Consider the following 288,358-nt stretch of genomic DNA (forward strand, 5'->3'; position numbering starts at 1 on the left):
TTACTTTATGAATCAGCTGTCAAACAACACGAAATCATAATGTCCATTGTTAGTAAAGCAAATAGGTCTGTTCTTCAAAAGAAAATATGGAAAAGAACGTGAACGTATAGAAAACCAAAAGGAAATGAGGACGTCAATGGCTTGTATAAGAGTTATTGAAGCATTGTTTAGGCAAAATAGGTAGATTCTGCTTGTAACAGGAAATCAGTTTTATCATTTGAAAGTATGTCAGCTATCCAATGGAAAAGAGTAAAGCAGTACTGATGATCTGTTATATTCGGAGCCTCTTTTACCATCAGAGGGCAGGTCGGTGGGTTTTCGATGTAGCTCGCTGTTAGGAAAGAGTTAACCGTCCATTGTGTAGGCAAAGTATGCAGCAAGTGCCTCTAACATGAAATCATTGTTATCATCTGAGAACATGTCAGCCATCCAATTGAGAAGATGAAAGGAGCATTCATGATCTGTCATTATTGGAGTGTCTTTTACCATCATAGGGCAGCTCGGTGGGCTTTCGATGTAGCTCTCTGTTAGGAAATCTTGCGCCGCTGCGAATATATTCCAATGACCCAGAACTCCTTGTATCGCTGCAAAGGCCATAAACCCTCCGTTGTAACAAAGCTGTTCATGATCAAGTAACGGATTCATGAGTGATTGTAATTCGGTTCAGGAGGTACCAAATTGCAGAGACATAAATCCAGGGCCCACGTGAAATCACGGCTCAGGCAATGAAATACAGGCTGCACACAGGTGAAATACGAATATCGAAATGATAATTGATATGAAGTATTCAAAGTTGAGAGTGGTAAGGTGCCATAGTACAGAAGCATTCTCTGTCGAAATAGTTCTAAGTGGCCCGGCTCGTTTGCGAAGGCAGGAGGGACATCCATTTTGAATTTCCCAAGATGGTAAAGGAAACGGCGCAGCACCGCTGGTTGTATAGCAACTCCACAGAATTAGGTCGCCGGCTATGCAGTGGAGAGGAGCAGAATGACTTGATAAATTTTCTAGGAGTCTAGTCACTTATATATTGCTTAGTAGTTATCAAAAAAGTAGCCTGTCTTGAAGTGGAGGATGCGTTAAAAAATAAGGGAGTGATTTGAGGGAGTTGTAAAGCAAGGTCAATTTTTTTTTACATCAATGATGTTTTCTGTGAATGTTAGCTTAGTGAAAGATATGTGTGTGAGCAGATGCAACGTTCAGTTTTAAATGTGACAATGGCGGTCTTGTTCATGTCTTCCGATTCAAGGTCGGTATTCGCTGCCAAATATAAAGATGAAGAAACGCATGCGTGGGGTACATAGTCTGCATTCTTAAAGGAAAGCAAATGAAGGGTTATTTTTACCGCGTTAGCATTGTCGTTTAAAAAGTTATAGTGATTTCTATTATATGTTAAGAAAGTGTCACTGATGAAGACTGAAAATAAATCCTTATAAATGACAGGGACTGGTGTATTTTAGAAAAGGTGTGTAACATTACATGAATTGTGGAAAAAAAAATAATGTAATTGAAAGTGTATGGTTTGAAAATGAAAAGTAGAGGTTTATAGTTCACGTTTTGAAAGCAGTTGTAGAGGGTCAGATGAAAGTGTATGGTTTGAAAATGAAAAGTAGAGGTTTATAGTTCACGTTTTGAAAGCAGTTCTAGAGGGTCAGATGCATGATAGATTTATAAAAAATAGAACATGTTTTTAAATAGTATTATGGAAAAAATATGTGCCTTTATGTACTATTTATATTATCTGCCTGTTGCGTATTCTTTGAGTTTTAGTAATCCTGTGTCTTATAAGTTTTCTAGGGGCGGTTTGAGGTTCATGGTGGGTTTGGGCAGGGAGGGTAGGTTGGGGGTTTGTAATAGGGGGTCCGGGTGGGGTGGAGTGCGGAGTTTAGTGAAAAGTGAGGGGGACGGGGAGTTACGGTGTTTGGTAATGGAGCAGAGTCAGAGGACGCCACATTTGTGTTATGGGGTGCCACGGAAATATGTATTTATTCTCAGAGGTTTATTATATGAAGGATATATATCAACATGGTGGCTCTTGTCGTTTTGTGGTTCTGTGCATGTTTATAATGCTGGCCCTGTAGTTTTTGTTTATGGACCTTATTACGACACACAGGGGAGCTACGTTGCACACTTGGAGATCAGAGACTTAGGAAATAAAACTTTATAATTGTAAGGGTCAAAGCGATAGAAATCGCCCGTTGTCGGTGTAAAAAATATCACCGCTATTGGTGGTATTTTCTACGGTGTTAGTGCTCGAAGGAGAATAGTAACATATATGTGAAAGCAAATTGTGTAACAGGCTCAGCATTTCACATTATCGCGTGAAAACAAAAGTTGCTTTTACATAGCAATAAGTCTCTTATAATTAAGGGACGGAGTGTATATAGTGCTATTTAGTACTGTGCTATGTGATTGATGTCGAATATTTCATAAGAGGAGGCTTTAAAAGTTTTCCGATAAACTAGTTTTTTAGGGAAGTGGGTGGAGTGTTCCGTGTAAATTGCAGAATAGAAACTAGTAAGAACCAATTGGAAGTGTTGTTTTAAAGTCACATGACTGCACATGCGTGTCTCGACGCCTGTACGCGATAGGTGGGTGCGCGCACCCGGTCGCGCACTATACGAAAGCGGCGAGAAAATATCAGCTAATATGCTCTTGAAGCTTGTTTTGGTACAAAGAGTTAGTTCTGAAAAGAACTTTTTTTTTTTTTTTTTTTTTTTTTGGGAAACAAGTGTTATGATTCTTTTGATTTCTTAAAGTTGGTACGACATTTTTCAGTATGTTATACTATCCAAATAAAGTGAAGAAATTTAACTTTTCTTGGAGCATTTATGACTCTCAATTTTGTGTTTAATTAGAGTAAAGCTTTGCTCTCCGTATACAAGAAGTTCTCCACAGTTGTTGCATTTTATGTGCACCTTCGCCAGACATGGTTTCAAGTCCATTTCAGCACTCGATGGAGATACAGGTCGTCCACAGGAAGATGTGCTGATTACTTCTGATGGTAATAGCGTGGCCTCCGTTTTTCTTGTCAAAGGTGGTCGCTCATTTTCATCAGATTCGGAAGATGAATGCGGAACGGTAGCCATTGTACCGAAGTCTTCGGGAAGATGTTCGACGTTGTTGTCTCTTGAGAGTAGAAAAGAAAGTGATGGAAGTGGGTGGAGTGCTGCGTGTAAATTCCAGAATAGAAACTACAAAGAACCAATTAGAAGTGTTGTTTAGAAGTCACATGACTTCACATGGAAGTGTCAGGTCCTGTACGCGATAGGAGGGTGCGCGCACCCGGTCTCTCACTAAAATAAAGCGGCGAAAAAACATCTTATAATATGCTCTTGGAGCATGTTTTGGTGGAAAGAGTTAGTTCTGAAAAGAACTTTTTTTTTTTTTTTTTTTTTTGGAAACAAGTGTTTTGATGCTTTTGATTTCTTAAAGTTGCTACGACATTTTTCAGTATGTCATACTATCCAAATAAAGTGAAGAAATGTAACTTTTCTTGGAGCATTTATGACTCTCAATTATTTGTTTAATTAGAGTAAAGCTTTGCTCTCCGTATACAAGAAGTTCTCCACAGTTCGTGCATTTCATGTGTACGTTCGCCAGATATGGTCTCAAGTCCATCTCAGCACTCGATGGAGATATAGGTCGTCCACCGGAAGATGTGCTGATTAGTTCTGATGGTAATAGCGTGGCCTCCGTTTTTCTTGTCAAAGGTGGTCGCTCATTTCCTTCAGATTCGGAAGATGAATGCGGAACGGTAGCCATTGTACCGAAGTCTTCGGGAAGATGTTCGACGTTGTTCTCTCTTGAGAGTAGAAAAGAAAGTGATGGAAGTGGGTGGAGTGCTGCGTGTAAATTCCAGAATAGAAACTACCAAGAACCAATTAGAAGTGTTGTTTAGAAGTCACATGACTTCACATGCAAGTGTGAGGTCCTGTACGCGATAGGGGGATGCGCGCACCCGGTCTCGCACTAAAATAAAGCGGCGAAAAAATATCTCATAATATGCTCTTGGAGCACGTTTTAGTAGAAAGAGTTAGTTCTGAAAAGAACTTTTTTTTTTTTTTTGGGGAAAGAAGTGTCATGATGCTTTCGATTTCTTAAAGTTGCTACTACATTTTTCAGTATGTAATAGTTTGAAAATGAAGTGAAGAAATTTATCTTTTCTTGGGGCATTTGTGACTTTCAATTTTGAGTTTAATAAGAACGAGGCTCTGCTCTCCATACAAAAGAATTTCTCCACACTCGTTGCATTTCATATGCACCTTCGCAAGATATGGTCTCAAGTCCATCTCAGCACTCGATGGAGATACAGGTCGTACACCAGAAGATGTGCTGGCCACCTCTGATGGTAATAGCGTGGCCAGGGCTCTTGTCGATGCTTTTGCATAATGCTCAGGATGCCTTTGTTTAACATGCCGCTGCATGGTGTGTATAGAAAAGGAATATTTTCTATTTGGATTTCCCCTTGAGAGCTCTGAATTGCATATCGTGCAGGTTACTTTTGGCGCATTCACTTTCTTTTGATCTTCAGGATAAGTAAAAAATTGCCAAATGAAAGATTCCTTTTTTCTTCTTAACGGTGGTCGCTCATTTCCTTCAGATTCGGAAGATGAATGTGAAAGGGCAGCCATTTCAGCAAAGTCTTCCGGAAGATGCTCGACGTTGTTGTCTCTTGAGAGTAGAAAAGATTGTGAGGAAAGTGGGTGGAGTGCTTCGTGTAAATTCCAGAACAGAAACTACTAAGAACCAATTGGAAGTCTTCTTTTCAAGTCACATGACTTTACATGCGCTTCTCTGGACGTGTAGGCGGTGACACTATCTAGTTATGAACGTCATTACATACTTAGGAACTAGCATTCAAAAAAACTATGAAATTCACTGAAAAAACCATAGGTTTTACACACGTTATAGTTAGGAAGTAGCATTTGAAAAACCTATGAAATTCACTGAAAAAACCATAGGTTTGACACCAGTTATAGTTAGCTGGAAATTTTACTGACATAAAACCAATGAAATTCCACGTTATAGTTAGTTGGACTCACTATAACTTGCGCGTGTAATGCACTGCTGATGACATTACATATTACATCACTCATGACATGGTCAGTGACATCACTTATGACATCACTGATGACAGACCTGCTTTAAGTGTAATGTAACCCTTAAAACACATATTGGAAAATAGAAATTAACATTTTCAAAAAAATGGAGATACCCATACCAGTTACAACAACCAATTCAGTAATTCCACCATCTATATACACATTCTCTCATTCACCAACAGTTCTATATAGTCACTCATACATATACTCACTCATCATATGTAGTGATACACCTATACATCCTGTTACACACCGACAATCATCCAAAAGTTACTCAGACACATACTCACACATGCAAATAAACTATTGAACATCCATTTATTTGCATATAAAACTATACACACACTACCACGTTACTTCTAAAGAAACTTATACATACTTACTCTCTTAAACAATCACTTATAGAAACACATACTTATTTAAACAGGAACTCTTTGTATCTCTTAGTCTCACATATACTGACTTATATATATCAATACTCACATATACTAAATTAAAACATATCTCGTTACTGATAAAGACACTAGTGAGGCAGGCATTCAGTCACTAACACACACATATACACACTCAACCACCCATACAGTCCTGCACATATGGTGTCTTCTAAACACATACAAAGAGAGAGTTAGTCATTCATGCATCTATGTGATTAGTAATACCCCCACAAAACCATAGAAACACTCATACTGATACTAAAAAATCATCTAAGAACCCAAATACCTACACATGTAGGTACTCATCAACCCATGCAGCCAGTTATTCACGAAGTGAAACACTGATACATATATTTAAATATTTAAACATTACTCGCTAATATATGTATTCACTAAGGTACACTTAATAAGCCAGTTATCCAATCATTTCTTTTTGAAAAAAACATTCATTAAGACAATAATTTAAACATTTATTCTTCTCACGACCTTTACATATACATATATAAAACATATTTATTTTTTAGAAAGACACACATTCACTGGATGGTGTCATAAGTGATGTCACTGACCATGTCATGAGTGATGTAAAATGTAATGTCATCAGCAGTGCATTACACGCGCAAGTTATAGTGAGTCCAACTAACTATAACGTGGAATTTCATTGGTTTTATGTCAGTAAAATTTCCAGCTAACTATAACTGGTGTCAAACCTATGGTTTTTTCAGTGAATTTCATAGGTTTTTCAAATGCTACTTCCTAACTATAACGTGTGTAAAACCTATGGTTTTTTCAGTGAATATATATATATATATATATATTTCAATACAATAATGGCGCGGCACAAATTCACAAAACTCCTATGAGTTTCGAACAGTAGTCCTTGTTCACGACAGTGATCTACAAGTGTCCCTTTTCTGTTTCGCTATTTATACCTTTGTACTACTAGCATCTAAGTGGTGCATTCTGGGCTATGTGATCCTTATTTCAACCAACTTTATTGTACCGTTGCGAATTATGCACTGGGTTAAGTGAGTGTGATTGGTGAGATCAATGGGGAAAGATTTGGTTACCACACCCGCTGCGCTCTGCTAAGGTTAGAAAAACACGCGTTTAATGTCCATGGCTACACCATGAACTACTGCCAATCATGCTGTAGCTTTATGATCGGCTGTGTACGTAACTTATGACTGAGTGTCTGAGTTTGTTTCTAGGGCTGAGTGCCCTGTGTCCCCACTTTGCCCACCTTCACAATCACAACCTTTATGTCTCATAATGGTACATTACCCTTCACATTGTGCAGTTTTTTCTACAGTAGCTTCCACCATAATTGTTTGCTGTTGTTTTTTGTCGGTCACAATTTTCTCTCTGGTTGATTGCTCGTTTAAAGGGAGACGTTAGTTGTCCTGCTATTTTCTCCACTTTAATAAGTGGTCATGCATCTCTTCATCCCTGTTCAATCCTAGCGGGATTTTGGTCTTGAATCTTATGATCAATTTTGATTCAAGTCTTCTTAAGTTTTTGTATGCGATTTCCGCCTCGTTCATGTTGTTGAGCAATTGCAAGTCCCGAGTATTTTATGTCTTGCCAAGTTTTACCTGGGTGAGCCCTGATATGTTTGGCCATGTCATATGTTTGATCGCCATTTTGTATTGCCTGGGTATGTTCCAGTATGCGCTTCTTTAAGGGACATACCGTGCTCCCAATATATCACTTTCCGCAGCAGCATTCTAACATGTATACCACAAAAGATGATTCACATGTTATGTTGGTTCTGATTTCAAAGTTTTTACCAGTTGGATCTTGCATATTTTTCATATTCGTCCTATTTTGCAGGCCTTGCATGTCATGCATTTTGTGAAACCTTTGCTCCTTTTTTGTAGCCAGCTTTCCGGTTTTCGTATTTCAAAGTGGCTTTGCACTAGATGGTCAGACAGATTCGGTGCTCTCCGATATGATACAAGTGGACGTTCTCCAATGTTTGCTCCTATATCTGGATCTTTTTAAAGTATATGCCAATACTTTGACAGTATTTTCTGAATTTTGTAGCTCTCTTTTGTGAAAGTTATTACCAAACATGATTGTTCTTCTACTTTAGAGGCATCTTGATTTTGTTTTCCAGTTGATTCTGGATTCTTTTCTTTATCTTTCTTTCTTCCTTTCTTTTTAGTGTGTCTGCTCTTGTTTTGTTCCTAGCCTTTGTTTCACCCCTCTTGATGTCTGAGTGTTTATATCCTCTTTCTAGGAATTTAGTTTCAGTATTTTTGAATTTCTTCTCCATTTCTTCGTTTTTTGAACAGTTTCTCTTCATGCGAAGGAACTCGCCATACGGGATGCTTTTCTTCAATTTTTGTGGGTGAAAACTTAGACCAGGTATAATGCTGTTAGTTGCTGTTTTCTTTCTATGTGTGGGGATTTCTATTTTGTTGTTGTTCACATAGATCTTGATGTCCAAATATTCAACTTATTTGGCACTTACTGTGCATGTAAATTTGAGTCCGACCTCGTTGGTGTTCAGATTATTGAAAAAAGTTTGGAATTCTGACTCAGTGCCTCTCCACAATAGGAACAAATCGTCAATGAAACGTAGTCATAATGCTACTTTTGCCATGTGGTGGTCATTTTCCTCTCGCCAAGCCACGTTCCTCTCCCACCACCCCATCATGAGATTCGCGTAGCTTGGCTAGAAGGAAACTCCCATGGCCGTGCCACAGCTTTGTTCATAGAATTTTTTATTGTACAGGAACACGTTGGTGTGTAGGCACATAGTTATCATGTCGACCAGCATTTTGGAATGCTCCAATTCTGTAATCGGTTGTTGCATCAAAAAATATCGTATGGCTTGTATTCCGATTTCGTGGTTGATTGAGGTGTGTAAGGACACCACGTCGATTGTCACCAATAAATATGTTGGTTGCCATTCTGTGTCCATGAGTATGCGAAGGAAGTCGCCAGTATCTTGTATATATGAATTGAGTTTTGGGACAATGGGAGCAATGAAGTGATCTACGTAGTTGGAGATGTTTTCATAAAGACTGCCACAGCTTGAGATTATAGGCCGTCCTGGCAGCTTATTAAGTGTCTTATGAACCTTTGGGAGGTAGTATATTGTTGGTATAATTGGGTTTTGGACCATTAGATACTTCTTCTCCTCTTCCATGAGTAATCCTTTTGATTGCCATATGTCTAACTTCTTTCCCAATTCCATAGTAAGCTCTGCGATGGGATTTCTTGTCAGTGCTTTGTAGTTCTTTGTGTCGTTTAACTGTCGCATGGCTTCGTCAATATATTGCTGTTTTTCCATTACTACAATACTGCCACCTTTGTCCGCAGGTTTGATCTCAATTGCGGTGTTATTTTTGAGGGCTTGAATTGCTGAACGTTCCTTCTTGGTTAGATTTTCCTTTTTATTATGATTAGAGTTATTTTGCATTTTTTTTTAGATCAGCCATCGCTAGGTTGTAGAAGAGGTCAATTTTGTTTCCTGGATGGTGTGTTGGGTAAAATTTTGATTTTGTCTTGAAACTCGTCAGAGTTCTTCTGTCTGTTTGTACTCCCATTTCCTCCAGAATTTGAGTGTTAGGTATCTGAGAGCCTGTTGTTTCGTTTGCTAATTCATAGGCAATTCGTAAATGGGGTATTTCCTCAATGCTATATGTCCCAGCGTCCATGTTTTGTTCATTTGCTATTTCTCTTTGAATCAAGGGTTCTTTGCATGGTGATTTGGAGAAGAGCTTTTTTAATTTTAATTTTCTTACATATTTGTACAGGTCTATTTTGGTGTCCACTATGTCTTGGTGCATTTCCGGACAAAAAGAAAGTCCTCTGTTTAGTAGTTTTGTTTCCTCATTGGTCAGATTATATCTAGAGAGATTAATCACTAGATTTGGTGTTGTATTTTTACGTGGAGTTGTTTTTAAACCACTGTTATTGTTCTCAGGTTGTATCTGCCCCCTTTGGCGCTGGCTTCTTCTGGTTTTGCGTTTGGTTTTCTTGAGGACTGGAAGCCTCCTCTCGCTCTTGTTCTTGGTTGACATCGTCCCGTTGCATTGTTGTGGTAGAGCAGCTTCATCTCCTCTAAAAAAGAGAACTTTCGTATGCCTGTTGGTCTCTGTTCGCCTTGACTAAAGTCCGATTCCGAATTGCTTGTTAGTTGGCCCGTTGCTTTTCCCATGTTTGTATTCCATTGTTTTTTTAATATTTCAAATTTGCCTGCAAATGTAAGTATTGTGCCAAACTCATAGTCATCCTCATCTCGGTGGAATTTCCGCTCTTTCCTTTTTTGTACCTCATCCTCATGTTTGTCCAGGTTCTTCTCCATGTCAGCTCGGAGTTTTTTCAAAGTTCCGCTGTCTTCTTTTGTTGCAGATATTTCATCTTCTACTTCAGATTTTTTTTGATGAAGCTCCTCCACCTCCTTCCTTGCATACTTTATGATAATTAGCATCATATTTTTAGAGCAGTCCATATTATGTTTGCCCCATTCTTCAAGCATTTCAGGGTTGGTGTCCGGATGGTTGGGAAGTGTAAAAATGCGCAGGCCTCTTGGTACCATATTGCATTCTACATATTTTTCCAAAGTTATTATTTCCCATCCTCGTGATATCTCCTTTCGCATTAATTTTTCAAGTTGCATGAAGAGCTGTTTAATGGTTGTGACTGTCTGTTGTGCCTCCTTTCCACCTTCTCCCACATTTGTAGTCGTTCTTATGCCTTTTTGAAACATTGTTTATGCTTTGGTTACCCTGTGTGCTGTTCTTTCCTCCATCGCCACACTTTGTTATTAGTGGCTCTGTTATTAGTGACTCCAACACACTTGTGGCTCGTGACTGCTGTATACTTATTGCACGTTTCTTTATTTTTTATTTTTTGTCTGGATCAGCAGTTTGCTTGTACATACACTTGTGGTTCTTTAGTCTGGAAGTGGGGAACTGTGTGTATTCGCCAGTTGCGCGAATCGATTTAACACCAAGAAAGGGTCTTTCGGAAATGAAATACTTTTTCCGTAGTTTCAATGCTTTGGTAGCCGTTATTTATGAGACACTGTCATAAGTTACGTACACAGCCGATCATAAAGCTACAGAATGATTGGCAGTAGTTCATGGTGTAGCCATGGATGTTAAACTCGCGTTTTTCTAATCCGCAACATTCTATTGGGAATAACTCAAAGAAGATGGCCCGTTTCGCTCCGCTTCTTCCCTGAAAGCCTCGGGTAGATTCGTCAAGCGGGGGCCGACAAAAAAGGGGGATCCCAAAACGTGTTTTCCCCATGTTAATTTCCATAGGACCTTTAGAAACGGCTACAGCACGAACTGCTGAACGGAATTACACCAAATTTGGCAAAATGGTAGAGTCTGATTCGCAGATCACCCTTTTGCTTAAATGGTGTAAATCTCTCCAGTAGTTCCTGAGAAAATCAAAAGAGAAAAATATATATATATCTATTAGCGCGCACCGTGCGCGCACCCTCCCGTGCACGAGCTGCATGCTGATTGGCTGCCACTGTCTGTCAACACTCCAAAACAGAAAATGATCGCAGCCATCTTGTGCCTCGGTAGACTGAGGCACAAGAAAGCAGAAAAACAAGCGTGTAGAACTCAAAAAGGCGGCAGGGTAGAAGAACCCTGACCCCCTAGGCCTGCTCAGGGGGTCCCTGCAAAAAAATAGAATATTTTTCAAAAATCGCAGGGTACGCGCACCGTACGCGCACCCCACAATTTCCCCCCCCAAAAAATTGGGGGGGGGGGCCTTGGGGGTCCTTGTGGGACCCCCTGAGCAGGCCTAGGGGGTCAGGGTGCTTCTACCCTGCCCCCTTGAGTTCTAAAACTTTCCGAGCAGGAGCTGCATGCTCATTGGCTTTCAACATTTCAAACCAGGAAGTGTTGGCATCCATCTTGTGCTCGGTAGACCGAGGCACAAGAAAGCAGAAAAACAAACGTGTAGAACACAAAAAGGGGGCAGGGTAGAAACACCCTGACCCCCTAGGCCTGCCCAGGTGGTCCCACAAGGACCCCCAAGGCCTCCAAATTTTTTGTTTTAAAACCCGTTTTTTTTTTCAAATTACCCCCTGGGGGAACAAAATCGCGGGGGCATAGTGATAAAGAAGTGTGGGGGGCCCCAATCCCCCCTACACTGCCCTGGGGACTGCCGCCCCCGGGCCCCCGGGGAGAAGCAACACAGCCCCCTGGCACATAATGGAGGCTCATGGTGGACTAGTTGGCCCCCAGGGACCCCCAGTATGCAAGGGAACTTAATCCTCCAATTTAGAACACTCTACAGGGCGCGTTTGCACAGTTCAAGTGGGGGAATTAATTCCTGTTCAATCCAGAGGTCCCCTAGAGGGAACTAGTCCAACAGGTATCTCCAGTAAGCGCCATGGAGCTGCGCTGCAGAGTGTTGTAAAAAGGGTGCGTGCCCTCTGATCACCTGCCTGCAAAAATGTAGTAAATCAGTATAAAAAAATAACAATTAATACATTTAAAATTTGTCATTAAAAAAACCTTCAAAATTCAATGAAAAAACCATAGGTTTCAGGCCTTATATGGTTAGGAATTAGTATTTAAAAAACCTTTGAAATTCACTGAAAAAAACATAGGTTTCAGGCCTTATATAGTTAGGAATTAGCATTTAAAAGACCTTGCAAATTCACTGAAAAAACCATGGGGCATATTATCAAGCCTGTGCGCTAAAATTATCGCCGCTTTATCGGCCGAAAACGGCCGATAAAGCGGCGATAATGGGCTTGATAATATGCTCTATGGAATTCCAATCGAAGCACATGTTAGATGTGAAGACATCTAACATGGGCTTCGATTGGAATTCCACAGAGCATATTATCAAGCCCATTATCGCCGCTTTATCGGCCGTTTTCGGCCGATAAAGCGGCGATAATTTTAGCGCACAGGCTTGATAATATGCCCCCATAGGTTTCAGGCCTTATATAGTTAGGAATTAGCATTTAAAAAACCTTGCAAATTCACTGAAAAAACCATAGGTTTAGGCCATATATAGTTAGGAATTAGCATTTAAAAAACCTTTGAAATTCACTCAAAAAACTATAAGTTTTATGGGTTTTATAGTTAGCTGGACATTTCACTCATCAGTGATGTCATCAGTGATGTCATTTGAGATGTCATCAGTGATGTCACTGACCATGTCATGAATGATGTAATATGTGACATCATCAGCAGTGGATTGCGGGTGCGTGAAATATAGTTAGTACAACTAACTATATAGGAGCAATTTCAATGGTTTTGTATGAGCGAAATGTCCAGCGAACTATAACACCCCTAAAACTTATAGTTTTTTTAGTGAATTTCAAAGGTTTTGTAAATGCTAATTCCTAATTATATAAGGCCTGAAACCTATGACTTTTTCAGTGAATTATATATATATATATATATATATAAAAATATATATAATACCTACTGGCGGTCGCCAGTAGGTAGTTATAGTTAGGATTTTTTTCAATGTTAAATCTCAAAATTCTATTTGGAATAACTTTGGCACCGGTTGACGAATCTGCTTGAACATTTCCTCAAAATGGCCTCGTCGAGCTCCGGTCCTTCCCTGATAAAAGGGGGGTCCCAAAACGCGTTTTCCCCATGTTAATTTCCATAGGGCGGTCGATTTCACTTTTAGCCCGAACGGCTGAATGGATTTCCACCAAATTTGGCAAAATTGTAGGGACTGGTAGCCCGATGTGCCTTTGCTATGTCTCAAGATATGTGCTCCAGTGGATTTTGAGTAATTTAGGTTCAAAAAAATATATATATCTATAGGCGCGCTCCGGTGCGCAGACCGGGGAGCGCACCAGGCGCGACACGCGACTTGCGCGCGGAAAGCTGATTGGCTCACGGGTGTCTGTAAACATTCGAAACAGTCCGGAGCGGCCGCCATCTTGTGTCTCGGTAGGATCGAGACACAAGAGGTGACATAAAAAAAAGGAGAAATGACTATAAGGGGGCAGGGTAGACCCCCTCCTGACCCCCTAGGTTTAATGTGGGGGCTAAAATAGGGTCCCGCGGGGCATTTAAAAAAAATATTTTTTTTCGATATGCGCGGGGGGAGCGCCCTGTACGCGCTCCGGGAAGCGCACCGGGGAGCGAAGTACGGGGAAAATCCAGGACCTTATTTATGAAGGCCTTGCCACAGTTTTGCGCCGCCTGTGCGTCACTTTTTGTGACGCACCAGCGGTGTAAAAAAATGCGCATCGTTGCGCTATATTTAAAAAGTGACGCATCTAGGTAGATGGGTTACTTTTTAAAACCCTGCGCCACATTATACTTGCGTCAGGTATAATGTATGCAGAGGGGGCGCTCCCCCGCAAAAAGCTTGGTAATAGCGACGCAGTTAAACCTATGAGATTTCACTGCGTCACTTTTAGGATGTTGTTGCGTCAAAATCTTGCGCCTGCCTCACAGCAGGTGTAAGACTGACGCAAGATCTTTCACATGGTGCTTTCCCCATGTGAAAGGACGCATTACTGGAGTTGCGTCACTTTTGTGACGCACTCCAGCAATGTGTCACTTTTGTGTTTACAGATACGTCAGAAATACTGACGTATCTGTAACTCCTTGCGACATGATTCGTCATACATTAAATATGACACATCTGGAATGTCGTAAGGAGTGCGCACAGAAAAGGGACGCATCGCACCAGCGGTGTAAAAAAATGTGCCTCGTTACGCTATATTTAAAAAGTGACGCATCTAGGTAGATGGGTCACTTTTTAAAACCCTGCGCCACATTATACCTGCGTCAGGTATAATGTATGCAGAGGGGGCGTTCCCCTGCAAAAAGCTTTGTAATAGCGACGCAGTGAAATCTATGAGATTTCACTGCGTCACTTTTAGGATGTTGTTGCGTCAAAATCTTGCGCCTGCCTCACAGCAGGTGTAAGACTGACGCAAGACCTTTCACATGGTGCTTTCCCTATGTGAAAGGACGCATTACTGGATTTGCGTTACTTTTGTGACGCAATTCACAAATGCGTCACTTTTGTGTTTACAGATATGTCAGAAAAATTGACGTATCTGTAACTCCTTGCGACATGATTCGTCATACATTAAATATGACACATCTGGAATGTCGTAAGGAGTGCGCACAGAAAAGTGACGCATCGCACCAGCGGTGTAAAAAAATATGCCTCGTTGCGCTATATTTAAAAAGTGACGCATCTAGGTAGATGGGTCACTTTTTAAAACCCTGCGCCACATTATACCTGCGTCAGGTATAATGTATGCAGAGGGGGCGTTCCCCCGCAAAAAGCTTCGTAATAGCGACGCAGTGAAATCTATGAGATTTCACTGCGTCACTTTTAGGATGCTGTTGCGTCAAAATCTTGCGCCTGCCTCACAGCAGGTGTAAGACTGACGCAAGACCTTTCACATGGTGCTTTCCCTATGTGAAAGGACGCATTACTGGAGTTGTGTTACTTTTGTGACGCAATTCACAAATGCGTAACTTTTGTGTTTACAGATACGGCAGAAATACTGACGTATCTGTAACTCCTTGCGACATGATTCGTCATACATTAGATATGACACATCTGGAATGCCGTAAGGAGTGCGCACAGAAAAGTGACGCATCGCACCAGCGGTGTAAAAAAATGCGCCTCGTTGCGCTATATTTAAAAAGTGACGCATCTAGGTAGATGGGTCACTTTTTAAAACCCTGCGCCACATTATACCTGCGTCAGGTATAATGTATGCAGAGGGGGCGTTCCCCCGCAAAAAGGTTCGTAATAGCGACGCAGTGAAATCTATGAGATTTCACTGCGTCACTTTTAGGATGCTGTTGCGTCAAAATCTTGCGCCTGCCTCACAGCAGGTGTAAGACTGACGCAAGACCTTTCACATGGTGCTTTCCCTATGTGAAAGGACGCATTACTGGAGTTGCGTTACTTTTGTGACGCAATTCACAAATGCGTCACTTTTGTGTTTACAGATATGTCAGAAAAATTGACGTATCTGTAACTCCTTGCGACATTATTCGTCATACATCTAATATGACACATCTGGAATGTCGTAAGGAGTGCGCACAGAAAAGTGACACATCACTGTTTTCACGCAGCGATGCGTCACTTTTCAGAAATGAGGCCTCCAGTTTACTCACTGTGTCACCTCTACGACCCTTTCTTGCGTCAATACGTCCCTTTTGCATACATTATACCTGACGTAGGAATAATGTGGCGCAGGGGTTTACAAAGTGACGTATTTACCTAGAAACGCCACTTTGTAAATATGAATAAATAAGGTGCATTTTTTATTGGACTGATGCGTCACAAAAAGTGATGCTTTGGTGGCGTTAAAGTGACGCATGGCTTCATAAATGAGGCCTTCTGCCTTCAACTCCAGCAATGCATCTTTTCTTATCCTTTCACACCCCTGTTCCTTTTCAACCTTTTCTTTGAATATCAACATTCCCCATATTCACTCTTCTTCTCCTTACTTTCTTTCCTAACACTCACCTTCTTTCAGTCCTCCTACTTCACTTCCTTTCTCCTCTCATACCTTTCTGTTCTTTCTTACTCATTCTCCTTTCCATTATCAATGCACTCTATTTCACTTACTCTTTTTTCATTTTTTTTTAGAAGATAGCTCTTTGATGAGAATTGGAGGTAGTTCTGAAAAGAACTTTTAGTTTTCTTCTTTTTTCTAAACAGGAACAAAAACAGGGAATGGAAACTGCTCAACAGGAGAAAAAAAACAAAAAAATTTAGGGGTGGGAAGAGCAGCGATGGTTTTCTAATGCTCGAACCATGAGCTGTACACTTTGTTCTCCAAAGGTAAGCAGTTGATTGCAGTATCTGCATCTGAGGGCACCATGGTTAAAAGCAGGTTGAATGTTCGGAACCAGCTCTTGTGATCTCCCCCTCCCAGAAGAAGTTGCTCCTACGGTTGATGTAGAGGCCCCATCACTGGGAACCTCTGTGCCAGAGCCCTGACACTTTCCCGGGCAAAATTCTGGGGGTGCTTCCTCTACACATGTCGGATCATCGTGTAGTTTCCAAATGAGTACTTTTTTAAGGGGTTACCCCGCGACAGCACTTCTTTGCAGATCCTGCACTCCACTTTTGGAGCATTCACCTTTTTTTGATTAGGTGGGATTTTAAAAAATTTCCAAATAAAATGTTCCTTAACTTTTCGTTGAGGAGGCTCTTCATTAATGAATTCTGGTTCTTCTTCACTGCTGGATTGTCTGGCAGCCATGGTAAAACCAACAAATATCCAGGAGCAAAAAGGCAGGTCTTGCAGTCACAAAAGTGAAAGAAGAAGTGAAGGAAATGGGTGGGGATTTCATTCTTTGTAAAAAAAACGGTTAGCAACCAATGAAAAGTGTTATTTTAAGGTTACATGACTTGACGCGCGACGCTGCGCGCACCGGAGCGCTTCCGAGGCGCATACGCGGTGGGAACGTAGGCGCTTCCGGGGCGCATTCGCTGCGCGAACGTAGGCGCTTCCAGGGCGCATACGCGGCGCGAACGTAGGCGCTTCCGGGGGCGTACACGCGGCGCGAACGTAGGCGCTTCCGAGGGCGCTTACGTTGCGCGCCGAAGTGACGTCATCATACTTTTACGGAAATGCATAATCATTTTCCTCATTAAAAAAACTGCTTTTATTTGTATGGTACAAAATATTTTGCATTATTATTAACTTTTCATTCTTATTTTTTTCACTTATGAAAGTAGCGCTCTGGGTGCGCTTTCCGGAGAGCTTACTGGTGAGCTTACCGGAAAGCTTACCGGAGAGCTAACCGGAGCGCGCACCCAGAGCGCCCCAGGAAAAAATGATATAAAAAAACCTCAAAAATTAATACTTACACAAAACAGCAAATTGTAAAAAAAAACATAGGTTAGAAACTCGATATAGAAAGGAATTAGCATTTAAAAAACCCATGAAATTCACTGAAAAAACCATAGGTTTCACACCAGTTATAGTGAGCTGGAAATTTTATTGACATAAAACCATTGAAATTCCCACGTTATAGTTAGTTGGACTCACTATAACTTGCGCGCCTGCAATGCACTGCTGATGACGTCACATATGTTGGTCGACACTTCATGGACGAGACAGTTGCCTCTTTATGTTAGAGGGTAACATCAAATAAGTCCTGAGGACCTCAGGACACAATTGGACATCATCCTCCGAGCAGCAATGTGCCAGGAGACGCGTTTACAGAGTGGTGTAAAAAGAGGCATGGCCTTGGACCCACTCTCTACAATCCAGCTCTGTGGTGGTTTTTGGAGGTACCTGGTGTGCCAGTTGGGCCCCCAGGGACCCTCAGTATTCAAGGGGAATTCATGTCCCAACCTGCAACGCAACGCGCCAGGGGGTGCGTTTTCAGAGTGGTGGAGAAAGGGGACGGGCCTGGTATAAAAAGTTAGCAATCCTGCTGTGTGGGACTTCCTGGAGGTAAAAGGAGGGGTTGTTGCCCCCCAAGGTAGAAGTTAGGGGCTACGTATCCCTCATGTTACCTCCAGTACACTATGGGATTGCCAAGAGGTGTTCAGAGGCCATGCTCACCTTTCTCCACCACTCTGCAAACGCGACTGCTATGTTTTAGATACAAATTAGCATTTAAAAACCCTTGAAATTCACAGAAAAACTCATAGGTTTCAGGGCCGTTATAGTTAGAAATTTGCATTTAAAAAACCTTAGAAGTTCACTGAAAAAAACCATAGGTTTCAGGGACGTTGTAGTTAGTTGGGTATTTCACTCGTATAAAACCAGAGAAATTTGGCTGTTATAGTTAGTAGAGCTGATGACTGCCCAAACTGTTTTTCATGACCTTCTCTACCATTTACCACACATTCCTAATGTTCCTTTTTGTAAAAATTGCAATCCGGGCCATTAATTACACTTTATCCGGCCCCAGCGGAGATTACCGCTCGAGCCGGATATTATGGCCCTAGCAGGAGAGTACGGTCCAGGTGCGGAGAGTACGGTCCGGGTGCGGAGAGGACGGTCCGGATGCGGACCTAAAGTTAGGAGTCATAAGTGCATTCTGTGAATACCAAATGTAGTAAATTTAGGATTTTGTCTAAAATTAGTTCTGTGAATCAGCCCCTGTGTGTTCAGGTTTAACTGTAACCAAACTAGCCCTTTTCTTCCTGATGAATTAAAATCATGACTGTGAAAACTCAGATGAAATATAATGCTCGGAATTGAATCATTACTCAATGTGCAATGTTATAAAAAACACTAACAGTGGAGAAGTGTGGCTCAAGTGGTTGGAGCGGCAGACCCTAATGCAGAGGTCTGGCACGGACCAGGGTTCAATTCCCCGCCTCGGCGGGTCTTGGGCTCAAATTTCCCCGGACCTGACAATTCTAGCCTCGGTGCCTATTCCAATCATGGAGTCCCACTCTGCAACTCTGGGCAATAGCTTGCTTAATCTCCACGACGGCCCCTCGCAGCGGTAAGCCTGGCTTTCACCTTGGGGATGCCCAGTAATGGGATATCTAACAGGGGAATACCAGGACGGGTTCCCTAAGCAAGCGCTTAGAAACCGGTCGGTGATACAGCGCTATATAAATGAACTACATTTACATTTACATTGTACTATACAAAACTGATGTATAATTTTGTATATAGTAAGCTATGCCAATAGTCCACATCATTATCATTCTGAGTTAATTTAATGTTTCACAAATCAGTTCTGTGAGTATTCATAATAGAATGACAATATTTACCAAACAAAATTGTGCACGATTTTAATCTCCTTCATCTTTTCTAAATGACTTATTGTCATATTCTGCTGGACGCTCTACTTACTTTCAAATGACTCGACAAAAAATGATGGTCATGTGACCAAGAATCCGTGTGAGGTTGAAACGCTCCTTGTTTCTCTGCCAATTAAAAACACCATACAGGGGGGACTAGAGTCAGTCGCCAATAGATCAGACTACTATCATCAGCCACTTGGCGACATCTGAAGTATAGCGACTCTACAATTCAAATCCGGGAACTCATTTTTCCTGGAGCAATCCCGTGGTATACTCCAACACATACTACCAGAGTAGTGGGAACCAACCACAAACCCTTGCACTATGCGGTTAAAGAGTGGGTTCTGAGTGATATCTGGAAACACAGTGCCTTGCCAGATAATGAGAAAATGTACCTTTCCAAGATGGCCACTGTGTTTTTCTGCAAAACTGACAACAGCTAAAAACCTAGCAACCCTTGTTCTCCATGCCACAGGGTGCGATAGCGATACTGACTGTTTTCGCAACATGATCATATCTTGGGAGCACTTGCAATCACACGATGTACAATGTAGTGCTTACTTATAACACAAGAAACTGGACGAGTGTATTCATGCATTGCTTCACATTAAGAATTGAACATTACAAAATGGATGCCAAAGTTGTGCCATTTTTCAATGATGTAACAAAGAATGTCCTTTTTCTATGTTGAATTACCTACATGTAAATGTGTGTTTTGGCAACAATCCGGTGTGTGAACAAGACTGTGAGTCAGTCGAAAAGCGTTACAGGTAATACATCTACAGCTCGGTAACTGATACCCTGAGGGAGCACTTACTTGGTCGATTTCGGGTATATATATATATATATATATATATATATATATATATATATATATATATATATTCACTGAAAAAAACATAGGTTATAGACCATATATAGTTAGGAATTAGCATTTACAAAACCTTATTTTACTCACACAAAACCATTGAAATTCGCATATATAGTTAGTTGCACTAACTATATATCGCGCACCCGCAATCCACTGCTGATGATGTCAAATATTACATCATTCATGACATGGTCAGTGACATCACTGATGACATCATCCAGTGACTGTATGTTTCTGTAAAGATAAAATATGTCTTACATATTGAAGAATGAGTGGATGTATAAGTGTATGGATGAAGGATTTAGTAGGTGCATGACTGATTGTATGAGAGAGTTATTAAATGTGTCTCACTGAGTGCATGGGTTAGTGACTAAACTGTCTTAATTTGTGCATCATTATATCTGTTGTTCTGTAAAGTGCTGCATGTGTTGATCAGTACCTATATGAGTAACTATATGGGTTATTGATTGGTTGCCCAAGTATTTGTATGGGAGAGTGAGTGTGTGTGTGTGGGTGGCTGGGAGGTGTGTGTCTCTGTGCATAGATGTGTGAACAGTTGATTCACTAGATGTATGGGTTCAAAACTGCATGTGGAAACAGCTGTATGGGTGGTTGACTGTGTGCATGAGTGTATTGGTGAGTAAATGGATATCTCAGTGCTACATGTCAAAGTAAGTACATATGTAAAACACAGTACATGTGAGAGTTGACATATATAAATTACTGTGTATAAGAGCCAGTGAATGTGTGAGTGGCTGCATGGATCTTTGAAAACTTGTATCAGTGATTGTATAAGGGAGTAAATATGTGTTAGAATATGTTTGAATAAGTAAGGTGTGTATAACTGTATAGTTGAGGAAATGGAGGTGTGATTGATTCTTTGCATGACTGACTAGGTGTATGAATAACTCCATGGATGAGTTACAATCTTTGAGTGTCTGTTTACATTGAGTGTATCTAAGGTTATATTAGAGTCTGAAGAGGTTCATCATATTATCACATGAATGATGTCATCAGTGATGTTGTCAGTGATGTCATTTGAGTTGTCAACAGTGATGTCATCAGTGATGTCACTGACCATGTCATGAATGATGTAATATGTGACATCATCAGCAGTGGATTGCGGGTGCGCGATATATAGTTAGTGCAACTAACTATATATGCGAATTTCAATGGTGTTGTGTGAGATAAATAAGGTTTTGTAAATGCTAATTCCTAACTATATATGGTCTATAACCTATGTTTTTTTCAGTGAATTTTCAAGGTTTTGTAAATGCTAATTCCTAACTATATATGGTCTATAACCTATGGTTTTTTCAGTGAATTTCAATGGTTTTTTAATAGCAAATATCAAAAGCTGTAAAATATATTCTTCTTTTAAAGGAAAAATATATTGTATATGTTTTTAATATAATTTTTTTATGCATCTGCCAAACCCTGACCTCTTAATAGTGCACTGTGGTTGAAATGATTTGGGCACTATGACTGGGGTTGGTCTGGAAATGATTTTAAAGGACACCTTTCATCAATTGATGACACTTTTTCCCCAAACTGCCTTGGTATATTCCAATATATGCCAAAGACAGAAATGGAACTGATCCAACCAATTTTGTCCACAATTTGAGAAAGCACGGAAACATGTGAATAAATCTGTTTCTGCTTACATGAGAGACTTTAGAATGGGTTCAATATACAACAACAACCAGCGCTACAACATGCAAGACATCTACAGAGGAGATGGTATGCACTTCTCAGATGAGGGAAATAGAATATTCCTCCTGAATTTAAGACTGTGCATTGGAACCTACTTGTAGGTACCTAAATCAGCCACAGAACCCAAAAGCTCTTTTCTGAGCTACCCTACCTCTGATCATTCAAAACGTTTATCTTTTTCTAACTTTTTCACTATTTTCCACCAAAGTACGCTCCCCGGTACGCTTACCGGTGCGCGTACTGGGCGCTCCCCACGCGATTTTTTTTTTTTGCCTCTATGAGCGTCCTAAGCCCCCCTCCGAAAACCTAGAGGGTCAGGAAGTGTCTTCCCTGCCCCCTTCTACCCATTCCAAACATTGTTTGCCCTCCATCTTGTGTCTCAATTCTACCGAAACACAAAATGGAGGACTCCCGTAACGCTGCCGGTACGCGTACCGGGGCGCGCACCGGTAAGCGCTCGATAAAAAAAGGTGGGAAAGTAATTTACAGAAAAACCACTGGAGACACTTTCATCAAATATAGAATAGGCCCTACTACATAGCAGTCCCTACCATTTACCCAATTTTGGTGGTATTCCATTGAGCCATTTGGGCTGTAGCCCAGTCTAAATATCCTGAGGTAAATTGCATGACAAAAACACATATCAAACTGTTTGAATTTTTAACCAATTAAAATGTTACTTACATTTTTTACTTTAATGTGCTGACATTTGATTGTTTAAGTACATGAATATATATAAAAGATGAGAGGGAAACACAGCCATTTTGACCTACACTACCTAAGGTACATTTGGAAAAGAATTTGACAGAAAACTTCAACTACTTTGAAGAAGGTAAGTTGTTAATTTGAAAGGAGAACTATGTTATCCACTTTAAATTAATTTTGGAAAACTTTTTCAGATAGTTATATACTGTCCCTCTATAAAAGTTAGACATTGAAAAAGGCTTATTTATTTAATTTATTGATTGAGTTAGGCTTCTGTGGTATAATTATGAATTTACTTAGGCTTCATCACCGGCACTTTTTAATAGTTCTACTTCCTGCCTGAAACCATACACTGACCAAAGATAACTTCACTGTTAAATAATCACAAGTACCTGTCTGAACTTAAACCCAACAGTGCCCTATCTCTACTGATATATTTATTTTTTATGCAATTTACAGCAAGAAAATGGAAGTACAACAGAATGAAAATAATATTTCATTTCAAATTAATATTGAAAACAATCCTAAGGAAGACAAAGAAGAAATAGACTTTTTGGATGACACTGTAGACCAAGAATTAATTAAATGTGTTGAAGAATGTGAATCATGGAATGAAAAGGAGGACATACCAGATGAATTAATGTTGCAAATTCTTTTAGATTTTGAAAAATCAGAACAATAAATTTAAATTTTAAAAGTTAAATTGTTTGAGACATTATTCTTTTTTATATGAAAATTATGAAATAGTACCCAAAAAGATATAACATAAAGTGAGACTTAAAATATACTGTGCAACTTTTTTGTGTTACATAGTAAGTTTGCTCATAGTTACTTCCTTTCTCCAACTATATTATCTCCAATGTGTATTTAACATCTCTTTATCATCTCCTGCCTCCATATTGTTTCTGCTTTCCTGACAGACTATGGTATGAATTCCATATACCACAATAACTTCTGAAACAACATGCAAGATATCTACAAAGGAGATGGTGTATATAAAATTTTAGACTCTGCATTGGTACCTACATGTTGCTACTTAAATAAAAAAAACAAAAAAAAAAAACTAAAAGAACAATCAATAAACATACAATATTTTAAAAGTCTATCATTCTTTTTTCCCCATAGTACGCTCCCCGGTCCGCTTCCCGGTGCGCGTACCGGGCGCTCCCACGGCAAAAAAACGAAAACAAAAAAAAAATATTTTTTTTTGCCCCGCGGGGCCCTTTTAAAGCCCCCACATCAAAACTAGGGGGTCAGGGAGGATCTACTCTGCCCCCTTATGGTCATTTCCCCCTTTGTTTTGGCCACCTCTTGTGTCTTGATCCTACCGAGACACAAGATGGCGGCCGCTCCGGACTGTTTAGAATGTTTACAGACACCCGAGAGCCAATCAGCTGTCAGCGCGCAAGTCGCGTGGCGCGCCCGGTGCGCTCCCCGGTGCGCGTACCGGGGCGCGCTTACAGATATATATATTTTTTTGAACCTAAGTTACTCAAAATCCACTAGAGCACATATCTTGAGACCTAGCAAAGGCACATCGGACTACCAGTCCCTACAATTTTGCCAAGTTTCATAGAAATCCATTCAGCCGTTCGAGCTAAAAGTGAGTCCAACCGCCCTATGGAAAACTCAATGTTAAAAACACGTTTTGGGACCCCCCTTTTTTCTTGTCCCCCCACTTCAAGAAACCCCCCCAAACTTTCAGGGGACGCTCAGAAACAAAATGTGCCATTTTCCTGAAAATTTCAACCAATTCCGTCCATCAACGCCAAAGTTATTCAACATAGAATTTGCAGAAATCCCTATTCAAAAAAATCCTAACTATATATACCTACTGGCGACCGCCAGTAGGTAATATATATATATATATATACACACACACATATATATATATAGCAGCGCTATAAGTTCTTTGTGCCTTCATCAAGAGTGCATATTTTCGCGCACATTTGTAAAACATTGCTTTGCAGAAACAGTCATTCAGCATGTCTTCATCTTTTGTACTGGACTGACAATGAAGTGGGAGCGAGTAAAACTTTTTTAATACAGGCAGCACAACCTGCATTCACGCAGTTTCTAAATCTTTCTGTACACAGTAGATTTTTTATCAGGAAGGCAACTCATTTTGAGAGCATTTGGCGCCAGTATGGTGTTTCACTTTGACAACTCCTCGGCATGCCCTCATGACTTTGAGGCTAAACAGACTCTTGTATATAATTGTTTTTTGGCTCATATGTTATGAATTCGTTCATGTTTTATTGTGGACATTATTTGCCTGTAGTGCAATATGCAGTTATTTTGAATGTCGTGCACTTTGCAAGGTATGCATATGTTGAAGGCCAGTATGTCTTCTGTTTATAATGGCAACCATGCAGTCTATCCTTTATGTCTATGTATGCCTGAAGGAGGGAGGAGGGCTCTCTCTCTATATATACCTATAATGTTATGGCGCCAATTAGATTGACAAAGCCTGCTGCGCAGGCGAAACGCGTCTCTCTTTTACTGCAGGGTCGTGGGAGACCCAAACATCAATAAAGAAGCCTGATCCATGCATGCCTCGTGTACGTGCCTCTTCTTCATTGAAGCAGGATTGTTTTCTCTCACATATATATATATATATATATATATATATATATATATATATATATATACACACACACACATATATATATATATATATATATATATATATATATATATATATACGTGTGTGCGTCTGTGTATTATTACATCTCTTTAACCCGTTGCATGCTGATGACGGAACCGCTCCGTCATCAGCTGTGGTTGGGCTGTGCTGATGACGGAGCGGTTCCATCATGGCCCGGCCGCCGCGCCTGTGCGGCGCTGATTTCATGCCTGCGCGGCGCGTTCTATTGAACGGGGTGGGCCGTGACGGAACCGCTCCGTCACGAGCACAGCTCAACCGCGGCTGGTGACGGAGCGGTTCTGTCACCAGCATGCGGCCACCACGCCCTGTTAGCGCTGCGGCGGAATAGCCGCCGCAGCGAAAGGGTTAATCAACCTTCTTGGCACTTTAATTGTTTGACCTATCTGATCTGGTTGCTAGAACCTGTCTTCAGTGTCAGAGATTTTCGAAGATGGTGAAGAGATAACAGCAGTCACTCAGTCTATCCTTCATCATCTCGATTGAATGAACAATGAGACAAATGCTGAAAGTGAGAAGAGTCTCTGGTAACAGACTATGTGGAAAGGTTCAGCATCATATGGAGCATCAGATTTTCTTCGCATTTTTTGGGCGATCACTAGATATCCTTTCTTAAACTTGCTGTTTTTTGAGGGTCATCTCCTATCTGCATAAGCTTTCATTCTCTGCTTGTTAACGAATTGTGATCTCATTTCTTTCTCTTTTCTTGGTTCATCAAGGTAACTTGGTTGTCATTGCTCTCCTGAACTTCAAAATCAAGGAACTTTCGCCGGTGGTGGAGTGATGTGCTGAACGGTAGGTTCGTAGGGTATATATCAATACCGTTTTTAAACTGAGCCTCTCAAGAGTTCAATGCTGTATTGCTTTCTTTAGCATACTCATAAAATGCTCAATGAGTCAGTTGGCCTGCGTCCCTTAAGATGTACTCTTCTGATGCTTTATGTTCAGATGCTCCAGGAAATCCTTGAATTCTTGACTGTTAAAGGCAGGCGATTATCAGTCTTCAAAATCGCTGGAATGCCCAATGTCACAAAGGTGCCATCTACACTCTCAATGACCCGCTTGTGAGTTGTGGATGAGAGATCTTCTATTAATCGAAAACCTGAGTACTCGTCCACAATTACCATCAGATGATGTCCATTATAAAGTGAACCAAAGAAGTCGATGGGTATTTTCTCCCATGCATGCTAATGAAGTTCTGACATGTGAAGAGGCCTTGAGTTCCATTTCAACCGTCTCATCTAAATATTAAAACCAAACTCGTTCTCAGAGAGATCTTTGGTGACAACAATACCACAATGGTCTTAGTGAGCTACTTCAATTACTTTATGTTGCAGACTTCCCAGAATCAGGATTCTTGACCCTTGCAGGTAACTCCTTTATGTGTTATGGACAGTTCATCCTTAATGTTTTTGTATTTTTGATATTCACTATCACGGGTGAGAGGTTGAGTGTGTCGGTTCCATGATTGATGTTTAATTACATCTTTCAACTTCATCATCTCACTATCATGGCACATGGAAGTGATGATCTGGGCTAACTATATAGCAGCTGGCATATATGATTTTACAATGAAATTAATGCAGACTTCCTCTGTCTCGGATGGAGTGTGCTGACCTTGTATACGCACTCTGGAAAAGTAGTCAGCAGGGTTTGGTCATTTCCAAGATGATGCATAATGGTATAACTGTACTCTTGTAATCATAGTGCCCCCCATTTAACTCAAGGAGGCATCTTGGCTTTTAGATTGCCAAAGATAGTCAGTAAAACTTGATGATCAGTTACCAGCGTAAAAGACTTTCCGTATAGGAATACATGATAATGTTCACAAGCCCATGCCAGGGCTAAGCTTTCTTTCTCCGTTTGTGAGTAAGCACTTTCTGTCTGGCAAAAACTTCTACCTGCTTATGCATTTTATGCCTCAACATGCTTTTAGCAATTGGGTGTCGGCTGTGCTGTCCAGGTATAGCGCCTAACCCGACTGGGATATTGTCAACAGCAAACTTCGTATGGAGTTTAGGATTGAAATAAGGTCATTTTAGCAGCTCTTTCAATGGCTTTTTTTTTGTCCTCATTAAAAAAAAACCTGGTCCGATGAGCACGCGTGTAAGCTTCCGTCACGTCTCAGTATACTGGATATGCAGAGAGATGAGGCCCGGCCTGCCGGTGATATACTTCATACAGAGGCTTCAATTAGACCAACAAGGGAGTACAATTCCCAGGCATGATATACCTAGGCCAACTCATCTGTACACCAATTATTGCTTGGGACGGAATTAGTGTACCAGAGTAATAGGGCTACTTAATCCTTGGACAAAAACCAAGAAGAAAAAAAAAAAGAAAAAACACGCTAATTCCAGTTTATGAGCTTCCAAAAGTCCTGCTTCGATTGACTGCCTGCTCTAGATAGTTCCAGCCCAGAAACCTTCAAAAGAGAAGTCTACCAGTCCAAGAAGGTGGAAGGTAAAGAGTCTTTCCATTTTTTACAGATTTCTCTTCTAGCTAATAAAATAGCATGGAACAAAAGTTTCTTGGCCGGTCCCTCCACACCTTCAGCTAAGCCAAAGATCAGAAGCGGAAGATTGATGGTAATGTGGAGACCTACAAAGTATGTCAGGCTATTGCCCACCATTTCCCAGTATGGTGCGAGGACAGGACATTTTAGAAACATGTGGATATCAGATGCTGCTGCCATCCCGCACTTCATACAACAAACAGGTGGGCCCTTAGTTACTCTAGATAGGCGCTGGGGTGAGAAATAGGCTCTGTGAATTGTAAACAGATGGTTCCTGCGAAGCCAGGAAGGTTTAACTGTCTCCCACAAGATCTTACACGAGTTAAGCCATAACTGCTCACAGTCACGGTGTAGAATGGCATTCCCCCAAAGTGTCGTTGGCAATCGAAAATCACCATTTACTTCTTCAAGAATGGCATACCAGAAAGAAACTTATTTTTCCCCTGGAGCCCTATGCACAAGCTGGTATTCCAGGGGATTTTCTTCGCCAATCGGTTTTTTGTGTGGAGTGGAACCTTGGGAGTGAGCCCAGCTGGACATCTGCATATATTTAAATCTAGAGAGACCTGGCCCTACTCTATCTCTAAGGGAAACCCATGGAACCAAAGTCCCGCCCACGAAGAGATCCCCCCAACTCATAATACCGGCCTGTCTCAGGGGGAGGGCAAGTCTATCTTTAAGCCAGGGCGGGGCTCCCGGGGAATCCCACAATGGGGCCATAGTGGAAAGATATCCCAGCTTCGCCATTGTTCTAACCTTAGCCCATGTTTTTGCCAACCCTTGTAGGACCTTTAACCTGACTTTCTTGTAAAATTTAGGGTCACCATATTTAAAAAGGAAGCCCTCAACTGGAAACCCAGCTCCCCTAAACATAGAGAGAAACATGAACCCTGCTCCAGAATTGATAGGCATTCTCAAAAGCATGCGAGAGTGGGAAAGTTGAAAAGCCCAGGCGTATATCTGTAGGTCTGGAGCAGATAATCCCCTCTTTTCCCTACGCCTTCTAAGTTTTTTCCATGCTATCCTAGGAAGGTGGCGGGCCCAGATGAAAGAGTTAATATCTCTCTGCAGCTTCACTAGGCTTGTTTGATTTTCTCTCACAGTTTTGTGACCACCTAAATGAAAACATTTTCTCTGTTAACTCTCGTAATGGAGTAACTGGCCATGCCAAGAAATTAAAGTATCATAGAAACAGCTTGTGGGGGATCAGCATTTGACAGTGCTTGCACTTTTGCAGGATAAGGTGTAATACCTCCATTTGAAAAGATATGGCCAAAGAACTTCAACGTTGTCTTGTGGAACCAACACTTGTCGCCATTCAAAGTCAAACCTGCAACATTAAGTAAACAACATACTTGTGTGAGAGATTTATTTTACTCTTTCTGTGTAGTCCTGAAAATCAATATGTTATCGCTATGTTTGAATGCACACACAACAGAATGTATGATACATAGAATGACATCTTTGTAACATTCTGCAGTTGATGTCATACCAAAACGGAGTCTCTTGTTTGAAACAGACCAACATGTAGAAAAAGATATAATGTATATTCAATCTTCTTTAAGTTTAACCTTTATTTAAATCAAGGTGAGAGAAGACCTTTGCACCATTTAATTGCGTTATGTCAACAATGTGTGGACCTGGAGGCCATTCTCGTTTAATTGCTTTGTTTGCTTGATGCATGTCAGCTCATATGCATTCATCTCCTTCACTGTCCTTTTTGGGCACTACCATTATGGGAAAAACCTATGGATTAGAAGCAGTTGAATGCTCAATGATGTCATGCTTAAGTGATAATTCAAGTTCTTTTACAACAGATTCTTGTAAATGAAAAACAATTTGTTTAGATCTCTGTGCAACAGGACGGATATCTTCATTAATATGCAACTTTACTTTCATAGTCTTAAGCTTTTGTAAACCATGAAACAACAAAGGGAATTGACTTACTATGTTGTGATGAGGATTCATGTTGTAATTCGCAGGAATCAGTCCCAAATCTGCAGCTTTGCTGAAACTGAGCAGACAGGCGCTTGACGCTGTGCCTTAAAGCACATGTATGGGTGCTTGCTAGGGGTGAGCGGAGTTTGCAGAATCATACTGTGCTCAAAACTCCATGTGTTATGTGGAGCTCCACCAGCGATGGAGTTCAGTACATCGCGCCATTTTGTAGTGCCAGGAGTACCTCACACACTGAAAAATCAGCATGAACGGCATTACGCAGAGCACCAGAGGATGCTGCTTCTTTCTGCCACTCGAGTAGATTTTCTACTCAAGCGGCAGCTTCCTCAACGTGTGCGTCAGCTTTCTACCTACCGTGACTGCCCATATTCAGGAATCTCTCTGGGAGGTGGTCTTGCGCGCAATTTCCCTTGCTCACCAACTTAATGTTAACAAAGTCCTTGAGAGAAAAAACTCTGCTCCGCGTCGCAGAGTTTCTCAGAACTCCTTGAGGAGTGGGCTAAACTCTGCGAACTCCCCTTACGGGGTGGAATTCTTCACCCTCCCCCAGGGTGTGCACTTTCATTTTCTTGTGTTTCAATGTTGCTACAAATGAACCTTGAAATGTTATGGGTGTTGATGCAGCCGATGTATACACTCTGGTTTTTGAGTACGTAAGTCATGGCAAGAGAGATAATTCATTGTATTTCTCTGGAGGCATTATGTTTAGCGATGCACCAGTATTGATCAACCTTTTATTTTTTATGTTATTTTCGGACAATGTTTGTATGACTTTGGTGCTTTGGCATGTCGACTTTTCTTTGACTGACATTTTTCCTCACATCCAGCCAGTCCAACAGGCGCATGTTTCTCTGAGGTAAACATCTACTTGGCACTAATACTGTTTGGCAATGATTCAGATAAGGATTGACTTCATTCAGTGTCAATTTGTCTCAATTGATGTCGCCACTTGGCCTTGTGGGTGTGTGTTGAACGTTGCTTGTGGAATGTTCTGGCAGAAAATTTGTCTTCCCGCCTTTACAAAATGGTTCTCTTTCCCACAGCATTTACATATCTGTCCAATGGCGGGATATTTTAGGAACGAAAATCCACATCTAAAACAAAACTTCTTTTTTACATGTAGACATCACCTTGTGTCCTTCAGTCTTTTGCTTTGGCTTACTTTTTATACTCATGACTGACTCACTCTGGGCACCTCCTGCCTCCATGTCAGCAGCTTCTCTTTCAGCACGCTCCTCAGCTCTGTTAGCCATCAACACTCACTTCAGACTTAGAGTTACTCTCAGCATTCGTTGTCTTAATAAATCTGACAAGCATCCATCAATAACTCTAACACACATAGCTTCTTCACCATTATATTCATTGAACTTACAGAGTTTGATGAGTGTATCAATTCTCTCCCTAAATTCCCCAATCGTTTCACCAGAATTTTTGGCATTCTTGCCTAAAAATGTATCTTTTGTAATCAAGGTTTGGTATTAGATTGAATTTAAGGTTCAGTGTTTCTTTAATCTGAAGGTACATGTTTTCTTCATCAGCTCACAGCATTTTCTTTATGACTTCTTTAACACCATCACCAGCAAGATGTTTGAGATACTTGATTATCTTTTTGTTATCTGTCTCTTCAAGTGCATAAATGAAATGATGAAATGTCTCTGTCAAAGCAGTCCATCTATCGCCATTATTTGGCTTTTTGGCTGTATCAAAAGATGGTGGTGGTTTCAGGAAGGTGACAGCATGGTGAATCAGTGAGGAACTTGAAAGTAGCGTGTTCCTGGACGCTGTCCTTGCTCATTGTCTTTAAAGCCTTGTGACGTACTGGCTTCTGGATCACCTTTGATAATGACTGGAAATTAGACTTCCTTTTTGGTCTCCATGAGAAAAATAGCCTTTCACTATTCCGAAAGTCATCTTTGGCTCTTTTAAGACATATGAATTGAACCCCACTCAGCAAATTTGTGAATGAGCCGCTTTAGGTATGGGCGACTCTGTAAGCACAACCCTGAGCACTTCTCTTTCAACCATTTCACAGAGTGCTGTGGTATGATGACTCTCTTTAATGTATTCAGAAAGTCATTTATTTCTTTTCTTCTAAATGTCAATTTGCCTTTTCTGACACCTGGTTTATCTCTGCCTTGCAGCACTTCTGTTCACAGCATTATTTTGCAAATTATGATTATCAGTAACTGCGTTTTGTAAACCCTCAGCGTTTATGTTCTGTATAATGTACAACTGTATCTTGTATGGCTTTGCGGTACCTTTATGTATGTCCTGACCAGCAGGTTCTTGTTATCGACGTGTAGATTCTTTTAAACCCTCCTGTTGTCTTCACCTGCTTTATAGCGGCTGTGTAGCCCTTTAACTCCATATGCATGAAGCGTTAATTTTGTATTTTGACAGGAACTTACGTGGCATGTCCAAGCAGTTCACTTGGACCATGCAAGCTTTCTGGGAGAGCACTGTCTTTCTTTGGGTTACTTATCCCCTTTCTCATTACTAGTTCTAGCGTCCTCCCCCACCTGGGTACCAACCAATGACTATTCCACACAAAGAACTTAACATTCCACATCTTTATTCATCTGCGAGTAACTGTGAACATTGACATTCTAAAACAAGCTTTCATTGCATTCTGCTCTGACACGTACGTCATAGATCTGTGGAGTCTGTTAGGAGACAAAAAAGTTCTGTCATAAAACTTACAAGACACTAGACTGCTGAAAGGACTGGCACTCTGCTGGGCTGCTGCTCTGAAGAACTTTTCCTCTGTTGTGCTGACTTGCTGTCTGCTGCCCTCCTTCTTAAGTCAGAGGGATTTTGACTGGCACTTGAACCCAGAACCGCCTGAGTGACTCCAAGGGGTAGTTTGCTGGCTCCTTGCTCTGAGCTACAAAGACATAACTGGCTCCCAACCACCTGCATCACCCTGATCCAGCTCGAGCTGAACCCCAAATGGTGCCCCCCAGGTCCTGGATCCTTGGTGTGGCCTCAGAAAGGCTGAATTTAAGTTTTTAGACTCTTCACAGCCGCAAACAGCCCCATTGGCTCCGAATCCTTTTCACTTGCACAGCCTGGCAATGCAGAGTTCTATCAGCTCTGACCATTTGGGCGACAGCCTAGACTGCTCGTGTGGACCGACTCCTCAAAGCACAGGCCCTACCATTTGCGGTGACAACAGGAGCTTCTCTTTACAGTGATGACCACCTGCGATGCTTCCCTGCTCCTCATGGCCCCCTCCCCTGAATACGGTGTGAGAAAGGCCTCAATATCATCTCCTTCTCTGAGCATCAGTTCTTGTCTTATAAAATGTAAATTGATACTTGTATAGCGCACTACTCACCCGTAAGGGTCTCAAGGCGCTTGTACGAATACCGCTGTGGAACCCATCCTGGCTTTCCCTGTGAGGAGCCCACTCCTGGGCACCCCCAAGGTGGAGGCCAGGCATCCTTAGCGTTGTGGGGGCCGTTGTGGAGATTTAGCAAGCTATTGCCCAGAGTTGCAGAGTGGGACTCCATGATTGGAATAGGCACAGAGGCGAGAATTATCAGGTCCATGGAATTTTGAGCCCAAGATCCGCCGAGGCAGGGAATTGAACTCTGGTCCCAGGCTAGACCTCTGCATCAGGGTCTGCATCAGGGTCTGCCGCTCTAATCGTTGAGCCACACTTCTCCTCCTCTCCTCTAAAGATTACAGTTGAGACAAATTTAAGATGAGACGAAGAACCCGGGAGATGGAAGATCCATCTGTACCACCTGCATTGGGCCCTATATGGCCAGATGCTGAGCTTATTTGTAAATGCCAGTGCACCAAAAGCTAATGACTGCATTAGTTTACTTACTATTACTTTGAAGAGGGCGGTCGGATCTGAAAAAAAGTCAAATTTTTAAACAAAAAAAGAAATAGAAAGGTCAGTGTAGTAGCCATGTTCTTTAATGACTTTAATTGGGTCTCCAAGCGCCCTGTTTAATTTATCCATACACCCAGGTATTTAGACCGTACCCTCTCCAGTCATTTATTTTACAAATGCCTTGGCCTATTTTTAATAGCTTTATTACCAACAATTATCATTTTTGATTTTACAAACACGATTGTGATGTTTTTCAAATTACAATACGCAGCCATCGTATTCAGAGACTGATAGGTGTCAAATCAAGTAGTATGGTGTCATCAGCCTATTGCAATACTATATATCATTGGGGGGCCTGCTAATATTGGGTCAAATCTCTAGCAGTTATGAGTGCTTTATTAAGATCGCTAAATAAAAGTTGAAAAGAAGTGTAGCTAAAATGCACCCTTAATTTCAAATCTTTGTTTTTCTGAATCTTTTCCGTTGTGACCCATTTTGTTGATACTTTTATTTGGACCCAAGCATTGGTGTGGAGGTAAATTATTGCCCTTATTAAGGGTGATAGAATACCCAATTTAGACAGTTTATGCCACAGCTTACCTCTGTCTACAGAATCAAATTTGGTGGAGAATCGAGGGAAGCTGCACACAGTAGTGGTTATTTTCTTGCCATCGCTTGGTCCACCAATGTAGCGAGACAGAGTAAATTGTCTTTAATGCTGGATTCGGCTTCCTTTAAAAAATCTCATATGTGTTAATGGGATTAGATGTTTTTCTATTGCCCACTGCTCTAATTCTTGGTTTAGTAGTCTGGCGAAGCATTTGCCATCAACACCCAGCAGTTCAGTGAGATGGAATCTCTTTGAGTGATTGTAGGAACCATTTCTATAAATGGATACTAAACAGCACAAGGGAACCGTTACAGCTGTCAGAAATGCTGCTTGCATCCAGTTGTTACTTAAAATCTTGCAAGAGAAGCTCAGTCTATTTTGGCTTAGCAGATATAAAGATGCCATTCGGGAGGCCATTGGGTCCAGGGGTCCCTATGGATCTCATGTCCAGCAGAGTCATATCCAATTTTTCCTTGATAACGGTACTTCATCAATAGTGACTTTCATGGTTACTAGTTGAGTTATTGCCTCTGCGGGGATTTTGGCATTATCCACATATCATTTTTTGATCTAGCTTTCCATTCTGCGGTCCTGATGGTAATAGAAGTTGATTGAAATTTCTTTGATGACTGCTGATTTATCAGAAACCAGAATATCCTATGGGTTTTGGATTTTACCACTTATTGAAGCCTAATCGGTTGACTTTCTTCTATTTTCCTTTTCCGCTCCTAGATGAAATTTCTGTATAACATTCTTAAATGTTTTATTTCCTCTTTCTTTGCTTGATGCAGAATTGCATTAGACTTACTACTTAGGGCCCAATTACGATGCCATGGGAACGGCTCCGTCCCTTGGTCGGAGCCATTCCTACAGCATCGTAGTTGACTGTTTGGATTCCTTTCCGACCGACCCATTTTGATGGGGTAGACAGAAAGGAATGCAAACCGGATTACCGAATGGCCTCCAACGGACTAGGAGAGCCCATCTGCTGTTCAGAAACCCTCCAGTAATCCCTTGGGTGGCTCTTCTGCCCAAGGGATTACGATGGCAGATTTCCACAGCCATTCTGTGCCGGTCTTTCCAACACAAAATGGCTGTGGGAATCTGACTTTGGAGGGCCCCCACAGATGCAAGGCCTCCAGATGGCGGCCTATGGGACAGCTAAGGTGCCCCCCTGTTGATTCTTGCACCCGGTGGCAGGCACCTTGAGGTGCCTGCCAAGAGGTGCAGGGAGAGCTGCACCTCAGCTCTATACAAAGAGAGAATGCATACGGTCAGAATGCATGCTCCCATTGTAAGGAATTGGATTGCGACTGAACAGTGTACGGTTGCATCCTACTTGTTGGGTTGGGACCGACGACAGGAGGTCGTTCAGCCCCAGATCCCAAATGATGCCAGACAGACTCAGGTCTGTCGGACATTGTAATTTGGCCCTTAGAGTTGTATTCAGTTTCTTTTTTAGTACCTTGGAGTTCTTCCTTACTCTACTGAAGACTTGGTTAAGCTTGTCATGGCAGTTGGTTAGCTCTACTTTTGCTAATGGAGACAGAAAAGAGAGTGGAAGCTGATTCCATTGTTCAGGAGGGAAGAATGCTTGGGGGCTGATTCTGAGTTCGGCAGACCACAGGACTGCCATACTCGTGGTGGCTGTCGGACCACTGCCACATTGGTGGATCCCGCTGCTCCAGCAGTGTGGAAATGGACAGGTATATGCTGGCAGTGCTGCTATGCCACTGCCAAGCATATTACAAGTTGCCTGTCCACTTCCCATTTCATGGCAGTGAGCCTGCCATGAAAAGGGTGGCAGAGAGGCACCTAAGTCCTCTCCTGGGTCTGGGTGTGCATGCAGGGGGCAAGTTGTGCCCTCCTGGAGTTGTACCCCTGTTCCTGAATGATGTGGCATGCACAACATGGTGCATGCCACACCATGCAAGAACATGCAGTTGGTGCTCTCACACGGCGGTCTGCATGTTAGGCTCTCCTATGAGCCTCACAGACCACCATTGTGAGAGCACCACCGCACCACCTGCCCACCATGCATTGCCCTTGTAATCCAGCGGCGGGCACACTACGGGCTATTTATTTATTTATTTATTTTGTGTACTTGTAGAGCGCAGTCCTGTCACCCAGAGGGCATCCTGGCGCTTTGAACTTGAGCGGTTGCACTATTCGCTTACTCAACAATTTTAGGAAACAGATGCGTTTTTATCGCTTTCCTGAACGGGAGGTAGTCCCTGTGGCTTCTCAGAGAGAGTGGCAGGGAGTTCCAAAGTTTGGCAACTGCAACACTAAATGAGCGGCCACCCATCCTGACTCTCTGAAACCTCGGGACTACCAGCAGATGCGCCGAAGAGGAGTGGAGAAGTCGCGGGCAGAGTACCAGGTGAACATGTTCTGCAGAGGTATCGGACCCAGTTGATGTACTGCCTTAAACACCAAACACGCGGCTTTGTACAGCACTCTCAGATGTACCGGGAGCCAGTGTAGCTCTCTCAAAGCTAGGGTAGAAGAGCTAGACCTAGGGTGTGAGAGAGCCAACTTGCACCGGTTGTAACTTCCCCACCAGATTTTTTGTTGCCTCTAGAAGTAGCGCATTACAATAGTCTAAACGACTTAGTATGGTACCGCGAACTACTTCCGGCCTAGCTTGGGCGGGGAGAAGGGGCAGAACTTTACGCAGCATGCGTAACAGCATCATGCACGTAGAAGTGGTTTTGTTGACGTGTATGTCAAGCTGTAAATTTGGGCCGAAGATCACCCCCAAGTTGCGAGCAGATTCCGCCGCCGACACTGGCTTGGGAAAGGTGGCAGGGCTAGGTGGTCCTCAAATCAGTGCGGCGGCGGCAGGCAGACAGGAGGACCACCAAACTCGTAATAAGGCCCTTAGTCTTTTATATAATCTCCAAGATTGTCTTTTATTAAGCAGGTATGATGATTGCTATTTGCTGTTAACTAATGTATTATTTTAATGGACTCCAGCTTGGCCTGATTACCCAATAATTTTTTATCTGCCTGTATGGCACGCTTTATTAGCGAGATAGTTCTCAAGATGATGTTATCACTTACCAGGATTGGACTTACTTAAAACTCTGGAAAATGAGTAATTGAAAACTACATGCGATCCAAAGTGGCAAGTCTCTGGTGCAACGCATGCGTATAGGCTGCTGGTTGGTCAGACTTGATCCTGCTGGTAATTACTCACAGACCCAAATTGTCCATTGAGTTTGCTATAAATTTGCCCTTTTTATAATTTTTCTGGAATTGTTGCTCTATTGTAGGGATCTTCCAGTACGAGTCTGTGATTGTTGCCTTAATTCATCTTCTCTTTGGAGGAGGTTGGCATGCTGAGTTATTTGCTTTAGCAGTATTGCTGATAACTCTGCAGTTGTTTCTTACTTTTTGTCTGCATTTGAATTGACATATATGCTGTAAATTATTAGTGATGGTATATTTTCCATCCTTTTTAATGTTGTGTCTAATTAAACAAAGAAAATATCCCCTTTTCGTATGGCGATCTTTGACGTGATGACTGCCAGGTGACCCCTTCACAGTGGTGTCCACCTGTTTCGAAATAATTGCAGAAGAAAATAACTCTGTGTACCAGGCCATGGACTGGAGACAGGAAGACATGTTTCCTGCAGGCATAAAATATTTCTTATTTCCCCAGTTAATTATGGGTTGGAATAGAGCATGTTCATTTCCCGAAGATTCTAGGAGTATATTGTAATTTGCTGGAATTGAGGATGGCTGGAGGGGTCAGGACCGTCGTCCAAGTGGGGCTAGGAGCAAAGACGAGTTGTTATCCTTTCGGCTTCAAAGCATGCACTTCCTTTTCGATTCTCCTCTAGAGTCCATGACAATTAGTATCTTGTATCTCTATCACAGTCTTCACCAGCACTTTTGGCTTTTGGCAAAGTTGGAGTGGCAGTGCTTGCCTGCTTCGAGGAGCTAGATCTAAAATGCTCCGGTTCTCTTCCACACCCTTTTTCTAATTCAAAAAGTCAGACAGATATTTTGTGGGGGGAAACAAACATTACAATGCACTAATTACAACACACTATCTTTACATCCTAGTCATTACAAAGCAACATCCTTTACATTGCATGCCATTACAACGCATGCCATTACAACGCGTCACTACAGCGCATACCATAGTAATGTTTACCCCTACACTATCCAACACTTACCCTACTGTTGCACTCACTGGAGTGGGAATAGAAATTCCCCCCTCTACACTATCCAACACATACCTTACTGTTGCACTCACTGGAGTGGGAATAGTAATTTTTACCCCTACACTATCCAACACTTACACTACTGTTGCCTCAAAAGTATTATGCGTTGTAATGGAATGCGTTGTAATGGAATGCGTTGTAAGTGTAGATTCTAAAAATACGTTGTGATGGCATGCGTTGTAACATCATGTGTTGTAATGGATATTGCGATATAAAAACTGTGTTGTAAAGGCATGCGTTGCCAAAGTTTGTGTTCTAATGTGTCCTATTCTTTTGTGGTTATGAAATCAACAATCCTTACTACCAAGTTGGCCAGTTTATTCTTATGTGTTTCAATAGTTTTATTAATGTTCCTATTAAGGAAAGTAACTTCTGTTTGCATTTCCAGTTCACCCTCCAGTGCTTACTTAAATGCAATTGCTTCAATGTCCTGTGAAGGTATGCCATTCAATCTAGGAAAGGATCTAGACATTTTGAAAATGTTTCAGCTATCCAGGATATCTTCCCGGCCACGACCGTTGTATTCCGGATAGAATATTTGAACACTTCTCTCATATTTAGCAATTTCCTTTGAGGGTATTGTACTCAAGCTTGGAAGGGTGTACACAGGACTTTAAGTGGGCTGGGTTTCACCGGCACTGAGCACCGGCAGGTTTTTAAAGGGGGCCTCGAATCGGGTCTCCATCAGGCTCTGTTTTGTGCCCTGGCACAGGTGGTCCTTCTTCTCCGGACTGCAGTTACAGCAGGCACATCCATGTCCTCTGCTCACACTGCTCACTTCTCACTAGTGGAGAAGTTGTGGCAAGACGTCATGCCAGGTGAGCGTTGTAGGGGAAGGGAAATCCTTTTAAGAGGGTCATTTTCTCTCTGGATTTCCCTTCTCTTTTTGAAACTCAGGAGCAGCAACATTGTCGTGGTGTCACCAGGGCTTTAAGTGGAAGCTTTTTCAATATTATATACAAGCCATAGCTGCTGCTTATTTATCTTATGCAACTAACAACCATTGACAAAGCCAATAGTCCGGACTTGTTGCAGGTATGATGTTGCTTGTTGTAGCATATATCTGGATGCAATGACAGAAACAGCAAAATACAAGTCGGTGAACGTCGACTTTTATTTTACGTGTTTTTAAGCCACGTCCTTAATAACACTGGCCACGCCCCTTTGAGATACTCCCCAGGTGTTTATCCTACTTTAAGTCCTGGCTCTACCCAATTTGAAAGTGTTGCCCTTATTCAAGACACCTTCTTGACCATGACCGTTGTATTCCGGATAGAATATTAGAAAACTTCTCTCATCTTTAGCAATTTCCTGATGGTGCATCCCCAACTGCACACCAGGTGCTGCGGTTCTTTGAACATTTAGCCCTTCATGCGTCACGGTTTGGATAGGGTCTTGTCACCGACCCTTCTCTCATTCCTAATCACATGCTACCTTCGCTGTTGTTCATGAGATATGGTTCTGGATTTCCTCCCATCCTTACTAATTCTGATGGAGCTCTGTGGTATATCATGTGCTGCTGTTAACTTATATTTGGATTATTTGCCGTTTTATGTATAGGTATGAGTGCTATCTGCAAGTAAGAATTGAGTCTCTGTTCTTCTAGATTAATAGTCTTTTCTTTCTATTTGAGGTGTGCTTCATGTGTATCATGGCTAACTTTAGTAGCGATTTGCCCCAGACTTGTTTGTGTGGCAGCTGTGCATTTAACCTCTAGACATGTTTTTGATTCTTTGCCGATTATATTATTTCCTTCTGTTGTAGCTAAACAATTTAGTATATTCAGAGAACCTTCCTTGTCTTCAGGAGGATTGCCCTTTCTTCAGAGTCGAGCTTTATTAGCATTTTTTCTATTTTTCCTAGATAATGAAACTGCTCTGGAAGAATTTTCGGGTACTCCTGCGCCACTTGCTTCCAGCTTGATTTCTTGGGCTGGATCTACAGGTACAATGACAGACAAGCCCACCTCTCCACTGCTAGTAGCAGTGTTTGATGTGGATGCAGATGTAACTATGTCACACAGTGGCCCGGGTGAAGAGCTGGGCATCTCCCATCTAGCTATTTTGACATCGAGGGGCAAAGTTTTGTATTTCAACATTTCGGCTTTCAGATCCTGGGTCATTGTCGCCAGTAATTTATGGAGACTTGACAACGTCTCCATCAGTGGGCCTCAGAAGTATATAATCTTTAAGGATTTTTGGCATTGTTGATCAGTTGACTCAGCCTATCTAGTTTGGAATCTATGGTCATGGTATGATTTGTCAGTTATTCTAGCACCACAATCTGGATGTGCACTTTGTCCACAAGAAACAGTTCGGATTGCTCAATGGGCGCTAATGTTTTCTCCTTTGCGTTCCACCAGGAGGTATTTTCTCCCCTTGGCTATTGCAAAGGTATATCACTTAGTAGCTAGCTGAAGGTTGATATTGGTATTGTATTGTATTGTATTTTTGATTTGTAGAGCGCCTTATCACCCAGGGGTCTCTAAGCGCTTAAATAAATAAAGTAGTTCAGCCTTCCACTGCCACTGGTGAGCCAAGTGCTGCTTTGCATTCTGGCAACCTCAACTCATAATTCCTTGGGTCCTACCCCACCTCTTCTTCGGAGTCTTAAGATAGGGGACTCCATAACTCTTCATTTTTTTCCATGCCACAGCTTGCCTGTGTAATCAATATATTTGCCTGAATGCTTGTTCTGCCACAGATGATGGGCCTACCTGTGAGCAAGTTCTTATCTCTTCCCTGGCTTCGGTTTTATTAATCTTAACAAGATCCTCATCATAAACTTCCCCTAGACTTACAGGCTGGCATAGCTGTCAAGTTATATATTTCAGCTGAGTATTTAATAATGAATAATGTGCAAACCCAAAGATGTTATTGGTGGCCTTTAGGATGTTTATTTTAGGTAGAGGGGTCCTGTTTGAATTGTTGTGGAGCATTCCTATATCTTCATTTCCTGTTAGATGTTCCTCATGAATTGCCATTATCTGATTGGTTTGCCAATCCACCAATCGATTCTCTTGCCAAAGGGCCACCTCCAATGGCACTGGAGTAACCATTTTTTCAGTTATTTGCAGGTTCATTAGCCATTAGAACTGACATTAGCTTCTTATTGGTTGAGTCAGTAGTGTCACTAAAGAACTCTTTTCCAGGTGTCTGCTACCAACACTGAGACCTGACCATACTGTAGTGAAATTTTTCCTGACTCCTTATTGAGTCTTTGGTGTGTGCAGATTCTCAATTGGGGGGTTGTAGTAAATCTGTGGGGGGTTTAAGATTTCTCTTCTACACAATTTAAGCTAACCTTGTTGTTTTTTAATTTTATTACGTTCCTGCACCAGAAGAGAGTTACGAGTTCTCATCACTTCCCCAGACCATGGTTTTCTGCTTGTGCAGAACTTACTTATTTGAGGGCTTATGTTATGTTATGATTTAAGTGCTCTGTTGACAATATTGGGGCACAGGGTCAGAGCTGATTTGCATATCGCCATTGTCTAACCCAGGGTGGTGTGGAGTGCAAAAAAACGATGGATTTGGGCCAAGATCTTTGGACTGGGATGAGTGTGTGACATTGATCCACATTCGGTCCATCACCTGTTGTGTTTGCATATTCCGCCCTAAGTGCGCTGGGGATGCTCAGACGTGGGTCCCAGGCACTCCACACCACTGGAGTCAAGCTAGCCGGGCTGATGAGAGGTGTTACCTCGAAACCGGTCCGGTCCTCGGATGCTTGATTCCGTTCTGGGAAGGACATGGCTTTTGTAGTTCGGACTGGACTGTTCCCATGGGGCACAGGGTCAGAGCTGATTTGCATATCGCCATTGTCTAACCCAGGGTGGTGTGGAGTGCAAAAAAACGATGGATTTGGGCCCAGATCTTTGGACTGGGATGAGTGTGTAACATTGATCCACATTCGGTCCATCACCTGTTGTGTTTGAATATTATGGCAGAGATTTGTTTTTGATAATCAAGCAGTTACAACTAGCCACATCAATATGGACACCTGGCTCCCGAATTAGGCCAATATTGAAATAGTGATAAACATTACATCGGGTAAAAGTGCACACAAAGAAAATGATATCAACCTTATCACACCATCCTCACAACGAACCTGCATCCTCTTTCTCAAGCCATTTCCCTAATATTTTGATATGTTTGGCTGGGCATCCTTGCTCCTTACATACTGGCTTCTCCTGCTGGGCTCACCAATCAAACCCATGTCTCCAATGTACCAGTGTCTGTGGCTTGGAAGCCTTCCAGTGAGTAGCTATATCTCACTTAGCCACTATCAGTACTGTCCACAGGAGCGCTCTGGATGCACGTATTCCTCCCACGCCCTCAAGCACTCCAAGCTGGATCAATAGTGGGGAGAGCTCTAGCTCCAAGTTCAAAACATTGGACATTTCTGCAATAACCAATTCCTAATATTGTGAAAGTCTAGGATAGGACCATGTCATAAGAAAGAAATCCGCTGGGGTTTTGTGCGGGACTGGTGAGAAGCCCAGCCATATGGAAGACGTATTCAGTCTGAAGATAGTATGTGTGTATTAACCGAAGCTGGGATGAAATAGTGAGGGTCTTGTGGGGCCCATCAGCGCATTGCCTGTAGGTCCAAGCCATCCTTCCCACCAGGCTCTAAGGGCCAACAGTGTGTCTGGGGCATTTTTGAGCAGTGTGTGATAAATATGGGATTCACCTCCATGCCAGAGATGTTTTAAGGCATGGGCAAAGTGGGCAATTGCCCATGGCCAACCTTCCAATGGGCCCCTTCTTTCTCTCTATCTCACCTCTGTCTATTTCTATAGCTCAAAATATCTCCTTTCTGCCTACCTTTGCCTCTGACGTTGGCGTGAGTATATTTCTCAACATTTGTTTGGCATCACATGGGCTTCATTTTGAAAATAATTGTTAATACATTCAAATACCTATACAGAGAGCTCAGGAATCATGTAACCTATTTTTACCAGGTATTAGGGAATGAATATCACCTGCATGATGAGCAGGCATGGCCCACTGCATTAATTGCATGACTGCATGTGACCTTGGAATCACACTAATCTAGAGTGTTCAGACACCTAGGCCTGGCTATGAGCTAGTGTGTGTGCAGACGCCTAGACCTGTCCATGATACTGCGAGGTCCAGGACATGTGCTGTGACCTAGAGAGGTGTGCCATCAGGGAGACAGTGGACTACTGTCCCTCCCCTGGGTGTATCACAGATAGAGGTGGTGGGAGCATGCCATGTTTTTTGATTTATATTTGACCTTTTTACCTGTGCTAATGAGAGTGTGGCCTACTGACCCATCTTGTGTGCAGTTCTGCTGTTATATGAACCCAAAACCTTGTGCTGACATTGTGCTGACATCTAGTGTACCTGACAAGTGTGTATGTTTGTACAGTGAATGTGTGAGATCTGCAGAGTGAGAAGACTATGTGTGTGTGTGAATTTGATTACTGAAGTCAATGAGATCCAGTGCTGTCTGCATCACTTTCCACAAAGACTGTGACTGGAGAGCAGCCTAGGAATTACATTTACAAATGAACCTAATCAAACTGGTTCAGGAGCATGAGAGAATGGATCCATTTCACTCATCTGAAAAAAGTATTTTGAAAAGGAATCCAAACCACTCCACTTCATTTGAGTTCCACTTTTCTAATGATTAAAGAAAGGAGTGCTCTTCGGGGTACTCGAAGGACTGCTTGATGACTATTAGACCTGTCATCCTTAGGGTGGTCTTCCCCTAAATCTTTTGACTGCTTTCCTTCTGTTTTTGCTGATTCTTTTGTTGGCCTTAGAACTCTGAGCACTTTACCACTGCTGCTCCCCTAAACATGGTAATATTGGTGTATACCCAATTGCCATACATAATTTACGTGTAAGTCCCTTGTAAAGTGATATACCATATACCCAGGGCCTATAAATTATATGCTATTCGTGGGCCTGTAGCACTGATTGTGCCACCCACACAAGTAGGCCTTTTAATATGTCTCTGGCTTGCCACTGCAGAGCCTGTGTGTGCAGTTTTACTGCCCTTCAACTTTGCATTTAAAACTCTTTGACAAGACCTAAAAATTTATTTCACATAAGTCACACCTATAGTAGGCCCTAGGTAGCCCATAGGGCAGGGTGCTGTGTAAAAGGTAGGGCATGTACTTTTAGGTTTTGCATGTCCTGGTATTGAGAATCACCTAAACTCATGTTCACCACTGTGAGGCCTACTCCTCTCGTAGGTTAACATTGGTAATTCCTTAATATGCTCTTAAACTGTAATTCCTGATTGCAAAGAAGTAGTTGAGTCATGTGTTATATCTTTGGAATGATAAATCCTGTTTACTGGTAAAGTTGGATTTACCATTCCTATTTCAGAAATGCCATTTTTAGAAAGTGGACATTACTCTGCTCTTACTGCTCTGTGTTCCCCCAGCCTGTCTCCAATACAAGTCTGGTGTGGGTCACAGCTAAACTTTGTGCATTCCCTCTAGATAGCCACAAACACAGGAAGGTTAGGTGTGTCTGAGTACTTAACAGCATCCATCTGCATTCTGATGGCTCTTCCTGAGCAGAAATGGAGGGAAGCTCTGACATTCACATTTGAGTAGGTAGTGGTGTGACCCCACACAAAGGGCTGATTACAGCCCACAGATAGTCTGAAGCCAGGGCTGAGGGAAGAAAGGATACTTGTACACTTTAAAGACCCTTCTTTGAAGTCACCCACCCCAAAGGCACATTTGGGTAAATGTACTGGGTCTGTGACCCCCTAAAATCAAACACTTCTGGACCTACAACTGGACACTGTTAGAAGAACTGCTGTGCTGTATCAAAGACTGCACTGTGCTGGCCTGGAAGGCCTGCTTTTATCTTAGGCTGCCCTGCTGTTCTCTGACTCTGCAGAAGAGAGCTGGACACTGCTTTTGCACCAAAGTGATCTCCAAGGGCGTGTTGGCTTGCTTCTTGTTGCATGAGACTCCGGGATATCAAAGTCTCTTCCACTGGGCCTATGCCTGGTTCACTGGTAATGGGCCCAGATACTTGCACTTGAGAAATCGATGCATCTTCCGTCTGCTTTGGAACCAACGCATCAACACCACTGTGCGGAGATTGACGCATTGCCCTTCCAGCAAAAATTAGCATGGTGCATCATCTTTGGAACCGCCTCACTCAGAACCGGTGTTTCACTCTAAAAGACCTGACGCATCACCACAACTGCGTGAAAAACAATTGACACATCACATTGACTGCAGGCCTGACATTGTCGCATAACTCATCTGCACCATGCATCTCCATGTTGTGACCAGGATCAATGTACTCTGTTCTTCGGGCCTGCGTGGCCCTTGTCCTGGCCTGTGCTCTATCGCTGCTGGCCTGAACTGTTGACTTTGCCATGGTCCAATGTGACCAGATAACCCCCATTGCTTCTAAGTCTTGCAGCCCCTCCAGCACAGATCGGTTGTATTGGGAAAGATTTTGGGGTTTAGTATGGTATCAGTACCAATCATATAGTAACTTATAGTGGGCATCTCTCATCCCCATAGAGTGGTTGAACTTGGGTATATTGCACCATAGTTTCCGCCTTCGCTCCTCAGGGATCACGTTCCCTAATACAGTGGAACAGAAGTATTTCTGTTGTAGTCAGATTTTGGGGGAAGTATCAATCAAAAGCAAATAGAAAAAGGAGATGGTACACTTGACACCCTAGGCTTGTCTTACAAATGTCTCACTTGGGGAGAGTTCTTTTGTGGCAGCATCTCTAACTTCTGGATGCAGGACCAATTGCTTCAGTTGTGTGTAGTGGTACATCTCAGAATTTGGTAGGCCAAAGTCTTGTTGAAACTTTTCAAACGGAGGAATATCCCATCCGTTGAACAAGTCAGAGATGCTAAGGGACCCTCCAGCGATCAAAGGGACCTGGCATGTGCTGCTGAGGAAACGCTGGGTTAAAATGAATAGAGATAAATGGGGAGGGAAATGTGGTCCAAGCGTCGGAGTGGCTCACGTCGTCCCAGGTTTTAAGGGTTGATCTTGTAGGTGGGATGATGTATGCATCAAGGGGGTCAACTCTGATTTTGGTTTCCATAGCAAATCCTAAATAGATTGTCCCACTATGACCCGGTCCATATGGAGCAGGTATTTATCTGATTTCCTCAGATACCATTCTGAGATTACTTTCAGCTGTGCTGCCTTATAATAAGAAAGGAAGTCTGGAAGAGCTAACCCACCGGCTTCCTTAGGAAAGGCAGTAGTTTGCAAGGGATGTGGGCTCTACGATTCTGCCAAATAAGACTGATCACTAGGGAGTGTAGTTGTGTAAAAAACCCTAATTCCATTTCAACTGGTAGCCCCTGAAAGAGGTATTGAAACCTTGGTAAAACAGTCATTTTGACTGGTAGGAAATGGACAAGCCATGTTAGGTATGATGATGCCCACCTTTTGAGGCCAGCTTTGAGTTGTTGAAGCAGCAGGGGGTAATTAGCTCTATACAGCGCGGATATCTGGGGAGTAATTTTAATCACCAAATATGTTGGTTCTTTTTTGACACATTGGAAAGGGTTAGTATTTGCTAGTGTCTCCATCTTAGATGGAGGGAGAGTCAAATTCAAGACAAAGGATTTATGGAGGTTTATGCAGTAGACTGTCAGTTTCTCAAAAAATGCTAGACTTGTTGTAAAGCTGCCAGGGAGACTGTGGGCGAAGCCAGAGAAAACAGCACATCGATCTTGTATTGCTTTCTCTTCTCTCACCCTTGCTGCAAGAGGCTCTAAACTGAGGGTGAATAAGAGCTGAGAGAGAGAGGGTATCCCTGACGGGTTCCACGCTCTAATTTAAAGAGGTCGGAGCCCATTCCATTTAAAAAACATGTAATAGTGGCATTGCATAGTTAACCTGGACCATGTTTACAAAGGATCCTCACATTCCAAACGTTTACCGCCGCAACTTCTGAAATTACATCACTGATGACAACACTGTGCACGACAAGTTATAGATACTTGAAATAACTATAACTGGTGAATGTGAGTGGTTTTGTTTTTGTGTATAGTTTTAACTAACATTTTCATCTAACTATAACATCCCTTTAACTGTTGTTTTCCAGTGAATATCTATCTATCTATCTATCTATCTATCTATCTATCTATCTATCTATCTATCTATCTATCTATCTATCTATCTATCTATCTATCTATCTATCTATCTATCTATCTATCTATCTATCTATCTATCTATCTATCTATCTATCTATCTATCCATCTATCTATCTATCTATCTATCTATCTATCTATCTATCTATCTATCTATCTATCTATCTATCTACACACACACACACACATATATATGTATTTATGTGTATATACACATATTATATATATAAAGAGAGAGAGAGAGATGAGATGGATATAGACATAAATGTAGATATTTCAGATGTTATCTAAGGGCTGTTCATTTCAACTTTAAAAAAAATCCATTCTACTGTGATTGAGATAGCTTTCCTTTAGTCTCAACCTTCATATAACCTTCTTTGAATTATGCAATGGCTAATCAACAAGCCATACTTGAGAGTCAGGGAGACCATTTTTTTACAGACCATAACATTCTCAGCATCCTGGCTAGCAGGGAACATCTGCAATCTCATCACTGAAAATAAGCTCCTATTGCCAAAGGAAAATCGCTTTTTGCAACATTCCTGTGACAATAATCCCCTTGCCTTATTTATGAAGCAGCATTAAGCCGAGTTAACGCTGCCTTGTAAATAAGGCCTTCTTTCATGCTACACTTAGCATGAAAGGGTGGGCAATGGGTGTTGCAGTGGGAGTTTCACCACAACACCCATTAATTTTGATGCTGCCCCCTATTTACAAGGGTGGCGTAAATAGGAGGCAGGGCCAAAATTAAGAACAGGGAAAATCTGGTCTTAACATGGCGAAACAAGAAGAAATGCCTACTTTCTCCTTGTTTTTGCAACAGAAAATCACCATGAATTATTGTGTATGAGCAGGAAGGCTTACTTCCTGAACATAAACAATCATTAAACAAATGGCAAATTGCAAATCGTATGTGTGCAGCAAAATGCAGCACACATAATAGCTTCAAGTCTGCATTCTGGATTGTTTATGTGCAGGGAGTGACACCTTACTACACATAAACAATAATTCCCCCAACACAGACACCCTTGTACTATGGTGCAAAGGTGCCTGCTTTGGCGCTAGGCAGCTAGATTTAGCACCAGCTCTACAGGAAGCGCAAGTGTGCACCAGATTCTGTGATGGAGAAGCATGGTGTTAGCAATTTTTACTTAACACCATGCTTCACCATTCCGTTGTTAATATGCCCTGTAGTTTGGAATCTGGGTGTCCCTCATCTAGCTGGACCTATCACAACATACTTATCTGAGTAGCTCTCCAGTGTGTTAAACAAACAAGTGATTTATTATCTGAGCAGTTGTTTTTTTTTTACACAATATGTAGGTAGGAGTATTTCATTGACCCTCTTATCTTACTAGACTTTCCAAAGGGTTGGGCTCTGAGTACTACTACCTTCGGACATGATCAACTGGATAGATTTGACAAATGATTTGTGGTTGAGTAATCCTAGTCATCCCATATTCTTATCTGGGGACACATGTTGGAAAAGGTGTGATCTCAGAATTTGTCCGTAGCCCTTTTGTCCACCAAAGAGGACTGATAGTGGAACTGAGAATTGACATGGCACTGATCACTCTTTACTTCTCTCTGCATCAAATCATTATGTTGCTGGTGTGGGTTAGCGCCCCAGAACCAATCAGTCAAATAATGACTCACCACAATACAACTCCCATTACAAGCCTACACAAATAAGCTCAGCTTCCCCTGCCAAAAGTACACAGCATCACCTAGAAACAATTCATCATATGTCCCCAGCATTCCACATTACTCCATCCATACACATGCACACACACAAACACACGCAATACATATCTTACAGTGATATTCAAACAGATATTTGCTATCAGTGTTGACATCTGCTTTGATGTGCAGGACAGAAGGCGCAACCAGTCTTCCATCATTCTGAAGTCAGAGAACTGACAACTGAGTATGAATAATAGTAATAGTAATAATAGTACCTCCTACAGCACTTGTCGGGAAACACTGTGGAATGAGGTGCCATGTACAAAGAAGCTCTTATCAATAGTATTAACCACTGACACCCTATTCAAATTGTGCCAAAACTGTTTGGGGTACATGAAATTACTTTGATGGAGTATACTAACATTAGTGCCACTAATGAGACAAAACTTCCTTCATATACTCACTAGCTGGCAAAATTCCTTTAAGCTAAAACTTACAAGGACCCATTTAGTAAATCCGGATAGTTGCAGAACCTGCAAATGCTTCTCTTTCTGTCACAAATATGCCAAGTAAATTAAAACAACTGTGTATTACAGCATTAAAAACTGTCCATTTGTGAAGCCCTAAACAGCAGTGAAAGGATTACTTCTAGAATCCCAGATAAGAAAGTGTGCATATTGCTGAGGTTTTGCCTTTTGTTTCTATCATTTTGTAGGTCTGGCATTAGCTAAGACATTTTGATTTTACTAACATGATATACTTATAGGGAATTACATCAAGCCCTCATCGATTGGTGTATTGTTATGTAATTCACATTTTCTCCCACCCACTACAGCATATAGCATGGGGCAATGGGTTAGGCCACTTCTGCTATTGGCTCCAAGTAGTTTCCTTACGTGCCACAGGCTACTCTGGCAATGTGTGCTTTTTAAAGCCTAGAACCAGTTTGCTCTCTGCACACTATCTATCATCCTCCAGATGATAACTTCAAATTCATAGAACATCTCAACATTGCTTCCACTAATGCCAGACAACAAAATACCCAAATATTTCTCGGAGACCACAATCTCCACTGGAATAACCCTAGTGATTCAGCGGTCAATAGTCTCAAAACCTTCCTCTCATACCTCGACCTCACCCAAATCTGTAACAGCTCCACACATGATAAAGGATCAATCCTTGACTTAGTCATCTCTATTGCAGATTCCATCCAGCTAGACTCGATCATTCCAGGTGATTGGTCCAACCATCATGTCATCACCTTCTTCATCAATGAAACAGTGAAACCTAATTTTGTGCAACTCACGAGATCTAAAATATGGAAGAGGGACCTGAAAAACATTGATGCTGACTTAATCACAGCCACCAGCTCCAACATCCTTCTTCCCCCAGTAGGGCTATTAGATGTTCAAGATCTCACCAATCACTGCTTCAACTCCATGAAAATGGTATGAGACGAGGTCGCCCCCCTACAATTGAAGAGAGTCTTCACAAAAGTTTAAAAACGCTAGTACGATGGAAGACTCAATGAGGACAGATGATCCTTAACACTAATGGAACGTAAATGGAGATCTGCAACATCCGCCAACCACCTCAAGCTGCTAAAATTGAAGAGAAACGCATACTACAGAAAGATCAGATGATCTGAAGCAGCCTTTTTCAGTCATCAATTAGACTAGGCCAAGAATTGTCCCCAAATACTTTTTGAGCTAATAAAAAAACAATCTAAGGATGCACCTCACCCCCACTCCCCCAAACTAACACAGGCACATTACTCAATTGTGAAGAGTTCGCCTCCTTCTTCCCTCTGAAGACCAAAAATATAAAGAAGGACCTTCTCAATGATTTAATCACACATAGTGACATACACTTTGACGCTTCATCATCCCTTCCAGGAGCCCCTCACCGGAGCTCTCCAAAGTTCGAACTAAAAAATAATGCAGTTTGGTCATCCTTCAATATCTACAGTGAAGAAACTATACTCAAAATGCTCAAGGCTTTAAACCCCGCCAATCACTTCACGGACCCTCTTCCTACTAACTGCATAAAAGACTTCATCCCTTTGCTACTGCCTCTTTGGACCAAGATTATAAATACTTCTCTCCTTCAAGGAACCATACCTGATATTCTTAAATCCAAGCAGGTATCCACCATCCTTAAGAAGTCAACCGTTGACCCCGCAGACTCAAATAAATATTGCCCAATATCCAACATCCCTAACCTGGCCAAACTCTTAGAAAAATGTGTACATCTTCAGCTTGGCGGACACATAGACCATTTCAACCTGCTCAACCAATACCAATCTGGCTTCCGTGCAGGACACAGTACTGAATCAGCTATGACCCACATAATTGACGAGGCACTACAAATCCTAGACCAAAAAGAGGCCTGTTTACTTATCTTGCTTGACCTTTCCTCGGCCTTTGACACTGTCAAAAACAACAACCTGCTAGACCTTCTGGAACACAGAATGGGATTATCAGGATCTGTTCTAAATTGGTTCACCTCATTCCGCCAAAACAGATCGCAACGATTCAATGTTAATCATTCCCTGTCCAAATCCGTCCCAGTCACCTTACGATTCCCACAAGGATAATTTCTCTCTCCGACACTTTTCAATCTATTCATGGAACCACTCACTGAAATCCTCAATATCTCTAACACACAATATCATATGTACACAGACGAAACACAATTATAGCTAAAGATCCATTCACTATAAGACATCAAATCTCTCAACACACTCTAGAAAAAACTCAGACCTGGCTGGCCGAAAATCATCTAAAACTAAACACCCTCAAAACTGGATTCCTCCTAATCGCTTCCCCCTCCGAAGTACCCATCATTCAGGAATGGATCAAACATCTAACAGCACTCAACTGCCAACCTCTTATCGTTGATACAGTGAAATCTCTGGGTGTAACTCTGAACAGAAATTTAAATATGCAGAAACACATCAGCACCGCATCAAAAAGAGCAAACTTTCAGATGAACACATTGCAAAAACTAAAACCTTTCCTCCCTCAAAAGGACTTCAAAACTGGCAGTACAGGCATTAGTTATCCCAAGAGGGGAATATGAGAGTGTCTCTCTCTGCAGCCTCCCCAGATCCTCAACGGCCCCTCTAAGAGCTTCAATCAACGCAGCAGCTAGACTTATTACTGGCTCCAAAACAAACTCCCACATATCCCCTGACCTAAGGTCCCTTAACTGCTTACCCTTTGAAGCCAGAATCCAACTAAAAATTGCATGCATGATGCATAAAGCCACTCATCACATCACTCCCAGCTATCTGGCACAGAAACTGATGCCTTCATGTGGAAACCAAGCATCTCAAAGTGCCAATAACCTTTTTACTGAAACCACAAAGATTCATCAAGAAGAAAACCTACAACCGAGCCTTCATGGGGGTGGGACCCAGGATCTGGAATTCTTTGCCCCCAAAAACTAGACTGAATCATCCTAAAGCATCTTTGAAAAACGAAGTGAAATCTCTCTTCATGACCAAATTCACTTGAGCCAAGGTTACTGTGTCTATACGATTCTTGATTTGTACGGAACTATATGTTTTTTACTATATGCCTATTTATCTTCGATATGTTTGTGATTGTACAACTCTCAAATTGTATGGAACTACATGTTATGTGCCATAGGCCTATGTATCTTCGATATCTACATTGTAAAGCGGTCTGATACCCGCAAGGGTCGTGTTCGCGCTATATAAAATCTTCAAAAGAAAAATTAATAAATAGAAGTATGTTTACTTCTAGGCAATTTTTTTATATTGAGAAGGGCCCTGCTGCTCCACCGACAAAAACCTTTTACAAAAATCATGATGAAATAAGCATTGACAAGGCTAAAAGGCTAAAAGCCAACACTAGACCTGTTGACTGATGTATTTAATTACACTATGTTTCTCCAGTACTTCTTGTGTTCCATGCATTTGCTAAATCCATGACAATATCTAGGTTGGGTCGCTTCGGTGTTACAGAGGTTTGAAGCACTGTTCATTCTTAGGTTTATTAAAAAAAAAAAAAATAGTAAAAAGAGAAAGATATAAAGTTCAATGTTTAGTCCGTCCTGGTGGATGGATAATAGAACATATTTTTCAAAATTTTGTTTGACCCAGAGCAAGAAGAGAGAAAGGCAGGAATGGAGAAAGAATGATGGCGAGATAAGAAAATAGTGACAAAGAGAAAGCAAGTATGAACAAGAATTTTCCAGAGTGAGATAAGAAAACAGAAACGATGGGGTGTTGTAATAAAGAGGCATGAGGTGGAATCAAGAGTAGGCAGCCTTGATATTGAGCAACGCAGGCCTTCCTTAGAGCAGTACGAGGATCCAATGAAAACTTTGGGACTCCGTAATTATTCATTCTTTCTTACTTTTTACAAACTAAGCACCTAAGTTCGTCTTCTTTACCTGCTTTCATCTCTTCTCATTATATGGTCATTTTTCTAATGTCTTTTTTACCTCTCAAAACGTGAGCATTTTATGATACACAGAAGCAAGCTTTAACTTGAGCTACATCCTTTCACTCCTTACCTGGGCAGAGCACACATACCTAGGTGAGGCCTGGGATTTGAGAGCTCAAGCTCCCGCCTCAAAAGCTGCTCCTCTACAAACCCACCCAGGCACCACCCACTTTTCCACAATATCTTTTCTGCACACCTTCTCACACATTGCTAACACAGCAATAATTTCACAACACTAAAGCCAAAACTGCTGCATAATTTAATTTCACAATTACAAATTAGAGTATTTAGACGTGATAATTATTGCCCCAGCTTACTGTTAGGTCTGTTTGTTTGCCACTTAGAATGCAACTGAGTACACTTTGAATATTGACATGAGCAGCCCGACTCACCGGTTTGCTTTGCATAGAGTTACTGCTTAATTGGTCGCAGGTGGGGCACACAGACACTAATTTTTGGGGAATATTAGAAATGTTTCCTCATCAGATTCTGACCCATAGCAATAGAGAGAAAAACACAAAAGGTGGAAAGGAGGCGGAAGAGGCCCTGTTCTAGCTGGTGGGCCAGGCGCCAGGCCACCCAAACAAGACCATTGGCCCTCACAGTTGGCAGCAGCGACCATGGAGAATGCACTTGTGAAAATCTTCCTCCATGTGGACGGCCAAACCTTGTGATGTTTTTTCACCTTGTTTACATTAAATATCAGCCAGGCATCTTTAAGGAACATCTAGCATACATTTTAAAGTGTACTGTTTTTATAACTAAAAACTAAGGAGGGGAAAAATCCGCTTTGGGTGATTTTTATACTGACTGAGACATTAAAATACTGGTCATGCTGGAAAGAAACTGCCAGGTGGCAACCATATCTTGTGTCTGAGGCAAGGTGCAGTTGGGCAGTGTGTATTGGAGGAGTGGGGACAGGGGGTTACGTGTCAATGATGCAGCATGTGCAGGGGCACCAGGGCTCAGGACTGTGAGCGTCCTTTTGCACCTCAATTATGTTTCTGTGTGGGGCTTCTGAGAGTGTTTATGTATTTATTCGCTGTGTATGATGTGGGCATTAATATATTGTGGCGGTGGGGATGCGTTATGCTATTCAGACAGTGGCTGTGCATGATGGGCAGCTACAAGGGAATCATACATTTGTCATCATTATCTCAAAATAAATGTGGAATTACAATGCTTACCAGATTATGCGTGTTTGTCTGGTATGTGTCAGATGCTGTAATAAAATATTTAAATGTGTTGTTTCATTTAAGATATTGTGTTGGGTTGAACTTATTCTTACCAGTACTGCAAGGTTACAAATGTGAGCATTTTGTATTCTGATATCTCGTTACACTACATTGCACATTTCAGGGTATAGTCAGGACCATTGGAATTAAGTAATTTTGTGGCTGTGGTGTTTACATATTTATGGATTTACCACATCTGCCACATAATCCATCCTCTGCAAAAAAAATGTAGCTCAATCGTATCAAACGTTACTAAAAATGATATAATTCGTGTTGCCTCACAGTTGAAGACCCTTTGCAAAGGTAAACTGGTCACATTGTTTTGCTTATAGCTATACTTGGGTGTTACATTTGTAACAATAAGGTGCAAACTATGCTCAGACAGTGTAAAAAATGACAAAATAATGGAGCAATACCAACACAAAATGTGGCTCATCATGCCACATAATTTGCCTTTACTTGACACACAATGTATTCAATCCTGCCACGTAACTTGGTCCTCCCCTGCTGTATAATTTCAGTGGCCCTGCTTTTAGTAATCTTACTCTTTGCCTTTTTGCATCCACTCGTAATGGGACTGATCATAATTCAGTTCAATAAAGGGCTACCATAGGTTATGCAATGTGGGATGATATACACACAGTGACAATAATACTAATTATCCAAACTCACCTCAGAGTTAAATAATTCAATGTAGAGGTGTATTTTAAAATCGACATCTCTAAAGTTTTGTCACAAACAAAATATTTTTTTCTGAGAAATGTATAGTCTCTCTGTACATCATGGCACATACTTTATATAGCTATTTTAAAACCAAATATGCAAACTTTTTAAGACAAAATGTTATTGTTAGAATTGGGGGTCTCTAGTTGGCAGAGGTAGGTACCTTTGCCCAAGTAGGGACCCTTACTTCTAGTCAGGATAAGGGGGCACACACCATTGATAACCCCTTCTAACCCCCTTTGGTGCTTGGCACGAGCAGACAGGCTTATCCCCAAGGCAATGCGTAAAGTATTTGCGCCAACACCCACAATAATACTGTGAAACACCACAAATGAACACCACACAGATGATTATCAAAAATAGATCCTTTATCTAAAAATTAGGCAGGACCAAATATCAAATATGCCGACATACACAGTAAATTCTTGGTGCAAAAACGGTTCTATTGTAGTGTTCCTTTAACTTATAGTTCAATTACCATCCAAAATGCAATCCCAACAAGGGGGAAACTCAATTAAAAGGATTCAGGCAGTCTAGGTGTCCCGGTAATGCAGCGAGAATCTGGTAATGCTGCTGGTGGTGGAAAAACGGGACTCCCAGCTAACTTGAGCCCCCGCTGCCCCTTCGAGCTTAAAGTCACCTGCTATTGCCGCCAACCTCAGCAGGACAACCAGCGTCCCACACAGCCCACCGGCAGTGTCCTCCATGAGGACTGTGGTAGGCACTAACTCTCGCAAGGGACCGGAGCAGTTACCTGCGGGGCGAGCGCTGGGCAGTCCGGTAGTTCAGCGAGGCTTCCCGGCGAGGCAGACTCCTTCTTCTTTCCGCTCCCCGGCCCCCGGTGCAGTTCTCTGCTCTCTGGGCAAGCCCTCGAGGTAGGACCAATGGCAGCAAAGCCTCTCGATGACGCTGCGGGACTCTGTAGTGGGCGGAACAATGGCAGCGAGGCACCACGATGATGCAGCAGGACTCCCAGGCAGCTAGAACCAATCCCAGCCCTTTGATGACGATGAGGTAATCTCTGACAGCGGGGCCAATCACAGCATGGCACAGCGGTGCAGCTTAACGGCGGCTCTTCTCTCCACGGCGAACCCGGCCTCGGGCTGTTTAGCTTGAGATGCGACAGTGAAGAAAGAAAAGGGGGATTGTATAGCACGCTTGGCAAACAGGGGCGGGTGGTGAAAACATACTGGCCTTCAGTGCGTACTTCTTCTCACGGGTGCTTTCCTTGTGTGCCTACTGCACACCGAAGGACAGACCGCCCATGGGCACCGACTGTGCAACCCAACACGCACTCAGCTCGCAGATAAAAGTTGTTTTTTGGGAATCTTGGTATCCCTGTGTTCCCAACAGGAGGCCAGCTCTTCTCATGCCCTTGGAGACTCTAGCCAGACACAGCACACAGCAAAGTCTTGGTTTCAAAAAGGTGGGAGGAAGCACAGCACACAGCAAAATACCCTTCTTCTCTCCTTTAGTTGAATCAGCAAAACAGCAGGTCAGCCCCAGAGCACACAGCAAAGGTAGTCTTTCTTAGTTTCTCCAGCTGTTCTTCTTCCGGCAGAGGTTCCTCTTGATTGTAGAAGTCTAATTTTTAAGAGGTCTCAATCTTACTTTTATACCCCTAAAGTCTTTGTTCTTCACGTGTTGGGGGTTCTGCGCTCAGTTCAAACAAGTCCTGGGGGCACTCTGCCAGTGCACAACTTCTTCCTTTGAGAAAGGGGGCCAGGGTCCTCGGATGCCCAGCAGGAGGTGGAGACAGTCCTTTTTGGAGGCAGGCACAGCCCTACCTAGCTACAGGGATCTCCCCACCTACCTCTCTAAATGCAGATGGGCCTATTCAACCTAGGGATGACGCACCCAGACTCCTGGAGTCAAGATACTTCACCAGCCCCTGTCACTCCCCAAAGCCAGACAGTCAATCCACAACCAGGCAGAGGCACACAGGAAGGTTTAAACAGAAAAATAGCAACTTTCTAAGAGTGCCATTTCTAAACGCAGAATTTAAAAACCATCTTCACTAAAAGATGTGTTATTAAATTCTGAATTCAAGGGTAAAAGACTCCATGTCTCCATCTTGTTTCTATGGGAAGATAGGCTGGTAAAATGGTACACAGCCTTCCCCATTTTGTCCTATGGGCAAGATGGCCTTTCAATAGAGAAAAACGAAAATAGCTGTATTTCACTATTAGGACATATTACACACATCAGCACATGTCCTACCTTTCACATACACTGCACCCTACCCAGGCGAGTACCTTGGGCCTACTATAGGGGTGGCCTATGTGCACAGAAAGGGAAGGGTAGGGCCTGACAAGTGTGGGCACTTGCCAGCGCAACATGCAGTTTAACAAACTGTGTGCAGGCACTGCAATGGCAGGCCTGAGACTTCTTTTAGGGCTACTCATGTGGTTGGCACAATCAGTGCTGCAGGCCCACTAGTAGCATTTGGATTACCAGCCCTGGCACACTCAGTGCACTCTACTAGGGACTTTACAGGTAAAACAAATATGCCAATCATGGATAAACAATTACAGTAATAATTTACAGGGAGAGCATATGCACTTTAGCACTGATCAGCAGTGGTAAAGTGCTCAGAGTCATATTGCCAACAACCACAGGTCAGGATAAACAAGGGAGAAAGAAGCAAAACAATTTGGGATAACCCAGCAATTTGGGGTAACATTTCCTAAATAGCGTTTGTGTACTATTTACATTTCACTGCATAGGACCAAGCTTTGATAAGGCACTCTGTTACAATGAGAGGCCACACAGCTGATGATCCATGCACAGAAGCTGCAGAGCGTGTGGTCACTTGACATTTAGAACCCAAAACTGCATCACATAAACATTCAGAAGGTAAATGCCGTCTGCGTGCCTCAAATAATTTATTGTGTAATTTTCTCAATATCATTTTGCACACCTTCTGGTATAATGAACGCAGAACACACCAGAGAGGGACCCACCACATGCATAAAGATCATGTTCATACTCATACACACACAGCACAGAAGTACACTCACACCACTCACTGCTTCAACTCCATGAAAATGGTATGAGACGAGGTCGCCCCCCTACAATTGAAGAGAGTCTTCACAAAAGTTTAAAAACGCTAGTACGATGGAAGACTCAATGAGGACAGATGATCCTTAACACTAATGGAACGTAAATGGAGATCTGCAACATCCGCCAACCACCTCAAGCTGCTAAAATTGAAGAGAAACGCATACTACAGAAAGATCAGATGATCTGAAGCAGCCTTTTTCAGTCATCAATTAGACTAGGCCAAGAATTGTCCCCAAATACTTTTTGAGCTAATAAAAAAACAATCTAAGGATGCACCTCACCCCCACTCCCCCAAACTAACACAGGCACATTACTCAATTGTGAAGAGTTCGCCTCCTTCTTCCCTCTGAAGACCAAAAATATAAAGAAGGACCTTCTCAATGATTTAATCACACATAGTGACATACACTTTGACGCTTCATCATCCCTTCCAGGAGCCCCTCACCGGAGCTCTCCAAAGTTCAAACTAAAAAATAATGCAGTTTGGTCATCCTTCAATATCTACAGTGAAGAAACTATACTCAAAATGCTCAAGGCTTTAAACCCCGCCAATCACTTCACGGACCCTCTTCCTACTAACTGCATAAAAGACTTCATCCCTTTGCTACTGCCTCTTTGGACCAAGATTATAAATACTTCTCTCCTTCAAGGAACCATACCTGATATTCTTAAATCCAAGCAGGTATCCACCATCCTTAAGAAGTCAACCGTTGACCCCGCAGACTCAAATAAATATTGCCCAATATCCAACATCCCTAACCTGGCCAAACTCTTAGAAAAATGTGTACATCTTCAGCTTGGCGGACACATAGACCATTTCAACCTGCTCAACCAATACCAATCTGGCTTCCGTGCATGACACAGTACTGAATCAGCTATGACCCACATAATTGACGAGGCACTACAAATCCTAGACCAAAAAGAGGCCTGTTTACTTATCTTGCTTGACCTTTCCTCGGCCTTTGACACTGTCAAAAACAACAACCTGCTAGACCTTCTGGAACACAGAATGGGATTATCAGGATCTGTTCTAAATTGGTTCACCTTATTCCGCCAAAACAGATCGCAACGATTCAATGTTAATCATTCCCTGTCCAAATCCGTCCCAGTCACCTTACGATTCCCACAAGGATAATTTCTCTCTCCGACACTTTTCAATCTATTCATGGAACCACTCACTGAAATCCTCAATATCTCTAACACACAATATCATATGTACACAGACGAAACACAATTATAGCTAAAGATCCATTCACTATAAGACATCAAATCTCTCAACACACCCTAGAAAAAACTCAGACCTGGCTGGCCGAAAATCATCTAAAACTAAACACCCTCAAAACTGGATTCCTCCTAATCGCTTCCCCCTCCGAAGTACCCATCATTCAGGAATGGATCAAACATCTAACAGCACTCAACTGCCAACCTCTTATCGTTGATACAGTGAAATCTCTGGGTGTAACTCTGAACAGAAATTTAAATATGCAGAAACACTTCAGCACCGCAACAAAAAGAGCAAACTTTCAGATGAACACATTGCAAAAACTAAAACCTTTCCTCCCTCAAAAGGACTTCAAAACTGGCAGTACAGGCATTAGTTATCCCAAGAGGGGAATATGAGAGTGTCTCTCTCTGCAGCCTCCCCAGATCCTCAACGGCCCCTCTAAGAGCTTCAATCAACGCAGCAGCTAGACTTATTACTGGCTCCAAAACAAACTCCCACATATCCCCTGACCTAAGGTCCCTTAACTGCTTACCCTTTGAAGCCAGAATCCAACTAAAAATCGCATGCATGATGCATAAAGCCACTCATCACATCACTCCCAGCTATCTGGCACAGAAACTGATGCCTTCATGTGGAAACCGAGCATCTCAAAGTGCCAATAACCTTTTTACTGAAACCACAAAGATTCATCAAGAAGAAAACCTACAACCGAGCCTTCATGGGGTTGGGACCCAGGATCTGGAATTCTTTGCCCCCAAAAACTAGACTGAATCATCCTAAAGCATCTTTGAAAAACGAAGTGAAATCTCTCTTCATGACCAAATTCACTTGAGCCAAGGTTACTGTGTCTATACGATTCTTGATTTGTACGGAACTGTATGTTTTTTACTATATGCCTATTTATCTTCGATATGTTTGTGATTGTACAACTCTCGAATTGTATGGAACTACATGTTATGTACCATAGGCCTATGTATCTTCGATATCTACATTGTAAAGCGGTCTGATACCCGCAAGGGTCGTGTTCGCGCTATATAAAATCTTCAAAAGAAAAATTAATAAATAGAAGTATGTTTACTTCTAGGCAATTTTTTTATATTGAGAAGGGCCCTGCTGCTCCACCGACAAAAACCTTTTACAAAAATCATGATGAAATAAGCATTGACAAGGCTAAAAGGCTAAAAGCCAACACTAGACCTGTTGACTGATGTATTTAATTACACTATGTTTCTCCAGTACTTCTTGTGTTCCATGCATTTGCTAAATCCATGACAATATCTAGGTTGGGTCGCTTCGGTGTTACAGAGGTTTGAAGCACTGTTCATTCTTAGGTTTATTAAACAAAAAAAATAGTAAAAAGAGAAAGATATAAAGTTCAATGTTTAGTCCGTCCTGGTGGATGGATAATAGAACATATTTTTCAAAATTTTGTTTGACCCAGAGCAAGAAGAGAGAAAGGCAGGAATGGAGAAAGAATGATGGCGAGATAAGAAAATAGTGACAAAGAGAAAGCAAGTATGAACAAGAATTTTCCAGAGTGAGATAAGAAAACAGAAACGATGGGGTGTTGTAATAAAGAGGCATGAGGTGGAATCAAGAGTAGGCAGCCTTGATATTGAGCAACGCAGGCCTTCCTTAGAGCAGTACGAGGATCCAATGAAAACTTTGGGACTCCGTAATTATTCATTCTTTCTTACTTTTTACAAACTAAGCACCTAAGTTCGCCTTCTTTACCTGCTTTCATCTCTTCTCATTATATGGTCATTTTTCTAATGTCTTTTTTACCTCTCAAAACGTGAGCATTTTATGATACACAGAAGCAAGCTTTAACTTGAGCTACATCCTTTCACTCCTTACCTGGGCAGAGCACACATACCTAGGTGAGGCCTGGGATTTGAGAGCTCAAGCTCCCGCCTCAAAAGCTGCTCCTCTACAAACCCACCCAGGCACCACCCACTTTTCCACAATATCTTTTCTGCACACCTTCTCACACATTGCTAACACAGCAATAATTTCACAACACTAAAGCCAAAACTGCTGCATAATTTAATTTCACAATTACAAATTAGAGTATTTAGACGTGATAATTATTGCCCCAGCTTACTGTTAGGTCTGTTTGTTTGCCACTTAGAATGCAACTGAGTACACTTTGAATATTGACATGAGCAGCCCGACTCACCGGTTTGCTTTGCATAGAGTTACTGCTTAATTGGTCGCAGGTGGGGCACACAGACACTAATTTTTGGGGACTATTAGAAATGTTTCCTCATCAGATTCTGACCCATAGCAATAGAGAGAAAAACACAAAAGGTGGAAAGGAGGCGGAAGAGGCCCTGTTCTAGCTGGTGGGCCAGGCGCCAGGCCACCCAAACAAGACCATTGGCCCTCACAGTTGGCAGCAGCGACCATGGAGAATGCACTTGTGAAAATCTTCCTCCATGTGGACGGCCAAACCTTGTGATGTTTTTTCACCTTGTTTACATTAAATATCAGCCAGGCATCTTTAAGGAACATCTAGCATACATTTTAAAGTGTACTGTTTTTATAACTAAAAACTAAGGAGGGGAAAAATCCGCTTTGGGTGATTTTCTCTATTTTTATACTGACTGAGACATTAAAATACTGGTCATGCTGGAAAGAAACTGCCAGGTGGCAACCATATCTTGTGTCTGAGGCAAGGTGCAGTTGGGCAGTGTGTATTGGAGGAGTGGGGACAGGGGGTTACGTGTCAATGATGCAGCATGTGCAGGGGCACCAGGGCTCAGAACTGTGAGCGTCCTTTTGCACCTCAATTATGTTTCTGTGTGGGGCTTCTGAGAGTGTTTATGTATTTATTCGCTGTGTATGATGTGGGCATTAATATATTGTGGCGGTGGGGATGCGTTATGCTATTCAGACAGTGGCTGTGCATGATGGGCAGCTACAAGGGAATCATACATTTGTCATCATTATCTCAAAATAAATGTGGAATTACAATGCTTACCAGATTATGCGTGTTTGTCTGGTATGTGTCAGATGCTGTAATAAAATATTTAAATGTGTTGTTTCATTTAAGATATTGTGTTGGGTTGAACTTATTCTTACCAGTACTGCAAGGTTACAAATGTGAGCATTTTGTATTCTGATATCTCGTTACACTACATTGCACATTTCAGGGTATAGTCAGGACCATTGGAATTAAGTAATTTTGTGGCTGTGGTGTTTACATATTTATGGATTTACCACATCTGCCACATAATCCATCCTCTGCAAAAAAAATGTAGCTCAATCGTATCAAACGTTACTAAAAATGATATAATTCGTGTTGCCTCACAGTTGAAGACCCTTTGCAAAGGTAAACTGGTCACATTGTTTTGCTTATAGCTATACTTGGGTGTTACATTTGTAACAATAAGGTGCAAACTATGCTCAGACAGTGTAAAAAAATGACAAAATAATGGAGCAATACCAACACAAAATGTGGCTCATCATGCCACATAATTTGCCTTTACTTGACACACAATGTATTCAATCCTGCCACGTAACTTGGTCCTCCCCTGCTGTATAATTTCAGTGGCCCTGCTTTTAGTAATCTTACTCTTTGCCTTTTTGCATCCACTCGTAATGGGACTGATCATAATTCAGTTCAATAAAGGGCTACCATAGGTTATGCAATGTGGGATGATATACACACAGTGACAATAATACTAATTATCCAAACTCACCTCAGAGTTAAATAATTCAATGTAGAGGTGTATTTTAAAATCGACATCTCTAAAGTTTTGTCACAAACAAAATATTTTTTTCTGAGAAATGTATAGTCTCTCTGTACATCATGGCACATACTTTATATAGCTATTTTAAAACCAAATATGCAAACTTTTTAAGACAAAATGTTATTGTTAGAATTGGGGGTCTCTAGTTGGCAGAGGTAGGTACCTTTGCCCAAGTAGGGACCCTTACTTCTAGTCAGGGTAAGGGGGCACACACCATTGATAACCCCTTCTAACCCCCTTTGTAGCTTGGCACGAGCAGACAGGCTTATCCCCAAGGCAATGCGTAAAGTATTTGCGCCAACACCCACAATAATACTGTGAAACACCACAAATGAACACCACACAGATGATTATCAAAAATAGATCCTTTATCTAAAAATTAGGCAGGACCAAATATCAAATATGCCGACATACACAGTAAATTCTTGGTGCAAAAACGGTTCTATTGTAGTGTTCCTTTAACTTATAGTTCAATTACCATCCAAAATGCAATCCCAACAAGGGGGAAACTCAATTAAAAGGATTCAGGCAGTCTAGGTGTCCCGGTAATGCAGCGAGAATCTGGTAATGCTGCTGGTGGTGGAAAAACGGGACTCCCAGCTAACTTGAGACCCCGCGGCCCCTTCGAGCTTAAAGTCACCTGCTATTGCCGCCAACCTCAGCAGGACAACCAGCGTCCCACACAGCCCACCGGCAGTGTCCTCCATGAGGACTGTGGTAGGCACTAACTCTCGCAAGGGACCGGAGCAGTTACCTGCGGGGCGAGCGCTGGGCAGTCCGGTAGTTCAGCGAGGCTTCCCGGCGAGGCAGACTCCTTCTTCTTTCCGCTCCCCGGCCCCCGGTGCAGTTCTCTGCTCTCTGGGCAAGCCCTCGAGGTAGGACCAATGGCAGCAAAGCCTCTCGATGACGCTGCGGGACTCTGTAGTGGGCGGAACAATGGCAGCGAGGCACCACGATGACGCAGCAGGACTCCCAGGCAGCTAGAACCAATCCCAGCCCTTTGATGACGATGAGGTAATCTCTGACAGCGGGGCCAATCACAGCATGGCACAGCGGTGCAGCTTAACGGCGGCTCTTCTCTCCACGGCGAACCCGGCCTCGGGCTGTTTAGCTTGAGATGCGACAGTGAAGAAAGAAAAGGGGGATTGTATAGCACGCTTGGCAAACAGGGGCGGGTGGTGAAAACATACTGGCCTTCAGTGCGTACTTCTTCTCACGGGTGCTTTCCTTGTGTGCCTACTGCACACCGAAGGACAGACCGCCCATGGGCACCGACTGTGCAACCCAACACGCACTCAGCTCGCAGATAAAAGTTGTTTTTTGGGAATCTTGGTATCCCTGTGTTCCCAACAGGAGGCCAGCTCTTCTCATGCCCTTGGAGACTCTAGCCAGACACAGCACACAGCAAAGTCTTGGTTTCAAAAAGGTGGGAGGAAGCACAGCACACAGCAAAATACCCTTCTTCTCTCCTTTAGTTGAATCAGCAAAACAGCAGGTCAGCCCCAGAGCACACAGCAAAGGTAGTCTTTCTTAGTTTCTCCAGCTGTTCTTCTTCCGGCAGAGGTTCCTCTTGATTGTAGAAGTCTAATTTTTAAGAGGTCTCAATCTTACTTTTATACCCCTAAAGTCTTTGTTCTTCACGTGTTGGGGGTTCTGCGCTCAGTTCAAACAAGTCCTGGGGGCACTCTGCCAGTGCACAACTTCTTCCTTTGAGAAAGGGGGCCAGGGTCCTCGGATGCCCAGCAGGAGGTGGAGACAGTCCTTTTTGGAGGCAGGCACAGCCCTACCTAGCTACAGGGATCTCCCCACCTACCTCTCTAAATGCAGATGGGCCTATTCAGCCTAGGGATGACGCACCCAGACTCCTGGAGTCAAGATACTTCACCAGCCCCTGTCACTCCCCAAAGCCAGACAGTCAATCCACAACCAGGCAGAGGCACACAGGAAGGTTTAAACAGGAAAATAGCAACTTTCTAAGAGTGCCATTTCTAAACGCAGAATTTAAAAACCATCTTTACTAAAAGATGTGTTATTAAATTCTGAATTCAAGGGTAAAAGACTCCATGTCTCCATCTTGTTTCTATGGGAAGATAGGCTGGTAAAATGGTACACAGCCTTCCCCATTTTGTCCTATGGGCAAGATGGCCTTTCAATAGAGAAAAACGAAAATAGCTGTATTTCACTATTAGGACATATTACACACATCAGCACATGTCCTACCTTTCACATACACTGCACCCTACCCAGGCGAGTACCTTGGGCCTACTATAGGGGTGGCTTATGTGCACAGAAAGGGAAGGGTAGGGCCTGACAAGTGTGGGCACTTGCCAGCTCAACATGACAGTTTAACAAACTGCGTGCAGGCACTGCAATGGCAGGTCTGAGACTTCTTTTAGGGCTACTCATGTGGTTGGCACAATCAGTGCTGCAGGCCCGCTAGTAGCATTTGGATTACCAGCCCTGGCACACTCAGTGCACTCTACTAGGGACTTTACAGGTAAAACAAATATGCCAATCATGGATAAACAATTACAGTAATAATTTACAGGGAGAGCATATGCACTTTAGCACTGATCAGCAGTGGTAAAGTGCTCAGAGTCATATTGCCAACAACCACAGGTCAGGATAAACAAGGGAGAAAGAAGCAAAACAATTTGGGATAACCCAGCAATTTGGGGTAACATTTCCTAAATAGCGTTTGTGTACTATTTACATTTCACTGCATAGGACCAAGCTTTGATAAGGCACTCTGTTACAATGAGAGGCCACACAGCTGATGATCCATGCACAGAAGCTGCAGAGCGTGTGGTCACTTGACATTTAGAACCCAAAACTGCATCACATAAACATTCAGAAGGTAAATGCCGTCTGCGTGCCTCAAATAATTTATTGTGTAATTTTCTCAATATCATTTTGCACACCTTCTGGTATAATGAACGCAGAACACACCAGAGAGGGACCCACCACATGCATAAAGATCATGTTCATACTCATACACACACAGCACAGAAGTACACTCACACCACTCACTGCTTCAACTCCATGAAAATGGTATGAGACGAGGTCGCCCCCCTACAATTGAAGAGAGTCTTCACAAAAGTTTAAAAACGCTAGTACGATGGAAGACTCAATGAGGACAGATGATCCTTAACACTAATGGAACGTAAATGGAGATCTGCAACATCCGCCAACCACCTCAAGCTGCTAAAATTGAAGAGAAACGCATACTACAGAAAGATCAGATGATCTGAAGCAGCCTTTTTCAGTCATCAATTAGACTAGGCCAAGAATTGTCCCCAAATACTTTTTGAGCTAATAAAAAAACAATCTAAGGATGCACCTCACCCCCACTCCCCCAAACTAACACAGGCACATTACTCAATTGTGAAGAGTTCGCCTCCTTCTTCCCTCTGAAGACCAAAAATATAAAGAAGGACCTTCTCAATGATTTAATCACACATAGTGACATACACTTTGACGCTTCATCATCCCTTCCAGGAGCCCCTCACCGGAGCTCTCCAAAGTTCAAACTAAAAAATAATGCAGTTTGGTCATCCTTCAATATCTACAGTGAAGAAACTATACTCAAAATGCTCAAGGCTTTAAACCCCGCCAATCACTTCACGGACCCTCTTCCTACTAACTGCATAAAAGACTTCATCCCTTTGCTACTGCCTCTTTGGACCAAGATTATAAATACTTCTCTCCTTCAAGGAACCATACCTGATATTCTTAAATCCAAGCAGGTATCCACCATCCTTAAGAAGTCAACCGTTGACCCCGCAGACTCAAATAAATATTGCCCAATATCCAACATCCCTAACCTGGCCAAACTCTTAGAAAAATGTGTACATCTTCCGCCTTGGCGGACACATAGACCATTTCAACCTGCTCAACCAATACCAATCTGGCTTCCGTGCAGGACACAGTACTGAATCAGCTATGACCCACATAATTGACGAGGCACTACAAATCCTAGACCAAAAAGAGGCCTGTTCACTTATCTTGCTTGACCTTTCCTCGGCCTTTGACACTGTCAAAAACAACAACCTGCTAGACCTTCTGGAACACAGAATGGGATTATCAGGATCTGTTCTAAATTGGTTCACCTCATTCCGCCAAAACAGATCGCAACGATTCAATGTTAATCATTCCCTGTCCAAATCCGTCCCAGTCACCTTACGATTCCCACAAGGATAATTTCTCTCTCCGACACTTTTCAATCTATTCATGGAACCACTCACTGAAATCCTCAATATCTCTAACACACAATATCATATGTACACAGACGAAACACAATTATAGCTAAAGATCCATTCACTATAAGACATCAAATCTCTCAACACACTCTAGAAAAAACTCAGACCTGGCTGGCCGAAAATCATCTAAAACTAAACACCCTCAAAACTGGATTCCTCCTAATCGCTTCCCCCTCCGAAGTACCCATCATTCAGGAATGGATCAAACATCTAACAGCACTCAACTGCCAACCTCTTATCGTTGATACAGTGAAATCTCTGGGTGTAACTCTGAACAGAAATTTAAATATGCAGAAACACATCAGCACCGCAACAAAAAGAGCAAACTTTCGGATGAACACATTGCAAAAACTAAAATCTTTCCTCCCTCAGAAAGGACTTCAAAACTGGCAGTACAGGCATTAGTTATCCCAAGAGGGGAATATGAGAGTGTCTCTCTCTGCAGCCTCCCCAGATCCTCAACGGCCCCTCTAAGAGCTTCAATCAACGCAGCAGCTAGACTTATTTATTACTGGCTCCAAAACAAACTCCCACATATCCCCTGACCTAAGGTCCCTTAACTGCTTACCCTTTGAAGCCAGAATCCAACTAAAAATCGCATGCATGATGCATAAAGCCACTCATCACATCACTCCCAGCTATCTGGCACAAAAACTGATGCCTTCATGTGGAAACCGAGCATCTCAAAGTGCCAATAACCTTTTTACTGAAACCACAAAGATTCATCAAGAAGAAAACCTACAACCGAGCCTTCATGGGGGTGGGACCCAGGATCTGGAATTCTTTGCCCCCAAAAACTAGACTGAATCATCCTAAAGCATCTTTGAAAAACGAAGTGAAATCTCTCTTCATGACCAAATTCACTTGAGCCAAGGTTACTGTGTCTATACGATTCTTGATTTGTACGGAACTATATGTTTTTTACTATATGCCTATTTATCTTCGATATGTTTGTGATTGTACAACTCTCGAATTGTATGGAACTACATGTTATGTACCATAGGCCTATGTATCTTCGATATCTACATTGTAAAGCGGTCTGATACCCGCAAGGGTCGTGTTCGCGCTATATAAAATCTTCAAAAGAAAAATTAATAAATAGAAGTATGTTTACTTCTAGGCAATTTTTTTATATTGAGAAGGGCCCTGCTGCTCCACCGACAAAAACCTTTTACAAAAATCATGATGAAATAAGCATTGACAAGGCTAAAAGGCTAAAAGCCAACACTAGACCTGTTGACTGATGTATTTAATTACACTATGTTTCTCCAGTACTTCTTGTGTTCCATGCATTTGCTAAATCCATGACAATATCTAGGTTGGGTCGCTTCGGTGTTACAGAGGTTTGAAGCACTGTTCATTCTTAGGTTTATTAAAAAAAAAAAATTAGTAAAAAGAGAAAGATATAAAGTTCAATGTTTAGTCCGTCCTGGTGGATGGATAATAGAACATATTTTTCAAAATTTTGTTTGACCCAGAGCAAGAAGAGAGAAAGGCAGGAATGGAGAAAGAATGATGGCGAGATAAGAAAATAGTGACAAAGAGAAAGCAAGTATGAACAAGAATTTTCCAGAGTGAGATAAGAAAAAAGAAAAGATGGGGTGTTGTAATAAAGAGGCATGAGGTGGAATCAAGAGTAGGCAGCCTTGATATTGAGCAACGCAGGCCTTCCTTAGAGCAGTACGAGGATCCAATGAAAACTTTGGGACTCCGTAATTATTCATTCTTTCTTACTTTTTACAAACTAAGGGGCCGATTAGGATGGCGGACGGAAACGTGCTCCGTCCGCCGTGGAAGGTGTCAAGATACTCCGGACCTGGCCGCGGAAAAACCGCATTAGCGATTAGGATAAAATGTGACCGAAACGCCGTCCGTGGCGGACGGAGCACAACAATCCCCGTCCGCGGCGGACGAAGTACAGCTGATTCCGCGGCATGCGGACGGAACCCACAAAACACCGACCGCCGCGTACGCACATGACCAGGAGAACAACAACCTCCCCCGCGATACCTGCGTACATTCCGTGTCCGCAATTAGGATAACTCCGCAAGTACCCCGGTAATCACCGCGATCAACGTCCGCGGCGGTAGCAATGCAATGAGAAACGGGGCTCCACAGCGGAAGTCCAACATCCCTACAGTCATTCAAATGGCATACATACCGACAGAATCCATCACCAAACACAGCAAAATGGACGACAACCCACCTGACACAACTAAACCAAACACAAGACACAATTACCCACCCCCAAAAACTGCATAGACCACACCTGACAACACACCCGCCCATCACCTGACTGCCAATCAACATTCACACAGGGCCAACACACAGACTATAAATTGACTCCCACCCACTCCCGAAATCCTCTGCATCCCAGCATAGCTGACAGCAGGAGACAATACTTGACTTGACAAACAGCAAACTATTTGATTCAGACACATAACCCACACCCAAACACACCCTGCACACAAACACCCACCACACCACACCCAAAGACACCCTGCACACAAACACCCACCACACCACACCCAAACAGCACACACCAGCACCTCCACACTCCACACAAACACACCCCCGAGCACCATGGCACCCAAAAAAAATCCTAAATTCTCCGACACCGAGCTCAAGGTAATGGTGGAAGAGATCCTTCGTGTGGAACCCCACATCTTCGGGTCCCTCGTGCAGCAGACGAGCATAGCTCGGAAGAACAGCCTGTGGGACCGCATCGTGACCAGGGTCAATGCCTCCGGGAGCGTTCCGCGAACCAAGGCAGACATCCAGAGGCGGTGGCACGACCTGAAGACCCGGGTGAAGTCAATAAGAGCCAAGAACTACGTCCGGGCCCACCATACCGGCGGTGGAACCCCCCCGGAGCCCCTACCATACACCGAGTGGGAGGAGAGGGTGCTGACCATCCTGCACCCTGACACCCTCGATGGACTTCCTGATGGAGAAGAGGCTGGTAAGTACCAACCAACCACCACAAACACAACAACACGGTGTGGGCCACACAACTCTGAAGACACATCCCACATACCCCAGCCTTGCATGCAGTCCACATACTCACCAACCTCCAAAGCACTCCTACAGGCCCCCATGTCCATAGAGAGGGAGGTGGTGGTGGGTGGGGTGTGTGAGGGGTCGGAACTACAACTTCCAACAGGCCCCCATGTCCATAGAGAGGGAGGTGGTGGTGGGTGGGGTGTGTGAGGGGTCACTAGTCCTACTTCCAACAGGCCCCCATGTCCATAGAGAGGGTGGTGGTGGTGGGTGGGGTGTGTGAGGGGTCGGAACTACAACTTCCAACAGGCCCCCATGTCCATAGAGAGGGAGGTGGTGGTGGGTGGGGTGTGTGAGGGGTCACTAGTCCTACTTCCAACAGGCCCCCATGTCCATAGAGAGGGTGGTGGTGGTGGGTGGGGTGTGTGAGGGGTCTGAACTACAACTTCCAACAGGCCCCCATGTCCATAGAGAGGGTGGTGGTGGTGGGTGGGGTGTGTGCCAATGCCGACTGAATTTCAACCATAAATACATGTACACGTATAGGCAACATTACTCATCATCACATTATTCTTTTGCAGGGGATCCCAATCTGAGTGCCGCCATTGACACCAGGCCTCCAGCATCCCCAAACTCCGAGCACTCATGGGACGATTGTGCAGCCAACTCCGGGGCAGAGGATGGTGCCGGATCGAGCAGCCAGCCAGGGACCTCTGGCACGCAGGTCACACCTGCAACTACAACGACTACGGGCACTGGCATCACAACAACACCGGCGACTCGGACCTGCACAGCTGCCTCCAGCACCACCTCCACCACCACCACTACTACCACCACTTCTGCCCCTGCCGCCCTGCCCAACCCCGCCGCCAACGCTGGGCCAGCGCCATCCCAGCCACGCAGGGAGACAGTCAGGCAACCCACCACTGCAAGGGCAGATCCTGCAGGCAGGAGCAGGGCGGAAAGAAGGGCTGAGGACACAACACTGATTGCAGTGCAACAGTGCCATGAAGCACTAGTCCGGGTGGAGGCGGGCTATGCACGTAGCCAGGAACATGCAGACCGGGCCCACCAGGACTTTGTGGACAACACCGCCATGTTGGGGGCCATCGAGAGGCGGCTTGGCCAACTGGTCGACATTTTCAGCGCCAGGGCATCCGCCAACACCACCCCCTCCCCCCCCCCTCAAACACCGGCACCGGCCACAACACCGCCACCGCCGACTGCGCCCCTGGCGGCGGATGTGTTACCGAATCAGCCTGCGCCCCTAGCTGACCCCGTGCCGGCACAAAGACGGAGGGGCCGTCCGAGGCAGGAAGTGGCCGAGAGCAGTGTTGGAGCACATGACACACGCTCCAAGAGGAGCCGACAGTGACTCTTTGGAGTACCTCAGAAACCTGGAAAGTATCCGGACCCACCTGCCACAGGCCTGCTGCACTAGGCACACACCACCCTATGTGGTGTCTGCACGCCCATCTCATCTACCATTACCTTGGACTCTCACTCCCCCACCCCTTCACTCCTTTGTAAATATGCACCTACACCTATGCACAATCTGTAAATAAATACCACTTACTCACTCAATGATGTGTTGCCTCCATGTTTATTCACATGATTGCATCAGAAACAGACGTAACCAGGTTCAGGGATCCAACAGGTACAGAATAATGCCGCAACGGAGTGACCTAGGGAAACATAGAACCCGCAAACAGACGTTAGTAAACAGCATCACACTCATCCCAACTCACTGCAGTGCAACTTACAACAAACCACACACATCACTACACGAATGGCTGACACTACACACATCATGGAGAAGTGCATGTACTCATAAATGAAGACACACACACACATGCATACATCACATAACAAAACACATAGATGATCCCCAACACAATGACACCAGAGCAGCAAACCTACACAGGGCATACACAAGCAGCACAAGATGGGCACACTTACAGTCAAGGGAAGTAGCGTGCTATGAGCTGGCGCCTCTGGTCCACACCTTCCTCCTCATCACTATCCTCATCAGTCGACATGGGTGGGTCGGGAGGGCGAGGAACTTGCTGTTCATCTGGGTCCAAGATCAGTGCAATGTTATTTCGCACAGCCAGGTTGTGGAGCATGCAGCAGGCCATCACAATCTTGCATACTTTGCCAGGTGCGTAAGGCAGGGCCCCTCCAGTCTTATCTAGGCACCGAAACCTAGACTTAAGCAGGCCAAATGTTCGTTCCACCACTCGACGTGTCCTACCATGGGCATCGTTATATCGCATTTCTCCTGCTGTGGTGGGATTGCGAATTGGACTCAGAAGCCAAGGCCTGTTTGGGTAAGCCGAGTCGCCTGTGTATGTGGGAATTAGAGAGAGACATCAGTACCTGAACATGTGGCCACACCAAGCCACCCAAATATCACTCCAGTCACCACAGCATACTCACCAACAAGCCAGGCTTGTGCCGGACGCAGATTTGCCATCAGTCGTGGGACTATGCTGCTCCGCATGATGTGGGCGTCATGTGCAGAGCCAGGAAATCTTGCACACACATGTGAGATAATGTTGTCGGCCTGGCACACCACCTGCACGTTAAGGGAGTGGAAGTGCTTCCGATTCCGAAACACCTGCTCACGTGCCCGTGGCGGGATGATCGCAATATGCGTGCCATCAATTGAACCCACAACGTGTGGAATGCCACCCAGTGCATAAAAGTCTGCCTTGACCGCTGCCAACTCTGCCGCCTGTGGAAAATGTATGTACTCATGCTTGTACAGCATCATGGCTGTCAGTACATCATTGAGTACCGTGCTAAACATGGCCTGTGACATTCCCCCGGCATGTCCTATAGTGTACTGGAATGTTCCCGTAGCAAAAAAATGGAGTGCCGCCATCACCTTTTGGGTGGGTGAAATTGAGCCTGGATAAGTTCTCCGCGGCTGCAGGTGAGGAGACAACTTGTTCACAAGCTCCAGCAATCGACGTCGATCAAGCCTGAATTTCCGGACCACCTCCTCGTCCACCATGTCCTCCAGCACAGTATATGGGCGATGGACATTTTGAGCCCTCCTGTGTGGGAGTAAATGGAATGGAAGTCAATTCACATACAACGCATGTCTGTGCAACTCACTCACATGTCACCGCACTCTATCCAACATGTAATAGGCAGTGTTCGATTTGCTTATGTGTGACACCTCTGATTGTCACAACAACATGGATTGACGTAGCAATGTGCACCCACCAGCTACATGATGTGTTGCAACATGTCCAATGCACTCTGTTGCACCTCAACATCACTGCCAACAAGGCATGTGACATGACCCAAAAGTGACGGTCATTAGTGGCACACCGATGGGCATGGTATGGAAACCATGGGATAGAGCATGAAGTGTGGAGTCACGCAATCACGCACACAACCCTCAGCATGCAGCTGCAGACAATTAAACATAGTGCATCGTCAGCTGACATGCACTCATTGACGCCGCCATGGCGGTGCACTGCTTCCGCTGTTGACGTCTGGCCATACGCGGCCCGCGTTCAACATTCCAATTGTCTGCACGTGCTAGAGACCGGGACGGATGCATCATTTGCAACAAAGTTGTAAGAGTGGCGCCACCATGGCGGGGCACGTATTCGGCGGGGGAGGTGGAGGCCAATACAGCCATAAGCTGATGTGCATGCACATGCCAGTTCATGACCCCCTTACAGTGACATTGCATCAGGCAGCCTACACCGGCCGGCCCAGCTCTACCCACTACCGCCGTGCCAGGCCTAGCCCTTGACCGCCGTTGCGGCCGGGCCAACTACCGCCGCTTCAGGCCCCCTCCACTACCGCCGTGCACGGCCTAGCCCTTGACCGCCGTTGCGGCCGGGCCAACTACCGCCGCTTCAGGCCCCCTCCACTACCGCCGTGCACGGCCTAGCCCTTGACCGCCGTTGCGGCCGGGCCAACTACCGCCGCTTCAGGCCCCCTCCACTACCGCCGTGCACGGCCTAGCCCTTGACCGCCGTTGCGGCCGGGCCAACTACCGCCGCTTCAGGCCCCCTCCACTACCGCCGTGCCCTGGCGGCCCTGCCACGGCGGTCAAGGGCTAGGTCTGGCACGGCGGTAGTGGAGGGGGCCTGAAGCGGCGGTAGTTGGCCCGGCCGCAACGGCGGTCAAGGGCTAGGCCTGGCACGGCGGTAGTGGGTAGAGCTGGGCCGGCCGGTGTAGGCTGCCAGATGCAATGTCACTGTAAGGGGGTCATGAACTGGCATGTGCATGCACATCAGCTTATGGCTGTATTGGCCTCCACCTCCCCCGCCGAATACGTGCCCCGCCATGGTGGCGCCACTCTTACAACTTTGTTGCAAATGATGCATCCGTCCCGGTCTCTAGCACGTGCAGTTGCCGGTGTGTGAGCGTGACGGTCTGTGCAAGTGCAGCCAATGGGAGGTGTGGACATGGGCCACGGTTGGCCAATTGCAAGTACCGTATGGTGTTCACCGCAACACCAGGGCCAATCATTGGCCAAATTCCAAACACGCTCTCACGGCGGACCAATGGCTGGCGCCGTATGCCACTGACATGGCCACTGGGCCCTATATATGTGTGATGTGCAAAAGCAAACTTTCTACGATGACCACCGACTGCTGCCTGTGACCATCACCTCCACCTGCTGCTGCGGAGCTGACCACCGACTGCTGCCTGTGACCATCACCTCCACCTGCTGCTGCGGAGCTGACCACCGACTGCTGCCTGTGACCATCACCTCCACCTGCTGCTGCGGAGCTGACCACCGACTGCTGCCTGTGACCATCACCTCCACCTGCTGCTGCGGAGCTGACCACCGACTGCTGCCTGTGACCATCACCTCCACCTGCTGCTGCGGAGCTGACCACCGACTGCCGCTCTAGTGCCATACTCCGTGACCTTGCCATGTCGAGAGTCAAAGAGGTCCGGTCTCGTCCCTTCACCGCCGCGGAGCTGGATGTCCTCGTGGACGCTGTGCTCCGCAACTACGGACGCCTGTATGGCGCACCCGGACAGGCGGTAAGTGCAGTGGGGGATAAGTTGTAGTGCATGAGGTGTCAAATGGCACCTGGGCTCTGGAAACTTGGCGGTGTGATGTGTGACCAACTAAAGAATCGATATGTGCATGGCTGCTGAGAGTAATGTGTTGCTCCTATCTGTGTGACTGGCCAACTGTCCACTGACTTCCACCCTTTTGTCTCCCATCATGGTAGGTAAAGCTGCACCTTCGCAAGGACGTGTGGAGGAGCATTGCACGTGAAGTACGAGCAGCGGGGGTGTGCAATAGACGACATACACACTGCCACAAACGCTGGGACGACATTTCCAGACTGAGCAAGAATGTAGCGGAAGTGACACTAGGGCTGATTCCACGGACGGCACGTCTGGCCCGACGCTCAATGACCCCTCTCATGCACCGTATCATAGCTGTGACGCATCCTGACCTGTCCGAGCGGTTGCGTGTGGATGAACATCAATGTGGCGGTAAGCTTACTGTCAGTGTATGTTGCTTGTGAGTGCAATGCATGTATGGTTGCGCACACACATTAGGGTCTTCCGTCTATCGTGAGTCTATTTCCAATGGCATGTTGGTGACATTGCCACAGTTAACTTTGCACTTGCACATGCGGAATGTTGAGCCGCCACCTGCTAAGCTGTTCAGTTGTCATGCACATGCTGTAGTGCTCCGTCACCCCTTGCCAACACTTGTGTGCTGATGTAGTTCCTCATGCCCAGTGTGCATGCTGTACATGTATTACGGCCAACGCCACACAATTCCTGTGAGGATGACTGCTTGGGGTGGGCTGTGTGCAGGTTGGGGGATCGATGGACAGTGTCATCAGTGGCTTTAGGGATTCCGCAGCAGTACTGTACGTGTGTGTGCCCATTACTTACACCCATTTCCTGTGCTTTTCAGCATTGGCAGAGGGCACTCAGCCACATACGGCGGAGATTACAGAAGGCAATGCATCCGGATCAGACGTCGCGCACACGCAGACTGACACCGAAGGGGCCAGCGGCGGAGAGGGGGACAGGACCGTCCCGGAGGACTCGCATGTGGAGACAACATCGTCATCATCTTCCGACAGTGTTGGTGAGTCAGCACTGTTGTCACAGACTGGGAGTGGGCAACCAACACCTTCGGTCGGGACACAGCACACAGGGCCCACCCTGCCGGCAACTGCACCATGTACTGTACGTGCACGCAGGAGTAGGGGGAGCAGAGTGGCGTTCGGTGTCGGCACCGCTGCCCCAGCCTCGGTGACCCAAAATTCTCTTTGTGCAGAGGCTGTTGATCTGCTGCGACAGCTGTGTGTGGGCCAGACAAATATGATTAATGCATTCCAAGACCACGATAGGAAGTTGGGGCAGGTGGTGGCATTCATGGAAGGTATGCATGGTGATCTGGCTGGTGTACACAGGACACTGCAGTCATTGTCTAACAGTGTGTCGTCTGCCATTGCACAGTCGCACGGACTGGGTGGTACTTCTGTTCCGCCATCTACAACTCTGGATGTGTCAGGGGGGAGTGAATTTTCTGACCAGGACTCCAATACAGGTTATTGCACTAGAAGCAGCGTCAGCCAGCACGTCAAGGCACGGAGGCCTCAGACCCCATCCCCTAGGTCAGGTAACTCTGTTCACAAGGGCAACGTCAGATATAGTGGAGTACACACACGTGAGGCAAAAGAGGGGTTGGGTGTAATGGCTACACATGCTGCACAGCCATCCCACACACAAGGTACTACCAGGCCAAGACTCACTCCCGCTTCCATTAACACTACCCTGTACGAGGACAGTGAGAAGACGAATACATCTCTTGAGGGCTCGCATACTCCCAGTACCAGGGACACTAGGAAGGAAGGTGCCACTCCCAAGGGCAGGGAAAGCAGGAAGGATGTAGGCACTCCCAAGGGCAGGGACAGCAGGAAGGATGTAGGCACTCCCAAGGGCAGGGAGACTACGAAGGAAGGTGCCACTCCCAAGGCCAGGGAAAGCAGGAAGGATGTAGGCACTCCCAAGGGCAGGGAGACTACGAAGGAAGGTGCCACTCCCAAGGCCAGGGAAAGCAGGAAGGATGTAGGCACTCCCAAGGGCAGGGAAAGCAGGAAGGATGTAGGCACTCCCAAGGGCAGGGAAAGCAGGAAGGATGTAGGCACTCCCAAGGCCAGGGAAAGCAGGAAGGATGTAGGCACTCCCAAGGCCAGGGAGACTACGAAGGAAGGAGCCACTCCCAAGGGCAGGGACAAGAATAGTCACAAGACAAACGCACCTAAGAGGAGCACGGACAGTCCCAGGGGCAGGGACACACACGGGCAGAAGGGGTGTCCAGCTGATATGCACACCACAGACGACAAGTCTGCTGCCTGCAAGAGGGCACCATCCAGGGAACAGGGCAAGTCCACAGAGTACAGTACTCCTACGGAAATGGAACATCCAAGGCCCAAGGACTCGCCCATGAATAGTGGCGCTGTCAGGGACAGGCATACATCACCCATAGTTGCTCTGAGACAGCTGTTTTCTGGCAAACGGAATACAGAAGACTCAGCAGTGGAGTCACCCCTTACATCCACTCCCATCATGGCCCGTCAGGGACGGATGCAGGTGGACCCTGTCGTGGCATCCCCCATGACACATGTTGCAGAGGCCACAAGGCAGCCACACAGCAAACGACAAGCAGGCTCCAGCACGTCCCCAGAGACCATTCCCCCCCCAGCACATGCACCTCCCATGGTGGGTGAAATTGCTTCTCAGTCCGGTCGACTTGTGGTTCCTGTCCTGTCCATGGTGCAGGCACATGTCCAAAAGAAGCGTAGACACACAGCATTGACACATGCCCAATCCGATATCGGCCAATTGCAACTATCCCCCGCTCCCAGAGCCACCCTGCCTCCTGGACCATACAGTCCTGTGGCTCATCATTTCAGTGGTCACAGTGGCGCTGGTGCAGTTGACTCGCATGTGTCTGTTAGTGGCAGGGTATCCGTCGAGACAAATCCTGTATCAGGTGCTGGCAGTGTATCTGGGTCTATAGGCCATGTGTCAGTAACTCGGGCTGTGTCGGTGTGTCACACTCCTGTATCAGGTGCTGGCAGTGTATCTGGGTCTATAGGCCATGTGTCAGTAACTCGGGCTGTGTCGGTGTGTCACACTCCTGTATCAGGTGCTGGCAGTGTATCTGGGTCTATAGGCCATGTGTCAGTAACTCGGGCTGTGTCGGTGTGTCACACTCCTGTATCAGGTGCTGGCAGTGTATCTGGGTCTATAGGCCATGTGTCAGTAACTCGGGCTGTGTCGGTGTGTCACACTCCTGTATCAGGTGCTGGCAGTGTATCTGGGTCTGTGGCTCACGTGTCAGTCACTACATCTGTGGCTGTGTGTCACACTCCGGTTTCTGGTGCTGCCAGTGTGTCCGATGCGGGTACTTCACGCAATCCACCTGATAGTGTGCTGTAAGTTGCTGTACTGTGCCCTGTGATGTAGCTGCTCTGGTGTCCACACTGCCCTGTTGCTGTTCTGATACTGCATTGTGCCCTCTCATGTACTGCCTCTGATGTACCTGCTCTGGTGTCCACACTGCCCTGTTGCTGCCCTGTTGCTGTTCTGATACTGATGTACTGCCTCTGATGTACCTGCTCTGGTGTCCACACTGCCCTGTTGCTGTTCTGATACTGCATTGTGCCCTCTCATGTACTGCCTCTGATGGACGTTTTCAGTGCAATGGACTGTTGGAGCACTTGGCCCCTCTCATGTACTGCCTCTGATGTACCTGCTCTGGTGTCCACACTGCCCTGTTGCTGCCCTGTTGCTGTTCTGATACTGATGTACTGCCTCTGATGTACCTGCTCTGGTGTCCACACTGCCCTGTTGCTGTTCTGATACTGCATTGTGCCCTCTCATGTACTGCCTCTGATGGACGTTTTCAGTGCAATGGACTGTTGGAGCACTTGGCCCCTCTCATGTACTGCCTCTGATGTACCTGCTCTGGTGTCCACACTGCCCTGTTGCTGTTCTGATACTGCATTGTGCCCTCTCATGTACTGCCTCTGATGGACGTTTTCAGTGCAATGGACTGTTGGAGCACTTGGCCCCTCTCATGTACTGCCTCTGATGTACCTGCTCTGGTGTCCACACTGCCCTGTTGCTGTTCTGATACAGATGTATGCCCTCTGATGTACCTGCTCTGGTGTCCACACTGCCCTGTTGCTGCCCTGTTGCTGTTCTGATACTGATGTACTGCCTCTGATGTACCTGCTCTGGTGTCCACACTGCCCTGTTGCTGTTCTGATACTGCATTGTGCCCTCTCATGTACTGCCTCTGATGGACGTTTTCAGTGCAATGGACTGTTGGAGCACTTGGCCCCTCTCATGTACTGCCTCTGATGTACCTGCTCTGGTGTCCACACTGCCCTGTTGCTGTTCTGATACTGATGTATGCCCTCTGATGTACCTGCTCTGGTGTCCACACTGCCCTGTTGCTGTTCTGATACTGCATTGTGCCCTCTCATGTACTGCCTCTGATGGACGTTTTCAGTGCAATGGACTGTTGGAGCACTTGGCCCCTCTCATGTACTGCCTCTGATGTACCTGCTCTGGTGTCCACACTGCCCTGTTGCTGTTCTGATACTGCATTGTGCCCTCTCATGTACTGCCTCTGATGGACGTTTTCAGTGCAATGGACTGTTGGAGCACTTGGCCCCTCTCATGTACTGCCTCTGATGTACCTGCTCTGGTGTCCACACTGCCCTGTTGCTGTTCTGATACAGATGTATGCCCTCTGATGTACCTGCTCTGGTGTCCACACTGCCCTGTTGCTGCCCTGTTGCTGTTCTGAAACTGATGTACTGCCTCTGATGTACCTGCTCTGGTGTCCACACTGCCCTGTTGCTGCCCTGTTGCTGTTCTGATACTGATGTACTGCCTCTGATGTACCTGCTCTGGTGTCCACACTGCCCTGTTGCTGTTCTGATACTGCATTGTGCCCTCTCATGTACTGCCTCTGATGGACGTTTTCAGTGCAATGGACTGTTGGAGCACTTGGCCCCTCTCATGTACTGCCTCTGATGTACCTGCTCTGGTGTCCACACTGCCCTGTTGCTGTTCTGATACTGATGTATGCCCTCTGATGTACCTGCTCTGGTGTCCACACTGCCCTGTTGCTGCCCTGTTGCTGTTCTGATACTGATGTACTGCCTCTGATGTACCTGCTCTGGTGTCCACACTGCCCTGTTGCTGTTCTGATACTGCATTGTGCCCTCTCATGTACTGCCTCTGATGGACGTTTTCAGTGCAATGGACTGTTGGAGCACTTGGCCCCTCTCATGTACTGCCTCTGATGTACCTGCTCTGGTGTCCACACTGCCCTGTTGCTGTTCTGATACAGATGTATGCCCTCTGATGTACCTGCTCTGGTGTCCACACTGCCCTGTTGCTGCCCTGTTGCTGTTCTGATACTGATGTACTGCCTCTGATGTACCTGCTCTGGTGTCCACACTGCCCTGTTGCTGTTCTGATACTGCATTGTGCCCTCTCATGTACTGCCTCTGATGGACGTTTTCAGTGCAATGGACTGTTGGAGCACTTGGCCCCTCTCATGTACTGCCTCTGATGTACCTGCTCTGGTGTCCACACTGCCCTGTTGCTGCCCTGTTGCTGTTCTGATACTGATGTACTGCCTCTGATGTACCTGCTCTGGTGTCCACTATGGGCATGCTCCATTCTAGACTGTGACTTTGCTCCGAATCTGCGTAAATAAAATAGCGATTCATGTGTCGTGCTTTGTCAGAGTCATTCTTGCGTGTGTGATGCTGGTGTGGATTGATATTTTCTTGGGGGCGGTGGGTTCTGCTCAGGACCCAAGTCCTGCAACAAGAAGTGGGGTGACGCTGAAATCACGACAGGAAGTGACGACACATAGGGCGGCCTCCACTCAGTTGCAGTTTATAGTTATCATGCTCCCTGTTGAATTAGTGGGGGGACGCCGTCCACCCGCGTGGTACCCCGACTTGAGCCCTGGTTGTGCTACGTGTCACTCTCCCCTACCTGGGTCACGGCCCTTGGAGGCGTTGCCGTACACAGGCATTTGTGCATTTTGGGACATGTCACTCCCCCCTCCCTACGTCACCGCCCTGGCCGGTACTCCTCTCCAGACAGCGAATGCTTAGGTGCCTACCTGCGTCGTCGTCGATGGTGGGCCAAGACGAGGACGTACTGGATCGCGTAGAGTATCGGGTAAGCCTGTAGTGCAGGGTCCATGTCGGCGTGCGGCTCGTGGTGGGTATGGTCGCTGTGGAGCATCCGCCGTGTTCAGGCAGGTTGTTTATCCGCCGCGCTTTTATGTGTGTTTTCCGCCATCTTGATTTGGAGGACGGTCCTAGTCGTCAGTCCGTACGGCGGAGTCTCTGGAAAGGTTACGTCCGCTGCGTGGTTGGGTGTGGTGGTGCGGCGGACCGTGTTCTACCGCCGCGGACGGAATTTGCCACGTATTTCGTATCCTGATTTGGCGGACGGAGTGTCCGCGACGGGCGCACGGAAAATAGGCCTGTTCCGCATACTCAGGGTATGCGGAGGCACTTCCGTCCGCCATCCTAATGACCCCCTAAGCACATAAGTTCGTCTTCTTTACCTGCTTTCATCTCTTCTCATTATATGGTCATTTTTCTAATGTCTTTTTTACCTCTCAAAACGTGAGCATTTTATGATACACAGAAGCAAGCTTTAACTTGAGCTACATCCTTTCACTCCTTACCTGGGCAGAGCACACATACCTAGGTGAGGCCTGGGATTTGAGAGCTCAAGCTCCCGCCTCAAAAGCTGCTCCTCTACAAACCCACCCAGGCACCACCCACTTTTCCACAATATCTTTTCTGCACACCTTCTCACACATTGCTAACACAGCAATAATTTCACAACACTAAAGCCAAAACTGCTGCATAATTTAATTTCACAATTACAAATTAGAGTATTTAGACGTGATAATTATTGCCCCAGCTTACTGTTAGGTCTGTTTGTTTGCCACTTAGAATGCAACTGAGTACACTTTGAATATTGACATGAGCAGCCCGACTCACCGGTTTGCTTTGCATAGAGTTACTGCTTAATTGGTCGCAGGTGGGGCACACAGACACTAATTTTTGGGGACTATTAGAAATGTTTCCTCATCAGATTCTGACCCATAGCAATAGAGAGAAAAACACAAAAGGTGGAAAGGAGGCGGAAGAGGCCCTGTTCTAGCTGGTGGGCCAGGCGCCAGGCCACCCAAACAAGACCATTGGCCCTCACAGTTGGCAGCAGCGACCATGGAGAATGCACTTGTGAAAATCTTCCTCCATGTGGACGGCCAAACCTTGTGATGTTTTTTCACCTTGTTTACATTAAATATCAGCCAGGCATCTTTAAGGAACATCTAGCATACATTTTAAAGTGTACTGTTTTTATAACTAAAAACTAAGGAGGGGAAAAATCCGCTTTGGGTGATTTTCTCTATTTTTATACTGACTGAGACATTAAAATACTGGTCATGCTGGAAAGAAACTGCCAGGTGGCAACCATATCTTGTGTCTGAGGCAAGGTGCAGTTGGGCAGTGTGTATTGGAGGAGTGGGGACAGGGGGTTACGTGCCAATGATGCAGCATGTGCAGGGGCACCAGGGCTCAGAACTGTGAGCGTCCTTTTGCACCTCAATTATGTTTCTGTGTGGGGCTTCTGAGAGTGTTTATGTATTTATTCGCTGTGTATGATGTGGGCATTAATATATTGTGGCGGTGGGGATGCGTTATGCTATTCAGACAGTGGCTGTGCATGATGGGCAGCTACAAGGGAATCATACATTTGTCATCATTATCTCAAAATAAATGTGGAATTACAATGCTTACCAGATTATGCGTGTTTGTCTGGTATGTGTCAGATGCTGCATTAAAATATTTAAATGTGTTGTTTCATTTAAGATATTGTGTTGGGTTGAACTTATTCTTACCAGTACTGCAAGGTTACAAATGTGAGCATTTTGTATTCTGATATCTCGTTACACTACATTGCACATTTCAGGGTATAGTCAGGACCATTGGAATTAAGTAATTTTGTGGCTGTGGTGTTTACATATTTATGGATTTACCACATCTGCCACATAATCCATCCTCTGCAAAAAAAATGTAGCTCAATCGTATCAAACGTTACTAAAAATGATATAATTCGTGTTGCCTCACAGTTGAAGACCCTTTGCAAAGGTAAACTGGTCACATTGTTTTGCTTATAGCTATACTTGGGTGTTACATTTGTAACAATAAGGTGCAAACTATGCTCAGACAGTGTAAAAAAATGACAAAATAATGGAGCAATACCAACACAAAATGTGGCTCATCATGCCACATAATTTGCCTTTACTTGACACACAATGTATTCAATCCTGCCACGTAACTTGGTCCTCCCCTGCTGTATAATTTCAGTGGCCCTGCTTTTAGTAATCTTACTCTTTGCCTTTTTGCATCCACTCGTAATGGGACTGATCATAATTCAGTTCAATAAAGGGCTACCATAGGTTAAGCAATGTGGGATGATATACACACAGTGACATTAATACTAATTATCCAAACTCACCTCAGAGTTAAATAATTCAATGTAGAGGTGTATTTTAAAATCGACATCTCTAAAGTTTTGTCACAAACAAAATATTTTTTTCTGAGAAATGTATAGTCTCTCTGTACATCATGGCACATACTTTATATAGCTATTTTAAAACCAAATATGCAAACTTTTTAAGACAAAATGTTATTGTTAGAATTGGGGGTCTCTAGTTGGCAGAGGTAGGTACCTTTGCCCAAGTAGGGACCCTTACTTCTAGTCAGGGTAAGGGGGCACACACCATTGATAACCCCTTCTAACCCCCTTTGTAGCTTGGCACGAGCAGACAGGCTTATCCCCAAGGCAATGCGTAAAGTATTTGCGCCAACACCCACAATAATACTGTGAAACACCACAAATGAACACCACACAGATGATTATCAAAAATAGATCCTTTATCTAAAAATTAGGCAGGACCAAATATCAAATATGCCGACATACACAGTAAATTCTTGGTGCAAAAACGGTTCTATTGTAGTGTTCCTTTAACTTATAGTTCAATTACCATCCAAAATGCAATCCCAACAAGGGGGAAACTCAATTAAAAGGATTCAGGCAGTCTAGGTGTCCCGGTAATGCAGCGAGAATCTGGTAATGCTGCTGGTGGTGGAAAAACGGGACTCCCAGCTAACTTGAGCCCCCGCTGCCCCTTCGAGCTTAAAGTCACCTGCTATTGCCGCCAACCTCAGCAGGACAACCAGCGTCCCACACAGCCCACCGGCAGTGTCCTCCATGAGGACTGTGGTAGGCACTAACTCTCGCAAGGGACCGGAGCAGTTACCTGCGGGGCGAGCGCTGGGCAGTCCGGTAGTTCAGCGAGGCTTCCCGGCGAGGCAGACTCCTTCTTCTTTCCGCTCCCCGGCCCCCGGTGCAGTTCTCTGCTCTCTGGGCAAGCCCTCGAGGTAGGACCAATGGAAGCAAAGCCTCTCGATGACGCTGCGGGACTCTGTAGTGGGCGGAACAATGGCAGCGAGGCACCACGATGACGCAGCAGGACTCCCAGGCAGCTAGAACCAATCCCAGCCCTTTGATGACGATGAGGTAATCTCTGACAGCGGGGCCAATCACAGCATGGCACAGCGGTGCAGCTTAACGGCGGCTCTTCTCTCCACGGCGAACCCGGCCTCGGGCTGTTTAGCTTGAGATGCGACAGTGAAGAAAGAAAAGGGGGATTGTATAGCACGCTTGGCAAACAGGGGCGGGTGGTGAAAACATACTGGCCTTCAGTGCGTACTTCTTCTCACGGGTGCTTTCCTTGTGTGCCTACTGCACACCGAAGGACAGACCGCCCATGGGCACCGACTGTGCAACCCAACACGCACTCAGCTCGCAGATAAAAGTTGTTTTTTGGGAATCTTGGTATCCCTGTGTTCCCAACTGGAGGCCAGCTCTTCTCATGTCCTTGGAGACTCTAGCCAGACACAGCACACAGCAAAGTCTTGGTTTCAAAAAGGTGGGAGGAAGCACAGCACACAGCAAAATACCCTTCTTCTCTCCTTTAGTTGAATCAGCAAAACAGCAGGTCAGCCCCAGAGCACACAGCAAAGGTAGTCTTTCTTAGTTTCTCCAGCTGTTCTTCTTCCGGCAGAGGTTCCTCTTGATTGTAGAAGTCTAATTTTTAAGAGGTCTCAATCTTACTTTTATACCCCTAAAGTCTTTGTTCTTCACGTGTTGGGGGTTCTGCGCTCAGTTCAAACAAGTCCTGGGGGCACTCTGCCAGTGCACAACTTCTTCCATTGAGAAAGGGGGCCAGGGTCCTCGGATGCCCAGCAGGAGGTGGAGACAGTCCTTTTTGGAGGCAGGCACAGCCCTACCTAGCTACAGGGATCTCCCCACCTACCTCTCTAAATGCAGATGGGCCTATTCAGCCTAGGGATGACGCACCCAGACTCCTGGAGTCAAGATACTTCACCAGCCCCTGTCACTCCCCAAAGCCAGACAGTCAATCCACAACCAGGCAGAGGCACACAGGAAGGTTTAAACAGAAAAATAGCAACTTTCTAAGAGTGCCATTTCTAAACGCAGAATTTAAAAACCATCTTCACTAAAAGATGTGTTATTAAATTCTGAATTCAAGGGTAAAAGACTCCATGTCTCCATCTTGTTTCTATGGGAAGATAGGCTGGTAAAATGGTACACAGCCTTCCCCATTTTGTCCTATGGGCAAGATGGCCTTTCAATAGAGAAAAACGAAAATAGCTGTATTTCACTATTAGGACATATTACACACATCAGCACATGTCCTACCTTTCACATACACTGCACCCTACCCAGGCGAGTACCTTGGGCCTACTATAGGGGTGGCCTATGTGCACAGAAAGGGAAGGGTAGGGCCTGACAAGTGTGGGCACTTGCCAGCGCAACATGCAGTTTAACAAACTGTGTGCAGGCACTGCAATGGCAGGCCTGAGACTTCTTTTAGGGCTACTCATGTGGTTGGCACAATCAGTGCTGCAGGCCCACTAGTAGCATTTGGATTACCAGCCCTGGCACACTCAGTGCACTCTACTAGGGACTTTACAGGTAAAACAAATATGCCAATCATGGATAACCAATCACAGTAATAATTTACAGGGAGAGCATATGCACTTTAGCACTGATCAGCAGTGGTAAAGTGCTCAGAGTCCTATTGCCAACAGCCACAGGTCAGGATAAACAAGGGAGAAATAAGCAAAACAAGTTGGGATAACCCAGCAAAAAGGGCCATTTCCAACAGTTATCTATTCTATTTGGTAACATTTTCTAAATAGCGTTTGTGTACTATTTAGATTTCACTGCATAGGACCAGCTTTAATAAGGCACTCTGTTACAATGAGAGGCCACACAGCTGATGATGGAGTTACTGCTTAATTGGTCGCAGGTGGGGCCCACAGACACTAATTTTTGGTGACTATTAGAAATGTTTCCTCCTCAGATTCTGACCCATAGCAATAGAGAGAAAAACGCAAAAGCTGGAAAGGAGGCTGAAGAGGCCCTGTTCTAGCTGGTGGGCCAGGCTTCAGGCCACCCAAACAAGACCATTGGCCCTCACAGTTGGCAGCAGCGACCATGGAGAATGCACTTGTGAAAATCTTCCTCCATGTGGACGGCCAAACCTCTGTTACAATGAGAAGCCACACAGCTGATGATCCATGCACAGAAGCTGCAGAGCGTGTGGTCACTTGACATTTAGAACCCAAAACTGCATCACATAAACATTCAGAAGGTAAATGCCGTCTGCGTGCCTCAAATAAATTATTGTGTCATTTTCTCAATATCATTTTGCACACCTTCTGGTATAATGAACGGAAAACACACCAGAGAGGGACCCACCACATGCATAAAGATCATGTTCATACCCATACACACAGCACAGAAGTAGACTCACACCACGCTCAAACGAACGCTGCCCACGGAAACACCCGCACCAGAATGGCCATGCCACACACACATGCACAAATAACACACATATATACACTCACCCTCACTCAAACTGCAGATATGCATATATAGATTCCACGTACAAGCGATACATGCACTTTCACCATTCACAAACAGAATCTTGACAACTGCAAGCCCCACAAGCTATTAGTGCTTCTCTCCCCTTAGCTGAATCTGTCTAGAACATATACATCACAATGACTGATCAACGATGGACGGAGTCCAACTGCCATAAATTGAACATTGACAAGACTGTAGTCATGATCTTCGTAGTGAGCTCCTCTCTTTGTGACTTAACCTGGTGGACAACAGAGCTAAGAGGTACTATCACACACACTACCCACACCAAGAACCTTCGTATATTTATAAACTGCAAACTCAACATTACAGCCCAAGTCAATGCTGTCAATACCTCATGCTTCCAATGCTTCCACATCCTGAAGATTCCGAGGAAGATTTTCAGATGGCTCTCACTCAACACCCAGAAGACCATCACCCACACCTTCATTACACGAAATGAACACCCTCTAGGCTAGAGTCAACAAGCATCTCATCAAGAGGCTGCAGAACATCAAGAACTTGGTGGCCAGAATTACTCTCAACCTCCCAGGACACTCACACATCTCACCTCACCTCACCTCAAGGAGCTATACTGAAAAATGTTCATGTAATTGAGAATTATTTTACAAGACCTACTTTTAGCCTTAAAGACTGCTAAAGCTATGTTTCAGACAAAGCAAACACATTTGCCTTTTGAACGGGAAGATGTGCCGTCCACACATAGTGCCCTTAAACCAAAGAGCGCAGTTCCAATGTTTACCACAAAATATAGCTCTTCTGTTTATAATGTGTCAAATGAAGCCACACATGTTACCCATGTAACAAAAAGGAGGAGTCCTCCCCTAGCGTCAACTTGCAGATGTAATGCTTCTTTCAACAGCAGGACAATCTGCTCGTGACAACAACATTTCCTTTTTACATCAGTAAGTGCTCATGAAACCCTTCTTGAACATTCTAGACTGAGCAATAGCTGAAATGGAAACCAGATTATCCCAGAAGAACATAGAAGTTTCTGAAGCCATTTCTACATTGATTCTCTCATCGCCTCTGATGTCGGCAGATATGCACCCCTTCTAGACTTTAAGACTGTAAGCAAAGCTACTCTTGCTGCAGAACAGTGGCAAACACGTTATTGCTGTATAAAGTCACAGATGGTACAACTTATGCCACCCCTTTGTGAACTGGTGTATGTTAATGCTGAAGCTTTTCCTGCACTTCATGAAATGTATGTATCTGCCCTGGTAATAAGGATTGCAACTGCCGCTCTTTTTGCAACACTATCCCGCATCCTCACACCTTGCCACCGCACAATAATTCATGAGTTGAAACAGAATGTGTCTATTTTAGCGCATAAGGAAGAGCTCAAAGCAAACCTATGCATTGCTGAGTTTGTAAGGGAGTTTCAAAGAACAACAGGGCCCACATTACAGAAAGGGCGCACAGTCCCTGTTTGCCCTAAGGTGCACGTTTATACAGGTGCGTCGGGTGCAAACCAGGGACAGTGTGCCCTATTCCAATTATTGTTCTGCCCTCAGGACAGCAGGGATCCCTCGCCTTCCCTGGGGGCGGTGCAATCAGTGAAATACAGAGCAGCTGTTTACAGTGTTCCTAGTGCATAGATGTCACGGCTTGGGTGTGCTAATAGAGACCTCCTTAAGCATGAACAACTTTTATAATCTGCTTGATAACCAGGTCCTGGGTTTAAAGCCTCGACTGCTGGAAATTATGACGGTTCAGGCTGACGAGTATAGACATCATCTCTTTTTCTCGAATAACTCTCTTTTTGCTATGAATGCCTGCTTGAAAAAAGACATGATGTAAATCCAGGGCTTGTAGGCTACCTCCAGAATTGATAAAAAGTGGACTTACACAGGCCCATCCAAATGCACCCATAGCCCATTCATGTAAATATTTCTGGAACCGGCCCTGAGGAGGAAGAGAAAGATGGAAAAACAGTGACAAAGGTAGATGGATGAAAATAATGTAAAAGAGGGAAATAAAGTGACAAGGAGCGTCTGGTTGTGGATGAAAGAAGCATAATGTGGTTGGTTCAAGACTACTCAGTCTTGATATTCAACACCCCAGAGATTCCGTAGTGCCGGTTGCGGGCTTCTGTGCCAAACTTTGGGCCCCAGCACTTATTCTTTTACAAATTAAGCCAGGGACATCTTAAGGATTTTGGAGGCCCTGGGCAAAACTTATTTTTGGGGCCCCTGTTCGGATCAGCTTTGAATTTATGATCCAGTTTCAGCCCTTTCATGCCCTCTTTAGCCAGGTCACTGACAGTGCACAGGCACACCCCTCCAAATTCTAAATATGTTTACAACAAATATTCAAGGATAGTGACCTGTGTTTCCAATATTACAACACTGCAGCAGCTCACTAATATTACTGCAAATAATCTCTGGGACACACTCCTATTTCTCATAGGTGGGGTCCTGTTTTAATCTAAGAGAAATGTTTTAATGGATGTTTCATGAATCATAAATAAAACATTTCTCTGCAAAATGTCTGTAATAGACTTTCACACACCACACACATTAAAATAAATTAAAGAAAACTATATTTAACACAATATGTTTAAGAATTATTCAAAGTCATCAGGCTAAGACTCCCAGCAGAACAGAGCTGACTCTATCAGGCCCCCCCTGAAAGGCTAGGGCCCTGGAACAGAGCCCACTTTGCCCATGCCTAAAAACGTCTCTGAATGTAGCACTGGCTGGAGTCTAGGCTTCTTAGAAGAGACCATCTTCTTTCGTTTGGTTGCCTGTGGCAGCAAAACTTAAATTCCCTTTCCCGACAACTGAGTTACTGAACACTGGGTGTCTAAAAATTTGAGAAGCATTTTCAGTTTCATAGACGCTGACCGTGACGTCATGAAGATATCCTTCGAGGTATGCAGCGGTGGAGGTGGTTATTCATCTCTCAGACAACAGGAAACAATCGGCCAGGACGTGTTCTGACCTGCAGCCGTGTTCTGGCGAAGACGAATTCTCAGACTTGGAGTTTATCCGAATGTCGTCACAAGAAGCTTAGAAATAGTTTGTATGGTGCACTGGTTTGCCTCATTTCCTTTGAAATTTTGGGGAAAAGATCATGGAGAGCTGCGTCATGGCCAGAGCTTCCTACTTTGGGACAGGGGAACCAGAATTTAGTCAGGGCGTCGGCTCAACACCCTGTGATTGTTGGCAAATCACTTAATATCCCTTAAAAACTCATACATGATCTGTCACTGGTGATCATGTAAAGCGCTTCAACACCCTCGGGTCGAGTTCCCACTATATAATACTACAAGAAAACAAATGGAGGAGTGGGTACTAAATCTTTTTTTACACATCACTTGACAATTACTAATTTTAAAAAATCCTATGTAAATATAACCACTATGTTGACAAGCTTTGTATTTTCATCCTCGAACCACGAGGTAACACTACACACATTAAAAGTTTAAGTATGGATATTTCTGCATCATTTTCACAGCCTTTAGTTGCAGTTGTTGCCACAGATATGAACCCCGCTTTTTTACACACCTTAGTATGTTGTTGATTGTCACATGCTTCCTGAATCGGTGCGTTTAATTCTCTTTACCGAGAAGGTTGTTTATATTGGAAGGCACGCACTACAACCGAGGGGCTACCGGAGATAATTTGACACACCTACTTCATAGTTAGTTGCTTGAGTAAACATCACTCTCAGATCGGTACCTGTACTTTGGAGCGATGAAGTAGAATATGTAGTCGAGACGGATTAATAGGCATACTAGCTTCATTATGTGTTTCTTCTTCATCTTGGGAAGTTATTTTGTCAGGTTTATTAGGAAATAAACTGTTGTCACCAAAAAAGGTTGTCACTTTTCTTCGCTGCCTGTGTAATGGACACTGCCATTACGTGTTTCGGCCGGTTTTGTTTGGCTCTGTTGGGTCTATTTCCAGAAGTAGGCTCAGAATATGAGATCCCATTTCTCTTACACCCATCGCATAGGGTCAGTGATAGCCCCAACCCAACGCAAAATGGACATTCTTTTATCTACAGTGTCACATGGTCCAATGAAAATGAGGAAATGTCTTGCTCATTCGCAAGTGCCATATTGCAGAGCCAAAAATGCTATGTAGGAATGCGGTAATTAGACATCATCCAGGAGGCAGTCTACACTTTGAGCACCCACCCATCCCCCAGAGAGCCCTTTGGGAGGGGGCCGCAGGGCGCCAGTGAGCTTGTGAGGCTCCTCCATGCTGGTACAAGATTAGATTGCACCATTCTGGTGGGGGTAAGCCTGGCGCGCCTGGAACTGGTGGCAAAATGCGTGACAATGCATTTCAGTGCGGTGATGCGCATCACCGCACTGAAATGCGTGAGTGTCACACCTGTTTTTGACGCTTGTCAGGACTGGTAAGGGGGACTTCCAAAGAATGGACTGTTGTGCTGCGGTGAAGGCACTTCCAGTGTAGCATATTTCTGCCTTCCTTTTTTCTGCACAGGCTCATCCTGCATCCCGAAACCCAAAGGATACACTAAAGTTCATATGAAATTGATTGCTATTAATGACTGCAGTCAACCTGATGTGGGCATTCAGCACGTTCAGCAAGGGTGCATTAAGTGTCAGTTTTACTCTTCTGCATTGTCTCCAGTGGCGCGGATCTCCACTAGCCGTGGCTCTGTATCCCAACCTCAAGTGTCTTGTACATAATTAGCTATCTAACAAAAATAAAACTATTGAATATATAATGATGACTTTAGCAAACCAAAACACGAAATACACATTTTACTTGAAGTACCTTTATACAGTTCTGCACTAAAAAAATGTCAGTTGTAGTAGTAAATAACTGGAGTAGCAGGTCTTTCTGAGAAATACTGGTAGTAATACGATTTATAATTGACACACACTTGACATAAGCACTTAGAGCCTCATAAGAGTGCGTCCATGATTTGTGGTTCAGAAACACTTTAAGGCTGCAAACTCTGATTCTAGCTGGTATGCCTGCACCTAAATTCAGGATTGCAACTTATTTTTAACCCTGGGCAGAGTATGCGGAGTAGTGCTCCGCGTAGTTCCATGGAGTTTAAAAGTAAAAACGAATTGGAACTACGCTCCACTCCTCCCCAGGCCCACAGAAAGTTATACATTTTTTTTAAACCACTTACCTTTTCTGTGGGCCACCCTCCTCCTTGCCGCAGTGTCTCCTTCTGTCCATCATCCTCCTTCTTGCGTCCCCGTACGTATTACGTCTTTTGTGAACTGCGCATGCGCAGTTCACACAAGTCGTAATATGTAGGGGGACGCGAAGAGGATGACGGAAAGAAGGAGACACCGCTGCAAGGAAGAGGGTGACCCTCAGAGAAGGTAAGCGGGTTTTTAGGTCTCGTAGAGAGACCTATTGACGTGAAACCAGAAAGTTAAACCAAGCGGATTTCAACGAGTGCATGTGCTCTCGTGACCGCGCTTAAGCCATCTGTTGCTTCCCCAGCACACCCGGCCTCACTTCTCCTCCCCATAATTACACTTCTTTCACGGCCGCCAGGCTGCTGTCACTTAATCTCCCCAGTGCCCCACCCCCATCAGTGTCCTAACTGCACTTCCAGTCCTCGCTGCCTCACCGCCTCCTCTCTATCCCTCTCTCCCTGTTCTTTTTCCATCTCTCCGTCCTCCCCTCTCCTTTTCTCAATATTCTTGATCTACCATCCACTCAATGTCTTTATTTACACGCTATCGTCTCTTGTCCAGCTCCTCGCCCTTTCAACCTTCCATATTCCGGCTCTGCTCTTTCTCACCACTTACTACATACGTCCTCTAGTACCATTAGTATATTTTATCTTCACACACGTTCTCCGTCAACCTTAAACTCATTATCTTTCTCTTGTTGTCCTAACTACACTTCCAGTCCTCGCTGCCTCACCGCCTCCTCTCTATCCCTCTCTTTCTCCGTTCTTTTCCCATCTCTCCGATCGTCTTTTGTCCAGCTCCTCGCCCTTTCAACCTTCCATATTCCGGCTCTGCTCTTTCTCACCACTTACTACATACGTCCTCTCGTACCTTTTTTCTTTCTCCCCTACCTTCTCACTTACTTTTCTTCTTCTTTCCTCCCCTTTGTTTCTTTCCTCATTTCTTTGTTCGTCCCTTTCCCTCACACTTTCTCACTCACTCGCTCTGCAAGTCAATTTCCTACAAAACATTCCCAGCTACCATTAACCCTATCAGATCTGAAATGCAGCCAGGAAACGAACCGCTCCAAAGCCTCAAACTTCACAGCAAATATTTCTTTCAGACACAGAATCCGCGGAAGCTTTTTCTGAAGTTGAAACAACGAAGCACAGATTCTGGACGGAAACCCTATGGCTGTTGATCTTTAGAATTTCCCCAATTGCTTATTATTTGTCATCGAAATCAGGATCTGCATTCGCTTGCTCATCAAAAGGAGGTGACCTATATCTGGCTAATTAGAGACACTTTGATATAAAGGCTTCATGCATTTTAAATAAAGGTTGGCTGATTATGTAGGGCGAGGGGCACCCCAGATGTTCTTTGCAGGCTTCCGGGATAGAAAGGTCTTCTGGGCACCGAAGGATGAGCACAAACCAATCAGCACTGGGCATGGGCAGGATCATCAGCCCCAGCAACTGGAATCCATTGCGTACATTATCAATATGAAGGAGGTGTAAATTAAGTACAACGTACAACACACCTGCAAGTAGATTACATGGCAAAATGTATGTACATCTCGCATGTATAAAACTGTACACTGTTAACTACCCCTAAGTCCAAACCTAAATCAATAATAACTGAATAACAGATCAGCACACATGCAAAGGTGAACAAATTTGGTGAAAAATAATATTTTCTTCAATGTTATGCATGCCTCGAGAAAACATATGTTTTTGAATCAAATCACTGTCTCCCATACAGTACCTAGGGATTTGAGTCTAGTCCATGGGTGATTGCATGGTAACGCTCAGTTACCACCCAATGTTTGCCCCGTTACACAAATTAGTACACGGCACTACTGCTATGCATTTTGTTAAGGCTTCTTTCTAGCAAAACGTGATCTTGTGCACAAACGTGATCTTGTGCACATCAAAGCCACCAGCCTCCCTCCCACAGGCTTCCCCAGGGCTGGCCTCACTTCTCCTCCCCCCTAATTGCTTTTTTTCACGGCCGCCATGAGCCGTGAGCTACATCAAAGGGTTCGGCTCCCAGCCCCCTGCTTTTTCGTAGGAAATTTACAAGGCTAGCACATGGTCTTCTTTGCATGCTTTCACTAAGAATTGTTGTGATGACAGATTTGTCAGAACAGTCTTGTTTTTTTTTACTTTTTTTACGGCCGGCCGGCTGTACTTTCAGTTTCACGGCCGCCAGGCCGTGTCTCCTTTTTTAAAACTTTTTTTTCAAATAAATGTGACTGTCCTCTCTTGTTGTGTACAGTATTCTTTACTTCTAATGACTGACGATGTAATTTTATTCTTTCTTGGTATTGTAGCTGCCGTATACTACTATCAGAGAGCTATTTGGCGTTCAGTCGCTCTTAAGTGTGCGGGTCATTTGCTCCTGTGCTGCCCCGCCCCCTGCTTCATGGCCGCTTCTCCCTCCCACAGCCAGCCATCTGTTTGTCCCCCCGCCCCCCCCCAGTTTCCTCGTTCTCTTTCTTCTTTTCTGCCTGAGGCCTGACCCCGCGTCATTTCCGTCATTCCTTGCGGTGTACTTTAAAGTATGCGTCACACAGACATCGTTCAGACAAAATGATGCATTCTTAGGTTATACCGAGCCCCGTGCAAACAATTTCCGGCTTTTTGTGTACATTAGGGCATGCAGTGGACTATTAAAGTATACGTGGCACAGGGCAGCATGGCTTCACAGGTTTTACTCAACAGCCCTGAGACGGTGTGCCTTTACGGCGCATTTTAAAAAAAAGTCATAAAGAGCAAACCGTGGTTATATTTTTGTTTAGTTTTTTTGTCATCTGTACCTCTTTTGCCATAAATGTCTTTGGGAATAACATATCTGTAAATGTATAAATACACTATTTGCAGTCTGGTATTATTTTCAAACCAGCAGCTTAATTGTAATTGATAAATACACATCACCTTTATTCATTGCGTTCGTTTTTATTGTAGCTGCCGTTTACTACTATCAGAGAGCACTCTCCCCTCTCACCACTCCCCACTCGCACCACTATCCCCACTCTCCCCTCTCACCCCTCTCACCTCTCTCACCCATCTCACCCCTCTCACCACTCTCGCCCCTCTCACCACTCTCCCCTCTACACTCTCATCACTCTCCCCTCTCACCACTCTCCCCTCTCACCACTCTCTCTCCCCTCTCACTACTCTCTCTCCCCTCTCACCGCTCTCTCTCCCCTCTCACCACTCTCTTCTCTCCTTCCTCTCTCTCCTTACTCTCCCCTCTCCTCACTCTCCCCTCTCCTCTCTCTACCCTCTCCCCCTCTCTCCTCACTCTACCGCACTCACTTTATCGCCCTCACGCCTTCACTCTACCGTCCTCACTCTACCACTCTACCGCCCTCACTCTACTGCTATGCCGCCCTCACTCTACCACTCTACCGCCCTCACTCTACCACTCTACCACCCTCACTCTACCGCCCTCACCCTACCACTCTACCGCCCTCACTCTACCGCTCTCACCCTACCACTCTACCGCCCTCACCCTACCACTCTACCGCCCTCACTTAACCGCCCTCACTCAACCACCCTCACTCTACCACCCTCATTCTACCGCCATCACTTTACCGCCCTCACTCACTCTACCGCCCTCACTCACTCTACCACCCTCACTCACTCTACCGCCCTCAATCACTTTATCGCCCTCACTCACTCTACAGCCCTCAATCACTCTATCAGCCTCACTCACTCTGTCGCCCTCCATCACTCTATCGCCCTCCTTCACTCTATCGCCCTCCCTCCCTCTATCGCTCTCCCTCTACCGCCCTCACTCTATCGCCCTCCCTCTATCTATCACCCTCCCTCTATCTATCTATGGCACTCACTCTATCTATTGCATCACCATAGCATCACTCAGCACCACCACAGCATCACTCAGGGGCACCACAACATCACTATGCGCTACAACAGCATCACTGAACGCAACAGCATCACTTGTCCCCAAAACAACATTACTCAGCGCCACCACAGCATCAATCTGTGCAACCATTCAACAACAACTGGTTCAAATATTTTCTGTCAATGTTTCAAGCTTTATTACAAATGTCATAAAAAGATGTTAAATGTTTTCACTTCTGTTCTTGTTAAAACATTGTGATTTGTCAGATCAATACATGTAAGACAGGGGGAAACTAAACATGTACCTTTACTAATGCTATAGATGTAACAATTGCTAACTTTATAACTATTGGCATTTCTAATAACAAAATTAATACTTTTATATTTTGAAAAACTAAACAAAAATTTAAAAATATTTACATTTTACACACCAAAATCTCAAACTTTTCTATCACGAGACCTATTGCATTGCAAATGCTTGTTTACAAATGCTTTTGAAGGGGCTGGCCTCGGCGGACAGGCGTACTCTGCTCCACCACGGAGTCAGAGCTTTGCCACAATTTTGCGCTCCATTGGAGCGCAGAATTTTGTAAAACTCCGCAAACTCCCCTGGCGGAGCGGAGTACTCAGCTCAGGGCTACTTATTTTCTCCATAATGGGGAATAGCAGGGGGAATTAGGAATACAGAGTCCCCCCAGATTTTTCTCCTTCTGGGTGTTAGAAATTGGGATTGTAGTTGGCAGAGGTATGCACCCTGTCCAAGTAGGGACCACAATCATAGACAGGGTAAGCTAGATACATTTTAAAAGATAACCTATGGTCAGCCTCTGGTAGCTTGGAACAGAGCAGTCAGGCTTATCTAAAGAGGCATTGTGTAAAGTATTTGTGAAACACACACACACAGACACACACTGTAACACAATGAAAACAGCACAAAAATACTTCACACAGGTTACGAAAAATAGAGAATAATGGTATGAGTGAAACAATAAAAATCAAATAAGTGGAACCGGAGTTGCACATTTTTAAAGAATATATCAAAAGGTAGTATTTAGAAGTCAATAGCACAAGGGCAGGCAGGCGACAGGACCTACACAGGGCCCGCTGAAGTAATACTTTGGATGGAGCAAGCTTCAGCATCGAAGACTCAATGCGGTGATTCTGATTCATGTAGTCGGGTGAAGCGTTATCATCTAGCCCCACAGTCGGGTCCTGCATCATCATCGAACCCATTAAGATACAGGTGCGGATACAACGTCGGGTCCTGCGTTGTCAAGCGTGCAGAGATATCCTTTGATTGGTACTGCATCGGCGTCAACGGCTCAGCGTCGGTTCTAATCAGTTCAAAGTCATCACTGCATTGATTTTGAAACAAAACAGCTGCGGAACCCACTTACAAAACCCAGGACTGGATTGGCACTGCAGGCAGGGTAGGACGCATAGATGGCACAATGCAGCAGCAGCAGAGTTGTAGGGTCTTTGATGGCCCTGAGACTTCAGAAACAGGGGGGAAGCCAGCAAGCCCTTGGTGTGACTCTGGGTTCAAATGAGATGGGTCCAGTCCTTGTCCTAAGCTGGGCAGAGATCAACAAGCATCAGGGCAGCTCAGCGAAGCAGAAAACAGCTCCATCAGAGCAGCAATCAGACAAAGTAGCAATCTTTGTGACCCAGCAGTCTTTAGTCCTGGCAGAGTTGGTCACAGGTCCAGTAGTGTACTAGCTTGGTAGGGTCAGAGCCCCAGTACGTATACCCAGTTGTGCCGTTGAAGTTGGGCTGACTTCAAAGCAAGCCCTGAAGTGCACATGTCCCCCTGTCATTGCAGCCCTGTCTGCCAGGGCATCTGTGGAGAAAATCAGTCAGTCCTTTGTGTGGGAAACAGGGCACTGACTATTCAAGTGTAAGTTTCAGATCTCCCTCCCTCCTCCTTCCCATGAAGAGCTATCAGAATGCAGATGACTTCTCTGTCACACCCACCCTTTCTGGGTTTGTGGCTGTCTAGAGGGAATGCACAAAGCGTAGCTGTCATCCACCCCCGTAGTGCATTGGAGACAGGCTGAAGGCATACAGTACAGTAAGAGGAGAAAAATGTCCACTTTCTAAAAGTGGCATTTCTCAATCACTAATGTTAAATTCAACTTTACCAGTAAAGAGGATTTATCATTACCATTCCAAAGATATGAACCATAAGGCAGCTACTCCTTTCTGATCAGGAATTACAGCTTAAAAGTGTTTTAAGGAAATGTAAATGTAAATGTATGTTACCAATGTTAGCTTATGAGGGGAGTAGGCCTCACATTATTAAAAACAAATGTATCATTTTGTCATTACCAGGACATGTGAAACCTACCAGTACATGTTGTACCTTTTACTTACACAGCACCCTGTCATAAGGGCTATCAAGAGCCTATTGTAGTGGTGACCTATGTGTAATAAAAGGGAAGTTTAAGGCCTGGCAAATAGTTTTAAATGGCACATCGGAGTGGCAGTGAGCTGCACACAGATGCCTTGTAATGGCAGTCCTGAGACAGGCTTGATAAGCTGCTTTTGTGGGTGGCACAATCAGTGCTGCAGGCCCACTAGCAACATTTAGATTACAGGGCCTGAGTATATGGTATACCACTTTACAAAGGACTTATAAGTAACCTAAATATGCCAATGATGTATACACCAATGTCACCATGTTTTGGGAAGAAGCACATGTACTCTAGCACACTCCTTAATTACAACTTTCATTGCTTTATTGTACATTCACTTACTTACTCAGTTTTTAAGAACTTCAGCTCCACAGCAACCAGTTTGTTGTGACATATGGCTAATATTCTGCCATTATCATTTGCAGGCAAGTGGCATGAAACTCACATCAAGTGTGACACTTTTCACCAGTCTCAGGTTTTTAGTCAACCCCACTTTGAGTATTTGAATATATAGGCCCATACATATTATGTATGTAATGGGGAAATTGAAAATACTAGATTTAGAATGCAAAGTGCTGGTAGTTAAAAGGCCAGGTCAGGTCTGATTTAAAAGGTCACACTTGAGATAGGACGCTTGAGAATACTGGCATTCTGGACCACCTACTTCAAGACACCAGTGATAATTGCAGACTCATATCTTAACTCAAATTAATTGTTTTCACCTTCAAGACAATAACCTAGACACAAGACAGTTGCAGAGTAAATACCTTGCACAAATATTGGCACAACAAGTTGCAATATTCTTGAAATGTGAAGAGGTAAAACCCCTCTGTAACTTAAATTCAGTCCAGGTACCGAGGTATCATACATGTTGTTTATCCTACATAATCTCCCGACTTACCTCAGTGTGTTCACTATATTGCTTCCCTCCTGTCGTTCCTACTTGTTTAAAAAAACAAAAACACTCTCCCTTAAGTCTTCTTTTCAATCCCTCAATTGAAGGTTCTTACTTTTTTTTCATCCACCAGTGTGTCAATGAAAACATATTGTAATGCTACTCCAGAACCACTTCCATTCATTCTCCTGAACCTACATTCTAATTTTAGGTTGGAAGAAATGAACTGAAATTTCTTCTTCTGAGCGGTGGCACATGTGGAGGTCTGCAGGGAAGCATTGGCCTAGTTACCTAAACTTCACAGTTTCACAATATAACATTTCTTATAGCAGGTATTATGTTACGTTATTTGGATTTTTATCGTACACACTTAACCCTGGTCAGGGTATCCTGGTGTTGAGGGATTTATTTGACTGACTAGAAAAGTGGAGAAGAATCAATAAAAATTAGAACAGACAGGATTTTAGTTTCTTTCTGATCTCTTAGAAGGAGCTAGAAGCTGGTTCTAATGTTTGGCTGCCAAGTATGAAAAAAATGATCCTCCTGTGGTGGATGTGAGGGGTACAAATCAGATAGAGACCAGAGGAAGGAAGGTACCTGTTGTGATTGAGGAAGGGGGTTCTGTGGTTAAGATAGGCAGGGCAGGTGTTGAGGGTTTTGTAGTTGTGACAGAAAAGTTTAAGTAAGACACATTTTTGCACCGGGTCTCAGTGAAGGCGGAAGATGAAGAGTGGTCAACAGGCATGCTGGAAAGCTCAGTACCAGTCTGGCAGCTGAGTTTCTCACCATGTGTAGCCTCTTACCCAGAAAGGCTGGTATGTCTACGTAGACGGTATTTTCATTGTCTAATTTTCTGGTGATAAGGGCTTCAGTGACAATCTTGCAGATGTAAATGGGCAGCCAAGAAAATGTTTTACAATGAAGCTTCAGAATGCCAAAGAAGGTGGCAGAGATAGTCATAATTTTAGTTGGCATGGAGAGGTGATAGTCATTTATAATCCTGAGGTTGTTAGCTGAATTGGCTGAGATGGGAGTAAGACCCAGTTCTCTGGGTCGTCAGTCGCTGGACTAATATACAGTATTGTTTCCGAAAGAGGTTACATTAGGCTCATCACCATTTAGTTTTAGGCAGTTTTTGTGCATTTAACTAGTGACCTCAAACATGCAAAAATTGAAGATAGATTGAGTAGCATGGATGCTGATAGCACGCACTGGGCCCTAAAATCTGTAGTAGTAACAACATCAATTTACCATCTTGTAGGGTTAAGCCATGTTTTCCACTCTAAATCCTTCTTCTCAGTGATGGACCTTGGAATGTGTATTAGAAGCCAAGGAGAAAACATCCCAATCTTAAATTTCATTAAAAGTTAAGTTCAATCAATGAAGAGAGATGTTTAATAGTTTCAATGCTTTATTCAAATCTTTATTTCTCATAAAGTGTTATTTTCTTTATTTTTGTCTATATTTCAGTTTGTCCATGAAATCAAATAAGTTTACAGAATTCTCATAAACAAAAATAGTTATAATACAGCATACAAATATATGCTGCATTAGGTGTTGGAAGAGAGGTAGGGTGTGTGGGTCCAGGTCTTAACCATGAAACACAGGAACTCTGTAATAATATTGCGAGTTTCTTTCATTCTAAGATCGCTGACATCTACACCTCCCTTGAAATCCGCAATCATGAGTTGGATGCCAACGCAGCAGGTTCCCCTTTTCTGCCTGCCTTTTCCCCTACTGAGAATGTTAATGCTTTTCCTAAATTGCAGCTTACCTGCTTCCCTCTCCTGACTCTAGAAGAGCTTGACCTTCTTCTTGATGCCACCAAGTCTTGCTCGCCTCTTGATCCGTGCCCCCTAAGAACTCTGAAGACTTGCAGAGGGTCGGTCTTCCCTCCCCTTTTGGAAGTTACGAATATGGCCATCAGTGAGGGTATTTTCCCCTCACCCTGGAAGACTGCCGTGGTTAAACCACTGCTTAAAAAGCCCTCTTTGGACCCTGAAGTTTAAAAAAATTATCGTCCCATTTCCCTGCTCCCAGCTCCAGCTAAGATACTGGAGTCCCATATAAATCGAAACCTCTCTACTTTTATTGAGAGTTCCGAATTGTTAGACACCTCCCAACATGGATTTCGGGCAGCTCATAGCACCAAATCTGCCCTAACGGTTGAGATTAACAACATCCGTATGGAGGTAGATAGGGGACATCCTACTCTGCTAGTGTTATTAGATTTCACAGAAGCGTTTGATACTCTGTCCCCGTCAATCCTGATCTCCAGGCTCATGGACATCGGAGTAGAGGGTACTGCCCTCAGCTTACTCTCCTCCTTTTTACACCATAGGGAGCAAAGAGTCAAAATGGGCAATTTTCTCTCCGCCTCCCAAGAAGTGCAATGTGGGGAACCACAGGTCTCCTCGCTGAGCCCATTATTATTTAACATCTATGTTACCCCACTTGCCAAGGTGGTGAGATCCTTTGGTCTTGATGTATTGTCATACGCCGATGATACCCAGATCTTGGTATCTATCACCCAGTCGGCTAGCGACTCTGCGTCCAATTTTATAGCATGTATGGAGGCTGTCTCACAGTGGATGGTGCGTAACTCTTTAAAACTGAACGGTGAAAAAAACGAAATTATGGTCTTTGGAGGCAGCCAAGATCTGTGGTCAAAGGACTGGTGGCCTTCTTCATTGGGGGACTGCCCTCTTCCTACTCTTTCCGCCAGGAACCTTGGTGTCCTAATTGACCCCGTTCTCTCATTTGATCTTCAGGTAAATAGAACGGTGTCTACCTGTTGTGCCATCATTAGAACACTGAGGAAGATTGCCCCGTATCTATGTCAAGCAGCTCGGAAACAATCTACTGTTGCCTTAGTTTCATCTAGGCTAGATTATTGTAATGCCCTTTATAGTGGCATTAACAAAAGCTCCTTCCACCGCCTTCAAATGGTGCAGAATGCCGCGGCCAGGATGGTCTTGAATCTCCCTAGGCTTGCTTCTGTAACCACAGCTAGAAGAGATCTTCATTGGCTTCCGATCTCCTCTCGGATCTCCTTCAAACTCCGGTGTCTGGCCCATGGTGCAATTCATGGCTCAGGCTCAGAGGGAATTAGATCCCTCCTACGCGTTCACACCCCCCAAAGAACTCTCCGCTCAGCATCTAAGAACATGCTTTCGGTTCCCAGATTTGTGAACGCTAAATGGGGAGGTAGAGCATTTTCCACCCTGGTTCCAAAACTTTGGAACTCCCTCCCTCTGGAGCTCTCCAGTCAGTCTTCTTTGGTGGTTTTTAGGAAACGCCTGAAGACTTGGCTCTTCTCTCAGGCATACTAGAGGCTCTGCTCCTAGCGGTATGTTGATCTTGCAGTTGGTAGTTTTGGAGGGACATTTGTCTGTCTGTTTTTGCGCCTTGATGCCCCTTGGGGCAGAGTTTTGCGCGTTATAAAACGCCATTCATTCATTCATTCATTCATTCATTCATTCATTCATTCATTCATTCATTCATTCATTCAGGTATGTAGGGCATATGTGCTGTCACTTGAAAAACATACATTAGTGTGAGGCTACATACATTTAGTGTGGATTGGGCAATTACAATAATGTTTAAACATTTATTTTCAGTACCTAATAAATACACCTCATCAAATTTCCCTCTTTCCAGTCGTCTGTAAATTCCACTGTGCTTAAGCATGAAGGAGGCATGGGTGCTTCCGGGATATTGTGACATTATATCAGTGATAACATTGTGAGCATTGCATGCCACTTGAATGTTAGGGGAATGGGTATGTTTGCTGTTCCTAAATAGATATTCAATATAGGATGGTGGACATTTGGACAATGTGTCCCATCTATACACCCTATGACATGAGGTAAATTGGAAATCGTGCATAGTCGCAGTTTTGTACTTTGTATTTCCTGCTCATTCCTGGACTGGTATATGTAGCGATGAATGTAGATAAGCAAGGCATCTCAAAATCTCCTAAAGAAACGCAAAGAGCACTTTGAGACACAGCTCCTGCAAAAGCTATCACATCCTGGTAACTTCCAGTAGCTAAATGGTGTAATGAGTACAACACCTGAACATGGGTCGGGAAGAAATTGCTGCACAGAGTACTGCTTTCTACATGTGGCTTTAAAAGGACTATGATATTCAGAATGACAGTGCAACTTAGCCTGTATTGGTCGTAAATGTCTTCTCCTGTTGGTTGGAAAATGGTCAGCCTGGCTTGTAAAATCCTTTCTTGTCTCTGTCTCCTCTTCTGCTGAGCAGCCAGTATGCTCATACTCCTTGCTATCAGGTACAGGGTAGCCATTTTGGCCAGATGTGGTGCATTCCGGGCTTGCTTTTATAGTTTGCACTCATTTGCCACCTGGTTTGAATTCGTGATAAATTACCTGTGCAAATGGGCCAAATAGCGACTATTTGCGACTCAACTGCTTGTGAGTTGTCATTAGTGATTCCCTAATACTGACTTGCTATTTCCGTTCGCTAAAATTTGTGATTCGCAAATTGGTCATATTGCAATTTAGGTTTCCAAATGACTTTCGTACATAGCGTACACGCCATTTTCTATTTGCAAACCTGTTTGATTGATAGACAGACTGGCACACAGGTTGTTTCCTCAAAGAAGTTCAGTCACTGGGGAGAATACATTCCTGGTTCCCGGGCTAGCCTTTGCAAAGCTCACAGGGGTCAGAGAGCATATCCTCTTGGCATTCAGCTTGTTTATTGAGGAAGTCACAAGAGCTGGGGTAATATTCTTAGTCTCCAGGTTGTTCCTAAGAACAGTGTCTGACACTAAATCAGTAACCTTCTGGGTGTAGAGCTTCTCATTAGATGATATTTACTTATAACTAACACAGAGGGTTTACTGAGCAGAGGAATGGGTCACAAAAGATGACACAGGAGTGTCTCCTGTGATGGAGACAAGGATCTCTTCAGAAACTGAAGGCAAAGACATTTCAGAAACTTGAACTGTCATATCTTTGTGGCTGAAAGTCTTTTGTACATTTGCCACAGGGGTGCAAGGCATTCTCATGGGTAGAGAGTCTATACAATCAATACTGTACCTTGCTGATTCTTGCTTTAATTGCATGGCAGCAACAGACTCTTTGGTAAGGCATATTAGTGGTGTCTTACTTATAGCTTCCACTAAATTTGTGAACAAGTGGCCTTGATAATTGCTAGTAAATGCTCATAATGAGTTCTTGATTCCATACATAATTAATGGAGATTATTTGTGAGAGAAACTTTAAACTGTGAGTGAGGTTATTCCTGGGTTAACTTTGCCCGTGTTGTCTGGTTCAGCATGCAGTAGATTGAAGCTCTCTGTTAGAACCGGCTGTCTCTAGTTGGCAGAGGTATACACTTCTGACAAATAGGGACACACCTTTTCTAGTCAGGGCAAGGATATCACACCCTTCGATAACCCCTGCTCACCCCCTCGGTAGCTTGGCGGAGCAGACAGGCTTATCTCAGAGGCTGTGTGTTAAGCATTTATGACCACATACAGTAATAAAGTGAATACACTACAAATGGACACGACACCGTAGTATTATAAAAATAAGGATTTTTATATAAGGCTTAGCACAAGACCAAATAACGACAAAAATGTACACAATCTGAATAAATACTCTGGGAAGGGAAAAAGGATAGTTCAAAGGTAGTTTCTTCTTTAGCACAAAGTCTTTCGTATCAAAGCAAATCTTCTTCTTGGAAACACAGTTCTTAGCAACAGAGTAACCCAAACGGGGGCTACACGACGTCGAGGCAAAGTTATTCCAAAGGTTCGGCGTCGACCGCGAGGAGCGCTACGTCGAGCCCGGAGTCACACGGACCCCCAACAATACAGTACCTTTGAAAATGAAGCACACGATGATCAGCGGCGTCGAGCAATCCGGCGTCGCGTCTTCGGTGTCGATCAGGCCTCAGCAGGCGTCGTTGTCGATGAGGCGGTTGCAAAGAGTGAGCAGCGCTCACGGCGTCGAGAGGGCACACAGTTGATGCGATCAGCAGCGGTGCAGACACGAGGTCCCTTTAAGCTGGAGCCGTTCTCCCACTCACTGGCGGTGCTGCTGGCGTCGGTCGGGCCCGGCGGCCGGTCGTCGAGGAAGCGGGACACTGGGGCCGTTACCCACTATGTCGAGCTGGATTCGGCGATGTCCGTCGGCGTCGAGATTGCTGGTTCTTTCAGAGGTGCTGGATTCACGGTTCCAGCAAATAGCACTTTAAGCAGATGAAGTCCTTTAGCCCTGTGACTTCAGCAGGAGACTGGCACTCTTCCAGTCCTTGGAGATTTTCTTAGCAAGCGTGAGAGTACACACACAGTTCCTCTCTCCTGGTTCCTTGGCAAAAATAAAGAAGCACAGCAGGATTCCCCCCAGCAAACAGCACACTGGCAGAAGGGGTAGGCAAGTCCTCAGATTAGCAGGTCTCTTGTCCTTGGTTACAGGGTTCCTTGTCAGAAGTGATCTGATTTCATGGTTCAGGGGTCCTTCTCTTATACCCCTTTTTGGCTTTGATCCCTTTGTCCATGCAGGGGAATTTCCCAACATCCTGGGTCTGTTGTGGGTGGAGCCAGGCAGTCGCACCTGGCCTATTCACTGAGCAGGGCTGGGTCCTCAGACGCCCAGCAGGAGGTGGAGCCAGCATTGACACTGGCAGGAGCAGAGCTATCGGCCTCCTGGCAGGAGGTGGGGCTAGGATCGTCCATGGCATGCACAGAGCCATCAGCCGCTTGGCAGGAGGTGGAGCCAGCATTGTATCAGGCAGGGCAGGCTATCAGCAACTACTCTCCCCCTACTCTCAATGCAAATGTCCCACTCATCCCACACTGACTCATCCAGACCTGTGGAGCCACCCAGCTCCTGTCACACATGCGCAAGACCAGCAGAAACCAGAAATGGTTAGACAAGAAAATAGACACTTTCTAAAAGTGCTATTTTCAAACCCAGAGTCCAAAAACCATCCACACCACCGGATGCGTAATTAAACCCCGAGTTCAGGGATACCAAACTCGACATTGCACCATGCTCCCCGAGCCAGCTAGGATCATAGCATTAATAATCCCGGCGGCCCATTCTAATCAATGGAGAGCAGGCTACCTTGCAATAGTGAAGAACGAAGATGGCGGTAATTCACTATTAGGACATGCCAACTTGGTCAGGCGTGTCCTACCTTATACTTACAATGCACCCTGCCCGTGGGCCTACCATAGGGGTGACTAACATGAAGCCAAGGGAAGGTTGGAGGGCTGGCAAGTAGGTATACTTGCGCAGCCGGCGTGACAGTACCAGACTGCACGTGGGTCTCGCAATGACCGACCCGTAGACATTCTTTTACGAGGCCGCTCCTGTGGGTGGCACAACACGTGCTGCAAGCCCACGAGCGGCATTTGTATTTACAAGCCCCGGCACTCCTGGTGCACTAGACGAGGGACTGACAGTAAACCAAATAAGCCAAACATGGATACAATAGATACATTAATTTAACATAGGGAGCACTTGCGCTGTGGCACTGATCAGCAGTGACACAGCGCCCAAAGCATATACCAGCCAAACATCGAAAAACAGTGGAGGCAAACAGAAAAAATGGAGGAGAGACTCAAGCCAATGATGTCAGATCTAACACTCTCTCTTGGTGTCAGAGTCAGACAGAAACACAGGAATAGAAACAACAAAATATTCTGTGGTTACTGCACGCTTGGATGGCTTAGAACAGTCATTCTGCTCATATAAAGAATGTGACTTAAAATGGACTATCAACTCCAAGGTCGAAAAAGACCCACGTGGTGGGGATTGGGACGCCAAACTATCCAAAAGGGAGGCACTCCTCATTGTCAAATTTGATACGGCCATTACAGGTCTTAATGAACTGTCTGAAATTTACAAATTATAAGTCATACTGTTTTATACGCGCGGAATCCCCTACTCCCTTCACGATTAATGTTTTATTAATATTTTTTGTTTTCATCTTAACACTCTATAAGGGGTCTGTTACTGACTAGCAATAGAGGCAGCACCCCTGTCGAGTTTTTCCACCTATTATTTTTCTTAAAGCGACTACATGCTTTAGCTAACATCACAATTGCCTGTCATAAAGAATGAGAACTCAGTTTGGCGCCTCCGTTGCGGGGCGCCCCTTGACTCGGCATCGACGTTTTAAGCAGGAGTTCACCCGTTTGACTGACTCCTTCCTACGACGCATGCGCTAGGGATTAGTGCTTTCTGAACGCCGCCCCTCCAACTCGAAAGATTGAATCAGCCCCGGTAAGCCCTGTCACCTTGGTCCTCCTGGGGTTTGGCTCTACTGTTTATGAGCTCCACCGTGGTTTAATACCGCTCTTCCTTACATTTTTTAGAGTGGGCATTGGACAACGTTTAAGCTGTGTGCGCCGGATTCATCCACAGCGTACTTCCAGCCCATGTCAGAGTCCATGTTTTCCATTACAGGATCAGCTGGTAAGAGCAAGTCTGAGCTGAAGTGCGCCCTGCTCCCCGCTTTGCCATCCACATAAGGAGTTGGTCTTAAATACCAATTCTTTTTTGTACCCAGATTTCGCGTGCTTGACCTGATTCCACCCCTTCAGCTACTGTTGATACTGCATTGCTTTTAAGGTAAAAAATGTTTGCCAGCCATTGAAAAGACCACGTTTGGACAAGCTTGTCTATGTCATTTCATATTGGTTACAAATTGCTCTCTTTACTGACACTAGGCATGTTGTCTTTTTCTGTCTCTTATTTCTTTTGTTTCTCTAGGAGTTTTCAGATTTGCACCTACTAATGAGGGTAAGCGATGTGATATGTTGGTGTAGTAGTGCTCTCCAGTGCTCTTGTATTTTAGACAAAGAATTTCCACTTAGTGTCTGTTTCTTTCCTTTCGGAACACTTTCTGGCCCTGAGGAGAATCCCCATTTAAGTCATAGGGATTCGAAACGCGTAGGCCTTTTTTCTTCAGTCTGCCCTTTTTGTTGTTCTTGTGCTAACTTGTTTTGCACTTGAATAATTGGTTTATTATTATTTTTTACAAAAATTGTGTTGTGAATAGCATTGACTGTGACAAAACCATTCTAGTTGACGTAGTAAACGAGGGAGATCGAGACTCTGAGTTTTGGGAGCCGCGAACTGTGAGCAGGAGAGAGGAGTCGGCGGCTCCGACAGTGCCAGTTAGTCTCACGGTTCTGTGGGGCCAGCGGGGGCCAGCGGGGGCCTGCGGGGGCTCGGCGCAAGCTGTGTGAGCTGAGCTGTGTTGTGCTGTGCGCTCAAGTGGCAGTATATAGAAGCTACAGCAGTACCGGAGAGGAGCGGAGCACGGCGGACCGAGGCAGCAGATCTGGACGGTGAGCCTTGTGAGCTGTGAGCCTACCCCCCCTCCACCCATGTAAAACCCAGCATTGTGTAACCAGCGGGACCACACAGCAGGAACACACAGCGAGGGAGCTGATTACGAGCGAACAGAAGGAAGGAAGCGGTGGTTCGGGCTATTGGACTGCGCCGGTGAGCAGGTGTGATTGCGGGGTGGGAGAGCTGACGTGGTGTTAGAGCTGTACTGAGCTGGGATAATAATCCAACACGGTTCCCACGCTGTCGCAGACACACCACCGCGGCGTGTTAGCGCCGTTCTGTGCTAGGATAATAATCCAACACGGTCCCCACGCAGCCGCTGACTCACCACTGCGGCGTGCCCATCAGAGGTACCCAGACGGCGAGTTCCTGTAGTCCACCCACGCAGGAAGAGGGCGATTAAGGGAAAATTTGTGCCGAACAGAGAAGCAGACAAAGACCTCCAACCAGGGCATAATGAGGTCGGGGAGAATGCGGCACCCGGTGGTAAATAAGAAGACCACGAAAAAAATTAAAGAAGTTAAACGTAGAGGATATGCCTTCGGGGCACAAGCCAACCAAAGGGAGAGGTTGGTCTCAGCACCCACCCCGGAAACAACGTCAAAATTCTCAAATAAGTCAGGTCTCTTAAAATTCTTCTACTTAAAGGATCCAATTGCAGCAATCTACACGTCATCAGTCGAAGCAAGCAATTTACCAAAGCCAATTTCGCCAATTAGTGCTCTACCCTCCCGGGACAACAACAAGTCAAGTATGAGCGACCCCTGTACACTATCCAAGGGTTTCTCTCCTAAGGGAAGCAAATTGACAATTGCCGCACAAGTACACATTTCAAATGCCCACGCAGGGGAGAGCGATCCCTTAGAAACACATAAGCACACTATGGTGGAGACTCCACAAAGGCCCAAAGTAGGACATCAACTGACATTACAATACCAAATGAGGTGGTGGAAGCAAAACATCCTAAAGGTCCAATAACACCTCAGAACAGCCCAACATCATCTGACGTGGTGGAAGTAAAAGATCCTAACAGTTCAAAAAGTCTTAAGGAGGGCTCAAAAGACCAGGCTAATCCACACGCAGAATCCATGTTTGATACTGATCCATGGCAAAAACCATTGTTTTTATCTAATGACACAGAACTGGAAGAATTAACGGAAAGGATCTCAATGTACCTAGAAACCCAAGGTAGAGCATTGCAATCTGAGCCAAGTCTGAAAAATTTACACCCGAGTCTAGGTCCGGCGATGTCTACCCCTCGAGGGCAAGTAGAAAAAAGAAACCTCCAAGACTGCACCATAAACAACAGTATCAACAAGTCAATAAATGATCCTTACATAAATAACTCTGTACCAATCACCATCTCGTCAGGAAGTCTGATGGACACTAATTCGAAAGTCGCAATTGAGTCTCAAAAAGATCAATCGCCCATTTGGACTAAGTCCTTATTAAACTCTCTAGACCAAGCAATAAAAGCTCTGAATTTTCAATCAAATAAAATGGAGGTGCAGATAGACCTAATCACTTTGGTGGCAGGCCACATTGCGGGCTTAAACTCAAAAATGGATGAACTTACCTCCCTATTAAGAAGCCAAGGGAAACTAGTAGCCCAACCAGAGTTTAATAAAAAACAGCCATGCTGCGGGTGTGGTTCAATAATTGAAAAACTAGCAAGTTTGCCAGCAATCCTGACGGATATTCTGCGGGAAGTAAGACAACATCACAACTCAGCTGAAAAGATCACAAAACTCTCCCCAGAGAAATTACATTTCCGCAGTAGGTCAATTTCAAAGGAGCATTCAACCAGTAATTACCTGAAGGTCTCAGACCACATCTCAGGGGAAGTGGGGCTAGAAAAATCAGCACAAGTACAGGAACTAGTATTGTCTTCCCAAATCATAAGTGAAGAGGAAAAAATTGATGTCAAAGAGGACAAAACAGTAACAAAGAGACAAAAGAAAAAGGCCAGGAAAGCTAGGCTAAAGTACAAACAGCAACAATCCTTAGATCCAGGGAAGCTGTTTTCAATCTTCAACGTAAACTCTGCCCAGGTCTTAAATTCCGATTGTTCCGCCACGCCTCAAGACAGCAAGATAGGCTCAAATCAGACGCCAGTGAATCAAGAGTCCCAACTCCCACCGAGGGTGGACAACTCCAGGCAGAATTCACCCACAACATCCGTTAACCATCAGAGCAAAATGAATTTGGTTTTATTTGAAGCTCCCAGTGGCCCAACGGAAAATCCGTCAGTACGGAAAAACATCTGGATTCATACGGAAGGAACCGCCGAAAATGGAACTCCTGAGCAAACAAGGCCCAGAAAAAACATGGGCGACCACAAGGGGTACAAGGTCAGTCTAACCCGGCCATCAATAAGAGTCCGCAGCCCACCGGAAAACAGCCTGGTTGTCAGAAATCTGGACCCTTTCTAAAAAATAACCCAGGAGAATCTAATGGACCACAGCTAAAAACCACACCAACCCGCATGTGTGTTACCATTACGAAAAAACACCGCACTTGTGCCCTAACTCAAACTCGGCATAATACTCCTGCAAAGGGTTATCACAACCCAGGTACAAATAAAAGCACAACCAATCCGACGTCGTTAGCAATTACGGACCATGGGCAAGAGTCCTCCGCATTATCTCCGAAATCCAACGGATTTATAAAGCCTCAACAGTCTAAAGTTGATAAAAAAATCCTTTCTCATTCTGAAATAACACCCCACAAACTAACATTCATTCCGGAATATTCATCAAAGGGGCTTCAGGACTTCCTAAACCGGGGCAATCTGCTAAGATTATTCCAGGAAATAGAGGAGTTAAAAGAGATAACTTCTCAGGACCTCCTGTCCGTTGAATTCAAAAGAATCCCCCAGCACATGGAATCTGAAGTCACCGTCACAACGTGGGCATCAAAAGCAATTGCTGACAAAATATTCTCCACAAGAGATCACTTTGAATCATGGGGAATTTCGCTTTTAAGAAATATAATCCCAAAATATCCATTTCCGTTACAAAAAAATCACCTATAGAGAAACAAAGGATAAAGGGGATAAACGCCTCCGTTTTCTTGCCTATTAGGAGCCCGCGCCACCTCTACAGCCGAAGCAAGTGTAGCTGAAGTGGTAAATCTGACAGACCACAATCACCCAAATAGGCAGCCCGGTCGGGACACAACAGATTGGTCCTGGGTCCCAATGTTCCTGTGTAAAAAGAGACCCTAACACGGAGAAAAATTCTTCCCGGTCTCCATGTAGGAGGGAGGAAGTGCAGAGTGCTAAAACTACTTCAACAAAAGTCTCGGTATGCAAATGGAACGTACATGGTTTCCACGAAATGGAGCTGGACCATGATACCCAAATCTTTTTTTCCAACCAAGACATAATCCTGATTCAGGAGACATGGAAACTAGCACCAAGTGTAATACCAGGTTTCAAGACCCACTACATCCCTGCAGAAAGACACTCAAAGTTTGGACACCCTCGGGGTGGTTTATCAACTTACATCACTCAAAAATTTGACTGGTCTTCAGAAGCACTGGATGTAGGACTAAACTGGGTACAAGTGATCAGAATCACGGAATCTACGTCAGCCGGGCACAAAAAATGGCAAATTATAATCCTTAATGTTTATATCCATCCTGACCGTAAGTTACAACAAGGAAAACAAACGTGCCTGACGTCGCTGATTAAAACGATGAATAAAACTTACAAAGGATGTCCTCTATTAATCTCAGGGGACTTTAACTGTGATCTCAATGGAAAATTGAGGGCAAAAGAAGTCAAGCGACTGCCCAAAGGAGGCCTTAGGTTAGCCTTTGACCCAAAAGCTCTGGGTCTGACAGTTCTAAACGGCAACACGACGGGGGACAGGCCGGCAGGCGTTACGTTCCTGAGTGGTAGGGTCCACTCAACAATAGACTATACAATAGTAAGCGACGAATTAATCCCAGCCATTGAGACCTTCAAAATTGTCCAACGATCAGAAAGCGACCATTTCCCCCAAATAACCTCCCTAAACATTGCGCTAAACTTGGCACCGAAATTAGTAAGTCTGCTTCACCAAGCCACTAAATTCAACCTAAAGAAACTAAAATGGAGAGGACAAATGTTGGAACAAATTCTTCGTGCCGCAATGGCTAGAAAATCCGAGTTAGGGATGCAAAAAAAGGAGGAACTTGTAAAAAATTGGGAGCTACTGGTCCTGGACCTTCTTCACAAATTTCCTGCAACCTCAGGTGTACGGAGTAAGTCCACCGCTAAAAAGGAGCCCTGGTTTTCCAACTAACTGAGAACAAAGAAAAGGAGGGTAGCAAATGTTGTCCGTCACCTTGCGTGGAATAAAAAGCTGGGGTTACCAACAAACAAATGGGTTCTGACAGAAGCCAGAAGTACCTACAGGAAGGCTTTATACATTGCAAAATCAGCCTACAAGGAGAAGTTATGGAATAGATTGTTAAGTGCCGGAAAACAACCCAATAGTCGTGAATTTTGGGGCATCATCAACGACCTAAATAAAGGACAAAAACTCTTTCAGGAAGCGGGAGTAGGAGCCGACGCTTGGTCTCAACATGTGCAATCCCTTTACTGCACAAGAACAGTAGGTCTTCCAAATAATACGCAGGTAACAAATACAGCAGAGAATGGCCAGTTGGAAATCTACAACACAGGCTCAGAAGGACCGGGGATAAAGGACTGCGCGAAAGAGGAAATGATAGTCCCAGAATTGACAACTAGAGTGGAACTGTGTAAAATCATTATTAGGCTAAAGGCTGAAGGAGCACCTGGTCCGAATGGTCTGGCCAATGCCATTTTTAAACATGACCCGGCATTTTGGGCAGAATTCCTGACACCATTGTTTAACCAAATCTATCGTGACATACAGGTTCCTGCATCATGGAAGGGGAACGTGATTCACCCAATATTTAAACAAGGTGACCATGGCAACCCAACAAATTACTGACTTATATCATTGATGGATGTGGAAGCCAAGCTCTATGCCTCTTGTATCCTCCTTAAGCTGCAAGATTGGATAGAAGAATCTCAGAGAATCCCCTGGTTCCAGACGGGATTTAGGAGGGACATGGGGACAATCACCAACTTAACTTGCCTGTCAGTATTAATGGACAGAATAGCAGAAAAGGGCGCACGATTATACGCCTGTTTTGTTGACATCAAATCTGCATTTGACAGAGTAAATCGAGAGCGTCTATGGGAAAAATTGCAGCTTTGGGGGACGCCTTTAAAATTAATACAGGCAATAAAAGCTTTGCACGAAGATACATGGGCAAAGGTTAAATTGGGAGACGGAGCGTATACAACGAGGAACATACCAACATTCCAGGGCCTAAAACAAGGCTGTGTTCTAGCGCCTACCCTTTTTAATCTATTCCTTTCTGATCTTGCAACAGTGTTGGACACAGATGAGGTGCATCCACCTTCATTGGCAAACCGGCGAATTCCCTGTCTGCAATATGCAGATGACATTGTCCTGTTGAGTAAAACTCCAGTGGGTTTACAAAGAGCTTTAAACATCTTAGCAGAGTACCTAAGACAAGAAGGATTGGACTTAAACAAAGAAAAAACAAAAGTAGTGCGTTTAGTGGACCCAAAAAAACTAAGTTACACATGGTCATTTAATGGGACAAAGGTGAACGAACAAGGCTCGTATAAATATCTTGGAGTAACAATATCCCAGGGAGCAAAACTAACGGAGCACAAAACTGCAATTCGAGCAAAAGCACAAAAACTAATCTTTGCGTACCGATTGCTAAAAGCAAAAATGAATTGCCCAAATTACAGTCACCTCCTGAAGGTCATGTCAGCACAAATATTACCATCATTATCTTACGGTCTTGTCACCTGGTGTGGCAAGGAAGTAGACCTGCTCAACAAGCTCCAAACAAAAATTTATAAAGCAGTTTTTAACCTCCCTAAGAGTGCTTCAGCTCCGCAAGTAAGGCTGGAATTCGGTCTGCAAAACCAGAAATATAGGAGCATGAGCGGCTTCATAAAACTGTGTCACAAATTAAGATCTGCAGATCCGGATTCGATGGATTGGTTAAACTGGGAAGCCATAAAAAATCAAGGAGCAACTGGAACCCCTTGTCCTTGGGGAAAATACCTGAAAACCTGCATGAAAGAGCTGGGGCTGGAAGGAATTTGGGAATCTGTGACGGACAAAGCAACAATAAGTAGACTAGCCAATAAGGCAGCAAGGTCGAAATCTTTTCAAGAGGACAAAGCGTTACTGCTCAAGCGGCGACATGGTTGGACCATAATCAACTCCTTCACAGCTGGTCGACCACACGCATATTTAACCTCACACTTTAATGTGCACATAAAAAGAGCCTTTACAGCCTACAGGATGGGTATGCACAGTTCGAAAGACTTAGCACCTTCTTGGAAAGAGAAACACCAGACCGAGAGCTGTAGACTTTGTGGCTACAAAACGGAATCATTAGCCCATTTTTTGTGCGTTTGTCCGGCTCTCCTGGTGCAACGTCGAAGGTTATTGAAACAGATCTGTAACAAGTTAAAAATCTGCACCTGTAGGCAAGCGGTAACTTGCTGGCTAGGAGGGAGTTCAATCATTTTAGCATGCCGGGGAACAAAATTCCTGGCAGAAGTGAATAAATGCCTGAGTCTTGTGGAACAAGGACATGATGAAATAAGCTGTGTAATAACTCTGCCCTGATCCCTAAGACCGGTAAACCCCGCATTAATATGTATCAAACATTCTGACCTCTTAATGCCGGTGGGAGCTTACCTGAGGAACCTTGTTTTAAAATTGTGTAATCATTTTTAACAATGGAAGAGTTCAATCTTCTTTTTAGTAGCATTTATTTTTCGTATCACAATATTGACATGTGGAAATTGTAATGATTTTAATTAATTATGCAATAAACCTCTTTGACTTTGACTTTGACATTCTAGTTGGTTACTGTTCGAAAATATTTGTGTAACTGCTGTTGTAATTAGAGCAGACTGTTTTGATCTCCCCTATGGGTATTGAGTTCCACTAGGATTGGGAACTATCTTTGTATTTCCTGTTTGAATGTTTGAATGTGACTGCCTGTGGGATGACTGTGATATGTGTGACCTTTTGAAGTGGTGATTGAGATTGTATTTTATTGTGTTCTATTTCTTAAACTTTGCGTCTGCAACTTTTCAATTTAGAATGTACTACGTTTCATGTCTGGTATTTTCAAAATTGATTAAAATAAATAGCTATTAAATAGCAACCCCCATTTCTGAATTTCTTTTCTCTTTTGGATGCCATTAGGTGTGTTAAATGATCCTATCAGTATTGGCATATTTCTTTGTTTGTTTGTTTGATAGGCTCAGCCTTACTGATTAGAGCTAGCCCTTTTTGTTAGTACTAGTGATAGCGGGATTGGTCTCGCGAGGTTCCATTTATATATAACCCATTTAAGGGTGGGTGATAGAGGTAGTGTTGCTTCTGTCCACTTGGTGTTGGCTGTTAAAAAGGTTCACCCCACACTTTTCATTTATTTTTCTTCTTTTCTTTCTATTTGTCTATCACATATACTTTTTGAGTCTGTTCACAAAAGGCATGGCAGAGAAGGACGCCTTTGCCTATACTGAAGATCATATCAAGGACCTTTTGAGAGCTCCACCATTATTTACGTCAGTTTCCCTCAGTGTATCCGCAACTTCACAGAATGAATCAGACAAGATTCTTTGGTTAAAAAAGAAACAAATCAGAACTGACCTCCATGGCCATTTTTTGTTGCAACATCTACGCGAAGGCACTATCCCCGGAGGATTACAAATAAAGAACATCCCGGTAATTTTTACAGAGGATCCCCTGTTCAAAAAGGGTTTTAGCTGTATTGAGACAAAGTGTAGTAGGGACCTAATGGTCCTTACTATTGAAACAGCTGTAAAGATATCAAAAAAAGAACTAGAAGAATTAGCCCAGTTGGAATCTGAAATAAAAAATAATCCCACAATCGCAGATACCTAGGCATTATTAGATAAAGTAGAGAAGGAAATTCAAGAATTTAAAGACTATACCATCACACAGAAGACAAATCAGTTTGAAAAGGACAAAAAAAACTTTTCTCTGGAAAACGTATACCCCTTCCTCCAGACGGATTTTTATACCAAAACAGACTCTAGGCGCTACCTAAATGATAATCGAGGTAGATCCCGCAATCAGCTCATTACTTTTTCGGATGCATCTTCCTCTTCTGGTGGAGAGAGTGACAACAGTGACACCAGACCTAATAGGAACCAGAAATGGAACCAAAATCAACAACTACAAGGACAATCTTCGAACTCCTTTTAGGGAGAGGCCAAACAAGGTTGAGAGCAAAAGTAAGATACGCCCAACCATGGGAAATGACGACTCACTGTCAACATTACAAGAACTAACGGTTTCACCCATTTTCAATCTGTCTAAAAGGACCCTAACCAAAGCAGAGGATACCGTCCTCTCAAAGGGATTGGCCTTTGTTCCGTCAAAACGGACCGATTTTGTTAAAATGAAAACGGAATTTATCGATTTCTGTCGGAAGCTAAGACTCTCTGTGTTCTTTTCTGAAAACCCTTCCTCTAAGTCATCTGAGGTTACAGGTTTATGCAAAAAATCTACATTCTGCCCCCCTAACTACAAGATACCTAAGGAGGTTATAATTTTTGAAAATACTGTACTTTCAGCCATCACGAGGATGGAGAAACAAAAGAAATATATTAAATTTAATATCACGAAAGAACAGACCAATGCCTTGACCACTTTGCGAAACGATTCTATAGTGACCATCAAACAAGCTGATAAAGGCGGATCGATTGTGGTGTGGGACACCACTGACTATACCAACGAAGTGATGTTACAGCTTAATGATCCAGCCTGTTATAGCAAGATCAGTAAGGATCCAGCAATAGAAATTCAAAACCAGCTATTCCCCTTAATAAAGGAAGGATTTGAGCAAGGCTTCTTAGGACCCAAGGAATTTGAGTACTTACAAAACAAATATCCTAAAGTCCCAATGTTTTACATCTTACCAAAGGTCCATAAAGATCAGACCAAGCCTCCAGGGATTGTGGCAGGATGTGACTCCCTACTTGAGCTCATTGCGAAATACGTGGATTGCTTTCTAAAATAATTTATGGATAAAGTAATTGCATTCCTTCAGGACACGACAGACTTTATCAATAAACTGGATATGGTTGAATTTGATCAAGGGAAAGACATATTGGTCACACTCGATGTGACATCCCTTTATACCCAAATACCCCAGGATGAAGCAGTGGCAATGCTTGCATACTTCCTCGATTTACGACCAAGACCTGTGCAAGTGCCCACCCAATTTTTGGTTGATTTAGCATCTTTTGCTTTGAAGAAAAACTACTTCTGTTTTGGGAAAGACTTTTACCTCCAAGTGAAAGGAGTAGCAATGGGGTGCCCATTTTCCCCGGAACTGGCAGTACTATTTATGTCACTGTATGAAGACACGTATGTCCACAATAACAACCCATTCGGAAAGTACATCAGGACGTGGCTATGTTTTATAGATGATGTCTTCATGGTGTGGACAGGTGGAGAAGACAATCTAAAACTGTTCCACACATGGTTAAATGCGAGAACATTGGACATACAATTTAGCATAGCCCATTCAGAGAACAAGATATCATTTCTGGACGTAGAAGTGTTTCCATCTGCAGGCAAATTAGTGACATCATTGTTTGTCAAGCCAACGGACCGCAATAAAGCCCTCTTGTTCTCAAGCAATCATCCGAGGAGCCTAAAAGAAAATCTCCCTTATGGCCAATTTTTGCGTGTACGCAGAAATTGTACATCCAATGCAGATTAAAAGTTCCATGCCAATAATTTGGTGTCCAAATTGTGTGATCGTGGATATCCAAGAAAATTGGTGCGAAATTGTATGAAATGGGCGAGATGGACCCCAAGGGAAATCTTACTTGAGCAACGAAATAAATCCCAGCTAAAGCACCAAGTATGTGTAACAACTTATTGTCCGAATGCAAATAAACTTAAAAAGATCATTGGACAAAATTGGCACCTGGTAAAAAATCTGGATGAAAGCCTGAACCAGCCCCCCTTTTTGCATTCAAAAAGGAAAACAGCATCGCCAATTATGTGGTGAGAGCTGCAACTACGCAAGAAAAACAACCCACGTTACGAGTGGAGAAGTGTGGCTCAATGGTTAGAGTGGCAGACCTTGATGCAGACCTCTGGCCCGGGACCAAGGTTCGATTCCCACCTCGGCAGGTCTCGGGCTCATAAATTCCTCGGACCTGATATTCTCGCCTCAGTGCCTATTCCAATCATGGGTCCCACGCTGCAACTCTGGGCAATAGCTTGCTTAATCTCCGCAACGGCCCCAACAGTGCTAGGATGCCTGGCTTCACCCTGGGGGTGCCCAGGAGTGGACACTTCACATGGAAAGCCAGGAAGGGTTCCACAGCAGTATGAGTAATAGCACCAGGAAACTGCTTGGTAGCAGTGCGCTCTACAAATACCTAACATTTACATTTACGACAAATGATGGGTTTAACTCCTATCGTAGGGCACCACAAATGTGGCACATGCCTATGTTGCGAGGGCCTCTATTCCAACACAATGGCATTTTGTGGAAACACGAAACGTTCAGCAATTGTAAGTCTAAGTTCGTCGTTTATGGGATTACATGCCCGTGTGGACTCCTATATATTGGTAAAACCAACCAAGAGGCCCACCAGAGAATCTCCCAACACAAATCAAGGATCAAAAATAAAGTGGAAACTGCGCCATTGGTCAATCACTGGAATAGATTGAACCAAAAAATCAGTGACTTAAAATGGACTATCATCTCCAAGGTCGAAAAATACCCACGTGGTGGGGATTGGGACGCCAAACTATCCAAAAGGGAGGCACTCCTCATTGTCAAATTTGATATGGCCACTACAGGTCTTAATGAACTGTCTGAAATTTACAAATTATAAGTCATACTGTTTTATACACGCGGAATCCCCTACTCCCTTCATGATTGATGTTTTATTAATATTTTTTGTGTTCATCTTAACACTCTATAAGGGGTCTGTTACGGACTAGCAATAGAGGCAGCACCCCTGTCGAGTTTTTCCACCTATTATTTTTCTTAAAGCGACTACATGCTTTAGCTAACATCACAATTGCCTGTCATAAAGAATGAGAACTCAGCTTGGCTCCTCCGTTGCGGGGCGCCCCTTGACTCGGCATCGAGGTTTTAAGCAGGAGTTCACCCGTTTGACTGACTCGTTCCTACGACGCATGCGCTAGGGATTAGTGCTTTCTGAACGCCGCCCCTCCAACTCGGAAGATTGAATCAGCCCCGGTAAGCCCTGTCACCTTGGTCCTCCTGGGGTTTGGCTCTACTGTTTATGAGCTCCACCGCCGTTTAATACCGCTCTTCCTTACATTTTTTAGAGTGGGCATTGGACAACGTTTAAGCTGTGTGCGCCCGATTCATCGACAGCGTACTTCCAGCCCCCGTCCGCGGCCGTGTTTTCCATTACAGGATCAGCTGGTAAGAGCGAGTCTGAGCTGAAGTGTGCCCTGCTCCCCGCTTTGCCATCCACATAAGGAGTTGGTCTTAAATACCAATTCTTTTTTGTCCCCAGATTTCGCGTGCTTGACCTGATTCCACCCCTTCAGCTACTGTTGATACTGCATTGCTTTTAAGGTAAAAAATGTTTGCCAGCCATTGAAAAGACCACGTTTGGACAAGCTTGTCTATGTCATTTCAATTTGGTTATAAATTGCTCTCTTTACTGACACTAGGCATGTTGTCTTTTTCTGTCTCTTATTTCTTTTGTTTCTCTAGGAGTTTTCAGATTTGCACCTACTAATGAGGGTAAGTGATGTGATATGTTGGTGTAGTAGTGCTCTCCAGTGCTCTTGTATTTTAGACAAAGAATTTCCACTTAGTGTCTGTTTCTTTCCTTTCAGAACGCTTTCTGGCCCTGAGGAGAATCCCCCTTTGAGTCATAGGGATTCGAAACGTGTAGGCCTTTTTTCTTCAGTCTGCCCTTTTTGTTCTTCTTGTGCTAACTTGTTTCTCACTTGAATAATTGGTTTATTGTTATTTTTTACAAAAATGGTGTTGTGAATAGCACTGACTGTGACAAAACCATTCTAGTTGGTTACTGTTTGAAAATATTTGTGTAACTGCTGTTATAATTTTTTTGTCATATAAAGAATTAGGCACAGTGCTTACATTGTTACCATTACCATGTTGAACAGAAGCAGAGGTTAAGCCCTTATCAAATGGAAAAGCTATAAGAAGTTCAGAACTGGGCTTTGACTCAGTATTTTCATGAAAATCTGCTTCTGACATTGCATCTGACACTGTGGAGGTTCATGGTGATGGAATTGGATACCAACTTGATAGCTACATAACTGGAATATGGTTTAACAAAAGGCTTCTTAACCTCCTGGGCTGGGAGTGATTAAACTGAATATTAAGCTGGTTGTCATTTTCTTCCTCAAGCTCTGCAAATCAAACTAATCAGAATTCATTAGAGTGAAACACTTGCAAGAAAATTAATTTTTAAAGTCTCTCATAATTCTACTGATAATCAAAAAGGTCCACCTCGAAGAGGGTCAGTGTATATCCTGTTGTTTCAGGAATACACACAGTGTGTTAAAATACCCCTCACACACCAAAAGGGCCCTTGTGGTCATGCTTCATCATCGGGGTCTTCCCGCCCGTCTGCCGGACGGGGCAGTGCTGCGACAAGCGACTACGCTGGAGCACCTTTTAAATGTGGGTGCTATGTGAGTGAATTGGAGTGAGTGTCAGCAGGGTCAGGGGTGATAATGAAAAGTGATGTTAAATATTACCTGGCCTAGTGATAGAAAAAACTGTTTAATAAACACTGGCTGGTATTATTAAAAAAAATTGTGATGTCGGAAAGGTTAAGCGGGTTAATGGGCTTACTTTCCTGTGCGGGTCAACATGTTTCGGGGCGCCATGCCCCTTCTTCAGGACCGGGGTCAGATCCCCCTGTCACTCACTAATGTCTCTTCACAATAAAAAGTGTATGTACAAAAAAGTGTAGTGGTGATCTTATTTATCAATGTGTATAGACATACATTTTATATTAACACAATTCCCTTGCTAATGCTAAGATACTGATGTAGTATGCCTGAAAGACAAGAGCACGGTATTATTAATGCGCGGATACCACAGCGCTATTCTCTAAAATACCTGTGAGAGAAAAGGGGGGAAAACACACATACAGCAGTAATCTGGTGCTAAGGATCCTCGAAGAGAATCCCTAGTTTCTGTAAATATTGAAGTGATTAACTAGACATAGTTAAACACACACACGGTTAAACACACACACTATTTGCGAACACAGTACAGTAGGTTAAACTAGAGGGAGTCTGTACTCATTTTCAAATACATACTTAGGAAGGTGAGGAACAATGCCCTATGAGCCAACTCTAGACAGAAGGGTATTTGAGGGTCCAACTGCAGGTGAGAAAAAATGGGAAACAAAGGGAAAAGGGTTTCTTGTCCCAGTATTCTGATGGTAAGTAACTTAAAAGACAAACCTGGTTGAGAAGCCAAGTGTGCCACTGTTTTTTAATCTCTCCCTTCCGGCTATGCCGTACGTACTCAGCCCCCAGCCTCGTTGTGCTTCCTCCTCCGTCCGTGGCTTCCGTGATTGTGAGGATGGAAGCTTGGGCGGGTGTTTATATAGTAGCGTTAATTGGAAAAAAGGCTCGCCTAATTAGTTAATGGCTTGCGACTCCGGACTGGGGTGCCCGAAAAAAGTCCCAAAGTTCGGTTAATGTGGTGGCCATTGTTAGCTAGTCACCGGTCTTTGTAATGATGGCACAGGGACTGGTTGTTGGTTCTGATGCCCCCCGTAACTGGCCGCTATGTATATGATTTGTTAAAGATTAGTACAAGCGGATCTGGAGGTAAAAAAGCATCGTCTTGGTGCAGGCGCTGTGCGGTGTGTACTGCGCATGGGCGAAGGAGTGTATTCAATCTACGCATGCGCGGTGGAGCGTGGAATATCTGTGCATGCGTGGAAGGTTGAGGTACACTGCGTGAGTAAAATGAAAGACACATAAGAGTATTAAGCGACTCACTACTTCAGATGTTTAGCCAATGATAGTAAAATCGTGATGGATAGAACGGGCAGACCATAGTGCTGTATCTGGGAGTTATTACTGGGGACAGGGTACGCTGAGATTAGTCAGTCTGCCAAGGAGAGCCTGGAGGTACAATACAGCTGTATTTACAAGTGTGGCATGATTGTGTATTTTTACGGTCTAGGTGCTATAATACAATTTCTTGACAGGCAAGAATAATGTCAACTGATTGGGCTGATGTTGTACTGTTTTAAACACCATAAATGGGCACTGGGACTGGTCAGGAGTTCAGTTGGGACAAACGGGCGGAGAGTAGCTAGGATCCTATTGACTTCTTCGTCATCGAAAGTGAGGCCTCCTGCATCTTCCATGATGGAAAGCTAACCTATTGTGTGTGAGGTGACTAAGTGTGTGGAGTAACTGTGATGTACGTGAAAACAAATTTGTGCGTGGATACAAAAGAGATACAGGAACAGACAAATTGGTAGTCCTGTGTTAGTCCAGAAATACTGTTTTTCTCAATTGGACATTGAGAGAGAATACTCCCACAGCTGCACGCTGTCTAAAGAGTAGTGAAATCAAAAAGGGGGAGGAAGAGGTAGTGCTGGGTGGCACTGAGGTGGGCACGTCTTCCTCTTGCGAAAGTACTGATAATCAAAAAGGTCCACCTCGAAGAGGGTCAGTGTATATCCTGTTGTTTCTGGAATACACACAAGAGTATTAAGCGACTCACTACTTCAGATGTTTAGCCAATCATAGTAAAATCGTGATGGATACAACGGGCAGACCATAGTGCCTCCCTAAACCTATGTTCTTGCATAGGAGAGGCAAAAATCGTAAGGATATGTTGGTTCACACAAGGCCTAGGAACATTGAGTCCAACGCTCCCACTAGACTTACAATAGTTGGACGCCACCACCCATGTGGCTCATGGGCGTCCTGTCAATACACGCAAAAAAGCTGCACCATCACATTCTCCAATCATACTACATGGGAACAACGCGCATTTACCAATTCTAACAGTCGCAACGTGGTTTACTTAATCACCTGCCCCTGTAAAAAAGAATATATAGGTATGACTAGCAGACCGGTGAAAATTTGCATGAGTGAACACCGCAGCAATGTACGCTGCAAAAAAAACACCACCAAAATGGCGACACACTATGTGACAAAGGGACACAGCATCCATGATCTGAAATGGACGGTCATTGAGGTTTTCAAGAGTGACAAGGACCTTCTAACGAAGGAACAATAGTGGGTGTACCGGCTGGGTACACATCAAACTGGCCTGAATGATGATATACCCTGGTCCCAACTGAACTCCTGACCAGTCCCAGTGCCCATTTATGGTGTTTAAAACAGTACAACATCAGCCCATTCAGCTGACATTATTCTTGCCTGTCAAGAAATTGTATAATAGCACCTAATCCGTAAAAATACACAATCATGCCACACTTGTAAATACTTAGAGAAGGTATGAATTTGTCATTATTCATGCATTTCAAAACAATTTTCCATATTTCAACAATATAAAGAGGCTGAAAATATCCCTTTTACTGGGGATACAAATGAACGCAATATTTCGTACATTTCAATACATTTCAAATCAATATGTGCAGACAAAAATAAATGAAAAATAATTCATAAACCGTTACACTTTCATCATTTTTTCATAAAACAGGCATTGAATCCTGTGCACCAGAATTCATTTAGGTACATTCATTGTTGTATTGCTATGTTGTGTGCCTACAGCCAGATGGCCGACGCGTTTCCAAACCCTTCTTTTAATCTAATGGGTTCTTCCTCAGGGCCGGGCTGTGTACCTATGGTGCAAAATTAAGGACATTTAGTATCTCCTTTTTTCCTGAGTTCTTTACTTAGCTTCATGTACAGGCGAGGCCTGTGGAATTTTACCTTGTGTGACAGGTTTACTGACTGCTGCTTTCAAGCACGGGGCATCAGGTGACCTTGAATTTTCACCATTACCTAGATGTAGTTAAGGATGGGTGAATATATTGAGTTTTCACGTTTCTTTGTGCAAAAGGTATCTATGTAAGGGCTGCGCTAACACTTACTTGTTTTTTTCGGTTATTCTCTGTCTCAAAGTGATGTTGTTGTAAAAATGTATGTCGCGTTCCGCGGTGACTCCGATCTGTATATTTAAAAGTTCGGAATCAGTTCCAAGAATAAAACATTAGATCGAGTTCTGTTTATATTTTTAATTTTTAATTTTCGCTTACTTGTATGTAGCGCGACTAGCGACCCAAGCTCTTCACATGGTTTGAATGAGCGGTTGCGTTTCCTTTCCCGAGTTCTGTGGGGGGAATCAAGCCGATATTGAAGTTTACTTGGCATTGATTCTTTGTTGCTTATGCGCTTCTAATAAGGCTTGCGCGATGCTTCCTTACCTCTGTCTGTGGGTCTCTTGCTGCGCTAGGGGTTCTGTGCGGCCGCTTCTCACTCCGAGTGCTGCTATTCTGGTTTGGTTTGAACACCAAATGGAACACGGTTTCCTGTTTAAGTATGCTGCTAGGGATTGTGGGATTTGTAGTTTTTTTTGGGAAAAGGGGTTTTGATATGGTTGTGTGTAGAGTTGGAAGGGTTACGCGCAGCACATTAACTCGCTACCTTTTAATGGGTAATTCTTCAGTGGTAAGGAAGCATCGCGCAAGCCTTATTAGAAGCGCATAAGCAACAAAGAATCAATGCCAAGTAAACTTCAATATCGGCTTGATTCCCTCCACAGAACTCGGGAAAGGAAACGCAACCGCTCATTCAAACCATGTGAAGAGCTTGGGTCGCTAGTCGCGCTACATACAAGTAAGCGAAAATTAAAAATTAAAAATATAAACAGAACTCGATCTAATGTTTTATTCTTGGAACTGATTCCGAACTTTTAAATATACAGATCGGAGTCACCGCGGAACGCGACATACATTTTTACAACAACATCACTTTGAGACAGAGAATAACCGAAAAAAACAAGTAAGTGTTAGCGCAGCCCTTACATAGATACCTTTTGCACAAAGAAACGTGAAAACTCAATATATTTACTAAATTCACCCATCCTTAACTACATCTAGGTAATGGTGAAAATTCAAGGTCACCTGATGCCCCGTGCTTGAAAGCAGCAGTCAGTAAACCTGTCACACAAGGTAAAATTCCACAGGCCTCGCCTGTACATGAAGCTAAGTAAAGAACTCAGGAAAAAAGGAGATACTAAATGTCCTTAATTTTGCACCATAGGTACACAGCCCGGCCCTGAGGAAGAACCCATTAGATTAAAAGAAGGGTTTGGAAACGCGTCGGCCATCTGGCTGTAGGCACACAACATAGCAATACAACAATGAATGTACCTAAATGAATTCTGGTGCACAGGATTCAATGCCTGTTTTATGAAAAAAATGATGAAAGTGTAACTGTTTATGAATTATTTTTCATTTATTTTTGTCTGCACATATTGATTTGAAATGTATTGAAATGTACGAAATATTGCGTTCATTTGTATCCCCAGTAAAAGGGATATTTTCAGCCTCTGTATATTGTTGAAATATGGAAAATTGTTTTGAAATGCATGAATAATGACAAACGCATACCTTCTCTAAATAATGAAAAGAAGGCACACACCAGCTGAATAAATTAGCTCTGGTTTGTTAAAATCGAGCCCTGGCATTTTCTTCTTTATCAAATGTATCTTGTCCAGCCAGGACCCGTAGGACAAAACCCCTCCATTTAGAAATACACTTGTAAATACAGCTGTATTGTACCTCCAGGCTCTCCTTGGCAGACTGACTAATCTCAGCGTACCCTGTCCCCAGTAATAACTCCCAGATTCAGCACTATGGTCTGCCCGTTATATCCATCACGATTTTACTATCATTGGCTAAACATCTGAAGTAGTGAGTCGCTTAATACTCTTATGTGTCTTTCATTTTACTCACGCAGTGTACCTCAACCTTCGCGCATGCGCGGATATTACACACTCCACCGCGCATGCGCAGATTGAATACACTCCTTCGCCCATGCGCAGTGCACACCGCACAGCGGCTGCACCAAGACAATGCTTTTTTACCTCCCGATCCGCTTGTACTAATCTTTAACAAATCATATACATAGCGGCTAGTTACGGGGGGCATCGGAACCAACAACCAGTCCCTGTGCCATCATTACAAAGACCGGTGACTAGCTAACAATGGCCTCCACATTAACCGAACTTTGGGACTTTTTTCGGGCACACCGGTCCGGAGTCGCAAGCCATTAACTATTTAGGCGAGCCTTTTTTCCAATTAACGCTACTATATAAACACCCGCCCAAGCTTCCATCCTCACAATCATGGAAGCCACGGACGGAGGAGGAAGCACAACGAGGCTGGGGGCTAAGTAAGTACGGCATAGCCGGAAGGGAGAGATTAAAAAACAGTGGCACACTTGGCTTCTCAACCAGGTTTGTCTTTTAAGTTACTGCCCATAACAATACTGGGACAAGAAACCCTTTTCCCTTTTTTTCCCATTTTTTTTCACCTGCAGTTGGACCCTCAAATACCCTTCTGTCTAGAGTTGGCTCATTGGGCATTGTTCCTCACCTTCCTAAGTATGTATTTGAAAATGAGTAGACTCCCTCTAATTTAACCTACTGTACTGTGCTCGCAAATAGTGTGTGTGTTTAACCGTGTGTGTGTTTAACTATGTCTAGTTAATCACTTCAATATTTACTGAAACTAGGGATTCTCTTTGAGGATCCTTAGCACCAGATTACTGCTGTATGTGTGTTTTCCCCCCTTTTCTCTTACAGGTATTTTAGAGAATAGCGCTGTGGGATCTGCGCATTAATATTACCGTGCTCTTGTCTTTCAGGCATACTACATCAGTATCTTAGCATTAGCAAGGGAATTGTGTTAATATAAAATGTATATCTATACACATTGATAAATAAGATCACCACTACACTTTTTTGTACATACACTTTTTATTGTGGAGAGACATTAGTGAGTGAAAGGGGGATCTGACCCCGGTCCTGACGAAGAGGTATGGCGCCCCGAAACATGTTGACCCACACAGGAAAGTAAGCCCATTAACCCGCTTAACCTTTCCGACATCACTAATTTTTTTAATAATACCAGCCAGTGTTTATTAAACAGTTTTTTCTATCACTAGGTCAGGTAATTTTTAACATTACTTTTCATTATCACCCCTGACCCTACTGACACTCACTCCAATTCACTCACATAGCACTCACATTTAAAAGATGCTCCAGCGTAGTCGCTTGTCGGGGCACTGCCCCGTCTGGCAGCCGGGCGGGAAGACCCCGATGATGAAGCATGACACCATGGGCCCTTTTGGTGTGTGAGGGGTATTTTAACACACTGTGTGTATTCCAGAAACAACAGGATATACACTGACCCTCTTCGAGGTGGACCTTTTTGATTATCAGTACTTTCGCAAGAGGAGGACGTGCCCACCTCGGTGCCATCCAGCACTACCTCTTCCTCCCCTTTTTGATTTCCCCACTCTTTAGACAGCGTGCAGCTGTGGGAGTATTCTTTCTCAATGTACAATTGAGAAAAACAGTATTTCTGGACTAACACAGGACTACCAATTTGTCTGTTCCTGTATCTCTTTTGTATCCACGCACACATTTGTTTTTACGTATATCACAGTTACTCCACACACATAGTCACCTCACACACAATAGGTTAGCTTTCCATCATGGAAGGTGCAGGAGGCCTCACTTTCGATGACGAAGAAGTCGATAGGATCTTAGCTACTCTCTGCCCGTTTGAAGGGCTGAGCAATTCTGAACAGGCACAAACGATGGCGATTGGGAAGAACTAGCTGTTCTAAGAAGAACACAGATAAAGACAGCGTTGCATGGCCTACTCATGTCAGAGTACCTCAAAACAAAAACTGCCCCCCCCCGGCCTAATAGTAAAAAACTAACCTTTTATTTTCACACATGACTTAGAATTCAAAAGAGACTGGTCTTTGATAAGTTGGAGGTGCACCAGGGACTGGCTAGTCCTAATTATAAAAACTGCCACCAAACTTACACAAGAACTTAAAATAGAGATAACAAAACTTGAGGTGAAAATTAAGAGTTACCTATCTCCAGCCGCCCTCAAGAAGAGACTAGAGGAACTCAACCAGGAGATGACAGACTTTGAACTAACCCAAAAGAAAAGTAAATACAAGAAACACAAGAAAGAGACAGAGGGGTTTACACAAGAACGCATATATCCCTATATTAAAAAAGACTATGTGTCCAAGAATCACAACAGTGATCAAGACACGGACTACTCAGACACAAGCTCCAACAGTTCAGGTTCAAGTAGGAACAGCAATCAGGGAGCCAGAGGTGGGGCACCATCCCATAGAAGACCATACCCACAAGGCGGGAGAGGTTGGGCACCCTACCAAGGGCCACCTGGCTACATGCAATATCCACCAATGCCACCCTATATGGGTAATCAGTTCCAACCTTGGAACCAACAGGCACCCTCATACAACTACTATGGCCAACTGCCTTTTTTAGTCCAGCGCCAAGGCCTCCGAATGGGAAGAAACCGAAAGGGCACGCAGGTACACTGGAACCAACAACCAGGAGTACCCCCAGGAGTGTCAACCGGGAGCTAAACAGCATCAACCAGTCAGGGAACCTAGTGGTGAACATATCTGAATTGCAACTAACAGAAGACCAAGAGAATGTCCTGTCAAAGGGGCTGGGTTTTGTCCCAACCAATAAGATGGACAAATTCAAAATCTGTCAAGAAATGAAAGAGTTTATGCGGAAACTGAAGCTACGAGCATTCTTCCAGAACTCTGAGAATGAGACCAATGACCAATCTGATACGGGACTAAAGAAAAAAAATCCACCTTTACCCCACTAGACTCTACAATACCGGTAGAACGGTCATGAAGGATCTAGAGAAACTGCCCACAGATGCAGGCACTACTTTCCAGAACATCTCCAGATTGGAGAGAGTTGCTCCACAAGAGCTTGCCAACAACCAAGACATTGTGATTAAGCCGGCCGACAAAGGCGGGGCTACAGTCATACAGACCTATGCAAACTACGATAGGGAATGTAGAAAGTTGTTGGAAGATAGGCGCAATTACCAAATACTCAGGGATGACCCAACAGAAGAGATCAGGATCTGTATTCTGATAATGATCGAGGAAGCCATACCACATGATTGGCTCTCTAAAAAAGAGAGTGAATTTCTGATTCAAGACAACCCAAAAACACCCTATTTTTACACAATACCAAAGATTCATAAGGATGCCCCTTATCCACCTGGACGCCCTATAGTCTCAGGTATCGAATCAATCCTGGAACCCCTGTCAAAATTTGCTGACGCATTCCTCAGACCCATTGTGCAAGCCACCAATACCTATTTGAGAGACACTAAAGCTGTCCTACAGTTGGTCAAAGAGATACAGTTCGATCCAGAACAACACCTCCTTGTAGGTTTGGATGTGGAGAGCCTCTACACGAGCCTCCCCCACCAAGAAACTTTGGAGATAATAGAGGAAGTTCTTTTCTCTACACCCTAGAAATATCACACACCAAGGCAGGTGGTACTTGAGAATATTTCCCTATCACTGAAGAAAAACTACTTTCTGTACGAGGACACTTACTATCTGCAAAAGCACGGCACAAGCATGGGAAGCACCTGCGCCCCTAGTCTGGCCGGTTTGTACGTACACCACCTAGAAACGTCCAAGATCCTCAGTGACCAAAATCCCTACAGAAACCACGTGGTAACGTGGAAGAGGTACATTGACGATGTGCTTGTGATTTGGAGGGGCGATCAGGACTCAGTTAGCCTGTTCATGACATGGCTAAACCAACAAGATCGGTTCCTAAAATTTACCCATACTGTTTTCAAAGAGAACCTTGTGTTCCTTGATCTGAATATCTACCCCATTGATGGAAAACTAGAAACAAGCACACATTTCAAACCTACGGCTAAGAATAGCCTGTTACTTTACGATCGTTTTCACCCACGACACCTACGTGAGAATCTACCCTATGGGCAATTCCTTCGACTGCGATGCAACAGCAGCAACATCAACGACTTTAAAACCCAGGCGGCTGATTTGGAATGTAAATTACTGAATAGAAACTATCCAAAAGCCATTGTTAAGAAAGGCCAAAAAAGAGCCCGCAACAACAACAGAGAGGCCTTACTAGAAGAAACATGTAACAAAGAGCCCGACCCAAGACCCATCTGTGTAACAACATACAACACCAACTCCAACCGCATCACTAAAATTGTGAACAAACATTGGAGAATGCTTAACTGTGGCAAACTTGACTTCCCTAAACCTATGTTCTCGCATAGGAGAGGCAAAAATCTTAAGGATATGTTGGTTCACACAAGGCCTAGGATCATTGAGTCCACCGCTCCCACTAGACTTACAATAGTTGAAGGCCACCACCCATGTGGCTCATGCGCGTCCTGTCAATACACGCAAAAAAGCCGCACCATCACATTCTCCAATCAGACTACATGGGAACAACGCGCATTTACCAATTCTAACAGTCGCAACGAGGTTTACTTAATCACCTGCCCCTGTAAAAAAGAATATATAGGTATGACTAGCAGACCGGTGAAAATTCGCATGAGTGAACACCGCAGCAATGTACGCTGCAAAAAAACCACCACCAAAATGGCGACACACTATGTGACAAAGGGACACAGCATCCATGATCTGAAATGGACGGTCATTGAGGTTTTCAAGAGTGACAAGGACCTTCTAACGAAGGAACAACGGTGGGTGTACCGGCTGGGTACACATCAAACTGGCCTGAATGATGATATACCCTGGTCCCAACTGAACTCCTGACCAGTCCCAGTGCCCATTTATGGTGTTTAAAACAGTGCAACATCAGCCCAATCAGCTGACATTATTTTTGCCTGTCAAGAAATTGTATAATAGCACCTAGACTGTAAAAATACACAATCATGCCACACTTGTAAATACAGCTGTATTGAACCGCCAGGCTCTCCTTGGCAGACTGACTAATATCAGCGTACCCTGTCCCCAGTAATAACTCCCAGATACAGCACTATGGTCTGCCCGTTGTATCCATCACGATTTTACTATCATTGGCTAAACATCTGAAGTAGTGAGTCGCTTAATACTCTTATGTGTCTTTCATTTTACTCGCGCAGTGTACCTCAACCTTCCGCGCATGCGCGGATATTCCACACTCCACCGCGAATGCGCAGATTGAATACACTCCTTCGCCCATGCGCAGTACACACCGCACAGCGGCTGCACCAAGACGATGCTTTTTTACCTCCCGATCCGCTTGTACTAATCTTTAACAAATCATATACAAAGCGGCTAGTTACGGGGGGCATCGGAACCAACAACAAGTCCCTGTGCCATCATTACAAAGACCTGTGACTAGCTAACAATGGCCACCACAATAACCGTACTTTGGGACTTTTTTCGGGCACACCGGTCCGGAGTCGCAAGCCATTAACTAATTAGGCGAGCCTTTACACCCGCCCAAGCTTCCATCCTCACAATCACGGAAGCCACGGACGGAGGAGGAAGCACAACCAGGCTGGGGGCTGAGTAAGTACGGCATAGCCGGAAGGGAGAGATTAAAAAACAGTGGCACACTTGGCTTCTCAACCAGGTTGCTCCGCTTGCACCTATACAGCTTGGCTCGTCTCAGGATACTTCCTGCATTTTAATAACCCCGTTTTTGTCTATTTTATTTATTTTCATTTTATCACTGTTTCCCCTGTTTTTAAACTCCCGCCCGCATTCTTGCATTGCAATTGTTTCCTCACCGCTACTTTGGCGGGCCGGTCCCTCGCGCTTGGTGATTTGGGTGAGCGCCATCTTGGGTGGGTGTAGGGAAACGCTGATTTACCCCGCGCTCTAGCAGTCAGGAGGACTGGCTAGAGGCTGATACCGGGATTTCTACTTAAGCAGGGCAGGAGGTAGGCTCTCCTTGCTCCGCTTGCACCTATACAGCTTGGCTCGTCTCAGGATACTTCCTGCATTTTAATAACCCCGTTTTTGTCTATTTTATTTATTTTCATTTTATCACTGTTTCCCCTGTTTTTAAACCCCGCCCGCATTCTTGCATTGTAATTGTTTCCTCACCGCTACTTTGGCGGGCCGGTCCCTCGCGCTTGGTGATTTGGGTGAGCGCCCTCTTGGGTGGGTGTAGGGAAACGCTGATTTATTCCGCGCTCTAGCAGTCAGGAGGACTGGCTAGAGCCCGTCTTAAACCGGTCATAATGGCGCGCAGCGTGTGCGCGCAGCGTGTTCGCCGCAGCCACGCCGGAGTCACGCCAGAGTCCAGCCCGTCTGCGCCCATCCGCGCTGAGGACGGGCTGGATGGCTGGACTGCAGGTCAGGATAAGGTAGGCCATCACACATTGAAATACTCCTTTCAGGATGTATTACGGCTCAAGCCTCCATTAGCAGCTTGCTTCCATAGGAGCTCTCCTGAAGACCTCTTACTACCCATGGGATGTGGTTGCTTTCAGGTAGACTCGGGGGGTCCCAACCTACCCTCCCCCCTCTCCCTTGGAGTCCTGTTTTCCGCTGGGATTCAGTGCACTGAGCAAAAATGGTTTGCTTATCAACGCTCGCTCTCTCATTAAAAATAACATTGTTTTTAAGGAGCTCATACTAGAAAGGAAACCTTCTTGGGTCTTTGTTACTGAGACATGGGCTAAGAACTCCTCAGGTCCAGATCTTGTTGAAGTGGTTCCTGAGGGCTACTGCTTAGCACGGCAGGACAGAATGGGCTGAGTTGGTGGCGGGCTGGCTATCCTGTATAAAGACAGGTTTCAATGCCACACCATACCTGTCTCTGACCCCAAGGATGTGTTCCAAGTGTTATATTTCTCCCTGTCCGACTCTCCTAATCCCGCGTTTAATGGGATTCTGGTTTATCGTCCCCCTGGTCCCAGAGCAGATTTTGGGCTGAAACTGCTTCAGGTTTTGGAACCTTATATCGGCCGCCAAAATCTTACTATTCTAGGTGATTTTAATTTTCACTTGGAGCTGCTGGAGGCTCATGACACCATCTCCCTGTTGGAAGTTACGTCAGCCTGTGGACTCACCCAATTGGTGAAGGTACCCACCCACCGAGCGGGGCACACGCTCGATATGATTTTTTCTAATGATCAGAGGCTGACTGTAACGGATCCATTCCACCTGTCTTGGTCGGACCATTTGGCAGTCCCCTTCAATCTGACCTATCCGATCCAGGACACCATTGGAAGGGCTCCGAGTACAATGGAAGTACGAAGGAATTTCAAAAACATCAGGGAAGATTCTTTCTATCCATGGACGTCTAGTCTGTCCACTACTCAGGAGATGGATGTCCCTTCGGCGGTCTTTCAATATGAAAAGACCATCACGGATGCCCTGGATGAATTGGCTCCTGCTAGGTCCTGTTATTCAGCCAGGAAAAGACCTTCAGCGCCCTGGTTCTCAGAACAACTAAGGCTCCTTAGACAGGAAGTAAGGAGACAAGAGCGCCTATGGCACTCTAGCTGGGACCAAAAGGATAGGGAAGCCCACAAGATTCTGTTAAAAAGATACAAGTTGGAAGTGATTAGGACCAAACAAGAATACTTCACGGCCCTCACAGCCTCACTTTCATCTCCTAAAGAGCTCTTCAGGATTGTGGACTCTCCTACATCTCTTCAGATCTCCGATCCTGTTATTGCTTCTCAGGAGCTCTGTAATAGGATAGCCTCCTTCTTTCAGTCCAAAATATCAGATATTTATATTGCTTTGGAGTCGCAAAGATCCTCTACCGCTGAGCCCCCGTTGTCCGTTGTTTCGCACTCTGCCTCTACAGAGTTACCTCGGTCCGGGGGTCTGGAATCCTTTCCTCCTCTCTCTCGCCAGGACCTAGAGATTTTTCTGAACAAAACTAAATCTGGTTCTCCACTAGATGTCTGTCCTTTAAAGATCCTCAAGCAGTGTAGAGAATCCCTCCTTCCCCCTCTGGTTGACATCATGAATAGGGCGATGAAGGAGGGCATTTTTCCCCAGCAGTGGAAAAAGGCTGTGGTAAAACCACTGCTTAAGAAACCTTCTCTTGACCCTGGGGTATTAAAAAACTTTCGCCCCATCTCACTGCTCCCGGCTCCCGCGAAGATGCTAGAAGCCCATTTAAATAAACATCTTGCTGCCTTCGTAGAGAGCTCGGGTTGTTTGGATCTTTCCCAGCATGGATTCAGGAGGGAACATAGCACCGAGTCTGCCCTCACCATAGTGCTTGATAACATCCGCACGCGTGTTGATGATGGACAGACTTCCCTCCTGATCCTTTTAGACCTCACGGCTGCCTTCGATACCCTTTCCCCCTCGGTATTAACATCTCGACTGAGGGAGATTGGTATTCGGGGGGCGGCTCTGGGGCTCCTTTCCTCTTTTTTAGACCATAGAGAGCAAAGGGTGATGCTGGGTCAGTTTCTATCTCCATCCCTGTCTGTGCAATGTGGGGTCCCCAAGGGTCTGCGCTTAGTCCCACCCTTTTTAACATCTATGTGACCCCCCTTGCCAGACTTATTGGATCTTTTGGGATGGAGGTAGTCTCCTACGCGGATGACACCCAGATCCTCGTCTCTCTCTCCCAGTCAGTTTCGTCGACTGCCGCCAACTTTAGATCCTGTATGGAGGCAGTCGGCCAATGGATGATACACAATTCATTGAAACTGAATGGGGAGAAGACTGAGGTGATGGTGTTTGGAGGAAAGGAAGAGATCTGGTCAGTTGAGTGGAGGCCGGATTCACTGGGTGCCTGCCCTGATCCGACTTCCTCAGCTAAAAACCTTGGGGTTATGATCGATCCTATCCTTAGTATGTGCCAACAGGTCAACAGGACTGTATCGACCTGTTGGGGTATCATCCACATACTAAGGAAAATCAGGCATTACCTCTCCTTGCAGGCAAGAAAGCAACTTGCCGTTGCCCTCCTGGGCTCTCGTCTGGACTACTGCAATGCGCTGTATGCGGGACTGAATAAAAGTCAGCTACAGCGCTTGCAGGTGGTCCAGAACGCAGCAGCCAGATTCGTTCTGGATCTACCCCGACGTGCTTCTGCCACCTCTGCTCGGAAGCAGCTCCATTGGCTTCCTGTTGAGGATCGGATTCTTTTTAAGACCATGTGTATGGTCTACAAGGCTTTAGCTAAAAATAGCCCTACCGGCATTGGATCTATTTTGTCCCTTTACAATCCTGGCAGGAACCTTCGCTCTTCTAACAGACTTCTTCTCTCTGTTCCCCGTGTTCGGAAGGCTAGATGGGGGGGAAAAGCTTTTTCCAATCTGGCCCCAAAGTGGTGGAATGCTCTCCCTTTTGAATTAAGGTATCTCCCCACTCGGTGGTAAATAAAGTATTACCCTGTCATAATTTCTATACTTAAACAAAGGGTCATGCATTAAATGAGAGGCAGAGTCCGTGGTGTCCGATTCAAAAGGGCTTTATTTCAATAACTCGAGTTAAGGGAGAATCAGTTCCATCACCACTAAGGTTCAGGAAGGGTCTTCTAAACTTTATTCACAGAGTACAATATTTATACATTCAATTGCATAGAGAAGGAGGAGCGCTCCAGGCAGAGCAAGAGAAAGAAAGAGACAAGAGCATGTGGGCGTGCATGAGGGCGTTCATGTGGGCGTTCACTTGAGGAGTCATAGGTGAGTCATAGGTGGGTGGATACATGGAGGGGGTCGCATGGCCAGCTGGAACCTTTGCCCTACTTGTGTGCGCAACTTGTTCATGACGTGCAATTGACGTGTAACTGGGGGGAAGCTGACTTTCGGTCTAGTAGGGAAGCCTTCAGTGTCAGGACGACCTGCACGTCTGGTATTATCTGATATCTTATGTCCGGGGATGTATTATCTGAAGTAAAGGTCGCTCATCACCAAGAGCCAGTGTGGGCATATATTTCTTCGTTCATTGCGTGGGGGCTTTCGGCTTTCTATGGATGCGAGCTCTGCAAATCACTTAAACGGAGACAGAAAGGCTAGGCCCTATCTCTGCAGACAGGTTCTGTTTACCTTCTTCACTAGGCAGGAATGTGATTCTGTAGAGTAAGCAGATAACTGTTGTGCAAAATACTGTCTTGGCACCCCGGGCTGGGCCCCTCTCGGCTTAGCCAAAGTATGCAAGTTCAGGGACACGTAGCTGCAGCTCTCAGAGTGTCTGGAGGCCTGAAACCTTAATTCGGAGACTGGCTCAGGCTGAGCCACAAAATGGGTTCATCTCGATTTTAAAAGTGCACAATGCAAACACATGGGCAACATGGGCCTCAGTGCAGAATTAACGTTTCTTTCATAAAAGACTTGGTGACTGACATTCTAATGTGGGACGTAAATGCAGAGGCCTCATTATTCAGGTCACAAAGGGAAAATGCATGGGCGACATGCACATACACTAAACGTGGGGTACACGCAGGGGACACATTGGCCATGTAAAATTTCATTTTCCTCATTCCCTCCTTGTCCCCTACTGTACCCTTCAGGACACATCTATATTCATGAGACCGTATATCTGATCATACAGCATCATTTGTTCATCTTTTATCTTTTGTATACGTGGATGTGGAACACAGGCAGTGGCACACAGGCCGCAAATCGCCGGGCCACACTGCAGACAGAGACAGCAGCCGAATATCATAAGCAGTATCATTCCTAGGAACGACAACACTTTCCATCCCCATGCCGATATTACACTCCAGAGCCAACTGGACCAAGTCCATGTGCCTGGGTCTTGATGTATATCATGAGCAATCTTGTGGAGCCTTGTTATTGCTGCGTACACAGATGGCGCGCTATTAGGAATGAAAACGCAGCAACTAGAGCCAATCACTCTACAGGCCCCGCCCCTATCCGCCAGGATGACGTCAAGAACAAGGCGGTTCTGAAGAACAACAAGTCTCATGGCAGACTGTTCCTGGGTCAAGTTCGCCAGGGCAGATGCAGTCTCATTCACAACTGCTTCCAGAGTTCTTGTTAACCTGCGTATGAGTTTACTGTTTTGGACGGGACCTATGAAGAAAAAGAATCCTCTATTGAAAACTGTATATTGCTCCCAGGCTGTCTCAGTCTGATCAATCACTGGGGAATCGGTCTCTCTCCTGTGTCTAACATGCTCTAGTCGTGAATCTTGATGATAATGGGATGGGGCCAGAAAGACGGGTGGCAGCAGGAACGCTATATAGCATGTCCCTCCCCAGTTTAAGGGCAGATGTACATAGGCTGTCTGACCGCAAATGAAATAGGTATGGCGAGATGTTTTGAAAGAAGACTTTCCTTTATCATTAAACTCTACTACAGCATTACACTCGCTGTGTCCCATATGTACTGATCCTTTCTTTCTAACGCACAAATCACCTTTTACTGGTAGGACTGAAATAAACGGTGGACCTACATTTTGCATGGGCTGAACATACAGCATTATAAAGCTGAGGGAAGCATTTCCTTGCTCGTACTCTTCATTTTCTAGATCGGTCCCCTTCCTTTGGGGGAGTCCGTCTTCGTCTGGAAAACATGCCTCATTCATTACTTTATTCAAATTTCCCCATATCCAGTCACTCTGGTAAACTGTGGACTTTCTGTCTAGTGATGACATTAAGGCAAACCATGCTCCGCGCGAACCATTGTGGGAGAACGGAAAAGGGACGAGGGGCAGAACTCCCTTCGTCTTCTGATAAGGTGGCCGTCGGCCACATACCCAGCAATCTGTTGCATTGCTGGTCTGATGAGAACGGTGCAACATCCGAATAAAAGTATTGTTGCGCAGGGCCAGTCGATATGACAGTTCATGGGGTGGCAGATCACTAAATGTATGCTCTATGGTGTCATTAATGGAAGAGTGTATATGTGAGGCAATAGGAGGAAAGAAAACATGTAGCATTAAGCTGATACAGATTATAGTGATGCACAGAAGAGACAGAAAAATCAGAGTTACTATACATCTACTACGTAATATCTTGCAGTATTTTTCTTTCATTTTGCTCTTTTTACTATTCTGGTCCGCGATTCTATACATGTCAGAAAACCTGTCTAACCGATTCACCACCTAGTGGACTTAAACAATTAAACGCTGTCTGACTTTCTAGATCGTAATTTGGACCTGTACTCTTGCTGTGGAGCTTTTCTAGCAAAGGGGGCTCAAAGTCTGTAATGTCATTGTTCTTTATCAAAGTTCCAGAGTCTCCAAAGTACTTTTTGCAATGATGGGCATGGAGCCATCCTTTTCTCCCTTCGACCTTGATCGCTGTCCTCGTGGTCAGTAACACTAATTTCGGCGTCTTCCAACGCGGCCCAAGGGGGCTTGATCGATCAAAATTCCGAACGAGGACGAAATCACCAGGGACTATGGCGTGCTCTTTGACCTGGGTGTTGTCAGGGAAGGCGGCGGCAACCTGTGAACGACAAGAGAGTAGTGCAGACATCAAGGAAGCCAGGTAATCTGTAAGCATGTTACTGTCAACATCAGTTATTTTCTTAGGCATAGGCGTACCCCACATATTCGGCGGTCTACCGAAAACCACTTCATATGGTGATAGGCCTGTTCTGGAATGAGCTACCATATGCATGTAAAAGAGGGCAACCGGCAAGGCTACCATCCAATCCAAGCCTTTTTCTGCACAGATCTTTGCTAGTTTCGTCTTTATTGTCTGATTATGCCTTTCTACAAGGCCTGCTGCTTCAGGGTGTCGTACACAATGAAACTTCCAACTATATCCTAACAGAAGGGACACTTGTTTCATTAATTCAGAAGAAAAAGGCTGACCATTGTCTGAGTACACGACACGGGGCAATCCGTATCTAGGGAAGAATTTGCGCACCAATTGCCTGGCGGTTGTTACAGCAGTATAATCTGGGACTGGATAAGCTTCTGTCCATCTAGTTAGTGCACACACAACTACCAGGACATACTTGTAACCTCTACATCTGTCCATTTGGATATAATCCATCTGGAGGACCTCAAAAGGATGGTCAGGAGGATGAAATCTGCCTTGTTCCACCGGAATGCCTTTACCTGGATTGAACTGGCAATAGATCATACATGTACGTACTTCTGTTTCGCTGCTGCACGCAGGTGCTTGTTAAACCAGATATTCTGTAAGCTGTCTAACATTGCCTTCTCTCCCAAGTGTGCTGGACTATGTGCTGTGTTTATGATCACGTGTACCATGGAATCAGGGAGAAACCATGTGGCTTTGCCCTTAGTCATCCAACCTTGGACAGTCTGGACCCCTCCTTGTTCAGTCCATTTCTTTATTTCATCTGAAGTGGCATGTGTCTGTATGTCGAGTACATCTTGAGAAGGATCCCTGACTGTCATACTTTTTGTCAGTAATGGTACCTCTGTCTTTGTCGTGTCTGTTGGTGTCTGGGCTGTAAGTTTAGCAGTTCGGTCTGCCAGGTCATTACCCTGGGAAATGATGTCTGTAGCTTTGGTGTGTGCTTTGCATTTCAGGATAGCTATGTCTGCAGGTAAATGTATTGCTTCCAACAGGGCCTGAATAAGCGGACCGTGCTGAATTTTAGCACCATGAGAGGTCAAGAAACCTCTCTCCCTCCACAGGACTCCGAAGTCATGAACTACGCCAAAAGCGTACTGTGAGTCTGTATAAATGTTCACTTTCAAGTTCTTAGCTCTTATGCATGCTTGTGTCAGAGCGATGAGCTCTGCTGCTTGTGCTGACAGTGTGTCTATTCTCTGTGTCTCTATGACTTCAGTAGCAGTGGTCACGGCATATGCTGCCACTAACTCTCCTGCACTCGTCCTCATGCATGATCCATCTACATCGAGTGTCAGGTCAGGGTCTGGAAGTGCAATATCTGTCAGGTTTTGTCTTGGTTTCATCACTATATTCATTACTTCCACACAGTCATGTGGTGCGGAGTCTACTGTACTTGAGGGCAAAAGTGTAGCAGGGTTCAGAATGTTACATCGTCTGATCTCTATGTGTGGTTGAAATAACGTCAGTTCATATCCTGTCAGTCTCGCTACGGTCAAGTGTTGTGTCTGTGTCCTGTTCAAGAGAACTTCCACTGCATGCAGTACCTGTACTATCAGGGGGTTTCCCAACACTATCGAATCACTTTGTCTTATGGCTAGGGCTGTTGCTGCAACTGATTTCAGGCACGCAGGCAGAGCCTGGGCCACTGGATCCAGTGTACTAGAAAAATAAGCACAAGGCTTGTGTTTTCCTGCATGATCTTGTGTGAGGACAGATAATGCTGTTCCATCCCGTTCAGTTACGAAAAGCATAAAAGGTTTGCTGTAACTAGGAGTCGCTAAAACTGGCGCTTGACATAAGGCTCTTTTTAATTCTTCAAATGCCAAGGTATGTTCTTGTGTCCAAGGGAGGACATTCGAAGACGCTGCCTCCTGTGTTGTCAACTGTATGAGCGGTTTGGCTAGATAGGCATACTGGGGAATCCACTGTCTTCAGTATGAAGTGAGGCCAATGAAGGCCCGTACTTCCTTTTGTGTCTTGGGCTGTGTAAGGTTAGCAATTAACTGAATACGTTCTTGTGTCAGCTGTCTACCCCTCTTGTAAAGCAAGTGTCCAAGGTACACCACTTGCTGTGCACAGAATTGCAACTTTGAAGGAGACACTTTGTGCTCCTTGTCTGCCAGAAAGTGTAAAACTGTCAGTGATGCATCTTCACATTCTGCTTCTGAACGTGCTGTAATTAGGATGTCGTCTACGTACTGGAGCAGTGCAGTGTTGGTAGGCATATTGATACTGTCCAGTTGTCTTTTTAATGCTTGACTGTAAATGCTAGGACTCTCTGTAATACCTTGGGGAGCTCTCGCAAATTTAAAACTGCGTCCTTTTAGACTGAATCCGAAAAGATACTGGCTGTCTGGATGAATTGGAACGCTGAAGAAAGCATTCTTCAAGTCAATGACTGTAAAGAACGTTGCCTCAGAATCAATAGCAGTCAGTAATGAAGAAATGTCTGGGACCACTGGGTATTGAGGGACTACACATTTATTCAATTCTCGAAGGTCGACAACTAGTCTGTAAACTGATGGTGCATTAGGGTCTGATCGTTTAAGGATAGGAATGACGGGTGAGTTACATACATTCGAGTCAGTCTCCACCACCACCCCTTGTGCAATGAGTTCGTCAATGATTTTCAATAAGGCCTCTTCGGCCTCAGGTGGTAACTTGTATTGTCGTATACGTGGTAGTACTTGAGAGTAACACGGTGTGGTGTTATGTTCATGTAACCTACATCAGTCGGACCTTGTGCCCATAGGTGCTGTGGTACATTCTGGAGTCTGTGGTCAAAATCTGTCAACACATAATGTCCCTTAAAATCACGTAAGAACAGTCGTACTCCCTCCGGAGAACAACATATAACTGCTCCTAATTCTTTTAATGTCTTTATACCAAGTAAGTTTTCTGGACATGATTTAGTAAGTAGCAAGTCTGTGGTACGTGACAGTGGACCGACCCCAAGGGAGACTGGTTTCGATACTTCATTAACAATAGGCTTTCCTGAAAATCCCAGGGAAACATTCTGTGAGCCCGAGAGAGGTGCCCCTGGAACCTCGTCATGGCTGATGGTAGTTCTGCTCGCCCCTGTGTCAATCAGAAACTTTCTGTCTTGTCCCAGTACACGACTATGTACATAAGGACCCTCTTGATCTACAGGAACCTCAATAAGGGGCAAGCCAACTTCCCTCTCTAGGCTGTTTCATGAGAACGATTGGTATTCTGGATAGTCTGACTGTGTGTACTGATACATTTGCTGTGTGGCATGAACAGGCGGTGGTGGGGGTGGAAAAGTCGCTATTGTCTGTTGGGTGCTCTGTTGGGTGCTATTTTGCGTACCATTCTGCCTAGGTATGTGTGGTCGTTCTTTTGTCTTGCCTGTAGCTATATTGTGTTTCAGGACAGCACAATCCTTTACAAAGTGACCTTGTTGTTTGCAATAATTACAGTTCCCCTTGACAGGTATCGTGCCATTTTTGTTTGTGTTTGCCGGTACCGTTTGGGCAACCAGCACCTTCATTTTTGTCTCTTTCAGGCGTCTCTTTTCCTGATCCTGTTCTTCTCTAATCCTATTCTGGTGATATTGTAGCATCTGTAACATTTGTGAAGGGCTGTTTGCTTGCCAAGTACTCTCAACCTTCAGTACTCTATTCTTGATCTGGGGTAGGGAATTCTCTACTAATTTGCTCACGAAAAGATGAGGGTATGATTCGCTACCGGGCTTAAGGCCACTATTAATAGCAAAGCATTTCTCGAATCTAGAATAGAAATCACTTGTGTCCTCTTCTTGTTTTTGTTTACAGGCTGAAATAGCATCCCAATCTTCCTTTTTAGTAATCAATAGTCTCGGCAAAACCTGTATTAGGAGTTCAGGCAGTTCTTTAGATTTGTCCCCAAGACCAACCCCCGGGAGCCTGGCTTTATCTTCTGTTTCCAATGCTTCCCAGCTTAACTTTTTCTCTCCCACCTCCCAGTCTTTTTCCTTAAGCTTTTCATAAATACCTGCAGGCAACAGTACTTTCAATAGTTTCAAAATGTCAGCGTACGTGTAATCTCCGATGCGGAGAATGCCTTTTAATTCTCGGTGAAACCCCCCCCGGGTCTTTATCATGGCAGGGCAGCATCTTTTTCATTTCCAGTATTTCTAATTTCGTCAAGGGGGTGTAAACATACACTCATTGAAACTCATTGTTTGCATTTTTGACGGGATGTACCTCTCGTAGGGGGTTCTGTCTGTCTATGTATAGGCGCTTTCTGTTGTGGTGTGAGGCGGGAAGCATGCATGTGGTCAGAGAATGTAAGTACTTATGTCGTTGATCCAGGATGACATTAATTAAGTCAGTACCCAGGCCTGTCCATCTGTCTAGAAGTATGTCGTCCAGTAATTTATACAATGGACCAGGATCAGAATATTGATGCTCATACAACGTTATTAAATGTTGAACCATGTAAATACCGGCCAAACGCTGTTCGTTCGGCGGAAGGCTCAAGAAAGTCTGGGCCACTATGTCATTGCTATATATGTTAGAATTGGACACCCACTGGGTGGCTGACCGGGCCAATTCCATTTTGTGTGGGGTGTGAGATCGCTCACTCTCTATCCGTCGTTTCAGGGCTTTTTCAGTAGCTTGAAATAGATTCTCAAGGGAATATCTTTCTTTTATAGCCGACCCCTGTTTACGGTAGTCGAGGCACTTGGGCCTGTCAAACTGTCGTGCTTTGCCTACATAATTCATTTTGTCCTTTTACTCGTTTACCTCTAACTCTTCCGTTGATGACCCATTCTTCTCGTCAGACTCTACTCTGTGTATTGGTAATATTTCCTTTCGTACTTTCTTGTATATGCTATCTGTCTGTCCCTGTTTATCATGCCGACCGGCATCTATGTTATCACTCCATTCTATCAAACCAGGCTTTACATCTCCATCTCCTTGGTCTTGTTCCCTGATCAGGCAGTTGATAATAAAATGGAGAATGTGATTCTTGACCCCCACCTTTCTGTGTTCCATGGCTTGTTCTATACTCTCGGGTCCCTCCCCCGTCCTAATGAAACGATATATGTTATCCAGGTGCTCTATCATGTCTGGTAGTGTGTCCAAATAATCGACGGCCTGTCTTAGTCTTAGTGAAATCACGAGCATTGAGCCCTTTCCTGGTTCTGGATCGTATCTACAGTGGGCGATTGCTACATCTACAGTAGGCGTTGGCCCCCCTACGGCCCCTTGTCCTACGTCGTCTTTCACGAGCTGCTGGAGCTGTTGGAGCTGATCCGCTGATGGGGGCGGAGGGAAATCTGCGTTTGCGTAGTCCGGTGGGGACCCTTCTAGATAGGAGGAAATAAAAGACTCAGATGCTGTTGGCTTTATTCTACGTACTCTATAGGGTACAGGTGGTGACCTACGGGGTGTTTCAGAGGGGGTCACTCTAGCTAGTTCTTCTGAGAGGACAGGATAAATACCAGTGACGACGGCATTTCTTTCTCTATCAGCCTGTTCTGCCTTGACCCGTTCCCCCTCCTCCCGCAGCTCTTTTTCTTTGGCTTTTTCCGCTGCTTGTTTACTTCTCTCTGCGTGGTGGAATTCTTTCTCTGTTCTTCTATGTGACTCTTTGCGCCATAACTCAATGGCATCTTTCTGAGAGGGTCTTGATTTCTTTTTCCATAGCGCTTCCTCTACTCTCATAATGCATTCAGAATCCCATGTTCCCGAAGGAGGCCATCTGTACTTCTCCTCTAAATCCTTCGTGTAATCTACCCATAAGTCTAAAAACAATATGGCATCTAGCCCGTGCTTATTATACATATAATGACCAGGTGTGTCTCTAGGCGGGATGTTAACTGATTCTTCTAATATTCCTTTCCTGGTCCCTATCTGAACAGTGGCATGTTGAAACCAACACAATGAAAACACAAAAAGCGGGGGAAAGCAGGAAAACACAATACACACAAATATATATATAAATATACAAATATAGACTGACTGAAACAATCATTAACACTAAAACACTAAAATACTAAAACAGATACAGTTTAAACATGTACTTGAAAACAGTTAACTTTATGCACTGGAATACAGCACAACCATACCGGTCTCATAAATGAGACACGTCTTTACTGTGTTCACGTTTACCGTGAACACGTCTTTACCGTGTTCGAGTGAACAAACCCGTCATACCGTGTTCATAAAAATGAACCCGTCTTTAACTTTATGCGTTCCCCATAGTGGTACTCACCGGGAAGCAGAACTTGAAGGCCTCGGAAACTTGATACTGCGCATGCGCCGCGGAACAGGTGGACCTTCGGAAACCTCGGACCTTGCTCTCTCACGGGTTGGGCTCTGGTTGGGATGATCCGCAATCCTCACCGCCTCGTGTGGATGCCTGGTCGCAGTCCGTCCTCCTCGTGGGCCTGAGGGAGTAAGCGGGAAGTCCCGCTGGCGTGTAAACTTTTAAGTCCGTCACGGCTGTAGCAGGGGGCAAGGGCTGGACCAACATCTCCGGCGCATGGGGAAGGGGATTAGTCCCTATTCGGGCGCCAGATTTATGTGGTAAATAAAGTATTACCCTGTCATAATTTCTTTACTTAAACAAAGGGTCATGCATTAAATGAGAGGCAGAGTCCGTGGTGTCCGATTCAAAAGGGCTTTATTTCAATAACTCGAGTTAAGGGAGAATCAGTTCCATCACCACTAAGGTTCAGGAAGGGTCTTCTAAACTTTATTCACAGAGTACAATATTTATACATTCAATTGCATAGAGAAGGAGGAGCGCTCCAGGCAGAGCAAGAGAAAGAAAGAGATAAGAGCATGTGGGCGTGCATGAGGGCGTTCATGTGGGCGTTCACTTGAGGAGTCATAGGTGAGTCATAGGTGGGTGGATACATGGAGGGGGTCGCATGGCCAGCTGGAACCTTTGCCCTACTTGTGTGCGCAACTTGATCATGACGTGCAATTGACGTGTAACTGGGGGGAAGCTGACTTTCGGTCTAGTAGGGAAGCCTTCAGTGTCAGGACGACCTGCACGTCTGGTATTATCTGATATCTTATGTCCGGGGATGTATTATCTGAAGCAAAGGTCGCTCATCACCAAGAGCCAGTGTGGGCATATATTTCTTCGTTCATTGCGTGGGGGCTTTGGGCTTTCTATGGATGCGAGCTCTGCAAATCACTTAAACGGAGACAGAAAGGCTAGGCCCTATCTCTGCAGACGGGTTCTGTTTACCTTCTTCACCAGGCAGGAATGTGATTCTGTAGAGTAAGCAGATAACTGTTGTGCAAAATACTGTCTTGGCACCCCGGGCTGGGCCCCTCTCGGCTTAGCCAAAGTATGCGAGTTCAGGGACACGTAGCTGCAGCTCTCAGAGTGTCTGGAGGCCTGAAACCTTAATTCGGAGACTGGCTCAGGCTGAGCCACAAAATGGGTTCATCTCGATTTTAAAAGTGCACAATGCAAACACATGGGCAACATGGGCCTCAGTGCAGAATTAACGTTTCTTTCATAAAAGACTTGGTGACTGACATTCTAATGTGGGACGTAAATGCAGAGGCCTCATTATTCAGGCCACAAAGGGAAAATGCATGGGCGACATGCACATACACTAAACGTGGGGTACACGCAGGGGACACATTGGCCATGCAAAATTTAATTTTCCTCAACTCTTCAATCTTTTAGATCTGCCCTGAAGACCCACCTTTTTGTACGCGCTTACCTGTAGTGGTGCTTTGCATTTTTTATCTTTTTGATAGGCGCCTTGACACCTTCGGGTTTAGTTTGTGCGATACAAATTGCATAATAAATAAAATAAATAAATAACTTACCATCAGAATACTGGGACAAGAAACCCTTTTCCCTTTTTTTCCATTTTGTCTCGCCTGCAGTTGGACTCTCAAATACCCTTCTGTCTAGAGTTGGCTCATGGAGCATTGTTCCTCACCTTCCTAAGTATGTATTTGAAAATGAGTACAGACTCCCTCTAGTTTAACCTACTGTACTGTGCTCGCAAATAGTGTGTGTGTTTAACCGTGTGTGTGTTTAACTATGTCTAGTTAATCACTTCATTATTTACAGAAACTAGGGATTCTCTTCGAGGATCCTTAGCACCAGATTACAGCTGTATGTGTGTTTTTCCCCCTTTTCTCTCACAGGTATTTTAGAGAATAGCGCTGTGGGATCCGCGCATTAATAATACCGTGCTCTTGTCTTTCAGGCATACTACATCAGTATCTTAGCATTAGCAAGGGAATTGTGTTAATATAAAATGTATATCTATACACATTGATAAATAAGATCACCACTACACTTTTTTGTACATACACTTTTTATTGTGGAGAGACATTAGTGAGTGACAGGGGGATCTGACCCCGGTCCTGACGAAGGGGCATGGCGCCACAAAACATGTTGACCCGCACAGGAAAGTAAGTCCATTAACCAGCTTAACCTTTCCGACTTCACTAATCTTTTTAATAATACCAGCCAGTGTTTATTAAACAGTTTTTTCTATCACTAGGCCAGGTAATTTTTAACATCACTTTTCATTATCACCCCTGACCCTACTGACACTCACTCCAATTCACTCACATAGCACCCACATTTAAAATGTGCTCCAGCATAGTCGCTTGTCGCAGCACTGCCCCGTCCGGCAGCCGGGCGGGAAGACCCCGATGATGAAGCATGACACCAAGGGCCCTTTTGGTGTGTGAGGGGTATTTTAACACACTGTGTGTATTCCAGAAACAACAGGATATACACTGACCCTCTTCGAGGAGGACCTTTTTGATTATCAGTACTTTCGCAAGAGGAGGACGTGCCCACCTCGGTGCCATCCAGCACTACCTCTTCCTCCCCCTTTTTGATTTCCCTTCTCATAATTCTACAACATGGAGCTTCTCACAGACGCAACCTGTACTAGTACAAATATTGCTACATTTTGTATGTTTCTGCTAAGATAGCTAGGTGAAATCTTGAACATGTATAATTGTGCTGGAATGACATGAATGTTCTTGTGACGGTCATTGTCATGCCTGTGAAAGCACATTCAAACATTGTTTTACTGAGACATGAAAATACAAGTGTATGTATGCACGTCATACCGAACATTGGCAGCAAACGTCACAAACACAGTGGAGTATGAGGCTTATGTTAACTATGTTAGCTAGAACTCAATTCTTCATTAGTGTAAAGCATTTATTTTTCGAAAGACAAAGTTAATACACCTATCCTGGCTGCAGTTGATTCAGGGAATATCACATTAGTATCACCTGCAGATATGGCACACAGTTACAGGACTCAAAAACAATTTCACTCTGTAAATGTACAGGGAATGATGGACGTCAACTACTGCCACCAGTTTTTCCTCGCCCCTGCTTAACCAAGCATCCAGGAAGTATACATATTCAGGCATTCTACAATTAATACACTCACTGACAGGGGCAAGTATGGATAAGGCCTGCTCTACTAGATATGTAGAATGCAAAACTAAGAGTGTTTGAAAGATCATATGCAATATGTGCAAGCTGTACTCAGTTCCCTAATGCCACAATAGATGTACAGATGTATGCCTTGAGACCGTTTCTGATAACCCCATATACAATCCAAAGTCTGCTGCACAATAAGCCTGCACAACAGCAAACAAGAGGACACATTTCATCACAGAGCTGAGTTATGGCATACTCATGAACAGATTCTGAGGTCTAGATCGGTCAAAGGGTAGACTCCTTTATTGCCCCATGCTTGTCTAAGACGTTAAAATTGTGTGTTATACTTTAAAAACCATAGCTGTGCAAGATGAAATGCTTCCGGAAGAATACCCGAGTAGTAATGTACAATAACAAGAAGACAGCACCAACACAGGCTTTAACACTTCAACAAACATATACAGGACAGATGCATGCAGAGGTAGAAAAACTCACACAGAACTTCTTTCTTGTACATAACATAAACTAGTGACATATAAACTGCATTTGTCACTGATCAGAATTCATGTATCCATGCTACCACATATAACGGAGCTCATAGATATGTGTAGGAAGCTGGCGCTGCTGTACATACTATACCAAAATGAGGTTCCCCAAAGATAGGCAGAGGTAAAAGTAGATAACACCTTACTCTCTATTTGTGGGAGTGTGGGCGAACAGTGAGGCTTTATCAGAGGGAAGTATTAAACATTTGTTGTACACACCCAGGCAGCAAATGACGTCACACTCTCAAAGACTGAACTCAGACTAATTTGTTTGTATAAAAAACATTATTTAGTTATATTTATTTTCTAGAACCAAGTAAGCCTGGTACAGGTAAGTGTAAATGGTACTTTTCAGGGCAGGTTGAACATTACAAGCAAGCTGAATGAAAATGTATTTGTTACAGGTATGTACATCTTTTCAAAACAGTGGAAATTACTGTTAGATTACTTTTGATTACTTTTTAGATTACTTTATCTATTACCTTTTCTATTAAGTGTGATATTCCTAGATATCACACTGGGACATTTTCTAGAGAAAAGGTAAGTAAAGCAGTTTTTAGTTATTGGCAGTTTTTCAAGTTCTCATACAAAAACAACTCCACACAGTTTTCAAGGAAAACAGTCAATTTATTCCTTGGGAGAAAATGTGGTTATCAGTTAACAGGTAGGTACTTGGTTGTGGGAGTTGCTATTTTTGGGTAAGAACCAGGGTTCCCCCAGGGTCAAGGATACACTCTTGAAACACCCTCAGCGGCACTAGGGTGGCCAGGTGCAGAGTGCTGAGTCCCAATGTTATCCAATGGGGGGTATGTGGCCTCGGGTTGGTGGCTGCTCATGAGCAGGCCACAAGGTAGTGGTAGCAAAGCTCATGGTGTTAAGCTCATGACAAAGGGGATCCGAGTTAGCGTCCAAAGTACACCCGCAGCAGGGCAGGGGTGGCTGGGTTTAGGGTGCTGTGTCGGGTGCCCTGTTGTTTTCAATGGGGATTCTCCAGTTTCAACAAAGACTGCAGACTCTGGGACAAAGATCTTCTGAAGGTGACCACCAGTTGGAGAGAAAAGTTGGGATGCCTGGGGATGCTGGGACACCATCGGTTGGGCCAGCCAAGGCCGTGGCACATCAGGTGGAGGGGTGTCTTTAGGCTTTGGGTTTTCTTACCAGCTCCAGTCGCGGTCCGGGGGATCTTCCAGAAAGAGGCTGCAGGCGGCGCTTGGAGATTGGAGGCAGGTAAGAGATCACCAGATCTCAGGTCAGGATCGCTGGGGATACCTCTTTGTGGTGTTGGCCCCCTCTGGCCGTAGACATCAGGTGCAGAGTGGTGCAGACTCAGGGTTTTGGCTGGGGTCAGAGTCTGATGGTGAGCAAATCCGGTGCTCACAGGAGACAAAGTCTTTGGCTTGGAAGGCAGGGCAGGTTCTTTGGGTTCTTGAGGCTGCTGGCTGCAGGACACGCTGGCATTTTGCTAGAGCAGGTTCGAGGTGGGGACAGGCTGGTAGGGCTGGGGCCAAGTCAGTGGCCGTCCTCCTCTTCTTAGCTTCAGCACAGCTTCTTCGGTCCTTCCTCGTCTTCTTGTTGATTCTTGTCTGAGGAGGCAAGGTTCAGGGTTGCCCCTAAACACTAGATTTGATAAGCAAAGGTTGGGATCAATGGGTCCCTTCTTTGGGGTGGGTGCAGCCCCTAGTATGCCACCCTCCAGTAGGAGGGAGCATGTGACTCACTCTGGTTGGCTGAGACCCCCCATCTGCAAGATGGCGGGGCTGAGAGTTGTGCTTCACCTCGCCTCCCCCACCTGAGGGGTGGGGTTGGCAAAGGTGGGCAGACCTCCCTTCCTCTCTTGGTTTTCCCGCCGATTCTCACACCAAAAGGGGGGTCAGAATCGGTGGGGACCAGTTGCTGTAAGCAGCAAAAGGCCTGGGAAAGCTCACAAAGGCAGCAAGCCTTTAAAGCTTCCCCTTTGTGGACCATGCCCATCCTGGGGAAAGAGCCTTGGCGCCTCGTCCCAGGATATGCATTGTTTCAGACCCCCAGGAGCAGCAGACTCTCGACCCAGGGGTCCAGAAACATGTCTGGTGGTGGTAGCCGGCAAGCAGCCACTCAGCCTGGAGACAAGTGTTAGGTTGTTTTTCAGGGGGAATCTCTAAGATGCCTTCTGAGTGCATTTTTTATTAAATTCCACACTGGCATCAGTGTGGGTTTAATGTGCTGAGGAGTTTGATACCAGTAGGATGGCCTGGATCTTGAGCTGTAAGGGTTGCACCTGGCCTCCACCAACAAGGTGTCCCAAGCATACCACTGTTCCCTGCCCTATCTGGCATTTGCATGCCCTGATGGTTCGGCCTGCAGATTGCAGGGCTTTTAAAATCTTCCCCAGTTGGCTCCGGTGATCCTGCCAGGTGGAGCTAAAGACAGCAATATCATCTACATATGCTGCACTAAAGGCTTTCAATCCAGCAAGGACTTGTTTCACCAACCTTAGGAAGGTGGCAGGGGCATTCTTAAAACCAAACAGCATAACAGTAAACTGATAATGCCTATCAGGTGTGGAGAATGTTGTCTTTTCTGTTGCTCCTGGTGCCATGGCAATCTGCCAGTACACCACAGTTAAGCCAAAGGTACTTAAAAATGTGTCTGCACCCAATTCATCTATCAATTCATCAGCTCGTAGGATAGGGTGAGCATCTGCCTTGGTGACAGAGTTGAGCTCTAATTTATCTCTTTCCACCCTGTGAATAAGGTTTGGGGACTACAACCACTGGGCTGGCCCAGGGGCTCTCAGAGGGGTCAATAGCCCCTAACTCCAGCATCTTGCTGACTTCAGCTCTGATCCTTTCCTTAACTTGATCAAACTGTCGATAGATCTTATTCTTGACAGGTACACTGCCACAGTGTCAACATCATGGGTACACCAGTTTGTCTGACCAGGGGTTAAGGAAAAGAGCTTAGGTTTGTAAGAGCAAAATGGGGAGGTAGAGCGTTTTCCTCTGTGGCACCCAGATTGTGGAACTCTCTCCCCCCCCCCCCCCCGAGCTTATAGGGCAACCCTCTCTCTCTTTGTTCCGGAAGGCCTTAAAAACCTGGCTTTTCTCAGAAGGAAACTTGTAAAGCCGATTTTTCTGACTGTGTGTCGGATGACCTGCATTAGCGCCTTGATGCTATTGGGCTAGGTTGCGCTTTATAAGATTCTGTTCATTCATTCATTCATTCATTCATAGCATACTTCTGCAAGACTTGCTTGCAGTGAGCCTGGTGTTAGGCAGAGGGTGTTTGAGTAGGCAAATCCATCTACTGAAACATCCTTGAGGCTGTAAGAGAGAAGGTCAGGGAAAGGTTCACTCTGTCTCCTGATCCTCATCCGTCACCATCAGCATGGTGATGTCAGCCCTGTTATGGAAAACCTTAAGGAGATTCACATGGTACACCCTTTTGGGGGTCCTGCTTGTGCCCAGGTCCACCAAATAGGTGACCTCGCTTTTTTTCTCTAAGATGGAGTAAGGGCCACTCCATTTGTCCCGGAGAGCCCTTGGTGCCACAGACTCCAAAACCCACATCTTTTGCCCTGGTTGGAACTTCACCAGTGCTTTTTTGGTCATACCAGTGCTTCTGGAGCTCCTGACTGACCTCAAGATTCTTGGAAGCTTTTTCCATGTACTCTGCCATTCTGGACCTTAGGCCTAGTACATAGTCCACGATGTCTTGTTTGGGTTCTTTGAAATGCTTCTGCCAACCCTCTTTCACAAGACAGAGAGTAACTACGAGGCACTACAGCATCCAGAAGGCCATGCAAGTGGCCACGCCCACTGGGGCAGGAAGTTGGTAATATAATTGGTGCAAGTACTGCAGTTTTAGTTGACAGGCTTCCATCGAAGAAGAGAACCATTTCTCAAAACGCATCTGTCATTGTTATTCAGTGAGGAGGCTGGTGTTCCGGCTCATGCCTGTATGTGATGTGACCTTCATTAAAGAGTTGAATCATTTTCTGCCGGCTGGCTTTTCTCATTGGGGCTAGCTTTTTGATGGATTTGAAGCGGCTGAGCCCAGGCGCGAGAGAAGCCCACCACTTGAACGTGGGCCTGCGCCATGTGGTGTAATGCAAGGGGAGGCAGTATTAACGAAGGACATTATGAAGCGGAACAGGCATGTTGTAGAGACATTTTGCCCCTGCCCACTTTTGAAACGGACTCACAGGAGTGTAACTACGAGGCACTACAGAATCCAGAAGGTGGCCGCGCCACTGGGGAAGGAAGTTGGTAATATAATTGGTGCAAGTACTGCCGTTTTAGTTGACAGGCTGCCATTGAAGCAGAGAACCATTTCTCGAGATGCGTCTGGCATTGTTATTCAATGAGGAGGCTGGTGTTCGTGCTCATGCCTGTATGCGATTTAACCTTCATTAAAGAGTTGAATCATTTTCTGCCGGCTGGCTTCTCTCATTGGGGCTACCTGTTTCATGGATATATATATATATGTGAGCTCGGCCAACTTTACCATATTAGGAGACCTTAATCTCCACTTCGATCTAACTCAAGACTCCACTATTAAAAACCTCTTGGCGGACCTAGCAGCCCTACAACTCTACCCTTTGATCCAGGCCGCCACCTACTCAGCCGGACATACTCTGGATCCCATTTTCACCAACATCCTGGAGACTACGACAGAAGTTCCCAAACCCATGGGATGGACAGACCACTACCTTATTAAATTCACCATATTGATCACAGAAACATTCAAGATAGCCGAACCCACTGGACACCTAAAAAGACTATGGCATAAACTTTCCACCAGCGACCTGCACTCTGTTCTTGTAGAATTCCGGCATAAGGCTGACATAGATATCAACAATACTTATGCTGCATTCCATGATTGGATCACGAAAGGACTAGATGCCCTTATCCCTCTCAAATGGTCCAAGGGACGCTGTTCCCCTTCCAACCCATGGTATAACGACTCCTTAAAATCCATGCGGAAGGAATGCAAGAAAACTGAGAGAGTCTGGAGAAAAGAATACAATAAAAAGGATAAAATTGTCTACTTGTCTAAACAAAAAAACTACCACAAAGCTATCCGATCCGCACGTGCCACCTTCTACGCGGATGAAATTAACTCTAGCGCCAATCCCGCTAAAGTCGTTTTTAAACTATTGGAAGAATTACAGAGCAGTAGATCTTCCTCCTCCAGTATCACCTCTGCTCAACATTGTGAAGATCTTGCTACGTTTTTTGTTGAGAAGGTGCAAAAAATCTATAAATCATTTCCAAAGACCGCCTCTGCTCCACTCAACCCCCTTAACTCCATCAGCAGCGGCACCATGTTGATGTCCATACGCGAAATCTCACAGGAGGATCTTGCGAAAATTTGTATAAAAATCAAATCTGGTTCCCCTGCAGACCCGATGAGACCAGCGCAATTCGTCGAATCACTAGATTTCTTCCTGCCTTCCTTGGCGTCCATACTTAATCTCTCCTTCTCCTCGGCCACTGTCCCGACCGCGTGGAAGCAGGCTTGGGTTTCCCCTATTATCAAAAAGCCGACTCTTGACCCCTCCAAGTTAGAGAATTTTAGACCAATTTCATTGCTCCCATGGACATCTAAACTTGCAGAGGCCCACGCTAACATCATCCTATCCCAGCACATGGATCATAAAAACATCCTAGACCCATCCCAAAATGGTTTCCGGCCGGGACACAGCACCGAATCCGCCCTCTTGGCCACGTCGGAGCATCTACGAACGATACTGGACGCCGGTCAAAGTGCTGCGCTGATTCTGTTAGACCTCAGCGCAGCCTTTGACACGGTCTCTCATACCATCCTTCTAGATCGTTTGGCCGATGTAGGAATCTCAGGTCTTGCCCTGGAGTGGTTTCGCTCCTTCTTGAAAGACAGATTATTCAGGGTGTCTGCCCCTCCTTTTCTCTCCCAGCCACACCCCATTGGACAGGGTGTCCCTCAGGGCTCTGCTCTTAGCCCATCTCTTTTTAACCTATATGTACAACCACTCGCTGCAGTAGCTAAAGCATGGGACCTCTCCTTAGTGTCTTACGCAGATGACACGCAGCTTGCTATCACTCTTACTGAAGGCCCTTCCACCACGGCCTCAAGATTTAGAGATGGTTTAGCTGCCGTAGCCCAGTGGATGACGGACAACTGCCTGCAGCTCAACGCAGGAAAGACGGAGGTGCTGCTCCTCGGTCAGAACACCAATTACTGGAACGAGCACTGGTGGCCTTCCTCACTTGGCACTATCCCACCTCCTAAATCCCTGGTTAAAAACCTTGGTGTGTGGATGGACTCCGCACTCAGCTTCCAGACCCACACAAAAAAAGTGGCAGCTACATGTGTGGGCCTGTTAAGGAATCTCCATCCTATACTTGGATTCTTCGATCCCAAAACTCGCCAGCTGATTATCCAAGCTACAATCCTCTCCCGCTTGGACTACGCTAACGTACTGCTACTGGGCGCAAACAAAGCGGAAACTGCACAACTGCAACGCCTGCAGAACACTGCGGCTAGAGCCTTAGTGGGTCTCCCCAGCAGATGCTCAGCCAGAGCCACTATTCGGAAACTGCATTGGCTACCCATTGAATCACGTATCCAGTTTAAAACACTCATTATGATTTTCAAGATACTTAAAACTGGTCGCCCAGAATTACTTCGCCCACTTTTAACACCTTATGTGCCACAACGTAACCTTCGCTCTTTAGGGCAACATCTTCTGACTGTCCCTCGGACGAGACTTGCCCGCACTGGTGGACGCTCCTTTAAAGTGCTAGGAGCCAAGCTCTGGAACACCCTCCCTCTGCACATCCGCTCTCTGGATAACTTGACTGCCTTTCCCAAAGCCGTCAAAACACATTTGTTCCTCTTTCCTTAAACCCCCTAGCTCCTTCCTTTTCTTCTCCCTCAGGTGCTGACTTGGGTCTCTTAGCGCCGGGACGCCTCTTTGCTGGGGCAGCTGTTGCGCTCTACCAAAAGCTAACATAACATAACATAACATATATATATCCAAACACAAAGTTAGCCCCAATGAGAGAAGCCAGCCGGCAGCTCAGTAATTTATTTTATTTGACAAAAATCATGCAAGCAGGCATCTGCACGAACACCAGCCTCAATGGTCTAAAACTTCACCAGACCCGGAAGCTGAGATCGGTCCTGGACCAGGGTTCAATTCCCCGCCTCGGCGGGTCTTGGGCTCAAAAATTCCACGGACTTGATAATTCTCGTTCCGGTGCCTACTCGACTCACGGGTTCACACTCTGCGACTCTGGGCAATAGCTTGCTTAATCTCCACTACGGCCCCTCGCGGCGGGATGGCTGGCTTTCACCTTGTGGATACCCTGCTGGGGTTATCTCACAGGGGAATACCAGGACGGGTTCCCAAGGCAAGCGCCTTGATGCCTTCGGGTTATACGTGCGCTATATAAATCGCAATACATTTACATTTACATTTACGCGTTTCGGGAAACTATTCCCTTCTTAAGTGGTAGCCTGTTAGCAGAAAGACAGAATTTCCTGCACTTTTATTTCCAAGTTCCTGGCCACTCCCCTGGCCTTCTGGATCTCGTAATGCCTGAAAAAATAAACTTGAGTGAGTCCGTCTGAATGTTAGCAGAAATGAGGCATCATTGTTACCCATGTGGGCAGAAGCAAAGTCTCACTGCAAATGCCTGTTCTGTTTTGTTGCAAACGTCATGAATGCTGCCTCCTGTTATTCAGATAACACCAATCTGGCGCCATCACAGGCCCCTGAACTTGTGGAGGGCTTCTCTCGCTGCTGGGCTCAGCCGCTACGAATCCAAACACAAAGTTAGCCCCAATGAGAGAAGCCAGCCGGCACCTCAGTAATTCATTTTATTTGACGAAAATCATGCAAGCAGGCATCTGCACGAACACCAGCCTCAATGGTCCATAACTTCACCAGACGCGTTTCGGGAAACCATTCCCTTCTTCTGTGGTAGCCTGTTAGCAGAAAGACGGCATTTCCTGCAATTTTATTTCCAAGTTCCTGCCCCAGTGTTCGTGGCCACTCCCCTGGCCTTCTGGATCTCATAGTGCCTGAAAAAATAAACTTGAGTGAGTCCATCTGAATGTTAGCAGAAATGAGGCATCATTGTTACCCCTGTGGGCAGAAGCAAATTCTTGCTGCAAATGCCTGTTCTGCTTTGTTGCAAACATCATGAATGCTGCTTCCTGTTATTCAGATAACACCAACCTGGCACCATCACAGGCCCAGGAACCTGTGGAGGGCTTCTCTCGCGGCTGGACTTAGCCGCTACGAATCCAAACACGAAGTTAGCCCCAATGAGAGAAGCCAGCCGGCAGCTCAGTAATTCATTTTATTTGACGAAAATCATGCAAGCAGGTATCAGCACAAACACCAGCCTCAATGGTCCATAACTTCACCAGACGCGTTTCGGGAAACCATTCCCTTCTTCTGTGGTAGCCTGTTAGCAGAAAGGCGGTATTTCCTGCACTTTTATTTCCAAGCTCCTGCCCCAGTGTTCGTGGCCACTCCCCTGGCCTTCTGGATCTCGTAGTGCCTGAAAAAATAAACTTGATTGAGTCTGTCTGAATGTTAGCAGAATTGAGGCATCATTGTTACCCCTGTAGGCAGAAGCAAAGTCTTGCTGCAAATGCCTGTTCTGCTTTGTTGCAAACGTTATGTTTCCCTACAGGAGAAAAGGAAGGGGCCCTCTCACTCATACTCACCCGCACGGGCAACCTACCCATTTCCTCCGACTTGACTGCACCTCTGTCACATCATATGTTTGTATTTCTAATTTTTCACTTATTGTCACTGGTAGATGCATGGTCCATATTAGATAGGGTTCAGCATTCTGTTACCTATAGGCCATTGGATATCAGTAGGCTCCCCCAATTCCTTCCTTGGTATAAATTAGGATTCTATCTATTGCTCACGGGCACTTGCCGGGTATAGGTTTACTGTTCTTGTTGCCACTTCTTTGCGCATGATGTGACACTTTGTCTATTATAAATGAAGTTGGAACGGTGAGAACATGAGGCTATGGGCACTTGCGCCTAGTTGTAATACTTGTGAGCAGATTTGTACATTATTAGGTACATTCCGCGAACACTTTCAGTCACATTTTAATTGAGTGTGCTCTATAGTATAGGGGCTTCCAACTACGGGGCATGTAGTTTTTGTAATATGCTATGCGCATTAGATGCGCTAATTGCAGCCCTTTTGCTGTATTTACAACACACGTACATGCCTGTAGTCTTATAACATGGCACGCGCATTAGACGCACTATTCACAGCTTTTTTGTGGTATTTATAATAAAAGCACATGCCTGTTTTCCCCCCTCTCAGGATGGAGAACTGATCTTACATGATATAGAGAACATATTTCTTTATGCTTTAGTTCACATGATGCTATGCGCATTTGCGAGTTATTTTTCTATTTAAATGTTTGTTGCAGTGTGGGTGGATGAGTACATATATTAACTGTGGACTTGTAAGGTCTAGTGAGATTTCATCTTATGAAGTTATGTAATTGGTACATGCTCAGACGCGTTTATTTAAGTTATTCTTCTATATCCTTTGTTCATGCACATTTACCACTCTAAGATGGCTGCCATTACCATTGTGACACAGGGAAGAAGCTGTCCTATCTTGATGTTTATGACTGGACGTGCAAAACTTTATTAGTGTTTTTCGGGCACATGTTGCCGAAAGGCGTTGTGTGGATTAGCCCTTTCGATGCTCATGACGGAACGGTTTTGTCATGAGCATCGGTCGAGCTGTGCTCATGACGTTCTGTCATGACCACACCCATTTACATTAGGGCCCAGCACCGGGGGTAAATCTGCACCACACGGATGAGGTTAAACTTTGGATATTTATATCGTGTTCTGCCTGGAGTTTTCCTGACAGTGTACAACATTGACTTTGGTGTTTTGGATGTTAATTAGTGGCACGCTCCGCCGGGGTGTACACCACCTTTCAAGGGTCTCAGCACTTCAGAAGGAGCAACTTGCAAGTTGCTATGGATTCAGCATTTATTTCATGATGCAGGACGACCTCACTCACGAGCACAGGGAGAGACGCGTTTCAGCCTTCAGGAGGCCTTTGTCAATATATATTTATATCTCTATGTAACATATATATATATATATATATATATATATATATATATATATATATATATCTCTATGTAACATATATATATATTTATATATATATATATGTTACATAGAGATATAAATATATATTGACAAAGGACTCCTGAAGGCTGAAACGTGTCTCTCCCTGTGCTCGTGAGTGAGGGCGTCCTGCATCATGAAATAAATGCTGAATCCATAGCCACTTCGTGTCCGTGCCTGCTTTCCATGGAGGTTCTATGGCAGTTGGGTGGTTTGTTCTATTTCATAGTGTCAAGACTCAACTTTTGAGTGCAGGATTCCACTACCGACTATATACTATAGATTAACTCTATTTAATGGCTGCACATCTATTTAACAATTTATAACATATATAGTGTGTATATATATATATATATTACCTACTGGCGGTCGCCAGTAGGTAGTTATAGTTAGGATTTTTTTCAATGCAAAATCTCAAAATTCTATTGTGAATAACTTTGGCACCGGTTGACGAATCTGCCTTACATTTTCCTCAAATTTGCCTCGCGGAGCTTCGGTCCTTCCTTGAAAGTTTAGGGGGATTCGTGAAGTGGGGGCCAAGATAAAAGGGGGGTCCCAAAACGAGTTTTCCCCATGTTAATTTCCATAGGGCGGTCGAACTCACTTTTAGCCCGTACGGCTGAATGGATTTCCACCAAACTTGGCAAAATTGTAGGGACTGGTAGCCCGATCTGCCTTTGCTATGTCTCAAGATATGTGCTCCTGTGGTTTTTGAGAAATTTAGGTAAAAAAAAAAAAATATATATCTGTAAGCGCGCCCCGGTACGCGCACCGGGGAGCGCACCGGGCGCGCTACGCGACTTGCGTGCGGAAAGTTGATTGGCTCTCGGGTGTCTGTAAACATTCTAAACAGTCCGGAGTGGCCGCCATCTTGTGTCTCGGTAGGATTGAGACACAAGAGGTGGCAAAAACAAAGGGGGAATCGACCATAAAGGGGCAGAGTAGACCCCCCCTTGACCCCCTAGGTTTGATGTGGGGGCAAAAAAAAATAATGTTTTTTATTTTCGCGGGGTGAGCGCCCGGTACGCGCACCGGGGAGCGTACCATGGGGAAAAAAGAATGACAGACTTTTCAAAAAATTTAGGTTTATTAATAAAATTGTTCTTTTTGTTGTTTTTTTTTTATTTAAGTACCAACATGTAGGTACCAATGCAGAGTCTAAAATGTAATGTACACCGTCTCCTTTGTAGACATCTTGCATGTTGTTACAGAAGTTATTGTGGTATATGGAATTCATACCATAGTCTGTCAGGAAAGCAGAAACAACACGGAGGCAGGAGATGATAAAGAGATGTTAAATACACATTGGAGATAATATAGTGGGAGAAAGGAAGTAACTATGAGCAAAATTACTATGAAACATAAAAAAGTTGCACAGTATACTATAAGTCTCACTTTATATTATATCTATTTTGGTACTATTTCATAATTTACCTATAAAAAAGAATAATGCCTCGAACAATTTTTTAATTTTTAAATAAAAATGTATTGCTGTGATTTTTCAAAATCTAAAAGAATTTCCAACATTATTTCGTCAGGTATGTCCTCATTTGGATTCCATGATTCCATTTCTTCCACACAATTAAGTAAGTCTTGGTCCAGAGACTGATCCAAAAAGTCTAATTCATCAATCTCTTCCTTAGGATTGTTCTCCAAATCAATTTCAAATGAAATATTAATTTTATTTTGTTCTCCTTCCATTTTATTGCTGTAAATTGCATAAAAAATAAATATATCAGTAGAGATAGGGCACTGTTGGGTTTAAGTTCAGACAGGTACTTGTGAGTTTTTAACAGTGCAGTTATCTTTGGGCAGTGTATGGTATGAGGTAGGAAGTAGAAATATAAAAAAGTGTATGTGAAGAAGCCTAATAAAATTCATAATTATACCAGAGAAACCTAATTCAATCTATAACTATAACAGAGAAACCTATCTCAATCTGTAATTATAACAGAGGGACAGTAAATAACTGTCAGAAAACGTTTTTACAAATGAACTTAAAGTGCCCCTTCACAAATTTATAACTTACCTTATAGAAAGGTGATGAAGATAAATGAGAAAATCCTTTAAATATGTATCTCAGGTAGTTGTAGTCAAAATGGCCGTTTCCCTCTCATTTTTCATTTTTATTCATGTACATAACCAATCAAATGTCAGGAAAAAAAAGTAGGAAATGAAAGTAACATTTTAATTGTTTGTAAATTGTAACACTTCATATGTGTTTTTGTCATGTAATTTACCTCAGGATATTTAGACAGGGCTACAGCCCAAATGGCTCAATGGAATACCATCAAATGTGGGATAATTGTAGGGACTGGTATGTAGGAGGGTCTATTCTATATTTGGTGAAGGTCTGTCCAGTGGTTTTTATGTAATTTCGTTTCCCACATTTTTTTTGGGAGCGCTCACCGGTGCGCGCCCCGGTACGCGTACCGGGAGCACTACGGGAGTCCGCCATTTTGTGTTTCGGTCGAATTGAGACACAAGATGGAGGACAAACAACGTTGGGAATGGGTAAAAAGGGGCACAGTAAACACCCCCTGACCCTCTAGGTTTGCTGAGAGGAGTTTCGGAGGGGCATATATGCCTGAAAAAAAATAATAATAATTTTGCGGGGGAGCGCCCGATACGGGCACCGGGGAGCGTACAGGGGACCGTACTCTGGTGAAAAATAGTGAAAAAAGTTAGAGAAAGATAATCATTTTGAGTGATCAGAGGTAGGGTAGCTCTGAAAAGAGCTTTTGGGTTCTGTGGCTGATTTAGGTACCTACAAGTAGGTTCCAATGCACAGTCTTAAATTCAGGAGGAATATTCTTATTCCCCTCATCTGAGAAGTGCACACCATCTCCTCTGTAATTAAGTTTACATTAATTATATGGTAAGTGTGGCTAAAAAAATGTAGTTTGTCATGATCCTTTGCTTTAACCTCTTGACTTTTCTCTCACCCTACGTTACCCCTGTTTCCTTACTCTGCTTCCCTCACTTATTCTTATCCTCCATGTTTATTTCCCTTTTCCTTACAACATTCAACTTCTTTCAGTCTTCCTGCTCACCCACACTCCCTCACTTTCCTTTCTTTTCTGGTTAACTCAGTCCCTTTCTGTCACTCCTTCCTTTTCTCTCTCTCTGTCACTCCCCATGTCTTTCCTTTTCTCAGTTACTTCCTCTAACACCTTTTTTCTGTCTTACTATCTATTACACAGTCTCTCTGTGTTCCTCCCTCTAGCTCTCTTTCTCTTTACACCACTCTTTCTGTCCCCTTTCTTTATGCTCACTCCTTCAATATTTCTTTTCTTTTTTTTTTGGGGTGCGCTAACGAGACGCGCCCGGTACGCGCACCGGGGTGCACAGGATCACTGCGCTTACCGGTACGCGCACCGGGAGCGCACTAAGACAAAAAAACAAAAAACAAAAAAGAACAATATACATAAAAAATAGTATTACATAAATATACAATATAGGATTCATTTTAAAAAATATTACATTACATAGCTATAGAAATTTGCTATTAAAAAACCTATTAAATTCACTGAAAAAACCATAGGTTTCACACCAGTTATAGTTAGGAATTTGAATTAAAAAAAACCTATGAAATTCACTGAAAAAAACATAGGTTTCACACCAGTTATAGTTAGGAATTAGCATTCAAAAAACCTATTAAATTCACTGAAAAAACAGAGGTTTTACACCAGGTATAGTTAGCTCGAAATTTTACTGACATAAAACCATTGAAATTCCCACGTTATAGTTAGTTGGACTCACTATAACTTGCGCGCCTGCAATGCACTGCTGATGACGTCACATATTACATCACTCATGACATGGTTAGTGACATCACTCATGACATCACTGATGACACCATCCTTGTGACAGACTGACAGACCTCATTTCAGTGTAATGTAACCCTTGAAACACATATTCAAAAATAGAAACTGACATTTTCAAAAAATAGAGATACCCATACCAGTTACAACCAATTCAGTAATTCCACCATCTATATACACATCCACTCATTCACCAACAGTTCTATATAGTCACTCATACATATACTCACTTATCATATGTAGCGATACACCTATACATCCTGTTACACACCGACAGTCATCCAAAAGTTACTCACACACATAATCACACATGCAAATAAACTATTGAACATTCATTTATTTGCATATACAGCTATACACACACTACCACCTTACTTCTAAGGAAACTTACACATACTTACTCTCTTAAACAATCACTTATAGAAACACATACTTATTTAAACAAGAACTCTTTCAATCTCTCACTCTCACATATACTCACTTATATACATCAATACTCACATATACTACATTAAAACATATGTAGTTACTGATAAAGACACTAGTGAGACAGTCATTCGCTCACTAACACATACATATACACACTCATCCACCCATACATTCCTGCACATATGCTGTCTTCAAAACACATACAAACAGTGAGTCAGTCATTGATGCATCTATGTGCTAAGTAACACCCCCACCAAACCATACAGACACTCATACTGATACTAAAAAAAACATCTAATAACCCATATACACACACGCAGCTACTCACCAACCCATGCAGCCACTTATACACAAAGTGAAACACTGATACAAACATTTAAATATTTAAATAATACTCGCTAATATATGTATTCACTAAGATACACTTAATAAGCCAGTTAACCAATCAATTAAAAAAAAACATACATTAAGATACTTATTTAAACAGTTATTCTTCCATCGACCTTTACATTTACATATATAAAACATATTTATTTTTCAGAAAGACACACATTCACTGGATGGGGTAATCAGTGATGTCATGAGTGATGTCACTGTCCATGTCATGAGTGATGTAATATGTGACGTCATCAGCAGTGCATTGCAGGCGCGCAAGTTATAGTGAGTCCAACTAACTATAACGTGGAAATTTCAATGGTTTTATGTCAGTAAAATTTCCAGCTAACTATAACTGGTATGAAACCTCTGTTTTTTTCAGTGAATATATATATATATATATATATATATATATATATATATATATATATATATATATATATATATATATATATATATATATATATATATATATATATATATATATATATATATATATATATATGTATATATATATATATATATATATATATATATATATATATATATATATATATATTCACTGAAAAAACCATAGGTTTCACACCAGTTATAGTTAGCTGGAAATTTTACTGATATAAAACCATTGAAATTCCCACGTTATAGTTAGATGGACTCACTATAACTTGCGCGTGCAATGCACTGCTGATGACATCACATATTACATCACTCATGACATGGTCAGTGACATCACTCATGACATCACTGATGACACCATCCAGTGAATGTGTGTCTTTCTGAAAAATAAATATATTTTATATATGTATATGTAAAAGTTGATAGAAGAATAAATGTTTAAATAAGTGTCTAAATGGATGGTTTTTAAAAATTGATTGGTTAACTGGCTTAATAAGACATCATCAGCAGTGCATTGCACGCGCAAGTTATAGTGAGTCCATCTAACTATAACGTGGGAATTTCAATGGTTTTATATCAGTAAAATTTCCAGCTAACTATAACTGGTGTGAAACCTATGGTTTTTTCAGTGAATTTAATAGGTTTTTTAAATGCTAATTCCTAACTATAACTGGTGTGAAACCTATGGTTTTTTCAGTGAATTTCATAGGTTTTTTAAATGCTAATTCCTTTGTATATCGAGTTTCTAAACTTTTTATTTTTTTACAATTTGCTGTTTTTTTTAAAGTATTCATTTTTTTTTATATAATTTTTTTCTTTTGCGCTCTGGGTGCGCGCTCCGGGAAGCTTTCAGCTAAGCTCTCCGGTAAGCTTTTCCGTGAGCTCATCTGAAAGCGCACCCAGAGCGCAACTGTCGTTCGTGAAAAAAAATATGAATGAAAAGTTAATAATAATGCAAAACATTTCGTACCATACAAATAAAATTAGTTTTTTTTAATAAGGAAAATGATTATGCATTTCTGTAAAAGTTTGATGACGTCACTTCGGCGCGCAACGTAAGTGCCCTCGGAAGCGCCTACGTTCGCGGCGCATAAACGCACGCAAAAGCGCCTACGATCGCGCCACGTTTGCGCCCCGGAAGCGCCTACGATCGCGCTGCGTAAACGCACCGGAAGTGCTCCGGAGCGCGCAGCGTAAACGCGTCGGGTCATGTGACCCTAAAATAACACTTTTCATTGGTTGCTAACAGTTTTTTTTTACAATGAATGAAATCCCCACCCATTTCCTTCACTTCTTCTTTCACTTTTGTGACTGAAAGACCTGCCTTTTTTGCTGTTGCATATTTCTTGGATAATCATGGCTGCCAGACCATCCAGCAGTGAAGATGACTCCAATGATTTCATTGATGAAGAGCCTCCTCAGCCGAAGGTCAAAGAGCATTTCATCTGGAAATTTTTTAAGTTTCCAGCAGACCAGAAAAAGGTGAATGCACCAAAAGTAGAGTGCAGGATCTGCAAACAGGTCCTGTCACGGGGTAACCCCCAAAAAAAGTATTCTTTTGGCAACTTCACCATGATTCGCCATGTGGAGAGGAGGCACCCCCAGAATTTTGCCCGGGAAAGTGTCAGGGCTCTGGCACAAGAGGTTCCCAGAGATGGGGCCTCTACATCAACAGGAGGAGCAACTTCTTCTGGGAGAGAGCAATCGCAGGAGCAGGTGGCAAACATACAACCTGCATTTAACCATGGGGTCGTCAAATGCAGATACTGCAATCAACTCCTCACCTATGGGGAGCAAAGTGTCCTGCTCATGGTTCGAGCATTGGAGAACCATCGCTGCCCTTCCCACCCCTAATTTTTTTCTTTTCTTTTTGCTCCTGTTGAGCAGTTTCCATTCCCTGTTTTTGTTCCTGTTCAGCTAAAAGAAGAAAACCAAAAGTTCTTTTCAGAACTACCTCCAATTCTCATCAAAGAGCTATATTCTTAAAAAAATGAAGAGTAAGTGAAATATAGTGCATTGATAATTGAAAGGAGAATGAGTAAGAAAGAACAGAAAGGTATGAGAGGTGAAAGGAAGTGAAGTAGGAGGAATGAAAGAAGGTGAGTGTTAGAAAAGAAAGTTATGACACAGTGAATAAACTGGAGGCCTCATTTCTGAAAAGTGACGCATCGCTACGTGAAAACAGCGATGCGTCACTTTTCTGGACGCACTCCTTATGACATTCCAGATATGTCATATTTAATATATGACTAATCAATTCGCAAGGAGTTACAGATATGTCAGTATTTCTGACGTATCTGTAAACACAAAAGTAACGCATTGCTGGAGTGCGTCACAAAAGTGACGCAACTCCAGTAATGTGTCCTTTCACATGGAAAAAGCACCATGTGAAAGGTTTGCTGTGAAGCAGGCGCAAGATTTTGGCGCAACAGCATCCTAAAAGTGACGCACTGCGTCATTATTACCAAGCTTTTTGCAGGGGAACACCCCCTCTGCATGCATTATACCTGACACTATTTTTAAAAAGTGACGCATCTAGGTACATGGGTCACTTTTTAAAACTCTGCGCCACATTATATCTGCATCAGGTATAATGTATGCAGAGGGGGCAATCCCTCGCAAAAAGCTTGGTAATAACGACGTACTGAAATCTATGAGATTTCTCTGCGTCACTTTTAGGATGCTGTTGCGTCAAAATCTTGCGCCTGCCTCGCGTCACTTTCATGTTTACAGATATGTGAGAAATACTGACGTATCTGTAACTCCTTGCAACATGATTCGTCATACATTAAATATGACACATCTGGAATGTCATAAGGAGTGCGCACAGAAAAGTGACGCATCACACCAGCAGTGTAATAAAATGTGCCTCGTTGCACTATATTTAAAGGATGCAACAGCATCCTAAAAGTGACGCAGTGAAATCTCAAACATTTCACTGCGTCGCTATTACAAAGCTTTTTGCGGGGGAACACCCCCTCTGCATGCATTATACCTCACGCAGATATAATGTGGCGCTTGATTTTAAAAAGTGACCCATCTACCTAGATACGTCACTTTTTAAATATAACGCAACAAGGCACATTTTTTTACACCACTGGTGCGATGCGTCACTTTTCTGTGCGCACTCCTTATGACATTCCAAGTAACGCATTGCTGGAGTGCGTCACAAAAGTGACGCAACTCCAGTAATGTGTCCTTTCACATGGAAAAAGCACCATGTGAAAGGTCTTGCGTCAGTCTAACACCTGCTGTAAAGCAGGCACAAGATTTTGACGCAACAGCATCCTAAAAGTGACGCAGTGAAATCTCAAAGATTTCACTGCGTCGCTATTACAAAGCTTTTTGCGGGAGAACACGCCCTCTGCATGCATTATACCTGACGCTATTTTTAAAAAGTGACGCATCTAGGTACATGGGTCACTTTTTAAAACTCTGCGCCACATTATATCTGCGTCAGGTATAATGTATGCAAAGGGGGCATTCCCCCGCAAAAAGCTTGGTAATAACGACGTACTGAAATCTATAAGATTTCTCTGCGTCACTTTTAGGATGCTGTTGCGTCAAAATCTTGCACCTGCCTCGCATCACTTTTATGTTTACAGATATGTCAGAAATACTGATGTATCTGTAACTCCTTGCAACATGATTCATCATACATTAAATATGACACATCTGGAATGTCATAAGGAGTGCGCACAGAAAAGTGACGCATCACAACAGCAGTGTAAAAAAATGTGCCTCGTTGCACTATATTTAAAAAGTGACGCATCTAGATAGATGCGTCACTTTTTAAATATTGCATAACAATGCGCATTTTTTTACACCGCTGGTGCGTCACAAAAATTGACGCACAGGAGGCGCAAAACTAGCAGCGCAAGGCCTTCATAAATATGGTCCTGGATTTTCCCCGTGCTTCGCCGGTGCGCGTACCATGCGCTTCCCCAGCGCAAAACGAAAAAAAAAAAAAAAAATGTAATGCCCTGCAGGACCCTATTTTAGCCCCTACATCAAACCTAGGGGGTCAGAGGGGGTCTACTCTTCCCCCTTATGGTCATTTGCCCCTTTTTTTTTCAAACCCCTTGTGTCTCGATTTTACCGAGACACAAGATGGCGGCCGCTCCAGACTGTTTAGAATGTTTACAGACACCCAAGAGCCAATCAGCTTCCTGCGCGCAAGTCGCGTGTCGCGCCTGGAGCGCACTCCGGTGCGCGCACCGGAGAGCGCCTATAGATATATATATTTTTTTGAACCTAAATTACTCAAAATCCACTGCAGCACATATCTTGAGACATAGCAAAGGCACATCGGGCTACCAGTCCCTTCAATTTTGCCAAGTTTGCTGGAAATCCATTCAGCCGTTCGGGCTAAAAGTGAAATCGACCGCCCTATGGAAATTTACATGGGGAAAACGCGTTTTGGGACCCCCCTTTTATCTCGGCCCCCGCTTGACGAATCCCCCCCAAACTTTCAAGGAAGGACCCGAGCTCGACGAGGCCATTTTCAGGAAATTTTCAGACAGATTCGTCAACCGGTGCCAAAGTTATTCCAAATAGAATTTTGAGATTTAACATTGAAAAAAATCCTAACTATAACTACCTACTGGCGACCGCCAGTAGGTAATATTTATATATATATATATATATATATATATATATATATATATATATATATATATATATATATATATATATATATATATATATATATATATATATATATATATATATATATATATAAAATTACATTATTCATCATGCATTTTTGCACTCTTGCATCAGGTCATCGCAATTTAAGTAGCAGTACACACAGAACACCATATGGACACTTTCATATGTTGCAACCAGGTGTGTTATTGTAAATTGTACAATGCCTTATTGTTTTTTATGTGAGTGAATCAGACACAAGTCACACCTATCTGTTCTTTCTTTATTCCCTGCTGACTTTGACTGTGTTTGATGAACCAAATGAGACAAACAGTCCCAAAGATTTAGTAAAAGAGTAGCTTCACTCTACTGGGTTTTGAGTGCCTTTTAAAAAAAAAGTGAATAAGGTCTATTTCATAGTGTCAAGACTCAACTTTTGAGTGCAGGATTACACTACCGACTATATACTATAGATTAACTCTATTTAACGGCTGCACATCTATTTAGCAATTTAACATATATAGTGTGTATATATATAACATATATAGTGTGTGTATATATATATATACACACTATATATGTTAAATTGTTAAATAGATGTGCAGCCGTTAAATAGAGTTAATCTATAGGTGTGACTTGTATCTGATTCACTCACATAAAAACAATAAGGCATTGTACAATTTACAATAACACGCCTGGTTTCAACATATGAAAGTGTCCATATGGTGTTCTGTGTGTACTGTTACTTAAATTGCGATGACCTGATGCAAGAGTGCAAAAATGCATGTTGAATAATGTAATTTTTCAGAAGGCCTCACAAACCTTCATCCAGATACTGTGTTGTCCTTTTGCATTTGAATCAGTGCTGGACATAATTCTCTAGCCCGAGCCAAGCGTGGGGCAACCTGTGTTTGTATACATTTGTAAACAATATATCCCGAGCAGTTGCAATCCGCATTAGGAAAAGCAATAAAGAAGAAAAAGTCTTTCAATTTCAGTGTCAATCTTCTTCTTTTAATGTTCTCATAATAGTAATTGGCGCCGCGCCCGGATTATACTCGTGAGATTCAGACCCAACTGCACACAGTTGTGGGAATTGACCAGCCCAGACGTGGGTTTGTGTTTCAAGAACATATTTTTCATTCTGCCACTTCATCGGACTGGACAGTCCTTTTAAGATTTTACGAGTGACATTGAAATTGTCTATGGGAGAAATTTAATCAGAAATACTGATCTAGCTCTAACAGACAGACAGCCCTGACGAAGTCTAACAGCATAGACTGCTGTAGACGAAACCCGTGTTGGCTAAAGATCTGAAGAAATACTATTATGAGAACATTAAAAGAAGAAGAGTGACACTGAAATTGAAAGACTTTTTCTTCTTTATTGCTTTTCCTAACGCGGATTGCAACTGCTCGGGATATATTGTTTACAAATGTTTCATATGTAGTTCGCTACATTGTTTATGACGCTAGATAGACGTCACTATTGTCCCTTGTAGCAGCATTGAGAATTGTTTTCACTTACTATTAGACATTTGTGCGCAAGTCGGAGAACCTTCTATCTTGTCCTTTTTCAAAAATTGTGTTTGTATACAGTCGTACAGTAAGGGCAAAGGATGGCCACTTTGGTTTTACGGAAGCTAAGAACCCACGCAAAATCAAACATGCTTTGCTTGAGTACCATAAGAGGTTATTATAGGGACACTGCTTACATAATGTCATAGAAACAGTAACCATTATTATCAAAGAGGGCATCTCATTCAGGCCCACAAGAAAAGGGTGTGATGCTCATGAAGGGAATCACAAGTTCACCTCTTACCTCTCTTATCTCGGGCCCCAACACTTAAACTAGGAATTGAGAGATATGCTATAGGTTTCTCTCTTCTCAAAGCATGGTCCTGAGTGGTTAAAGAAAAGCTAGACTATTCTCCCTACTCCATACCCACTAGAATGAATGTTGGATTTATAGATTTATAGAGCGCGTGGTTACCCTGGAGCGTCCCAGCTCTGTACCACTGGGGAACCCGTCCTGGGTTTCCCTGTGAGATGGTCCCTTTACTGGGCATCCCCAAGATCCAGCCAGGCATCCCCGGCGGTGATGGGGCCGGAGTGGAGACTAAGCAATCTATTGCCCAGAGTTGCAGCGTGGGACCCCATGGTTAGAGTGGCACCGAGGCGAGATTTATCGGGGCCCGCTGACATTGGTCCTGCACCCAGCCGCGTCGGGAATTGAACCCTGGTCCCGGGCCGACCTCTGCCTTTGGGTCTGCCGCCTCTAACCATTGAACCACACTTCTCCACTCGCTACATAGGATGTCATTCCTGCCAAGTGCATCTATGCCATTACCGGGCACAAAAGTTAAACCTAGTGAGCAGTGCTTAATTTGTAAAAGAATAAGAGCTAGGTCCCAAAGTTATTTCGGAAGTGCACCACCAGTGCTGCCAAGTGCTAATGTTGCCATATACCAAGGCTGTCTAGTATTGATTCCATTTTATGCCTTTTTCATGCACCACCACCCACTCCCTGAAGCCAGGCTAGCTTGAATCCTGTGATGCAGTGAGCATGGGACCCACATCTGGGCATAACATTCCCACTTGATTCCAGTCCAGGGAGGACCTGGCCTATCAGTTCAGGCTGCACTGTTTCCATACAGAACAGGATCAAGACTGATTTGCATATGGATGGGTTTCAACTGGAATGGCATGGGGAGCAACAAAAAACTGATGGATTTAGGCAAAGATCTCTGTACTGGGGTGAATGTTTGACATTGATCATCATTTTGTCCATAAGTTTTTCTTTTTGCCTTTGTCACCCCGAGTGGGACGGGTATGCCCAGACGTGGGTCCCATGCTCTCCATGCCACTGCAGTAAACTAGCCTGGCTGATGAGGAGTGATATCGGGAAACCGTTCCCAGGATGCTTGTTTCCAGTCCAATGAGGACTCAGCCCGGCAGTTCAGGCTGTACCGTTCCCATGGGAAACAGGGTCAAGACTGATTTGCATATGGTTGGGTTTAAACTGGAATGGCATGGGGAACCAAAAAAACATGGATTTAGGCCCAGATCTCGTACTGGGGTGTATATTTGACATTGATCAGCATTCTGTCAATCAATTGTTCTTTTTGCATTTGTCACCCCGAGTGGGATGGGTGTGCCCAGATTTGTATCCCGTGCTCTCAATTCCACTGGAGTCAAGCTAACTGATCTCTTTAAACTGTTCGAAATTATCAAATATAATCTACTCAAAAACACAAACCCCTGCACAATGGGATCCCTTCAGCTTCCAAACTGCAACATATTTGCCTCCTTCTTTCTTGAAGAGTCTAAAAAGATTGAAAGTGATCTCCAAACAGCAATTGAGCTCCTCCCGATGATCCCCCTGAATTGCCCTGGCCAGCATATTATTGTTCAGCACCCTGACCTACATGGACTCTCCCTCAAAAGCAATGTGTTGTGGGACACTTATAAAAGCTTTGATAAATAAGCCATTTTTTTTTAAACAATGTTTATTGATAGATCACACAGAAGTCGCAGAGCTCTGTACCCCAGAGGTATCTGCCAGACATAGCTACATATATAGAACAATGCAATCCATCTTGACTTTTACATTTGGAACAATGAGAACAATGAAATCATTGCTAGTAACGATCCTCCCTCCCTCCCCCCCAGCTACCCACAACTCCCTTTCCGCCCGAATCCCTCCCCTCCAGCACAGCTCCTAACAATTCTGACCATCCGTGTACACACATCCATCGGCACGGCGCGCTCACTCATCCAGTTCCGGGTCTCGTTCTGGCGGAGGCTCTAGCCATATACCACTGAAGTCGGCCCATCGCTTTAAGATATTATAGTGATTACGAGGGCAGCCTCGGGCCAGAAATATGGGCTTCTCCATACCCATACAAAAATCTAGTCCCCTATTCCACGCTACAAGTGACGGGGCCCTCAGGTCCTTCCATGCCCTCGCAATGTCCGTTTTGGCAACCGTGAGTCCTAGTAACAATAAATGTCTCTTATAGAGGTTGCCCCCCCACTCCATCTAGCACATGTAACAGTCCCAGTTGTGGTGTACGCGGGAGCACCCAGCCAAGCGCCTCATCCAATCCATTCCGAACTCTACTCCAGAACCTGTCTAAACATCCACAACTCCACACCGTATGGAAGAAAGTGCCCTCCTCACATCCACACCTAGTACAGTCTGGGGACGCAATGAGGCCCGCCCGCCACAGCTGCCGCCGAGTAAAATACACCCTATGCAGGTATTTGAACTAGATTAACTTAAGGCGGACCGAAATGGCCGCACCCCTGGGACTTGCCAGTGCCTCATTCCAATGTTCCTCCTCCAAAGCCCCTACGTCTGCCTCCCAGGTCTCCATTAATTTCTGCAGATCCAAGGAACAGTGTATGACCAGGGATTGGTATATGCGTGATATTTTTATATTCTCGATCTCCCCCATGAAAACCCGGGCCTCCAACGGACTAAATTCAGGAAGATAGGTCAACCCCTCTAGGTAAGGGAACAGGGCATGTCGAAATTGTAGGTAGCGGAAGAATTGAGTGCCGGGCATATCATATTCCGCACTAAGTTCCTGAAACGGCTTGAGCGTCGTCCCCATCATGACATCTCCCAATTTAGGAATTCCAATGTCGTCCCACTCCGCAAATCCCGGAAGAGCTGCCAGGCCGGGCAAGGGACCATTACGCCAAAGAGGAGTCTCTTCGGTCAGAGTCTGCCACCATCCCATCCGCCGCAGCGCTCGCCTCCAAACCATCAAAGTCCACCTGCGTCACCGACGGTAATGCCTTGCGCGGACTTGTCGCCTATAGCAACGTGTGGAGCGTGTGGGGTTCCATCAGGAACCGCTCCAGTGCATAGGCCGGGTCCTCCCTATCCCCATACCACCATTCATTCAATACTAAGAGATGTGACGCTTGGTAATAGGAGAGGACATCCGAAGTCGCCAAACCCCCACAGTACGTTGACCGAAAGCATGTGCGCAGTGCCACCCGAACCGAACTTCCCACCCAAAGGAATTGTACCAGGACTGAGTCTACTTGTTTAAACCAGGAAGACAAGATAGAATACGGATGATTTTGCAACTGATAAAGCAGGTGGGGCAGGGCCACCATTTTAAATATGGCCGACCTACCATAAATGGTCAGTGGCATGCGGGCCCATGATCTGATATCCGCCCGGGTTCTTTCCCAGACCGGCATCACATTTTGTTCCCAGGAAACAGCGGGGATCTCAGACAAGAACACACCTAAGTATTTAATGCCCCCAACTGCACTCTGGAGCTCCGATGCCCAGTCTCCAACTGTCGAGCCACTCACCAATACCCAAAGCTTAGCTTTGCGCAGGTTCATGTATAGGCCCGAAGTCTCGCCAAAGATTTGGAGGATGCGTAGGAGACGGGGCCCTGATCTGTCAAGATCCGCTAAAAAGAACAGGACGTCAACCGCATATAACGCAATTCGATCCGACGGGCCTCGCTCCCACTCGAATCCCCTCATCTGTGCATCCACACGGGCCCCTGCAGCTAATGGCTCCATGGCCAAGGCAAAGGGAGGGGGCAGCCCTGCCTGGTGCCCCTTCCGATGGCAAAGCTCAAGGATGACGCCCCCGCTACCCTGACAGAAGCCGTCAAGTTTGTATACAGCAACCTCACATAAGACATGAATACGCCGCCCAAATTGAGCCGCGGCAGGAGCGAGAACAGGTATGTCCAACTGAGCGAATCAAACGCCCTGTCCATATCGGCCAGGAAGAGCGCCGCCTGCACCCCGGTGGATCTAATCGCCGCCACTGCAACGTGGGCCCGCCTGATATTGTGCCGTGTTGCCCGTTGGGGCATAAAGCCTGCCTGATCAGGGTGTATGAGTTCAGTGATATACGGCAATAATCTATTGGTCAATGCCTTGGCCAAGACTTTGGCCTCAACATTTAATAGGGAGATTCGGCGGTTCAAAGCATACTGCTCGGGGGGCCGACCGGGTTTGTGAAACACCACTACCTCAGCATGTCTCCAGTCTGGGGGCAGGCTGCCACGCCCCCTAGCCTATTCCACCACCGCCCTATAATGGGCCCCCAGTTGTAAATGAAATTTCTTAAAAAATTCGCTAGGGAAGCCATTAGGGCCAGGGGCCTTCCCAGTGTTTAGCTCCCCCCAACTCGTCCTCCGTTAGCGGACAATCAAGGCGGTCCCGGGCTTCATTCGAAACCGCTTGCGGCGGCAGATCAGCTATAAATTTGTCAACTAGGTCTGCAGAGATGCTTTCATGTGGGGAATATAACTCAGCATAATAGGCCGCAAAACCATCAGCAAGCAATCTGGGATCTGTGCTCATGACACCGGTATCGTCTACAATCCTCGGGGAGGTCTGAGCCTGAAACTGATCCTGACACAGTCTATGGAGCATTGTCCCTGATTTATCCCCCTATTGATATATCCTGCTATGAGTCGACAGCCACAGCTGCCGCGCCTCATCTAATAGTCTAATAGTAACGAGGCATAGGACTGCTGTGCCAACAACAACTGCCCCACTGTCCGGCCCTCCCCCTCACCGCTACTGCTATGCTCCAGATCCCTAATCTCCGCCTCGGCCTGGTCTAGGGCCTCCCTACGCCTCCTTCGAGCCGCCACACACCAAGCAATATCTATGCCCCGCAGTGTGGGCTTCAAAGCCTCCCATAACATTGCTGCATCCGCCACTGTCCCAACATTCTCAGCTAAGTACTGTGCTATGGCCTCCCTCGTGTGCATTTGGTATTCTACTAGTTGCAGATGCCAGACAGAGAGGCGCCAATGAAATGGCTGCCGCCGCCTATCCAAGCCAATAGTAACAGTCATAGGGGAATGATCCGACAGCCCATGCGGCAATATGCCTGCCGTCTCCACCCTTCCTTGAGCTGCCAGAGGAACAAATATATAATCCAGTCTGGAGAAAGATTTATGTACTGCTGAAAGAAAGGTATATTCTCGCTGTGCCATGTACGTGCCTCCAGGTGTCCACCCAGCCCAGATTGCTGATCATATCACTCAGTTTGGTATGACTAGCTGCCACAGCCCCCCCCCCCCCCCCCTGGGCCTGCACCTATCACGTGAACTATCTACAACATCATTCCAGTCACCACCTATAACTGCCCGCACATTCGGGATATCAGCCCATACCGCAAATATCTTTTCCACCAGAGACCACTGCAATGGGGGTGGGGTGTACACGCAACTAAACACAACAGACTCCTCCCCTAATGTACCCTGAACAGAGATGTAGCGACCCTGTGAATCCACCCAATGAGTGGAGTGGACATATGGGACCCTACGATTCACCAGTATGACCACCCCTCTGGAGCCCCTGGCGAAGCCAGCTTGGAAGATCTGGTGATAGCCATAGCGCTGAAGGCATAGTGTTTTATTACCCAGCAAATGTGTTTCTTGTAGCATCACTTCATCCGCCCCCACCCTCTTGGCCTGTTTCAGGACTGCCCCCGCTTAATCTTGTCCAGCACTCCCCTCACATTCCAACTAAGGACACGAAGCGTGCCCCTGGGCCCACCGGCCCCATCATCCGGACACGACATTAAGGACCCCCTGTATCAAAAGACCACCACGCTCTCCACGTATGTGTACACTCAACCACTATAGCGACATTGCCAGGTCCGTGCTTCCCCTTCCCCTGATTTAACTTCAAACATCCCCCGTGTCCCCACCCCCCCCATACCTCAAAAACAATGAAGTACCTGTCGCGGTGTAGCAGGGTCTCCACCCCCAACACGAGGACGACGACCCTCCCCACCAATGTATCCCCATAACACTACCCAACTCCCTTAACACCTACAACTACCAACCCACTACAGGGTGACCCCTCCCCACCCGCAGATATCTCCCCCCACCCCAGTTACCCCCGAGTCACCCGCAGGAACACTCATACACTTCAGGCACGCTACACCCCGTATGAGCAGGGCCCCAGAACACCCCCGGGCAGGATCCCTAGTCTTGGAGGGCTATTACAGGATATCAACTATATGTCTCTTGGAGCTTTCCGGTACCCTTCTTCTGCCTCTCGACATCCCCCGCCTCCTTTTCAGACATCGTGTTCGACACAGCCCGTTGCATTGATCTGGACCTACAGTTACCTTTGCGCCTCACTTCCCGAGAGGACCTCTCCTGTGCCCCATCGTGTGATGAGTCTGAGTCCCGCCGCGGGGGTGTATGCACCTTTACTGGCCTGATTTCATCCGTCCATGTAAACACCTCCTCCGGGGTGTCAATGAAGTGGGTGTGGGACTGAAACACAACCCTAGGCGGGCCGGATATAAAAGAATGTACTGTATTTTCAGATCACGCAGCCGGGCCTTGGCCACAGTAAAAGACTGCCGTTGTTATTGGACCATACGGGTGTAATCGGGAAAGATCAGGATACTATGTTTTTCATAGCGCAATGGTTCCTTCGCTCTGGCTTGTTTTAGGATCATGTCCCTATCATGGTATTTGAGGAGCTCAGCAATCACCGTGCCCCCTCTGGCGGTTATTGCATTAGGGCCCTATGCGCCCGCTCAATGACAAAGCAACAAGATAGAGTGTCAGGCGGAAGCCAGCTCTCGAGCCACCGCACCAGGAAGCCCTCCATGTCGCCCTTCTTGCAGCCCTCTGGCAGACCAACAAAGCGAAGGTTTGTGGAGGAGTGTGGCTCAATGGTTAGAGCGGCAGACCCTGTTGCAGAATTCTGGCCAGGGACAAGGGTTCGATTCCCACTCGGCGGGGTCTCTGGCTCAATTTCCTCAGACCTGTTAATTCTCGCCTCGGTGGCTATTCTAATCACGGGCCCCACGCTGCAACTCTGGGCAATAGCTTGCTTAGCCTCCACACCGGCCCCAACAGCACTAAGGATGCCTGGCTTCACCCTGGGGGTGCCCAGGAGTGGACACTTCACAGGGAAAGCCAGGAGGGGTTCCACAAAGGTATGAGTATCAGCGCCAGGAAGCCGAATAGGCGACACCGCAAGGTGACTGTCTGGTGACAGTGCGCTCTATAAGTACCATGACATTTACAAGGTTATTGCGCCTGGCGCGCCCTTCTGCATCCTCCACGCGAAGCGCCAATCCCTTCTGGACAGATTCCAGGCTGGCCACCTTGAACTTTAGGGTTACAATATCATCCTCTGCCCCAGAGATGCGCGTCTCGGCCTTGGTAATGCGGGAGACCGCATTTCACAGATCTTGGTGCAGCAACATAGCGTCCGACCCCACGGCACCGATCTTTGCATCTAAAATGTCCCGGGACTGGGTGATAGCCGCCATAAGTGCAGCATTGTCCGGCCCCGAATCTTGAGGACCACCAGAGGCCCCCGCGCCGCCACTAGGCCCCGTACACTTGTTAATAGGTCGATGCTTCGGGCCCCCCCACCACCTGCATCGCGTGTCATAGCTGCCTGCTCGCAGCTGCGCAGATGTCCGCCGACTAAACCTTTCGGATTGTAACCTGCAACTCCACCCAGGACCCCACCATGACCCGGTCTGGCCACCGAGCTGATGGGTAGGGCACCCCTCCTCTGCCGCCACGGTCCCAGTCAGGGCAGTCTTGGTATGAGCCCCTTCAAACCTCTGCTCCACCACCAGCCTCAAGTAAAAATGGGGGCCAAAACCACAGCAACCGGCCTCCGATGTCAGGAGCCCCCTTTCCAGTGGGGAGCTAAACCAAAGTTGTACCTGGGGCCCCAGGGGTGTCCGCTCCGCAATCACAGTCTCCGCGGCCCGTCCCAGCCGCCGTGCACCCAGCCCTAGCGGTACAAAAGGGTGTGGTGATGGACGGAGCATCTGAACCAATCCAACACTCACACCCAGTCAACAGATCTGGGTTTAATCCATCACCGTTCTTTAGCCCACTCTGCCACCCCAGTCCAGACATGGCCATATGCAAATCAGTCTGACCCTGTGCCTCATGGGAACAGTCCAGCCCAAACTGCCAAGCCATGCCTTCCCTGGACCGGATTCAAGCTTCCTAGGACCGGTTTCTGGCATTACAGCAGTCTTCAGCCAGGCTTGCTTGAATCCAGTGGCAAAGTGAGCAAGGGACTCACGTCTGAGCATACCCTGCCAACTTATGGTGTCCAAAGCGGTACAAAAGGGGGTGTGATGGACGGAGCATCTGAACCAATCAAACACTCACACCCAGTCAACAGATCTGGGTTTAATCCATCACCGTTCTTTATCCCACTCTGCCACACCAGTTCAGACATGGCCATATGCAAATCAGTCTGACCCTGTGCCTCATGGGAACAGTCCAGCCCGAACTGCCAAGCCATGCCTTCCCGGGCCGTATTCAAGCTTCCTAGGACCCGTTTCTGGCATTACAGCCGTCTTCAGCCAGGCTTGCTTGAATCCAGTGGCAAAGTGAGCAAGGGACTCACGTCTGAGCATACCCTGCCAACTTATGGTGTCCAAAGCGGTACAAAAGGGGGTGGTGATGGACGGAGCATCTGAACCAATCAAACACTCACACCCAGTCAACAGATCTGGGTTTAATCCATCACCGTTCTTTAGCCCACTATGCCTCCCCAGTTCAGACATGGCCATATGCAAATCAGTCTGACCCTGTGCCTCATGGGAACAGTCCAGCCCGAACTGCCAAGCCATGCCTTCCCTTCACGGAACACTGACTGCAGGTCTTCCCCTCACTCCGACACCAGGGGGGCACACACCTCCTCACTGTGGACGCTGCCCAGCCGACCCCGCTCAGGACAGTCCGCTACTATGTCCAGTGTCAAATGGCACCCTGAGGGAGCACTCCAAGTGCCAGCCCCCCCTGCACCACGTAGGCTTGATGTGCTGGCCCCGCCCATGTACCTGAATCCAAGGTCTGCCAGACCCCCCTAATGTCCACTCCTACAGCGGGGGGTCCCCAACGCTGTGGCCGGGGCAGCAGCGGTCCCACGACGACTCCCAATAAGTGCCCCCCAGGGCCAGGCTCCCAGCTCCTGCACAGTGTTACTTCCGGGCCTCACAAAAATCAAGGTCCCCGGCTGACGCTAATGGCGTAGGCCGCACTCCTTACTGCCGCCCCCGCCGGGGTCCCAGGGTGTCTAGGCATCAAGGGCCCTTCAGCGTTCTGCTCGCTCAAACTTAGGAGGCCCCGCCTCGGGATCCATGCAGGAAGGCTGCCCCACGCCGTCGATGCCACCCCTTCACACGGACCCGGCTGCTCCACTCCTTCCCGTCACAGAGGCTGTGCGCCGGCCCACCCGGCGAGGGCCACGCCAGACAACGGGGATCTCGGGCAGCTCCAGGCAACACTGGGTCAAACGCGACCCCCCTGCCAGTGTGGGTCCGGCGCTCAACGTCCGTGCCCCGGCTGCCGCCGCTCTCCTCTGTCCTGGGTCGCAAAACTCGAGCACCCCGGCCGCTGTAAGCCACATAGGCCCACCGCTTCCGTCCGCCGTGGTCCAGCCCCCGGGGCACAAATCCGACCAGAATGTCGCTGGCGGGGGCCCACTAATCTCCGACTCAAGATGCCACCCTCGGGGTCACTGCTGGATGAGGAAAGCAGGATAAATCGGCGGATAACTGGCCAGCGGGGACGGAGCTCCACTAAGCTGCGCCCGCCATGCTTGCTGGCCAAGCCACGCCACCAAAAAATGCCATTCTTAATATCTTAACAACACTTGAGCCATCAAATCCCTTCTGTGACCCTCTACCAGCTAACATCTTTAATGAGATTGAGACCTCTTTACTCCCTCTCTGGACTAGGAAAGTGAATGCTTCACTACTCCAAGGGGCTTTACAAGACTGTCTAAAATCAGGGCAGTTAACCCCCATTCTATAAAAAAACACAGCGGATCATACAAACCCCGATAACTTCTGTCCCATCTCCACCATTCCCTCTTTGGCAAAGCTCCTTGATAAATGCGTACATACCCAGCTTTGCAATCACATTGATCAGTTCCACCTTTTTGACCAACTTCAATCTGATTTCCATCAGTGTCACAGCACGTAAACAGTTTTTACCCACATAGTTGATGATGCAGGTAATCCTGCTAGAGCTATCCTCAGCCTTTGACAAGGTCAAACATGACATCCTCCTTGAATTACTTGAAGACAGAATGGGATTATCAGAGGTTGTCTAAATGGGTTTGCCTCATTTCTACACAACAGAACTCAAAGAATTAAGGTTAACCAATCCTTGTCCACTACCACTCTTGTCACTTTAAGGGTACACTCAGGGGTCCACCCTATCACCTACTTACTTCAACCTGTTCATGGAGCTTTTAACCAACATTCTGAAATCTTCCAATGCACAATACCACATGTATGCAGACGACAACCAACTATATCTTAAAATCTCATCCCCTGAGGATATCCGTCTACTCAACACAGCTCTCCAAAGAACCAAAAACTGGCTAACCAGAAACCACCTTAAACTCAACTTGTTCAAAGCCGAATTCCTCTTAATTGCCCCACCAAAAAGATCCCTCGACATCGAAGATTGGATGAAATACTTAACAGTTTTCAAATGCCTTCCACACATTATAGAATCTACAAGATCGCTAAGAATTACATTTGACAAGAATCTCGTGCAAGAACACATCAGCTCAGCCACTAGAGAAGCAAACTTTCAAATGAGCATTCTCAAAAAAATAAAACCCTTCCTCCCCTTTGACGACCTTAAACCAGCAGTACAGGTGCTAGGTATACCCAGATTAGACTATGGGAGTGCTACCCTATGTGGTCAGCCGAGATGCAATTGCTCCACTAAGGGTACCCCTTAACTCTGCTGCAAGGCTTATCACTGGATTGATAAGGTACAGTCACATCACTCCAGATCTGAAGGCACTAAACTAGCTCCCTTATGAGGCAAGGATTCAGATGAAAATTGCTTGCATGACCCACAAAGCCCTAAACTTCAATACACCACAGTCCCTAGCTGACAATCTGGAACTGTCCAGCAGTGGCAGATCATCTAGAAGCACCAGCACCTTACTGTTGAAACCTCAAAAATGCCCAAAAAAGAAAACTTACAACTGAGCCTTCTCGGGATTGGCCCTTAGAATCTGGAACTCCCTGCCCCCTGAATTAATACTGATCCCTTCAATCTCTTCATTCAAAAAAGAAGTCAAACTGCTTTTAATGACCAAGGGCCAGATGTAGGTGGCCATTTACCGGCCGGTAACGGCCGATTTCGGCCGTTACCAACTGGTAAATGGGTTTTTGGGATGTATGGGGCCAATTTTACCAATTCGGTAAATTTACCGAATCGGTAAATTTACCGAATCGGTAAAATACCGAATCGGTATTTTTACCGATTCTGTAACTTCTAGATGTAGGTGGGACTCTTCTGAGTCCCAAAGGCCTTTCAGATTCGGTATTTTACCACCCAATCCAATTGGGGGGTAAAATACTGAATCCAGGTGTGCATGCACATGTGTGCATGCACTCCTATGCCATGTGACAGACAGACATGCCCTTAGGGCATATCTGTGTGCCACATGAAACACATGCCTGTATTTGGGGTTCTAGAGGGTGTCAAAGTGACACCCCCTGCACCCTTGCTGGAATTGGTATTTACCGATTCTGTAAATAAGGATTCGGTAATGCCCATTGTTTCCTATGGGCTTCAATGCCCATAGGAATCAATGGGCATTACCGAATCGGTATTTACAGAATCGGTAAATACCGAATCTTAACGATTCGGTATTTACCGATTCTGTAATACCTACATCCCCCCCACTATTTTACCACTTCTTAAATACCGAATCGGTAAAATTCGGTATTTGAGAAGTGGTAAAATAAAATTACCTACATCTAGGCCCTAATCTCTACCCTGAACCCACAAACTCATTCTCTGGATACTGATCTGATGCTGTTCTCCAACCACGGCCTGCACGCCGTCTAAGTACTGGTTTATAACTCACTGTCCCAATCCTGATTTGTAACGGACATCGTCAGAGTTTATGTTTCTTGGTTATCTAGTTTTTTACTTATTGAACTAATCTGTAAAACGTTCTGATACCCTTCTAGGGTCAAGTTTGTGCTATATAAAACTTTATAAATAAATAAAATATGGCTGGGTTCAAACTGGAATGGCATGGGGAGCAAACACAAAATGGATTTAGGCCCAGAACTCTGTACTGGGGTGAATGTTTGACATTGATCAACATGCTGTCCATCAATTGTTCTTTTTTTATTTGTCACCCCAGAGTGGGACGGGCTCTCCATGCCATTGGAGTCAAACTAGCTTGGCTGATGAGGGGTGATGCCCCAAAATCGGTCCCAGGATGCTTGTTTCCAGTCCAGGTAGGACCTGCCCTGGCAGTTCGGGCTGGACTGTTCCCATGGGGAACAGGGTCAAGACTGATTTGCATATGCCTGGGTTTAAACTGGAATGGCATGGGGAGCAAAACAACAATGAATTTAGGCCCTTATCTCTGTACTGGAGTGAACATTTGACATTGATCAGAATTCTGTCCATCAATTGTTCTTTCTGCATTCTTTTTTTTTGGTGAACGTTTTTGTTAAAGTTAAAGCACAGATTCATTAGTACAATATCACATTCAAGGTTGACTTACATATACCGTAGTGTCACATTATACATAACTTACATTTATTTGGAAATGTGGAGGTTTTACTGTTACAATTTCCTCTCATTGCCATACCCCTGATAGAAAAGTTTGACTCACACCATAGACGCCGCCCAATATTTATAGATGACAAACATTTAAAAATTTGGCAGATCTCTGTTTCGATTGTTCCTTATCGCCATATCCTCTGTTGGAGAGGTACAGAGTTCCCCTCTGTATGTGTTCCACCTACCCCACTTCCTATCCCACTTCTTAGGGCAGCCCCGTTTTTTGTAGACATCTGTTTCTACAATCAAGCATCGATCCATTTCCGCCACCCATCCCACCGTTATTGGTCGTGTTTTGGATCCCCAGTGGATTGTAATACCTCTCTTCAACAGTAGGTATCCCAATGCCACCCATTGTTGCTCTAAGTCTGTCAGGTCGGTGACCGCCCATATATTTAGAATCCCCATTTACCGTGACAGCTGGAGGGGTTTACTCAGTGTGCGTCTCATTTTATTAGTGGCACCGTCCCACAGAGGTCGTATAACGGGACAGTCCCATAGGACGTGGTAAACGGTACTGTCGTGGCCGCATCCTGTAAGGCATTGCACATCTTTTCGGTTTCCGATTTTGGCCAGGAGTAGCCTGGAGAGATAGGATCTGTGAAGTATTTTCAGTTGTATTAGGCGAAAGCAGTGATGTATTGCAGTTTCCCTTGGAGACAATAAGGCAGTTTGCCAATCTTCGTCATCTAAGGGTCCTTGGTCTGTTTGCCAGCCCTCTCGAAGAACTTGGAAAGAGTCAGGTAAATTATTACAAAGTTTTCGATATGTACAGGAAACAGCCCCCTTCAAGAGCGGTTCCGAGAGCAGGCGATCCTCCAAGGGGGAGGAATCCGGCAGGGAGGATAGGTCCGGAATGCATGCGAAAAAAGCATGTCTGATCTGTAGGTATCGGAAGACATCACCCGGCGGTAGGTCATATGTAGTCTGTTAGTCCTAAAATGGGAGGAGCTTTCCCTTACTGATCAAGTCCCCTATGTTAGCTATGCCAATGGTGTCCCATTTATCAAACCCTGCATGGTTACAAAGCGATCCCAATCTCTGAGAAGACCACAGCGGTGTAGCTTTTGTGAACTTGTCCGCCCATCCCAAGCGCCTGGTAGCCTTATGCCAGATGGCAACGGTTTGTGACATGGGTCCCAGATAGTGATCTCTCCGAACTGTACTGTAGAGCTCCCAGCTAGCCCTCAGTCCTGTTTGGTAGTTTTCTAAGTGGAATGCTGGGTTCGTCGGAGACCCATGAATCCAATGGTTGACAGCCACCAGTTGTGAGGCCCAATAGGAGAGGGGTAGGTCTGGAAGGGCAAATCCTCCATCATACCACCCTTTTGTTAGCTTCTGGAGGGCGATGCGAGGCGTCCTTCCGTCCCATATTAATGTACGCAGTTCTCCTTCAATAGTGGTAAAATACGTGTCAGCTTTCTGCATTCTTAGTCATTGTTGTCATAACTTCAAAGTTAGATCAGGGAAAAACATTCTGCTGGGTCTGCCAGCCTTCCTGTTGAAAAGTTTTTAATGGATCCAATATATTACAATCATGGCTGTTCTGTGGCCATGAAAAATGCTACCAGATCCCTGAAGCCAGTAAGGAACTTCACTGACTTCTAATCTCATCACACATTAAATATAAAGTATTGTTGGCAGAGACAGCTTGCCAGGGTCCGAACTCTGATTTTACAAAAGATACTTAAATACTCCTCCCTAATATGGACTCAGTAATCTGCCTCTAATTCGGAGTGGATCGGAGCGGGGCTTGTCCTGCTGCTGGGACATGTATCCCAAGATGCTTTATAATCTTTGATATCTCCTCAGCTACAGAGGAACCAATGCTCATGGTCGTGCTGCTAGTTAACTGTGATCCAGGCTCACCTGGCTTGCACATCTCGCAGAGAATGGAAGAGGTTGTGGACTGGTCACCTGGTTCTGAAGTACAAGAGCATGCTCCACTCTTATTACTACTGTGGCATTGCAAGGTACTCAAGCTTTTTTTATACAGCTTTATTATTACTGTGCCCCTCAAAACATGGCAGCCAACAGAAAAGAGAAATGTGGCCCTGCTCGCTTCTGAAGTGGGCAGTGCTTGGATTGTGATGCTCATCCCAGGTGTGTAGCTGCCATCGATGTACTATGGTTTGTGGCAACAACAAAAAATGCAAATTCTGCTGTGAGCTGAAATTACAAATATGCTAATGCTTTGCTCCACATGGACGCCTTACCTTTGTTGCATTTTAACGGAAGAGCATTTTACTTTTAAGGGACTACAACACATATTAGCAAAAGAAAAGCTGCACAGTACACCCTCCATCCCCCTCTTGCCCACCTAGCTTCAACTGTTTTATATTACCTCCATCCTTCCGAGTGCAGCCTGGTCATTTTATGCCCACAGCATTGTTGCTGCCCAGGAACACCTTCCTTATATTTATCTTTATGTCGGGATAAACAGTTACTCATTTTTTCTCTCCATCCAGGGCTTCTTGCATACCAACAATCGACTTTCCATTCCAAATCTATTCAAGTACACAAATTAATTAGTCTGCACATTACTCAAACTGATTTTAGTCACTATACCAGATTTTCTAAAAGTAATCATGTAATCGAATTCACCTGACAAAATGGGCACACTTAAACATAAGTCATCGTTATGATTAGGGTAACACCTGTAGACTGCATGCCAGTAAATAACAGAAGATCATTCTTTGTTGGCAGAGAGAAAATGTATATCCTAGTAAAAGGGAAGAACCTTGAACTGATGCTTTAAAAAGAAACGATTTGGGGTCTTCACAGTAGCCCCCCACCCCTCCGTGATGCAGAGGAAATGTGACATATCCCAGGTCTCATACCTTATGCCTGTGGAAGTCAGAGTAAGAAACTACAGACTGGTGAAAATAGAGGGCTCTCTTGTGGGTGGAGTGGGTGTGTTGATGTGGGTAGTGGTCTTGCCTGCTGCTTTTTTTGGCACCTTCACAGATGCCAGTCTTAGGTACCTTAATTGGAGTTCTGCAGATTAACAGTGCAATAATGTAGCACCTCATAAATCATACTTCAGGGAGGTAAAGGGTAAGTGTCATTGTACTGGTGGACAGGGATGTCCCACATGTCTGAGTGTTTCCTTTGTTCCCATTGCATGCTCTGTTACAATTTTCTAGCGGTGGATCCCCTTCAAATCTACCCTTTTCTTTCATACCCTGCTTCCACCCTAGATGAGCCACAAAATGTATAAACTATTATTTTCTCTACACTGCTGAAGCTCTGCACTCTTGTTCTATTTATGTTTATGTTTATGTTTTGGAAATTTGTATAGCGCGCAATTACCCGGGGGTGTCTCGGCGCTTAAAGGATTAAGAATGGACAAGTAGAGCGCAGTTAGCAAGTGAACAACCAGGTTTTTAGTTGCTTCCTGAAGCTGAGGAGGGAGGGACTGGTTTTAATGCTGAGGGGGAGGGAGTGCCATAGTCTTGCTGTGGAGATAACAAAGCACCTGTCGCCCCAATTCGCTTTCTTTGTTTGAGGTGTGCTGGGGCTGAGCGAAGAGTCCTAGATGATGAGAGTGGACGGAAGGCATGTTTGAGGAACTGCGGGCCAGAGTTGTTAAAAGCCTTATAGGAGATACACAGTGCCTTGAACTTTGTCCGGCTTTTGATAGGCAGCCAGTGAAGCTGGCGGATGAAAGGAGAGATGGAGCTGAATTTAGGGATACCTAAGAGGATTCTTGCTGAGGCGTTCTGTATTAATTGGAGCTTGTTTAGAACCTTTTGTTGAGCGTTGAGGAGGAGGGCATTGCAATAATCCGTTCTGGAAAAGATGAGGGTGGTGATCAGGGTTTTTCCCGCTGAGGTAAGGAGGTAGGGGAGGAGTTTCTTGATTTTCCTCAGTGTGAAAAAGGAGGTGGATACCACCGTATTAACATGGTGGTTGAAGAGCAGTTTGTCGTCGAAGACGACCCCAAGGTTCCTGACTTTTGTTACGGGTTGAGGTGGAGGGCCCATCTCACTTGGCCACCACTGAGGGGACCAACTGGGCTTGAGTTTCCCAAATGTCATGATCTCTGTTTTTCCAGAATTTAGTTTTAGACAGTTGGAAGACAGTTTTACTAGCCCACCTGTGCTCGCCATCTTTGATATAAATTCCATCCACCCCTATCCTTATGCACCTTGCCAATCAATGTTTTTGTTTATTTGATTTAGCACTCACTTTATGAAGTCACTATTGTATTGTATTGTATTGTATTGTATTGTATATGGATTTGTTAAGCGCGATTGCTGCCCAAGGGCGTCCAAGCGCTGAGTAAGTAGACAGAGATGGGCGGTGCAGAAGAGATTAGAACTCGGTGGATTTGGCAAACAGTAGGGTTTTCAGCTGTTTGCGGAATGAGAGCAGGTTCGCGTTGGACCTGAGTTGTAGGGGAAGTGTATTCCACAGCTTCGAGGGGTTCAAGGAGAACATCCTGCCTCCGGCCCTAGCTCTCCTTACTCTGGGAACCACCGCCAGGAAAGCCTCAGTGGAGCGAAGGTTTCTATTTGGGTGGTAAGGAATGACTAGATTGTCATTGATTGCTGGGCCTGTCTTCCAGAAGGCCCGATGAGCAATATATAGTGCCTTAAATGCCACTCTCTGCCTTACTGGTAACCAGTGTAGACTTTTCAGTCCAGGTCTAGCTGACTGGGTGCGCGGGATCTGTAGCAGGGTACGGGCTGCACAGTTCTGTACCACCTGCAACTTCCGAAGAGTCATCTCAGGGGCCCCCACATATAGGGAATTGTTTGAGTCTAGACGGGACTGGATCAAGTCTTGTACTGCCACCTGTTTGGCTTCCAGTGGTAGAAGAGGGAGAACCTTCCTCAGGGTTCTGAGCAAGCCAAAACATGTGGCGGACAACTTGGTGGCCTGGGTGGAGAAAGAGAGACTTTTGTCCAGCCATACTCCTAGGCTCTTTACACTTTCCTTAGGGGTGGGGGGAGAACCCAGACAGGGGGGCCATAAGGAAGTGAAAGGCGCTGGTGAGGCTGGTCCCAGGAGCATGAGCTCTGTTTTATCTCCATTTAGTTTGAGGGAGGAGGCAGTCATCCACTCCTTGACGCCCTCTAAACATTTCAGCAGGCCTTCCGGAGTTTGCCTGTTGCTCTCTTGTGCCAGCGAAACCACTAGCTGGGTATCGTCGGCATACGATATGATTTTGATACAGTGCGGCTCGACGACCCCAGCCAGTGGTTTCATGTATACGTTGAACAACGCAGGGCTCAAGGAGGAGCCCTGCGGCACTCCACAGCTTAGTGGTTTGCTGGATGACACTGTTTCCCCGTCAAAGATCTGAAAAGATCTATTGGTCAGGAAGGAGTCGAACCACCTCAGTGCGTCGCCTGATACTCCGATGTTATATAGACGGTTCAGCAAGGTGGCATAGCTGACCGTATCGAAGGCTGCACTTAAATCAAGGAGGATCACTGCCACTGATCCTCCCTGATCTAGTACCCTTCGTAATTCTTCGGTAACCGCTAACAGGGCGGTTTCAGTACCGTGCTTCGGTCTGAAGCTTGTCTGGGACGTGTCCACTACTTCTAGTCTTCTGAAAGAAGCATATATAGTACTGGCAGGGATTTATTAGAATTTCCATGTTTTCATAGTCACTGCCTTCATACCTTTCAGGTTGGCCCAGTGTAACATATTCTGTTGGGGCTGCTAGCCTTCATGCTGAAGAAGCTGTAGATGATACACAATTTTGCAGCTAGGCAGTTCTGTGGTCATGAAAAATGCAACCACGTCTCCAAAGTCACAACTTCACTGACTTGTAATCTTGTCATGCATTCAATATAAATATTTATTATTACCAGTTGGAGCTTCGCCGATGTTTGAGCTCTGCTTTTCCAACAGATACTTAAATGCTCTATCCTAAAATGGTCCTGTGTTCTGCCCCTCAAACTTATGATAATTGAACTTAAAAGGTGCCCAGGTGGAGCACATAGTACTTGGATGGTAATTGAGTAACTGACTCCATGGCTATATGGCTATATGAATGGATTCCATGTCTGTAGGGTTAGTGGTGTCTACCGGATACTGTGACAGTGTGCAGGGGCATGTGCAGACTGCAATGTAGTGAGAAACCAATGGTGTCGTGGGTCAAAAGCTCATGGGAGATAGCCCTGGGAAAATGCCAGAAAGCTTCACCCAACCAGAGCCTCATGGAGCACAGGACAAAGAGGGAGCACATCACCAGGTAGAAGCAGTTCTGTGAGAGTGGGGAAATTACTCACCTCTGCAGCTACGCTATGCAGTCTGAGACCCACTTTCTGATCTGTACCAGCTCCTTGGCAGAAGTGGAACTGAGGCTTATGGTCTTCCTGCATGATTATCACTGACTAGGAACCCTGTTCCTTGTATTTCCTTCTGGATAAATGGTTGTTCATATTTGCATCCCTGAAATATTTCTTCTCACATACCATCAATTTCATTTCCAGTTTGAACCTATTCAAAGTAAAAAAGTTAATAATTACTTGAAGCAATGTTTTAGGCACTGTACCATATTTGCAGAAAGTAATAGTCCATCATCTTACAAAATGTACATAATCAAACATATGCCAGCGCATTGTGGGTAGAGAGAGCGTGTGGGAATAGAGGGGAAGGTCCTTGGACTGGAGCTTGTCTGATACCATTTTCGGTGTTGTCACAGCATCAATCTAGCTTTCCACAATGGAAATAAAACAGAGCAGAATGCTATACCTACTGAAGGCAAGCGTCAGTGAGAGGAAATCAGTGGATATGAAATGGGTTTGGGTATTTTAACGTTTTCTTGCTAGCTGTAAAGAAATAGCTTAGATCATTCATTTTCTTAATTAATCTGCACTGGATATTCTAAAATCCCACCATCCCTCATCTCAGCATTTTCTTTACAAGGGTAATTATAGACCAATAAAAGACATCCTTCCCGTGCACCCAGACCAGGATATGACTCCTTGGACCGACCTCTCAACCACCTAGAGTTGCCACATTCATGGTATCACCAGCCTTCCTTACATCATGATTTAAGTGGCCAGAAACCACCTGTCTTTTGCATTGTCTTTCATAAAGTTGCTTTTATGTTTCTCCCCTTCCCTCTCTCCAATCCTGCACTTCCCCCAAGCATCCATCTCCACTATGGTTCTCTGTGCAGAAACAGGGTCTGGGTTTTCAAATAGTTAACAAAGAGGAATTTTGCTCAATCACTCCCCATACATTTCAAGAATACCATTTTCAGGCTTTATTCAATACCTTGGTGCTATCAGTAGGTGCCTCCTAAAGCTTTCTTACATCTCTTTATAGCCCCAGTCCTGTGCACAGAAAACAGATTCACCAAACCCAAACTGACATCTCCCTCCACCTAGCCTTATGTAACTATTTCTTTCTTAAACCATGCTTTTTTGCAAACATTTCGTTCAGCACTCACTTCCTAACAAGGTATTGCATGACTTTCTTATTGTTTTTCATTCTACTAGTAAGGAAATGTGGAGGAAGAAAATTGTATAAGCGAGGGTCAGTGACTGAGAAGTGCCTTCAACTTGTTTTCAACATTTGGTTTGAGGGACCAGTAGAGGTTTGACTGTATATGAGATGGCAAGCTGGTGGAGCTTGATTTTATACAACAGGTATAAGGACACTACACCTTCAAGGACATTTGACTGTTAGGCAAAGGGAAAACTATTTTGTTGATGTGTGCTTGGTCCATACTTTTGAATGGGGAAAAAGAGGTGAAATGCTTATGTGTGAGTTTTCATAGGTCTTTGGTTTTGGTAGGAGGAGATTTGGGCGATGTACATATACTAGTGTTCCTACCACCCGTGGGCGATGTTTTGTTGCAATTAGGGGAAGGATTATCTGAGGAGCTTTATTTGGGTCCCTGGCTTTGGATTTAATGGAATAATGTCCCCATGAAGAAGTAGCAAAGTAACAGTATTTTTAAGTTCAGTTCAGTGCTTTATTGTACAGTTACTAAAAGCCATTACAAATAGCCATCGGCAATGATAAAAGAACAGATTATAAAAAAAGACAGTTAAAAACAGTACGATCTGTCAATTCCTTTCCCCTATGTTTTCCTGTGAGGGGCGGACTGGTCCTCTCCCTAAATAATCGTACATCATTGAGGTGATGCTTCAGTGTTCTGAGACAATTTAAGTCTTTAGGCCGTCCTGATGTTTAGAGGTTGATGGTGTTGAGGGGGTGGTGTCAGTGAGCGTTTGGTCTTCCAATGTTTTGAGCCTGGATTCTGCCACTCCAAGATATTTTACCAATCGACAGTCCATTTGCATGTCATCACCTCTGAAGCAGGCCAATATTGATTCTCTGCAGGTCCTGTTTCCTTTTTTTATAAATAGGGGTCTCAGTAAGTTCAACTGGACTTGCAGCAGCTCTTTACAGATGGTAATGAGGTGTGTGATGGTTTCCTCGTGTATTCCGCACAGGCGGCATTTTGCTGGTTTTGGGGGGCGCAACCACGGGGCCATGTGGTCCACTGACGGTAGTACTGCCAGTCGTAGTTTTAGAAATGTTTCTTTTGTTGTTTTAGATAAACTTGTTGACAAGTACGCCTGTGGAGTAAGTTTGTTATAAGTTTGTAGAGTCAGCCAGCCATGTGCTCGTCAGTATTTTTAAGGAAAGTGTCGTGTCTCAGCACCTGGATTTCTCCTGAAATCTGTCAGTTTCAGGCTGTTTTGACTCATCCACACCTTCATTGCTTTGCGGTCTTCTGTCACATTGGTGAATAGTTTCCTGTGACCTGCAGGTAAATCTGCATTTCACTATTGTAGGAGTGGATGGGAAAGTTGTGGGTTCTTGGAAGGTCCATGAGGTACTTCATGTAATTATTACAGGGTGCTATAGGACGGATGCTCTACTACTCTTCATATGACTTTGCAGGGTGGGATAATTCAAACCATTGCAGATGAGAGATAATAGATGTATGAAATTGACTGGAGATGGTATAGGAAGACGAGATAGAGTAGTTGAGAGACAAGCATCAACATACTCAAGGAACATTCATACGTTGCTGTAGAAATGTTGAAGGAGGGTATCAGTGACTGAGAAGTGCCTTCAACTCTGTTTCAACATTTGGTTCGAGAAACTATTATACGATTGACTGCTTTGAATCTTAGATGGCAAACTGGTGGAGCTTGAATTTACCCTGCAGGTATTAGGGAACAAGCCGACCCAGATTTCACTGGTGCAATTTCTGTTCCACGGTTATGGCAGAATTCAGACGTGTTCTCATGGGAAAACACATTTATTAGTTTAAATCTTGGGAATGGTCTTTGCTTTTGCTGTAACATTTTGCTCAAGATTCTGGTGCATTAATGAGCCTCCTAATACTAAATAGGAACACTTTCCTTGTTAGTGTGATTGTGTATGAAGTGTAGTAAAAAATAATGCTCATGCATCAAAATGATCATTTCTTAAGATGAAAAATAAACAAAGCGGTTTAAACATCATATGTAAAATGACTGCTGCCCTAGAGTGAGGCTTTCATAATCATCAAAATGATTTGCATTCTGCCACTCAGAATTGTGAAGGATGTCATAATTTTTAATGTGAGCTCATAGTTGGGTGGTGAAGCTAGTCCAGGAATGGGATCGTTCATTTAATTTCCATCTGCTGACCTTCCCAGAAAATCAGTCATATGAATGCTTATGTTGTACAAAATCTGCTTACAATGTACACATTTTCTCATGCCATACAATCTAAAGTGGATTCTGGCATGTACTGCACTTCATAGAGTCTAAAGTGGGTTCTGGAATCAGTATGACAATGGAGAGTCTATAATTATTTTGTAGTTTATGCAGAGCATGCCAAGGAGACTGCAAACTGGTGAAAATAGAAGGTTGTTTTGTGATGGGGAGAGAGGCAATGTGCATATGGAGAGTGGGGCAATACTTTGAGTTTTTCTCTAATGCTTTTCTTTGTGTCTTCATAGCACTCACTGTGGCTTGGCACTTCTGGAATATTACAAAGGTGCAGCCCTATAATTTTGAACCACATCTACAATATATCTGGGCGACATCGGGTAAGTGACTGCGCCAATTAGTGGATGGATGCAAACCATATGTTTGAGTATTCACTTGGCCCCATCTACATTCTTTGTTGTTGTCCTTAAGAAATGGGTGTCTAAGATCATCCTCATTTTGCACCACCTGATCGCCTACTAAAAGGGCTCCATGACAATCCTGTAACCCACCTGCTCTAACCAAATTGTCATCTTCTCCATGCTTCCAAACCCTGTCTGGTTAGACCACCTTAACACAACAGTTTTCACCAGTCAGAAATCACATTTTCTTTTTTTTTCCGCTCTTACCATGCTATAGCCAAACTTATTGACTTTGCCAGTGTATGTTGATGCAATGTCCATATTACAGATGCATAATAAAACCATATTTAACATGCCATATGTGTGGACATAATTTTTTTATTGTAATAGAAATCTCAATTGTTCCTACTCCATAAATCGCATTTTTTGAAAAAATAAACCCATTTCTGCACTATTTTTGATAATCGTGCAATAAATGATAGAGCAAAATAACTGTGTCTCAAACAAGCTTCTATTTTTACATTTGATAAGTTGTCCTAACATATGTTTTCCCCAAATATTATTCGCCAAATCTGCTGAAAAGAAGTACAGAATGCTATGTATCAGTGCACACTCCTGTGTCTTTAGCACTTGAAACAAGAAATAGAAGCTGCTGAAGCCTGAAATAGGATACTTTTACCCTTCTCTCGCTTCTCAGGCTCTTATTACTCCGCCATTTCCTCATTGTTACCAAAACGTCCAGGTTCAGGCTCAGGCTTGACTAGCTACTCTAGCCCAGGGTGTTTTTTCCTTTGGATTCAGGGACTTGTAGTCAGGTGCGGCCCGTGCAGGTAAGAGCGATGGGGCCGGCTGGGGGGGGAGGAGGTTCGAAGTACGCTAAAGAGAGGAAATTAAACAAATAATTAATTTTCTCTCGTCATCGTCTCTCGAAATGCCCCACCCCCCCCGGCTCTTACCTTCACGGGCCACGGCTGCTTGTAGTCCTGACTTTATATGGCTAAACCAGGAATGCAAAGTAATAACCCAAACTACAGCAGTTAAACATGCATGGAGCAGGAAAACTTGGTAAGGCTTGGAATATCTGCCAGCTCTGTTCTGCCCTGTCGTCACTCCAGTAGCAGAAAGTTAGTCCTGAGGGTATTATTGTGCAACCAGGCACTCTAGAAAGCTAATAATAACACAGTAAAAAGGATAACACTAGTTATGTCCCTTACTTGTGAAAACAGTGCTGGAGGTGTTCCAAAAGCCAAATTAGTCACTAACATGTGCACTTATTGAAATGCAGGTAATTTACTGTTAAATGCATTTAATGAATCACTATTGCTATTTGGTTCATTATTAGCATATGTTTTTGGTTCCAAGTTACCTCATTTTTTTATTTCAGGTCCAGATTGGACATATAGGTGTTAAAAGATGTTATCATTCTTTGCAAGGCAAGGGGAGTCCGGGCCATTATAACTGCATCATCGGCATACAGGAGTGCAGGGATTGTTCTTTTTGCTACCATAGGCATGTCCATGCACTCCTGTAGTAAAAAGGTTTCCAGGTCATTGATATAAACAAAAAATAAAAAGGGAGCAAGGACGTACCCCTGGCGCACCCCTCTCCCTATATCAAATGATCTTGTACATTTCCCGTTTCTTCCATAACATACTGATGCCGTGGCACCTGAATAGAGGCCCCTAAGGAAATACATAATTTTTTCATCCACCCCTAAATTTTCTAATATCAGCCACAATTTACTGTGTGTAACACAGTCGAACGCGGACGTTAAGTCAACAAAGGTAAAAAATATGCGTTCACTCTTAGCCCTGGTGTATTTTTCTTGTAGGATAAATAAATTGAGGCCCTGATCTACAGTACCTAAACCTTTCTGGAACCCATACTGAAGGTCACTAAGAATTGAATTTTCATCCGCCCAGCTTTGTAATCTACTTAAAATAACTCTACCAAAGATTTTTATGGATGAGTCCAATAATGAGATCGGACAGTAGCACGCCCAGCTTTGCCTATCTCCTTTTTTAAATATAGGAACAATAATAGAGGTAAACCACGATGGGCTTAAGCCCCTCTCTGCGGTGGCATTAAATAATTGCGTTAGGATAGGCCCCCACAGATCTATAATATTTTTAAAAAGGTCAGCTGGTATTCCATCAGGGCCTGCGGCTTTCCCGCCCTGACTCGCTTTTATGCTTAAGTTCACCTCATCCACAGTAATATCTAGTTTGGGTTTCCTAATCATGCACTCTACCCTGTCTACCGCTGTCAATGTAGGGTATGTTTGCTGCGCTCCAAGTGGTGCACTGTACAGTTTGGCATAGTGGTTTACCCATCCCTCTTCTGAAATCGCTATTTCAATTCATGCCTTAGTATTATCTTTGAAGAATGGGGCATTCACCGCTTTCTAAAAGGCGGAAATGTCCTTACTCTGTGAGGCCTCGCATAGTGAATCCCAGGCATCACTTTTAATATCAGCTTTCCTTTTTTTCAGCATCTCATTGTAAGTTTTCCTAAAATCCCTGACTAATATAGGGTCCCGGGGCACAACATTTAGAGCATGCTTAAGTTTAGAGTGGGCCTTTGTGCATGCTGTATCGAACCAGCTCAACGTTTTTTCCTTATGGTTTTTTAATTCCACCCATAAGCTATCCTTGATATTTGTTGCAATGATTAAAAAATGCTTAATAATACATTGGCTATCGTAGTCTTCATCCAGGCAAACCATGACACCAGCTATGCATTTTCTGATCAATTTGTGAGTAAAATCTACCGGGACCACCTTGCTCCATTTTAGAGAGTATCCATTTTGTCTACTCAAAATTACATCTGGAATAATCTGCTTCCTAGTGTTATCTCTCCCAGAATCTGTATATGGATTTAAGACCTCCATTGTTAAGGGGTAATGATCACTAACTGCAATGCTAAGAGTCTTGCAGGTTTTGATCTGCCATCCGTATCTAACAGGAAATAAAATAAAATCAATTATTGTGGATGCACCCCTACCATTAAATGCCGGGACGAAAGAGGACTCCATTTGAAAAACTTCATTTGCATAACCCAAGTCACAGAAGAAGACAATCTCATTTAACAAATCCCTGCATGTGGTATGCTCAAAGTGGGTTAAGCTGGTGTCCTGATCTAACATGATGCCACAAGTGCCTTGCTGTCCCCTTTTACAAATGGAACAAATAAAATCCCCTCCCCATACCACGATTGCTTCTTTAGTGCTTCCTTTCATCTCACGTTTTATATCATTACCCAATGTTTTCAATGGTCCTTCAATAGCATTCACAGGAAATGTTATTATAAAAATTGACAATTATCAGATATAGCAACATATTAATACATATCTTGACCATGTGATAATAAGTGTTATTAGACAATAAATAGGTTCTCTCACATTTAAGCTGGTTTGATACGTATGTGCACAGTCCCCCTTTCACCCTACCATGTATTGAATCTATTGCTGGTGTAAATAAGTTTTTAAATCCACATATATGGCAGGGGTCTGTTAACCAGGTTTCTTGGAGACTTAGAATATAATATGTGTTTATGGTATTTATCCATATGCCGATCGTCACTTTAGTTTTTAGACCCGCTACGTTCCAAAACATTAACAGCCATCCTTCCCCATTGCCTGGTCCAATATTGGGGTTAGCAGGATCATTCTCCCCCAATGATTCCCTTTGTAAATTCTCTGCTATTTGGTGTTTCTTAAGAGCGTCAAATTCACCGGGATTACATTCAACTGCTACCTCGGGGGTTTGGTGAATCTAACATTTGCTGTACTTTCATTATGCCCGTTCCCTCCTGTGGATTCTCTCTTTAAAGTATCCTGTTCAAGCAGGTTTAGTTTAACTATACCCGCAATAGGCACCTTCATTACATTAGGTATACCATTACGTACTCTTTCAGGGATCATTACCTTATCAGAATGTTTAGGTACATGAGTGTCTGTAGGGGCCTCTTTAGTAAGTTAATCCACCCCTTCCAATCCTGAAAACATAGCAAATCGATTGAAAATGGGTATACTAAATCTAGGGCCTGCTACACCACTTCCATTGTGGTTTCCAGCTCGATATCTATTTGGTGGTATCAGTGTTGGTCGGGGATAGAAGTGACTTAAATCATACGTGTGTATGCCTCCATCTACTCTCTGATGCTGCCACTCTCGAAAATAGCTGGTTACTCGAATGTCCCTGAAGTTAACAACTATGGAATCCCGCTGTGAATCTTTTGCTCTGTGCCCCCACCCAACTTACTCTACTCACATGTAGAATTTCCCCATCTATATTTGGTGGGAGTGGCCTGTTCTTGTTTGACCAATATGCTACTTTGTTTTTTAGTTCATAGTATCCTTCTATTTTCCTCTCAATTAACTCTGGGACTCCGGATAAGACTACAACGTATGGAGCTGCCTCAGGCGACAAATCGATACGTTGTGTGATTCTTTTTAATTTTAAATCATCTGATCGTTCCTTGATTGTGTGTCCTAGTTTATTGGCCTCTCCTACAGTTCCTTGATCACTAGCTAATGGGGGGCCAGTTCCAGTTTTCAAAGGGGCCAGTGTGGTCGAAGGGGGTAGTGATGGGGGCGCCACGTTGTTAGATTCATTAGTTATCTCTTTCCTAGAAGTTTGCCTGTGTTCTGATTCTGTGTGTGATCTGCCAATTTCTTTAAAAATTCGCTATTTGATACTGTCACTTCCTCTATAGATCCCAATTTCTCGCCTATCCGTTTTATTCTTTCCAAAAGTGGTATTAGTAGGGATTTCACTAGCTGTTTAATTTTCTTCATTAAGTCTTGGGTAAATTGAGGCAACGGATGTACGGGCGCTACCAGGCTTTTCTTTTTCACTCCTTGGGGGTTTCTTTGTGGAACTTTTGTGTGTTTTTGCTGTTTTAGCACACCTGCCCTTATGTCTACCCCCCCACGCTTTCTTTTTAATATGGGTCCTTGATTTTCGGCATTGCTATTGGAGGTAGGCTTTGGAGAGTCGCTAGAAGCGGACTCTTCGGCAATAATTTCTAACAGTGAATCAATACTAGAATCAGCTCGAATAGCCTCCCTACTTAATTCTAGAGGTATCACCAGTGCTTGTTGCTGTAAGCGGTTGCTGGTTGCATCATTGGGATCCTTATTCATACCATTTATTGTTGGAGTAGTGGCTAACTGAGTAGCTCCCAGAGAGGAACGCTTATTGTAAAAGGGTTCCAAAGACAGGCGACGCTCAGTTATTGTTATCTCATGTTCTAGAACTGTAGCAGCCCTCGTTATAAATTGATCTAGTGTCCCTGTAACGCTCCCTCCCACTGTCTTGTTCCTACCTTTGCCTGATCGTAAAGTCATTTTCCCAATCTGTATGTTCCAGAAGGTTAACCAGATTTACGGTCTTATAACATAGGCCAATAATCGTTTTACAAGTATGGAGTCCAAGCTTATAAAAATCAATGCAACAAACTGACTTCTGGGGAAGGGAATCTTACTAGAATGTCCTGTGCACTGATGTAAAGGGGGTGGCCCAGCCCGGCCTCCTCGGTCTCTGACGGGCGTGGAGGGGCCCACCCTTGGCCCGGGCTTGGCCCGGGCACGCCCGCGAGCGTCCCGCGCTGCTGGCACTTGGGTAGTGACGCGCTTCAGAAGCGCCACCAAGAACTCTGCGTAATGTAGGCAACAGGATAATGTCGGCCAGATGGAGTGAGCCGCGTGCAGTCAGCGGCAGTCCCCCTCCTGTGTCCCTGGTGGGCGGAAGGGTATGATGCGAGTCTGAAATTGGCCAGCAAGTTGTGTTAGGCGGAGCTTCCCGCGCTGCGGGAGTCCGCGGCCCTTTTTGAGCACCTGGCGCTTGGGTGATGACGCGCTTCAGAAGCGCCACCAAGAACTCTGGGTAATGTAGTTCCCCTCAGGTTTTAGGCAACAAGATAATGTCGGCCATATGGCGCGAGCCGCGTGCTGTCAGCGGCAGTCCCCCTCCTGTGTCCCTAGTCGGCGGGAGGGTATGAAGCGAGTCTGAAATTGGCCAGCAAGTTGTGCCAGGCAGAGCGTCCCATGCTGCGGGAGTCCGCAGCCCTTTTTGAGGGCCTCCTGGCACTTGGGTTGTGATGCGCTTCAGAAGCCCCACCAAGAACTCTGGGTAATGTAGTCCCCCTCAAGTTTTAGGCAACAGGATAATGTCGGCCAGATGGCATGAGCCGCGTGCAGTCAGCGGCAGTCCCCCTCCTGTGTCCCTGGCCTGCGGGAGGGTATGAAGCGAGTCTGAAATTGGCCAGCAAGTTGTGTCAGGCGGAGCGTCCCACGCTGCGGGAGTCCGCGGCCCTTTTTGAGCACCTCCTGGGGCTTGGGTGGTGACGCGCTTCAGAAGCACCACCAAGAACTCTGGGTAATGTAGTTCCCCTCAGGTTTTAGGCAACAAGATAATGTCGGCCAGATGGCGTGAGCCGCGTGAAGTCAGCGGGAGTCCCCCTCTTGTGTCCCTGGTAGGCGGGAGGGTATGAAGGGAGTCTGAAATTGGCCAGCAAGTTGTGTCAGGCGGAGCATCCTGCGCTGCGGGAGTCCGAGGCCCTTTTTGAGCGCCTCCTGGCGCTTGGGTTGAGCCGCGCTTCAGAAGCGCCACCATGAACTCTGGGTAATGTAGTTCCCCTCAGGTTTTAGGCAACAGGATAATGTCAGCCAGATGGCATGAGACGCGTGCAGTCAGCGGCAGTCCCCCTCCTGTGTCCCTGGTCGGCGGGAGGGTATGAAGCGAGTCTGAAATTGGCCAGCAAGTTGTGTCAGGTGGAGCGTCCCAATATTTATGAATGCCATGGTTTCTTTTCGAATTATTTTATATTCAGTTGTAGAATTGAAAAACAAATGCTTGCCATTAACTTCTATCTGACTAGTAACCGAAACACATTCTGCAGTCATTTTGTTTTGTGCAACAGAAGCAGATTCATGGTTCTCTGGGAGAAGACATTTCTATAGTCACTCTTCTGCCTCAAACATCTGCTAAATGAGTGCAGGACAGGGACGGAGTTGCGCTGACCCACTGAGTAGGTCGAAAAAGGATAAAAATTTAATGATAATACCTCATTGTTATGGTCTTGCTGCATGATTATCACTGACTAGGAACCCTGGGCTAAATGTAGGTAAATCTTATTTACGGATTCATAATTTTCTCCTTGCTCATCTGGGTTAGGATGGGGCTGCTCTGATCAGAGATAGGGTAGGGGAGTAGTGGTTTGCCCACTCTAAGTGTGCAGGATGCTTTGGCCGGCCATCTTGGGCCAGCCAAACTGTCCTGCCCTTCCATGATGCAGAGGAAATGTGACAGATCCCAGGTCTCATACCGTATGCCTGTGGAAGTCAGAGTAAGAAACTACAGACTGGTGAAAATAGAGGACTCTGTTGTGGGTGGAGTGGGTGTGTTGATGTGGGTTGTGGTCTTGCCTGATGCTTTTTTTGGCACCTTCACAGATGCCAGTCTTGGGTACCGCAATTGGGGTTCTGCAGATTAACAGTGCAATAATGTAGCACCTCATAAATCACACTTCAGGGAGGTAAAGGGAAAGTATCACTGTACTGGTGGACAGGGATGTCCCACATGTCTATGTGTTTCCTTTGTTCCCAGTGCAGCGCTCTGTTACAATTTTCTAGCTGTGGATCCCCTTCAAATCTGTCCTTTTCTTTCATACCCTGCTTCCACCCTGTAGTATTGAGTCCACTCAATATTTAGTAGAAAAGTAGGTTTATTTGAAGAAAGCACAGGAGCAAGGTATGGTACAACCTACACAGGACTTCTTCCCAGCAACTGTAACACACAGAAGCTAGGAAAGGAATCCTATGACATAAAGGAACACTAAAGGCAAAACAATTCCAAGTACAAATTAAAGGGGCAACACGACACATCTTCTTCCTTTTGAAAAAAAACAAAAAAAACAAAATGATTTAACAAACAAAATCTCGTAACCATATGGGTTTGGAACAAACACGTTTCTTACCAATAACAGGATTCTCAAAACAATTGCGATCTTTAACAATGGTGTTGTTGTTGCTACGAATAGAAGAACCGCAATCATTAGTATGGTGAAAATCATTGACACTGTCAGAAGAAACCAAAAAATCCTTACTAGAAACATCTGGAACAACTTCACTACTAATACTGTCACCAGTAGAGATGCCAAAACAATTCCAAGTACAAATTAAAGGGGCAACACAACACACCCTAGATGAGCTACAAAATCTATAAACTGTTATTTTCTCTACACTGCTGAAGCTCTGCACTCTTATTCCATTTGGATGCCATCTTTGATATCAATTACATCCACCCCCATCCTTACGCACCTTGCCAATCAATGTTTATGTTTATTTAGTTTAACACTCACTTCATGAAGTCACTACTACTAGCTTCTGAAAGAAGCATATTGGTACTGGCTAGGAGTTATTGGAATTTAAATGTTTTCAAAGTCACTGCCTTCATACCTTTCAGGTTGGCCCAGTGTAACACATTCTGCTGGGGCTTCTAGCCTTCCTGCTGAAGAAGCTGTAGATGATACACAATTTTGCAGCTAGGCAGTTCTGTGGTCATGAAAAATGGAACCACGTCTCTAAAGTCACAACTTCAATGACTTGTAATCTTGTCATGCATTCAATATAAATATTTCTTATTACCAGTTGTCGCTTCGCCGATGTTTGAACTCTGCTTTTCCAACAGATACTTAAATACTCTATCCTAAAATGGTCCTGTGTTCTGCCCCCCAAACTTGTGATAATTGAACTTAAAAGGTGAAAGGTGCTAGGTGGGGCGTAGAGTGCTTGGATGTTTATAGAGTAACTGACTCCATGGATGTATGGCTATATGAATGGATTCCATGTCTGTAGGGTTAGTGGTGTCTGCGAGATACAGTGACAGTGCAGTGGCATGTGCAGACTGCAATGAAGTGAGAAACCAATGGTATCCTGCTGTCTGAGTGGAGGGTCCAAAGCTCATGCCAAAAAACTACACCCAACCAGAGCCTCATGGAGCACAGGACAAAGAGGAAGCACATCACCAGGTAGAAGCGGTTCTGAGAGAGTGGGGAAATTACTCACCTCTGCCGCTTTTCTATGCAGTCTGAGACCCACTTTCTGATCTGTACCAGCTCCTTGGCAGAAGTGGAACTGAGGCTTATGGTCTTGCTGCATGATTATCACTGACTAGGAACCCTGGGCTAAATGTAGGTAAATCTTATTTACCGATTCATAAATACCGAATTTTATCGATTCGGTATTTATGAATCGGTAAATAAGATGTAGGTAAAAATTTGGTAATTTCTACCGAATTGGTAGGATTCGTTATTTACCGATTCGGTAATTACCGAATCGGTATTTGCCATTGATTCCTATGGGCCTTGATGCCCATAGGAATCAATAGCAAATACCGATTCGGTAATTACCGAATCGGTAAAAATACCGAATTGCCAAGGGGGACAGGGTGTCACTTTGACACCCTGTTACACCCTTGTTTCTGGCTTGTGTGCCATGTGGCACACATACATGCCCTAAGGGCATGTATGTGTGTCACATGGCACAGGTTTACATGCACAGATGTGCATGTACACAGGGATTCGTTATTTAACACCCAATGGTATTAGGTGGTAAATAACGAATTCTAAAGGCCCTGTAGCACTGTTTAAAGTGCTACCTACATAAGAAATTAAAGATTCGGTCATTTTACCGATCGGTAATTTTACAGAATCGGTAGAATTTACTGAAACAGTAAATTTACTGAATTGGTAATTTTACCGATTCGGTATAATTACAGATTCGGTAAATTTACCGAATCTGTATGTTTTTGCTACCCCTACATACCAATGTCCAAATACCGGTCGGAAACGGCCGAAAATTGGTATTTTCTGCAATTTCCAACCGGTATTTGGACACCTACATCTGGTCCCCTGTTCCTTGTATTTCCTTCTGGATAAACGGTTGTTCATGTTTTCATCCCCTGAAATATTTCTTTTCACATACCATCAATTTAATTTCCAGTTTGAACCTATTCAGAGTAAACAAGTTTATAATTACTCACAGCAATTTTTTTAGGCAATGTACCATATTTTCTGAAAGCAATAGTCCATCATCTTACAAAATGTACATAATCAAACATAAGCCAGCGCATTGTGGGTAGAGAGAGCGTGTGGGAATAGAGGGGAAGGTCCTGGACTGGAGCTTGTCTGATACCATTTTCGGTGTTGTCACAGCAACAATCCAGCTTTCCACAATGGAAAACAGACAAAACCACAAAGGTCCCTACACAGTATCTACTATAGTTTTAGTTGTAATATTATACACAAAGTTAGTGTCAGAGAGAGACTCAGGAACCATATAATTATACAATTGGTTAAGCAACAACTGATCAGTGTAACACAGAGAGCGAATAACAAACTTAATTAAAAATCAATATAAAATTTATTCAATCGTAATACACAATTAAAAAAAGGGGCGCATTTCATGTGATCATGATACACAATTCGCAGTTAAAAAGAACATTTCATTATTAAAATACACAGTTACAGTATCGTAGGAAAAAAGGAAAGTCGACGCTGTGTTTCGGTGAGTCGTTAATTTATCACCTTCTTCAGGACAGTTTTCTAAACATTTAGGAAGATGATTGCATTTTGATTTGTAGAAGTGATCTTCTTGCAATAAGGGGCTGGGAATCTGCCACTTATTGAAAACCTCTATTGAATAAGAGGTAAGATTGAGGAGATTGTGTTTATTGTGGCCACCATATTATGATATTATTTTTCAGGAAGGCCCAAAGGCTCAAAAAATCATGAATCAAAAGATGTAATAGTGCTAATGGGCTGATCCGCCGTGATAGGGGGCACTGTGTCTATAATCCAAGACTTCGCCGTTTGTATTGTAAGTTTTTTTGCGGCGAAGATACTTTTCTGATTATATCGCCGTCAAGGTCATCAAATCGGATTAATTAAAAACCTAAGCAGAACAGAATGGCCTCCTTGCCAGCAACAAAACAACAACTTCTGGGTCAGGAAGTTATCGTTATTTTAACGTTTTCTTGCTAGCTGTAAATAAATGGCTTAGATCATTCATTTTCCTAATTCATCTGCACTGGATATTCTAAAATCCCAACATCCCCCATTCCAGCATTTTCTTTACAATGGTAATTATAGACCGTTAAAAAAAACCCTTCCTGTGCACCAAGACCAGGATATAACTCCTTACATCATGATTTAAGTGGCCAGACACCACCTGTCTTTTGCATTGTCTTTTCCAAAATTGCCTTTATGTTTCTCCCCTTCCCCCTCTCCAATCATGCACTTTCGTCTCCCCCCCAACTTCCGATCTCCACTATGGTTTCTGCGCAGAAACAGTGACTGGGTTTTCAAATAGATAACAAAGAAGAATGTTGCTTAATCACTCCCCATACACTTCAAGAATACAATTTTCAGGCTTTTTTCAATACCTTGGTGCTACCAGTAGGTGGCTCCTAGGGCTTTCTTATATCTCCTTATAGCACCAGCCCTGTGCACAGAAAATAGATTCACCAAACCCAAACTGACATCATCTCCATCCACCTCGCCTTATGTAACTAATTATTTCTTACACCATGCTTCTTGAAAAACATTTAGTTCAGCACTCACATCTTAACAAGGTATTGCATGAACTTCTTATTGTTTTCATTCTACTAGCAAGCAAATGCGGAGGGAGGAAATTGCATAAGCGAGGGTCAGTGACTGAAGTGCCTTCAACTTGGTTTCAACATATGGTTCGAGGGACCAGTAGAGGTTTGACTGTATATGAGATGGCAAGGTGGTGGAGCTTTATTTTATACAGCAGATCCAAGGGCACTAGACCGTCAAGGAGATTTAATGTTTAGGGAAAGTGAAACTATTTTGTTGAGGTGTGTGCTTGGTCTGTACTTTTGAATGGGGAAAAAAGATGTGAAATGCTTATGTGTGAGTTTTCATAGGTCTTTGGTTTTGGTAGGAGGAGATTTGGGTGATGTACAGGTCATTGCCATAGTCACATATACTAGTGTTCCTACCACCAGTGGGCGATGTTTTGTTGCAATTAGGGGAAGGATTATCTGAGAAGCTTTATTTGGGAGAAAGTGGAGTTGACCACTCCTTCTGTCAGTTGAGAATGGGGTCCATGGCTAAATATTCACAAGGGCCCTGGCTTTGGATTTAATGGAATAATGTCTCCCTGAAGAAGTTGCAAAGTGACAGTATTTTTTAGGGAATTTTTGTGTCTCAGCACCAGGATTTGTCTTGAAATCTGTCAGTTTTAGGCTATGTTAACTCATCCACACCTTAATTGCTTTGAGGTCCTCTGTCACATTGGTGAATAGTTTCCTGTGACCTGCAGGTAAATCTGCATTTCATTATTGTAGGAGTGGATGGGAAAGTTGTGGGTTCTTGGAAGGTCCATGAGGTACTTCATGTAATTATTACAGGGTGCTATAGGACAGATGCTCTACTACTCTTCATATGACTTTGCAGGGTGGGATAATTCAAACCAATGCAGATGAGAGATCATAGATGTATGAAATAGACTGGAGATGGTGTAGGAAATCGAGATGGATTAGTTGAGAGAGAAGGATCAACGTGCTCAAGGAGCATTCATAAGTTGCTGTACAAATGTTGAAGGAGGATATTGCAACAATCAGTGACTGAGAAATGCCTTCAACTCTGTTTCAACATTTGGTTCGAGAGACCATTAGAAGATTGACTGTTTTGAATCTTATATGGCAAACATGGTGGAGCTTGAATTTACCCTGCAGGTATTAGGGAACAAACCGAACCAGATATTCACTGGTGCGATTTCTATTCCATATTCATTCATTCATTAAATCTTTATTTCGACATTTTTTCAGTCATAAAAGATTACAGTAAAAACAATATACATAAAAAGCATAAAATTAATTAGATAAAAATGGATTTGTCATGAAATATAAGCAATTCAGAAAAGGGGGTGGTGATGAACAGAGTGTCTGAATTAAGCAGACCACTCTTACCCAGTCCAAAGATCAGGGCTTGATCCATCACCGTTATTTATCTCACTGCACCATCCCAGCTCAGAACCTGGCTATATGCAAAACAGTCTGTCCCTGGCCCAGTGCATCATGGGAACAGGGCAGACTAAACTACCAAGCCAATTCTTCACCAGAAAGGAGACAAGCTACCGGGGACCGGTTTCTAGCATTTCAGCCGTCTTCGGCCCGGCTTGCTTGAATCCTGATGGTGCAGTGAGAAAGGGACTCATGTCTGATTATACCCTGCCACACCTATAGTGGCCAAAAACGATTCAGAAAAAGGGGGTGGTGATGAACAGAGTGTCTGAATTAGCAGACCACTCTTACCCAGTCCAAAGATCAGGGCTTGATCCATCACCGTTATTTATCTCACTGCACCATCCCAGCTCAGAACCTGGCTATATGCAAAACAGTCTGTCCCAGGCCCAGTGCATCATGGGAACAGGGCAGACTAAACTACCAAGCCAATTCTTCACCAGAAAGGAGACAAGCTACCGGGGACCTGTTTCTGGCATTTCAGCCGTCTTCGGCCCGGCTTGCTTGAATCCTGATGGTGCAGTGAAAAAGGGACTCATGTCTGAGTATACCCTGCCACACCTATAGTGGCCAAAAACGATTCAGAAAAGGGGGTGGTGATGAACAGAGTGTCTGAATTAAGCAGACCACACTTACCCAGTCCAAAGATCAGGGCTTGACCCATCACCGTTTTTTAGCTCACTGCACCATCCCAGCTCAGAACCTGCGCACCACACCCAGGGCAGGATTTACTCATGGAAGACGACCACTTGCCTACAAATACCCCTAGCAGTAATGATCCATGCCTCCATTGGATGTATAACTTCCTTGCTCCTACTGGGTAGATAACATTCAAAAACTCCTCAAAAGCAAAAGAATGATTGAGTGTTAAAAAAGTTATTGTCAGGGAGCCAGCTTTAGAATCTTGGAACCATGTATTCTGTTTGTAATCCATAAACGATTTCGCAAGCATTTTGCCAGAAACCCCCCTGCATACCCGTTCTGGATCATACCAGAGGTCCAATAGTCCCTTTTTTCCTTGATCATTTTTCACGAATACAAGCCAGGGGATCTTAACTACGCTACCATGGCTCAGGACATCCTTTAATTCATGCCTATAATTGGACAGTTCTGGTGTTATCCATAGACTGCGCCAAAACCTTAAAGGCTTCAGAGCTAGCTCATCCTGGATAAAACTCAGTCCTAAGTCCAATCTCAGTGGAAGGAGAGGAGTGCTTAGAGGGAGTGCAAGTAACTGCCTCATAAACTTGTTCTCCACTTTAACGATATCAGAGTTACAGGAGTGCCCCCAGAGTTCCCCACCATAAAGTGCTGATGCCCTTGCCTTGACTTTGTAAATCTCCAATGCGGGGCTCACTGGTTTAAGAGTTGATGTATTTGCCATTTTATGGATGCCACCCACTAGCTGGGAGAAAGATTTTCCTGGATCGTCACCCCCAGGTATTGAAAAGTCTGTACCCTCTCCAGCCTAACCCTGCCAAGGAGCGGTGTTGGGCGAGTGTGTGCCGGGGGACTGAAAATCATGAATTTGGTCTTATCAGCATTGATTTCCAGTCCCCGGCAACGACATAAGTCAATAAAGCCATCCAGCACTCGCTGGATCCCCATGGGGGACTTGGAAAGCAGGAGGGTGTCATCAGCAAACATTATCGCTGGCACCCTCCTGCCTGCCAATCTCGGTGCGTCATTGTTGGGAACCGCATCCAGGTGCGATACAACACAGTTCACATAAAGACAAAATAGGGTTGGTGCCAGGACGCACCCCTGCCTAACCCCCCTGGCAACCGGAAACCGTGACGACAGCACCCCTTCCCTACCACATCTAACCTGAGCATAATTTTGTGTATGCAGCCTCATCAGGACAGCCAAAATTGCGTTTGGGACTCCCATATCCTGGAGCACCGCCCACAGTTTACCCCTAGGTACTAGGTCAAACGCGGACCGAAGGTCCACGAAAACCAGACAGAGGCTGCCACCCCCCAACGTTGGCGACTTCCAGAATAACATCAGAAGACGGAAAATCTGATCCACGGTAGATGTTTTTTTTTCTAAATTCCGCCTGATAGGGGCTGAGGATGTCGTGCTCGTCAATCCATTCTTGTAAGCGATCCAGGATTAGTCGGGAAAAGATTTTTTGAGGGACATCTATGAGGCTAATGGGCCTGTAATTGGTTGGGAGCAGAGGAGCACCCTTCTTAAAGATTGGAACAATCTCCGCTCCCAACCAAGTACCCGGTATCTCCATGCCTCCCAAAATCGCGTTGAATAAGGCACAAAGGTAGGGGGCCCAAATCAACGGCTGATCGCCAAATAGATCACTGGGAAGCCTATCAAGGCCAGGGGCCTTGCCCATGGCCAACTTACTTATGGCAGTATCGACTTCTTCAACCAAGAAATCTTGCTCGGCACCTTTCCCTGGTCTAGATGTATTTCCCAGCGAACATTCTACACCTGTGATTGCTGCGTATAGGGACTTGAAATGAAGCTCCCAGACCCCCGACTCTATATTGGGTTAGATTGACGATCTAGGCTCTACTGACCCTGAGTTAACTATTGCCCAGAATCTGCGTGCGTCTCTGGAATCTAGTGAGGAGGAAAGATTAGACCATTTTTCCATGTCCCACTCCTTCCTAGCATGGTGCATTATATCTTCATATTGTGATCTTAGGGTGCAAATATTAGTTTTGTCTCTCCCATCTTTAAGGGCCCCGATAAGCTCTGCATATTGTCATGAAAATCTGGTACCAGGGGCTGCGAAATTAAGGAGCCCACTGCCTCAAGAATGGGTACAGCAGCACTGTATAGTTTAGGCAGTGAATCACGTGATACAACCAGTTTGTCCCACTTGACTCTGCGCCTGTTGTTAGTTATAACCAACCCATCTACCGCTTCCAGGCCAGTTTCCTTTCCATTTGCCCTAGCCCATGGGCACTCTATCCTCATGCTCAGTGCCTTGTGATCACTGTCCACCCTGGGCAGTACCTCGAAGTCGATGACCTTTGGCTATAGAAATACCTCCACCAAAATATAGTCCAATCTTGATTCCTGTCCCCTTTTGTTGAATGTACACTTGGACGGGATGTCAGAGGGCATGCAACCATTACAAGCCCTGATGGAATTATTCAGGGTTAGGGTTGTGATCTGAATGGCCAGAGGGGACCATGACTTTGGGAACGGGGACTGGCAAGGCGGGACTCCCCAGTGTTCATCCTCGCCTGTCAGTACTCCCTCGTTTAAACCATTGAGTGGCTCGTAGTGGCAGTTCAGGTCCCCAGCGACCAGGTAATGGATATCCCTGCTAAGGAAGCCAAGGTGGAGTAGTGTGGCTCAATGGTTAGAGCGGCAGACCCTGATGCAGAGGTCTGGCCCGGGACCAGGGTTCAATTCCCCGCCTTGGTGGGTCTTGGGCTCAAAATTCCACGGACCTGATCATTCTTGCCTCGGTGCCTATTCAAATCATGGAGTCCTACTCTGCAACTCTGGGCAATAGCTTGCTTAATCTCCACAACGGCTCCCACAACGCTAAGGATGCCTGGCCTCCACCTTGGAGGTGCCCAGGAGTGGACGCCTCACAGGGAAAGCCAGGATGGGTCCCACAGCGGTATTCGTACAAGCGCCTTGAGACCCTTGCAGGTGAGTAGTGTGCTATGCAAGTATCAATTTACATTTACAAGGAAAGTTGATAGATTTTCAATAGTTTTGGACTCATTTGCCACACTTGTCAGCCGTGAGTAAACATTTACAATAGCAAGTTTGTAGTGGTTTGGCCAGGACAGGAGAACGCACTGGATATCATCAGAGTACGTGAGGATAGACTCGCCCGAGCACCCCAAGTTTAGACCAACCCAGGTTGAGAGGCCCCCCAATGGGTGTCCCTTGCCTCCCCATCGTGCAGCAATGTTATATGCTGCGAACCCGACTCTATGTTGGTCCTCCCTGGCCCAGGTTTCTTGGAATACACAAATATCACTACTGTCCACAAAGGTACCCCACTCTGGGCAGGCCAATTTATTTGGTAGACCTGCCACATTCCATGATAGGATTGACATAGAGTTTGTGTTCCCTATACTAGACAGTATGCAATGCGACGTGGTATCGGCTCTCCCCGTTAAATATTCAACCCTGGAAGAAGGTAGAGCCAATACAAGTGAGTGGTCTTCAACTGCCCTATCCAAAACATACATATTACCTTTCCTCGAGTTCCCTATTGGGGGATTTTGTGCTCCAGGCAGCTCATATGCCTTGTCTTTCTCCACCATAGTTCGGCCGAACCCAGATCTACTAAGAGCGACTGGGCATCATCCTGTGTATCCTGGTCGACCCTAATGAGTCAGTCGACCTGGTCCAATCTGCTGAACCTATTATAGCATGGAATCTGATTGTGGACTGATAGTTGGTGGCCATCCCAACTCTTCCCACCTCTCACCGCTAGCTGGTGGGGTACGAGGGACCAGCCCTCCTCTGGGTTTCTCAGTTGATTGCTGGGGTAAAAATAGGAGAGGGGTCTAACTTCTATCTTTGTGCCAACGTTGGCTAGGTTCCAGTTGCATATGTAATCTGTAATGTGTGGATTCCTAAAATTGACCAATACACAATCGCCGGTTGAAGTTTTGGGAGTGCGCCCTACCTATCCCACCCTCCTGACCATAAATATTTCAGTACTCATGTGAGGAGGGAGGGGTCTATGCGCATTAAGCCAGCAGATAACTTTGTTTTTTAAGGTTGAAAATGATTCAACATTCGACGTGCTAATTTCTGGTACCCCTGTAAGAATGATTAGAGAGGGACTGACTTCAGGTGGTAAGTCCACTCGGGGTTCTGTTCGAGTTCTCCTACTTGATCCTGCATCTATATAGACCGCCCATTTTGGGCAGTAATATCAGTCTGTGCTCCTCCTACACTACTGGGCACTGTCTGCTGTTCTGCCCTGGGTCTTCCACCCGCTTTATTTGGCAAAGCTTTTACTCCCCCTGTGGATTCTATAGAATTAACAGCAACTTGTTGTGTCACGGAGGTTGAAGGATTTTCGTGCCTCGCAGCCCCTCCCACTTCAGTTGACATGTGCTGGTTGCCCTGAACTAAAGCATTGTTAACCAGACTATTTAACGTAGCCACTATTACTTTTTCAAAGTTAAATAGTTGGCTTTCAATACTAGAAAGTCTCTCTTCCAATGGATGTAATAAGGCAATCAGATGTGCAGTAATTGTCTTGCATAGGCTGGCCTCCCATGCCAATAGATCGATCCTGGAAGAGCCTGAGCCTGGCACATTATTGCCGTCATAATTTCCCAACTGCATAGATGAATCGGGTGCAGAAGCTGGACTTTGCGTCTCCGCATCCTCTGGGCTTGGTGGGATTACCTGTTTTCTGCGTTTTTTTGTAGATTTTGCTCCGGTCTTTCTTTCGATGAGCTGCTTTTTCTTGGGAATTGCACCCGCGCGGTTGCTGTGGAACTGACGTGCAATTGGTCTCTCCGGAGTATTTCCCATGGTGGATGTGTCCAGTGGCACAGAAATATCGTGTTGCATCATTTGGGTGGGAGGGGGAGTTTGAGGCAAATCCTGTCTGGGTGAATGAATTTGGGCATGGGTTAGAACGTTGTCCTTGTGTGCATTATCCACATTTAGAACCCTAGGAACCTCTGGTGTTCGAGCGTTCGCAAAGGGCCCCAGCGAGGATCTTTTGTCCATAAGTAGGTCCTGCGACACCCTTCGTTCCAATTGCTTAATACCCTGGTCAATCGCTAGGTTGGTTCTTGTTATGAAATCATCCAGTGTTCCTGTAAGTTTGTTGTTATTCCCTTTGCTACTGGTCTCCCGTGCAGCCATATTACACAATGCGCTTTGGGAAGAGCAATACTCGTTCCCTCCACAGAGAACTTGCAGGTGCCAGGCTGCAATAATTCCAACAAAGGCCGAAGAGCGAAGAGGGGTGGCCCGGTCCGGTCTCCACCGGGCTCGAATGGGCTACAACGGGCCCGCCCTTGCCCCGGGCTTCGCCCGACAACCACCCGTGCGCGTCCAGCGCGCGGGTATGTTTATCAGCCTAAATAGGAGGTGCTGAGGGGGCGGGGAGGGAAGAGGACCCAGGTGCGGCTGGTATCTATGGCGCTGTGCAACCTGGTCCTCGCAGTCCCGCAGCTGGTTTCAAGAAGTGCCCCAAGTCAGCTGAGTTCCCGGTATGGCTGGCGGCGTCCGACAGAAGCATCAGAGTCCCAACGTGAGTCTTCAAACCTCGAGCGGCACCCGCGAAGCGCTATATAGTGCTGGGGGGCGGGGCGGGAAGATGACCCAGGTGCTGCCGGTGTCTATGGCGCTGTGCAACCTGGTCCTCACAGTCCCGCAGCTGGTTTCAAGAAGTGCCCCAAGTCAGCTGAGTTCCCGTGATGGCTGGCGGCGTCCCACAGAAGCAGCAGATTCCCAACGTGAGCCTTCAAACCTTGAGCGGCTCCCGCAAAGCGTGGGCCGCGAGGCGCTATATAGTGCTAGGGGCGGGGCGGGAAGAGGACCCAGGTGCGGCCGGTGTCTATGGCACTGTGCAACCTGGTCCTCGCAGTCCCGCAGCTGGTTTCAAGAAGTGCCACAAGTCAGCTGAGTTCCCGGTATGGCTGGCGGCGTCCCACAGAAGCAGCAGATTCCCAACGTGAGCCTTCAAACCTCGAGCGGCTCCCGCGAAGAGCGGGCCGCGAGGCGCTTTATAGTGAATGGGGGGTGGGGTGGGAAGAGGACCCAGGTGCGGCCGGTGTCTATGGCGCTGTGCAACCTAGTCCTCGCAGTCCCGCAGCTGGTTTCAAGAAGTGCCCCAAGTCAGCTGAGTTCCCTTGATGGCTGGCGGCGTCCCACAGAAGCAGCAGAGTCCCAACGTGAGTCTTCAAACCTCGAGCGGCTCCCGCAAAGCGGGGGCCGCGAGGCGCTATATAGTGCTGGGGGGCGGGGCGGGAAGAGGACCCAGGTGCAGCGGGTGTCTATGGCACTGTGCAACCTGGTCCTCGCAGTCCCGCAGCTGGTTTCAAGAAGTGCCCCAAGTCAGCTGAGTTCCCAGTATGGCTGGCGGCGTCCAACAGAAGCAGCAGAGTCCCAACGTGAGTCTTCAAACCTCGAGCGGCTCCCACGAAGCAGGGGCCGCAAGGCGCTATATAGTACTGGGGGGCGGGAAGAGGACCCAGGTGCGGCCGGTGTCTATGGCGCTGTGCAACCTGGTCCTCGCAGTCCCGCAGCTGGTTTCAAGAAGTGCCCCAAGTCAGCTGAGTTCCCGGTATGGCTGGCGGCGTCCAACAGAAGCAGCAGATTCCCAACGTGAGCCTTCAAACCTTGAGCAGCTCCCGCGAAGCGTGGGCCGCGAGGCGCTATATAGTGCTAGGGGCGGGGCGGGAAGAGGACCCAGGTGCGGCCGGTGTCTATGGCACTGTGCAACCTGGTCCTCGCAGTCCCGCAGCTGGTTTCAAGAAGTGCCACAAGTCAGCTGAGTTCCCGGTATGGCTGGCGGCGTCCCACAGAAGCAGCAGATTCCCAACGTGAGCCTTCAAACCTCGAGCGGCTCCCGCGAAGAGCGGGCCGCGAGGCGCTATATAGTGAATGGGGGGTGGGGTGGGAAGAGGACCCAGGTGCGGCCGGTGTCTATGGCGCTGTGCAACCTAGTCCTCCCAGTCCCGCAGCTGGTTTCAAGAAGTGCCCCAAGTCAGCTGAGTTCCCTTGATGGCTGGCGGCGTCCCACAGAAGCAGCAGAGTCCCAACGTGAGTCTTCAAACCTCGAGCGGCTCCCGCAAAGCGGGGGCCGCGAGGCGCTATATAGTGCTGGGGGGCGGGGCGGGAAGAGGACCCAGGTGCAGCGGGTGTCTATGGCACTGTGCAACCTGGTCCTCGCAGTCCCGCAGCTGGTTTCAAGAAGTGCCCCAAGTCAGCTGAGTTCCCAGTATGGCTGGCGGCGTCCAACAGAAGCAGCAGAGTCCCAACGTGAGTCTTCAAACCTCGAGCGGCTCCCACGAAGCAGGGGCCGCAAGGCGCTATATAGTACTGGGGGGCGGGAAGAGGACCCAGGTGCGGCTGGTGTCTATGGCGCTGTGCAACCTGGTCCTCGCAGTCCCGCAGCTTGTTTCAAGAAGTGCCCCAAGTCAGCTGAGTTCCCGGTATGGCTGGCGGCGTCCAACAGAAGCAGCAGATTCCCAACGTGAGCCTTCAAACCTTGAGCGGCTCCCGCGAAGCGTGGGCCGCGAGGCGCTATATAGTGCTAGGGGCGGGGCGGGAAGAGGACCCAGGTGCAGCGGGTGTCTATGGCACTGTGCAACCTGGTCCTCGCAGTCCCGCAGCTGGTTTCAAGAAGTGCCCCAAGTCAGCAGAGTTCCCGGTATGGCTGGCGGCGTCCAACAGAAGCAGCAGATTCCCAACGTGAGCCTTCAAACCTTGAGCGGCTCCCGCAAAGCGGGGGCCGCGAGGCGCTATATAGTGCTGGGGGGCGGGGCGGGAAGAGGACCCAGGTGCAGCGGGTGTCTATGGCACTGTGCAACCTGGTCCTCGCAGTCCCGCAGCTGGTTTCAAGAAGTGCCCCAAGTCAGCTGAGTTCCCAGTATGGCTGGCGGCGTCCAACAGAAGCAGCAGAGTCCCAACGTGAGTCTTCAAACCTCGAGCGGCTCCCACGAAGCAGGGGCCGCAAGGCGCTATATAGTACTGGGGGGCGGGAAGAGGACCCAGGTGCGGCCGGTGTCTATGGCGCTGTGCAACCTGGTCCTCGCAGTCCCGCAGCTGGTTTCAAGAAGTGCCCCAAGTCAGCTGAGTTCCCGGTATGGCTGGCGGCGTCCAACAGAAGCAGCAGATTCCCAACGTGAGCCTTCAAACCTTGAGCAGCTCCCGCGAAGCGTGGGCCGCGAGGCGCTATATAGTGCTAGGGGCGGGGCGGGAAGAGGACCCAGGTGCGGCCGGTGTCTATGGCACTGTGCAACCTGGTCCTCGCAGTCCCGCAGCTGGTTTCAAGAAGTGCCACAAGTCAGCTGAGTTCCCGGTATGGCTGGCGGCGTCCCACAGAAGCAGCAGATTCCCAACGTGAGCCTTCAAACCTCGAGCGGCTCCCGCGAAGAGCGGGCCGCGAGGCGCTATATAGTGAATGGGGGGTGGGGTGGGAAGAGGACCCAGGTGCGGCCGGTGTCTATGGCGCTGTGCAACCTAGTCCTCCCAGTCCCGCAGCTGGTTTCAAGAAGTGCCCCAAGTCAGCTGAGTTCCCTTGATGGCTGGCGGCGTCCCACAGAAGCAGCAGAGTCCCAACGTGAGTCTTCAAACCTCGAGCGGCTCCCGCAAAGCGGGGGCCGCGAGGCGCTATATAGTGCTGGGGGGCGGGGCGGGAAGAGGACCCAGGTGCAGCGGGTGTCTATGGCACTGTGCAACCTGGTCCTCGCAGTCCCGCAGCTGGTTTCAAGAAGTGCCCCAAGTCAGCTGAGTTCCCAGTATGGCTGGCGGCGTCCAACAGAAGCAGCAGAGTCCCAACGTGAGTCTTCAAACCTCGAGCGGCTCCCACGAAGCAGGGGCCGCAAGGCGCTATATAGTACTGGGGGGCGGGAAGAGGACCCAGGTGCGGCTGGTGTCTATGGCGCTGTGCAACCTGGTCCTCGCAGTCCCGCAGCTTGTTTCAAGAAGTGCCCCAAGTCAGCTGAGTTCCCGGTATGGCTGGCGGCGTCCAACAGAAGCAGCAGATTCCCAACGTGAGCCTTCAAACCTTGAGCGGCTCCCGCGAAGCGTGGGCCGCGAGGCGCTATATAGTGCTAGGGGCGGGGCGGGAAGAGGACCCAGGTGCAGCGGGTGTCTATGGCACTGTGCAACCTGGTCCTCGCAGTCCCGCAGCTGGTTTCAAGAAGTGCCCCAAGTCAGCAGAGTTCCCGGTATGGCTGGCGGCGTCCAACAGAAGCAGCAGATTCCCAACGTGAGCCTTCAAACCTTGAGCAGCTCCCGCAAAGCGGGGGCCGCGAGGCGCTATATAGTGCTGGGGGGCGGGGCGGGAAGAGGACCCAGGTGCAGCGGGTGTCTATGGCACTGTGCAACCTGGTCCTCGCAGTCCCGCAGCTGGTTTCAAGAAGTGCCCCAAGTCAGCTGAGTTCCCAGTATGGCTGGCGGCGTCCAACAGAAGCAGCAGAGTCCCAACGTGAGTCTTCAAACCTCGAGCGGCTCCCACGAAGCAGGGGCCGCAAGGCGCTATATAGTACTGGGGGGCGGGAAGAGGACCCAGGTGCGGCCGGTGTCTATGGCGCTGTGCAACCTGGTCCTCGCAGTCCCGCAGCTGGTTTCAAGAAGTGCCCCAAGTCAGCTGAGTTCCCGGTATGGCTGGCGGCGTCCAACAGAAGCAGCAGAGTCCCAACGTGAGTCTTCAAACCTCGAGAGGCATTCCATATTAATGGCAGAATTCAGACGTGTTTCAATGGGAAAACACATTTATTAGTTTAAATGTTAGGATCTTTGCTTTTGCTGTTACATTTTGCTCAAGATTCTGGTGCATTAATGCATCTCCTAATACTAAATAGGAACATTTTCCTTGATAGTGTGATTACGTATGAATTGTAGTAAAAAATAATGCTCATGCATCAAAATGATCAGTTCCGAAGATGAAAAATAGACAATACAGTTTAAACATCATATGTAAAATTACTGCTGCCCTAAAGTGAGGCTTTCATTCTCCTCAAAAAGATTTGCATTCTGCCATTCATAATTGTGTAGGATGTCATAATTTTCAATGTGAGCTCATAGTAGGGTGGTGAAGCTAGTCCAGGAATGGGATTGTTCATTTAATTTTCATCTGCTGACCTTCCCAGTAAATCAGTCATATGAAGCTTATGTGGTACAAAATTTACTTACAATGTACACGTTTACCTCATGCCATACAATATGAAGTGGATTCTGGTATGTACTGCACTTCATAGAGTCTAAAGTGGGTTCTGGAATCAGTACGACAATGGAGAGTCTATAGTTATTTTGTAGTTTATGCAGAGCATGCCAAGAAGACTGCAAACTGGGGAAAATAGAGGGTTGTTTTGTGATGGGGAGAGAGGCAATGTGCATATGGAGAGTGGCGCAATACTTTGAGTTTTTTTCTAACGCTTTTCTTTGTGACTTCACAGCACTCACTCTGGCATGGCACTTCTGGAATATTACAAACGTGCAGCCCTATAATTTTGAACCACATCTACAATGTTTCTGGGTGACATCGGGTAAGTGACAGAACATATTAGTGGATGGATGCAAATCATTAGTTTGAGTATTCATTTGGCCCCACCTACATTCTTTGTTGTTGTCCTTAAGAAATGGGTGACTAAGATTATCCTCATTTAGCACCACCTGATCTCCTACTTTGTAACTGGTGTCAAATCTGTAAACTAAAATGGCTCCATGACAATCCTGTAACCCACCTGCTTTAACCACATTGACATCTTCTCCATACTTTCAAGCCCTGTCTGGTTATCTCTTCTTTACATGACAGTTTTCACCAGTCAGAACTCACATTTTCTTCTTTTTTCCGACCTTACCATGCTATAGCCAAACCTATTGACTTTGCCAGTGTATGTTGATGCCATGTCAATATTACAGATGCATAATAAAACCATATTTAACATGCCTTATGTGTGGATATTATTTTTAAATTGTAAAAATCTCAACTGTTCCTACTCCATAAATGGAATTTTTCGAAAGAATAAACCCATTTTGCCCTGTTTTTGATAATCGTGCAATAAATAATAGAACACAATAACTGTGTCTCAAACAAGCTTCTATTTTTCCATTTGATAAGTTGTTCTAACATATGCTCTCATTCAACACAAACAAAAAGGTAGCGTGGAATCAGTTTGCCCCAGGTTTTGCCCAAATATTATTTGCCAAATCTGCTCAAAAGAAGTACAAAATGCTATGTATCGGTGCACACTCCTGTGTCTTTAGCACTTGAAACAAGAAAGACAAGCTACTGAAGCCTGAAATAGGATACTTTTGCCCTCCTCGGGCTTCTCAGGCTCTAATTACTCTGCCATTCCCTCATTGTTACCAAAACTTCCTGGTTCAGGCTTGACTAGCTACTCTAGCCCAGGGTGTTTTTCCTTTGGATTCAGGGACTAGCTGCGGCCCTTGCAGGTAAGAGCGATGGGGCCGGCTGGGGGGTGAGAGGAAATTAAATAATTAATTTTCCCTCGTCATTGTCTGTCGAAATACCCCCCCACCCCCACGGCTCTTACCTGCACCGGCCGCGGCTGCTTGTAGTCCTGATTTTATACAGCTAAACCAGGAATTCAAAGTAGAAACTCAAACTACAACAGTTAAACCCTTGACAAGAGCAGATTCTGCTTCTCTGCTCCTTGTTCCTGGCGTTTTTGCACATACTTCTTTTTAACTGAATCTGCTTTTAAAATTATGTTTGTAAAATTGTGTTGAGAGGTGATCTATTTCTATTCTGTGGGGAATTTGAATTTGGGCGTTGCACTCGGGGCCAGGCGGGTTTCGAACCGGAGTGTGGACTGTTTGCCGACACTCCCGAGCTGCCATTTTTAGGTTTTGCATGGGGCACGGAGCTTTAGCTCCGCCCCCAGGAGAAATCTAATGTCTCTGCAGTGTACGGCTTAGTCCCGCCCTCTGTTCCATTGGCTAGCTCCATAAATGGAGGCTAGCCATTGGAACAGAGATCTGTCCGTCATGGCCGGACCAGATTCATGGGCGTTCCTGCATTTTTTTCCCTCTCCACCCTTTTTGCATTGTCATTGGGCGGTGGGCGGAGTTTCAGTTTTTTTTTGGGGTGTTTGTTTTCCTCATTTCATGCCGACCACGGCCGCCGGAAGAAGTCCAGGTGAGTGCGTTCCTTCCCCCCGTCCTTGTCTTTCCCGCCCCCCCTCCCGCTGTCCATGCCTTTCCTTGTTTTTTGTTAGGTCTAGCTGGGCTGTTGCACGTATAGCTAGCTAGCTCCCACCTTCCCCACGGCCACCGCCAAACACTGCAGGCTTTGTAGTAAGCAAATGTGCTTTCTGCTTGATTGCAGAGTGACATAATCAGAGATTAGGGGCTGTGTGGGGTCGGACATCTTCATTTGCGCTTGAACTCGGGTCTCGTTAAACACAGATGGTCTATTACTGCAGTGCGTCCACACGCTCATAAAACCCTTGTTTTTTCTTCTAACCGTCCTTTCCTATTTCATTTTCCAGAATCTAACAGCCCCATCCTGTCATCAAAATCGCCCACTCGTGTTTGATTTTTGTTAGTCATTCACTGCAATGTTTTTTCCTCTGTTTCTTCTACATTGCCCCCAAGTGCAATGGCATGTACACACATTCTGCTATTGCTGTCTTTCTTTATAATCAACATGACCTGTATCCTGGGTATTGCAATTTCACGTTTTTCATTAGATTTGTGGCCTTGAATTACCCAACCTGTAAAGTGTGCTTGCCTCCGTATGATTTGTCTTCTGACCTGCACAGGCTGAAGGTTGCATACATGACATGTAACCACTTGGTTCTCATCCCGTCATTACCTTGTCCTTTGCTAACTCTTCCTGGACTCTGTTTCTATTTTTTACTAACCTGACAGCCACATCACTAATTATTTATTTTACAGTACTTTGTAAAAAGAATCTAGAACTGAACAGTTCCTTTTGGATATTTGCCTCTCGTCTCCTTTCTTCGCTGTCTGAAATGCCCACCATCCTATGTCTTCATACCATCACCCACTGTCTGGCAAACTTTGTTGTCGGTTTCACTACCCGTCAACCACCCTTTCCAGATCTGGTTCCTCAGTGCTTCCCTGCTCCGCTCTCAGACATAAGTTTGTTCATCCCAGCATCACCTCATCAGTGCATCACCTCATCAGTGCAGCACCAGCATATCATCTCATCACCATAGCAACATCTCTTCATCAGCACAGCAACGCTTCCTCATCAGCACATCCCCCACCTAAGCAGCAACTCAGCACCAGTTCAGCAGCTGCGCAGCACCACCTCCGCACCACCTCAGTACCACTTTACCAGCGCAGCATCACCTCTGCCCAGAACCAACTTAGCATCACTCAGCACCACCTGATCACCAGCTCAGTACCACCTGAGCACCAGCGCAGCACCACCACCTCGGTAGGACAAAAAAACTCAAAGACATGTTTTGTTGTTCTTTTTTTTTTTAATAGGGTCATTCAGTTGTACATCATGTCTACTTGGTTATATATAAGGTATTGCAAATATTTATTGCTCTTTCATATAACTTTTAAACCTACTGCACAGCAGCCACAATGCTCTCCAACATAGCCTAAAGGCATTGGCTAAGCCAATTAACCTGGCTAAAACAGTTATAAGGTTCTTGTGATCCGGTTTTGTGTGTGTGTGTGTGGGTGCAAATGGAATAGGTGTCGCATTTGCGAGAGATTAGGCTATTGGCTTTGTAAATGACAATGCCATTTATTTATGTTTTCAAAGCCAACACATAAATAAAAATGTTTTCATTGACAATGCCAATAGCTCTAACTTTTCCAAAGGCGAAACCGTTGCATTGTAAATGCTTGTTCCTCCTGAGGTGCAGTCTAATGGCTCACTGGAAGGCTTAAAAAGGGACGCTGCGCTATCGCGCTTGACCCTTGACAAGAGCAGATGCTGCTTCTCTGCTCCTTGTTCCTAACGTTTTTTGCACATACTTCTTTTTAACTGAATCTGCTTTTAAAATTATGTTTGTAAAATTGTGTTGAGTGGCGATCTATTTCTATTCTGTGGGGAATTTGAATTTGGGCTTTGCACTCGGGGGCAGATGGGTTTCGAACCGGGGTGTGGACTGCTTGCCGACACTCCAGAGCCGACATTTTTCCTCCTGGGGTGTGGTCTAGTGGCTCACTGGAGGGCTCAAAAAGGACGCTTTGCTAGTGCCCTGACCCTTGACAAGAGCAGATGCTGCTTCTCCGCTCCTTGTTCCTAGCGCTTTTTGCTCATACTTCTTTTTAACTGAATCTGCTTTTAAAATTATGTTTGTAAAATTGTGTTGAGAGGCGATCTATTTCTATTCTGTGTGGAATTTGAATTTGGGCTTTGCACTCTGGGGCAGGCGGGTTTTGAACCGGGTGTGTGGACTGTTTCCCGATACTCCAGAGCCACCATTTTTCCTACTGGGGTGCGATCTAGTGGCTCACTGGAGGGCTTAAAAACTTTTTTGAATCGTTTTTGGCCACCATAAGTGTGGCAGGGTATACTCAGACATAAGTCCCTTGCTCACTGCACCACCAGGATTCAAGCAAGCCGGGCCGATGACGGCTGAAATGCCAGAAACCGGTCCCCGGAAGCTTGTCTCCTTTCCGGTGAAGAATTGGCTTGGTAGTTTGGTCTGCCCTGTTCCCATGAGGCACTGGGTCAGACTAATTTGCATATAGCCAGGTTCTGAACTGGGGTGATGCAGTGAGCTAAATAACGGTGATGGATCAAGCCCTGATCTCTTGACTGGGTAAGAGTGGTCTGCTTAATTCAGACACTCTGTTCATCACCACCCCCTTTTTTGAATCGTTTTTGGCCACCATAAGTGTGGCAGGGTATACTCAGACATGAGTCCCTTGCTCACTGCACCCCCAGGATTCAAGCAAGCCGGGCCGACGACGGCTGAAATGCCAGAAACCGGTCCCCGGAAGCTTGTCTCCTTTCCGGTGAAGAATTGGCTTGGTAGTTTGGTCTGCCCTGTTCCCATGAGGCACTGGGTCAGACTAATTTGCATATAGCCAGGTTCTGAACTGGGGTGATGCAGTGAGCTAAATAACGGTGATGGATCAAGCCCTGATCTCTTGACTGGGTAAGAGTGGTCTGCTTAATTCAGACACTCTGTTCATCACCACCCCCTTTTTTGAATCGTTTTGGCCACCATAAGTGTGGCAGGGTATACTCAGACATGAGTCCCTTGCTTACTGCACCACCAGGATTCAAGCAAGCCGGGCCGACGACGGCTGAAATGCCAGAAACCGGTCCCCGGAAGCTTGTCTCCTTTCCGGTGAAGAATTGGCTTGGTAGTTTGGTCTGCCCTGTTCCCATGAAGCCCTGGGTCAGACTATTTTTGCATATAGCCAGGTTCTGAACTGGGGTGATGCAGTGAGCTAAATAACGGTGATGGATCAAGCCCTGATCTCTTGACTGGGTAAGAGTGGTCTGCTTAATTCAGACACTCTGTTCATCACCACCCCCTTTTCTAAATCGTTTTTGGCCACTATAGGTGTGGCAGGGTATACTCAGACACGAGTCCCTTTCCCACTGCTCCATCAGGATTCAAGCAAGCCGGGCCGACGACGGCTGAAATGCCAGAAACCAGTCCCGGGAAGCTTGTCTCCTTTCTGGTGAAGAATTTGCTTGGTAGTTTGGTCTGCCCTGTTCCCATGATGCACTGGGCCAGGGACAGACTGATTTGCATATAGCCAGGTTCTGAGCTGGGATGGGGCAGTGAGATAAATAACGGTGATGGATCAAGCCCTGATCTTTGGACTGGGTAAGAGTGGTCTGCTTAACTCAGACACTCTGTTCATCACCACCCCCTTTTCTAAATCGTTTTTGGCCACTATAGGTGTGGCAGGGTATACTCAGACATGATTCCCTTTCTCACTGCTCCATCAGGATTCAAGCAAGCCGGGCCGAAGAAGGCTGAAATGCCAGAAACCGGTCCCCGGCAGCTTGTCTCCTTTCTGGTGAAGAATTGGCTTGGTAGTTTAGTCTGCCCTGTTCCCATGATGCACTGGGCCAGGGACAGACTGATTTGCATATAGCCAGGTTCTGAGCTGGGATGGGGCAGTGAGATAAATAACGGTGATGGATCAAGCCCTGATCTGTGGACTGGGTAAGAGTGGTCTGCTTAACTCAGACACTCTGTTCATCACCACCCCCTTTTCTAAATCGTTTTTGGCCACTATAGGTGTGGCAGGGTATACTCAGACATGAGTCCCTTTCTCACTGCTCCATCAGGATTCAAGCAAGCCGGGCCGAAGAAGACTGAAATGCCAGAAACCGGTCCCCGGTAGCTTGTCTCCTTTCTGGTGAAGAATTGGCTTGGTAGTTTAGTCTGCCCTGTTCCCATGATGCACTGGGCCAGGGACAGACTGATTTGCATATAGCCAGGTTCTGAGCTGGGATGGGGCAGTGAGATAAATAACGGTGATGGATCAAGCCCTGATCTTTGGACTGGGTAAGAGTGGTCTGCTTAACTCAGACACTCTGTTCATCACCACCCCCTTTTCTAAATCTGTTCCCATGAGGCACTGGGTCAGACTAATTTGCATATAGCCAGGTTCTGAACTGGGGTGATGCAGTGAGCTAAATAACGGTGATGGATCAAGCCCTGATCTCTTGACTGGGTAAGAGTGGTCTGCTTAATTCAGACACTCAGTTCATCACCACCCCCTTTTTTGAATCGTCCAGTGGTATGAGCCAGATTTCCTGCCTCATCATAAATAAGCATTGGAAAGCCGATAGGTTTCACCATATTGTGAATTCTAGTTAGTAAAGCATAGTTACAAAAAAGTATGAAAAATAAATTGAAATATTGAAGGGAAACCAAATTCTTATCTTAATGGATCTCTAAACTAAATATTGATTTCAATATTCTCAATATTTATGAATGCCATGGTTTCTTTTCGAATTATTTTAAGTTCAGTGGTAGAATTGAAAAACAAATGCTTGCCATTAACTTCTATCTGACTAGTAACCGAAACACATTCTGCAGCCATTTTGTTTTGTGCAACAGAATCAGATTAATGGTTCTCTGGGAGAAGACATTTCCATAGTCACTCTTCTGCCTCAAACATCTGCTAAATGAGTGCAGGACAGGGGCGGAGTTGCGCTGCCCCACTGAGCAGGTCGAAAAAGGAAAAAATAAAATGATAATAACTCATTGTTATTATCATTTTATTTTTCTCCTTGCTCAGCAGGGTGGGGGGGCTGCTCTGCTCACAGAGCAGGGTAGGGAAGTAGTGGTTTGCCTACTCTAAGTGTGCAAGATGCTTTGGCCGGCCGCATTGGGCAGGCCAAACTGTCAGGCTCACTGTGCATGTTCTCCATGCAGGCTGCAGTACAGCCTGCATGGAAAACATGTCCAGCCTCCTGTTGTGTAGTTCCTACTAATACTTAGGATCTGCAATTGTTTGGACTACCTAAACTAAGGGCTTGGTGCCCAAACTCATATCCGACACCCTTGCAGGATATGTTAGCCTATAGGTCATCTAGCTCACAGTGCCACAGTAAGCCCTCCAAACCTACCAGGGAGCGCACAGTTTCTTGCAACCACTGAACATGACAACCCTGATTCCTCAGCATCATTGAAACAATACAGAATCTTTCACCCAGTCACTCATGCTCACTTGTTTTAGAAAAATATATAGAAAATACACAGTGGGACGTTTTCAATAATATTTATTGAACCAAGATTATTCTTGCATAAAATGTGTGTGCTGCAATGATTAGGAGACAGAAGCAAATAAAGGAAATAACAAGCACCAAGAGAATAAACAGTAGATACATTTCTACCATGGTGCTGAGGCAATGGATATATGCAGGCATTTATAAGAAATTAAATCTAACATACTCCTACCATGCAAACCCTACTCTAAGGGTACCTAGAGTGTGTGTAGGTGTAGAGCCAAGAATACCCACAAGGGATGATCCAACCCCATTTCCTGATCGGACAGAGTGAAGGACTCCATGTAGGGACCTTCAGTGTCAGTAGAAATGCCTCCTCTACCAATCTATTGGGATTTTTAATAAAAAGCAGTCTTTGTGATGGGCGCACTAGATTAGTGGTGTTATGGATATATGGATAGCGCTGTCGCCCCGTACATGAAGGTAGGATGACTTTTGTACCTAGTGCATAGAGAGGCCTAGTACATGATGTTCAAGTCATCGTGATAATGTTGCTCGAAGCTGGATGTGTGAACAAAGTAGTTTTAGAGAAACAAATCCAACACTGTTGTTAGACCTGGCAGCCTTGCCGTGGGTTTCCCCTGTATTTTTTGCCTTTGCCTCCTGTGTTTCTGCTGTGCTTTGGACTTTGTTTTGCTGATATAGCCGCTTTGGGCACTTTGTCACTGCTGTTCAGTGCCAAAGTGCAAGTCCTCCTTTGTAAATTGTTATGATGGATTAGTGTTTCCATGATGTCTTTATTTGGTTTACTGTTAAGTCCGTAGTACAGTGCACTCTGAGTGCCTGGGGCCTGTAAACCAAATGCTGCTAGTGGGCTCGCAGCACTAATTGTGCCACCCACACAAGCAGCCTTGCAACAGAGTCTCAGGTTGTGTGCAGTCTAGTACAGCCATGCCTTCCTGGCATGGCTGCACCCACATGCCAGACCCTAACCTTCCCTTTCCTACACGTGAGTCACCCCTAAGGTTGGCCCAAGGTACCCCTGTGTGCAGGGTGCAGTGTATGTGAAAGGTAGGACATTTCCTGTTGTGTGTGGCATGTGATGATGGTGAAATTCTGCCAATTTCGGTTTTTACTAATAAAAGGCTATCGGTCCCATAGGACAGAATGGGAGTTCATTTATAACATCTTATAAATATAACTACCCATTGGGACAAGATGGGAAGGTAAAGTTTAGTATGCCTGAACTCAGAATATAAAGATGCATCTTTTTGTGAGGATAATTTTTACATTCTGTGTTTGAAAATACCACTTTTAGAAAGTTGGTATTTTCTTGCTTAGCCATCCAGTGTGCCTATGCTAGGTTTGTGTATTGACTGTCTGACTTTGAAGTGACAGGGGCTGGGGGTGTGCATTCTGTTCAGACAGCCACTTGGGGTGGTTAGGTGTGTCCTTCCTTTCCAGGGTGAGTCGGGGCTGGGCTGAATAGAACTGAGCTGCATTTAAAGTAGGGGAGGAGATTTCTTTCACACCTGAATGGACCTGGTCTACCTTGAACAATCATATCTCCACCTCCTGGCAGGAAGCTACACCAAAGAGGACAGAACTGGTTGCCACCAGAGAACAAAGGGATTCGTGCAATAAAGAGTGGGGCCCAGCCCCCTGAAGTTTTGATTAATTCTGGAATTAAAGAAGAACCTCTGCCAAGGAGAAGAGCTGGGTAAACTGGAGGAGAGTACTGTCCCTTTGCTGTGTGCTGTCTGGGGTTGACCTGCAGTGACTGTTTTTGCCAAGGAGATGGTGAAGACTTTGCTGTGTGCTGTGTCTCCTGCTTGAGGAAGATCTCCAAGGGTTTCAAGTAGATCATGCCTCCTCTTTTGAAGTCTCAGGGATACAAAGACTTCACCACCAGCTCCCCTGAACTTCCTTGCTGGGAGTTCTGACCTGGCAAAAGGTGCCTGTTGCTGTTTTGGGAGGTTGTTTTACTGCTAGGAGCAGGAAAAGCAATGCAACATCGAGAAGCGCGATGCATCCGCACATGTTTGCAGCACATCACCCCCAGCTCGAGAAATCGCTGCACTCCAAATCCCATGCACCAATCTCCAAAGTCCGAGTTCACGGCACCAATTCTGAGGCAGGCCCTGCTGTGCCGCTGCAAGAACCAATGCATCGTGGGACCGCGGCTGGAGAGGCAAATGTAGTGTCCTCGAGAACCGATGCATCCCCGATCCTAACGCATTGCATCTGGGCACCACGCATGCAAGAATGTCGAGCCTGCATTAAGAAACCGATGCATCACCTCTCCTTCAGGTAGAAACTGATGCATCAACCCCCTTCAGTAAGAACCCGAGGCATTACTGCCCCTGCGCGGCAGTAAGGCACCAACACATCACCTCCACTGGAGTTAGGAACCGTTGCATCACCTTCATTGCACATAAGGAACCAACGCATCACCTTCCCTGCAAAGTTTTTGTTTGTGCGCGTGACGCATCCAAGGTACTTTATGTGAAAAGTGTAGCATCTACAATTTGCTTTGAATAGAACTGTTTCTACTTTTGAGAGTCGAATTTGTATTACTGTATTGTGTATTTTTGTCGTTTTGGTCTTTTTGGTTTAGATAAAGATTACTTATTTTTCTAAACTGGTGTGGTGTCTATTTGTAGTGTTTTTACTGTATTAGGTCAAAGGCCAAAAGGTCAAAATAAGCTTTATTTGATATTACAAAAGAATATCATACAAGCATACAATAGCAGAATAAAATTAAAACAATACATTTAATCAATTTCATTCAAATAAATGAGTATGGAAGAGTATATGTAAAGAAAAAATGATTATCATTTAAAAAGGAGAATCAGAAGGACCAGTGTCAACTTAATAAAAGATTAAAAAAGTCTAAAAAGAGCAGTATATTTAGGTAGGACCTTGCAAAGTTATCCTAAATTTGATCGACAAATTTAAATATTTATGGGAATTTTCGAACAAAAGCTTATTTCAAAATCACTCCCTGATAGCAAAGGCCAATCTAATAAAGACCAAATACAGCATTACAAACAACCAAATACAGTAAGGCAGGATCCCAAACATAATTAGTTCTTTTCCACCCCAGGGTTGAGATGGTAACATAGGGGTTAAAGTTAGTTATTACGAATCCAAGTGTTTCCCAGAAAGATCATGATGTATTTTATGAGTCCGACCATGTAAGGTATGATTTCGGAAAAGGGGGAGAACAAGGAATTGAGGGATAGAAGTCATATAAGTCCCATATAGATATTGGGCCGTCTCTCTCTTGTGGCGGCCAGGTTTTCAAGTAAGGGACAATGTTTCTGGCTCTGAATCTCACGAGTACCAGGTCCCCAGGAACATCCTTAGGAAGAGAACCCAGCCAGTCCACTCTCCTGACGCTCCTTATTGCTCCATATAAGTGACGAGGCAGTGGCCTATTGTTTGACAGCCAAAATTTGGTTTTGTTTACTAAGTCATGTTGACTCTCAATTTTTCCAGGTGGAAGAGCAGGGACGCCCGCAAGAATGCACACGTATGGGGCCGCTTCCGGTGGTAAATGGATAGAGTTAGCCTTATCATGAACTACTCTAGGTGCGGTCAACTGGGGAAGGGAGACATTTGGAGGGTGTTTAGTTACTTTTTGCCCTACTGTACTAGGGCCAGTTAATTGTATTTTGCAGCTTTTATCCCGTACAGATGATTTAGAGCCTTCATGAGTAGGAGGTGACTTTGGGCGGTTGAATATGTCACAGCATGTGTCAGCCGACAGGTTTGACTTGATGGCTGACTCTATTCCAGTGAGCCTATCCCCTAACATGTTAATTTTTTTCCAACAACGGAGCTATCAGAGAACTAAGCAGTTGTTCAATGAGCGGTAATACATGCAGGTGTGGAGGAGGGGTTAAGGGATCTGGGAGCTCAACAATCGGTGGAATCATTGGGGAATTAACAATGAGTGAGCTTGGGGACAGTGTTTGAATCCTTTTCACAGATGAAACCTGAGGGGGTGCAATACCTGGAGTGTTCAGACTGCTAGTTTTGTTGAATAATGTGGGGTACTCTGAAAGTGTGGGCTTATCTGATTGTGTGATATCGCTTTTGGGCGGAAGGGGAGTTTCTGATATAGCATAGGTGGTTTGACATAAGAGGTTTAGCTCGTCTAACCAAGAGAACCTTTGCTCAGTTCCTGCTACGTTGGCTGAGTAATCCACTTTAGAAGTCATGATGATAAGGGGATATAGACAGATGGGTGAGAAAAGGTCTTTACCTTCGTGATGAGCTACAATGTGGCAGCCAAGGGGGGTGGCCCGTCCCGTCCTTATCCGGCCTTTGAGGGCCTAAGAGGGCCCGCCCTTTGCCCGAGCTTAGCCCGGCGCCCGCCCGCGCGCGCGTCCCGCGGGGCCGTAAGTGAGGGCTGACTTAAATAGGCTCCGGTAGCAAGGGGGTGTGGCCGCCGCCTCCCGAGTCCTCCCGCAGCCTCCAGGTACGTCCTTGCACTTCTCTGTGCACACGCTGCGCCTCCCGCGAAGCGGGAGACGCGAGGTCTGTTTTGTATTCCCCCGGTAGCAAGGGGGTGTGGCCGCCGCCTCCCGAGTCCTCCCGCAGCCTCCAGGTACGTCCTTGCACTTCTCTGTGCACACGCTGCGCCTCCCGCGAAGCGGGAGACACGAGGTCTGTTTTGTATTCCCTGGTAGCAAGGGGGTGTGGCCGCCGCCTCCCGAGTCCTCCCGCAGCCTCCAGGTACGTCCTTGCACTTCTCTGTGCACACGCTGCGCCTCCACTGTATTACTGTATGTGTTCCCAAATACTTTACACACTGCCTCTGAGATAAGCCTGTCTGCTCGTGTCAAGCTACCAAGGGGGTGAGCAAGGGTTATTTTAGAAGTGTATCCCATTACCCTGACTAGGAAGAAGGGTCCCTATTTGCACAAAGGTGCAAACCCTTGCCAACTAGAGACCCCCATTTCTAACAATTATCATGCAAAAGGTCACAGCTGAAATGTTATTTTCTAGGACAATGTAAGGAATAAGCTGCCTCGCTACATGGGCCTAACTCGGAAATATGACACTCCCATTCTCTGGCTTTGTGCCAAACAACGTTGCTCAGACCAATCACAGGGCTGCAATTGCAAGGACCAATGATTTAGCAGAACTAGGTACCCCACTTGTTCCAGAGTGACCAGTCAGGAGTTCTGAGCAACAAGGCAAGACTTTTTGTATTATCAGTTGGGACATAGCAGGGATCATATCGAAATGTGCAAATCCGGTTTAATTGGAGTTTGCTATGCAGTGTGATGTTATCCTAATTCAAGCTAAGTAGAACATTGAATGGCATGGCTTCTACAGATTTTATAACTTTGCTATATCTTCAATCATGGGCTGTTCAAGGGGAGGGCTGGCCAATTTTGTGTGCTTGTTTTTCTAGGTCCTTTCAAACATCCTGGCATCCAAATTGTATGGTTAGTATACTTGGAAAATAATCAGAATAATCAGAATATTTTAAATAATTTTTATAATTCTACACTGACAGGGACACCAGATGTAATCTAGATATCTTATTTGCAGTTAGGAGTGTGTAGAAGGACAGGTATTATGTTTTCTTAAATTATTTCAACCTTTTCACAGGTAGAGATTTTAATGCAAATATTGTCTCAGGGCTTACAATAGCCAATTCGTTTTCCCGTTCAGACATCTCAGCATGCCAGTCTGCTACGGATAGTAGAGGCATCAAATTGTATAATTATCTTTTAGAGTTTGACCTCTAAATTGTATTGATATCGTAGGGACAAAAGAGACCCAACTGACCACCTTAATTGGCCGGGGAAAGAGACCTGAGATAGATTACACTTTTATTCCACATTCCCTGCATCCATCAGTCATTATAAGGGGGACCTTGGAGAAAGACAATTGTGATCAGAATCAAGTTCAAGTTCAAGTTCAGAAATTTGTATAGCGCACTACTCACCCAGAGGGTCTCAAGGCGCTTGGGAGGTGGGAGCAATTAATTATCGAAAATCCAGGTTTTTAGTTGCTTTCTGAAGAAGAGGTGGTTCTGAGTAAGGCGGAGGTGGGTGGGGAGGGAATTCCAGGTCTTGGCCGCTAAGTAGGAGAAGGATCTACCGCCCATGGTCGATCTGTGGATGCGCGGAACTGCGGCGAGGGCTTGATTGGATGATTGTAGTTGGAGGGTGGGGGTGTAGAAGGACAGTCTCGTGTTGAGGCATTCGGGTCCTATGTCGTAGAGGGCTTTGTGTGCGTGGGTGAGGAGACGGAACGTTATTCTCTTGTTGACGGGGAGCCAATGGAGATCTTTTAGATGGCCGGTAATGTGAGCTTGACGAGGGATGTCCGGCATAAAGGGTGTTTCCGTAATCCAGCCGGCTGGTGACCAGTGCGTGAGTGACCATCTTTCTTGTTTCAGTGGGGATCCAACGGAAGACTTTTTTGAGCATGCGTAGGATGTTGAAGCAGGATGATGAGACAGCATTGGCTTGTCTGGTCATCGAGAGGGAGGAGTCCAGGATGAAGCCCACGTTACGTGCGTGATCCGTTGGTGTGGGTGCAGTTCCTAGGGCTGGTGGCCACCAAGAGTCGTCCCAGGCGGAGGGGGAAGATCCTAAGATGAGTACTTCCGTTTTTGTCCGAGTTCAGTTTTAAACGGCTGTTTTTCATCCACTCGGCTACTTCTTTCATTCCTTCGTGAAGGTTGGTTTTGGCGTTGTTCGGGTCATTGGTGAGGGAGAGGATCAGCTGGGTGTTGTCTGCGTAGGAGATGATGTTGAGGTTGTGTTGGCGTGCGATGGAAGCGAGGGGACTCATGTATTCGTTGAAGAGGGTGGGGCTAAGTGATGATCCTTGTGATACACCGCAAATTACTTCGGTGGCTTCTGATTTGAAGGGAGGAAGGCGGACTCTCTGGGTTCTTCCGGCAAGGAACGATACGATCCATTCCAGTGCTTTTCCGTGTATTCCGATGTTGCTGAGTCGTTGTATGAGGGTGCTATGACAGACTGTGTCGAAGGCTGCAGAGAGGTCAAGTAAGATGAGGGCAACTGTTTCTTCGTTGTCCAGTAGTGTTCGAATGTCGTCTGTTGCAGCGATGATGGCGGTTTCGGTGCTGTGTTTGGCCCGAAAGCCGTTCTGTGAGGGGTCGAGGGATTTGTTGGATTCGAGGAAGGCGGCGAGTTGACTATTGACGGCTTTTTCAATTACTTTGGCTGGGAATGGGAGGAGTGAGATGGGGCGGTAGTTCTTAAGTTTGGAGGGGTCTGCTGTGGGTTTCTTCAGGAGGGCGCTGAGTTCGGCATGTTTCCAGATTTCCGGGAAGGTAGCGGAGTTGAAGGAACAGTTGATGATATCTCGGAGATGAGGTGCGATGATGGAGCCTGCTTTGTTGAAAATGTGGTGGGGACATGGGTCAGTTGGCGATCCTGAGTGGATGGAATTCATCAGGCGGATGGTGTCTTCGGTGGTGATTGGGTTCCAGGCGCAAAGGTTGTTAACGGGCGGTGTTGGTTCGGGAATGGGTGGAGTGGACATGTCGTCGGACTGGTTTTCAAAGCTGTTGTGTATTTCGGGGATTTTGTTATGGAAGAATGAGGATAGAGAGTCGCAAAGGTCTTGGGAGGAAGAGATGTCGTTGGTGCCGGCGGTGGGGTTAGTAAATTCTTTGCTGTTTTGTGCATTGTTGTCAAGTCGATCCTTGAATGCTGATTTCTTGGTGGATCGGATTAGTTGGTGGTGTTTGCGGGTGACGTTCTTGAAGGTGACTAGGTTCTCAGAGGTTGGGTTTTTTTCCAGGTTTTCTCGAGAGTACGGCAGAGCTTCTTGGATTTCTTAAGGTCATCATTGAACCAGGGGGCTTTTTTGCTACCTTGCTTGATTCAATGGTTTTTCAAAGGTGCAAGTTCATCGGCGCTATGGGTGATCCATTGGGTGAGGTTACTGGATGCTTGGTTTGGGTCCGATGATTTGGTGGGGGGTTTTGTTGGAGCGATGTAAAGAGTTGTTCGGTGGTTATTTTGTTCCAGTTTCTTCGAGGGATGGGTTGTGGGGGGTTGTGTGTCATCAACTTTTTGTAGTTGAAGTGAACGCAGCTGTGGTCCGTCCAATGGAGAGCTGTGGTGTGATCGAAGGAGATGTGCTTGCTGGAGGTGAAGATAGGGTCGAGTGTGTGTCCGGCATAGTGGGTGGGGGTGTCTACAAGTTGTTTGAGTCCTAGATTGGCCAGGTTGTCCAGAAGGGTGGTGGTGTTGCTATCGTTGTTATTTTCCAGGTGAAAGTTGAGGTCTCCCAGTAGGATGTAGTTATCGGAGGGGAGGGCATGTGGGCTGATGAAGTCAGCGATGTCTTCGCCGAATTGTGCGCGGGGTCCTGGTGGTCTGTAGATGAGGGTGCCTCTGAGTGTGGTTTTGTGGTCGGTGTGAATCTGGAAGTGGAGGTGTTCGGTGGAAGCGAGGTTATCAGAACTGGTGGTGATGCGGATAGTGTTCTTATGGACGATGGCGATGCCTCCTCCTGTTTGGTTGGTGCAATCTTTTCGGATGGTTTTGTAGGTTTCTGGGATGGCTATGGCGATGTCGGGTGCTGAAGAGGCGTTCATCCATGTTTCTGTAAGGAAGGCGACATCCGGCGATGTAGTGTTGAGTAGGTTCCAAAGTTCAATGGAGTGTCTGTGGACTGAGCGGGTGTTGATCAGGATGCACTTCAGGTGGTTAGTGTCGGAATTATGTTTGGAATTAGTGGATTTGGTATGGATCCTAGTGCAGTCGTACTTGCAGGAGTGGCAGGTGAAGGGTCCGTGGGTGTGACCTGGGGTGGCTTGGTAGCAGTTAGGGAGTCGGCCGGGGTTCAGGGCTGAGAGGGTAGCGGCGTCATAGGTAAAACGGGTGGAATGGGAATTGCGGGGAGCAGGGGGTCTGGCGCTGGGCGCGGACCAGGCGCGGATGGGCGTAGACGGGCTTACCTTTGGCGCACCTTCAGCGCGCAAGGGGCGCGATCGCTGCACGTGAACGCTGCGCGCAAAAGCATCTGTCATATATGGATAATGGAGGGGGCGGGGCGAGGGGGGAGCAGCTGGGAGGCGGGTGCAGGGTGGGGGGGCTGGCTACGAGGCACAACAAACAAAATGGCAGCAAAAACAAAAATAACTATTTTCGAAGTCCAGCAATGCGAGCGCAAAACTAACCAAGCAGCAATATTATAACATCCAAGCAGTCAGAGCTACGATACAATACAATACAATCAGGCAAAAATGATTATTTGGAAGACCAGCAATGCGAGGGTAAAAACAACCAGGCAGCAGTATTATTACAGCCAGAGCTACGATACCCAAGCAGCAAGCAGCAATCTTTTAGGCAAGCAGTCACAGCCAAGCTTTGAGATATCCGGCCAGGGAGCGTGGGGAGCGACCTCTTCTCACGGAGTCAGAGAGGTCCAATAGTTTAATCCTAGGTATCCTGAGGTTTATGCTAAAAGTGCTAGTAAAAGGGGTGACTAATTTGCTATGGGTCAATAAAGGGCTCCAGCTTAAGTGGAAGACCATCACTACAGTGGCATTCTTCAATAACATAAATAAACAAAATATGGTGCCCTCCATAAAAGGACAGCTTGTGTTCAAAACACTTGTGCATAATGAAATAAGAACTTCCCTGTGCAGTATTGAAAATGTAAATATTTGGCTACATTTTGAACACAAGGAGCTAGTAAAAAATGTGTGTATCTGATATAAATTATGCAGATACTGAAGCACATTAGAATAAGAGTTCTAACAAAAGAGTTGAAACATGCTTTGGAATGTCATCTTATCAAGAAACTATTTCCATCTATTTATACAGCAGCTGAATTAATGCACAATTTAATTGAAAAACAGACGTCTATAGCTTGTTTAATGCCAACAGTTCAAGAGTGCTCCAACTTTAATGAACAGCTACTACAACTGGAAAAAGAAGATATTTTAGAAATGACAGCTATCGATAAAATGGAACATCAGGGAGTCACAATAATTCTCACAAATAAACTACAATCAAAATTAAATGCTTTGGAAAATTCTATTCTCACAACTGCAGGATTGGAAAAGATTTTTCATGACAGCAGAAACTGTTGAGTCATTTTGTGATGTAATTTAAATATGGAAGAATGGTTAGTAAATGGTAGAATGGCAAGTCATTGATTTTCTTAATTTCTCAAACTGAGATGAGGTTGATTACTTGGCTATCAAATGTTATCAGATTGATGGTGTAATGTAGATTGGCCGTTGTGTTGTACGTTTTTGTGCTAGTGAAAGACTTTTTGTGCATCATCAGCAGTTCTCATTGTCTCTAGTGTATGCTGTAACTGTCCATACACAAGATTTAAGTGTCGAGACAGATTTTATTCATATTGGAAGTACTGTATTTAAAGAAGAAATGTGATATGTAGCGAGTTAGAACATTGTTCGGTTTGTTTTTGATGGATTTTGATGAAAAGAAAGTTAGTGCTGATGCAAGCTTTGTAAGATAGTACAATTAGTTAAGAAGTGTATGCGCTCCTCATTTAGGCCTAAACCCTGTTTATGAGAAACATATAATCTGTCCAAAATGGAATATTACATAAGAGTATAGAAATACTGAAGAAAAGTAGAAAGTAGAAGCTATCAAGGAGAGAAAACTGGAAAATGAGGTAGATATAGTAGGTTACCAGTTGAAAAATAGTTCAGGTGTCAACTGCTATACAAATGTTGTTCTCAATATACTTTTTCATTTACCCCATCAAGTGAAACAAATTGAACAAAAAACATTTACAAGTGTGTATACTGCACTCTATCACTTGCACCAATGTTTAATGACTGAACAGAACCGTGACACAATCTTCTTTAGGTATTCAAGACCTTTTAGATTTATGTAGTGGATAACTAATATTTACTCTCAACAGTCAACAGGATGCACAAGAATGTATTATGGTCATTCTTGGAGTTTTAGAAGAAGATATAAATATTGATGACTTATTCGGACTGAGTTACACTTGGAACCATCACTCAAATTACAAATTTCAAAGCTGTATAATATCCATTTCGGAAAGAACTTTTACTACTTCAGCTATCATCTTTCATGAAGGAATTATTGCAACCTCTGGACACTACATTGTCTTTTTAAAGAGTGAAACTGGATGGACAGAATGTAATGACATCAACCTAAGATTCAAACTAAGACCTCCTTCCAAATGACAAAAATTAAAATGAGGAATTGTGGCTATAAAAGTATTCATCAGTCTTTTAGACATTATTTGCCCTTTTGGGGGTAATGTCTGTATAGTCTTCTTCAAATTTGCAAAAGTTTGGTTGAGGAAGCAAAAGGGATGTGGGATGTTCTCCATATCTGACAGTATTACTTAAACATCATTCAGCTAACCCGGAGTTATTTCAACAGTGTAGAATTTAAATGTGTGATTAACCTTGTCCCATATCCCGTCTGTGTATGTTTTATGGGGTTCGTGATAGTGGGTTAAATTGCTTTTAAGAATGGATTCAAACAAATAATTTCCGTGTATTTGCTGATTTGTTTTACGTGTTTAAAAACAATAAAAATTTGATTATCAAAAAAAAAGAATTTAGATGTGATAACTCCAAATAAAACAGCTGAAGTTCCTGAAGAAAAAAGCTCTTAATTAAAGAATTGTAGTGAGTGAAATGCATAGCTTCACTCAATCATAATGTTGCACGGAGCATATATGGAGTTTTTTTTTTGCAATCCATTGATTGTTCTTTCCCTGCTGTTATATTATACAGACCACTGTTTACGGTGAAGAAGTATGAAAGCTAAGAACTGCAAAAAAGGACAATAATATTTTCACTACGTTGTATTTCAATGTTACAGTATAAGTAATATATGTTTGTGTGATTGTATAATTTCGATGAACAAATACTAACATATCTTTATGTTCATTTTCTTTTTCCATACCAGGTGCTGTTGAATGCCATTAGATATCTCACAACATTTTTCCTACCACAGAAATGTTTTCTTATACATAACCATGGAAAGTGTTTTTAAATATAAACTGCTCTTGCGTTCATTTTCTATTTGTTTGTTTTCCCTATTTTATAATAAGACATACTTTCACATCAACTCATTCACCCATACAGTCACTAACACAACCACTCATTCCCCTACACAACTAGTCACACACCTACCTAGTTACTCGTACAGCCACTCACCCATTCATTCATCCATACAACTACTAACACTTCCATTTATTTACCCATATAGGTACTTATATACTCTCTCACTAACTCATACAGGCATCCACTCTAGCATTCACTGACCCATAAAGCCATTCACAGTACTGCACGGTAACCTATATGGGCAAACACACAGCTACTCACTGATCCATACACCCACTGATGCTAGCACTCACTCACCCACACAGCCACTAATGCACACACCCACTCATTTATACAGCCACTCACAAGCCCATTCACTCACTCATACAGCCAGTGATACTAGCAGTCACTCCCCCATATAGCTACTCAAATATACACTTGGTTACCGATTTAGCCACTCTTATACCCACTCACTCACCCACTCATTCAATGCATAGTACAAGTCATCCACCCTCTCAGTCATTCAGAGAAGCACTGACACACCCATTCACCCATCCATTGAGATAGTTAGATACCCACTCACTCATGCATGCAGCCACTCACTCACTAATTTAGTCATCCACACAAGTACTAACACTACCACTCCCTGACCCATTCAGCTACTCACACATCCTCTCAATAACTCATATATCCACTCACACTAGAAGTCACTGACCCATAAAGCCACTCACAGAAATGCTCAATCGCCCATTTGACCACACACAGCCACTCACTGACCCATACAGTTCTCATAAGCAAGGTGACGCAAGGTACAACATGCCCTTTAGTAAGATTTACTAAGCCATGCAAAAACACCTGGCATGGTTGTGCATGGCTTAGAAAATCTGGACTAAAGCAAGGCAGCGTAAATCGCTGCCTTTCATTACTCAGCATTGAAAAGTTATTCCATGGGGGAGCATGGGTGTTACCATGCATCGACACATGGATTTTGATGCTAGTCCAGATTTCCTAAAGTTAGTAAACTTGGAATTGCCTCAAAATGATATGCCTTCCCATCAGAGGCGTAACAAGGACAAATATTTAAATTTCTCCTTGTTATTTACACTTTCTGCATGTGCTACATTCTGCTGTACACTCAGAAAGAGGAAAATGCCTCAAGGGTGACTGTGATGGGACTAGGCAGCACTCAGTGCTCCAGCACAGGGAGAGAGTGGGAATGTGTCACATCTTAGTAAATATGGTGCATTTCTACCCCCTTGTTGTCACGCGTCTCAACACAGTAAGGTGTCCTGCTGCATTGCGTTGCATTACTTTTTGATAAATATGTCCCTTAGTCTCCTTAGAAACTATTTCTTTCTCCTTGTTCAATGCCGCAAGTACCAGGGTAGGGCTTTTGTCAGTGCAGCAGCAATTGTGATTCCCCACTTCATTCGTGGTTAGGAGCTATGAGTAATGACAGAGTTTTCACTGCAGTCAGATGTCCTGTTTGATTTACGACCTTTCAGGACTACAGGGAGGAAAGCAGAACGTCACCAAACGAAATAAAGAATTTGCCTTCCCCTAGCAGTCTGTTGTGCCTGATTCTATGCTAAATGCAAAGAAGAGAATCTATGTAGTATATAAAATTTATGTTGCACCTAACGTTTTCCAAAATATCAGACTACAACATTGTCACTTGCCAGAACCGAACCAGGAGATGGGGAAAGCCCACCACTCATGAAGCTGTCCCTGGGATGGGAGGGGTGGGAAAAAAGTGTAATGTGCAATGGACACTCAGGTCAAATCAAACTTGTAAAACATGGGTCGTACTTCTTACCCATTTCTACTCCTCCAATTAAGACAGGTGGAGCAGAAGGATTACCCGTGCTCTCAGTCTCTCAACACCGATTTATCCCGCACATGCTTAGAAATCTCTTGCCTATGTATCCTGCCACCATTATCTCAAAGACTTTGTTCAACTCAAAGTCAACCGCAGCAGATTCAGACCAATGCTTGTAATAACCATTGACCTCCACAGCTCCTTCCTGATCCACGTCTTTACCATCCATTGGCGACTTAGGCAACCTCTAACATTACTCTTTTTAGGGATATATGCTATTCTGAAACTCAATGAACATCGTTGGTGGGCCTTTACTTGATAGTTACGTATTTATTTTCCTAGTTGGGTATATGAACTAATGGACGGTGATCAGTTCATAGCTGACTATGGAACATGGCTGTAGGATTTCTGAACCCATAACCAGGTCACAGCATTAATAACTCCATGACAATGATGCTGAGCATGTTGCAGGTCCACCTACCCTTGACACAAGTGATAGGACGTGAGCCAGCTTGTGCCCAAGTCAACCCAAGTATTAAGTGAGTGTTGCACGTATGTCAAACCAGGCCTATGAGGCACTGGCACTGAGGATAAGAGGCTCTTTAATTGCACTAGCCTTGCCCATTGCACTAGTTCCCTTAGGCTTTAGCGTGCAGCCAGAATGGTATGGCGTATGAGATGGCTGCCCGTCGTAGTGCTCCTTAGGCACTAAACGATTACATTAGTTTGTGTGTCACTGCTGCAATACCCATTGTGCGTGCACAATGCTAGTGTCTTCCAAAACATTGTGACAATTCTTTCATTTGCATTCAAGCATGTTCCCATTGAAATGAAAAGAAGCCTTTGTAAACTCCTGCTCTTTATAATTAAAAAAACACTGCTCTATAAGCCAAAACCTTCCCCCTAGGACTTGAGAAAGCTAATTAATTAACATGAAACATAATGAATCTAGTAGTTGAATGTGCAATGACAACTATAAAACATAAAGCAGTAAAAAACACACATTTGAAATGTGCTGATTTGCAATAGGCAGTGATAGTTACCCGTGAGCAATTTTCCTTTAAGTAGAAGCAACATAATATTGCTCCGAGGTGCACAACACCAATTAGAAGCTTGACCTTAAACTAGCATGCTTAGATATTATAGTCATAACTGCAGAATATTCTGGTTTAACCAATGTATTACTCTATACACAACATTTTATTCTTCAATGTCATGAACTTCCTAATTCTCTGTTTTATATAGCATTTAAATACAATAACTTCAGCATTTTCACAACATGGCTTGATTAATACTAAGCAGAATACATTACCTAACAGTGATTTTGCCTTTTAGTTAGTAGTTCATTGTTCTAGCAGTGAAACAAATTGAGATGTAGAAGGTAGCGTTGTGTTTAAAGACATATGGGAACCAAGACTAATGTTTCCAGAATCACCTACGCAAGACTGTCTGACACTAACATTGTGTTAAAGTGTAGGAGCTGCATGTATTTTCGTGGGAACAGAGGATCTGAAGGTGCTTACCGAAGAATGCTGCCATTTTATTGGCCCTTCAAGGAAGAGGCCTGTTACAATGCTTTCAATATGTTTTCTTGACTTTTATATTAGTGCGTGTTCCTAGGTAAAGGCACAACTTTTATACTTTCCCTTTTTCCTTTCCCGGACACCTGACAGTTGTGGCCACTGCTAATGTTTTCCATCCCTGGCCTGACCTTTGTTATTTGATATTTGACTGATTGCTACTGCAACTGTATGCTGATCATATGGATATAATGAGACTCGACTGAGTCTTATGAATTACTCTTTATGGAAAGGTCTGCTACTCTAACTCGGCATTGAAGCTTTACGCTTCTCTAATCTAACTCTTTTCTTTGAAATCAAACTTTTCATTGGTTCGTGAAACCTAAAACTCCGACCCTGATTTTTAGAATAGGGAATGCATTCCTTTATGGAACACACCTAATTCAAAATAGATTTGATGCTTTGTTCTAACCATACTTTTGATGAGATTTCTGTAAACTAACTTGATTCATGGACTAACTGAAATAAATGTCAAACCGGCTAGAGAGAGAGAGAAGAGAGAACTTGTCTGTCTTCCATACACTAATATAAACCCAAACAGAAGGCACAAGCTTGCTACCAACTCAACAGTATTAATAAAAGTCTCTTGCCCCATATATAGGACAAAAGGGGGGGGGCCCTATGTTTTTTTAAAGAACCCTCACTCACCAACCTGCTTGATGCCATGCTTCATCATTGGGTTTCCACCTTAGGAGCCGAATGCCTCAAGGGTGTGCTTCCATGCCTGTTTTACAATGTAGCTGATTTTTTTGTGGACAAATTGTAAAAGTGCAAGTGATTGGGCAAGTTTAAAACCAGTGAGGGATGTTTGCAAGACTACAATGGTCTCAAGTATCCCTTTTTCTATATGGTCAACATGTTTCAGCCAGTTAACACTAAATGCCCATAAGGGCAATATGGCTTTTGTCAGGGCCAAAATAAATATTTGTGCATGCACACCAAGACATGCTCTGTAAGTTTGGGTCCAAACTCAAACACAATGAATCAACTCTTGCAACAGTTTCTGTTGAGTAAAAATAAAATATAAGAGATACATTTGTCGTTATGTTGGCAGCATTTTGTCAAATGAAAAACAAGGAACAATAGAATAAGCCCAGGTGGGTGCACAGAGGCGTTCAGTATTTCCCTACCTCCAGCAAACATTTATATTATACGACCGCATTCAGATTCATGCTGTGGCTTAGTCTCAAGCTGTACCTAATGTAGTGATGGTGAAAGCACAATATTGTCTTGGTTACGTAACGTGAATCAAGGCATGTGTTCTACTTATATACATAATTAATTTAATCCATGTCATCCTTAGACCCACCTGTTGAGCAGTCTTTCTTTACAACATGGTGGCTCTGACGGGGTGGACCCTATTGTCACACTCTTTTGTCACCAATATGAAGAATTAGATTAGTATAAAGTTGTTAAAACTGAAATAGAAAAAATAAAGAAAACATCTTTAATAATCTCTTAATCAGAATTAAAAAAATTGAAAATTATCCCAACTGTCATCTTTGACTGAACTTAAAAAATGTTGATGCTATTTAAGATTGAAATTTCTGATGGGCCCCTGGACTTCTAATACAACATTCCAAGATCCATCACGAGAAGGAAGAATGATTTAGCGTGGAAAATGGGGGTTAACACGGCAGATTATGGTAGATTTGGGATAGCTTTATAATTGAGTTTATGATTATAGGGCCCAGGAAGCAGAGTTATGGTTTAATGTTTGGAGCAAGGAGCTATAAATAATTACCCAAGTTAGAATAAAATACCTGAACCGTGGAATCCAATGTCTGGAGCTTGAGGAGCTAACAAGGTGCGATTTGCGGAGGTGGGTAGCTGTTTGGAGGTGTGAGTATTAATAGGGTGATGCGACATCTATGGTATTTTTTGTTTATTATTGTGTTTGTATTAGTGAGTTGAGAGCGAATGGTTTGATGAATGCCGATGTTTATTGTTTCTATGTGAAGAGATTAATCAGTTCAAACTAAAATCATAGGCTAATAACAGATATTAGGACAAGTGTAGAAGACAGTTGAATGAGCATTTATCAAATTATATTTCTAGTTTGCAAAGACTTTTGTGGTGTAGGGTGTGAGGTACCATCACCTACACAATTAAGATATAAATATTAATAATCTGTTGTGGTTGTTTAATATAGATTGATGTTAGGAGAACCTAATTGAGCAAATAGGGAAAGCTGACTTGATCAGGGTGATTAGAAGCTGATCAAGAATTCACTTGTGAATGGAACCTCTGTGTGTATGATAAAAGTTGTAAGGTGCAAAACCCTTAGTATTACAGGGGACCTATTATATATAGGGCACACTTTCCCTATTTTCACCCTAGCACACTGTAAAACCAGTGCACCGGGTGCAAAGAGAGAAAGTGCGTCCTATTACATAGATTGCACTGCTCCCAGGGCAGCCGCAAACCTGTGCTGCCCTGGGGGGAGCACATTCAAGTGAAATATGGTGCAGCTTTGAAGTAGCCGCTCTGTGATTCACTGTGCAGGCGGCAACTCGCCAGCACTTTTAAAGAGGAGTAGAGATTCCCTTGCAGGCAGGTGCAGTGAGTCCATAGGACCCTTTTCCCCCCTCCAGAGGGCTGCTATCAGGGGACGCACTGACAGTGCATTGTCAGTGCGACTCCTGAGAGCTTCTTTGTCTCTGCGCCCGTGTCTAGCATATGGTGCGGTCACAGAGGCAAAGAGGTTCCCTCATTTGCTTAAGGTACACCCCATGCAAATGAGGGAACACCCTCTTGAGAAAGCCCTGGCGCACATACAACACCAGCACTTTCTCAAGAGGGTATTCCCTATTGCAGAAGGGGCCACACAAGTGTCTGTAGCGCCTTCTGTAATACCAAAGTGCCCCTGGGGCATGCAAAGTGAGTGCAAACGGGGGACTTAGTGTAATTTGGCTCTTGATGTTGAATTTTTATTGTTTTTCTTTAGATAAAGCAAACAAGAATTAATGTATGTTTTGTTTTACATTTTGAGTCGTTCTTCTTTTGATTTGTGTAAGTACGAGAGAAATTATAAAGGAAGTTGAGATGCTGCAAGGAGAGTGATCAAGGAGAGAGATCAAACGTTATAGTGTTTTGCGCTGATATTGGTCAGTTGGTCTGCTTTTGTGCAGGGATTGGTTGGTAACGTCAAGGTTCCATGCTGTGATAGGTCAGCAACGTTGTGAATGCCACACTGGGATTTGTTAACAAGATTTTGATAAATAACAACTAAGACAAGATTAGACGGGAGAAATCCGATGTTTGCGAAACAGAATCATAACACTGAACTGTATATTGTTTATCATCTTGTGAAATTTAAGAGAATTTGTGAGATAAATTATTGCAGATCAGATACGGAAAAATGAAGAGGCACCTCCTGAGGGTACACCTGCACATTTTATGTTAACCGAATTGGGATTAGATACAAGTCTATGGCTTCGTCAATAGTGCAAGATTACTGAGAATGAGGGTCCATTGAGGTTTCCAAAATATGGGAGTTTTGAAATAAGAAAATTATATGAGATAAAATCACCATCTAGAATCACACAATTTGAAGCTTTAAGCATGTGGAAAAATGCTGTAAAAGACAAAGAGAGAGACAAATATCAGAAAAGGACAAATAGAGCAATGTGTAACTATGCAGATGCTTGATGGAATGAGAAACAGAGTTGATGGATGAAAGCCATAGTCGAAGGCACTAGATTCTACCTAAATGATGGAAAAAGGAAAGAAAAAAACATTGAAGAAAAAGACCAGAATAGAAAGGAGGGTGAAAATGAGACAGATAGTGATTCAGGAGATGACATATTAGAAGAGATGTTAGCTGCACGACCCCTGCCTTATGGAATTACAGATGATAGTAGTGGAAGTAGTGCCATGGCAAGCAGTACAATAGCGACTTCTCCGATGGAAACTAGAGTGGAACAAATTGAAAGATCCCTTCAAATACCATAGATTGCCCTATCACAGGTTTCTCAAAGACAGATTGTTTCTCCACCTGTGGTGAATCCACCTGTTATGCATGTACCGTACAGACAGTCCCTAGACCAGCTACAAATGATGGTTCTGGTGGCTCAGTGGACTAATGCATTAACTGCAGGGGCCTGTGTTCGACCTCATGGACACAGGTTAAAATCCTGGTGGGTCCACTCAGCCTTTCATCCTTTTGAGATCAATAAAATTAGTATCATTGTGTTGGGTAACAATAAACATCTGTTATTCAGCGCCGAGATACCTACGGGTGAATGTGTGATTTACAAATGCACATTTTATGTTTAGGTTATGTGAAATGCAAAGTCAACCGAGCTAACCTTTGGAGGAAATTGGCGCTTTGGGGGGTTTCCTCGCCCCTCTTGAACCACCTAATAGAACTACATTCCAACACGTGGATACAGGTAAAGCTTGGAAATGGCTCTCATTTATCGAGGTGCATACAAACAACTAAAGGCCTCAAGCAGGGGCGCATTCTCGCACCCCTTCTATTTAACCTCTACACAGCCGACTTAACTACAGTCCTCACCGCCTGTAATGCACACGCCCCTCGGAAAGGAGGAAAACCGATTTCCAGTATGTCATACGCAGACGATGTTGTTTTAAGTAGCCACACTCAAGTAGGTTTACAACGGTTACCTAACACACTGCATGGGTATGCTGATGAAAACCAATTAGAAGTCAACATAGATAAAACTAAAACTTTGACTATTAATGGAAAAAAGCGGTCCCATGCATGGTCGCTTAGAGAAACCGCAATCACGAACTGCAATGCATATAAGTACCTAGGTGTCACGTTTGATAAAGGGGGCCAATTTGCGACCCAGCTGAAAACCATCAAGAGGAAAGGAATGGCGATTGCGACAACGCTAAGGATCCTCAAAACTAAAATTGAGTGGACCAACATTTGCCTCACTTCTTCGCGTTGCGCAATCAAAACTCCCATCAACAGTAACATACGGCAGCGAGGTATTGAGAGGCAGGGACGCTTCATTGCTGGATACCGCCATATACCTCGCCAGCACAGATTCACCTAGAGCTTGGTCTCACAAAGCAACTCCACGCAAGGCGAGGTTCGTACATCAAGTGCTGTTATAAAATTCAAAAATTCGGCCAGGAACACACTGAACCATCAGCTCTGGCAGAAACTGTGCAGCACATCCACCACGCCGGCTAAAACATATTTGGATGAATCACTGGCTGCCACAGGACTAGGTGAACTATGGGAAATTCCGACAACACACTCGCACTTTAAGTGCATCGTAAACAAAGTTATTAAGAAAATTTCACTCACAGAAGATAAAGCCACATTTGCCCACAGGAGCATACTTTGAATTGGGGTACTCCAGAAAGTCTAAAGAGGCCTTTCTAAAATACAGGTTAGGGATCCTGCCAGTCATACCTCATCTCCCACCACGGCTGAGAAAGAACTATGGGAATTTGTGCCGGCTATGCGGAGTTGGGAACGAGGACATCAAACACATATTATGCTCCTGCATCAAACTAAAAGAAGAAAGGGTAGGTCTCCTAAAAACTCACTTTAATGAACTTGGCATACGCACTTGGAGACAAGCAGTACTCGCATGTTTTAACCCAAGGGACCCACAACTAAATGAGAAGCTAGTCAAGTTCCTATCTCAAGTTGCTGCTAAGCAAAGGATCAGCTGTACTCTAACCTGCACATAGACCCTTAAGGCTCCAGGGAAAACGAACCATGGACATACTGCACTTTTTTTTATCATTCATGCATGTCCTGGTACATAAAATCATTTTAACAGTTCATTGAACCAAAATGTTTTATCAGAATGTATTTCTGTAATGATTTTAACTAATCAAAAACAATACTTTTTTACTGACTTACAAAATGCAAGTAGTAAATATTAATCTGACTTCAGGGACACAAAGTAGCTTTAAGAGGTTTACATGTGACAGGATTTGTCCCAAATTCACAGATTATTGTGTGGAGACCACCTCAGATAGTTCAAGAACTAAGAGATGGGGGGGAAATTGTCTTTACAACACCAATGACCCAGGATGAAACTAACTTGATTGAAGATGGAATTTTTCCACCACCGTTTGAGGAAGCTGCAGGAATTAAAAGAACAGAAGGCTCATTGCAAATACCTAGCTCAGTACCTGGAATGGAGAGGGTATTAAACATTCCACAATTAAAAGAAACATCATTAATTTACCTATGTAAAGAAATTAGAAGACAACCATCAATTACACATAATAAATTCACTGAATTGTGCCAGAAACATGATGTTGATATTCCAAAAAGCTCTCCTTACCAGAAGAGGTATAGGGTACAATTTGATGATGCAGCAATTGCATCTTGCAGCATTTATGAGCAACTTCCCAAAAGTGAGGGACAAACCTGTGCATTGGTGCACACAAGTTTATTGATTTATCAAAAATTTCAAAGGTGTTGTGGACTGGTTTGGATTAACCACGGGCGGAGACCTCGCTCCGCCCGCGGAGTGTGCAGAGATTTGCCTAATCCAATTTCCGTAGAGAAGGCAAATCTCTGCAGAAGACGCAGCGGAACGGAGTTGGACATCCGCCGCCGCCTTCACCCCCACTTTTAACAAGTAAGTAAACATTCATTACAAATAAATTTAACAACACTTACCTCTGTACTGCGGCGTCCCCGGGCTGCCCTCCTCCTCTTCCTCGGTGTATCCGTAATCATTGTGAAAACTGCGCATGCGTGGGCCCGCGCACATGTATTGTTTTCATAAGGATTACCGATATGGCGAGGAAGAGGAGGAGGGCATCCCGGGGACGCCGCACTACAGAGTGGTTTTAAATGTATTTTTAATTAATGTTTACTTACTTCTTAATAGTGGGAGGTGGAGGCGGGTGGCGTAGCGGAGCGGAGTTCCACAGAGTTTGTTTGCAACTCCGTGGACCTCCACGTAGCCCCGCTACGCCCACTATGCCCAGAGTTAGTTTGGATACAGTATATGATAGTGTGGTGCCAAGTGGTTTTTGGGCTGAGTGTAAGACTACTGTAGAATCGCCATGTGAGGAGCCACCAAGAAATGTGCTCCTGCAGTTATAGAGAAAAATGAAGCAGTGATTACCTTTCTGAAAGGCTCCAAATTATTTAGATTGGTGGAAAATTAACCAAACCACACAAAAAGCAAAAGAATCAGTTCATGAGTATTATCAGCATTTGTTGCAAGTGTTTCAACAGCAGTGGCAGATAATACCCTGAAGAAAAGGCCATGGGGATTTTTGTATCGCAGTTTGTTTTGGGATTCAGACCAGAGAGACCAGAGTGGTCCATTTGTAGATGTTGAAATAAATGGCCTGATAGATGCTGGTGCTACCAGATACACTGTTAGAACTGTAGAACTCCCAGACCTACCCCTCCTGGGAAAAAAGATCTATGTTGTAAGAGTTTCAAATAAACAGATGAGCAATCCAATTTCAAAGAAGGTCCCTGTACAAATAGACTCCTTTGTGGAAAAACACCAATTTGTCATTTGTGACACAAGTCCTATGAATTTGTTAACCCGCTTGTTGATCTGCCCAAGGTGTATCCGCGGTTGGCCTGACTCATGGATGCTCCTTCTATGTTCTTCTCTACAGCATCAAATCCCGTTCAGTGGTCCTTCACCAAAGGGGTATCTAACCTTGTGGAACTGTCTTCAGCTCCAGTTTCCTGCCTCCTCCTGCTGGCGATATTTGGCTAAGTACAACTCTGATGATGTTACTCCCTCATCGGACACCACCAGCAGCTTTGCCCTTCTAACCTTTACCTTCTCAAAACTTTTTCTTGAAATTATCTTCTAAGTCCGAAGGTAAGCGCCGATCAGGCCCAATCCACTTCTCGCTCCATCGCTATTGGCCAAACATTTCGCCTTTGACCAGGTCTCATGCAAATAGATGTCTGGTTTTACTGATTGCATTTTTGTTGTTTTGCTGCCAAATAATTTACTAAAATGTTCTCTATTTCTCTAAATTGGTGTGGTTTTCCTTTGTGTTTTCACGTTATTACTGTTTGTGTGCTGCATAAAAAACTTTACAAATTACCTCTAGGCTAAGCCTGACTGCATTTTTGTGCCTAGCTACCCAGGGTTTAGCACAGGTTAATTTAGTGACTTTTTGGGGTTCACCCTGCCAAGGAATGTGGTAGTCAACCAACAACTCACTTTCTTACACCTTGACATCAAGGACTGTATTGTTGAGCTCGAGTCAAAGTACATATTAAAAATTCTGTCTATTTCTCACCGTTTTTAATGAAAAATTAGGTCACCTGTTGAAGGATTCACCATATAAAGCATTCAGTATCAAACAGCCTTATAAAATGCTTGCATAAAAAGAGGAGGTGCTAGATTTATGAAGCCTTTGCGTCTCCCTTCCACCACACAGGGTGTTGCATTGAATTGCAAAGGCTAATATGAAATTTATAAAGCCATGCAAGGCCTGATTTGCATGGCTTTGCAACTAGATGTAATGAAATGCAGCTGCATGCTCTGCGTTATGCTACATTTCAAATTGGGAGGTGTTCCATGGATGGAGCGTGGTCATTCCCATGCATCCACGCAAGGATTTTGGTGTATTACCAGATTTACTGAAGGTAGTAATTCTGTGAATGTGTCAAAATGCTATTCGTTCCCCAGTAGGCATTAGAAAGAGATATATCCTCATTATTTCATCTTTCCAGTTGTGCTGCAATAGGCAACACACATAGAAAGAGGATAATGCTTCTACGGATTGTTTTTGTGCAGGAAGGTGTACCATCCTTTACAAAAACAATTCTGGGCCATATGTAGGTAAAAGGCATTTACCGAATCGTAAATACCGAATTTTACCGATTCGGTATTTACAATTCGGTAAATGCCATGTAGGTAATTATTCTGTAAATATTACCGAATCGGTAATATGCGGTAATTACCGAATCGGTATTTACCGATTCGGTAATTGCCATTGATTCCTATGGGCCTTGAGGCCCATAGGAATCAATGGCAATTACCGAATCGGTAAATACCGATTCGGTAATTTTACCGATTTGTCAAGGGGGACAGGGTGTCACTTTGACACCCTGTTGCACCCCTGATTTTGGCTTGTGTGCAATGTGACACACATACATGCCCTTAGGGCATGTATGTGTGCCACATGGCACAGGTGTACATGCACAGATGTGCATGTACACAGAAATTCGTTATTTACCATGCCATTGTATTTCATGGTAAATAACGAATTTCTAAGGGCCTGTGGCACTGTTTCCAGTGCCACCTACATCCCAAATTACCGATTCTGTACATTTACCGAATCGGTACTTTACCGATTCGGTAAAATTACCGATTCGGTAAATATACAGAATCGGTAATTTTCAGGCCCCCTACATCTGAAATTACGAATACCAGTCGGTAACGGCCGAAATCGGCCGTTACCGACCGGTATTTGGCCACCTACATATGGCCCTCTATGTGTAACGCAGACACGCTTGCACTATTGTGCAATGGTGCCTGCATTGGCACTGTGCAGCACACACTGGGCCAGTGGAAGGATAGAGCAAATAGGTAAACAACCTTTACAACGCAACTTTTACCACGCAAACCATTACAACGTATTGCGCTGGGGGGCGCTCTAGGATAGGGAATAGGTTTAATTTACTATCCAACACCTTCCCTACTATCCACGGGGACTGGAGTTGGAATAGTAAATTAAACTATTCACTATCCAGCGCCCCAAAGCACTATGCGTTGTAAAGGCATGCGTTGTAAAAACCGCGTTGTAAAGGCATGCGTGGTAAAAGCATGCGTTGTAACGTTATACATCCGAGCAAATATATTGCATATCTTTGTAAATATGGAGCATTTTTGCTCTTTTCCTTTCCTGCAGCGCAGCACAGGAACTTTGCGCGAAAGATTAGTAAATATGTCCGAAGACTTTTATTACCAAATACACTTTTAATTTCTTATTTTACTTAGGTTTCCTCTCATTAAATGGTAGCCTTGGAAAGTGTAAGACAAAAGCCTATGCTCACTCTAATTGTAAAACAATGTTGTCATTGTAGACAAAATTAGAAAAAGTTGAGATAAAGCGTTATATTCATCAACAAAACACAGATTTCTTGTAGTCAATTAATGGATAGTGTGTCTTTAATGTTTGTCAGAACCAGCCGACACGTGTTTCGTCGCGTGTGGGACTGTCTTCCCATGACTCTTCATGATATATGATGTGTCGTATGTGGAGTCGCTCCGTCGGTGATCATTCCGACCCGACAGGGCCCAGGACTGATTGAAGATGATGTGAGAATTCGAGGTAAGATAATTGCTTTCATGGAGAAACTGTAAAGACGGAGGATCAGTAGTGATCCTGAAGAAAACGCCTTGGAAAAACAGACGGGTGCATCTGAGTAGCCGTCCTCCACGCTGTGTCCCGAGTATGGTCACCATACACTGGACATAGTGTGGAGAACGGCTACTCAGATCCTCCGTCTTTACCGTTTCTCCATGAAGGCAAAATATCTTACCTCGAATTCTCCAGTTTCTTGTTTACCCACACGTCTGGAGGGTCATCTTCTACAATTACCTTGTTATTTCATTCATTTGGACCTTATAATTTTTTTATAGAATTCTCAAATCACAGCATCTTCAATCAGCCCTGGGCCCTGTCGGGTCGGAATTATCTCAGACGGAGCGACTCCACATACGACACATCATATATCGTTAGCCCTGAAGAGTCGCGGGAAGACTGTCCCACATGCGACGAAACACGTGTCGGCTGGTTCTGACAAACATTAAAGACACACTATCCATTAATTGACTACAAGAAATCTGTGTTTTGTAGATGAATACAACGCTTTCTTTTAATTTTTTCTAGTTTTGTCTACCATGACAACATTGTTTTACGATTAGAGTGTGCATAGGCTTTTGTCTTTCATTTTGTACATAGCGTCAGCCCTTGCGGGCACTGTTTCGAGAGGTTACAGGGCTTATCCCCTCAACCTGTTGTGCACCTCACAACACTTATTTGACACAACTAATAACCTTGCATTAATACTTAGCTGTGCGCCCTTTTCTCTTGACCCTCACTAAAAACCCTTCCTTTGATGGTAGCCTTGGAAAGGACTGTTCTGCCAAGACGATAATTGAAACAACAAATTCAAAAACGACACTCGACTACGCTTTCATTTATTATTCTAATTTTCCTTTGTGCAAAGGTTTTGAAAACATTCACTAGTAGGAAAGCGATCTTGACCTGAAGGAAATATTACTATACTGTAATCATGAGCAATATTAGCTCATTATTACCCTGAATGACGATAATACAGCATCGATGAATAATAGATTAATACATTGGAATAGTCACCTCACCTCTAAGATTTCATCCTGGAGGGAAGAAGATTAGATACAGAATAACGACTGCAATGAACCAATTGAAATCAATTGGTTACTTGACTGGGAATGATTGTGAAGTACTTCTCTTCACTTTATCTCAACCAAACGAACATAGAAGTGATGTTTATGAACACTACAAGAACGACATATTAATTATCACTGCAAAAAGGCACTATTGAAAAGCACGCCGGGCGCTTCAAATGAATTCTTGTTCAAATATACATGATAACCAGATTAAGGATGCAAAGCTACACCTTAGAGAAATGATAAAGAGAATAAAAAAAAAACACCAAGGAGAAGCGTGGACCAAACTTGTTGATGTAATTCAATGAAACCACACTGTCAGAACCCCTTTCAGAGGGCTACGGAGCAAGCTGGAGGTGTGCCCAACCATGGGTGTTGAGGCCTTTTACTCCTGAGGTCCCAGGGCACACGCTACTTTGGATTCTGAGCATCTTGGACAAGTATCCATTCAGTTCTTGACTCTAAGTGGAAGCGCAGGACCGAGCAGTCCAAAACTTCTTGGGGTGGTGGGGTAGGTAGGTACAGGCTGGTGTACACAGACAGGTTCACAACTCAAAATATGCTCAACAGTTGCAATAAAAGATTGTCCAGAAAATACTTTCTTCTATGTCAGAATAAATATTTATATACAACCGCAAAGTGAAATACGACATACGCAATCAATACATACAGTCCCCTGATGAGGGCTCTAGTGCTTAATAGGCAGGCTCTGACCCCCACGTCCCGATCAATACCTATAGTGGTTATTCCCCATTCACAATAGGCGACATTCAGGTTAGGCCTCGCTAGTAGTCCAAGTGTCAAGAAACAGACTCCCACACTTTTAGAAAAGTAACAAGTGTTTGAGCACCGATACCGCAATTGGCAGACAAGTACTCCCATGGTATTCCAGCCCTTTGATCAGTCTTAACAGCACCAAATTGGACTGCATGACCAGAGTCTCCAAGAGCATCTCACTCACGGATTCAGAAGTTGCAGCGGCTGCCTTCAGTGAGTAACAGTTACAGGTCTGCAGCGTCAGCAGCAGGGTGTCCTTGGCGCTCTTCTGGTGCAATAGTAAGTTTCATTTTATCCTTCTCACAGGTGGAGAGGGGACTTGACTGCTTCTGGTTTCAATCCTCAGTCAGGGCTCGGGCCTGTAGGGGTCACCACGGCAGCCCCTTCTCTTGACTTTGGCATCAATCAGGCTATAATCCTTGTCCTCTCCAGTGGCCCCCTGTGGCATACAGGGTCAAAGCTCTTACTGTGCACTTGGACTATGGCCCGATCTGCACTGCAGCAAGTTCCTCTCTGTGGCGAAGTGGCATCACTGACTCCACAACCACACATGGGTGATGGCCAGATTTGCGCAGTTCACTTCACAGCGACCCCCTCTGGCATACTAGGTCAATGGCACTCACACCACTCACAGGCAACAGTTCGATTTGCAAGGAGGTCCTCTCCTCAGACCTCACTACAGGGTTCCACTCATCAGGATCCCCACTGGGCCTCCCTCTCTCCAGCAGTCTCCTCTTCCTCACAGGGCACACTTGTCATGGCAAGCAGGCAGTCACTTATTCTCCTGGGGCATGTTGTCTTGGATTTTCCATGGGTCATGTTCACCCAGCTGGGAGTTTGACAGATCTTATCCCTAGTCCTGGTCACTGGCAGTGGTCTTGCAGAGCTTCTTCTACTCACACAGTTCGACTGGCTGCTTGGCAGTTAGCAATATTGGGGGCCACAAGCTCCCCTTCTTATAGCCCATTTCTACACTGCATTTGTGATTTAGGATCTGAGCCTTTGACGTGTGTGTAGGCGGGTCTACTTCCTTTTGAAGTGCCCTCTCCACTGCCCTCCCTTTAGAAAGCAGTCTGTCTCCAAATCAAATAGCCCCACAGCCCTAGCCGTGGGAGTGACTAGAGATTCACACAAGGTTGTCAGTCACAGTTATACGTGCATCAAAAGGTTACCAGAGGGCCCCGGCCCGACTCTTTGTTGTTCTCTTATCAGATCCATGCCCTTCCTGAGATGTGCCCAAGCCCCTTTCCAGTTACCTTTCGCTGAATCAAAGAGCAGCTTTTTCAGTGTACCAAAGAGCCTGTCTCTTCTTTCTACAGTGTGTGTCTCACTCAGCTCGCAAGAATGCAGCAACCTACAAATTTGCCTGAGGGATTCCTCTGCCTCCTCTTGTTCCTCTTGTCAGCCCTGAGTCTCCCAAAATGGAACTCAGAATCTTCCATGTATTGTACCATTCACAAGCTCACATACAACCAGCACATGTATACAACACACACACACATGCTTTTTGAGTGACCCTGTAAGCCTCACTTCAGACATCGGCATAAAGGCTTATTCACGTCAACTGATCACTGCATGGGTATGCTGCCACCACCACACTCGAGCTGCTCAACTTCCTGCAAAGGCATTATCCTTTCACCAAGATGGAGCTAGTACTTTGAGCACCTCTCCCAGTCCAACAAGACAGCAATCCATTAGACAGGCCAATGTCATGGCGCACATGCATGGTCCATGTTCGCCTATGTCAACAAATATAAGCACTAGGGATAAAGACAATCTTGTAGCTGGGGCACTCCGGGCAAGGATACATGTCCCTCTCCATGTGAGGGACTTTTCCGTCCCACCAAACACTAAACTTTTCTGGTCTCTGCTTTACCATGGAACCATGGCACACATAACATCCAGCTACCACTTTATTCCGAATGATATGAATGATAACTGGTCAGCTTATATAAATGAATTGTATGCTAAAAACATAGCTTGCTTAAATAAAAGAGCATTATATTTTAATTTAGCACTCAACGTAACTCAAGATGAAATTATTAACTAGAGCAGAAAAAGTTGCTCTTCAAAAACATAATCCCATTTTGTGGAATTCCTTGCTAATCCCACTATTTTTATAGGAAATACAATCTGGGAGGATTCCTCCATCATGGAGAGGTTCCATTCCATTCCATTTATAAACAGGGTCTTATTGCTCTCTTAGCCTGTGAAAGTAAGCTATTTGTAAAACATCTATTGAACAGCTTGTCACCTTGGGTGAACGAAAAAAAACTTGATAAAACCAAATCAAGCAGGGTTCTGGACACCTTGTCTCACAACTTACAACTTTACAGCCCTTATCCTCTTAACAAATAAGGCAATAAGTCATAATTACACTCTATTTGTCTGCTATGTCGTTTATAGCATACCTTTTGACAAAGTCAACCATGAAGGTCTGTTGGCTCAAACTATTGAAACAGGATATTGACAGCTCACTGTTAAACCTTATAACAGAGCTACATACAGGCACATGGTTGAAAATCAAACTAACAACTCGTAATGTTTCATAGGCTAAGATGTGAATGTTAAATGCACTAAAACAGGGTTGCATCTTGGATCCCCACCTGTTCTCAGTACCTATCTCTGACCTACCAGATTACATTGAGCACATAGGCGGTTTATCACCAAAGAGAGGTAGTCAAGGGATCAGTCACCTAGTTTATACCAATGACCTAGTAAGACTTCATTAACTACAAAAGATCTCCAAAATAGCTTTTCAAGCTCCACAAAATCAAATGGGTTAACAACAAACCATAGAAAACCTTAAGTAATGACTTTCAGGAAAGAATAATAGCAGTCAACCTGAAAACTTGATAATGAGACAATAACTTATATAAACAGTTTTGATTTTCTGGTAGTCAATATCGATAAGAAGTTGTCCTGGACAGGTCATACTCTCATTAGAAAACAAAAATCCAACATAGTAACCAAATCAGTAAAAACATTTGTGAAGCATTACGCAGGAAGGGCAGTTGGGCATTGTTAGACCTGGCATCCTTAGGGTAGTCTTCTCCTTGACTTTTTGCTGATTCTGTTTATTGGAGTTAGAAATCTGAGCACTTTACTACTGATAACCAGTGGTAAAATGCATATGCATTCCCCCTAAATATGATGACATTGGTGTATACCTCATTGGTATATTTGTTGTACTGGTAAGTCCCTTGTAAAGTGGTATACCATATATCCAAGGCCTGTACTTCAAATGCTACTAGTGGTCTGCAGCACTAATTGGGTCACCCACAGAAGTAGCCTTTCAAACTTGTCTCAGGCCTGCTACTTCAAGGCCTGTGTGTGCAGTTTATTACTACTTTGACTAGTCATTTAAAAACAACTTGCCAAGCCTTACACTCCCCTTGCATTAAATATGTCACCAATAAGGTATGCCCTAGGGCAGGGTGCTATATAAGTGAAAGGTAAAAGGTAGAAAGTGTACCTATATGTTTTGCATGTACTGGTAGTGACAAACAGCCTATTTTGCTTCTCACTACTGTGAGGCCGACTCCTTTCATAGACTGCGATTCCTTACTACACTTTGAATCTGTAATTCCTGATCAGAGAGGAGTAGCTTTTTCATGTTTCATATGTTTGGAATGGTCATGATAAATCCTTCTTGCTGGTGAAGCTGAATTTAACATTACTGTTTTAGAAATGCCACTTTTAGAAAGTGACACAAATACATATGCCAATGCTATTGAACTTTTCACAAGAAGCAATGCTTCACTTCGGTTCACTGATAGAGTATTGACAGACAAAATGTCTCCTTACAGAAATATTGTGAATAAAATAGCAATGTCATAAATATTGACACCCTATACTTATAATGGTAAGTACAAAAATATTGGAAAAAAATTGATGTAAATTTTTAGCTGTATTAAATATAATTTTTTTAATATATATAGATTAAAATAATAAATATTAAGTGGCCTATTTCGATGTAGGTCGGAAAGCCTCAGACCTATGGTCGGATTTCTTTCCGACTGACATCTACAGTTTCACTTTCGACCACCTAATTACAATCTAGTTGGTCAAAAGAGAAACCGTCCAGTCTTTGCAGCTGGATTCTGACAGGATTTAGGAGCCCGTCGGCCAGTCGGAACCAGCACATACATAATCTAAATAGGAAGGCGTTTCCTGCCGTTGGGATTATGATGTCGGTTTCTGACAGTCTTTACATTCCAGGCTTTCTGACATGGAAAGCCTGTCGGAAAGTGTCTTTGGGGCCGCTAGCAGGGCCCCCTTCTCCCTGAAGTCTCCGGTTGGGTGCCAAGGGGGCACCTATGGTACCCCCCAGTTAATTTCTGCAATGTGTGGCAGGAAGGTGCCTGCCATGCATTGCGGGGATTAACAGAATCTCCTATTTCTATGGGAGCTTGTGCTACGGCTATAAACCATGGAGAAATTAGAGTATGCGACTGCACCACATGCGGTCGCATTGTAATTGCAGTGTCTGGACCACCGGGTCAGTCGATCCAGAGACCTCGTCGGAGTCGGTCAGAGGCAACTCCGAACAACATCGTAATGAGGCCCAAAATATATTAAATCGAGACATTAAATACAAAAATATATATATTCAATATATATTTTAACAAATATAACAAATTAAACTAAATTTAACCCCTTCGTGCTAGTCCAAGGACCCCCCCCCCCCCCATTTTCTAGGCCTTTTTTGGGGCTATTTGGGGTAGGTCGCACTTCGGCCCCTATAACTTTTTGTCCATAAAAGGTATCCATGCCAAATTTGTGTCCTTTTCTTGCAACATCTTGAGGATTCTAAAGGTGCTTAGGGTTTATGGATTCTCGTTGGGGGAATGAGAAATTGGCCAAAATGCAGCAAATTATTTAGAAAAATTGTAAAAAAGTGCTGCAGAAGAGAGAGTCCGTTTCTTTTCCTGAAAAAGGTATCAACAAAAGTTTTATAGTGATAAAATTACCATCTTTCAGGAAAAGACAGACTTTTGTGAGAAAACCAAAAGTTTCTACACAGTTTTGGCCTTTTACTGGATCATAGCTTATTTTTCCAATTTTTTGTGCTGTCAACCTCCTTTTAGTTAGTGGTAGAAATGGATGTGAAAGAAATAATGCATCTCAGAGAACTATACATTTCTGAAAATTAGACAAAAGGCATCACTTGTGTAGATCCTTCAAGGTTTTTCCTTAGAAACTAACAATTGAAATAAAAAAATATTGAAATTGAGTTGGAAAAAACAGCCATTTGTGCCAACGTTTTCATCTGTAATGTCTTTTAAGTATGGCAGATTTTTAAAATCAATATACCGTTATGTCCGCTGGACCATTCTGGTTGTGGGGATATATAGGACTTGTAGGTTCACCAAGAACCCGATGCACCCAGAGACAATATGTGACCTGCGTCTTGCAATGGTTTTTCATTGTGTAACAGGTATATAGTCCTTCATTTGGTAAAATATAAAGAGTGAAAAAAGGTACCAAGGAAACCCATATATTTCCAAAAATGGGAACAAAAAGTTTAGAAGCAGTGGTTATTTGCACATCTCCGAAATTGTGGATACCCATACAAGCATGTGAATGAGAAGACATTTTTCAAAATGACTACTTTTTTGCACATTATCTTACATTTGGAAGGCAAAAATGCAAAGAAAGTCAATTGGCAATAACACTTGTTCTACTTTTCTGTGTTCCCCTAAGTCTCCCGATAAAAATGGCCACTCAGTTGTGTGGGTAGGTCGAGTGCCTGCGACAGGAAACATGGACACATCACATTAATCCACAAAAACTGACCATTTTTGCAGTGTGCCCAGCTGTGGATTTGGGACCCTAGCTCAGCTGGAATCAAGGGAAACCTAGCAAACCTGTACATTTTTTAAAACTAGATACTCAGATAAATCCATGATGGAGTGACTTGTGCACCTCTTACCGGGTTCTGTTACCCAGAATCCATTGCAAACCTCAAACTTTGTAAAAGAAAAACACATTTTCCTCATATTTCTGTGATGGAAAGTGCTAGACCATGAGTAGATCCACAAACTTCCATGCACCCAGCGTTAACCAATGTCTCTTAATAAAAATGGTACCTCACTTGTGTGGGTAGGCCTAGTGCCCCCGATCAGAAACATCCCAAAATGCAACGTGAACACATCACATTTTTCCAGTGAAAATTGCCCCTTTTTTCGCAATGTGGCTAGTTGTGGATTTTGGACCCTAGCTCTACCGGCATCTAAGGAAACCAAGCCAACCTATACATTTTTGAAACCTAGAAATCCAGGGAAATCCAGGATGAAGTGACTTCTGTAGCTCTCATCAGATTCAGTTACCCAGAATCCATTACAAACCTCAAACTTTGTAAAAAAAACTATTTTTCCTCAAATTTCTGTGATGGAAAGTTCTGGGATCGCTGTGGAGCCACAAACTTTCACCCACCCAGCATTTCTAACAGTCTCTCAAGAAAAATGGTACCTTGCTTGTGTGGATAGGCCTGGTACCCGCGACAGGAAACGGCCCAAAACGCAATATGGAAAATCATATTTTTCCAGTAAAAACTGAACCTTTTTTCGCAATATGCCTAGTTGTGGAATTTGGACCCTAGCTCTGCCAGCACCTAAGGAAAACTATCAAAACTATACATTGTTTAAACCTAGTTATCCAGGATAATCCAGGAAGGGATGACTTGTGTGGCTCTCACCAGGTTCAGTTACCCAGAATGAATTGCAAACCTCAAGCTGTGCAAAACAAGAAAAATATTTTCCTCAGATTTCTGTGATGGAAATTTCTGGAATCTACGTAGATCCACAAACATCCACACACCCAGCATTTCCCAAAGCCTCCCAATAATATTGTTACCTCAGTTGAGTAGGTAGGCCTAGTGCCCACAACAGGAAATGTCCCAAAATGCAACATGGACACATCACATTTTTCCACAGAAAACTGACCCTGTTTTGCAAAGTGCCTAGCTGTGGATTTGGAATCCTTGTTTAGACGGCATCTAGAGAAACCTAGCAAACCTGTATATTTTTTAAAACTAGACACCCAGGGGAATCCAGGATAGGGTAACTTGTGTAGCTCTCACTCGATTTAAATACCCAGAATCCCTTGCAACCCTCAAACTTTGTGAAAAAAAACAAATTCTTCTCATATTTCTGTGATGGAAAGTTCTGGAATCTTCGTGGAGCCACAAACTTCCACCCACTTGGCATTTACACTAACGGTACAGTCATGATCCAAGCGACAACGACAACCTAGATGCATTCGACTACCTCTTCCCCATGCTTCGTAAAGCCCTCAATGACTCACGCCACTCACTCCAGAACTTTTCCCCTTCGCACGAAAGAATGAACCCTCTTGAGACAACACAGACCTTCCCCATTAACCTTTCCTCCCTGGACATGCACAATGCAGAGCACCCACTGGAAATGCACAATTCAGAGCTACCTGCCAATAATAATCCTAGACACAGAATAGAAGAGACATCATACCCCCCGGACAAACACCCCCTCACCAAATTATTACTCCTCACAATCAGCTACTGAACTGAACCCTCAATGAACGACTCCTAGCTCTCTTCCCCCACTTATGCGCCTGAGATGGCTGACGAAAACTAAATGAGACTCCACACACCCCATGTCCAAGGCCACCCACAGGGATAACAGAGGCTACACCATCTCCAAAACACAATCTCCAAATCCCAAGCCCATCCCGTCCGTCAACGACCCCAACCAGGACAATTGAAGCCCGGACTCTCCCCCACCTCCCTCCAGGAAGACGACGCAGAGACTCGCTCTATTAGAAAGCCAGCTAGAACATATTATATTGGGCCTTAACAAAATCCTAATAAACCACACCTCTCGTCAGAGCTCTCGCCAACACCCACACACCACATGCATAACCAACAACACCAATCAATCAAGACCTTGCAGGACTCCCTGGCCCAGATGGAACACAACCCCCCTCTCGAAACAAACTCAGAGACCCGAAAGAACAAAAGCAGCCATGTCCGAGAGAGAAGCGACATAAGTTGCCTCCTCTTACGACACCTACCTTACTACCACCCTAAACTCCAAGATCCAGGTTATCACTGGCTTCGGTAGAAACTGCCTCCCCTGCCTCCCACCCAAAATGTCAAGACCCCCAGCCTTCCTCTCCTCTATTCCAAGGGCTCCCCCAACAGAGAGATTCAAAAATGAGGGGAACTCCACCAAAAGCATGCTTATCAAGTGCAGATCGGCTACAAAACATGCAACGGAACTGGCTGAAACTATCCTGGCCCATGACATTGACATCACGTTCATCACTGAAACATGGATGAACTAATTGTCCCTCCCAGACATGGACAGGCTAGTACCTCCAGGCTTCAAAATCCTCAATAAAGACAGAAAAATACGAGTAGGGGGCGTCGCAATCATCCATAAGAGCAACATCTCCATATCGGAAATTAACTCCCTCAATTACAACTCATTTGAATGTCTAACTGCTTCCATTAAGACCAGCGGTAACAAACCCCTAGTTTGCCATCTCCTCTACCATCCCCCTGGGAAAGTCACCACTTTCGGTGAACACCTCTCCGATTTGATAACCCACTGTGCACTTCAGGACTCTAACAATATGATACTAGGTGACCTCAACTTACACTGGAATGAGGTGAACAACTCGATGATACAAACCTTGAACGATCTTCTAGACAACAATAACCTAATCCAACACTGCACAGAACAAACCCACAACAGAGGATCAATATTGGATGCTATTATTGCCCAAGTTGACACTGTCTCTATCGATCGTATCCTGCCTGTAGACTGGTGCAACCACCACATCATCCTCTTCCACATAAACCTAATGGCTTTTTGCCGGCCCCACACAGAGGACCACACCCACTGGGTGAGAAATCTAAAGCAAATACCCTTTATTGACCTAGAAAAAGAAGTAACCCTACTCCTCCCCATCGATACTGACACTCTCTCCACAACCGAACTCACCTCCCATTATAACACTACTATGACTGCCATCTTAGACCAACTAGCCCAGTGCAAACAAAAAAGAGTAAGGAATACCCCATCTAGATCATGGTTCAATACAAGCATAAACTCTGAAAGAAGAGAACTAAGAGCTAATGAAAGACTCTGGCGGAAAAACCCATCCACAATGCACCTCAATCGACACAAATCAGTACGCAGGAAATACAATAAACACATCAAGTATGGAAAAAAGGCCTACTTCCGCAGTGCTCTTGACAACGCAAAAAACAGACGAGAGAACTCTACAATCTAATCAGACAACAAACCTTCAGCATTCCAGGCCTCCAAAGACCTCTGTGACATCTTTACCATTTTCTTCAAGGACAAAATCACAAAGATCGAGCTCTCTCTGGGTGACTACCCCCCCCTGCAGCAGTTCGCTCACTGAGATAGAAGGCACTAAACACAAGCTCCACCTAAAAAACTGGGGATCCTTTAACCTCATCTCTGTAGCTGAGATTGAAAAAAAAGAATTCCTGCTCCACCCCCTCCTCTCATATCTTGGACCTCATTCCAGGCAAACTGGTCAAAAAGTTTAAAGGCACCCTAGCCACGATCTGGACAACGGTTATAAATAGCTCCCTGAGAACTGGAGTTATGCCTGATTGTCTCAAAATCAGCCAAGTCACACCACTATTAAAAAAACTGTGATCGGACACCAATGATATTAACAACTTCAGACCCGTATCCAATCTCCCCTTCCTAGCTAACACTCTGGAAAGATGCATCCTCCTTCAACTTACCGAGCACATAGATTGCAACAACCTTTCGACTCTCACCAATCGGGCTTCAGAAAAGGTTGCAGCACAGAGACAGCGATCTTGAATGTCATAGACGACATCCACAAGTCCCTTGATAGGGATCAATGCTGTCTGCTCGTACTCTTGAACCTATCGGCAGCCTTCGACCCAGTGGACCACAATCTACTCATTAAGGCACTGCAAGAAAGAGTAGGAGCGGACGAGGGGGTCCTAAAATGGTTCACCTCGTTTCTACAGAATTGCACCCAAAGAATAAAAATCAATAACTTCTTGTCTGACTCACACTTCGTCAAGAGGGGTGTGCCGCAAGGATCAGTTCTCTCTCCGCAACTCTTCAACATCTATATGGAACCCCTCGCCTCCATCCTCAAAAAAACAAACATCCCCTTCCACCTATACACGGACGACACCCAGATCTATCTCGAAACCTCCTCTATGGAAGACATTCATAGACTAAACCACACTCTAAGGGAAGTTCAGCACTGGCTAACACTCAAACACTTGAAACTGAACCAGGACAAGACAGAAATCCTGCTCATTTCCAATAAGTAGCGCAACCCCCAAGTCACAGAATGGATAAAAGCAATTGATGCCCTCAATTGCAACCTCACCCTGACCGACTCAGTTAAATCGCTGGGAATCACTTTGGATCCAAAATTAAACATGAGCAAACACATTAAGAACTCCGCCAAGAGCGCATTCCTCACCCTTAAACTGCTCAACAAAATAAAACCATTCATACCTCCCAGCAAGCTCAAACAAGCCACTCAGTCCCTGGTGCTTCCCAGACTGGACTATGGGAATGCAACCATCACGGGAACAGCAAAATCCCACTTAGCCCCTCTGAGAGCAACTCTAAATGTAGCAGCCAGAATGGTCACCAGACTGAAGAAATTTGAACACATTTCACTGGCACTCAGAGATTTAAAATGGCTCCCAATTGAATGCATGACAACTTCAGAACTGCCTGCCTCACGCACAAAGCCCTGCACACTGGGAAGCCCAGCCTACCTGGCCTCCAAACTCAAGAAAGCCAGCTAGACAAGGACCCTCAGGAGCTCAAACACCTTACTCCTCATCCACCCGAAAACGCGCAAAAAAAAATCCTCTTCTCGATCCTTCTCTGGAAATGCTCCAAGAATCTGGAACTCCATCCCAGTCCATATCAGGACTAACTCCTCCTTTGTAAAGTTCAAAATGCAGCTAAAAAACCTCTTCCTCAATCACTCCCTGCCGAATGGATAGCTACCGCCTGAATGCAGACTCTCTCCCACCACAACATCCAGTCCCCCTAAGTTCAAGAACTCTACCTCACCCACCTACCAACTTAGCCCTGCCTCACCTCTGTGTATATCACCCCTCTATTTGTAACTTTTCGGGTTATGAAGGCTGCTTTCTGTTCTGAGACTCTTGACTCGCAGTGAATCTATATGTATACTATGTCACGTTTTGTATTGATTTTCCTATCACCTTTGTTGTAAAGCGCTCCGATACCCTTGGGTCTGGCTAGCACTATATAAAACTCCTAAATAAATAAGTAATAAATAGATTTACCAAAGTCTCCCGATAAAAATGGTAACTCATTTGTGTGGGTAGGGCTAGTACCCATGAAAACGGCCTAAAGCATACTATGGAGACATCAAAATGATCAGTTACAAAAAGACCTTGTTTTGCGCAGAAGTCACCTACGTTTTTGATCCCGGGCTCAGCGACCATCTAGGGAAATTTACCAATCCCAGATTTTTCTGAAAACTAGACACCCAGAGGAGTCCAGGGAGGTGTGACGTACGTGGCTCCTCCAATGTTTTCATACCCAGAATCCCTTGCAAAACTCAAATTTAGCTGAAAAAATAAATGTTTCTCACATTTATGTGTTGGAAAGTTTTGGGATCACGGGCTGGCACAAATTTCCTAACACCGAACGTTCCTCCAAGTCTCCCGATAAAAATGGTACCTCACTTGTGTGGGTGCACTAAGTAAGTGACAGGCAAGGGCCCAAAAATGTATTATGGAGACTTAAAAATTACCTATCATAAATCGATCTGGTTTTGCAAGAGGGCACCTGGGTTTTTGTTCCCGGGCTAGGCAGCCATCTAGGGAAACCTACCAAACCCAGACATTTCTGAAAAACGGACACCCTGAGGAGTCCAGGGAGGTGTGCCTTGTGTTGATCCCCCAACGGTTTCCTACCCAAAAATCTCTGCAAACCTCAAATTCAGCTGAATAAAAATCACATTTTCCCTACATTTCTGCCTGGGATCCCCGTGCAGGCCCAATTATCCTACCACCCATCATTCCCCTTGGTCTCCCAAAAAAATGATGCCTCACTTGTTTGGCTGTCTAATGCAGCCATTTGTAAATGTAAAGAGAATCATGTAATAGGCAAAAATAAGTTCAACATAAGTTCCTAAGTAATTTGCATGTTTTTTCGCGTACACGGGGGGAGATATATAAAAACTTGCAATGAATGCAAGGGTCCTAGAATATTTGAATGTAGTTTATAGGAACCAATATGCCAGTGATTACCAGACACAAAAAAGTCAAAATGTAAAGCAATCATTGAAATGCAACACTTGATAAAAACATACATTAGTCACTTAGTATCACCCCAACCTCATTCAGCATACATTACAATTGTAATAGTTTGCTTCAAATACAGGAAGGGTGTCCATGGGAGCATACATTGGAATGCATGAACCAAGGGACTCATAGTGTAAACATAAATAAAATAGTTTGAAGAGTGGTATGCAAAAAATGTCTACCATTGTTTAAGATGTGACAACAACAATCTATGATAGGAGATGCTTAATATAGATTATAGAGTTGCACTCATCCATTGAGTTCAGTGCGTGACAATTGAAAGGGTTTACATCAAATATAGCAAGGGTGTCCATTGAAGCTTAAATTGAAATAAATAAACCAGGGGAATCATAGAGAAATGGCTTGAAGAGTGGTATGTAAAAAATGTGAACCATTGTTTAGAGAGTCAATGTAAAAGTGATGACAAGATACACAGCATAAGAATATAGATCTGTGATCGCAGAGTTGCCTTGCAGCAGTTTTTATCTGCCAGCATATATCATTTTCCATGTTACTAATTTCACAAATGTGTGGAACCAAGGGAGTTGGTACTACCTTAACATCGATGACAGGTCAGACCCATCTGCTTTTTCCACAAAAACCAGAAAGACTTCAGAAATATTTGATTACCAATCACAGGTTTATATATTATTCACAATTTATTGAAACACTTGCTGTTCAAAGTTATGAATACTGGAATGAAAATGTAATAGAAAAATGATATTTAGGGGACCAGATTTTGGCAGAATAAAGGAACAGAGGCTTTTTGCAATGCATGTATGATGGCTACATTTTTTTATTTTTTAAGCAGCACAATCCAGCAAGCAAATGGGATTTGTGTCCAATCTAAAGACACCATCCATTGCAAAAGGTAATTTGACACAATTCCCAGGTTGATAATTGAAAGAAAACAATACAGATGTAGGACTCATTGGTGTGATCAAAATGGTACCTGTATTTTAACTATGTTTAATTCAGCTAAAATTCTCCTTCGGTCAATAGACAGTGATCTGTTCATCAAGAGGCTTCTTTCTAAAGTTGCTGCTCCTTTAGCAAACATACCATATCCCTAATATAACATATATATTCTCCCATAACAGTAACCACAGGCCAAACTGTGCCGGCGATGGCTAGCACATTCCAGGTTAAATGCTGTGAAAGAACAGCTGTCCAAAATTTGTGAAGACATGGATTTCAATAACTTCCTTCAGGGCCTACATCCTGTAAAAAAATAAACAGCTTTAAGTTTTCCCATATGGACAGATTTTATTTACTCCATCTAGTTACTTCTTTTTTGTGTGTAGTTAGAACTTTTTTAAAGTTGAGAGGAGCAAGGTTACCAACTCGGTTACCAAATGAGACTCTCACATAACAGAGCTTGTTATAGGCTCAACTCCAAGTTAATTTAAAAGATTTGGATCTCCAAGTAGGTCCACACATCAATTAACAAGTCAAATACCCTATAGTACAAGTGTAAAAAGCATTAACAAAATGTCAAATTTGTGAATAAATTATTTATTTATCCAGGAAAAATAGCAATTGACAAGCCATATAAACGGTACGTACATTATATTTTAAAAGACAAATGCATTAGGAATTGATGATGAGGAAAGCGCTGTGCAGAACAAATAAATTACATGATTAAGATCTTGTATATCAATATTACATACATCTCAGATTCTTTCCCAGACCAGTAGGTTTGACCATCTATCTGCTTTTTAAACATTTTAAAGGTAATGTATTCTTTCCATAATAGTAAGAAAAACAGTCAATGCTATGGTAAAGATTCCTGGTTAAACATATTTGAGGACTTTTCAAACTGCATGGGCAAAGTTTCCCTTTTCATTAAGCCATACAAAGCTCCATGCAGCAATTTTTTTTATCCGTTAACGAAGATAGAGGCAGGGCTTTAGACTTAGCACAGTTTATGGCGCAGTTTAAAAAAAGGGCCCAAAATATCAATTCTGCTCAGTAGTGTCTGAAAGGGGTTCTAGAAGATGTTAATCATTCGGAGTGTATTTTCTGCACAGGTTTACAGGTTGTATTATCTACTTGAAAGACTACTTTCTTTGTCATACCTCATTTTTGTTGCAAGAAGCATGAGTCTGTTCTCTTTATGTAGAGTTATGGGATCTGCCATGACACCATTGCTGGTTATCATAGAAGTTTAGCATTGATATAAGGCCTAAAAAACACCACAAAATATAGATTCCAAGTTCACATAAGTGAGAAGCTGAAATAAATTAATTATCTAAAATGTTTTCTGTGAGCCTAAAGCAAAAATGTTCCTGAGTGTCTCCATCTGCCTACCTCTGCACTGGTACTGATCTGCCTAATGTGATTGTAACCAAAATCTTCCACGTATAGAGCCCATCTGGCCCTTTTCTGCTAGCTTACAAGTGAGTGTTTGTAATTTGTCTACTATTTTGGTTAGTATTTTATAGTCTCAGTTTAATATGCACAGATTTTAAGTCTGCCAAAAAACACACCCCTAGTACCACTGAGAATGGATCTGGGCATCTGTCCTATAGCGGATCTAATATCTTCGCGTCCACTTCTGTACTGGTGCTGCATCTGCTTGAAAATTGTCATGAGAATTTATAACACCTGTCACTTACCAACCTTATTTTTTTCTTGTCCAAGGATCACGCAAGACTTATGGTTGTTTGTGTAGAAACTTGTTGATCATCTGACTGAAATATACTAAATGGCTGCTAGTTGATGATGGCCTCCGTTGTATTTTCATATGAAATTTTAATTTGGTTTTAATATTTAGATATTATATTATATTTTTTTAAATATTTATAGAAAATCACATTTCTCATAGTCATGTTTATTTATTGGCCAAGTTCACTAAAAGTTAGCTCACATTTGTTGACGGGATTCAGGTGGCCGTAGATGGAGTGAAATATCTGGGGGTATACCTCACGGAGGATGCGTCCACAGCCCTGGAGTGTAATATTACCCCAGGATGGGAACGCACACGGGAAGATCTCAAGGCATGGGCCAGGATGCCGCTCTCCATTCAGGGCAGATATGCCATTTTTAAGATGCTCGCGCTTCCGCGCTTACTGTATCAATTACAGAATCATCCGGCGTTGGTTCCACAATCTTGGTCCGGCGCCTAAACGCGGCATTGAGTCGCTTTCTGTGGGAGGGGGGCGCAGTGCGGGTTGCGTTGCGGACTTGCTTTCGCTCCACATATACAGGAGGCCTTGCCACATCGGATGTTCTGTCATATTATCAGGCATCCCACCTCCTAGTACTGAACGACTGGTGGTACGCGGACAGGGGAAATCCTGCTTAAGTGGTGGAGCGAACCCTAATGGGCTCTGCCTCCCTACACACGCTTATATACTCGGCATCTCTTCGGAGATCCCTACCATCCGTCACGCAGGTGGTCTTTCAGATCTGGCGGCAGGCCCTGCATAGGGTGGGCTGGTGGAATGTCCTAACCCTAGAGACCCCATTGTGGCAGAATGGAAGATTACCTCAGCTAGCGGCCCTACTGGGCTTCCGGAGTTGGGACGTGATAGGCATCTCCACCTTGGGCGATGTTATGTCTGGGGGTGTGCTCAAGTCCTTTGCCACGCTGCGGGAGGATTTCAAAATGCCACACGCCCAATTTTACAAATACCTCCAGTTCCGACATGCTCTGACCCCGTATCTTCAGGGAGTGGAAGACTTACCAGAATTTAGTCCTATCGAGGCCAAAGTCTTCATGGGAGAACTGCCAAACAAAAAGATATCCCGCATATATCAAACCCTAGTACGCCACAGCGCCTCAGACCTTGCCCATCTCAGGACCCAGTGGGAGCGGGACGTTGGGGAGCTAGACGAGGAGGATTGGGTGGAGGCACTGGAGGGGCCCAGGGGAGCGGCCATTTCCACGCGCTTGCGACTGAGACAATTCAGGTACCTTCATCGTACGTACTACACTAGACAGCGCTTGTGGAGAGCGGGATTGATTGCATCCCCGAATTGTCTTAGGTGCAGCACAGAGGTGGGGACGCTGCTGCACACAGTGTGGGACTGCAGGGTTCTCCAGCGGTTCTGGGATAGAGTGTTTGTTGTTTGAATGAGGTCCTGGCCTGGGAACTGCAGAAAGACCCTAAACTAGCTCTTCTTCACGTGCTGGCTGGAGTGGGGGGCAACCGGTATAAGCGCCATTTACTACTGTTGGGGCTGACCTTGGCCAAAAGGAACATTGCGAGATCTTGAAAGGCGCCCGTGCCCCTTCCCTCATAGCTTGGCAGAATGGAATGGACTTTTGTATGGGCCTGGAACAGGCAGTATATGTAGCAAGGGGGTGCCCGCTCAAGCATTACAGAATATGGAAGCAGTGGGCGGACTATCGGGCCTGGACCTGGACCCGCCCCCAGAGGAAGATGTCTTACAGCTCACCTAACAGCCAGATAGCCTGTGATATGGGCGGACATTGTAGCACGATTAGCACGGCACGGACGGAGTAGGCAGCGGCGCGCGCGGGAGGGAGGGGGGAGTTGAGGGTAGGTGGGGAAGGGAGGGGGGGTTGTGCAACAATGCATTTCTTTGTTTGTTAATTCAACTGCTCAATCGCCAATGAAAATGCTTGCATGTCAATGTCCTTGATAACTTGTTCTAGTGATTGTCTTTGGATGTCAGAGAATTACTTGATATGTTCCTACCATGCAATCAATAAAATCTGTTTAAACATTTGTTTACGTACTGTCTATTTTTGTACTTGTAAAATGACTACTTTTTTATTTTTCTTAAGAGGTTGAAAAAAATAGTGCTCTATTTTATGTTATTTTATGGCTGTAATAGCCGAAATAAAGTTTCAATGAATGAAAACTAAATTAACATGTGCTAAACCCTCTGGTGGCTTGGCACAAAAGCAGTCAGGCTAAACTTAGAGGAAAGGTGTAAAGTATTTATGAACCAAAAAAACAGTGATAAAGAGAAAACACAACACAAGAAAAATCCCATACCAATTGAGAAAAGTAGAGTCAAATGTAATAAAGTATTTGTCACCAATGTGCCAAATATCCAATCAGTAGAACTGAAGGAATGCAATTTCAAAGATTTATGGTTACTGTAGTGCCTAAGGGCCCGATTCACAGAATGAACTTAAGACTCAATCCTAAACTTACTACTATTTTGGTATTCACAGAATGCACTTACTACTTTTGGCATTCACAGAATGCACTTACTACTTTTGGTATTCACAGAATGAACTTACTACTTTTGGTATTCACAGAAGTTAGGATTTTGTCTTAAGTCTGTCTTAAGTCTGTCTTAAGTTTGTCTTAAGTCTGTCTTAAGTCTGTCTTAAGACAAACTTAAGACAAAATCCTAACTTCTGTGAATACCAAAAAGTAGTAAGTTCATTCTGTGAATACCAAAAGTAGTAAGTGCATTCTGTGAATGCCAAAAGTAGTAAGTGCATTCTGTGAATACCAAAATTGTAGTAAATTTAGGATTGAGTCTTAAGTTAATTCTGTGAATCGGGCCCTCTGAGCACAAACCGCCACTAAGGTTTATCTGGTCATGCTAGACTAGGGTAAAGTCACAAGTTAAGGCCAACAGTGAAGAAGTGCTGGCCTGATACAGGTACCAGGTTAGTCCCACTGAAAAGGTTACCTTCTAGAAGTATGGTACGAAGAGTCCAATTCCTGGTAAAGGAGGCCGCAAGGAGAATGGGGAGCATGACAGATAGTTAATACTGTAGCACAAAGAGCATGTCAGGAGTGGCTGACAGTTATAGCGTCGTTGTAGCTCAGAGATTCTGTTGAATGTTGTATACTGTCATTGCTGAACTTTGCATTGGCCGTCCCCGCAGGCTGTCGATGCTGTAGTACGAAGTGATCGTGCGATGGCGGTCGTTGCTTGTGGTCTCTGTAACGTGAAGAGTCGGGTCAATGGAGTTTCGCTTTGGGAGTAGTCACAAGTGGAAAGATCTTAGGGCAAACAAGCCTGTTCACAGTTGTGAAGTACCCAACACTTCTGGATTTCTCCTTCTTCCTCAGAGACGTGCACTCCGATGTCAACCAAAGGCACAGGACCTGAAGATGTGCCTTTTAGGGATCAGGGACTCACTCTTGCAGAGGCCAGCAGCCATACTCTCATTAATTGCTAGCCTGCATGGAATTTCAAAATGTAGGTATCAGACGTATCACACAATAAAATTCTTACTTTAAGGAGATGCACTTATATATATCCCAAGCTGATACCCAGCCACATCAATGGCTTTGCCCACTTCATGGCCTACCTTAGATTGCACTGTATGCTGTCTATCCTTTTCCATCTTCTGAAACAGAAATGCAATATTTAGTAAGTAAACAAATGAACAAATCAAAATGTTTTATTTTTCTTTTCCAAACAAATCACAGGGTAATTGTTACGTTTCATTCCTGGCTTACACAACCACGTGCTACCAGGTCGATGCGGTTGCGGACTCAAACAAATCAGACCAATTTCTACTTGCATCCTAGAAAATGTTTTCAGCACTTTCATGGGATGTGCTAAGACACTTGCCAGCAGACAAAGAACCACTTCTGTTCAAGCGCTATATGAGCAATAGGGAAAGAGTTGTGAGGAGCAATTGTCAATCATCTAAGTTGGAATCATTGACCCTTTTGCAGTAACAAAGTCACCTCCTTCTCCCATACAATGTTAAGGCCAACAAAATGGACAAGTGTGTGGCTTTAAATACAGTTTAGCTTTTGTTATTTGCTGGAGGAAGGCAGGTAACTGCACAGACTTAGGTGGATGTTGGGGACGTTGAAAATACTGCGGCTTGCTCTCGAGCTATCTCTAACGTCCAGCTTCTCTTTGTCAATATGAGAAGCTCCTCTTTGAAATTATAATAAAGCTCAACCTGGCAGCCCTTAAGGTCTGACTCAAACATGGCCCAAGTCTCGCAAGGTCAAAGGTTTTGTTGTTGATGTTGTGAGGTCACCCATGTGGGTCACCCATGGGGGACTATGACAGGGACAGTTTTGCTCTCACATGATGATAGAAATCATTAACAAGCATTGGCAAAGCCAATACTCTCAGTGACTACTGTGGCCCTCTTTGAATGTTTTTGTGGTCTGAAGGAATTCATTCAAATAAATTAAAGCATTGCCAGGGACTGCCATCAAGGTGGTTCCTGTCAGACAATTCTGCTATTTCGTACAAGGCTCTGTCAACCTGACGGAGCCCTGCACCAACCAGTTTACCTTTTTTTTTATTTCTGAAAAGCATATGGTGAAACAGAATTTTCTTTTTGAAAATAAAAAAGGCAATGCTCCCCTCACTATGGGAGTCCTCTCACTTTGCTTGGAGATCACTTAGTAGTTTTCACTGCCCCTTACCACCAGGCTTTTCCTGGCAGTGAGGGACAATAAAAAATGACCGCTGATTCCGCCCATATAAATCAGGTGATTCAAATTACAGGTCTGTATCTGATGGTTCTTACTCCAGAGGGCTATAGAAAGGCTAAATCACTGCAGAGACAGAGTATTCTCCACTGTGATTAAACCTATGTTCCAATCACATCTTAATCGGGCAGGCAGACCATTATCTTGGTGGTAAGCCATACTTAGTCACCGCCGAGATGGATTATGCGAACCTCCAAAATATAAATTGGGCCCAAAGTCATCAAATCATTAAAAAGGAGCTAATTCAAGGCCCACTTCATATATATGAACACACAAACACACATGCACACAAAAAACACACACACGCATATATGACATGCCAAAAGTATGCTGTTGCCGTGCTGCCACACAGGGGTGTTGCATGGTGCCGGATGTGGCGCTCGGATGAAATTAAGCAGAAATGCTCGGAAGAGTGCGCGTCATGCGCACTCAGGAGGAGCTGGATTTTGCATGCTCCATGAAATTGAGGTTGTTTGGTGGCTGTTCACAATAAACTCTGTGTGACTTTTGCCCAGTGTGGCTTGGTGGCACTTATCCTCCTTACTATTATTGCATCTTATAAAGCGCGCAGCTAACCCAAATGGTTTCCCAGTGCTAGACTCAAGTAGAGAGTGCGCAGTCCCTAAACTAAAAAAGCCAGGTCTTCAGACCCTTGCAAAATGCCATAATAGAAGGCAATTTTGCAAGGCCTCCGGGGGATTGTTCTAAAGCTTCAGATCCAGATACGAGAAAGAGCGGTCCCCGATGAGTGCTTGGCAAATTCTTGGGACTTTGCACAGGAACTGGGAAGATGACCAAAGCATGCATGTGGGCTAATAGAGTGCCACCACATCCTGAATGAACCATGGGGCAGTGCCCAATCTAGCCCTGTGCATGCAGCACAGGGCTTTGAATTGAATGTGCCGAATCCTCCTTAATCTGCCTCTTGGAATTTTGATTACGTGTCTCATGCAATCCTGGTAGAGATGCTGCATTCTGTCTGGTTCAGGGGACGAGTCCTGAGCTGTATAGCATCATATTTGACAGATCAGATCTATCAGGCCATAAGGCCACCTTTCTGTTTCCCTGTCACCAAATGTACTTGTGAAGTCACCGAGGTCTCATCTCTCAGCCAAATTCTTTTTCATCTGTGTGTGGCCCTATTAGCCATACTCATATGCTCCTTTAATCTGTACTAGGCTAACTGGCTCTGTTTCCTAGCTTTGCTTTAACGCTGGGGGACCCCGGAGTGACAATGTTTGTAGGCGCCCCCCATCTGTAGTGGCAGAGGTGGACCACCTCCACCACGTATTCCCTCGCCACCACCTTTTAACAGCATACATGCTAGTCCCTTGCCTCCCGATTCTTGCATGCAAAAACCCAGTTCCGCGGTGGGCTTCAGATGGCTGTGTGAGTCGGATTATGCGCTGACAGTAACCTGCTCCTGCTTGCAAGTGCACAACGTTTTTGTTCTGCTTTATCTGCCTGCCATTGCTATTTCTCTGTGCTCCTGACAGGTTTGGAAAAAACGTGTATTTAAATTTTTGATATCTGATCCTGCAACAACACACATGCAAGTCTCATACATGCAGATAGACCTTATGCAGGCCGCGATAGAAGTCAATGGGAGAAACACATTCTCCCGATTAATTTAAAATAATCTCCCACCTTCCTCTTCCAAAATGTTGGCATGTAGCTAACAATGCCGCTCAAGTTTTCATGACCACGGTCGTTCAGATGCATTTAATTAGTTATATTGAACAGGCACCCCCCACGACTAGGGGAGGGGTGCCCTTAGTTGCGCCGCGGGGCTGAGCCTCCTCCTTGGACCAGAGAAGGGGGTGGGCCTGGCTGGACACGAACCTTACCAGAAACAAAACTTACCATAGGTATTTAAGGCTGGGCTCCGAGGGTTTCGTTCTCTTTGTCCCCTCAGGCCACAGCCTGGCTACAGGAGCATCGTCGACCACCCATCCACCCGGCAGAAGTCCAAGGCTTCACGAAGGCGGAGAGCTGAAGTTTACAACAAAGGGGGATGCACAACTATGGAGGTGCAGCCATTCGATGGACCCCTGGAAGGGGTAGATTCCACAAGTGCAGTGGGTAGGCGGGAAGGAGGGACTGACCTGACAGTAGTCCTGGACTCTACTGCCCTAACCCACCACGTTTGGACTGAGTATAATCTTTGGGAGGATGCCTATGTTCAGGTACCCCGGAGGGCCGGTGCGGTATGCAGTGCCCTGGATGTCAAGTAATGCAACCGTTGGCTGTAGCGCGTTGGGGCCTGACGGCGCAAGGTTCACAGCACAGTGAGAAATTGGCGGCCTAGACTGCCAAGTTCAAATGTATGGACAAGTTCTTGTGTTCTTGTGTAGGTTCGAAATATACGGCCAAATTGTTCTAGTGTACGGCTGAGTTAAATGTTAAAGTGTAAAGACAATGTCGTACCTAATTCCCTTACTGCTGTTGACATGATGATGCAGATAAAGTGTGATGCTGGGAATAGTTTGTATATATCCAAGAAGGTTTCATTTCCTTGGTAATGGTTTATGATGATTCACTTGCATTGTTCTGAATAAAAGGCTACGCCGTGGACAACATATCCTGATTCCGAGAGATATTGGGCGTAGCGGGAGGTAAGGTGAAAGAATTTGGGGAGGAGGGAATGTCCCGATGTGCGCACACTAAACGGCACTCATACCAGTTTCAGGTATCAGAGCACTTTGCATCAAACACACATTACACAGAGACCATCAATCATTTGAATGTGAATCAGTGTATAGGAAATGTTACATAGGCCAGGGGAGGACAAGGTGTAGAATTGACATGCCATCCATACTGGTAGGCAATATAGTTTAAGAGTGCTTGGTCTGGAGAAGCACAAATTCAGAATTGAAAAAGGAACACCATAGTTGAGGGCTTCTCTTTAATAATAGGAACCGATTTCTATGCTCTAATCTATACTTTGCAGTGTGCATGCCGTTCTTTGATGACAGTTAATAATTCACTGTTCTATATTAAGATTTTAACTTAGAAACTGCAAGTAACAGAAGGATGTCTCTCAGAAAAGCAGTAACCCACTGACCAATTCACATTATATGCACTTTGTGGTCTGCATATTACATTGCAGCAGGCATGTTAACCCTCTGTGCTATTTTATGTTCAGTCAAAACCTCAACTGGAGTGAACTCCGATCTCACTCCATGAAAAACATTAATCACCAGCGTTATATTGATATTTTTATTGTTGCCTGTAAATTGCTGGAGGCAAGGTCCAGCAGAAACTTTCAAAACCAAAATAAACTTGCAAAACTCTGCGCCCCTTGAAGGCAGCACCTGGTGCAGGGGCACCGGTCGCCCTGCCCTTGAGCCGGCCCTGTATGTTTTACAGCTGTTGCTGTCCGGGAGAACTATAATTGTTTTCAACTTAACACTGTGGTGGCCGTTGGGAGTTCCCCCCTCAGTCTGGTCATCAGTCCGGTCATCTGCGTGGCAGCCGCTGTGTTCGGTAAATGTCTGACACCTTTGCAAACGGTACAAAAGCTGGGGGTTCACTTTTACTACAAACTTGTATCCAAAGCCTCAAGTGGCTAAAATATTTTTTTTGTCACATTCTACTTCTATTTGAATTTTAGGGAGAAATGTCTCCCTTTTCTTCCTGAACACAAACTTCCGCATTCCTCAGTCTATTGTCGGCTCTCGCCTTGACGATCCCAATTCTACCCACCTTGGCCTCTGTACCGCCACAGTTCACTCACTTTTCAAATCTAGTCAAAAATTCTCCGACTTCTGAACTAACAGCTCCCGGACTCTTTCGGGTAATCACAAGCTTTCCAAATTCTGTAAATAAATAAAAAAGCAAATATTCACATAATTGAAACCGCTTGGGACTTTTAGAGACATTTGCTAAGTGTTATGTGTTGTCAGTGTGTGCATGAGGAAGTGAATGATTCGTATATTCTCGAAAGGGAGTGTCAGGGAAATGCCCTGCAATGGAAGCAGAGAAGGACAAAGCTGAAAGAAATAATTCAAGAAAGTCTGGTCAGGTAACCATTCATTTGGTTGACATACATTTTTGTGAGTGAATTCTAAGAAAAGAGTTGCACAGCTAAGATTCTGCATCGCTAGGTAGATTGATGTCTCTTTACTAGAACCTGCGGTGACGTGGTTTAACAGGAATGTTCTTTAAATAGCCTTTTAAGATCTGCAGACTTTGCAGTTCAAGGGCTTTATGTATGATTTGCTCTTATGCTTCCACAGAGTTGTCACTTCAAAAGATAATGCTCCTTACACCGGCATTTTTGCGCGACATTAGGAGAGTGGATTTTTTTCGGGATATAATTTTCATATCAAAGATAATATGTTTGCATTTTGAGGAACAAATTATTACGTTTTATAATTAATTCACAACTTTGTTTACGTATCCGTGTCGAATGTATGACGTTACAACGCATACATTCACAACGCATACCATTACAACTTAGTGGGAATATAATATTAGTGTAAATGTTGGATAGTGTAGGGGTTAACATTACTATTCTAACTCCAGGGGGGTGTAATAGTAGGGTAAGTGTTGGATAGCGTAGGGGTTAAAATTACTATTCTAACTCCAGAGGGGTGTAATAGTAGGGTAAGTGATGGATAGTGTAGTGGTTAAAATTACTATTCTAACTCCAGGGGGGTGTAATAGTAGGGTAAGTGATGGATAGTGTAGGGGTTAAAATTACTATTCTAACTCCAGGGGGTATCATAGTAGGGTAAGTGTTGGATAGTGTAGGGGTTAAAATTACTATTCTAACTCCAGGGGGGTGTAATAGTAGGGTAAGTGTTGGATAGTGTAGGGGTTAAAATTACTATTCTAACTCCAGGGGGGTGTAATAGTAGGGTAAGTGTTGGATAGCGTAGGGGTTAAAATTACTATTCTAACTCCAGGTGGGTGTAATAGTAGGGTAAGTGATGGATAGTGTAGGGGTTAAAATTACTATTCTAACTCCAGGGGGGTGTAACAGTAGGGTAAGTGTTGGATAGTGTAGGGGTTAAAATTACTATTCTAACTCCATGGGGGTGTAATAGTAGGGTAAGTGTTGGATAGCGTAGGGGTTAAAATTACTATTCTAACTCCAGGGGGGTGTAATAGTAGGGTAAGTGATGGATAGTGTAGGGGTTAAAATTACTATTCTAACTCCAGGGGGGTGAAATAGTAGGGTAAGTGTTGATTAGTGTAGGGGTTAAAATTAAATTAAATACTTACCCACTTACCCATACTTACATTTTAATGGCCTGCGTTGTAATAGCATCGGCGTTGTAATGGCATGCGTTGTAATGGATCCCGCGTTGCAACAGTTTCGTTGTAATGGTAGTGCGTTGTGAAAGTTGCGTTGTAATGGCTGTTTCTCATCCGTGTCCAGCACATTGGAGTTTGATTTAAGAATACAGCAATAATATAATAAACAATTCTGAGCAGGTCAAGGCGCAGGGCAGTGTTCCCAAAGTCACTCTGTCAGGTGGAAGAGGACTACAGTAAATGGCCGACACTTCTTTCACTAAGGGGAGGAGATTGGATTACAAGCATAGAGGTAGAAAAGCATACCATGTGTCTCACATTACATGTAAGATAAACTATCCATAAAGTGTGATATTAAGTAATACAAGCAGCACCAAAAAGACAATGGGGTATGTGGCCCTGAGTATTTGCTAATGACAGACTAATTCAACCATTCCTTTTTATTTTTTTAGTTATAAATATGGAAATCGTCAGGAGAACAAACATTTAATCAAGAAGGAGATGCCCTTCTCAGAGTTATCTTGATTAAATGACACATGTATAAAGTGTCACATGAAGAGGAGCAGTTTCATCAAGTTTGGTTGATATTACAAATCTAGATGTGTAACTGAGAAGTCACCCACAGTGTCCAGAGCATTCCTGTTTCTAGGCTCATTGTACAGTCAAAGATTATAACATGGTATCTTCGGTGGGTACTGTCATTTAGCAATTTAGCACTGGCGCCCCCTGGCCCAGCACAACTGGGGCTGTACAGTTAAACAACTTGGGCCAGATGTACAAAACATTTTTGCAATCTTATAAGGTGTCACCTGCAGAATTCGGCTGTTTGCCACCGCATAAAGGCCTTTTGGCCTGTAACAAATCCAAATTGCTATTGTTGTTGTTACTGAATCGCAATGTTACTGAATCGCAATGTGGGTTTGCGACTAAATACTGAATCAGCATTTAGAAGGGGCTTGTTTAGGGGGTCCCTTCTAAATTCTGATTTATAATGGTACATTTTAATGTTTTGTTACAAAAATCCGGCTGCAAAAATTATTTACTGACTACACAAATGTAGTTGTAAACCATTTGCCAACAGGTAAGGTTCCCCTTTGAGAATATTGAAAATAGTATTTTTTTAAGTCAGCAGTGGTTCAATGGACCATTCACTACTATTAAATATTTTTTTTTACAGGTACAGGACCTGCTTAAACAGGTCCTGCACATGTACTCCCAAACGTGAACTAAGTATATCTGATTGGTATGCAGTTCCTAAGTGCCAGTGTGAGTGTTCAGGTCTGAAAAATGTACCCTCAAACACCCGAAGGATGTCATGCTTCATCACTGAGCCTGCTCCTCGGGAAGACCTGGCCTGGCAGTTCGGGCTGGACTTTTCCCACGAGGCACAGGGTCAAAATTGATTTGCATATGGCTGGGTTCAAACTGGAATGACATGGTGAGCAAAATAACGATGAATTTATGCCCAGATCTCTGTACGGGGTGAATGTATGACATTGCTCTGCATTTTGTCCATCAATTGTTCTTGTTTCATTTGTCACCCTGAGTGGGACGGGTATGCCCAGACGTGGGTCTTGTGCTCTCCATGCCACTGGAGTCAAGCTATCCTGACTGATGAGGGGTGCAACCCTGAAACTGGTCCTAGGATGCTTGTTTCCAGTTCAGGGATTACCTGGCCTGGCGGTTCGTGCTGGACTGTTCCCATTGGGCGCAGGGTCAAGACTGATTTGCATAGGATTGGGTTAAAACTGGAATGGTATGGTGAATAAAAAAACGATGGATTTAGGCTAAGCATGAGCGAATTTTGCGGATCTCGCGTTCGCGAATTTTGCGGATTTGCGGATTCGCAATCCGCAAAATCCGCGAATTCCCGCGAATTTGCGGATTTTTTTTTTTTTTGTGTTCGCCCGTGTTTCTGCCAGTTCGCGAGGGTTTTGTACACTTTCGCAAATTGCGAACTTACCTGTCGGGTCGCAAGTTTCGCGAACTTGTTGTTTCTACGTGTCCAGCCTGTTTGGGACACTCTTCTTCATCACTGCCACTCTCTGTCACCACTGCCACTCTCTGACTACTCATGCCACCCTCTGGCCCACCCATGCCACCCTCTGTTTCATCACCACACCCTCTGGTTGTCCAGTGTACATTATTTTCGGCAAAGCAAAGCACACCTTCCCTGCCTCAAGTGACCTGAATTAATTTGGGGCTGATTCATGTGTCACAGAATATTTTTTTAGCTGGCACCTGCTTCCTTAGTGCGCCCTGATTAGTGATCTTTTGCACTTGCTAAGTGCTTTCATTGTTGCAAAATTAGTTACAACACCTGCCCTGCCCCAACTGACAATAATGAATTAGGGGCTGATTAATGGATTTTAACTTCCAGCCTGGCTCCTGCTTGTCTCCCTTAGCTGTAATTCAGGACCTTTGTGGCATATGTGTAACTATTCTGAGGTTCAGAGCAGGGTCACATAATAGTTTCAACTGGCAACTGAACTCTGGAGGGGCCCCTCAGGAAGCACTCCAGGAAATGGCTACTAATGATGAGCCTGAACTTTTGAACCTGGTAAGTAGTTACTTTCAGTTTTGCTAAGATCGTATTTCTGCAATTTTGCACTTATTCGCGGGGCGCGAACTCACGCGAACAGTGCGAGCAAAATCCGCTGCTCGCGGATTTGCGGATTTTGCGGGAAATTCGCAAATCTCGCGGATTGCGGATTTCCCGAAAATCCGCAAAATCCGCGAGCGGAACGGATTTTCCGCCCACGCCTAATTTAGGCCCAGATCTCTGCACTGGAGTAAATGTATGACATTGTTCTGCATTCTGTCCATCAATTGTTCTTCTCTTCAGCGGAAATCTTTTTAAAGAAGCCGGTAGGTGTGTGGAAAAGGTAGTGCTCCGTCGTGCACCATGCTCCATCGTGAGTAATGACGTGCTCTGTTTTAAAACACCCATCATCACAGACCTGCAACATATGAGGTCACAGAATACTAAGTGAATCAGACCAGGTATTCATTCGCAAACCTGGTAACTATTGCATCCACTCACTTTTAGAAACAGCATTGCGGTAGCGTGATGAGTTTAGATACTATTTCTAAAACTATAGGGCCTGATAAATTGCCAAGAGACCCATTAGGGGCTACGGTAGGCAAGAAACATGTCAACCTTCTACACCACACATGCCCTTTAGGATGATTATATCCGGTTAGGGATCCTTGTTTTTATTTAGGTTGGTGAACCCAATGAATACAATTTTGGCAATAGGGTTGCCCTAAACCTTTTTGGACACCACTTCGCACTCACTACACTACTTATTCCACACACCCACATGCACCTCACAGCTTCTTCAAAGAATCTCCGCCAAAGAGCCCCTTTGCGGGTGCCAGTCGGGCATTGCATTGCTGGCCTGACAAGGAGCAGGCCCAATGATGAAGCATGACACTCTTCGGGTGTGTGAGGGCACTTTTTCTCAGACCTAAACACTCACACTTGCACTTAGGAACTGCATGTATATGTATAAACCGTTTTGTAACGCGCTCCGTTACTTGGGAGTATCCTGGCGCGAATTGGGGGAGGCAGAGAAAAGAACAACAAGAAAACAACTTAGGTTACACTCCTGAACAGATGGGTTTTCAGGTTTTTCTTGAATTGGGCCATAGATTGCATGGAGCGCAAATGAAGAGGGAGAGCGTTCCAGGCACGAGCCGCGACCACGGCAATCGACTGACCGCCAAGTCTGGCTCGCTTAAAGCGGGGAAGAGACAGTTTAAACAGAGTAGATGATCTGAGGGAACGGGCGGGGGCATAGAAGGCAAATCTCTTTCTCAAATATGCAGGGCCTTGATCGTGGATAGATCTAAACGCGAGCACCAAGGATTTAAACAGGATGCACTGTGATACGGGGAGCCAATGAAGAGTGCGCAAATCAGAACGTACACTCTTCCATCTTGGGACGTTGAATAGGAGACGGACAGCAGCATTCTGAATAATTTGCAGGCGTTTAACCAGGTAGGCCGGAATGCCACTAAACAGTGCATTCGCGTAGTCCAACCTTGCCAGTATGAGAGCCCGAGCAACAGTCTCATTGGCATCCCTAGGGAGCAAAGGGAAGAATTTGCGAAGCATTCTCAACGTGGCAAAGCAGGTTCCCGTGAGCTTCTTTATATGGTCCTCGAATATAAGGTCCTCCCCATACCAGATGCCAAGGTTTTTCGCGGGGCCCCCCATCTCTTTGGGGCTGGGAATGTTCGGGGGCCACAGCGTATTCCTGAACGAGGGGGGAAGGAACCGTAAAAGAGCACCTCGGATTTGTCCTCATTGCATTTCAGCTGGTCCAAGGTTAACCAGCGAAATACTGAGGACAGACACAAATGGACTGCGGAAGTATCCAGATCGTCGTCTGGCCAGGTGAACAGCAGCTGAGTATCATCTGCATACCCTATAATCTTAGCCCCATACTGTTCCGCTAAATAAACCAAGGGGGTGATGTAAATGTTGAACAGTAGGGGACTAAGAGTGGATCCCTGAGGGACCCCCGTGAGGAGTGGTTTAGGCTCTGAGGCGTGGGGCGGCATCCAGACCTGCTGTGTCCTATCCGATAGAAAAGAGGACAACCAGGCCAGAACAACCCCACCAATACCAATAGCAGACAGCCTGGCGAGGAGGAGCTCGTAAGGGACGGTATCGAACGCAGCACAGAGGTCCAATAAAATCAGGACCGCTCTGTCGCCTCCGTCCAGACATTCCCGGATAGACTCCGTCATCTCCACCAGCGCAGTCTCGGTACTATAGGTCGGCCTGAAACCCGATTGAGCTGGATGAAGGGCATTGGAGGTTTCAACAAAACTCTCCAATTGCTGAAGAACCACTTTCTCACAGATTTTAGCGAGTGCTGGCAAAAGGGATATGGGACGATAGTTCCCAGGGACCGTAGCGTCCAGTCCCGGTTTTTTCAGGAGCGGCAGAAGTTTGGCTCGTTTCCAACCGAGAGGAACCTCGCCTGAAGCCAGAGAAAGATTACCTATCTGAGTGATCTCACTACAGACAATTTCCGCCACCTCCGAAAGCACTCGGGCTGGGCACGGGTCAGCAGGAGAGCCAGATTTCAGAGACTGAAGGAGAGGCAGTACATCACACTCAGCGACTTGCGCAAAGTTCGTAAACTGTTGCCCAGGGAACGGGCATTGTGTGGAACCGGAGTCGGCCGCTAAACAGTCCACGGGCAGCGCCGAGAGTAGGTCCTGTTGAATCCTCACTATTTTGCTGATGAAAAAGGTGGACAAATCCTCGCACCATTGTGCAGAGGAAGGGAGAATAGCAGCATCAGCAACAGGGGATACAAAACTTTTGACAATAGAGAAAATCTCTCTGCTATTGGTATCTGCTTTGGCGATACGCCCTGCATAATAATTCCCTTTAGCAACCTTAATGGCGGCATAATAATCTTTTTGGGCTGAGCGCAGGACAGACTTGGCCTCAGAGCTATACCCACATCTCCACGCTTGTTCCAGTTTTTTGCAGCCTAGTTTCAGCTCCCTCAGCTCGGGGGAGAACCAGGGTTGGGAGGGAGAGCGTCGGAGTCTAGACATGGTAGTGTGTTTAGTGGATACGGTAGCCGCCTGCAGCACCCACTCATTAAACCCGCAGACCGCTTCATCCAAAACCACCGTGGGTTTTGGGCGGGCTCCAGATAGGGCCTTTCTGAACGTGGGCAGGTTGACCTTTTGGGTGTGGCTCGTGGGGGGTGCTTGGCCAGTTTCCACCATCTCCCACGTGAACCTGACCAGGTCATGATCGGACCAAGTTACTTTTTCTACGCTCCCAGTCTTAATGGGGAAGTTTGAGCAAACCAAGTCAAGAAGGTGACCTCCCACATGCGTCGGAGAAGTCACCCATTGCTTGAGCTGTGCGAGGTCGAAAACTTCACCGAGCCTACGTGCTTCAGGTGAGTCAAGAGCATCCGCATGAATATTTAGGTCGCCGACCAAAAGAAATTTTGGAAAACTTAAGGCCCGCGGCACTATATATTCCTCTAGAGAGTCAATAAAATGACTGGCCTGGCCTGGGGGCCTGTAAATCAAAGACCCTCCTAAGGTGAAATGAGGGGAAATTATAATGGAAAAGTGGAGAACCTCGCCCCCAACATCCGCAACAGGCGGCTCAGAGGCGAAGCGCCACCCCTCCTTAAAAATAACGGCTAGTCCGCCCCCTCTACCCAAAGGTCTATCAACCCTAGCAATCTTGAAACCTCTGGGGACGGCAAGTTCCACACTTGGGGCGGATGTGCTGGTCATCCACGTCTCCGTGATGAACAGCACCTCCAACTGGCCGTCCACCAGTATTTCAAAAACATTGGCGGCATGTCTCACCACGGATCTAGCATTAATCAGCCCAGCCCTAATGGTTGCAACGCCGGTGTCACTGACTAAACGTGGGGGTAAGGATGGCTGGGGAAGAAAACCGCAACTGGGGCACTTCACCATAGCGCAGTCCAGACCCGCGTGCAAGCAAGTCAATCTTCCGACGGGGAGAGCAAGTCTCATGAGGTCATGACGAGAATACTTGCGCTTCTCTGAGCTGGCCAAACCCGGAGGTAGTCGGGCAGAGTGGCTGGCCCTGGGCCCGTCCGGGGCACCTTCGGCGCGCAGACGGCGCGCCCGCTGCGCGCGTCCGCTGCGTGTCCGATGTGGCATCGCTCTTTGAGGCCCAAGCCCCTCCCCGAGCTGGACCGCTAACTCGAGACCAGCCGGGGACCGGGACTCACCAAAGATGGCGCCCGACCTGGCCCTCCACAGCAATCGGCACTGGTAAGCCGCGGTGGAACGGGACACAGGGAGACTGGGAGGCAGCGCGCAGGGAGTATAAAAGATACAGTTTAAAATACAACACACAACACAATTATCAAATCAATTGGATGTAAAATGAAGTATTAAAAATTATCAGTGAGCACAGTGCAGCGCGGAGTAAGTTAGCAGAAGAGAGATTCTCGCAGTCTGCTCGCCTTTCTCAAACAAACTCTCAAGGTGCTGCCACCACCCTGATTATTTGCGAAGGCCCGCAACTTCTGATCCTATTTGAGGCCCAAGCCCCTCCTCGAGCTGGACCGCTAACTCGAGACCAGCCGGGGACCGGGACTCACCAAAGATGGCACCCGACCTGGCCCTCCACAGCAATCGGCACTGGTAAGCCGCGGTGGACCGGGGCACAGGGAGACTGGGAGGCAGCGCGCAGGGAGTATAAAAGATACAGTTTAAAATACAACACACAACACAATTATCAAATCAATTGGATGTAAAATGAAGTATTAAAAATTATCAGTGAGCACAGTGCAGCGCGGAGTAAGTAAGCAGAAGAGAGATTCTCGCAGTCTGCGCGCCTTTCCCAAACAAACTCTCAAGGTGCTGCCACCACCCTGATTATTCACGAAGGCCCGCAACTTCTGATCCTATTTGAGGCCCAAGCCCCTCCCCGAGCTGGACCGCTAACTCGAGACCAGCCGGGGACCGGGACTCACCAAAGATGGCACCCGACCTTGCCCTCCACAGCAATCGGCACGGGTAAGCCGCGGTGGAACGGGGCACAGGGAGACTGGGAGGCAGCGCGCAGGGAGTATAAAAGATACAGTTTAAAATACAACACACAACACAATTATCAAATTAATTGGATGTAAAATGAAGTATTAAAAATTATCAGTGAGCACAGTGCAGCGCGGAGTAAGTAAGCAGAAGAGAGATTCTCGCAGTCTGCTAGCCTTTCCCAAACAAACTCTCAAGGTGCTGCCACCGCCCTGATTATTCACGAAGGCCCGCAACTTCTGATCCTATTTGAGGCCCAAGCCCCTCCCCGAGCTGGACCGCTAACTCGAGACCAGCCGGGGACCGGGACTCACCAAAGATGGCGCCCGACCTTGCCCTCCACAGCAATCGGCACGGGTAAGCCGCGGTGGAACGGGGCACAGGGAGACTGGGAGGCAGCGCGCAGGGAGTATAAAAGATACAGTTCAAAATACAACACACAACACAATTATCAAATCAATTGGATGTAAAATGAAGTATTAAAAATTATCAGTGAGCACAGTGCAGCGCGGAGTAAGTAAGCAGAAGAGAGATTCTCGCAGTCTGCTCGCCTTTCCCAAACAAACTAACTGCATACCTATCAGATATACTTAAGCCACACAGTCCACAGTCCACTGGATAGATACAGTATCAGTGGGGATTGGGGAGTCAAACAAGGGCAGAAGGACAAAAACAGCCAAGTAGAAAGCCAGAATTTTGTGCAGACACAATGTACCAAATATATTCAACATACTACATGCAATTGGCTACTCTGATGAATGTAAACAAACAACTGAAGACGTTACATGCTACACATTTTCAAGAAAGACAAAGATCAGTTGATGATGACTGGAAACATTTTTCATGAAAGGGCTTAAAAGCAGGCTCCCCACTAATTGTAAATTGTGTAAAAACTATTTGCACCAATCAAATTACTATGAGCCTCTAACGAATAGTTAATGCCTCGTGTTCTGGTCCTTGAGGATAGTATTTACCCTGATGTAAGAGTGTGGTCCTCAGAAGAAATGTAGCTCTGCTCTCACACATCACGTTCAGTGCATTTGTGGTCACTGGAAGAAAACAAGTACTGGCAATGAAAGTAGGCCAGGCAATTTGGACCTATTACCTTTGCCGATGGTGCTTACCAATGCCGTGCAGCATTGTGAAAAAGCAAAATGCTTTCTGATAATGCTGTAGAGCATCAAGGAAAAAAGCCAAAAGAAAAACAAATAGATGATACGACCACTGCAATTCAACTGGCACGCCCACGTGTAATGATGTATGCTTAAACACTGGGTTGTTGCCAGTCCTGCCCTTGACCTGCCAACTTCACTGCGGTGAGGAGAACGGCTTTTTCCCTGCAGGTAACCGCCATGAGGGGAACGGCCAACAGTGTCATCTACGCATCGTGACAATGAAAGAGAGCTTTGGGAATTTAGATTGTGTCTTAACTTTGACACTAGAATCCACATTGGGATCTATATAAGTTCAGATCAACAAACTAATGGACAAAAAAATGGGCTTAGTGAATAAAAAGATAGAACAGTTGCACACTGTTGTAGGAAACTTGAGAGGTAGCAATGGTATTATCCGCTCTGATGTTGTAGAAGGGGTGAACCAATCAACCAAATCAGAAGGTCCATTAACTACTATTCCAGCTGAAATGAGTAATAGGGTGAAAGATATGTCTGTGATAAATTCCATGACAAAATTAAGCAATAGGGAGAAAAGCACATGGGGTAGGGCCCAGGAATGCAATGGTAAACAAGGGGAGATGTATGACATACGTCCTGTACAGGCAGCTTCTGACTTATTGGTAAATCGCATTGGTTCGGCTGTAACAAATATCCCACAAGGTACCAGCCCAAAAACAGCTGGACCGCTAACTCGAGACCAGCCGGGGACCGGGACTCACCAAAGATGGCGCCCGACCTTGCCCTCCACAGCAATCGGCACGGGTAAGCCGCGGTGGAACGGGGCACAGGGAGACTGGGAGGCAGCGCGCAGGGAGTA

The sequence above is a fragment of the Lissotriton vulgaris genome, chromosome 4_1, assembly GCF_964263255.1.
Source record: "Lissotriton vulgaris chromosome 4_1, aLisVul1.2, whole genome shotgun sequence".
Taxonomy (NCBI): Eukaryota; Metazoa; Chordata; class Amphibia; order Caudata; family Salamandridae; genus Lissotriton; species Lissotriton vulgaris.